This window comes from Chionomys nivalis, chromosome 19 (genome assembly GCF_950005125.1).
Source record: "Chionomys nivalis chromosome 19, mChiNiv1.1, whole genome shotgun sequence".
Taxonomy (NCBI): Eukaryota; Metazoa; Chordata; class Mammalia; order Rodentia; family Cricetidae; genus Chionomys; species Chionomys nivalis.
This window is the reverse complement of record NC_080104.1, coordinates 55,511,893-55,778,502: the sequence shown is the minus strand read 5'-3', so window position 1 is coordinate 55,778,502 and position 266,610 is coordinate 55,511,893. Positions and strand designations below refer to the sequence as shown.

The following is a 266,610-nucleotide window of genomic DNA, read 5'->3' as shown; positions in this document are numbered from 1 at the left end:
TGTGGTACGTGCAGCTCAGCATTCCTGAAGGCTACAGGTGAGCATGAAGGAACCCCTAGGACAGCCAGCATCTGACTGTTGTCCACACCGTTGTTACCGAGCAGCTGTCTGTACCATGTAGGGTCAGAGGCAAGGAATAGCATGGGGCGTACGGGGTCTCAGTTCCATGAATGTACTTGAACTTCTCACTCTGTAGACCAGGCTGTCCTCAAACCCACAGAGACCCACCTGCCTTTGCCTCCCAAGTGCTGGGTTTAAAAGTGTGTGTCACCACATCCGGGCTGCACTTGAACTTCTCAGTGTGGCCACTGAGTGTCTTGACTTCTCTGTGTGGAAGGTGAGTGTCGTAAGGAAGGGTTGAGACATGTTGGTTCAGAACTCCACGTTGGAAAACTTGCACACATGGAGCAGGGCTCTGCCTGAGGGTGTGTGTATGTGTGTGCCTGTGTGCTTGTATGTGAACACTTGTCCTTGTTTACCATGGCGGGGGACGGGGTCCCCCAGAAGGTGGTAAGGCAGCACACAGCTGCTGTCCTTGTAAGATGTTCTGGTGGGGGAGGTCACAGACAATGTAGAGCTAAAGCCCCTAGAGTGGGGGTGGGGGTGGGGGCTGGGATTTGCCAAGAAGCTGCCCAGGGAATCCCAGATACCACCATGATCACGACATGGTTCCATAGAGTTCTCTTCAGACGACCCCTCCCAAAAGTAGGGGGAGGGACCAACTCCAGCCCTTCCCAGCCATGAACTGGCTCTGGTACCCTGTGTCCCAGCTTGAGAATCCTGGAGGACCATCAAGAGCCCAGCATCACCAGAATGCCTCTCTGGACAGGTCCAAGAAGGACCCTAGTCCAGGTCTACCCGCTTTTACAGAGACCGTGGACCTCCATGAGATCGAGCCCTTTCCCGTTTTCTTTAGCTTGCTCCTACCTGGGACCTGAGCTCGGGTCCTGACCCCATGAGTCACCCATAGACAGGCTCTTTGAGGAAACAAATGCTTCTGTTTTGACTTATGTGAGGAGGGAAGTGCAGCAGGACAGTCTCCGGCCACCCCCTCTGTCCTCTTGGACTTCCTGCATGTCACCAGCCCTCCACTACCCACGCTATGCCTGCTTCACTTTGTCACTGAGTCTGACTTTTTTTTGCTTTGTTTAGAGACAGGGTTTCTCTGTGTAGCCCTGGCTGTCCTGGTACTCACTCTGTAGACCAGGCTGGCCTCGAACTCACAGAGATCCACCTGCCTCTGCCTCCCGAGTGCTGGGATTAAAGGCCTGTACCACCATGCCTGGCTTTTGGCGGCTATTTCAAAAGTAATGAAGCATGACTTTCTTCCTCTAGGTGGGGCAGATTCCAGTCCCTGGAGCCCTCACCCCACGTTCTTTGGCTCATCTATTGGGCAGCCCATGGGTTTGTCGAGGCATCTCTTGTTATTGTCTGTCTGTGTTTTGTCTCATTCATCCGGAACCCAAAGGAGAACTGCCCAGGATCGTCCCGAACTTAACTGAGAGAGCAGCAGGCGGGTTTGTGAGCGAAGCATCTGAGAGCTGCTCCAGTTAAGTCTTCCTTCCCCTGAGTGTAATGGGACTGATGAGCGAGGCTGATCAGGGCTTACATGACACACATGTGCTCTGCTGCCCCTGGTGGCTGCAAGGAGACCTAGGTATAGGCAGGTGGCTACTCCCCATGGCTTACTAGTGTTATCTCCTTCCTGCTCTCGTGTGTGTGTGTGTGTGTGTGTGTGTGTGTGTGTATCTGGATCTCTGTTTGCTGTTGATATTGCTGGAGACAGGGTCTTACTATGTAGCCCAGGTTAGCCAGTAGCTCTCCATCCTCTTGCCTTGGCCTCATAAATGCTGAGATTACCGGCAGCGCCACGGGGCCTAGTCTCCTATTTTACTAAAGACTGAGCCCCCATTATCATTGCCATGGCTTTCACCACGATGGCCCGCCGCCAACCCCTTCAAGATGGATCGTTAGACAGACACACAGAGCCGACAGAAGGAGGCCTGAGGACATAGGCGAGTGGAGGAGTACTTAGCCACTGACCTCAAACCTAAGAGCTTTTTATCGCTCCCAGATGTGCAAAGTCCATTCTAGACGTTCAGCCCAGACAAGCATGGGTGAAGAAGATAAAATGAGGGCCAAAGTTAACAAAAAGATTGCTAGATATAGAGGAAAACTAAAGCAATAATATGGCCATGTTCTGATTCACGAATGTCCTTAGTGCAGTTGCTGTGGGGACAGGCAAATGTTCTAATGGGGGGCGGAGCCAATTAGATGGGAGGAGCTCTATCTCCAGGGCACCCGGCTGCCATTCCAAGACTCCCAGCAGACTAAAGTAGTGCGCCAGCTGGTCTTGGGAGCAGCAAATCAAGTTCTACATCCCTGGGACCCTCCAGTTTCAGAAGGAGGCCATCTTTAAGAAGAACAGTTGGTAGACTTCAGACAGACAGACAGAATTTACAGAAAGCAGCCCTGAGCCCCAGGCTAGCTCCTAGGATGAGCCTGATAGGAATGCTGGCCTGCTGCCACAGGCCAGTCACACACAGACTGCCAAGTGAAGGGCGATAGACTGGAACCATTGAGAGCCTTCTTGTCCATGACCTCAATGCCACCTGGTGGCCACCCAGAGAAACAGCTACCTCTGCTGGGCTAGGGAGGCTAGCCTGGGAGTCCTGAGTCTTGCTCTTACTATCCGTGCCTTAATTTTATACATACTGTGTTTTGCACGTGTTAGGACATAAATGGAGCTCAGCCCAGGAGCGACTGAACTTCGTCACCTGTAAGCCTTCACTGCTTAATCTCTTACTGCCCTCTGAGACAGACTGCAAGTGTAGCCAGACCTCCACAAGAATCTGAGGCTTCCCGCCGCCACTTGTTAGCTGGACTGACAGGGGTTTAACCATGTGCTCATGGGACCAATCTAGAGTCATATTTCTTTTTAAGAAATAATTTATCTGACTTTATTATATATGCATTGGTAGAAAGGTGTCAGATCCCTTGGAACTGGAGTTACAGACAGTTGTGAGCTGTCACATGGGTGCTGAGAATTGAACAACCCAACCACTGAGCTATCTCTCTAGCCTGAATCAGATTTTTTTCTTTTTGTTTTTTTTTAATATTTATTTATTATTTATTATGTATACAATAGTCTATCTGTGTGTATGCCGAAGGCCAGAAGAGGGCACCAGACCTCATTACAGATGGTTGTGAGCCACCATGTGGTTGCTGGGAATTGAACTCAGGACCTTTGGAAGAGCAGGCAATGCTCTTAACCACTGAGCCATCTCTCCAGCCCTCTTTTTGTTTTTTTGGCACAGGGTTTCTTGTGTAACTTTGGAGCCTGTCCTAGAACTAGCTTTGTAGACCAGGCTGGCCTCGAACTCAGAGATCCACCTGCCTCTGGCTCCCGAGTGCTGGGATTAAAGGCATGCGGCACCACTGCCAGCCTGAGTCAGATTTCTTTTTAAAATGTTTTTAGATGCATTGATTTTATTTTATGTGTAGGAGTGTTTTGCCTGCGTGTATATGTGTCTGCAAAGCACACACGCGTTTGGTACCCACAGAGGTCAGAAGAGGGCATCAGATCCACAAAACTCAAGTTACAGATGGTTGGGAGCACAGATGTGGGTGCTGGGGACATAGCCTGAGTCCTGTGGCAGAGCAGCAGGTGCTCGTAACTACTGAGCCCGCTCCATTTCTTCACTGGTGGCTGACAAAGTGTTCTTAGTCACATAGCTCCTGCCGTCTGTAGACTCACTTTCTGTCCTTTTGTCAGAACCTCAGGGTAGGATTTTTTTTTTTCCTCATGCAAAGTTCTGGAGTAGGAGTTAACTGAGCTGTTAAGTCAATGTGTTTTGTACAGTCAGAGTGAGGCAGGGTAGCCTGCCATGCTCTGAGAGCTGAGGTGGCAGAGGGACTTAAGACTTTTAAAAACGACTAGTTAATGTATCATGTAAGAATGCTGTTAATGACAATGTGTGCAGAGTTTTTTGTTCATATGTTAATCTGTAAAGCGTTTAACAGGCTTTCGTCTATGGGGCTGGAGAGATGGCTCAGCAGTTGAGAACACTGGGTCCTCTTCCAGAGGACTCAGGTTCAATTCCCAGCACCCACACAGGAGCTCGCAACTGTCTGTAACTCCAACATCTAAGACCCTCACTCAGACATACATGCAGGCAAAATACCAATGTACAGGAAAAAAAATTTAAAGTTTTAGATTGCCTCTTTTTTAAAATATTTATTTATTTATTATGTATACAATATTCTGTCTGTGTGTATGTCTGCAGGCCAGAAGAGGGCACCAGACGTCATTACAGATGGTTGTGAGCCACCATGTGGTTGCTGGGAATTGAACTCAGGACCTTTGGAAGAGCAGGCAATGCTCTTAACCTCTGAGCCGTCTCTCCATCCCCCAAAATAATTTTTTTTAAAAAAAGCTTTCATCTCTAAACTGGGTAAAGATGCAGGCCTATAATCTAACACTTGGGAGGTAGAAGCAGAAGGATCCGTGTTCACGGTCGGTTTTGGCTACTGGAGACAGTGTATCAGAAACAAGCAACAGAATAACAAAGAATTGGTTTTCTATTGCCTCTATGTAACAATGTCGAGATGAGGACTTTCACACATTCCTTTAGGGCACAGATTTCCCCAAACGCCAGTCAGGCTCTGGTTCTGGATTTTTGCCTCAGCCCTGGCTTCTGTCCCTCTTCCACTTAGTCTAGTTTATTTTTTAGACAGAAGGTTTCTCTGTGTAGCCCTGGGTGTCCTGGAACTTGCTTTGTAGACCACCATGCTGGCCTCAAACTCAAGTAGATTCACCTGCCTCAGCCTCCCAAGTGCTAGGACTACAGGCATATTGCCCAACTAGTTTTTAGCAAGAATCCTGCTTTAGCAAGAATCAGTTTGAAGGGTCCTCATCCTGGAGTCTGATAATCTCTCTCTGTGTCTCTGTCTTTGTCTCTTTCTCGAGCGTGTGTGTGTGTGTGTGTGTGTGTGTGATGGGGCATCAAGCCATACACTAAGCTGGCCCAGTGTTAGCCTCTCCAGAACTGGGAAGTAAAAGCTCTGAGCAATTCTTGTCCCCCCTGAGGTTCTGGGACCCCAAGTACTGATGAGGGTCACGGGGAAACAGATGAAAGAAATCTAGAGGATGCTGAGCCAACCTGGCCTTGGTGAAGCTAGCGCTTCTGGAAGTCACGCCCTCACAGGCTGCACCGTGGGGCCTGGCCCAGAATTGTCTCTGGGTGAAAAGCGCTGTGGGCCAGTGCCTCTCCCTTGTGACTGCAGTGCTCAGATCCTGTCTTAGGCTGTTTGGAAGGGGTCTCAACTTATATGAATTGTCAGCGATGTGAGGACCCCTAAAATTATGGGCACTTCAGGGGGAGCTGGGTCCAGGACTCCTGTACTCAGACACCTGATTCCCACTTGTTGCTTTCCTACACACGTCCAGTTTCCCAAGCTCTGAGCCCAGGGTGGCAGAGTCGCCGGAATTGCCGCTTCCCCGAGTGTGGGTAATTCAGCCCAGCTGAGAGCCACCCTTGACCTCACTACCAAAGAAGCAACTGTAGGGCAAAGTCACCAACTAAGCGCCTTATCTTTGCCTGGGGTGGGGGTGGGGTAGGGTGGGGAAAAGACAGTGTTCAAGGTCGACTCATTCTGTGGGGCTGCAGCACTAGCAGTGAGGGCACAGCACCACCAGGGGGCGCATGTTGCAATATTATCCAGATACTAAAAACAAAGGAAGCATGATTTGGTAGGGAAAATAGACAGGAACTGAAATACGTTGATGATTTTTAGTATTTTATTTATTGTTATGTTATGTATTTCCCCTGTGTTCTGGATGGGTTTTTTTTGTCAACTTTCCATAAGCTAGAGTCATTTGGGGAAGTGGAACCTCAGTTGAGAAAATGCCCCTGCCAGATCTACCTGTGGACAAGTCTGTGGGGGCATTTTCTTGACTAATGATTGATGTAGAAGGACCCAGCACACTGCGGGTGGTGTCAGCCCTGGGCAAGTGGTCCCAGGTTGTAGCAAGCTGGTAAGCAGCACTCCTTCATGGCCTCTGCCTCCAGGTTTCTGCTTGAGTTCCTGCCCTGACTTTTTCAATGAGTGTGACTGGAAGATGAAACAAACCCTTTTCTCCCCAGCAATGATTTGGCTTTAAGTCATGGTGTTTTATCACAGGCATAGAAACCCAAACTAAGGCATGAAAAACTAAGCTCATAAAAATGTATGTGTAAACTGGGAGGTGGTGGCATATGCCACACCTTTAATCCAGCACTCAGGAAGCAGGGGTAGGGTGATCTCTAAATTTGAGTCCAACCTGGTCTTCAGAGTGAGTTCCAAGACAACTAGGGATGCCCAGAGAAACCATGTCTCAAAACAAACAAACAAAAAATGGTTTTAAAATAAAAATTACTATTTTATGTGCATGAGTATTTTGACTGCATGTCTATATGTCTGGGACCACATTCATACATGGTGCTCTGGGAATTCAGAAAAGTTTCTGATCCCCTGGAACTAGAGTTACAGGTGGTTGAGAGCCACCATGTGGGTGCTGGTGACCCCGAGTTCTCTGTGAGAGCGGTAGTGCTCTTAACTGCAGACCCATTGCTCCAACTCTAAAAACATGATGATGATGATTATTTTATTATTATTTTGATTTTTTGAGACAGGGTTTCCCAGTAGCTCTGAAGCCAGTCCAAGTTGAACTCACAGAGATCTGCCTGCCTCTGCCTTTGCTTCCCGAGTGCTGGGATTAAAGGCGTGAGCCACCACTACCCAGTTTAAAACATAGTTTTAAAGAAAGACTAACAGGCCTGTGGCCAGTGTTTTCTTAGCTGCATATGGGACAGTCGGTGCCGACCAGCCTGTGCCTGAGCCTGGAACCCCATGTGTGCTGGGCATCCTCAACACACCTCTGCCAGGTGAATGCCCTGAGTATCCCCTCTGTGAGGAGGTGGCAGTCAGTCCTGACTCTCTTGTTCTCATCACTACCTAGAGACTCATTCTTCTCCAGAGGGGCTGGAGATGGTGCCTGGAAGGCGTGGAGAGAGCAGCCCTATTTGAGTGACAGGCCTCCTGGGCCCTGCTGTCCCTTGTGGGGTCCTTATGCATCCCTGACCCCTGGAGAGTCCTCCTACATGTCTTACATATTAGTTAGATTCTCGTTATCCCCACTCCCACTTCCCTGGAATGACCATCTCTGCTCATGTGCCACCTCTCAGCCTCCAGCTCGCCCCTACCCCCTAGCTCCTCTGCTTAGCCCCCACCCACCCCTCCTCCTCTCCTTGCCCCCAGAGATGCTTCTCCAAGGGTACAAGTCATCTTTACCACTGGCTCTGCTAACCATGCTTGGAATTTCCCAGGGCAAAATGGAAGACAGGTGAGAACCAAACCAAACTTAGCCAGTATCAAAGGTTGCCCACATTGCAGGACAAGGTCAAAGTCTCCCTGATGTCGCTGGTGGCCGGCACAGCTTCTGTCATGTGCAGACAGAGCCTTCCTCAGTCCCCATGCCTGCCTGCCTCTGAACAGAGCCTGGAGCCCACTAGGTTCTGCACTTATATGACATTAACCATATCTTGAGCCAGGAGCGTGGAGACAGGTTCAGCTGGGAATGCAGGTCAGGGTCACTGTGGACAATGTGTGGTGATAGATGGGGATCTGGGATATTCCTGCAGTCATGTAGATGGCCAAATTGGGCAAGAGCAGACCAGAAGGTCTCTCCACACGTTCACAAGCTAACCTGCCCTCTCCAGACTCCCACGGAGTGTGGTGTAGCCCCTGAGTCCTCTGTGAATGGGCCTGGTCCTCCCTGATCCAGCCAGTCTCTAGGGAACCAGATCAGGTGCTGTTCAAGGCCTAATCCTAGCCCTGAGAAACTGAGAGGAGGGTACAAATAAAGGCCATCTTGGAGTTCAAGGATAGCCTGGGCTATCTAGCTCCTCCTCATCAAATAAAAAAGGATCATTCATAGAGTAACAGAGAGAGTTCTCCAGTCAGCAAAGCCATGATGGCTGACAGGGAGACCATTATGCAAGGTTAGAATATATTGTGAGAAACATTCTCTGGAAGTAGAGCAATGGGGAATTAAGAAATAGGAGAGACTGTTAAGAAACGTCAAACCTCAACCAAGGAAATCCAAGGCAGAAATACTAGGCATCCAGAAAGGGTTAGTGGGAAGGTGCAGAAATGAGCAGTTACCAGTCAAGTGCTGTGGACTATTCCTTTACACTGTGTGAATATATTCCACTGTGATTGGCTTAATAAACTAACTGACTGGCCAATAGATGAACAGGATAGAGTTAGGCAGGAAAGTCAGACTGAGAATGATGGGATAAGGAAGGGTGGAGTCAGAGGAGATGCCTGCCGGACACAGGGGGAGCAGGAGATCAACATGCCATGTTGATAACGGTACCACCATAAGACAGAGTGTAAATAAGGAATATGGGTTAACTTAAAATGTAAGAGCTAGGGGCTGAAGAGATGGTTCAGTGGTTGGAAGTGCTGGCTGCTTTTCCAGAGGATCTGGGTTCAAGTCCCAGCACCCACATGGCAACTCACAACTGTCTGTAATTCCTGTTCCAAGGGATCTGACACCCTCATGCAGACATACTTCAGTATGGCAGAACATCAATATGCATAAAATACAAATACAAACTATTGTAAAGAATGTAAGAGCTAGTTAGTAATAAGCCTGAGCGGTCGACCGGACATTTATTTATTTATTATTTTGTTTTGTTTTTTGCTTTTTTAAAACAGGGTTTCTCTGTAGCTTTGGAGCCTATGCCGGAACTAGTTCTTGTAGACCAGACTGGCCTCAAACTCACAGAGATCTGCCTGCCTCTGCCTCCCAAGTGCTGGGATTAAAGGCGTGCGCCACCACCGCCCGGCTGCATTTATAAATAATATTAAGTCTCAGTGTCTTTATTTGGAAGTTGCTGGTGGAACAGAAACTTCCACCTACACTCTACAGTCAAGAAGTCAAGGAAACCTGGAAGGCCCGTGTACTCAGTGAAGGTACGGGAAGCAGACCCACTCTGTCAGCTGCTTCCAGTGTGACTTACACTTCTCTGGGGGAAGATATTCTACAGCTTTTAGAAAGAAAGTCTGTGTCAATTGCCAGCAGTGCAGAGTTAGAATGACTGGTTGATTGCTTCCCAGCAAGGCTGAGAGCAAGATGTTTTTGAATAAGCCATCCCAACCCTGTGGGCAAATGCCGTTAGCCCTCAAGTCTGCATGGGATGTTTCCATGAAGCATCCAGGTAGACAGTTTAGGGTCTCAGGAGAACGCCTTACCTCAGAACACTGCTGAGGGTGCACCGAACTCCAAATTAGGGCAGGAAGGAGAGAGGGGTCAATGGAAAAAATGGATAAGATTCTGACCAAGTCTAACTAGAAGTTTCGCCCTTACTGCCGAGCATTCATGGTACTGGAAGGCACTCTGCATGCTACTCGAGGAGAAAGGTAAACACCAACCCAGCCTGAACCCTGCCTGACTCGAGACCAGGTCAACTTGAGAAAATAATCTGTCCCTGACTTGCCCTGAGTAGAACTGAGGAAATTCCTCTTCCTTGGCCCTTGTTCTGCCGAGAAGTGAGGACAGGGATGTTATTCAGAGCAAGGCTTTGACGTCTGACAGTTGGATGGTCCTTCCAGTGTGAGAAGGAGGATGACTGAACTCATTCCCTGACTACAAGCCTACTCAACTCTAGGGTTTCCAAACACCAACCGGAAGCCTGGGCCACACTTTAGCCCCGCCCTCATCTTGACCACGCCCTACCTTCACCCCTGGCCCCTCCTTCCACGCTGCCTGCTTTTAGTCCTTTGACCTTGGCCTGTGTCCTAGGATCCAAGCAGCCCTGGCTTGCGCCTGCCCTAGAAGGGTCAGCTGGTGGTTTTGAAACTGGGCCGCACACTCTAGGCTCTCCCAGAGGCGGGGTTTATCCCTTTTCTCTTGTGAGTTTAGTAACTAGCTCCTAATGGTTGGAAAGTTGGCTGATTGCTAATTCCTAAGAGGCCACCCACCGCCTTCTGGATAGCAGAGGTGGCGCAGAGCCAACCGCAGCACAGGAGACATAATCTCTATCTCTAGTCCCCTGAACTTTGGGCTGCAGGTTTTACTGATTCCCAAATCCACGAAATGGAACACACATGCCATAAATAAAACCCGCAGATTCCGGCCCTCATGTGGGTAGCTGGGGCTCCTCTGACTTGCTTCACAAGGCGGAACCTGACAGCAGCCCCCCCCCCCCCCCCCCCCCCCGCAGCTCAGGCCTACACCAGATGGCAAGTCTAAGTTTAAGTTTTAAGGCCCCATCAGGGCATTCACTTTCTGTCATCAATGCCTAAGGGCTCCAATTACAGTATCCCCAGCCAGCCCTTGTCATTTACAGAGTGATAAGGACCTCACAGTGACTGTCCTAATGAGTGTGAAGAGGAATCTCACTGTGTTTTTTAAGAATACAAGTGGGAGCCAGGAGATCCACACCTTTGCAGAGGCAGGTGGATCTCAAGGCTACATAGAGAGACCCTGTCTCAAAGACAAACCAAAAACCCAGGAGGGCACACATGAATGATGGAGCTGGGCCATGTGAGGAGAGGGGGAGGAGCAAGGAGGGGGGGTAGAAAGGGGAACCAGGAGCAGAAGCCCAGAGGTCAAAGTTCCAGGAAGGGGCAGGTAGCCAAAATGACTGGTTTATATAGGGAAGAGCATTTGGGGGGAAGGGCAGCCAAGACCCTTGGCTGAGAGTGGGGACCAAGGGATGTTGGGAGAACCTGGTGACCAGGCCAGTTTTGATATGTAAAACAGGCACCTCAGCCTTTTGTCCGGGGTTTGAAACTTAATTTATATATCTTTTATGCTCCATTTCCGGTTTCTAGTCCATTGTAAGAAACATTAAATATTAGTATTTTCTACCAAATACTGTAAAACTCTGGGTTACAACATGACTATTATCCGAAAGTTTTAATTCCTTCACCCCAGAAAAACATTTTCCCCTCCAGAGACCCTGCTATGTTGTCTGCTTCTGCCTCTCCAGTGCTGGGATTAAAGGCGTGGGCCACCACAGCTCTGCGACAAAAATAAATCTTAAAATAACAACAACAACAACAACAAAAACATAACAAAAGCAGGCAAAAAACATAAACCATAAGTATCAGATGGTAGCTCTTTCATAAATACCTCACACACCCGGGTGCCCTCATCCCCACAGGTCACCCCTATCCATGGCACCGCAGATCCAGGGCTCCGGACTGTGGGTACCTTTCCTTAGAGTTCCGGATCTGGCCACTTTCCCACCAGCGTTGAAGAATCCCTCTAACCAGTTTTCGGGGACTGGTTCCCTACTCTCTGTCCCACGCATAGGCCACTCCCCCCAACTAGAAGCTCTCTACGGGCTGTAAGGGTTGGGGTGGTGGACGAGTTAGCAAATCCCGCTGAAGTAATGATAAGCCGATATCACGTGGTTTCCCCCTAAATCCCGCAGCTACATCCAGCAGTTGTGGAACGGAGGGTGACTCCAAGTTTTTTTTTTTTTCCCAGCTCGAAGGAGGCTGTGGCAAGCCAAACTCGAAGTCAAAGAGCTGCTGAGGAATGTTCGCCTGAGCCACACCTGCACCTGCGGGCATGCCCAGGATCCCGGCCAACTGGGATTTAAAATGCCCGTGAGACTTGGCTACAGGTTTCCTTTAACTGCGCCTTGAACAGCTGTAAAACCAGCTTCCCGTACTATGAATTCCACGTGCTCAGAAACTTCAGTCAGAAACGGGTGGCGGATTCCCTGGGTGGGGACGTTGGTCGTAGCTGCTGGGTGGCTGGGGAGTCTGACTGCGTGCCTGGGAACCCCTGGTTCCTGAACTGCGACGCAGGCAGGCATTTGTGAACTGGAGTGCGCTACGCCCTTCTAAGTGCTGTGGCGCTTTGCTCTCTCCGGCAGCCAACCAGAGGGGCGACCAGGTCCCCGAGCCTGTCAGTCAAACGTTGCACTGGGGGCGGAGCCGGGGCGGGGCGGGACAGGACGAACTGGGCGCACTGGCGGCGGCACTGGGCGGGGACAGGCGACAGCGGCTAGAAACGTAGAACGGCGGGAGAGGAGCTCGGGCTCCTGGTCTCCGCTGCCACCATGGCCACCGTGGACCTGGAGAAGTTGCGGATGTCGGGGGCTGGCAAGGCCATTGGAGTGCTGACCAGTGGTGGCGATGCGCAAGGTGATGGGGCGCGAAGGCATGTTTATGGGTGGATCCGGGGTTTCTGCCTGTCCTCGGGCCCCTCCGTCTCGTCCGCCGTCCCTCGCCCTGGGACCTGGAGATACGAGGCCAGCCATCCTCCCTCGGGGGCACCGCAGCTCCAGGTCCCTGTCCCCAGACTCCACCCCCAGGTCGCTAGCGTACGTGCGGCAGGCCACGGGCCCTGGCATGCCCCGCCCTCGCGCTAAGTCCGCCGGGCTTGGGGGTGTGTCTGCGCGGCACGCAGACCTAAGGCACTCTGCTGCTCCTTTCTGGGCCACACGTGTTAGTACCTCACCGAGGTGCTCCTGGCCGAATCCCACAGCTCAGAAGTTTGAAAGGACCAGGGACCCTATACCCTTCTCCATGCAGCCTCTGATTCCCACTCTGTCTGCACTGGGATGGGGTGAGGGTAGGGCAGGCTTGCCCACGTGCCTTCGCCTGGGCTGTTTCCTGTCCCTTGGCTGGAGGCCTAGGTGGAGAACAGAGTAGTGGTACATCGAGCGGGAGTTGGGGGTGGGGGGACGTTCGGAGTATCTCTTAGTGAAGATCTGTTCTCACTCCTGTAACAGGGCAAGCACCCCATGGTTATTTGCTCAGGGTCCACACTCTGCCTGGCTTGGGAGGAACTGCTTCCTCTCAGGCCCTCTTTTCGTGGCCTGATTCCGTACTGATTGCCGAAGTCTCTGATTCCAGTTGGGCACAGCTGGAGAGCAATGCCATTCAGTTGACGGGAGTGGCGGGGGAGACGGGGAGAGAGACTGAGGAAGACACGTGGTGCTTCGAGGGGCTTAGCTTCCCTGACGCCGGCAGCTGGGTTTGGTCATTTCCTTCCAAAGAGTTCAGGAAAAACACACACGCCCCCGACCACCCAGCCCTTATCTAAGAGAAGGGTGGGGGTTAAGGAAGACAGGTGGACGCCTATTAAAAGCGTGGTTGCTAGCCCAGGAAGGCAGAAAAGGTCGTGCGGACTCCCAGCCTGTTGGAAATCTCAGATTCCTGTGGAGTCCCCTGGGCCTGGCGGAGGCTGCCAGGCTGCCAGCATACCCTCCTTCAAGGCTGTGGCAATAGAGTATAATAGCTCAGTGCTGGCACTGAGAGTGGGCTGGGGACCTGAGGAAGAATCATTCATGGTAGGGACCCCAAGAGAGGTCCTGACTGGGCCCATCACCCATTAGATAGGCGCTTCAGCGAGGCCAGGAGAACCTGAATCCCATTTGCAGGGCTCCTGGCTCTGGCAGGCATAGGCTATCCACCTTAGGCACCTATCTGAACAAAGGAGTTCCCAGGGTCTGAGAGATGGTAATATTGCATGGTGTCTGTGGGTGTGGAGTTCCTGCTGCCTTCCTTCTGAGGAAGCTGCCAGGCCATGACCACCAGGGTGACACACATGCTGTTTGTTTTGGAGGCTGGTGGAGGGGCTAGACTCAGGACTTCCTGGTCAGGTGAGGGTAGGCAGAACCTGCTGACATTTTCACTTGGGCTCCAGGGCAAGTTCTCCACAGGCTTTCCCAGAATCCTCTCTGAGTAGGGCCAGTATCAGTGGGCAAGGAGCAGCAGCTGACATCGTGCCAGAGTGGCACCGTCTGTTGCCTAAATGCTGGAAGCTGCCTGTGGGTGTGTTCCCCAGGCTAGTCAGCTGCTGGGCTCCTCTTGCCTTCTGTGTGCCCATAGTGGCCTCATGAGCCCTCGGTGGCATTGACTAATGAGAGCTGGAGAATGGACACCCAGACGCTCTCACAGAACCCCATCTGCGTGCACTGAACATGTGAACACCAGTTCTCCTCACCGATGGAGGCAGCCTGGGCCCAGACCCGGAGTCCTGGCCTAGCTAGAGATGACCAGCTCCTTTGGCCTGACCCAGGCAATGCCGCTGGCCTATGAACTGGCCTGTGAAAAGTTTTCTCTTTTCCTCCCAGCCAGGCAGGAAGACCTATGGTTTCCAGGCCCCAGTCTTTCCCTTCCTGTTGGCCTAGAGTCGTGCTAGGGAGCTGAGGAAGGCTGTTTTGTCCATCAATGTCTATTTGACCAGAGTAATTTGTTTAAAGGTAACGACAGGTAGAAAAACAAAACAAAATCTATCAACCAAAAGACAGCACCAACAAACCAGCCTGGCTGACCTCAGTCACATCCCAGCGTAGGCACTTAAGTTCTCTGGCCATCTCTTCCAGCTCCTTTCTTGGACCTGAACAACTTGGACTGTGGTCAGCGTAGGCTCTGATTTCCTGTTTGTGCTACAAGCCGCCTGCATTTGCTGGGTCTGGGATCGGATGCAGTTCTGTTAGCTGATGAAGAACACTCTGGTAGGCCCAAGATCATCTCTTGGTGCCTGTAAAATACCTTGTTTTGCCAGAGGTTATGTCTCTGAGGTTTATTTTTGTAGCAAATATAGAACCAGGCTTTGGCTCTGCACAGGGCACTCTGAGTGCCAGCTGATAGACAATTGCCTCCTTCTGCTGATGGCCCTTTGATTGGGTCTGGTCTTTGCCCAGTTTATTTTGAGAAGGAAAAGGCAAATTAAAGGGCAGCTAAAAAGACCTTTTAGCTGGGTGTGGTACCTTAGGCCCATAATTGCAGTAATTGGGAGGCTGTGGCAGGAGGATTGCTATGAGTTCTAGACTACCTATAAAATGAATTGTGGGGACAGTGGAACACAGAGGGTGGGGCCCAGACCTCTGCACAGTCTAGCATATAGAGCAGTGGTATGGGCACCTAAGATGGCAACCTCTGGCCATACCCTGCCACCTGGGCTTCAGTTCATAGCACAAAGGATGCACCAAGCTTAGGGGTCTCCCTGTCCTCCAACCCCAAATTCCTAGGCTGTCAGCAAAGTTATTGGCACTCTACAGAGTGGTTCAATAGTAACAGGAGCTGACTGGTCTGTGGTGGGTGGTGGTACACCTCTTTAATGCCAGCATTTGGGAGGCAGAGGCAGGAGGAAGGAGCTCTCTGAGTTCCAAGACAGCCAGGGCTATACAGAGAAACAGAGAAACCCTGTCTCCAAAAAAAGGGGAAAAAAAGGCGGGGGGGAGAAAAAGGAATTAGTAACAGGAACCCTTTGCCAAAGCAGCTTCCTTGTGGTCCTCAGGAACATCTACTCTCCCAGGCCCCATTGCAAGGGTCCTGTTTCAACAAGAAGGACAGTGCTTGGTTTGGCACCTGTATTGTTTCTGGGACTCAATGTAGGTTTTATTTTACAGTGTTTTGAAGCATTTACAAGAAAGGGGTACACTGCACCTGATATGGTAACATAGCCCTGTGCTGTCCCCCTACCCAGCTGCCTGATGAGATGGCCTTGTCAGCTGACACAGGCCTTTGCAGGAGCCAGAGGTGACTAGGGGTTGTACTCTGGGTCCCTCACCTCTGACATCTCCAAACTCTATCCCCACCCACTGGGCCTGCTGGCCTGGGCTAAGGGGAGGGAGGAGGCATGGTGGTGTGTACGCAGAGACTGCTTGTTCGTTTCCCAGCCACTCTGACCCGAATAATCACACAAAAACTGTATTAATTACAACACTGTTTAGTCTATTAGCTCAGGCTTCTTATTAACTAACTCTTACATTTAGATTAACCCATTTCTATTAATCTGTGTATCGGCACAAGGCTATGGTTTACTGGTAAGGGTCCGGCTACAGTGGTGGCTGCTGCAGACTTACTAACCCAATCTCCCTTGCTGCTCCCACTCAGGTGAGAGCAGGGGGAGCCAGCAGCCCATGCCCAGCCTCTGCTTTGGGCACCTCTGACTTTCTAGGCCTTGGTGCTCAGCTCTCCGGGTGCGTGGGATGTTCCCGGCTCCCTCCGACTTCAGCCTCAGCAATAATACTTCCATCTGCTATGGGATGGGAGGCATTTGCTACTTCTGGACCAATGCCCTTTCCTGCTGTGGGTCCTGGGCAAGTGGGAGGCAGAGCAGAACCAGCATTTCCAGTCTGAGGTTTGAGAACAGGGGAGGCAACCTCTCAGCTAGGGACATCCAGTGACCCTTTGTGCTTGGCACTGAGACCCAAAGGGCAGGGTGTGGCTAGAGCGGGCAGCGTGGCCTATGGTGCTCATGTCACCTTCCCTCTCATAGACTACGCTAGTCTATGGCAGAGGTCTGGACCCGTTCTCTGTGTTCCGCTGTTCTCATAGTTCCTAGGCCCCATGGTTAGCACCGATTCTGTGGGTCTCAAGAATGGGGGCTCTGCTGGCTGAGTCCAGGGCTTCCTGTTGCCATGGATAGAGCAGCAGAAGCTGGGGACTAGGAGTGAAAGGAAGCCAGGCCCACTCAAGGGCGGCTGCCACTCTCCACAGCTTTCTAAGTGTTCCGGGGAGTAGTTGAATGCCAGACTCTAGTTTCCTGGCTCCGAGCCCACTGGGATGGGGGTGCCCTGGGAGTGTTCAGTTCTCTCTACCTGGACTGATGGCGTGTTCCAACTCCCTTACAGGTATGAATGCTGCTGTCAGGGCTGTGACGCGCATGGGCATATATGTGGGGGCCAAAGTCTTCCTCATCTACGAGGTAAGATGGCGTGTGGTGGAGGTTTGGTGGGGGGTGAGGTGGGAGGAGCCTATGCTGAGGTAACTTGTGTGCACCTACATGAAACACATTTTTCTGTGGTACAGGACAGTGTGTTCTGTTCTGGTCACCTTGGAAGCTTTCAGATGTCTGGACTTGGACTAATGGGTTGAGACAAGGCATCTGCAGAATGAGACATATTACGGGGTTGGTGCCCACTGATACTTGTCCCATAGCCATGGCTGGACATTGTTCAATGATGGAGGCCTCAGTTATGGAAGGAAGTTCACTAGGAGACAAGCCAAGGACTACAAGATCAATGCGGGAGGGTCCAGGCTCTACCTGTGCCAGCCCTGCTTTGTCTCTTGCTATCCAGTAGCACAATCAATCTCCCCAGGTCTTTATCAGCGTAGAGCCTTAGGGGCAGAACCCCGCCCCTTCCCTGGGCTACACTGTCTATCCTGGTCGGTTCTGTCATTGTGGCCTATAGGAGGCAAGGTCAGGGTGAGGGGCTCCCTAACGTTGTTGCTTCCGGTGGACACTGCAGTCTGTGAGCCATTTTCTCTTTTCCTCTTCCCACCCTCTCCCTGAGTGTCTTGTCTTCCTTCTCCCTCCCCAGGCTCCAGAATTCCCTTTATTATCTTGTGGGTTACATAGTTTTTCTTTTTATATACAATGTAGCCAACTCTCGCTGTTGCTTTCCTCTTCATAGGGCCTCTGCCGCTCCCTCTCGCCTCTGGGTGTGTCCTTGTGCCTTTGTCCTGGCCCCAAGTTATGGCAGGGCCATAGCCAGTCTTCTGCTCTACAGATGTGCGGGAGGGAGAGATAGTGGGGGCTCCCCCCTAGTACAGAAGATACTGCTCCCTCTCTGAGTGCAGGCTTCAGGCTTGGATGGGGGGGCACCCTGCAAATGCTGCAGTGGAATCTCGGAGATCTGAGGCACCGGAGCCTGGCAGCTGTGACTGAGGATATGGGGGCTCCCAATGGGGAGAGCTAGGTCCAAGCCATATGTGAAGTCCTTTTCCTTAGGATCCTGGCCTCTTCGGTGAAGTGGGAATACAGAAGGCCAGGTGTGTATGGTATGTGCCTTTAATCCCAGCGCTCGAGCTGCAGAGGCAGAAGGATCTCTGTGAGTTAAGGGACCAGCCTGATCTATGTAGCCAATAAATACATAAATATGAGTTCTCCCTCATGTCCTTATGGGTGGAGGTCTCCTAATGACTGTGTAAGTAAGTGGGGGCTGCTTTGTTCTCTTGGACCTTTCGGCTTGGGGTCCTCTAGGAGGAGAGGGGCCTAGACTTTACGGTGGTCAGCAGCAGCATAGAGGGAAGCACAGAGATGCTGCCCCTCTTCATCACTGCAGGGCCCTGCAGAGTGCCCCTCCTCTTCAGAGACCTCTATACAGACAGCACCAAGAGTCCCTACTTCCAAATAGAGAGGAATTTCAGAGAGAGCCAGTGTGAAGCCGATGGGCTTAAAAAGAGACATTTTAAACAGAACCAAGCACCCCTAAGAGTATGGGGGAGTATCAGTGAGGGATCCTCAAGGGATCTATTTATTTATTTATTTATTTATTTATTTATTTATTTATTTATGAGACAGGGACAGGGTTTCTCTGTAGCTTTGGAGCCTGCCCTGGAACTCACTCTGTAGACCAGGCTAGCCTTGAACTCACAGATACCTGCTTATCTCTGCCTCCCAAGTGCTGGGGTTAAAGGCATGTGCCACCACCACCCGCCAGAAACACAGATTTAAGTTCCCCCCAAAATTCCATGTTGCAATGCAGGAGCGGTTTCATGAAGTGTCGCAGTTTTACAGAACAAAGAAAGGCATAAATCAAGGCCAGTTTAAAATACATTGGGGGAGGGGGTCAGAGAGGCGGTTACAGGGTGTCAGGGGAACTCTTCTATAGGCCCAGGTGCTATTTGATGGGCCAGTGGGAGCTGGTGGTCTGCTGAGCTAATGGATTCCCAGAGGTTGTTATCTATTAGACTCAGGATGTTAGTTCTGATACTTACAGTGATGGGCCTCTGGGCCGGAAACTGCCCACCGTCCCCATGTCCCTGCCGCTCTAACCAATCGGTCTCTGCACATACAGATTCTTGTCGGGAATCCTTGTTGACACTTAGCAGGTGATTTTGTTTAACCAGTGGTGTCTGAAGTCTTCAGGCGTGCACATTAATTAATGGTCTCACTTTTTTCCTTTCACGGCTGGAGGTCTTAGGGGCCCAAAGGAGGTACAGTTGGCCTGGCTTGAGCTAGGAGAAGCTACTTACTCCTCAGACCGGGGTGCCTTGTCCTCCTGTGGCTCCTGAGAACCTTCTGGTTGGATTCCAGAGGTGGAGGCAGAGCTGCTTTTGTGGCTTCTGGGTCCTGAGCTGACCCTTCACTGTGATGTTTTCTGCGCACCCTCTGGGGCCTTAGCACTTAGCTAGGGAGGAGCACAGGCCAGAGCTGAGCTGGACAGACCAGGCCAAGCATGGCATGCCCACTTCTCCCTGGTGCTGGAAGGCCAGGAGTGTCCCCTGAGGAGTTTGAACTACGTGGTAGAGGCTGTCCATCTTGTCTTACTGTCTTGCTGCGACAAGACACCATGAGCACAGCAACTCTTATAAAAGAAAGTATTTAATTGGGGTGGCAACTTACAGTTTCAGAGGTTCAGTCCATTATCATTGTGCTGGGGAATCATGGTGGCGTGTAGGCAGGCATGGTGCTGGAGGAGTATCTGAGAATCCTTCATCTTGTAAGAAATAGGAAGCTGACTGACAGGAACAAAAGACCTCAAAGCCAGCCCCCACAGTGACAAAGCCATGCCTCCTTATAGTGCCTCTCCCTTTGGAGGCCATTTTCTTTCAAACCATCAGACTTACCCATGTCCGTCATGTTTAAAGCCCTCAGACAGCATTTGTGGTAGAGGCACCTGGCACCTTGCTGTCTGATGAACAGCAGCAGAGGTCAGCAAAGAAGCCAAGTGGAATTCCCACGAGGGTCCGGTCCATAACCTCCAGCATGAAAAATAAGTGCTGTCTAGAACTGTGGAGTGTACTGCCCTGCGCTGCTATGCTCTGGGGTGAAGATTGGCCACAAGTACCTGGGGACACATAGGACACTCACTGTCTCTGTGGCTGCTCCCACATTCATGGGACTTGTGAATTCTCCCTTGGGTATGGGCCTTTCCACTCAAAATACATGTCCCCCTGGGGAGTAGTGTGTGTGTGTCCCTGGCAGCCTGATTTTGGCCTTAGAAATTAGGTGTTACATATGTCCATGGGTAGGGGAGGGTGTCACACTATGTTGTCACGTAGCAGGAAGCTCTCATAGTCCCCTGAGACCACAGCCGGGTCGTTTCCACCACTCACACTGGACAGATCTCTTCTGAAGGACATCGGGCTTCCCCAGGGGCTTCTGTGTCCTGGCCTTGTCTCTCCTATTTGGGTGCAGTGATATGAGCTCTGCTTGGGGACAGTCCTCAGGTGTCTGCTTGCACTACGAGCATGCACTGAGTGTTTTCCTCTGTAGTAATGGACTCCTGCGCATGTCGAGCATGTTTGGAGTCTGGCATCAGCTGCTGGGCCTGTGAGCAGCAGGGTTTGTGGCTGGGCTTCTTGAGCCAGCTCACTGTGGTGAGCACAGTGCTGCTGGCTACAGTGGGGCTGTAATCTCATCTGTCCGTCTTTGCTTTCAGGGCTACGAGGGCCTTGTGGAAGGAGGTGAGAACATCAAGCCAGCCAACTGGCTCAGTGTTTCCAACATCATCCAGCTGGTGAGACTTGAAGTCAGATGGCTCCTTCCCACCCCGGCAGTGTTTGAGCATGTGTGGGTGTGCACACGCATAGAGACACTCAGATACTACAGAGATCTCATGGGTGCACAGACATGTAGACATGTCAAATGACAAACAGACAGACACACACACACACACACAAGAGGCAGTAGTATAGACTAGGGAGGCTGTGGTGGGTGGTGTGTGTCATGTGATGTGTGTTCTTTCTAGTTCTAAGACTTGTGGATATTTCCCAGACCCAAAGTTTTGGACTTAAGGAGAAAGGCCAGAGAGTAGGGGGAACCACACAAGGTACTAGAGACTTTTCGCTCTAATTCTGTGGGGTCCACCTTGTCCAGCAGTGGCTTCTCTCTGATGCCTCCTGGGACCTTCTGCCACCCCACCTAAAGGCCCCTTCCTCTTCCATGCAGGGTGGCACCATTATTGGTAGTGCCCGTTGCAAGGCCTTCACTACGAGGGAAGGACGCCTGGCAGCAGCCTACAATCTACTCCAACATGGCATCACCAACCTGTGTGTCATTGGTGGGGATGGCAGCCTCACGGGTGCCAACATCTTCCGCAATGAGTGGGGCAGCCTCCTGGAGGAGCTGGTGAAGGAAGGTAGGTCGTGTGAAGCTGGCTCTTACCTAGCTCTGGAAGTAGCTGGAGGTCGTCTCTTCCAGGACAGCTTCTGATATGGGATAGTCTGCTGTGGCCAGGTCAGCATGAGCCCACCGCTCCTGGCCTCCAAGAGCCCTCGAGATCACAGGTGGTGTCCCATGTTCTAGTATAGCATGTTCCTGGTCATGTGATGGCCGTGCTTGTAACTGATTCCTAAGAGAGTCTGGTGCGGGACACTTGCAGAGGTGTAGCCTTGGCTCGGGTGACGTTTGGCTCAAGTCCCAAGGTTGCCGCTTAGAAGGTGACATTTCAGCCATTCTGTGTCTCCTGTGGGAAACCTGGAACACAGGGGGTCCCTCATGGTCTCCTGGAGGCTTTCTACTGGGTGATGAGGCATTTGAGAGGGGCTGAGTTAGGCCTGGGGCTCTGCTGGGCTATACCCCTTCTTATAGATAGATGGTGGATGATGGAGGAAAAGGTGTGGTGGTTGAAGCAGCTGGTCGGGTCGCAGCCCTCGCCAAGCCTGTTGTTCTCTGGCACAGGTAAGATCTCAGAGTCCACGGCTCAGAAGTATGCACACTTGAGCATCGCCGGGCTGGTGGGCTCCATCGACAATGACTTCTGCGGCACCGACATGACCATCGGCACGGATTCAGCCCTGCACCGCATTATGGAGGTCATTGATGCCATTACCACCACTGCCCAGAGGTAAGTGGGGACCCATGCTAACAAGTCTCGCTTGGGGGATGGCGCTATGTCCCATCATGGTGGTGAAGTTGGCCTCATAGGGGCTGCCATAGCGGGCAGTGGAGCCGGTAGCCAGTGGGCTCTATAGCAGTATTTTTAACTCTTGGCTTTTAGGCCAGTACCCTCTGCTGAAGGAGATGCTGGGGTGAGCCCCCACCCTTCTAGGTGTCAGTGCGACATTGGCAGTGCACCCTAGCTGTCAGAGGCTACTGCACTCCGGGGTGGTGGTGCCCCTGAAGGGGATGCTTGGGCTCTAACCAGGGGTCACCAGGTTTGGGTCAGGACCAGGCTCTCAGGATGGTTGAGAACTGTCTCGAATATTGATGGGTGTCTTCTAGCCCAGGGAGCAGGTAGCCCTGAGCATGAGGAGGTGGGCACTGTCCTCGGTCAGCACCCCTATCTTCTCGGTATAGTCTGGTGGGTTAAGATGTGTGGCGTACGAGACCTGGCCCTGTTATCTCCACTCATTTTGTCTCTGCAGTCACCAGAGGACCTTTGTGTTGGAGGTGATGGGGCGTCACTGCGGGTAAGGAGACTGGCTTAGTTGGTGGGGAGTGCTGGGGCACCTGGGGGCAGTGGGGTGCGGGTAAGGAGACTGGCTTAGTCGGTTGGGACACCTGGGGGCTGCTGGGGACAGTGGGGTGTGGACACATAGTGTCTGGCATGCACCAGTTGGTCACTTAGTGTTATGAGTATGAGGGAGCCCTCGTGGGCACCAGGGAGGAGAGAGACAGGGAGGAGGCCCTGAGCAGGCTTGGTCCCTCTGCTCCTCCAGATACCTGGCGCTGGTGTCTGCGCTGGCCTCAGGGGCTGATTGGCTGTTCATCCCTGAAGCACCTCCTGAGGATGGTTGGGAGAACTTCATGTGTGAGAGGCTGGGCGAGGTGAGTGGCCAACAGGGATTTCTACTTCAGCCACTTGAGAATCAAAGAGGCAGGTGTCCCTGGGACCCTGTTCATTCTATCACTGGTTCAGCAGCACCTGCTGGCACCCTTTGGGGGATCTGGGGGAGGGTCATAATGTTGACTGTTGGATGCTCATGCCTGTGTGAGGGTCATGGCACTGACCTCTGGATGTGCTTGCGGGAAGGTCATAGCACTGATGGCTGGATGGGCCTGGGGGAGGGCCACACTGCTGACTTCTGCATGTGCAATGTGAGGTTCACAGTGCTGACTGCTGGACACACCAGCAGTCCTACCCATTGTGGGCAGAGCCAGTGGGCAAAGATGTTCAGACCACGGTCTGGGTTCATCTCTGTGGCCAGTGCAGGGAGCATGGCAGATTTGTTTCTTGGAGTGCTGGCACTAGCTCTGAGAGGTGGCCTCATAAACTCAGGCCTCAGCAATGACCCTGTAAGAAAGGTAACCCTGTAAAGGCCCAAAGGGTAGGTGAGGGGCCTGGGGGCTTTTCTACCAGGTCTGTGCTCCCCTGAGGGTGGTGAGTTCTGATCCAGGAAGTGTCTGGATGTGTCTGTGGGTGGTATCTGCCGAGTCCCAACTTGGGGACCCTGGAAGCAAGAGAAATGGGGTGCCCGGTAGGAGAGCCCCTCTGAGAGAGCTGGGGAAGGTGGCTGGTCCCTTGGTCTGGAGCAGGCAGTTTGGTACATGACTCTTGAGATGAAGCTGAGGTGACTCTGGCATAAGCAGGTATACTCTGCTCTGCAGAGGACCCATACAGACAGGGTGGGGCCCACTTACCTATCTGCTCAGTGACTATATGTAAGGGGATGGGCTTGAGCCTCAGGTTTTTGGTTCTTTTCCCCTGAAGATGTAGGCATTTCCTGCCTTGTCCATTGCTCAAGTTGAAGGGAGGGGAGGAGCCTCGCTATTAGATTCTGCCTGCAGTCTTGGCCTGGAGGTCTGGCTCCATGCCAGCGTCACCTCCTCCTCTCTGTAGCTCTCTAATGCCCTCTGCTATAACCGGGTCTCTCACAAGCTGCTTCCAGCAGCATGCGTTCTCTGCTAGCCTGTGCCATACCAATTCTAGGTCAGCCTCGGCTGTGTTGTGAGACTGTCTCACGAGCTGCTTCCACCCTGCCCTTACTGAGGCTCTGGGTGTCAGTGCAGCCTGCAGGCTGGTGCATCATGAAGGTCCGTGTGTCGGATCACTGAAGGGAGAAGCCGAGGAGCGAGCGTGCTCTGTGATGGTTAGATTAGCTTATGACACTGATTCACCTAGGGAGAGCTCTTGTTGGGCCTCCTGGGTCCCCTGTGCTAAGTGTAGCCCTCCCATTAGTTCCGGTGTAGAGAGTGGATCAGAACCCCACGGCTGTTGGTTGGTGGTGGAAGGTTCCCCCGTTGAAGGATGCAGAAACAGCCTGAAAAGGGACATGAGGGTCTCTAAATTAGCTACCTGCAGGAATGGTTATTTCTGGTCTGCCCCCTGCAGACACCCTAGCCAATACCCGCTCATCCCCTGTCGCCACTCCCTAGCCTATTGCTTGCTGCCCTCCACGAGGACGGTGTGGTCCTGGTTGGCTGGCCTCGGCTCTACCATGCACTCCAGATCTCTTTCCCTCTTTCTTGTCCTTGGTCAAGTGGGTTGTAGATAGTGTCCTAGACCCCTGTGAGGCTTGCTGTCCCCAATGGGCATGTGCTGTGAGTGGTCCATGGCTGGAGAGTGAGCCCAGTGTCTCTGATAGACGCGGAGCCGCGGATCGCGATTAAACATCATTATCATCGCAGAGGGAGCCATCGACCGGCACGGAAAGCCCATTTCATCCAGCTATGTGAAGGATGTGAGTATAACAGCCTCCCGGGGCAGGACAGGTCCTCTCCAGTCCCCCCAGCTCCAGCCGTGTCTCCTGCAGAGGCCCTGCTGGTCCTAGGTTGGCCCCTCCCTGGGCTGAAACTGGCACTGGGAGATGCTTCCTCCTCTTGACATTGTCAGTTGTGGGGGGGCTGGCTGGGGTGTCCAGGGAAGCTGAGGACTCAGGTCTGGTCCAAGTCATGGTCCCTCTGTACTGTGAGCCCCAATCCTTTGGGTCCTGACTGTATTCAGTCTGTCTCTGGCTGGGCCCCTCAATACCCTAGTGTTAGGTCTTAGCTCTGTGAGCTCTCCAAGTGATGGAGTCCCCACCCTCCACTCCAGACTCAGCACTCAGCAGTGTGGATTTGCCCGATGTGTTGCACACCTGTAATCCCATGAGGCAGAAGGAATGTGAGTTCTGTGCCAGCCTGGCATTCATACAAATTCTAGGCTAGCCCTGGCTTTGTAATGAAAATTTATCTCAAAACAAAGCTAAGCAAAACTAAACAGAACTAACACCTGGGACTGAAGAGCCTGCCTCTAGCCTCTGGTGGCGGTGGGCATCCCCTGGGAAAACACAGCCCCCCTCCCCGCCTTGGTGTTCCTACCTTTGCCCCCGCCCCCTCTGCCAGTGATTGTGTCCCCATATCTTCTGATTCTGTGCCAAGACTCTAACCTATTTGCTGATCTGTCTCTACCTAGGCCCCCTGAACCATGGGGGTTCAATGAACGCTGAGTAGAGAGGCCAGAGAGTACGTTCAGTGTTGAATAGCCAGGGCCATGGGCCATGAAACATAACCAGCCCTGGATGCACAGATGTACCTCCGTATGCATGCACACATGGACCTTCCGTGCACACACACATGGTCTTCACATACACATTCGTACTCACATGAGCTCCAGGCTTGGATGCTGTAGCATGTTTCTTAGACTGGTTCTAGGGACCCTCAGGCCTGTTTGTAAACCTAAGGCTACACTTGTGGACCATGGAGACTGAGCCCATGGACAAAGCTGGGCAGCAACTGCTGCAGAAGCCTACAGACCCTCTGCTCTTTTTTGTTTTTTTGAGACAGGGTTTCTCTGTGTCGCCCTGGCTGTCCTGGAGCTCACTCTGTAGACCAGCCTGGCCTTGAACTCACAGATCCACCTGCCTCTGTCTCCTGAGTGCTGGGAGTAAAGGTGTGTACCATCACTGCCTGACTGATCCTTTACTCTTTTGACACATAGCTGGTGGTTCAGAGGCTGGGCTTTGACACCCGAGTGACCGTGCTGGGCCATGTGCAGCGAGGAGGGACACCCTCAGCCTTTGACAGAGTTCTGGTATGTTTACGAGCTTGTGCAGGGCAATATTTGTGTGTGTGCTTGTGTGTGCATGCTCACTGACTGAGCTGGCTGTCTCTTGGCTGCTCCAAATTCCTTCTGAGACTGCTGCTGAATGAATATCATATCAGAGCCAAAAGGAAACAGGTTCTTTGCCATGAAGGCCAATGCATGTCCAGGCCTGCACATGTGAGGACTAGTAGTCTATGAACAGTCGTGCCAGAGGTCTCCTGACAGACAGGACTGTGTAGATGTGAGACCAACTGGTGCTGGCTTGACCCCTGCGTACACCACATCCACTTTGCCGAGCCAAGAACCCCAGTATGCCATCTCCCTGGCCCTATGGAAGAACTAACTGGACACAGACCCATGGAAAGGGGCCTCATTGGCTCGTCCAGTCCTCTCCACTCTACATGAAACTTGAGTCTCTCAAGAGGCCAGGAGAGTCCGAGACTTGGGCACAAGGCCAATACCACCCACCAAGATCTAAAATGTCCTGAGATCACTCTGCCAGGCCAATGCCCTGGAAGCTGGTGAGAGTGTGAGGTGCCTAGGCAGAGGCAAAGGCCAAAGGAACATCCATCTCACCACAGTTTGGCTGGCACCAGAGTGCCAGCATTTTTATGCCAGTTCTGAGTCCAAATATCTACTGGGTAATGCTAGGGGACACACCTGCGTGAGGAGCAGATCTTTCATGAGTCCTTCATTCCTGTCTGTCTGTCTGACTGTTCTCTCTGCTGTACTAGAACCTGCAGCTGTGCTCTGTCCCCCTGTAGCGCAGTTCTTTGGCATTTTGGGTGTCTCAGCCTATCAGCCCACGTTAAACACCCCTATATATCAGGAGAGTGTGACAGAGGCTCCAAGTGAAGAACATTGTGGAGGAGCCCTGGAGCCCTGGCTGTCCTTCCCTGCCACTTTCAGCCCAAGTGCCCTTGAGCAAGCCCTCCCACCGGGCCCACGAGCCAAGCTGTGGGGACTCTGATGGGGCCTGACTGGCCATTGTGACTATAGCTCATGCCAAGGCACCATGATGTGAGAGCCTGGACCAGCGTGGCAGAGGCTGAGAAAGCTGGGGCATGAGCCACAGAGGGCTGTGCGGTTTGCGGAGCGGATGGATGACTGGGTACACTTGTGTACCGTGGGGTGGGCTGTAGCCAGCCTGAGCCGTGCTGTACCCTCTCGTGTGCAGAGCAGCAAGATGGGCATGGAGGCTGTGATGGCCCTGCTGGAGGCCACACCTGACACACCGGCCTGTGTGGTCAGCCTCTCTGGGAACCAGTCTGTGCGGCTGCCTCTCATGGAGTGTGTGCAAGTGGTGAGTGCTGTCCGAGGGCCTCTGTCCGAGTCCTCTGCTTCTGTATATATTAGAGGGTGGGACATAGGGTCGCGGTGGGGGAGGAAGGGGTTTCTGGTCTTCAGAAAGTGTGGAGAAGCTGGTCAGAAGGAAGTCTGGAAGTGGGCACGTGTACGCAGGGAGCAGGGACAGCGACACCTCAGCTTCTTGGGGGTGGTGGCATTGGGTAAGTGACTAGGTATTTGAGATTATGGTGGGAAGGAGAAGAATGGAATACTGGGTACAGCTGTGGCAGGTTGGGGGGTGGTCAGTAGGTAGCCAGAGCAGGGACCCTAGGGTGGAGCACACATAAAAGCAGAAGGACTGTGAGGCCAGGCTGGGAGATGCTGACTTTTTCCTCGGGGGTGGGGCGGGGGTGGGGCTCTGTGGCTGGGGGCAGGTATACAGGGAACACTAGGAATGCTGGATGCAGAGGGGAGGCTTGGTCCCGATCCTCTTAGGAAACCTACCATGCCCAGCCCTGCTTCAGGCCATGCTAGGTACTGGTTATATGTCTGGGGGATGGGGGTGGGGTGGGGAATCCTCCCATTCCCAGGGCTTTCCAGGCTCTGAGGGGTTTGAGGCACAGTGAAGCACATGACTGGTTTGTCCCTAGCAGGGGAGGACTCATGTCTGGGGCCAGGTGGGCCTCTTGGGCTTCCTGAAAACTGGGCTTAGGACATGAAGGTGTTGGGAAAGAGCCCCTTCTCGAGCCCGGCAGGCTGGGTCTGTGCAGTCCGGCCTCCGTGACCACCCAGCTCCCTTTTCTCTTTAAGACAAAGGAAGTACAAAAGGCCATGGATGAGAAGAGGTTCGACGAGGCCATCCAGCTCCGTGGCAGGTAAGGGTAACCAGCCTTTAGGGCAGTGGGGAGGTGGGGGTGAGCCTGGACCTGCATTTGCTGACAGTGCATTGCACGTACTGGGCCCTGCTCCCCTCGGCACTCTGCACTAGTACCCACTGTTGGAGGAGGTGAGGGGAGGTAGTGCCTGTGATGGCGGTGCCAACTGTGAGGTGTGGGGCTGCTGTGCCAGGGAGGGACCTACAGGGTGTAGGTGTTGGGGGTAGTGGTACTGCAGGATGGACAGAGGTTACAGCCAGCTTTGGATGTGCTCTACTGGAGGACAGGGAGGGCCAGCTGGTATGCAGACTCTAGTTCTTGGTGGCATGGGGTGCCACCTCCTACAGGCACCTGGCCCCATAGACTCGACTAATATATTCTGGCCGAATGCCCAGGCCAGGGCCTTTGTCAGAGAGGCACATATGTGCCCGTGCCCTGCTCTGACTGTTGAGCTGTTGGTCCCATGCCTCCCTGAGTTCATGGCTGTGTGCGGCTGCAGGGATGATGTGGGGCTGTGGGCTTCATCGTCTCCTTCCTTTCTAGGAGCTTCGAGAACAACTGGAAAATTTACAAGCTCCTTGCTCACCAGAAGATCTCTAAAGAGAAGGTAAAGAAGAGGGTGGAACCCATGGTCTTGGTGGTTCTGCTATCTTCCGCTTCCTCCTGCCCCGCTGCTGCCCTGGCTCATGGGGAGCCGAGTTCCGAGTCTGGGGCTGGGGTGTGGCTGGCAGCAACTCCTCCTTCCTGCCTTAGGTTTTAGCCATGCTCCGAGGGCTGGACTCAGCTTTGCTTGTGGCCACAGGGCCCAGCTATATCACAGGCTAGTGCTTCTCCAGGGCTGTAGAATGACACGGCCCCAATGGAACTTGGGGGAGGTGCTGGTGCGTCAAGCTGTTCCCCCACAGCTGAGAACCCCAGGGAATGCTCTCCAGAGCAAGAGCAATGAAAGGACCATTCCTGCTACTCTAGGGACCAGGACAGGGCCCACTGGATACTCTGAGCTGGCACACTGGATCATATAACTTATATCACTTTATATCAACATAGCAGCAAAGCCGGTGCTCCTGCTCTTGGCAGAGCATAGCTGCTGTAAGATTGGGTGCCCCCCCCCCCCATGGCTGTACCACCTCTGTCTATGGGTGGCTGATGCCTGGGGGCTTTGAAACAGCTGTTTACCCAGCCCATTAGGCTGTGCCTGTGAGCCTGGCTCTCATGCTGTGTGTCCATTTATTACGCCAGGAGACCTTGCGATGTATGCAGGACCTGTACCCTCTCATTTATTCTTTCCCAGACCTTTCTGGAATGAACAGGACAGATACATTACTGCCAAGGGAGCTGACGGGGTGGCTAGCATTCGGGCTGGCTAGGGTTCCATCTGTCATTTCTCTTTTTCCCTGAAGTCCAATTTCTCCCTGGCCATCCTGAATGTGGGAGCGCCCGCTGCTGGCATGAATGCAGCTGTGCGTTCAGCCGTGCGCACTGGCATCTCCGAGGGACACACAGTGTATGTCGTGCATGATGGTTTCGAAGGCCTGGCCAAGGGTCAGGTAGGTGTCATGGTGATGCAGGTGATGGCTGGGGCCCTGGGCTCAGCCACTCACATTCAGAGATCTGAAGGGTGTTGGATGTGTAAGCACAACAGTCCTTCCTGTTCAGGGACGTGAAGAAAGGTGATAGTCCCTGGGGAGGGGCTGGTTGCCCTGGGAGTGGGAACTATGGGACTCTGTCCTCCTAATCAGCCCTGAGACCCAGATCCCTGCTTTGAAGAGATTTCAGCATTGACATTGTGTGTCCCCTACCTGAGGGGTCACACTGGGCCACCTTCCTGAAGCCATGTTTGTCCTGGCAGGTGGAAGAAGTAAGCTGGCATGATGTGGCAGGCTGGCTGGGGCGTGGTGGCTCAGTGCTGGGGACCAAGAGGTGAGTAGCTGCGTCCTGGATGGTGTGCAGCCTAGCTGATGGGGCAGGTAGAGACTGGTCCTGAAGTTGGGAGTTGGCCCCTTGGGGCTACAGCCCTAGGTGAGCCGGGTAGAGGGAACTGCCCAGTTTCTCATGCCTGCCCTGCAGTGTGGGGACCCGGTAGGAAGGCAGCTGGAGCATATGTGTCCCTTATGAGAGATGGGTTGTTCCTTCTGGCTGTGGCTGTGGTTTTTATCTCAAGGTCTGGTGGTCTTAGGATGGGTTCAAGGTCCTCCACAGAATTGGCATGGGGTGGTGTGGTCACTTTGTGTGGTGGTGGCAAGTTGTCCAGTCCAAGTCTGTGGAGCTACAAAGGCTGGAGAAAGCATCCCTTCCTGTTACCCACCTCAGCCAGAAGGCTGCCAGGCAGAGGGTTGGCTATGGCTAGCCAATGCCCAGTGAGGTTGTTGAGTAAGCACCCAGGCCTCTCATGCTGGCCCCCAAATCTCTATCCCATATCAAGCCTCACTGAGGGGCCCTTTGGTGACCGATCTCCGACTCTGGAAAAGGCCAAGCCGTGTATTTTCTGAGGTGAACGCACTCTTGTTTTGTGAGCTGCGTGCCCCTCTCCAGGCTGATGTATCTCCTACCACAGGACGCTACCCAAGCTCCACCTGGAAGCCATTGTGGAGAACCTCCGCGCCTACAACATTCACGCCCTGCTGGTTATTGGTGGCTTTGAGGTGAGGCTTCTTATTTTGGGTCGCTATGGGTGCTGCTGTACCCTAGGGCTGGAAGTGAGGGCCTCCAACATGGGCCTTGGGTTGGGGCAGCCAAAGGGTCAAAGCTGTTGTGTGTAGGGTTGGGGCTGGAGTTTTTACCTTCTGAAGTACAGTTAGCCTAGTGCTAGGCAATCACGAGGGAGACGGGGAATAGAAGGCCTAGAAAAGGAGGTAGAGAGGAGGAGGAACGAGGCCTGGGGGGAGGTGTGTTGATGCCGTGCTCTGGTGCTTGGTGAGTCTTTGCCAAATGATAAACGTGAACGCTGGGTAGGATCCTGATTTTCTGGTAGTACTAGTGTCTCTAGACAGCTTCAGGCCTCCATCCAGCTCTCAGGTGGGAGTAGACTGTGCCAACCTAGGATCAGATATAACCATCAATAGGAGCAGGGCATGATGGCTCCCTAGCCCTGGGGGAACCCTGCCTCATCCCGCCCCGCCCCCTGCCTCTCTTCCCTTTCTGCCCCGCAGGCCTACGAGGGTGTGCTGCAGCTGGTGGAGGCACGGGGGCGCTATGAGGAGCTCTGCATCGTCATGTGTGTCATTCCGGCCACCATCAGCAACAATGTGCCCGGCACTGACTTCAGCCTGGGTTCAGACACAGCCGTCAACGCTGCCATGGAGGTGAGGTGTCCTGGAGAGTCCAGTCAGGCCATGGGTGGGTGGCTTCGTGGCTCCCCTAGCCCCTGCCCATGGGATGACAGTGATAACCAAAAGTGGTTCTTCACTGCTCTCTGCACCCCCACCTGTGAGCCCCTGAATCTGTGCACACCCAGCGAAGGTGGCCCAGGCTCTGTCCTATCCAGCTGTCATGGGTCCTGTGTAACAGTGTCCTGTGGTCCATAGGAGGTGAGAAGGATGGACATAGAGGATTCTGTCTATCCTCCCTGCCCTTTTGTTTTTGAGTAAATGTCTCATTCTATAGCCCAGGCTGGATTAGATCACTACATAGCTCAGGCTAGCCTTGAACTTGGAGTAGTTCTAGCTAAACCTACCAACTACTAGGATTATAGTAGTTAGCTGCCGTGCTGGGCTCTGACCACTCCCTTGATCCCTCCAGAGTTGTGATCGCATCAAGCAGTCAGCCTCGGGGACGAAGCGTCGTGTGTTCATCGTGGAGACCATGGGAGGCTACTGCGGCTACCTAGCCACGGTGACAGGCATTGCCGTGGGGGCTGATGCTGCGTACGTCTTTGAGGACCCTTTCAACATTCATGATTTAAAGGTGAGCCTGGGCCCGCTCTTGTTCTCTGCAGCTACCGGTGAATCTGGCCGGTTCCCTCCTGAGACGGAAGCAGACGGCTCAGGATGGGAGACGCTGTATGAGCGAGAACATTCACCTTTTGCAAGTCGTGCGGTGTCTCAGCCTCCTTGCCTCACCCTCCCACTGAGGTGGCTGGGTCCCACGTACCCTGCTTTTCTTCCCACCTCGTCACTCACCTCCTCTCCTTCCCAGGCCAACGTGGAGCATATGACAGAGAAGATGAAGACAGACATCCAGAGGGGCCTGGTGCTCCGGTGAGGCTGCTGCGGGTGCTGGGCAGGCAGGTCACAGAGCCTGGGAGTTACCACCCTCCACCTATCCTACTCCACCTGTGCCTGGCCTGGGGAACCCAGACTTGGGGCAGCCTCAACCGCCTTGTGTGCCTCCATAGGAACGAGAAATGCCACGAACACTACACCACGGAGTTTCTGTACAACCTATATTCCTCGGAAGGAAGGGGCGTGTTTGACTGCAGGACTAACGTGCTGGGCCACCTGCAGCAGGTACAACTCCGAGGGTGGTTCCCCGGCCCCAGAAGGGTTCCCATCTCCATCCCCGTGTTCTTCTCTGGGGGTCCTGGGAGGACCCAGGAGAGAAAGAGAGAGAGTGTGTGTCCTTCATGCATGCCCCGAGAAGGTGCTTGTCAAGCTGTTCTCATTCTCAGCACTCTGGGTGGAAAATGTTCTCATCTCTCCTTCACGGAGAGAAGACTGTGGGGCTGAGAGCCAAGCCTGGCACTTGGGCCCTGGGATGAGCCCTCATCTTCTGGGAGGCGGCCCAAGCCTCTGTCATCCTGTTACGTCTCCCTGGCCTATTCCCTTACCTACTAAATAAACCCTATTGGCTTGTGCTGGCTTTCAGGAGGCCTGGGGTGGGGCCATGGATCCTGAGCCCCAGGGGTCCTTTCTGGTCTCTGGATTGGAATGGCTTCTAGGCTGCACTTTAAGACCCTCCAGGGGCTGGACGGTGGTGGCGCACGCCTTTAATCCCAGCACTCGGGAGGCAGAGGCAGGTGGATCTCTGTGAGTTCGAGACCAGCCTGGTCTACAAGAGCTAGTTCCAGGACAGGCTCCAAAACTACAGAGAAACCCTGTCTCGAAAAAAAAAAGACCCTCCAGGTTATAGGAAGAGGCCTGATGGCAAGAGATCAGAAGTGGTCATGCTCGCTGCAAGGACACAAGGAGACAGTCACGGCTCATGTGCTGGCTTAGGGCCCCCTTAGTGTCCAGTCTCCTTTGGGGCTTGGTTAGCTCCAGGGATAAAGTTTGGCCTGTGTTTCTAGGGTGGTGCTCCAACCCCCTTCGACCGAAACTACGGGACCAAACTGGGGGTGAAGGCCATGCTGTGGATGTCGGAGAAGCTGCGGGATGTCTACCGTAAAGGTAGGTGGGGTGAGCTGGCCCGACATGGCTCTGTGAGGGTCTCTGGGGGCATGGCCTTGCCTACCGCATGTCTGTCTCCATAGGACGGGTGTTCGCCAATGCTCCGGACTCGGCCTGTGTGATCGGCCTGCGGAAGAAGGTGGTGGCCTTCAGTCCGGTCACAGAGCTTAAGAAAGATACTGATTTTGAGTAAGTCCTTTTGGAGCTGCATGGAGAAGGAGGGTCCCAGGAGGCCCAGAACGTCCCTGACAGGGCCCTTGTCAGACTTTAAAGAGCAGAGTCTTGTCAGGGTGTTCTAAGACCAAAGCGGGGCCGTCTGGGAGGGTCTGTGATGAGCAGGCTGATTAGCCTGTGGCTCTTGCACCTAGCTCCACCTCAGGAGCATTTCCCCCACCCCCGGCCAGAGGAATGGGGTGCCCAGATGTGTGCCATATACCGCCCTGGTCACAATAACACCGGGATTACGGGACTGCGGGGTTCAGCTTCTCATCTGTCTACCCAGGCACCGTATGCCACGGGAGCAGTGGTGGCTGAATCTGCGACTGATGCTGAAGATGCTGGCGCACTACCGCATCAGCATGGCGGACTATGTGTCTGGGGAGCTGGAGCATGTCACACGCCGCACCTTGAGCATAGACAAAGGTTTCTGAGGCCACCGTCACCACCCTTCCTGCTTTCCCGGACTCTCTCCCGTCCAGTGCCAGCCACGGATTCCAGCACTGAGGGGAGCTCGCAAGGAACTCGGAGCCGACGGCTGGAGGATGGGGGTCTAGTGTGCTGCCCTGGGCCTTCGCTCCCCTAGCCACCTCCAGGACAGAGCACCTGGGGAGCCCTCACCTTCCAGCCCCGGCTGGGCAGACCCACTTTGCCTCTCCCTCACTGGTCAGCTGGCTGCCTCACACGTACTTTTTTATTTTAGAAATAAAGTCACATGACTAGAGCCTGCTTACCTGGACAGCATGACCTGAGGAGTCCAGGGAGAGGGTTGTCAGGATCCATGTGCTATTATGCAAGATCAGATGGTAGGGGACCCCCCCCCGGGTGGGGCACTAAAAAGGGCCAAGAAGAGTTACAAAGCCTGGTGTGGGCCCCACACCTGCCCCCTGAATAGCTGGGGTCTCAGCCTGTGGACAGTGAACCCTGGGTCTGGAGGGGAGATTGTCACTGTCAGTATAGTGTTCCCAGCTGGCTGCTGACCTCCAGGCGGTTCTTGGGGCCTACAGGCTGGCTCCTTAGAGAAACCTGTGAAGGTCAGAGCCCTGGCTACCCCCACTGCAGGTCCTGCTCCAGTCCACTGGCCAGGGTTTCTGTGTGAGCCACTGCTGGGTTCATTCCCTGGAACGGCTGGATGTTTACAGTAGATGGAGGCTGTTCTCCTGCCTGAGGATATGGAGGTCAAAGATTGTGGGTTTTTTTGGCTTTGTGGGCCTGTTGGCCACATGGGTTTGGTGGTTGCCCTGGGTAAGGGTCTCCCTATGGGCCTGGACTTTTCAGGCAGCTTTAGGAACCAGATGAATTGCTTCCCCCTTGGCTGCCTTAGTCTCAACCTAAAGGGCAGTGGGTCTGGCTGGACTAATGAGACCAAGACAAGAACAAGCACTCACATAAATGACTGCTACTTCTCAGCCTCTGGTTCCCATGCTGCTCTTTCCCATACGTTGGCCCCCAGAGGACAGACCACAGTGGGGCAGGGCCTCCCTCTGGTGCCCAGAGTACTGGGGATGGCAACAGTGGTTTGATACCCAGAGCTGGCCGGGCATGTTATCACTGTTGTGCTTCCTGGGTCTTGAGACCCCTGAATAAATCTTAGGGTGATCAGGGAACCTTAGGAAACATTCCCCAAAGCATGACAGCCGACAGGCTTACCCATTGCACTAGCCCTCTGCAGCCCTGCTTGGTGGCAGGCCAGTGTTCCCGAGTCACCATGTCACACTGGTTCACATATGTGGACTCAGAACCCAACATGAGGAGCAATAGGAAAGCACCTTGCATCTCTTCCAGTAGCATAATAATATCTAAGCCCTTGCCCCAGCAGCCATCAAGAGTCCCCAGCATCCTGTGGCCTCACATTCTTGATGTCGTCTTGTCTGATGACATGAACTGGGTGATTCCGCCTATTGGGATGTCTGACCCTTGTGAAGACTAAACAGGGTTGGGGTAAAGGGAGCATGTTGCATCAATGGCTTGGCTGAGATAGGCAGGTTCTTTCTAACCCTGTCAGCTTGCCCAGCCCAAGAAGGGGCAACATCTGTAAGGGCGTCATCTTCCCCAAGGCTATGCTCAATGGCTGCCCACTCTACATAGCTGCTGCTGTATGCAGCTTTGCACAGTAGAGGACCGACCTCTCTTCCTAATGGGTGTTCTCATTTTGCAGCGGTTGTAAGGGATGACCCAAGTACGGAGTAAGAGTGGACCTTCCAGGGAAGGTCTGAGACCAGGCCTGGCCATGGAACTCAGGGGTGCTGGTCACAGACTCTTCAACAGAGGAGAAACTGCAGCATGTCTTTGATGTCATGATGCTCTGCTCAGAGTGCTGCATGGATGCAGGTGCTGCCGGGAAAGCATGCAGCTGAGATGCCAATGGTTGGCCCCATAGGTCACTGCAAAGCTGCTGTGGGTCTTTTCCCCAGGCAACATGCCAGCTGCGCCCATCTGGCTGGAGTCCCAAGAAGTCAGTGTCCTCAAGGCTGCTGGGAGAGGGGTCCAGGACCCTGGAGGATTTGTGTCTTGAGCAACTAAGTCTGTATTATGGCTCTTAAGGAACAGAATCAATGGAAGGTATATATACTGTAGAAGTGGGTTTGCCAGACTGGTTTACACAAGTGGGCTGGATGGCCATCTGCATGTGGGAGAGGCTGAGAATCTGGTAGCTGTTAAATTCATGCCTGCATGTCTCAGCAGCCCCAAGCTGTTGCCGAGTGCCTGGAGGTTTCCTGGAAAGTCTCTGGTCTTCAGTTCACACTGGAAGCTGAGAAAGTTGGGTTTTGGATTCTGCTGTCACTAGAGGAAGGTAACAGCACAAAGGGCTGGCAGGCAGCATTGCCTTTTCACTTGGACCACTTTATATCTGGGCTGCCTGCTAGGGGGTGCTGCCACTCTGGAAATGGCCTCTAGGCCATCATAAGGTTCTCCTTCTCCCCAGCTGTCCGGTTCAGGAGTCCCTGCTGGGGGACACATGCGCTTGCTCCAGAGTCACCGTGAATATTCACTAACTGTTTACTGTGTGCTCCCTCCATGGAGGGCAACTCAGGGTCTGGGGACAACAGCAGGCTGTGGTTGGACACTTGCTCAGTCTGGGCATCTGCCACACTGGGGCTGTACAGCATGACATCACGGGCGGGAGATGCAGACACAGGACCTTTCTCACTCTGGTCACTGCCAGGTGGGGTCAGGTCATCGTCCCATGCCTGGTTCCTTCAGCATGGGACTCAGCTCTCGGTACAGAACTCCTGCCAGGTTCAATGTTTATCTGTTCGGCTGCATGGCAGCTTTGGGTCCTGGTGACGGCAATGGCTTTAGGAGACACGCAGGATACAGAGCAGCTACCTCTTTCCTGAGCTCCACTCTTTTAGGGGTGACACCTCCAGCCTCAGTTCTCTCTGCTGTGAGTTGGACAGGAGGGTGCCCCGCTCCTGTGATGCCAATTCCTGTTTTGCTCAAGGGGCTACACCTGAAACATTCAGAGTAGGGGCTGAAGGTCCGTTTGCTCAACTCCAAGTAGGGCCCCATGCTGTGCTGTAGCTTGTCCCCAGTCCGGGCAGAGAAGGCTGGAGTGGGCATCAGGGATTGGGGTCTTATCACAACTGGTACAGTTTGCCCATCCCTGAGGTATGCATGAGTGTGCCACAGGAGGAAGGAAAGCCAGGGTGTTACAGGCGCGTGGTGTGGTTCAGGGGGGCAGCTGCTAGCATTTCCAGATTTTTATGTCCTGGAACATGGAATTGGACCAGGGACACAGATACTGATAGAAACAAGTTTATTTTTATTAAGAGAGAAAGTACTCCTAAGATTGGAGGTGGACCAGAGGAAGAACAAGGTCTAGTGGCCAGTGGTCCTGAACTTTTAGCATTAAGACCCTATAAGGTCAGCTATTGTATACAGCAGGCTTCTTGGGCCATGTCTATCTGTACCATGGTGGTGGTCGTGGTTCCAGACTTTTTGCTCATTGTTCTATATATGCTAATCTTGATATCTTTCTTGGTTCTGTTCTCTTGTGGCAGGTGTAAGCTCACCCCAAGGCCCCCTGCCTGGTGGGTAAGTTACAGGCCCTACCCCAGCTGTTCTAACAAAGACAGCTTTATTGATGGCATCTGACACCTCAGAATGCTGGGCATCTCTGGATGTCCCCAACAGTTACTCTACCCGGGTGACATCCCTGTCCTAAAGAAATAAAATGGACAGCGTCTACCTATCCTTGTCCTAAGAGGAATCCGTTCTCCTAGGCTACAGTATCTAAGGCCATCTGGGACACGGTGTCTTGTAAGACCATTTCAGGCCACCTCCCTGAGGACAGGCTTGACATAGGGACACCAGGGCTCCCCCATAGCTGCTGAGAAACAGCATGGACCTTGAGGTCAAGGCCCTGCCTGTCACTGAGATGCTGGCTTCCAGCCCAAACAAAGTGCTTTATTGGAGGGTATGGCTCGTACAGTCCCCCTTGAGGAAGGGTCAGGCAATGCCCAGATCCTCAAGGTCTCAGCTGTAAGGGACCATGCCGATGGGCAGCACCTCTGCCAGTCCTAGGCACAGGAGAGGGGTCTGCCCAGCTGGCAGTCCCTGTTCCTCCCTGGGCCTGGTGTTGGGAGCCCAGAGGGAGGCTTTCCGGGTTGAGCTGTGTTTCCACAGGATACAGGGTCCAGGTACTGGGGCATATGCAGTCACTCCATGTCCTCCTGGGGCTCCAGCCTGTGCAGCGCCTGTAGCCGGCTGCCCACAGTCTGCTGGACGGCCTCTAGCCCCTCCGTGTCCAGTTCCCGCAGTAGCAGCAAGATGGCAGTCAGGATGTTCTGGGGACAGAGAGGGTGACCTAGAGAACCGCCTGGTGGCATCCTTTATAGGGTGACAGTCTTGGGACGAAGGGGCAGGCCTTCCAAGCAACAACATGGGAAGGTCACAGCACAGACACTGGATAACTGCCTCCCTGTCCAGTTCCTGCCAGTCTTAGGTCTGTGCCCTAGCTTCAGATGGAGAAACTGAGCATAGAGGCTGGGGGCCTAGGACAGCTCAGGGTGGCATTCTCTCATACAAAGTGGTGAGAAAGAACATTTCCAACCAAAGACAAGAGGACAGCTGAGAGGCAGTACTAGTGGCTCACTGGGGGGAACGAGCCAGAAGTGAGGCTTGACCCCTGACCTCTACAGCACACTAAGGTCTCTGCAGACCCCTATTTGTGTCCTTGCTCTACAGATGCTGGTCCCAGGGTGACCAGCCGGAAGGTGGGCCTTTCTTTGGGGTGGGTGTGCCCATTCTAGCTGTGGGCCAGTGGATACCTGGTGGGTACCAGTAGACAAATGCCTTTGGCAATTCTCTGTGGAGCCCTTGAGGACTTGGGAAGGAAAGGGAGACTGGGCACAGGCCTGCTCTTGGAGTTGAGTTTGACATGGGGGCAGCAAGTAGAGAGGGAGGAATCCTGAGGGACAGTGACCTCGAGAGGTGGGGGCTCCAGCATGCTGGAGTGGGAAGCAGAACTGAGCCTCATACCCACCCCCCCCCCCACTTCCTCATAAGCCTACATCTGCCCCCATGTTCTGCTGTCCGGAGAGAGGGGGCAGTGGTCACTCACCCTACTCTTGTGACTCCTCAGGGCATCCCTCTGTGAGAAGGAAGGAGGATGGTCTCCAGCATTCTGGCCCGGGGCTCTGCTGGTGAGAGGAAGGCAGAGTGCGATGGTCAGAGGACTGCAGGCAACACCTGCAGCCAAACCCCACTATGAAGATGCCACGTCGCACTGGCGAGTGGTCCCAGTCCAGAGCAGCAGACGGGGCAGGCACCCTCAGTCTAGGCATTGTATAATGCCACAGGAGCCCAGTGTACAGAACAGGCCCAGAGCTACAGGGAGCGGCTGCTTTGTGCCCAGGGCTCCCCGCCTGCAATGCTTTCCACCCAGGGCTTCAGGGAAGGCACTGCCACGGAAATGACCCTGGCAGGAGTCAGAGCAGAAGAATGGCCTGTGGTCACTCTCAGAGTTCATCTCCAGTGCCGTCCACAGATGGGAGACAGCAGGCTGCATCTGCCACGTGGAACTCGGCTGTGGCCCCTCTAATGAGCACAGCCGTCCTCCTGTGCCATTCTGGCCAAGTGTAGTCACAACAAGCAGCAGAATGCCCATACTGAAGGCCACCGAGGAGCACGAAAGCCTCCCCGGGCCACCGGCACTGTGTTGAGCTCACTTCCCTCCCCAGGAGACAGGAAGCCTCCTCATGGCCTGAGGATACCCCTGGAAGTAAAGGTCTTGATCCCTGGCAGGCTCTCTCACTCTGTTTCCTCTGTGTAGCTCAGCAGGCCCGGGCTGGTCTCAGTTGTCGAGCTGACAGAGCTGAGGGTGTAAGAGGGCTTGGGACAGCCATTGCCTGCACCCTCTCTGTCTGGGGCAGCAGTGATCTCATCTCCCTCCATCAGTGCGCGAGTCAGCTCTTCCTCCGTCACCGCTTAGGGAGAAGGACAGAAAGGTAAGGGTGTCAGCGTCACAGGCCTGTGCTGCACAGCTCCACGCAGCTCCGGCCTCCTCGGGGCTTCAGCACGCCTGCTGCTGTGTGTGGGGGCTGTCCCTGTGGAGAGTCACTTCTGCTCCTTCTGCTCCCCAATCCCAGAACGTGTATGACACTTGGCAGAAGGGCAGGGGGTGCTTGTGAACCTCAGGTCTAGCATCTTCTAAGAGCAAACCCCAAGTCCAAATAAATCTGCATGGTGCTAGGGTTGGGCCCAGGCCTTGCACATGCTAACAGGCTCTCTGCCATTTCTCTGGAAATGAATGACTACATTTCCAGTCCCTAAAACAAATCTGAAAAAGAATGGGCTTTCCATATTGACTTCATCACTCTTGTTCATTAAGTGTCTGGGAGAAAGCAATTACATGGTGAGCATCAGAAACTGGCTGCTAAGAGCATAAAGCCCTGGTGTCAGCAAGCTGGACCCTGCCAAGAGCCCATAGCAGGGCTCCCCACTATGATAGAGGGGGCATGTAGGCACAGCATAGGTGGGCATGGTGTGGGGGGCAGTGGGGGTCTCCTCCACCTGGCTCCAGAGGCCTGGCTGCCTGTGCAGCTGAGCCCATACCATGCTGCCCAGTCACGCCACTGCAAACCCTCCCCATGGCACACAGATTCTCCTCACAGAGTGAGGCAAAAGGAGGAGAGACTGTTGAGGCACCCAAGTCCAAATGGGCTTAACAGACAGGGGCCTGTGCTAAATGCTGCTATGGTATATTGGAAAGGGGACACTCACACGGGCTGCTTCTGATGACACTATGTGGTGGGCATAAGCCCATTTCCTCAAGCTGGGAGCTGCAGAAGACAGGGAGGTGGGGTGCCTGGGAAGCCCCCGAATGGGGACCATCTCATTCGCCAGTGGGTGGACACGCCAGACCCTACCTTGGTTGTCTAGCTTCTGCAGGTGGGGCAGGTTGCGCAGCACAGTCATGCGGTAAAGGTGCGGGCTGGTGCCGCAGCACGGGTTCTCGGCCAGCCACAGCACCCTGAGGTGTGGTAGATCCTTCAGGTAGAACAGCTCATCCAGACTGGGGATACGGTTCCTCCTCAGGTACAGCTCGCTCAGGCGTCGGCAGCCACGTACAGGTTCCAGGGTGGAGACACTGTTGACGCTGTGGGACCGGCACACTATTAGGGACCCAAACAATCTGGATCGCCATGGGCCAGGACCCTTTGCCCGTGTGGGTCTGCCTCAGTCATGAGTACCAGCAAAAGGTTTTGGCCTTAGAAATGGGTCAAAACCAAGTAAGTCAGGGCTGGGGAAGAGGCACCCTTAGGAGGGGTTCCTGAACTTGAGGCACCATGTGGGCAGCTCCTTGGCCTAAAGCTCTGCATTCTCATGGAATCACTGTGGCAGATGGGGTGCTTCACCCTCCTTTGTAGGTGACACTGAGTCCCCAAGAGACAGACAACCCTCAGCAGGCACAGCTAAAACTCGGCAACAATGCCCACAAGCCCTACATCACATGCAAAGCAGTTCTGGCTTCCAGAATACAGGCTAAAGATAAACAGGAGTTTAGGGTGATTTCCATCCTGTAGGAAAGGGAATACAATGCAGGAAGGGAAAAACAGAACATTCAGAACCCCCAAAGTCCTTACCCACACACCAGATCTTTACAAACGTTCTACCTCCCAGAGCAAGGGCCTGGCCTGCTGCGCTAACCCCACCCATACTCCCTCCTGCAAGGCTGCTCTGACATGTTAACATGCTCTAGGAAAGAACACCAGCATCATGCTGACATGCAGAATACCCACATGCCACCACCTGGCAGGCAGTAGGGGCCATAAGTATCAGTCCTATCTTAGGTCCCAGAATACTTAGGGGGGGAATCTAGGGATGGAGAAACTCCTAGAAGTGATAGAATCAGGAAGGCGGAGGAGAGAGGGCACTGGGAGGTTCTTGGGGACAGATGCGGCCACAGGGAGGACTGGCCTGGGTGGACTACTGTTCATTATTAGCAGGCTTGTCTAACCACGGCTACAAGCACACAGATAACTTGCTGGGGCGGAGGTGAGAGGGCAAGCAGAGCGGAGCTTTTGGGAGGCCCAGGTAAGTCCCTCAGAAAGGAGGTATGATTTATAGGAGGGCCAGGCTCTTGAAGGCCCACTCCCCAGCCCAGAAGCTGCTATCCTAGGCTGTGCTGGGAGTCTCCAGCTTTCCTATCTCCCCTGGGTCCCACAGGAGGGGCATGCAGCTCCCCACAGCTTCCATACCCCAGGACTACGGTGACACAGGGTCAAGTACCTGAGTGTGATCACTTCCAGGCTGGGCATCTCGCGGCATATGGAAATCTAAGGAGGGAAGAGTGGGGTGGTGAGCTGGCAACCGTGCCCCGCTGTCACTTTTCAGGTCAGGGAAGACATCTGTCCTGGGTCCTAGCACCTGCACTAGTGGGCCAAGGAGCGTAGCCTTGCACAAGCAGGGCGCTCAGAAGAATCAGCACCTGCCGGTCTCTGCGGCCCAGACTGCCCTCGCAGTGCTCTTCCCTGGGGTGGGTTTAAGACAGTTCTAGAGACAGAACATCGTTATATTCAATGCCCTCAAAGGACATCTGGCTGGGGAGCTTGGTTTCCTATGCCGCAATACAGAAAACTTCTCTTACTGCTGCTGAGGCACAAGAAAAGGACAGACACCCTTCCTGCCAGTGGATCTGGGCCCAAGTCAGACACAACAGCAAGGAGGTTTTGGCTACAAGTCATCATTGGATCTGCAGATCAGACCTGGGTCGTGGGCTCCACTGTCCCAGCTTGGTACACTGTCTAGTCTCTGCCTGCCACGGTGGGAGGGGGGGTGCATCCTGAAACTGGGCCATCTGACAGGAGGCCATGCAGAGAGCCTCTGAGGATGTCTGTGAGGGAAAAGCATCACCCAGGACTCCTCCAAGAGCGGAGCTTTGACTCGGCCCTCTTCTGTGTGGGTCCAGCAAGCGACAGGGCCCTGAACTGATGACCACAGATCTGTGACTTATCTATTCTTCTGAGGAAGAGGCATCTGAGAGATGACCAAATCAAGGCAGAACTTACATCTGTGAGCTGGCTGCCCCTGGGGAAGAAAAGACGGACATACTTTAATCTTGTTGAACGGAAATGACAATTGTCTATACCTCTAAAGATTCTATGATCTGAATGGCATGGTAAGAAATGCTGGGTACCCAGACAACAGGAGAGATATCACAAATGATTAGGTTGATTTCTGACACGACTACACGCTTGGTGTATTGGGGTTCTCTGTGTGCAGGACACGCGATTTACTCCTCAGATGCCCACAGCAGAAAATTGTTTCCTCTCACAGACATGTTCAAAGGCTGAGCATGCAGCTTATGAAGCAAGCTTCACGGGCCTGCAATGAAACTGTTGTTTCTGCCTGCACAGAGGGAGCCCTGCCATGTTGGCTAAATAAAGGCATTATTGAAAACTCAGAGGACAAAGGGGACTGTGGTTCAACACCAGCTGTGCCAGGGCAGAGAAAGGCTTTTAATTAACCAAGTCCAGTCTTTCCAATAGCGTGCTGACCCCGCAAAGAGCAAGGGGCTGATTTGCTGTGCCTCTTCTAGATGCTTTGGCCATAGTGTCCCCTGAGTCCCCAGAGAAACCTGTAGCTCTTTCACACCCCACGAACACAAACTCCTCCCGAAGCTCCGGTCTTTCAGTCTCAGCGTGACCCAACCATGCATCTGTGAGCGCATCCTTCCTAAAACATCTAAGTTCCAGGCTCTCAGACCTGGTCACCCTCACCAGCATCTAGTGACCACGGAATCATGACTTTACAACCTCAGTTCTCTCTTCCGGTAGACACACCACTATGCACCTTCGTTTTCAGATAGCAGGCGCACTCACAGAGGGTTAGTGGAAGCCCCTCGGCGAGACTAGAAGGAAATTCTAGCTGTCAGGCGAGAGCCACAACTCCTCCGAGGCAATGGCCCCGAGGTGGGCCTGCAACCTGGCTAGCTTGGGGCAGCAGGCGCCGCGGAGGGGGTTGGGGAGGAAAGGGGCTCTGCTCCCTCCCGCGCCTGGCCGGTCTCACCAGCAGTTGAGCTTCCGCACGCTGTGCAGCTCCGAAGCTTTGGTTCGGGACAGGACCATTTTTCGCGTTAGCTTCATAGTGGCCGCGGGGCCGCGAACCCGGCCGCCCCCTTGTTGTACACTCAGCTAGCGGGAGAGGCCTTCGCCGCGGCGCGTTTCCAGGGGCGGGGCCCGAGTCTCCAGGGGCGGGGCCTGAGGTCCCATTGGTTGCTAGAAGAGAGGGTGGAACTGTACGGGAGCAATGGGACGGGCAGACTTCCGGGGCAGGAGGCTCCGCCCCGAGCCTTTGGCGGCACTCCGAGCCTGCGATCCTGCGCATGCGTGAGGCTCCCGGCTGTACTGCGGTTTGGACATACTGTCACAAGGAGGTTGGCCCTCTGCTACACCTCCGGGCTGGGGGTGCTGAGAAGGCGCGGGTGTGCGAGACTCGGGACGCCAGGCCGGTCCCGGGGACATCGGGAAGGATGTAGCTGCGGCAGTGCAAGCCTGGCCGAGTTGGGAAGGATGACGGAGTCCTCGTGGAATATTCCCGCTAAACTCCTCCAGGGCCGCTTGCTTCGGATCCTCATCCCTCCCAGGGATGGAGGTCACCCTTGCGCCCTTGCCTATTCCTGCGCGAGCCTAAACCAAGGATTTGAGTTACAAAACAGCTAACCCACCGCCAGGCGTTGGCTCGTACTTGTAGTTGCTTCAGTCAGAGTCTGAGGCAGGAGGATTTGCCTGAGCCAAACAGTTCCTGGTGAGTTACAGAGTGAGACCTTGTCTTAAAAAACTAAAGCCCGGCAGAGGCAGGAAGACTTAAGAGCCTGAGGCTAGCCTGTTCTACAAGTGTGAGTTCCAGGACAGCCAGGGCCACACAGAGAAACCCTGTCTGGAACCCCTACCCCGTCCACATCGCCCCCAAAAGGTCAGGGGGCGGAGATGGGGCTGGAGGAACCTTTCAGAACATTGCTTTTTCAGGGAACTCAGGTCTATTCCCATCACCTGCCTGGCGGCTCACAACCTTCTGTAACTTTAGTTCCGGGAGATCTGACGCCCTCTTCTGGCCTCAGCGTGTACCAGACATCTCGCTTGCAAGCCCGACACACACATGCAGGAAAAAAAAATCTTTAAAAACAAAACTCAAACAGAAAATAGACTTTATGTTTTTGAAAGTCTCCCCACCCTATGCCTGTGATCTGTCAGTGTGCATCTCAGGTGATCCCAAATGAATGTTCTGTTTTGTGAAGCTGGCGCTGACTTTATTTTTAGGTCGAAAACTTCTATACCATCTCCCGGCCTACAGATTACACCAGGGCAGGCATTGGGGCCCTCGGGCCCTTCAGAGGTGACAAGCTGTACTCAATGAGCGTTTTTTAGGGCTTCCCTATGAACTCTTTCCCCATCTGACCACCCTGGCCTACTTTTACCGAAAACTGGTTTCAGGGACTAGTAAAATGGTTCAGTAGGTGAAGACGCTGGCTGGAACCCACAGTGGAAAGAGAGCAGACTCCCGAGGTTGATTTAGCTTCTGATCTGCACGTGTGTGTCATTAACCACTAACAGTGAGGCCTGAGTTGAAAGATACAGTTTAGCTTAGGTCCTGTGGCCACACCAACGGAGGCTGTGCAGGAAAGACATGGGTGATAGAAAGTGGCTGGAGAGGGCAGTTGATATTTGGGGTCAAGACTTGGAGGGGTGTCTGATAGGAGGAGCTGGGCATCTCCTACTCCCCTTTCTGTCCTGGGAGAGACCTAGGCCTAGGGAGGAGTTGTATCACATTGTACCAAATGCCGGTGAGGCTGATGGGAAAGTGTGGAGTTGCTATCCTGGTCAGCTTGGATTTGACTACCCTAGTTCTTGCCTCTTTTACCTAGACAGAAGTGGTAAGGTGCAGGGGTGGTACAGGCAGAGAATGGGTCAGGCTGTGGTGGACCCTGGTTCTGCAGCTTTTCCAGTCCTGGTATCTGACCCTTGCCTGTTGATATCCCCACTGGGACTTCCCTGCAAAAAGGCTATTCCTGGAGACTCTTGGTAGGGGAAGGGCCCGAGGAAAGGGGCCCTGCTGCAGAGTTCTGGCATCACAAAGTCTGACTGAAGCAGTGGAGGGCCTTGGCTGTCGGGGCTGTGGCTTTTCCTGCCCTGAGTGTTAAGTCTCAAAGCCAGGACTGACATAGCAAAGCTGATCAGGCCACCAGGTTCTCCCAGCATCCCTTGGTCCCTACCTGTTACAGCATATGGCTGACATACCCTGCCCCCATCCTAATCTTTTCCAGCCCAGGGGCTGGGCTTCTCTTCCCCCAACTTCCCTTCTTTATATAATCCAGCCATTTTGGTTACCTGGCCTCTTTCATCTCCTCTCCTGGTCAGTCTCTTGGCCCAAGCCACCCATCTTGGTTATCTGCTTCCTGTCTGACTCTCCCAGGTGTCCCTGCCTCTGTTTATGCTCTCCCTTTTCTCTGTAATAAACTTTCTCCTCCACCATACCCGGAAGCAGTCGTGTCCTTTGTTTTTTTAATTTCTTTCTTTTTTTTTTTTTTTTATTCATTGAGCAGTCATGGGCAACTGACCTAGACCCATGCCCCCTTGAGTTCCCAAAGCACAGCACTGTCTCCCTGGAAGCTCCTGCTTCTCTTGGGGGGGGAGGTTCTCTGACGTCTCTGGTTTAGGAAGACAGGAGGAGGGGGAGGTTTATCATACAGCCCCTAGGACTTCTGCAGACCGTGTCATAGCTGGTGGCTGCTTGAGGACTTGCGGGTTAGTGGAAGGTCCTGATGGCTTCAACTGAGATCTGTAATGAAAGACTCCTAAGCACATGGTTCTGGGGTGCCCTGCTGGGGCTCGGTTACATTCCCAGAACTTCCTTTCCCCCAACAACTCTAGGCTAGGTTTAACCCAAAGAGAAGCAAACAGCAAATGTGTATGATCTGGAAGATGGAGGAGCAGCACCAATGGCCACATGAAATGGTGTGGGAGGTCCTTCTGTCTATGTGTTGCTTTTATTGGTTGATGAATAGCGGTTCCTTGCAACAGGAAGGTCACTGTGGTGATGGGCAGAATATAATGGTGGTCCTTCTTACCCTGCAGCCAACAGTCTGTTCCCACGGCCATCTTGCATGCACACCCAGAATCACCCTGGCATCACTTGGTGCAGACTCAGAACAGAACCCTTCTGTCCTCCCTGTCTGTCCAACCCTGCATCTACCGTTGCAGGGGGAGGCACACTTGGCTCCCCAGATTCTGAAAGCACCCTTGCCCCACTTCAGGAGGGCTGCTAAGGGGCTTCCCTGGACCCCACAATTTCTTGTCGCAGACTTCCACTTCCCTATGCTGGAACAATTGCGTAAAGTTTGGCACCTCTAACAAAAGTCTCATTTTGAATGCCGAGGAGCGTGTTTTCCTGCAAAGAACCTGGCACCGACAGGAAAGTAATCCCAACCCACTGAGTCTGAAAGTGACACACTGCCTCCCCGGCCCGAGAAGCTTGAGTAGTGGCTTCTTACCTCTGGTCAACCACAGCTCTCAGGTCATGGCCTCATCCTGTGTGCTACTGGCCTAAGGCTGCTGTGGTTGGCTTCTTGGTATGGAGTTGGCAGTTTCACATCTGGCAGGAAGAGTGCTTGGCCAAGTTCCTCAAGTTCACACTGGGGCTGTCCCTGTCTGGGTCCTGTCCTGCCCCTGAGTTGGCTGTGCAATACCCCATCTGTAGTCGGTAGTCCTTCCGGGGGACTGCACTGTTAGTGTCCTGGCTGCCAGGGGACCAGGCTGCTGCCAACCTGGCATTGCTGGGCTCTTGCTTGGTTTTCTCAGCACTGACACTGCTGCTGCTGCTGCCCCTCTCTGTGGGGCCAAGGCTCATCCTCTAGTGCCATGTGGCTTTTCCTACGGAGACACAGATAAGCATCTGTAGGGCAATGACAATAGACAGACAATTCTCAGTTCAGTCTGATGAACCGGTGAGATTGTTGGGGTTCATTACAGGGGCATGGGTGGCCATTCACGAAAGCTGTGCCCATCAAACTTCCTGAACAAGTTTCAGGCAGAGGATGGTGCTCAGAGAGTCTCCTTGGCAATTTAGCTGCTATCTGACCTTGGGGAGGGGCCTTGCCAGTCTTGTAACTTTCTGAGTTTCCTGAGCCTTGTGGGTTCCCTTCGCTTTTCCCAATCTTAGGAACTTCTCTTCTCCCTTAATGAGCAAACATTTCAGTTCAGAGGAAACAACTGCACAACACCTGGGGGCCACCTCTCTTCTGCCCCCCAGGAAGAGGAATGTGGCTGTTGTAAAACACCATCCTCGTCAGATCAGCTATGCCTGTTTGTAAGAGGCCATCAGGAGTAGTCTTGCTGACAACTGATGTTCTCTCATAGAAAGAGGGGGTGGGGAGGGCCACTGGACCCTCACCTGAGAGTCTAGCCCCTCCTCCTCCCAGTCATTTGTATCCTGTATTTCTCTAGTTACATGAGGCCTTGTGGTCTTAGGGTAGGAGAGGATGTATTGATGGGCGGCTGCTGGAGAAGCTATCAGTCCATGCTGAGTGAAGAGGTTACAGTGTTGCAGGGTGGCTTCCTTGCTGCTCCCCTTCCCATCCCCACCACCCATGCTCCCACCACTAAGCTCTTACCTCACTGTAAGTAATCCCAGCAATGTCACTGGTTGCCCCAGGTGAACTTTGGTGGAATTGTACTTTGGCTTGAGGCTAGGACCATATTGCGCGGTGTGTGTGTGTGCGCGCGGCGCGTAACATTGTTTACATCTCCACAGGGAAGGAATTCTCCACATAGTGCCCCTCCTGTCTAGCCCTGTTCCTTCCTCCTCTGTCTTAATATCCACTAAAAGATGGAACTCAGAGCCTAGTCTTGAGAAGTTACCAACAGAGGCCAGCAGAGGGCATCCGATCTCCTGGAACTGGAATTACAGGTGCTTGTGAGCAGCCATGTGGGTCCTGGAAACTGAACTGGGGTCTTCTGAAAGAGCAGCAAATGCTCTCGCTGTCTGAGCAAGCTTTCTAGCCCCACAAAGCGACTCTTTTTTGAATCAGAGGCCATCTCTGTTCTCAATGGTTACACTAGCCAGGTACCTCTCATAAGAGGTACACACTGGAGGTCTTTTTGGCACTAATAGCCAGGGTGCCGGGGACCTCAATTACCTGTGCTGGCTCCTGCACTAGAGCCCAGGCTGGGGCTCCACAGGACAGGCCCCCACAGGGGATGTCTAGCAGCACTCAGCTGCCTCAGCTGTTCTTTTCTCCTCCCAGGACGGGTTCAGAACTTGCTGTGGAGCTTGACCTTCCTGGCCTCTCCCAACCCCAGTGTGAGGCATCCGTCTCAGAGGGAGGCAGGTACAGTGGATGATGCACATTGTCCTCTGCACACCATGCAGGGCTCCGTGTGTGCAGTTGTGAGTCCCACATACAGCAGGGATAACCTCATCACACACAGGTGTGTATTCGTGTCTTGTATCCATATGCTTTTTAAAGGTTTTTTTTTGTTTCGTTTTTAAGATTTTTGTTAAAAGACTGTTTCATTGGATTCTGTTTTTAACTATGTGTATGTGCCTACATACCGGTATGTGCTGTTGACTTTTACTGAAAACATCCTGTGACCTTTTGGGCCCTGGGGTCAATCCAGCTCTCAGGATGGCGTTATGCTTGTGTTAGCATTCAGCAGCCTGCCTTGAGTGGGGAGTTCCCAGGTGACACCAACTGCTTGGCTCACAGCTTCCTGCAATGCCTTCTCACTGCTGAGTTTCACAAACAGCCCTTTTGCTGAGATGTTTCTGGAATGACGAGGACCTGTAGACTCCCTCGATGAAGGAAAGTGATGATTCTCACCTCCAAATCTGGCACTCTTCCTGTTTTTTTTTCTTTTTTTTTTTTTTTTTTTGTTTTTTTTAGACAGGGTTTCTCTGTGGTTTTGGAGCCTGTCCTGGAACTAGCTCTTATAGACCAGGCTGGTCTCGAACTCACAGAGATCCGCCTGTCTCTGCCTCCCGAGTGCTGGGATTAAAGGCGTGCGCCACCACCGCCCGGCTGTTTTTTTTTTTTTTATAAATAAAGTTTTATTGGCATATAGCCATGCTCATTCACTAACACATCCCCTATGGCTGTGTTTCCTAACACAACCACAAAAACACTGGGCCAGAGCAGCTACCGTACTCTAGAGAGAAAGTGTGGGGCTCTGGGCTCAGACCTCTTCTTCCACAGCCTCCTTCCTCGGTCCTGCTTCTCACTCGTGACAATGCAGGGAGCCATCAGATCACATTTCTGTGGTTTGCTTTTTGCTGTCCAAGCAGGGGCTTTTTAGGCATAATGCCCATACCTTAAAAAACAACCCTCCCCCACAAAAAAACCCTTCTTGTGCTGAATATTTCTTTTGTCAGAATGGAGGCGACTTTCTGGCGAGATCAGCATGTGCCGCATCCGAGTTTTATGGATGGTGCTCACTGTTTTTATGGATGGATATTTCAAAAATGCCATTGTGATGGCATCTTGTAAGCTGTGATATGGCCTTCCTGTAACCTGTGGTTCTTCTCTAAAAGAGAAAGAACCACTTGGGGCCACACAGCACAGACACTTCATGGGAGATGTGAGGCTCACTGGCCATTTCCCTTAGATGATGTTCCCACAGCGGCCCTGGGCTACTTGGAACCAGAGGCCAGTCTGTTCATCAGCTGGCCATGCTGCAATTACTGTCTTATGAAATATTAACTGCACATAGTTACTTCAGTTAATGAGATGTTTTAGGCAAGGAGCCTGGGTCTGTGTGTTGCTGGCATGGGGAGGAGGGTAGCCACTGCCTTACCTGTTACCCTAGGTCTGGGCATGTCTCCAGGGAGTGGCAGCCAGTCCTATAACCTACTACTCACTGAGCTATGGTTGCCAGGCTCTAGGAACACGGTAGTGGACAGGGAAGAGATGTAGGTACCTGCACAGCAGGCAGCCTAGCAGGGCAGTCACAGCTCTGATAACCATGTGTACATTCGCCTGGTCTGTGAACCAGCCAGATGGGAGACCTAGCCAATGGGAGTGACCAGCTCCTCCCAGTGCAATTTCTAATAACATGTTGTAAAGAAGCTATCAAGTGTTGTCCTTGCAAATAGTGTATCTTTACCGTGACTCTGTGGAGACTGGGGTGGCTCTGCAGAGGGAGAGATGATGGGCAACCTCAGTGGTGAGCATCAGCAAGCTGTTTGGTGCAGTGATTCCCCTGCAGACTTTACCCCAGGCAGGGAAAGAACAGCCCACAAAGAGACAAGACTGAAACTCGGCTCAGCCCGATTTTATTGTAACTGGTATTGGACCAAGACTTCTAGGGTCTGGCCCAGGTCATTTTACCTTAGCCATGCACACCATGGCTTACTTCAAGCACACCACACTTTTTGAAGAAAGTATTCAGACAACAATTAACTCAGTTCCAAGTACACAACAATTTATGACATGTTTGCTTTGAGATTCTTTACAAAGTCCATCTGGCTTCTTAAAAATGGGCACTGCTGACTCAGAGATAGTGCCCAAGGTTTAGGGTCTAGGAAGTTTCACTAAGGTAAACAGTGCTGGTGGGTATCTGGATTGGCCTGGCCCTAAGATAACGCAGAAGTCACTTAGGCTGTTGTAATGCACAATCATAAGATTGGGTTTTATGGTCTAAAAGCAATGCTCAAGACTGAGGGAAGAAAGTTGTTTTTTTTTTTTTTAAAATATTTATTTATTTATTATGTATACAATATTCTTTCTGCATGTATGCCTGAAGGCCAGAAGAGGGCACCAGACCTCATTACAGATGGTTGTGAGCCACCATGTGGTTGCTGGGAATTGAACTCAGGACCTTTGGAAGAGCAGGCAATGCTCTTAACCACTGAGCCATCTCTCCAGCCCCGGGAAGAAAGTTTTGATAAGTAAAACCATAAATTCTGGGAGACAAGGCAGAGCCTGTCTCCTCCGACAGCAAAGGATCACCAGGTTGCATACAGGACATCATTCCTAGCGGTCCAGGAAGAGCAGCTACACCCCTCATTCCGTTGAAGAGGCAAGAAGCTGTATGTCAAACTTTCCTTGCTTCACCTGTGCACAAGGCTCTTTGCCCTCTACAGGTTGGCTCACCTGGGGTGGCGAAGCCACAGGCCAGCTGTGGAGGGACCTTCAATAGTATATGCTTGAGTCAGGATCTGGATGGGGGACTCGTACCCTGGGGAGATGAGAGAGGAAGCTGCTGGCCAGACATGACTTCCTTGGGCAGATCCCCCATGATCTAGATCAGCAGTCATAGGTCAGTCCTGTTCACTTTCCTGGCACTGAGGCAGACGGCTCGGGAGTTCTGCCGGGCATTGCCTTCTGGTGTTGGGAATGGAGAACACAGCGTGTGATTTAGGGATGAAAGAGTGAGGAAGTCACAGTTGGCGTCTTAGAAGCCAGTGTGGTCCTTGTCATTCTCAAGAACCAGGCATGACACATGCCCACTGTGGGGTGGACATCTTTGGGTCCTAGAACCTCCCTGGTTGCAGGCTCAATTTGGGATTGATCCCTTGGGTTTGGGTTCTCCCTGTCTCCTCTGTTGTGTGACACATTTGGGGGTCTTGAAGCTGATGTTGCCCTCAGGTCCAATGTTAGTCACTCCCTGGGAGTGGTTTTACTTCTATATGTCTGTCTGTCTGTCTGTCTGTCTGTCTGTCTGTCTATTTGTTGGCTTTAGGTGCTGCAAATGTGTGGGTTTTTTAGCAGGAGGGTTCTGAGACAGGTGTATGCTGGGTACTTAACTGGACTCAGGTCTAACAGGGGTCACCTGACTCTTTCCCAGGCTGCCTTTGTGGTTTAGGCTTTGGAGACAAGGCCTTATGCTTTGTGGGCGATCCTACCGTCAGACCGCAAATGCCATTATTCTGAGCGTTTGTCACTAGGTGTCCTGAGGAGGCTGGCTGACCCGCACGTGGAACATCTCAGGGGGCCCAGTACATGCTTGGCTTCACGTTCTTAGTTACAGCTGCCATGCAATCAGGTTGAGTGACGCAGAGTGCGGGGCGGGCCACCCAGGCTGCGCCTAGCCCTGAGATGTGGGGCAGGCTGCCGTCCTGCGCAGTTGCGCAGAGTGACGCTGGGGTGCGCGGCCTCTGAGCAGGTACCCGGCGCTGGTGAAGGGGCGCTGACCCGGCATCTGGAAAGGAAATGCGGGTTTAGTCGGGGGAAGGAAGTGCTGGTTGCAGGGGGTCAGGCGGAAGGCAGGGAGGGTGCTACTCGGCACCGGGAGGGAGTGTGAGGTGCGGGGGGGTGGGGGTGGGGGTAGGGGGGGGTTGCTGTGTCCTTTGAGTGTGGCTGAAGAAAGTGCAAAGACTGAATCTTGGACCTTGGTGCAGGCATGGACTGGAGTGCGGTCAGCTCTCTGATGCAGAAATTTCGGCTTGGGTGGGGGAATGTTGTGCCCAGGGATAGGGGTTGCGGTGTTGAGGGGCTGCAGGGTTTGTACGGGCTCTGAAGCTAGTACACCATGCAGGCTCAATGTCAGCTGGTGTGATCTGTGCCCACACCACAGTACAGCTCTCGGCTCATGCTCTGAACCCTCATAGGGGACTGGAGATTAGCTCCTGTGCCCTTTCCTGTGTTTCCAGGTTAGTATGCCTGAGGATGTCTGAGGATGTCTGGGGAGCAAGCCGAGGACTAGCGGGAAGCCTGAATGCCATAGCGTTTACACTGAGCAAGGTAGGGAAGGTGTCATATGTCCCAGTCACCAGCCAGGGCTCACAAGTTCCTCCCCGCCCCACGCAATAAAGTCTCTTATGTTTTCTGATACATCTGTGCCCTGGGGTGCCCAGATACACTGTGGGTCCAGAGGTCCTGAGCTCAAATGCCAGTTTGGAAGATGTTCCCAGAGTCTGATTGCATTTGGCTACACATCCATTCCTAATGAGGGTTATCTCAGCAGGAACTGCACTCAATTGCTGTGGGGCTGTAGGGGAGGGTGTGCCACTGCCCCCCCACTTTTGAGCCTTTTCTGTCTCTACTAGTGACAAAATGGGGTGGGTGGGGGAGGGGATGGCAGATCAAGGGGCCAGAGCATCTGCCTGAAGCCAGCAACTGTAGCCACAGTTCAGCCTAAGAGCCCCAAGGAAGAAGTGCTGACCAGTAAATGGGCAGAGAAACAGCTTGGAGAAGAGATGTTCAGCGCAGGGAGAGGCTGAAGTGTGGGGTTGGTTTTTGCCCCTTGGCAACCCTTTTATGCCTGTTGGAGTAGTGGAATGAGGGGTGATTATCATCACAGGAATTAGGGGCATTAGGGGATACATCTCAGGAAGCACACAAGACTAAATACCTTCTTTTTTTTTCTTTTGAGATAGGGTTTCTCTGTGTAGTCCTGGCTGTCCTGGAACTTGATTTACAGACCAGGCTGGCCTTGAACTCAGAGATTGGCTTGCCTCTACCTCCCAAGTGCTGGGATTAAAGGTGTGCACCACCATGGATTTCCCTGAGAAAAACTGGCAGCTTTTTGCAGCCTCAGCCAAGCAGAGCCAGGGAGGAAGGGTTTGCATCAACAGGCTGGCTGTCGTTAACAGCTGACTTCTCAGGATGTAGCAGTATGGTACTTCCCAAAATCTACTTTGTGGGCAGCAAAGGCTTTTGTTTTCCTTTTGGAAAACGAAAGAACCCAACTGAGCTCTGTAATCACGAGATGAAGAACCACAGGGCACACACCAGGGCGTGTGGTGGCCACAGGAAGTTGTCTTCCTTTACTGGTCTGGGCGCTCATTCGGGGAGCTGGTGAATGGTGGAGCTATGGAGACACCTGAGATTGCAGCCGTTAGGATTGGGCTTGGAGAGCCCTCAGCTGTATATGTGTTTGTAGACTGCCCAAAGCGCTAGAACTCTGGAAGCGTGGAGAGACATCTAGCCCGACAGGGGGAAATAGATGAAGACCACAGAGGAAAGAGGTGGGTGTTCCTCTCAGAACTACAGCCTGACCTTCTTCCTCTTTCAGATGCATTTCAATACCTCTCTCTCACCTCCAGCTTCGCAAATGAGAAAAGACTTCCCTGAAGACATCTAGAAATCTCCCTCTCTGGGGCGAATCTAGAACTGTGAACGATGGAGTCCTTAGACCGGAGAAGAACGGGTGCTGAGCAAGAGGAGGGCTTTGGGATGGAGGCCAGGAGGGCCACCGATCTGGGTATGGTCCCCAATCTCCGGCGAAGCAATAGCAGCCTTTCCAAGAGCAGGAGGCTTCTGTGCCCCTTCATTGAGAAGGTAGGCTTCCGTTGGCTGATTGTTACATCATGGGCCACAGAAGCAGCCCAACGATCACCACTGCTTAGGTCACCCTGGGCTAGTCAAGGCAGTCAGTGACCATAGGGTAGGCTCATTTCTTACCTGGGTCTACCAACCTCAGGGTCTCCAACCCAGAGATGCCCTTTGGGAGAGGAGAGCCAGAGATAGGGTATGACCCCAGCCAGACTGCTGACTGAGTGTTGCCCAACCACAGCCCTTTGAGAAATGGCCAGGCGGACACTGAGGCCCTGTGCCAGATAACGGAGGAAGCCCTTACTTCTCTTTCTCAATCGTGCACTAACTCTAGTTCCTGTCTTTCTGTGGCGTCCAGGGGCATCGCATCAGGTCCCAGGCCGGTGTCACCAAAAACCCTTGAGTAATCATGTTGAAAGTGTATTTGAGTTTGTGCTCAGGCAGGTGGGAGGATGGCTTCAAAGCCAGGTACCAGGTACCAGCCAGATTTTCACCCCCAACGTTCTTTTCATATCATACAATTCCCAAGGAAAGCGAGCTGTAAAGTGCTGAGCACAAAGTATCCCCAAAAGAAAACGATTGCATAGTCTCATCCCTGTCTCCTGAGCACACACCCAGAGCCCAAGCAAGGGTGCTTTTAAGTTTTAATGTGGCTTCGGGTCCCTCAGTGGAAGCTGGTCAGGGAGCAGAGAGGTGTCCAAGGGACGCCTGGGGGCTTCGTAATGCCAGCATGCTCTTTTTGACTCCCAGCAAGAAAACCTCAGCTCATGGATTCCTGAAAACATCAAGAAGAAGGAATGTGTGTATTTCGTGGAAAGTTCCAAGCTCTCTGATGCAGGGTAAGTGGCATGACTTTGATGAAGGTCTCTGAGCCATTTCTCCAGGTGCGGTGAGCATGGCTGATCAGACCCGCTTATGCGACCTCAGCCAGGGCCAGTAAAGGGGCATCTGGGGTTCATGCCAGGCTGAGAATCTCCCCCATCTCATCTCAGGAGACACTTGGGGAACGTGCCCAGTCCATCGGCTTCACATCCCTAAGAGTTCTTTGAGGCATGGCATGTGCTTTGCAGATAGGTTGGCCTAAAGCAGAGGGTGACCTGTACTGAGTCTTGCTGTTGGCTGCACATTCAGATCAAGCTTGACGGGCCAGGGCTCCATGACAAGTCTTTGGAGCTTCTTGGTTTCCAAAGAGTCAGGGATCCAGGAACTGTAGGGACCTAGGGGCAGTCCACAGACCAAATGTCCTTAAAAGCTGCATCAGAGGGTCCTGCTGCCGCAGGGTCTTTGGGTCATCTTCTCTCCCATCACTTAACCCATAGTGAGACTATGGACTCTGAGACCAGGATGGAGGTGTTAGCGGTTGCTCCAAGCAGCTGGATATTGCTGTTGCCCAGGTGGGACTGTCTGCAGGTGGGGCCAGTCAGAGGGACTATGGAGCAAATGGAGGCCCAGCCCTGTTCCTAGGATTGCAGCACTCTTAGAAACTGCTCTCTGAGGTGGGGTCCCTGAGACGGAACTGGGTGACGATCTATGTTGTAGCCCCCTTCAACCACCTACTCTTTTCCTTTTCTCGTGGAAACCTCCTCCTCACCAAAGGCCAATGGCAGGTACCACCTCTGCAGTGTAGCCTCCCTGGATTCCACAGGATGTAGCCCTTCCCCCCCAGCAGGCTCCACTGATAGCTGTGCTGTGACTGGGGGCTTAGCGCTCATCTCTCTGAGAGATCGTGTTGCCTCTGAGTCCTGTGACCTCTCCTGGCATGATCAGTGGGAACCCCAGGGCGTGGACGCTTTGGGGCCCATTCACTGACCTGGGTTCTTTTCAGGGAGGAGTCTCTGCTTCCTCTGTCAGTCCTGAAGGGAGAGGCCACCACCACTGTAGCTCACAGCTTTACACCAGGAATGCTACTGTACCCAGGGAGTAATCAGTTTCCAGCGAACTTCCCTGAAAAAATAACAGAGCAAAACTATGTCTGTCCTAAAAACCACACAGGCTTCTTTTCAGTCGTTCTGAAAGGAATGCAATGGCTCCTGGGGCTCCACACTGTTACAACAGGAGCATGACTATGTATTCTATGCAAATGTTATGACTCATGGGAGGGATTTCCGTATCTGCGGAGCCTAGAATCCATTCTCTATGGACACCAAGGGGCCAACACAGAAAGGGACCAGGGACTCCATGTAGAAAGAACAGCCCTCTTCACGCCCCAGGGGGAGAGACACAGGGCACAGCTCTGTGTGCCTCCCACATGCTGGCTTTGCTCAGAAACTGGGTACTTATACTGATTTAGTCAATGCGGTCTATGTGAGTTTGGGGGTCCCATGTGCTCACCAAGAGTTGAGAGCTCTACATGGTGGTGCTTAAAGTGGAGGGTCGTGGCCATGATAGATAGTACCTTCTCCAGTTGCCTATGCTGGGCTTCTGCCCTAGAAGCCAGAGAGACTCTGTCTTAGCTGCTGTCTGTTTCCATGAAGAGACACCATGATCAAGGCAAAGTATTTTATAAAAGCATTTAATTGGGGCTTGTTTGCAGTTTCAGAGGGTAAGTGTGTGATTATCTTCTAGTAACCAGTACTCCAATCTTTACATACATTTCCATTTGTCACTTGGAGAAAGTCATAGGAATGGAGTCATACACCTCCAGGTCTGTGCCACACACATGGCACCACACAGTGGGGGCCTGTGCCCTTTGACACGTACGTAGCCTTTGGGTGCCATTCATGTTTCTGCACCAACTCTTTCACTGTTGAGTAATTCTCTAATTGTATATATTTGAGGTGTGACTTTGTAGATAATAACCAGGTCCTAATTTTTGCTTTTGTTTTGTTCTTTAATCCCATCTGTTTGTCTGTCTGTCTTTCTCTGTAGACCAGACTGGCCTACAGATCTATCTACCTGCCTTTGCCTTCCAAGTGCTGGTGCTTGGTATAGTCTTTGTTTTTCAATGGGTGATGTGGGATTCCCCTCTGTGTGCTGTGATTACCATTAATGAATAAGAAAACTGCTTTAGACCTATAGCAGGGCAGAACTTAGCTAGGTGGGGAAAACTAAGCTGAATGCTGGGAGAAAGAAGGGCGGAGTCTGAGAGAAACAATGGAGTTGCCACCAGAGTCAGACTGCTGAAACTTTGCTGGTAAGTCACTGCCACATGGTGATACACAGATCAATAGAAATGGGTTAAATTAATATGTAAGAGTTAGGGCTGAGCATTCCCTGGCCTGAGCAGCCAGGAGCTAAAGAGCAGTCTCCTCCAATAAATGGGTATATTTGATCACTTACATTTAATATAATTATTGCTGCTTTAGAGCTCAAACCCACCGTGTTTGTTTTTTTTTTTTTTTTTTTTATCATCTGCTTTCTGTTTCAGTTCAGCTTCTTTGTGGTTATCAAAGTTACATTACAAAGTGTGTCACAATCCGCAAGTGTTGGTAGGCTGAGCGTTACAGTGGAGTGTAGAAACAGCTCCTTTTACCCCTCCTGACTTACAATTGTCTAGAATACCGTGTTTGACCCAGTTCAGCCATCAGACATAATTTTAAAACTCAAGAGAAATGAAATATATTTACTGACATTTTCACGGTTTCTATTGTTTCACCCTCCCCATGCTCAGAATGTCTTCGTCCTTTCACTTCCGTTTAGATAATTTCCTTTACAAGTTGTTTTTAAAAAGAGGGTCTCATGTAGCCCAGGTTGGCCTTGAACTCCCTAAGTAGCTGAAGACGACCTTGAACTTGAACTAATCTTCTTGCCTCTAGTCCCACCTCCTGAATACTGGGGTCTCGGGGGTGCCTTTCAGCATGCTAGGAAGCCCCTGCCAATTGAGCTACACCCCCACTCCCTTTAGCCATTCTTTGGACTTGTTCTACTGTTGACAACTCTCCTTGATGGTAGTTCAGCTAAGAGCATTCCTTGACTTCTTTATCCCCAGTGGGAAGTTTTGCAGACTATAGAATTCTGGGTTGTAGTTTTTTAATCTTTCAGCACTGAACCTCCTATTTTATGGCTTCCGTAGCTTCTGATAAAAAGCATGCTGTTTTTAACCTGGGTGTGATGGCGTATGCTTTGAACCCCAGCACTTGGGAGGCAGAGGCTGGCGGATCTCTATGAGGCTGGAGAGGTGGCTCAGCAGTGAAGAGCACTAGCTGCTCTTTCAAAGGACCAGGGTTCAATTCCCAGGACCCAAGTAGGGGCTCATCTCTGTTTCTATCTCCAGTTCCAGGGAATCTGATGCCTTCTTCTTGCCTATTTGGGCACCAGGCACACAGGCAGGCAAAATACTCATATGGATTAGAACAACAACAGAAACAGAGGCTTGTGGGGAGAGAAATTGGCAGGTGCCATTGTGGCCTTACTACTGTCCAGCTTTCTTTCTCCTTTGGTTTTGGAAGTTTGATGAAGCATTTTTAACCTGGTTGCTGTAAAGTCCTCCCCAGATGACTCTTGCACCTGGCCCATTCTTGTGGGAGTGTCTGGCGTGGCTGACTTGCTTGGTGTGATTAATGATTTTTCTGACTTTTGTGTTTTAGCTGGCCCTGACTCTGTCTGTGGGAGAGAGGGGCAGCATCTCATTATTGCCACAAAGGAAAAGTTCAAAGGCCAAGGCCACTCACTGGCTGTCCCGTTTGGTTCCTGGCTGATGCCACCTGCTGGGGGGGGGGGGCAAGGATACCTCATACTCACTGCCCACATGGTACCTTTGACACTCAGGCAGGGTGTCTTGTCCCTGCTGAGTGGGATGAGTGTCCTGACTCTCCTCTGGGTCCCCCCATGTCCCTGTAGAGAGCCCCAGGGGTGTTTCATTCCCGTGATCACCTTGGTGTCTTCACAGGAAGGTAGTGTGTGAATGTGGCTACACCCGTGAGCAGCACTTGGAGGCCGCCATCAAGCCTCACACCTGTCAGGGCAAGGAATGGGACCCCAAGAAGCATGTCCACGAGATGCCTACAGATGCCTTTGGCGACATCGTTTTCACAGGCCTGAGCCAGAAAGCGGGGAAGGTGGGTTCCATTGCACTCATTCTTCATTGTGTTGGTCCCTGTGACCCTGTAGCAGATTTCCTGGAGGGTGGGGGAGAATGAGAGTAGGCATCCAGGTGCGTGGAACCCACTATCCACCGAGGAATGGCTTGGGGTGGTTTGTACTCTTCAGGCAGACGAGAGGTCTGTAAGCAGGAGGAGGAGTACAGGATGTCCTAAGCGAGATATGGGCTCATTCTGAAGGGCCCATTGCCGGTCTGGGTGTAGGGGAAGGAGGAGAAGAACTCAGGACCTAGCACAGATGTGGTTGGCTTCTGAATGGTGGCGAGGGAAGGGAGGGGAGAGGGTGAAGCCCCGTGTGGGAAGCGGAGGCAGGAGCCCCTGCAGGTGTCTGTACCCTGGGCAGGAGGTGACACAGGTGCAGGAGGAGGTCCTGTCATCCGGTCTCAGGTCAGAAAGAGCAGTATGGAGAGGTCTCATCTCTAGCTCAAAGGTATGATAGGCAGAGCCATGGTGGGTTTGAAACCAGCTGATCCCCAGTCCAGGTTCCTAACCTGACAGCCTTCTGGCTCCAGCTGCTTCTCCAAGGGCAGTGACAGGGAGAGTCCCGAGCCAGGGACAGTTAGTGGTGGGGGACACCAGGGAGAGGGACACTTGTTTAGAATAATAAGGTATGTCCTGACCTCAGTGAATCCCTTCCTGAGTCTGTGTGTGTCCCCACCGGGTTACTTTCTTGTCCCATGACAATGGCAGTTTCTGGAGGAAGGATTTATTCTGGCTTACGGTGTGAAGAGATGAAGTCCATTATGGTGGAGTTCCAGGTGCTTGAAGCTGTGGGGTGGGGGTTGCTGGTTGCATCTTGGTGGACCAAGAGACACACACAGAGAGAGATGAGAGATGAGTAGGAAAGCCGTGCTATCTTCACCAAATCTTGTTTCCCAGCGACCAGCAATCCACTTCCCCCAGACAGATGCCACCTCCTAAAGGTTCCACAGCATCTCCTTCCTCCAACTAAAGATCAGATGTTCAAACACATGCGCCTGTGGGGGAATGTTTCATATTTAAACCATAGCACCCACAACATGTCTCCTTAGCCCCTTCCCTTCCAGACATCATGTGGTTTACAGTCCAAAGGGAAAGACCATGAGAGGATGGTCCTGGACACCGGCTCAGCCCTGTGAGAACAGCCGTGGTGAGGGCTGGCAGGAAGCAGCCACTGTAGTATCAATTAGCATTTGCTGTTATGCTGTGTCCTGTCAGCTCTGGAGGTTCCTAATGTCCCTTTGGATTTTGCATTGTCCATCATCCCGCTCACGGTCCCTCAGGTGGATCCTAATCAAACTGAATCTCCTTAGACAGTTGATTTAACTAGAGTGGAAAAGTCCCCGGTGGGATGAGGGCTACAGTGCTTGTCTGGTATACATGCATCTCTGAGTTCTATCCCTAGTGCATGCACACACACGCCCATGCACATGCACACACATACATGCATGCACTCACACACACACATGCATGCACACATACATGTATGCAAATACAAACACACGCACACATGCATACATGTGTGTACATGCACACACATACACACATATACATGCACGCACACATGCAAACACACATGCATGCACATATACATATGCATGCAATACACAATATACATACTCATGCATACAAGCAAATACATATGTATGCAGGCACACATGCACACACAAATACATACATGCATATACAAGTGCACGCATGCAAACAACACAAAGTCCATCATGAGCTTAGGGTGTTCTGGAGTGTGAAGCCAGGGGCCTTCCACGTTCCATTCCCCCATCCTACCCAGGGGCAGACAATGTGTACACATAGCAGGCCAAACCCAAGAAAGTCAGTAGGGCAGCTAACACGGGGAGTGTGAGAACAGGAAGCAGATGGGGTGGAGGTCAAACCACATGGAGGAGCCAGTTCAGGGAGTAACAAAGGAGGGTGTTTGTGGGGGGTGGTCTGAGCTGCTCCCTAAGCAGAGAGGATGAGGAAAGAGGAAGTATGGGAGAGGGAGCTAGCTGGACCTAGGGGTTTTGTAAAGAATAGTCTAGATTTACCTAGGGAGCCTCTGTACTTGGGCCTCTCTTCTGGGCCTCAGCTCCTTTTTCTTCTTACAACCTATGTCTTGACTATACATTGCTGGCTACTTTTCTTCCTGGGTGTGAACTCAAGATGTCCAGCCCCAGGCTGAGCAGGCAGGGCACAGGTGACCCCACTCTGTTGAGTGTGAAGGTTGAAGCTATTCTCTCAGGGTTCCTCACTATCTCACTATCCCCTACAGGGATCCCTTTCTGTCCCTTGTGTGGTTCCCTTGCCCTGCAGGATGCCCTCACGGACTCCTGCAGGGTGTCCTTGTGCCTTGTAAGGTTCCCTTGCTGTGTCTCCTGCAAGGTGTTCTCACCAGCCCGTGATTCCCCTGCAGTATGTCCGGGTCTCCCAGGACACGCCCTCCAGTGTCATCTACCAACTCATGACCCAGCACTGGGGCCTGGATGTTCCTAACCTCCTCATCTCGGTGACTGGTGGAGCCAAGAACTTTAACATGAAGCTGAGGCTGAAGAGCATCTTCCGGAGAGGCCTGGTCAAGGTGGCCCAAACCACAGGTGAGTGCTGAGACCCCGCCCAGGCCATGAGTATAGCTCAGGATGAAGGATGAAGGAGGGCTTTGGGGATCAATGTTATGGGTACTGGGAAACTCTTGTGGATAGCTGAGTTCACACCCCAGTCTGGGTCAGATTCCTTGGTCCCTCATCTACAGGCAACCTTTCCCTTGATGCCCAGCTGCCTCTCAGCTCTCACTACTCATTTCCCTGACGTTTATAGTCACATAGCCACTGCCATGTGCTAATGGGCTAGATTAAAAAAAAAGATTTTGTTTTACTTAATGCCTGTGTGTCTGCATGTCCTTGTGTGTGAATGCGTGTGTATGTGTGTGAATGTTACATGTGCTCAGATGCCTGTGGAAGACTGAAAACAACACTGGATCCCCTGGAGCTGCTGGAGTTAGAGGTGGTTGTGAGCCTCCTGACATGGGTTCTGGGATCAGAACTTAGGTACTCATAACTGCTGCTGTCTCTCCAGACCCTAGATTTGATTTGATTTTAGTGTCCACATCACACGTGTCTTTGAGGCACTCATTTCAGAGGTCTGGCCAGCACTGTGCAGTGAGCTCACCACCCAGACAACAGCAGATGGCTCATGGAGCGCAATGAGAGCTCTGCCCACATGCCCTCTCTTTAGGGCTCAGGCAGGACCAGCAGACCCCACTTGTCACTTGCTGCCCTATAGGTAGAACCAATTCACTCAGCCCTGGCATTCTTACCCTGACCAGCATGCAATGCACCCCTGAGGGTAGGGGAGACAGCGACAGAAAGAGTGGCCCCTGTAGGGGCCACCGTAAGCCATGTGGCTTTAGACGTATGTCTGTTAGGAGTAGGGCCAAGGAATGTGGAATGAGGAATCATCTACCATTCTCGGGTATCAGACATGGAGAAGAAGGTGGAAAGTGGCAGGTCCTTCAGATCCTGTGTGCTCCTCAGCCTTCGACAGATAGAAGGCAGAGGGGAAGGAGAGAAGATTGGGGGGGGGTCTTTCCTGTTGTCATCTTTGCAATGTGGGGAGCTCAGGTCCCAGAAAGGCATCAGAAACATACTGTCACAGTACAGCATCTCCTCCTTAATCCTGCTTTAGAGACATATCTGCCAGTGTACTTGATGAGGTTCCATGTCAGGAGCACGGTGGGACTCCGGGGGTCACTACTGGCTCGACAAGAGGCATATTGGAGCCTAGAGGCATGGCCTGTCTCTTTCCGCAGGGGCCTGGATCATCACTGGAGGGTCCCACACGGGTGTGATGAAGCAGGTGGGTGAGGCGGTCCGAGACTTCAGCCTGAGCAGCAGTTGCAAAGAAGGAGAAGTCATCACCATTGGCGTAGCCACATGGGGCACCATCCACAACCGAGAGGGGCTGGTCCACCCCACGGTGAGTAACCAGTCCAGAGTGAGCCTGGGTCAGAGGAGGAAGGCTGGGAGCAGAGGGAGAGGAGACCAACTCTCTACAAAGACTGCAGGGAGCTTGTTGAGTGTCGGGGGAGGACCTGGTGCTGCAGGGCACAGGTCTGACTTAGGTAATGTAATAACTTGGACACAGTGAGCAGGGTGGGTGGCTAACATGGACAGCCTTAAGATCACAGGAGGGATCCACATGCTGGTTATTAACAGGTCGGGGTACATCTCAAGAGTCGATTGGATAAGAAATGGGCTACAAGGAAAGGGAGTGACCGACTAGAACCTCACAGTCAAGTAAGCATGGGGGTTAGATTGAGCCAGCTCTCTGACCACAAAGTCTGAGGTCTTATTTTTTTTAAATATTTATTTATTAATTATGTATACAATATTCTTTCTGCGTGTATGCCTGAAGGCCAGAAGAGGGCACCAGATCTCATTACAGATGGTTGTGAGCCACCATGTGGTTGCTGGGAATTGAACTCAGGACCTTTCGAAGAGCAGGCAATGTTCTTAACCACTGAGCCATCTCTCCAGCCCCAAAGTCTGAGCTTTTATCTTTGAGCCTCTATGCTCAGAGGCCTCCAGCCTGGAGGCCCACAGAGCCATGGTTTCTGGCAGTCAGCAGCAAGTTGGGCTACCCTTTAATGCAATACCCAGAGCTTGGCTCAGCAGCTGCTTAAGAATGGAGACTTGAGTTGGATAACTTGGTTTACTAAGGGGGGTTTCTAAGGACACTTTGAATAATCTGTACTAATGAGGACATGGACATTTAATTCATTGTCAAGGAAATCTGGGGATAACATAGTCTGTGGCTAGAGAAGGTTCTTGTCACTGCTGACAAGTGTGCCTGGCCCAGTGTGCAGTCTTGATCTTTCTTTTGTGTCAGAATCATGGAGTGTCTCCCTGGGCAGGATGGGTAAGACTGAGGCTAAGGGAGGCTTGGGGGAGTTCTGAGCTGAGAATCCTCTGGATGTTCCACTGTTCCATTGTCTGTGGACAGTAGACAAGGTGTCTGGTCCAGCAGATTAGTCTCCTGGGGTCTCGTAAAGCATGATCAGACACTGGTGGCAGAAAGCAACTCACTTATCCACCTACAGTTAGATGTCACTCTCCCACAGCACAGACACCACCACTCGGCCCCAGTGAAGATGAGGTTCTACTATTCTGGGGCTCTGATGAGGACCCTTCCTGCCCTTTTAACTTCTGGTGATTCTGGAAGTTCCTGGGGACCCCATCCAGATTCAGGTTAATTTTCTCCTGGTTGGATTCTTAACATCACAGCTGCAAAAGCCCTTTCTCCAAATAAGGGGCCACGAGCAGATTCTTGGTCTTAGGACGTGGTATCTTTGGGGGGACATTATCCAAATTATCCAAGCTATTAGACCTCCCATTTCCAGAATACGGGTATGACTTTTCACCAACCTGTGTGAGTCTCCCTTGGTCATCTGCAGGGAGGCTTCCCCGCTGAGTACATGCTGGATGAGGAAGGCCAAGGGAATCTGACCTGCCTAGACCCCAACCACTCCCACTTCATCCTGGTGGATGACGGGACCCATGGCCAGTATGGTGTGGAGATTCCCCTGAGGACAAAACTGGAGAAGTTCATATCAGAGCAAACAAAGGAAAGAGGAGGTACACATGAGCATGCTTCTGAGGGCATTTGGGGCAGAAAGAACTGATACTCTTCCTGTGCCAGTGCCATTGCTGGTCAAGACCTGCATTGTGCATGGAGGTGAGATCACATCACACCCGTATTGGTTTCCTGGGTCCCTGTCTGCTTCTTCATGGGGACCTGTCTTCTCTTGCTACCTTCCTTAATCAGTGGAAGGGTGTCAGTGTGGGCTTGTCTGTTTGCTGTCAGTTAATAGAACAGTCTACGTTGTCAACTAGAGACAGTTTCAGGCTGGGAAACGAGAAAATGGCATCCAGAAATCATAGCTTTACCTCAGTTGCTTGTGGGGAGGTGGAGTAACTCGTGTGTGAGATGAGGAGAGGGCCTAGGGAGCACGGAGAGGGCCTAGGGAGCACGGAGAGGGCCTAGGGAGCACGGAGAGGGCCTAGGGAGCACGGAGAGGGCCTAGGGAGCACGGAGAGGGTTCCAGCTCAGCGCCTGGGTTGTTTGGGATGACTCTGGGCAGCAGATTTCAAGCTTCTCAGTGTTTCCTGAGTCAGGGTCCCCAGTGGGGCCTGGACACCCTAAAATCACCTCCCCTGGGTCTGGGTGGCATAGAACTTGCATGCCCATTAAGTTCCCAAGTAGATATGGTGCCTGTGTAGGCGCCACACTGGGAGAGCACCGTTTTCACGAGGAGAACCCAGGGTGAGGTGTGCGAAGGCAGGGACCCTTGTTGGCACTGGGTGGACTTTGCTGCCAGGGGAAGGGCCTCCTAATATTACATCTGTTTCTCCTGTCCTCTGGGTGAGGTTGAGTAGAAGGGGAGAAGAGACATGAACTGTGCCCCTCCCCAGCCAATGCCAGATGGATCAGTGTCCTCAGAGAGGTTTGCTGGGCCAGCTTGGATGTCGAGGTATCATAAAAAGAACAGGAGAGCTGGGCAGTGGTGGTGCACGCCTTTAATCCTAGCACTTGGGAGGCAGAGGCAGGCATATCTTTGTGAGTTCGAGGCCAGCCTGGTCTACAGGAGCTAGTTCCAGGACAGGCTCCAAAACTACAGAGAAACCCTGTCTCGAAAACCAAAAAAAAAAAAAAACAAAGAAAAAGAAAAGGAGAGAGAGAGGCAGGGGGCTTGAGTGGTCCCCTGGGTAGAGAAGGTGGTGTTCTGTTTTTGCTCTTTCTGTACAGGAATTCAATTAGGATGGGGTAGGATATAGGTGGGAGGATGGGGTGCAAGGGTAGGGATGTGTAGTGAGTGCAAGGGCAGGCCAAGGATGGGGGTGGAGCAAATGGCCAGGTGGCCTTGATTTGCTCTTTTATGGAGCACGAGCACCTTGTCTGCAAGCTGTCCTCGTGCATCTTCAGCAGCTGCCCGTTATCTACCACTCGGCCCAGCTGGTGCTTCCCCGTGGGATTAGGGGAAGGAAGCAGCCTCAAACAGTAGGCCCGTGCTTCCCCCAGTATTCACATGGGCTCCATGTCTGCCTAGGTGTGGCCATCAAGATCCCAATTGTTTGTGTGGTGTTGGAGGGTGGCCCTGGCACGCTGCATGTGAGTACCAGCTTCTGTGCACCATGGGGCTCAGGCCTCGCTGGGGAGGAAGGGCTGGTGGATGCTTTTACTAAAATCTGGCGCCATCAATAGCAACACGCCCGGCGTGCTGCCCTGAGGATGTGGAGGGGAGGGAATTCACCACAGGACAGGGGTGTTTCCTGGTGGGAGAAGGGATGCCTTACAGGTAGACCCTCACGTGGGAGAGGTGACTTGGCGTTAGCCCAGTCGTAGTGGGGTTGCTGGCTCTTTCTTCCCAGAGCCTCTCCAGAAGGCGTTCACCCAGAGTCCCAGGCACTACTCTCAGAGTCCAGTCCAGCTCCTGGAGCTCAAATCTGGGGTTTTCCTCATGATCCTGTTATTCCCCTGGGCTTTGGTCATTCTGGATCCACACAGTATCCCTGTGAGTGGGTCTAGTCAATGACTGTGTCATGAACCCTTTTGTTACAGCGCTATTGGTTGTTGATTGACAAGCTTGAGTCAGGTGTGCCAGTGGCACATTCCTGGTGTGTCAGCAGCAGCTGTTTTGTCTCTCGAACGGCGTCGTGCACTAAACCAGGGAGTCCTAGCTTCACAGGCTCGCTCTAGCTGCAAGTGGCTTGCAGCCTTTGCTGCCGCTGAGCGATGCTGTATTTCAGAAGTGCCAGGGCTGGGTGAGGCTCTGGCCAGCTGACACTGGTTCTGCTTTTGCAGACCATCTACAATGCCATCACCAATGGCACACCCTGTGTGATAGTGGAGGGCTCCGGCCGAGTGGCTGACGTCATCGCCCAGGTGGCCGCTCTGCCTGTCTCTGAGATCACCATCTCCCTGATACAGCAGAAGCTCAGCATGTTCTTCCAGGAGATGTTTGAGACTTTCACCGAAAACAGGATCGTGGAATGGACCAAAAAGGTAAGGTATATAGGCATATGGTCACCAGGCTGACTCCCAGACAGACCAGGACTCCAGGAACCTGAAATGGGTCAGAGTAGGTACACGATTGAATTTGCAGATAGTGGGAAGCTCTGAGATGCAGGACAGGCAGGGCCTCCTGGTTGGGCACTGGGAGGTTGAAGCATATGACAGACAGCATGCCAAAGGAGAGCTGAGATTTGAACTCTATTTGCAGAATGCCAGGGCCGTGCTGGGACATCTCAGAGCTTGAGAGTTGTTGTTCTGGGACCCAGAGTGTGTTGGACTGGAGGGGTGTGGTGCTTGGGGAGGGCCAGGAAGCACTGTAGAGCACAGGAGAGGGGTCTTGACCAGGATGCTGACAGCAGAACTTAGCATCTGCAGCAGTGAGTGACAGATAGCACATGGTCCAGCCTTGTCTCCTTATAAGAACACGCATGGAGCGCCCTCAGCAGTGCCCGCCTCCCCAGTCCTGAAGCTGGGCTTTGGGGTGGTGCCCTGATGTGTTCTGCAGAATGTTCTGTGAATAGCTGCCCCTTTGGTCCCAGAGCTTAGATAAAACCCTCAGAGTTTCCCACAGTGTGTGAGCATCCTTGGGTGAGCGTGATCAGTGCTAGCTTTAGCTGATTGAATTTAGACCCCACCAGACCCAGGCCAAAGGAACACCCTGGAGCTAGCCATGCTGGACTGTGGCCATGGAGGGGATGAGCTGTGGCTGGACAGTGGAGCCAGCATCTCTCTGACTGGGTGGCTCAGGGAAGCAGGAAGACCTTATTGTATATCTGCCAAGTACTCAGAGTGGCCTTGTTTGGTGTGGATGCTCTGTGAGATTATTTGGCAGGGAAATAACATAAGTTTAGTGAGCCCCTTATCTCCTCCCCTCACCCCCTACCCTCTCCTGAAGGCCTTTGCTTACTTATCCAGGGTGCTTTAAGCTGCAGGGCAGGCCAGGAGCCTTTTTTTCAGCAACATTATAAATTATTCAGGCAATTCAGAGAACTGAATTTAATCTCTCTTTATCCAAGAGTATTTTTGTTACATTTAGTGTGTGTGTGTGTTAACTCACGCTCACATGCTGGTGCCACAATGCACACACCATGGAGGTCAGAGGACATTTTGTACCAGTCTGTTCTTTCTTCTACTGTTTAGGTCCTAGGAGATTGAAGTCAAGTCATCAGACTTGGTGGCAAGCACCCTTACTAGCTGAGCCTGCACAGACTAGGGGGTGTGGTTACTTGTTGGGGCCTCAATCCTTTAACGAGGCAGAATCCCTCAATCCTTAATCTCACTAGCAACCATTTGCTGCAGATCCAAGACATTGTCCGGAGGCGGCAGCTGCTGACAGTCTTCCGGGAAGGCAAGGATGGGCAGCAGGATGTGGATGTGGCCATTCTGCAGGCTTTACTGAAAGGTGAGGCTATGAACAGGGGAAAAAGGACAGAAAGACCAGGACATGTGTGCACATGATGAATGACAGCATCCAGTCAGATGCGCTGGGGCCATGCCACCGTACACCCCTATCATCCAAGAAACAGCAAATTTCCAGTAGGGTGAACTCAAAGGAACCCATGCCAATCCCGTTACAGTCAAGCTTTCTGAAGACAGTGTATCTTGATAAGGAGAGGCGTCTTATCCCATACAAGGGAGTCTCAGTAAGATAATGTACAGATTTCTCATTAGAGACTAGGAGGTGGAAGGCAGAGGGCTGTAAAGTGGGGGGAGAAATGAAGGTATTCTCAGATAAATTAAAGCACAGGGAATTTGTAATCACCAGACCTGAGTTACGAGAAATGCTCAAGGGAGCCAACAGGGTGAATTGAAAGAACACTATATAGTGACTCAATGCCTTATGAAGGAATCAAAATCTCAAACAGGCAAATGTCTGGGCAGTTACGAAAGCCTGTGTCATTGTAACAGGCTTATAACAGCAGTGTTAGCTTTCTTTGTTACTTAAGAGGTTAAGACAGTAACAATTACTAGTCTAAAAGCTACTATTCTAAGCCAGGTTTCCCAGCTCATGTCTATAATCCCAGTACTTCCGAGTCTGAAGCAGGAGATTCACTGCAAAGTTCAAGGCCAGACTGGTCTGTATAAAACATTCAGGATTAACAGGGGAGCCTGCAAGATAGTGTGCAAAATGTCACCACAGCAAACACCACTTGCAAGAGGGACTCCAAGTAGAGAAAGGAATGGAGCCGCGGGTGCCAGGCAGGACCCGGGTTCTGATCTTCACACACACACACACACACACACACTGTGTTGGCTTTTGGAATTCTGCTTTGCATGTTAGTGTAAATTAATGCTTTTTAGAGCCCTACATCTTGTTTTACTATGGCTTTTTGCCTCATGCTGGGTCTCACCTGTCACAGAGGGACAGGGCATGGCTGGGAGATGACTCAGGGTAGGGAATGGGATAAACTAAAGTGATGGTCAAAACTCTGGTTCTCTGAGTCTAACAATGAGTGAAATGTGCTTTATAAAGCAGATGTCTCAGGGAGGGTGTCACCAATAAGCTCTGTTATCACTTTAAATCATTAAGGGAACTAGAGTCCCCAACCAACTCCCGAGCCCCACGCCAAGCCTCACATAGAGGCACCTGACACACACTGCCACCCACAGCCTCTCGAAGCCAAGACCAGTCTGGCCACGAGAACTGGGACCACCAATTGAAGCTGGCAGTGGCATGGAACCGTGTGGACATTGCTAGAAGTGAGATTTTCACGGATGAATGGCAGTGGAAGGTGAGGCGCCTGCGTCAGTGGGTTTGGGTTCTTAGCCCCCCTTTGGGGAATAGGTGACCAGGGTGGATTCCATCCTTCAGAAAAGATATCAAGCCACTCCTTCTAGGGTTCTAAGCTCAGAGTTCTAGGGGGTGCTGACCTAATGCACCGGCTACTGAACATTGCTCCCTCTTAGCCCGCAGATCTGCACCCCATGATGACAGCTGCCCTCATCTCCAACAAACCTGAGTTTGTGAGGCTCTTTCTGGAGAATGGGGTGCGCCTGAAGGAGTTTGTCACTTGGGACACTCTGCTCTGCTTGTATGAGAACCTGGAGCCATCGTGCCTCTTTCACAGCAAGCTGCAGAAGGTGCTGGCTGAAGAACATGAACGCGTGGCCTATGCATCCGCTGCACCCCGGCTGCACATGCACCACGTGGCCCAGGTGCTGCGTGAACTCCTGGGGGACTCCACACAGCTGCTGTACCCCCGACCCCGTTACAGCGACCGGCCGCGGCTCTCGCTGCCCATGGCACACATCAAGCTCAATGTGAGTCCTGGTAATGTGGGTGCCAGCGATGGGGTTGCTGGTGTTGGGAGGCAGTGTCCATGCTGGTTCCTTGGTGGGTGACTGCTGTGTTCTCAGCTGTGTTATGAGCTCTTACATTCATTAGGAAAGGAATTGCTAAATATGTGTATGTGTGCCTGCACCTGCCTATAATTTCAGCTCTCAGGAAGCTGAGGTAGATGATAAAGAGTACAAGGCCAGCCTGGACTGCATAGTGAGGCAGTCACATAGAAAGAAAGAGGAAGAGAAAAGAGAGAGAAAAAACCAAAACCAATTGACCAAACAAACAACCCCAAAGCAATGGGCTCTGCAGGCCGTCCTGGAAGGCATGGGCTGTGTGAAACCCTGCAGATCTGGGACTTAGACAATAGCAACTCATTTTCTCACAGTCCTGGGGACACTGTCTGAGCACAGTGACAGGGCTGGTTCCTGTCTTGCAAGTGTCAGGGGGTCTCTTGCTGAGTCTGCATGAGAAGAAGGGTGGGAAAAGAGAAGGGCCCTCCTCTGCCAATAGCCTCATTTTGACTTATTTACCTCCATACGTGTCTATAGTAGTTACTTTTCTCCTCACTGAGACCAAATATCTGGCAGAAAGTATCTTTTGGGAGGAAGGTTTTATTTGGACTCAGTTCTAGGGTACATCTTTTTTTCTTTAATGTGGATGGTGGAGATCCAAACTTAGGCCATCACAAGCTCCTTTCTGCTGAGCCATCTCCTCAGCCCCCAGTGAATCATTTAATTAAATTCCCAAGAGTGAAATATGCCATCTCTCCATGACTGCCCAAGGCAGGACACACACTGCCCACTACCTTGGGGTTCTGCTGCTAGGGGCCCCTGTGGGACGTGGACTGTTCTCCACCTACAGGTACAGGGAGTGAGTCTCCGGTCCCTCTATAAGCGATCAACAGACCATGTTACCTTCACCATCGACCCAGTCCGCGACCTTCTCATCTGGGCCATCATCCAGAACCGCCAGGAGCTGGCAGGCATCATCTGGGCTCAGGTACCAGGACTGGTTTAGTGACAGTCATGACAATGTCTAGATTGGTGATCTGAGTCAGGGGCTCACCTCCTACAGCAAGCCACAGTTCATAGGAGACAGTAAGATCTCTAACCTAGGGAGGCTTGGAGTACTCAGTGGGGAACAAAAACTTCTGTGGAAAAACAATTCTCAAAAGAAAGTAAAAAGGGCTGGAGAGGTGGCTCAGAGGGTAAGAGCACTGGCTGCTCTTCCAGAGGTCCTGAGTTCAATTCCCAGCAACCACATGGTGGCTCACAACCATCTATAGTGAGGTCTAGTGCCCTCTTCTGGCCTTCAGACATACGTGTAGGCAGAATGCTGTATACATAATAAATAATAGACCTTAAAAACAAAAAAATCTTACATTTAATAAAAGTAAGAAAGAAAAGGAAGAGAAGATAAAGGCTTTCTAAGCAAGCTGTTGTGGTTATTTCAGGGCGGAGGATGTGGGCAGTGTTGCTCTCTATGTCCTGCCCAGATCTTGCCAGCTCTGTGCATTATACCTGTTAGGGAGACAAGGACACGGTACCACGGTTCAGTACAAGAGGCTGCCATCAGAGGGGTTATATGTTAATGTGGGGTGGCTCTATTTGTTTATATGAATGCCCCCCCCAACTTCAGGTCCTAAACATCTCTGTTTACTATAATAAGTTTCTAGATACAGGGTGGGTAAACCTAGTGATTTCCCAGGTCTTCACAGTGCCCCTGTGTCCCAGAGCCAGGACTGTATTGCTGCAGCCCTGGCCTGCAGCAAGATCCTGAAGGAGCTGTCCAAGGAGGAGGAAGATACAGACAGTTCGGAGGAGATGCTGGCACTGGCGGATGAGTTTGAGCACAGAGCTATAGGTGAGCTCCCTGGGGCCACCTACACCGTCACCAGGGTCTCCATGTCTGTATGTCAGCTCCAATGCTGTTACCTAAAGTCCTTGTCCATGACCTGGATGTTTCCGGACAGTACCTATGAATTAGTCTTATGCTATGTTCTGCCTTTGCTGAGGGTCCCTTTGCTGGCTCTCTCATTGTCCCAGGCTCTATTTCTTCTCCCTCTGCTCAGGCGTCTTCACTGAGTGCTACCGGAAGGATGAGGAGAGGGCGCAGAAGCTTCTTGTCCGGGTGTCGGAGGCCTGGGGGAAGGCCACCTGCCTGCAGCTGGCCCTAGAGGCCAAGGACATGAAATTCGTGTCTCATGGAGGCATCCAGGTGACTCCCTGAGGGCCCTCTGATGACATGGCTGCTCCCAGCAGTGTGACTCTTTGATGGCTGGGATAATGCCTGGTACCTAGGCATATGCTGACGGGCAGGCATTGCCTCCTGGTTCGGGGATGGGGAAACTGGTACACAGCAAAGTCAGTGGCTGGTGGACATGGAGGCAGCTGCTCAAATGTCAGGTGGCCCCCAGTGTACTTTTCAGGAACCTGTGCCATCTGGGGGGGGTCTTAGGAAGGGCAACGGGATAATGTAGCCATCGTGGAACATTAGACTGGAACATACTCCTTTATTATTTGGATATCCTTGGAGCACAGCCTCATGATATTGTGTTCATGGGAATCCATGTGTCCTGGGATGTGCAGAGCCCGGGGATACCCAGGGAGGGATCAAACCTGCCCCATGGTGCCAAAAAGGGTCTGCTTATGACAGCTTGGGACTGCTTGGCCTCGGGACCTTGCAGAGATTGGGGGTCCTGAAGCTGGAGGAGGGATGGCAGGCAGGAGGGGAGTTAGAGCCCTGTGTGATAAGCCCTGCTTATCCATCTCTTATCATCTACCATGACCTGACTCCAACTCCAACCACCCAAAACCCTGATTGCTCTGCTGGCTGACCACGGGGTGACTGTCAAGCTGGCTACTTGTGGTTAGGGGTTCGGAGCACAGTGATTAGGAGGACGTGACTAGCACTCATCCTCGGGTGGGGGTCAGACTGTTGGGTGTGGCCCCTGCCCTGAGACCACGCTGTCCGCAGGCTTTCCTGACCAAGGTATGGTGGGGCCAGCTCTGTGTGGACAACAGCCTGTGGCAGATCATCCTGTGCATGCTGGCCTTCCCTCTGCTCTTCACCGGCCTCATCTCCTTCAGGTAAGGTGCAGGAAGTAGAGGGGGCACCACTTGTCCTCAGTGCCGCCTTGGGTCAAACTCTTCCATGGCCCGAGTGTTCTGCTGGATGTTGGCGGTGCTGATGAGCCTGTCTCTTGGCCTCAGCTCCATGGCAATAGGGAGCACGGGGTGGGTAGGGTACCTTTGATGCTGCGGCCAGACTGGGTGGAGGATTGAAGACCGAGTCTGGCTGTGATTCACTTGTGGTCACCTCAGAGCACAAGGACTCTTGTGAAGATGTTATTTCTATTTTGCTAGATCGCATCTCTGGGTTCCCTGGGAGTTCAGGGACTGATACCAAGCTCCAGGCCGGGTGGCCAGTGGGAAGCCCTCTCATAGCCATAGGCCACATGCTCTATCACCTTCTCACGCCCTGACGGTTGAGGGTTTGTCTTAGGGGAAACGCAGGGGCAGCCCAGGTACTAAAGCAGTTTCAGTCTGCCCTGCTTTCTGAACTCCCACCCTGTACAGACCCAGGAGGACCAGAAGTCAATCTCACATCCTTCCAGGGGTCGTGGACATCGTCATGTGACCTTTATAGTGTTTCCCCCACTCTCCCTCATCCCTGAGGGGAACAGAGCTGCACCTGTGTTTCCAGTGGCTGTGGCAGGAGGCTACACATCAGAGTGTGTCCACATGGGGACTCAGTTACACTGTTAGAATAGCTTTTATGACAGTAATGGTAGCTGCCCCCCTTGTGGGGGCACCTGAGGCCTGAGAAATCCATCTAAGAACTCACGCTAAGAGCACGGCACAGGGAACCTAACCCAGGTTGGGCTTATAGCCAGGCCTCAGCCCTGGATAGGAGCTGCGATGTTCAGTCCAGCAGGATGCAGACTCCTGGTCTTTTGGGTCTGTGCAGGGTTTGGGGTCTTTAGTGCCAAGGCTGTGCTGGCCTGTTTAGAACTGCTACGTGACCTTTGGTACCAGGTTCCTTTCCTAGTATATTTGCCCCTTGAGCCATGTGTCTCTCAGGGTGAGTGGGGATCCTGAGGACTGTAGGGTGTTGGGTTTTCAGCCTGTCACAGTCCCCTGAGGTGTCTATTGCAGGGAGAAGAGGCTACAGCCCCTGTGCCGCCCAGCCCGTGTCCGTGCCTTCTTCAACGCGCCTGTGGTCATCTTCCACCTGAATATCCTCTCCTACTTCGCCTTTCTCTGCCTGTTTGCCTACGTGCTCATGGTGGACTTCCAGCCCTCGCCTTCCTGGTGCGAGTACCTCATCTACCTGTGGCTTTTCTCCCTGGTGTGCGAGGAGACACGGCAGGTGCTCACTGCCCCCACACCAAGTGTCTGTCACTACCGAGCTTCATCCAGGTCCCTGGGAGCTAGGTGGGACCCCAGAAGGCAGGCACCCACTCCTCCACCTGGGAGCCTTGCCTCCAGAGGCTAGGTGGGCTAGGCGGCGGACAGTTTCCAGTGCCCTAGAACTTGAACTGGTTCTGTGTGGCCCAAGGTCCTAATCACGTTCTGTGACTGCCTTAAGTAGGTGTGTCTCCCTACATTGCCAAGTGTGGGGCCCTGTGTGGTCATTTGCAAAGGACACAGACTGATGGAAAACCATGAGTGTGACTATGGCTCATTCCAGAAAAGGGCTTAGAGTAAAGCCTGCCCGATATGAGGTGCCATCCATCCAAGGACTGTTGGTCCAGAGCACCCAGAGGTTCCCTCCCTGAGACAGGGGCAGAGCATGATTCTCCCTGCAAGGGTGTGTAATGACATTCAGGGTTCTGGTCCTTCGAGCCAGCCTCTGTAGCCAGACCCTCCATGAGGGTCAGAACTTCTGTGTCCCTTGAACTCACCTCAGCTGGCAGCCTAGCGTAGAGAGCACATGTGTCTCCTAGAATCTGTCTCGCAGGTCCAGGGAAAGGATATGCCTGACCATCTTTGGCAGGCCTGTTACCAGAAAAGGGTGAGAATTCCTGCCAAGCAGACCACGTGAGGATCCTGGGGTCTCCCCCAGGCCCCTCCTTCCTGGGTTGTCTCAGGAAGCGGGTGTCATTCTGGATAGAGCAAAGATCCTTGTAGGAGGAGCTGGTAGGGAGAAGGGAGCTTCTCCAGTTCACATATAAGTACACACTTGCACTCACATATGTACATGTGTGTACACACACACACAGGTTTAATAGAACCTCTGGTTTATGAGAGTCTAGCAGGGAAGTGTGGCCTGCACTTACTTACCTCTGCTCTTGCTGTTCCTGGACTTGTTGAGTGCAGAGGTCCCCCCTGTGTCCTGCTGGCCCCCACCACAGCCAAGCTCTGCCCACAAAGAGCTGTAAGTGTGATGGGGATGGAGATGCTGGCCTCCCTAACTGTGGTCTCCTCAGTAGCTCTTCTATGATCCCGATGGGTGTGGGCTGAAGAAGATGGCGTCCCTGTACTTCAGCGACTTCTGGAACAAGCTGGATGTTGGTGCCATTCTGCTCTTCATAGTAGGACTGACCTGCCGGTGAGTGGCCAGGGTACCCCTGCTTTCTTCCTGAGGGGCACCTGGACCCAACCAGCTTAAGACAGTGGGAACTGGCCTTGCCCCTGACAAGGTAATCTCTGAACCCTGGCTCTTGCCTGTCTGTGGGCACAGTGACGGCTGAGACCGTTCCTGCCCTTGATGCTGATAGAGAAGTGCTGTTGGGGGCCTGGCTGTTCTTTGTCCATCTTGGGTTGCTGTCACGTGTGAGGCCTCCGGTCATTATTGTTTGTCTCAGCTTCCTGGACATACAGTGTCCTCTTTGCCCTCCCTGCTGGGTTACATCTCGCGACAGCTTGTGTATCTGAGAGGTGCTGGCCCTCTTTCTTCTTGAGGTGGGATGGATATGGCCGAGGCTCCTGGAATTCTTCCTGGGATGCCCTTGCACCGAGTTTCTGGTTTCTACTAAAGCCAACTCAGTTCTCCACAGATATTTTACTCTTGATGTCTCCATCACCTTTGATATATCTGGCCTGGCTCCTCCAGAGCCCTGTACCTCCAAGGACCACCCCAGGCCAGGGAGAGGCTTTAGAAACCTCTGCCTTCCAGCGAACAGAGCCTGAGGTGGTACCTTGCCCACTGCCAGGCTCATCCCAGTGACACTGTACCCCGGGCGCATCATCCTGTCTTTGGACTTCATTATGTTCTGCCTCCGCCTCATGCACATCTTTACCATCAGCAAGACGCTGGGGCCTAAGATCATCATCGTGAAGCGCATGGTGAGGACACAAGGGGCTTGCCTAGGCGGGGCTGGAGCCCACGGCTGCTGTGAGGGAAGCTGAGGGCTGTGCCCATCATGAAAGAGGCAGGACGGTACTAGAGCTCACCATTTGTTTCACGTCTTGCCTCTGCCTCATCCTTAGAATCTCTGAATGTCCCTCATCCTATTGTCTGGATATTACCTCCTTCAGGCTGCCTTGCCCATCTCTTATTTCACAGCCCCAGCGTGGGCCCCGTTGCTGCTCAGATGCAAGCCTGAGTCATTATTTGAGTCATTATTGTACAACCCCATTCCACATCTTGGGGTGTTCCCCGAAGATGTCAGTGAATGCTCTGTGAGATTGCAGGGAGGCCCTAGGTTGCTCCCTGGCATCCTGCATTCATGTCGGGGCGACAGCGGAGAGAGGAGATCCAGGATGGGAAGTACAGCCATTGCTTTACTCTCTACAGATGAAGGACGTCTTCTTCTTCCTCTTTCTCCTGGCGGTGTGGGTGGTGTCCTTCGGAGTGGCCAAGCAGGCTATCCTCATCCACAACGAGAGCCGGGTGGATTGGATCTTCCGTGGGGTCGTCTACCACTCTTACCTCACCATATTTGGGCAGATCCCAACCTACATCGATGGTAGGAGCCAGGTTGTGGGCATCTAAGGGGTAAGGGGGATACAGAAAGATGGAGTGGGGGAGCTCTCTAGGACCCTCTAAGAGTCCAAGGTTACAAGAGATAGGGTTTATTTTCAGCCAGGCTGTGTGGCTTTCTAGGGACCAGGAAAGCCCAGGGCTCCACTGGATGCTGATAGCCTTCAGCAGAGAGTGGAGGGCACCAGGATTTCCCAGTCAATGAGGAGCATGACAGCAGGAACTTAAGCTATGCAGAGATGTATGGAGCACGGTTGACAGTCCACAGCATTAAAAGTCACCCCATTCCCCTCTTTTACCCCGCTGTAGTCAGAAACGACTGCTTACTCATAGAAAGACAGCTTCTCAGTGTGAGTGGGTGTGTATCTGAGCCTGTGTGTGAGCTTGCGTGTGCTCACACAACTTATGTGAGTGTGTGTATGTGTGTGAGTTCATGTGTGTATATGTGAGTGTGCGTACATGTGTGTGGGTGTGTATGTATGTGTCGTGGCCAGAGGACAACCTCCGGTGTCATTTCTTAGGAGCCACCCACCCTGTTTTTGTTCTTAGTTTTTCTTTTATTTTTATTTTATGTGTATGAATTTGCATTCATGTATGTCTGTGCACCATATGTGTGCACTGCCCAAGGAGGTCGAAGAGGGTGTCAGACCCCCTAGGACTTGAGTTACAGACAGCTGTGAGCCTTCATGTGGGCGCTGGGAACTAGATCCAGGTCCTTAGGAAGAATAGCTGGTGCTCTTAAGTGCTAAGCCGTCTTTCCAATCATACTGCAAAGCAAGCCTTTTACTGATGGTGCTATCCTCCAGTCCCATGTGTTTCTTAAAGCCAGCGTCTTTCAGGTAGATTTCCTGCGTCATAAGCTACCCACAGAAGGTCTACACAGGCATGGCGTATCACGGAAGCTAGCTTCAGCCCTCATCCCTTTAACGGCCACTGTCCTCCTCTTTCCGTCCTACAGAGCCACCCATCTGCTGCCATCCACACACATTTGCCCTCCCGGACTTGTCACACACTTTAGACCTAAAGCAGTCAACCGGGTCTGGCTTTGTCACCCAGTGTCACATTTCCAGGGATCACTGTGTGTGTGTGTGGGGGGCTGCAACAGGGCTTTATTTTATTGCTAAATTGTATTCCTCTGCATGGACAAGGCACATTTTAGTGATTCTTAAGCTGTGACCTCTTGCAGTCTTCCTGGGTTTCGGCGACTCGGACTGCTGTTCCTCTGAACTTTTGTCTGTGCTTTGGTGCGGGTGTGTTTAACTCTGGGACATGCCAAGCTGCTTCCGCAGAGGCTATGCGTTCCAGTTTCTCCAAGCTCACCTCACACTCGTTACTGTCCAGTGGGGGTCAGTGGTGTGTCCTTGTGGCTCTGATGGGCACTTCTGTTGTAGCTTCTGCTGGACATATTTTCATGTACTTACTGTACCGTTTGTATATCTTCTTGGGAGAAATGTTCATTTCTATCTTTTGCCCATTTCCCCCTTCCATTATAATTTTTATTGTTGAGCTTTTAAGATCTTCGTCAAAGGGCCAGTTTGCAATATTTTCTCTTATCACAGAGATTATCTTTTTATTTTATTTATGGAAAGACATTTTCTTTGAAGCATAGAATTTTAATGAGGTGCAGCTTGATTTTTAAACCCGTTTATGCCTCTGTGTCACAGTGGAGGAAACATTGCTGAACTCATGGCTCAAAAGGTTTATTTATGTGTGTGCTTTTTTTTTATGAGGGTTTATGGCTTTCGATCTTTTCGAGGGTTTATGGCTGATCTTCTTTCGGCCTCTGACTCATTTGCAGAAATTAGCCTTCAGCCTCGCCCCATCAGCGCTACTGTCTTCTTTCCCTAGACAGCCACAAATCTGCTTCATCTATACACATTTGTGTATGAGATAAGGGCCATTCTTGTTTTTAAATTACTATTATTTTATATATGTTGGTATTTTGTCTGCATGCCTGTCTGTGTACTACGTGTCTGCTTGGTGTCTAGAAAGGCCAGAAGACAAGCCGGGCGATGGTGGCGCACGCCTTTAATCCCAGCACTCGGGAGGCAGAGGCAGGTGGATCTCTGTGAGTTTGAGGCCAGCCTGGTCTACAAGAGCTAGTTCCAGGACAGGCTCCAAAGCCACAGAGAAACCCTGTCTTGAAAAACAAAACAAAACAAAAAAAAAACAAAAAAAAAGGAAAGGCTAGAAGATGGCATCAGGTTCCCTGGAACTGGAGTTAGAGACGGTTGTGAGCCACCACATGGGTGCTGGTAATAGAATACAGATCCTCCGGAAGAGCAATCGGTGCTCTTAACCTCGGAGCCATCTCTTCAGACCCACTGTGCTCGGCTAGGGCCATTCTTTCTCAGGTGGCTGTCTGTTGTCCCAGCAGCATCAGTTGACAAGTGTTTTTCCCTTAGCTGTCCTGGCTCCCTGTGACCGTCACCTTATCCTTACTTAAAGCATTCACCTTAGGTCTCCCATCGTTTTTTGCTGTTGTGTGCATCTGGCCTTGCCCAGCCCCTCCCTGCCATGGCTACTGTAACTTGTAGTAAATTTGATATCGGGCAAGGTGGGTCCTCCAGCCTTGCTCTTCTTTTCCAAATTGCTTTGGACTCCTTGGGTCTACACGAATTTTGGGGTTTTGGGCTAGAAACAGGTTGTCTCTCTGTTTGAACCACTGGCTTACGTTAGCCATCCTTCAGTTTCTAGTGGCCAGGTCTGGAGCTGTTAAGCTCATTCTGGGGTGTGTCCTCCTTTTTGTGTTATTGTTATTTTTTTCTTTTAGTCCTATTATTTTCTTGATTTATTTTATTTTAAACTATGTGTATGTATATGTCTCTGAGGGTATGTTCGCATGATAGTGGTGCCCACAGAGGCCAGAAGTGTCTGATCCCCTGGAAGTGGGTTCTGGGGACTGAACTTGGGTCCTTGGAAGAGCAGTTCTGCACTCTTACCTGCTGAGCCGCCTCTCTAGCCCCACTTAAATATTTTAAGATCCTTTTCTGCAAATTGAATTTCTCAGAATCAAGACCCATCCCCTGATGTCTGTAGCCGTGAGAAGAGCCTTGGGGGAAGGCTGGCTGGATTCTGGAGTGCAGGCTGCCAACCTGGGCAACAGTTCTGGCTCCAGACTCCCCTAGCAGCCCACTTCCTGCTTGAGGATACCCAAATACAGACAGACCTCTTGTCAGGCTTTGGACCCTAGCTGGATACCCAGTCCCTAACTCTTGGGATGTCTGAGCCTATGGGGACTCTCAGTGCCCCAACGGCCAGGGTCCCTGGCAGCCAGTTCCTGGAGACTGACTTCCTGTTTTCTGGTTGCCCCACCCACTCCCCACAGGTGTGAACTTCAGCATGGACCAGTGCAGCCCCAACGGCACAGACCCCTACAAGCCCAAGTGTCCCGAGAGTGACTGGACAGGGCAGACACCCGCTTTCCCCGAGTGGCTGACGGTCACCCTGCTCTGCCTCTATCTGCTCTTTGCCAACATCCTGCTGCTCAACCTGCTCATCGCCATGTTCAAGTGAGTGTAGGCGTCTGTGCAGGGAAAGGCTGTCCTGGGCTGGTGTGTGCACAGGCAGGCGAGTGTGTGTGGACCCCTGTCCGCTGACTTTGGGGTCATAAAACCCACTCCTATTCCAATTGGAAACAGGTCAGCCATGGAAGGCCCAGCTTGCCCACCATGAAACCCTTGAGCCCTGGGTCCTCCTGTCTCTACAGACAGGTTCCTGGTGGCCGTGACCCTTGGCGTCTCTCCAGTGTGGTGTGAACCATGTACTCTTTTTTTCACCAGCTGACTTCAGGGGACGCCCCTTCTGTTTAGAGTATTCTAAACACTGAGAGCTGCATGTGCTAGCTAGATCTGAGGCAGGGCAGGGGATGTGGGTAGTGGGTGGGGTGGAAAACACTGAGAGCTACATGTGCTAGCTAGATCTGAGGTCAGGGCAGGGGATGTGGGTAGGGGGTGGGGTGGACTCTGTCTCTCAGGCCGCAAAAGCTATATGATAAAGTGGCACGGGTCATTTCCCCTGCTCCTGGGCTTCTCTGTCATTCTTGGGTACCTGAGACAGCATTCTCTACCGCTTCAAATCTAGACACTCAGACTAGCTCTTCAATGCTGTCCCCTCACAGACACCGCCTTTGTTTATTCATGAGTACAAATCCAAAATCCCTGTGATTTCCTGTCTTGCCTTTTCTCAGAAGCTGGCTGCCACTTGGCCTTTAGCTTATTTCCTGATCACCTGTTTCTGCTGTACTTGGCCCTGGAATGTTGTGTCCCACAAATATTCTGATCCATATACCCCTGCCTCCTGGGGCCTGGAGAGATGGCTCAGAGGTTAAGAGCACTGACTGCTCTTCCAGAGGTCCTGAGCTCAGTGCCCAGCAACTGTGGTGGCTCACAACACCCCTGCTTCCCAACAGCTATACATTCCAGGAAGTGCAGGAACACACAGACCAGATCTGGAAGTTCCAGCGCCATGACCTTATTGAGGAGTACCATGGCCGGCCCCCGGCCCCTCCCCCCTTCATTCTCCTCAGCCACCTGCAGCTCCTGATCAAGAGAATTGTCCTGAAGATCCCTGCCAAGAGGCACAAGCAGCTCAGTGAGTCCCCCTGTCCTCCTGACACTGTGCAGTCCCACCATCCTGGGTGCAAGTGTGGGGTTCCTTCCAGAGTCCTGGACCATCAGTAGATACACTGATGTCTCATGCTGCTGGGTTTTTCCTGCACCTGGCATGGGCTAGTGGCTCCCTGGATCTGGATATGGGATGATGGACCCTTTCCAGGAAGCCCTGGTTGGGTCCTCAAGTCCTTGCTCACCCTATCCTGCCTAAAGAGAACAAACTGGAGAAGAATGAGGAGGCGGCTCTCCTGTCCTGGGAGCTCTACCTGAAGGAGAACTATCTGCAGAACCAGCAGTACCAGCACAAACAGCGACCAGAACAGAAGATCCATGACATCAGTGAGAAGTACGGAAGTGGGGAACCCCGGGGAATGTGTTAAAGTCATGTCCCACCTGCTCCAAAGCCACGCTAAGTGCAGTCCCATGGGGGAGGACTCATGCTCAACTTGTGGGAGAGAAAACCGGATGTCACTGTGTCCAGACAGGCAAACAGGGTGCCCGGTTGTGATGATGATGGCAGATGATGAAGGTGGTGGTGTCAATAACGGTATTGATGGGTCGTGGTGATAATGGTGATGAGGTTGATGTGAGGTGATGGCAACATGACAATGATGTTAGGGTTGGAGGTGATGTCAGTGATAGCGGTGATGTTGGTGATGGTGATGATAATGGCTGAGATGATGGTGACTCTAGTGATGATGCTGGAAATGAGAGTGCTGGAGAGAATGGTGTTGGGAGTGATGGTGCTGCTCCCGATGGTGCTGGTAGTTATGGTGACGATGATGGCAACATCAACAAACCTCAGTGAAGCCCTTTGTACCTAGTATGATGGGTGAGCTAGACAAAGATGTCCCATTTGCTTGAGTTTGGGTCCTCGCGATGCCCTCTCCTTAGAGCAGCTGTCTACTCAGTGTCCTTCCTGCTCCCACACCCCCGTCTGAAGGCTGGCTGGTTGGCAGCCTTACTGGTGTGTTGGCTGATGGTTTTGTGAGTGCACTCTGTGGTGAGCCTGTCTCAAGTTCATTTGTGGTTTATTGGTGGATTTGGAGATAAGCTTGTTGGTTTGGTAACTGTATCTACTGATTGCTTGCTAATGTACTGTTATCTTTTGGTAACTGTGATAAAATGCCTTGACTTATAGAAGAGTTTATTTTGGCTTCCGGGTCCAGAGGGTTAGAGTCCATAATAGGGGCAACAGCATGGCAGCCTGGTGACAGGCATTTAGTAGGAGCAGGAAGCTGAGAGCTCACATCCTGGACTGGAAACCCAAAACTGAGAGAGCAAATCTTAGAACCCACCAGCGACACACTTCCTCCAGCGAGAATAACCCAAACCTTCCCCAACAGGGCCGTCAACTGGGTACCAAGTGTTGAGATGCCCAAGACTTAGATGGGAGGGCGTTTCTCATTCAAACCTCCACACTGGGCTGGGGTAGTATCCAGCTGTCCCTCCATGAGCTGCCTGAGAGCAGGAACAGAATCTTACAGGGTCCCCACAGTAACTGACCCCCAGAAAAACCCCAGAGCCATACAAACTCACTGAATGCTGTGTGGTCCTTGAGCTATGGGTGTTGGCTTGGCTAGCCTGCGGGCGTCTGGGCTATGTTGGCCTGGCTAGCCTGCGGGCGTCTGGGCTGTGTTGGCCTGGCTAGCCTGCGGGCGTCTGGGCTGTGTTGGCCTGGCTAGCCTGTGGCCGTCTGGGCTGTGTTGGCCTGGCTAGCCTGCGGCCGTCTGGGCTTTGTTGGCCTGTCTGGGCTGTGTTGGCCTGGCTAGCCTGCGGCCATCTGGGCTGTGTTCTTTGGTGACATCACACTCTCATTGTCTGTTTAAGGGCAGGTGCCAGGGTCCATGCAGCCCCTTAGCACCTGCTATTACCTGCTCACCAAGAATGGTTGTATAGTACCATTTCATTTTGAATAATGACTGTGCCCAATACCCAGATATTGGGGTGTATGGTGCTCATGTCTGGATGCTCCATTACCAGGCTGGTCTTGAAGCGGGATCAGTAGGGTCAGCATGAGGGTTCTGACGGCACAGCGTCAAGGGCTTGCTGTGGACTGAACATGTGATCTGCTTCCCTACCCTAGCCTTTCTTACAAAGAGGTGTTGGTTATTCTATCTTTGCACTGAGGAGCCAAAGACGCAGAAAAGGGACGGAAGTAGACTAGTCCAGTGTTCACTGCTGGAGAGCAGTATAGCCTGGACTTAGGGGCTTGTCCTGGTGATTTCACTGCCTGCTCTTCCAAAGGTCCTGAGTGCATTTCCCAGCAACCACATGGTGGCTCACAACCATCTGTAATGAGATCTGGTGCCCTCTTGAGGAAGAGACCTGGTCAGTCATCCTCATCAACTTAGACCATGAAACCCGATATGGACAAGTTCAACAGAACCGCCATATATGGGCTGCCCGTGCATGCCTCAGCATTGCCAGGGCATACATTTCATTTTTGTTGCTGGTGACTTTCCAGTCTTCTGCTTCAGGGAACTAGGCTAGCTCTGAAGAAGTCAGTCACACAAGCCAAGCCAACTCAGCCCTTACCCCAGATTTCCTTCCTTGTAGGAGGCTCAGAATGGATCCGAAGTCCAGTTTCCAGCCTGGAGGAACTAGGCTTCTCCACTTATTTCCTGAGGTTGAAAAGGATTATTAAAATAGCAAATTTCCAAGATGGTTCTGACAGACATTCTAGGGAAATACTATCTAGCATGCTAAGATGTAACATTTCAGAATCTCTGGCCTGTTATCTAGAAGCCTTTAACAAAACTCTGCACTATGTCAGGGAGTGCTGTGAAACATGACAGGGAGATGAGTAACCCCTCAAACCCGGTGAGGACTCGGCCTCACACAGCGAAGATCTGAGGCCCAGGGGGTGCTCTGGTGTGTGGTGTGGGCCCAGCTCCTCACCCACAGAGTATGGCTGGAGTTTGGGGAGTTTTTGCCAATCTAGATGGTTCCCATGGGTCACTGGGACTGAACGGTGGGGTTCCAAACATGCTATAAGTATCACCATGACCTGTTCTCAAGGTTGTCTGTAAAAAAAGGCAGGGGCGCCGGCGTGTCTTCTGGAGACTGAAGCAATGCAGAGTGTGGGGAAGTAGACGCCAGCACGCTCAGTGCCGTCCTTAGCTTCCCTTCCTCAGATGGCCGTTTAAAGTGGGCCACATCCCCAGAAACACATTCAGATATTACGGTGTGGCTCACTTTATTACACAAGGATATTGCTGGCAGGTGGCACCACAGGTTAGAGGAAATAAAGGAATCCCTGGACAGAGTCACTTGGAGCTCAGCAGGCAGGCCTTGACTTGATGGTAGCTTTAACTGTAAACACTCCCCAAAAGCCCCAGTGCCCCACCTGCACCAGCCCAGCTGTCGCCACAATCTTTGTCATTCAAGATAGCTTTCAAAGCTCATGGCCCAGCACCAGGTGGCAAATCTAGACAAGTGAGCTACTGTGAATGCAGTCACCTCTCCCAGCTGACACTCTGATGGTCACATGAGCCTGGGTTGCCCTTCTTCTGGGGCAGCTTTATTTTATGATAGAGATGTATGTTGTAGATTCTTTCAAATTCTAAGACACAGTGTTGACATGAGAGCCAGTGGCATGCCCATGCCTGGGCTATTGGGTTTGCTGGGGCTGTCATGTTTCCTATAATTGTCAGGGTCCCTAAAGCTTGTCTATTTGTCCTGTATCAGAGTGGACACCATGGTGGGTCTGCTGGACATGGACCGTGTGAAGAGGTCAGGCTCCGTGGAGCAGAGGCTGGTCTCCCTGGAGGAACAGGTAGGTTGAGTTGGGGCCTGGTGGTAACACTGGTACCAAGAACTTTGGGAAAGGATAATGGAGGTCTGGGGGGGGGGGGAAGGGAGAGAGGGGGAAAGAGAGAAATAGATACAGAGACAGACACAGAGAAAGAGGGGAGAGAGAGAGGGAGAGGAAAGGGAGAGAAAGGGAAAGAGATGTAGAGACAGGGACAGAGCAAAAAGGAGAGAAGAGAGAAATTTTTCCATTGGAGGGAACCCCTTTATTCTCTAGAAATTATACCCAAGCTTTATTGCAACTGAGTTTTCCCCAGGTTTGAACAGTGAGGTGCCCGTATCAGCACACACTCCTGGCAGTCCCAGGACCCTTCTCTATTCGAGGCCACTTCTTAGACATGTCTTGAGACTATGCCTTAACTTTGTCTGAGGCCAAAGGGCCAACCTCAGGTTCTCCTCTGAGGCTGCATGGCCCAACAGGGTGCCTGGGTCACTTGGGGAGTGAGGCCAGTCCTCCACGTCATAAACCACATGCATCGTGGGCCACAGGTGTCAACTTAGTCTTTCTTGGGGCATGCCATCCAGGTAGCTCAGACGGCCAGAGCTTTGCACTGGATCGTGACAACCCTGAAGGACAGTGGCTTGGGATCGGAGGCCGGTGTGCTGACCCTGGGTGAGTAGATGGTCTCTCAATAGCTTTCTCTATTGATCTGTATGGTTTTGAGTCTGAGGGATGGGTTGGCAGGAAAGGCTATTAGAGGGGTTTTGGCTGTAGATACCTCGATGCCTTGTGGGGCCAGCTCTCACCTCTTCCTATGAGCTGAGCAAGTCTCTCCTAGCTTGAGCAGTTACTGGACTTCTGGGGACAGCATATTTTGCCTCCTTGACCTCCTTTTACACATCTTGCTATTGGAGGCAGGGAGCAGTTCTAGGGGACCGAGACTATCATGTTCGTCAAGGTATAGAAAGCAAAGCCCGTTTCCTTAGATGTGCAGTAAGGAAACGGAAACAAATGGTCTTCCTTAGGTGTGGCTTCCCCGATTAATTGGACAGGCCCTGTCCCTCACTGCTGAGACATTTAAGTGTGGCTTCAGTGGGAGGCGTCTGCTAGGTTGTCCTTCTGTGGCTGAGAACCCTGGACTGGGACATGGGGTCTTGGAGCTGGCATTCAAACACGTGTCTGTGTCTAGCATCCCAAAGGGCTTTCGATGAACCGGATGCTGAACTGAGTATCAGGAGGAAAGCAGAGGAGCCAGGAGATGGCTACCACGTGAATGCCCGGCACCTCCTCTACCCCAATGCCCGCATCATGCGCTTCCCTGTGCCCAACGAGAAGGTGCCCTGGGAGGTGAGTGCAACTCTCTTATGTGAATTAACACAGGAGGGGCTGACTCTGGGGGAGGAGGAGAGGTCCTCCCCTGCTCATAGTGGCCTCTACCCACTATAGCCTCTCTGGTCATTTGTGCATTAGATGAGGAAACTAAGCAAGGCACGAGAGGTTAAATCACAGGAGCCATACAGCCAACATGTGGTACCCTGGCCTTATAGAGTCATGGCCCAGGGCTGCTTCTGTAGCTCATGTCCCATCCATCCTTCTTGTTCTTGACTCTTTGAGCAACTACTACCACCTTTTTGAGCGCGGGGCAAAAAGAGAAACCCATGCACAGAGATAACGGCACTGGGGAGTTCACCTGCTTGCCATTGCAACCCCAAAGGTTTCTCTCAGTTCTTCTGGAACATTCATTCTAGCCTAAAGCTCCCTTCTTGCTTTCTCGTCTGTATGGAGTTTTTAGTTTTCCTCTAGGGACCCATGCAGTCCTGGTCCCACCCCTGGAAGGTTTTAGATCACCCATCGCAGTGCTCGCTGCAATGGGATGATCCCATTGGAGAACTCATCTGGAACTCTTCCTTAGCTCCCCAATGCGGGGAGATGCCCATGCACACTTGGGGAGGGCATTTGGTCCTGATTGGGTAGTGGCCTTGGCTGTAGATGCTCTTGGACCAATTGTAGCACCCAGGCCTCGCCTGGGAAAGGAACAAAACCCCGAGGAACCTACTTGCTTTGTTGCAGGCGGAGTTTCTGATCTACGACCCCCCATTTTACACAGCTGAGAAGAAGGACATGGCCCTCACAGACCCTGTGGGAGAGTGAGTGGCCCCTCCTCCAGAGCAACCCTAGAATTTACCTGGAGCAGGCCCAGGCAGGCTCTGCCTCATCTGCCCCAGGGCAGCCCTTTCTGTCCTGGGCACAACTCATCCTGACAATGGACATGACTTGTGGCCAGAGGTCCCTTTCAAAGGAAAGGCCTGTGGCCACTGAATTTGAGTCACCGAGTTCCTGTCCCTTTGCTCTGCCATAACCTTGCTCCTATTGGGACATGTCCTCTTCCTTTCCCCCAGCATGGCAGAGCCCCTGTCTAAGATCAGCTACAACATCGTGGATGGACCAACGGACCGTCGCAGCTTCCATGGAGCCTATGTGGTCCAGTACGGGCTGCCCTTGTGAGTATGCCCAACCTTAGCTGGCATTCGTAAGCTGGCCTTTGGGGTGAATTCATCTGAGCAAGCTGGCATTTCTTTCTGATAAAAGCCAACAAGAGAAAAGGAGACTTAACTTGTGTCATTGAGAAGGCTCCTGGATCTACCCTAGCTGGGTACCAGGTATGTGGGTCTTTTGGTACCTGGGGACTTTGTCTCATGCGTGATAAAGCGGGAATCACAGCCAAGCATAAGGAAGGCACTCTGCTGCCAGGTAGGCCCACATTAGGGATGGTAACTGTGCCCAGCATCTGTGACTGGCCCTTTACGTGAAGATGGCAAGAGACCCATAACACCACTGTGCTTCCAGATGTAGGATGTGGCCAGCAGGGGGAGCAGTGGAGCAGAGGATGCTCTGGGGCCTGAGGGGAGGAGGAGGCAGGCTGGTTTTGGAGAATGAACAGAGACTGGGCTGTTGTCCCTGGAGCCAGAGGTGGGAGCATCAGGGGAAAGGTAACATGAAATAGGCCAGGGCTCTAGCCTGGGTGTCATGATGGATGGGGGAAGAGTGCTTAGGAAGGAATGTCAGTTGTGGGATGAATGACCACAAGGGAGAAGGAGCAATGCTGAGGTGACAGGTACATCCCTGTTGTTACGACAGCTGTGTAGAAACAGATGAGCAGGAGGGACCTGATAGGGCTCTGGGTGGTCCTGTGTTTGTGCACAGGTAGGGCAGAGGCGTTGGGTGTCACTTGTTAACTTACTCTTGGTTGGACTGACTGGTCAGTGATCCTCCTGTCTCTGCGAGCACACCGTGCTCCACACTGACCTTATTTTACACGAATTTCGAGGATTTGAACTTAGGTCCTCAAGCTTGTATGGGCAACACTTTGCCTACTGAGTCATCTCCCAGCCCCAATACTTTTTATATAATAGCATACTTACATAGTTAGGACTCGAACTGCCTTTTAAATTATATTTCCCTGGCCATAGTTTCCGTCCGTGAACTCATTGGCTACGTCTGTTTTATGTTGCCCCTAATAGAAATCCGGAGACTAAGTAGGTTATGAAAAGAAAGGTTTTTTTTTTTTTTTTGGCTCACGGTTCTGGCCCAGTGTCAAGGGCTCGCATCCAAGGATGCATCTTTGGTGATGGAGGCAGAGGAGGTGCAGGATGTCACACAGCTAGGACCGTCTGCGAGAGCAGTCACTTCCTGAAGGCCCCACCTGCCCCCAGTGCCCCATGCATCTAACCACAGGGCAGATCTGACGTGAGCTTTGGTGGGGATAAGCGCAGATCATAAGGAAGCATTAGTCTCTTTTCTTCACAGTAGTGTTTGAAGCGAGTGTTTCTCACTGAACCACACAGCTGAAGTGTGGGGTGGGGGAGGCCCATCCAAGGCGGAGGAGGTGCTGGGCCCATCAGCTTTCCATCATTACAAAACCCCTAGGACAGCCATCTGAGAAACAAAGAACTGTCACGGTGGGCTCGTCTAGAAGCTTTTAGTACAGACTCAAGTTGGCTCTGGTGGCCCTGTGGGGGGGCGTAACCCCACCATGGCAGGATGTGTGGAGAGTGCTACCTACCTTATGACTGGGAAGCAAAAGAGGGAAAGGAAGCTGGGGCTCCTTTGCCACCTTAAAGAACATCCCAATGACCTAAAGCATCCCACCAGCCTCACCTTCAAAGAGCTCCACCTCCCAAGAGCTCCATGCTGGTACCAACCCACTGGGTGGTGTGGGAACCTCAGCTGAGCGATTAGAGATAGGGGAGGGGAGGGAAGGGAGGGAGGGCGTCAGGGAGCACTAGGAGCTGTGGAAGGAAGCAGAGCCCATCTACAGGACGACTCCTGGCAAGTGGCAAATCTGGAGTGGTGGGCTGAGAGGGTCCTATGTGGTGGTGGCTGCGCCTGTCCTGTGTCTCCCCATTTGTGTTGAAGTCACGAGACCCACCAATTTTTTTTTTTTTTTTTTGGTTTTTTCGAGACAGGGTTTCTCTGTGGCTTTGGAGCCTGTCCTGGAACTAGCTCTTGTAGGCCAGGTTGGCCTCGAACTCACAGAGATCCACCTGCCTCTGCCTCCCGAGTGCTGGGATTAAAGGCGTGCGCCACCACCGCCCGGCGAGACCCACCAATTCTTAGACCTGATTTGGAACAGAGTCTGGTGGAGTGAGAGGAGGGGAGAGGGGGTCCTAGCGCAATGAGAGGCACCTGCACTGCCTGCAATTAGCACTCTGTGCTCCTGGGGTACAGTGAGTCCGTGTATCCACAGTCTGGTCCCCGTCATTTGTGGCCACAGCCACTGGACATAGGCCTCTGAGTTTTTAACCCTAGCTATGGAGGAGGGCTGGCCATGGTGGTTGCACACTGATCAGAAGCTTTGGCTTTACCCTCTGGAGATCTCAGCGGGGCCAGGACAGGTAGGCAGGAGCTGGCACACCATCCCTGCCATGCCCATCGTGACTCGGCCCCACCTGCCCATGTCCCCTACCCAGTTTCCCTCCTAACACTGTCCTAATCTCTCGCTATCAAGTATAGTGGCTAAGTTAATCCTTTCTAACCTAGGAACCCCATGGGCCGTACGGGGTTGCGTGGACGCGGGAGCCTCAGCTGGTTTGGACCCAACCACACCCTGCAGCCGGTGGTTACTCGGTGAGCCCTATGTCTGACATCTATGCCTTGGTTCCAAAGATACCCCAACCCCATGTGTTCTGAGGGTCTAGAGAATGGTCTTGGTGCTTGATACTCAGTGGAAGCCTGTGGAAAAACACAAGACACATACCCTGCACCCAAACGTCTTTGAGAAAGCTCAGGCTACCTTTTCTCCCCTGAAGGCTGCATACATTTCTTAACGTACCCCCTTAGCCCTACTACAGGGCTGATCAAAACTGTCTCGAGCCTCTACTAAAAGTTATAGAAATGACAAAACCCACCCACGATCCTATTGAAATGTTAAGATTGCGAAGTTTTCCTACCAGGGGATGCGCCCCATCCACACTCTTACACAGCTTTGCCCCCACACCCACGTGTGCCACCCTCAGGCCTTTTAACAGTGTGATGTTTCCAACCCTGGGTCCCCCTACCTTCTGGACAGGTGCTGTCTGGCTGCACTTGGGGAATCTCTTGGGGGTCCTAGCCTATGTTTCACTGAAGCCCAGCAAGGCACTAGGGTCTCAGGGACAGAGAGCTGTGGCCTTGAGGAAAGACTTTCCCCCTGTGTCTTCTGTCTCTACTCTGCCTTGGGATTAAGTGCTTAGGGAAGAAGATGGGGAGGGGCCAACAGAGGGGAGAGAAGAATGGGGGGTGGAGGTGGGAGTATTGGCTGTGGGGGATGCTGCCTCCAGGCCCAGCCAGTCCCTGCCAGCTGCTCTGCACAGGGTGCCCGTGCAGAGTGTAAGTGGATTCCCCCATACAGGTGGAAGAGGAACCAAGGTGGAGCCATCTGCCGGAAGAGTGTCAGGAAGATGCTGGAGGTGCTGGTGATGAAGCTGCCTCACTCCGAGCACTGGGCCTTGCCTGGGGTAAGCCAGGCACCTCATCTGTCCATCCCACTCACTGCGTGTATACTAGCCACCCACAGTCACTGGCAGGGACAGTCCCAGCCTCCCATCGCCCTGGATGGGCTGATATGGTAACGTGCTTCTTGAGAGCTCCCTCCCAGGCTTCCCCACAGGCTCACATCCCAGGCCAGGCTTCCTGGGGTGGCAGAGCTCAGTACTGGGACAGCTTAGTGCTGGCTTAGATGTGGATTGCTCTCCCTCTCTAGATTCTGAGTTGAGCCCTAAAGGCAGAAGGGTGCTATTTAAGGATTAATGGTGGGTTGGCACAGGAACTAATACTGGCTGTAGGACTGAAGGTGAGAGACCCTTTTGTAATGACAGAATTGGGGTACAGAGGCCCAGGCCATTCATACCAGTGTGACTCCATTTTTTTCCCCCAGATCAGCTTGTCCTGCTCCCAACACCTCCAGGTTCAGATTATAGCAGGGGTCAGAGAGCCTTGTCCTGTCAGGAGAACCAAGTCTAGCCTGGCCCTGGCTGTGGTACACAGCAAATGTGATGCAGTTCATCTGTCAATGCACCTCCTCTGTCCCTGTTCCCTGGGTCTGTGGTTTTTTTCCAACTCAACTGCTGTCCTGCCCTTAAGACATCTGTCTATCCCATGGCTCAGAGGTTGCCTTGGTAGGAGAACATGTCCCTGTAGTGACTTGGAACAGTGATGTCAACCAGGGTCCTCGAGCTAGAAGGTGAATTACAGAACTAGGGCAGTATCTGGGCTTTCTGGGCGCTGAGAGCCTAGCAACAGGGACCAGGCAGAGGGGCCTGAGGACAGGCAGGCAAACAATTTGGATATGATACCTGCCCGGCTCTGGTGCTGGAAAGTGGTGGGAGGGCTCAATTGCCTTCATGGAGTCACAGTGGCTGTCCCTGCCCTCTTTAGCCCCACGCTCCTGCTCAGGCTGTGGATTGATGACGCGGATGGTGGGTCTGGGCAGTGTCACACAGCCAGAGAGCTGATTCTAGACTGACAGATACTGCTGCCTTCAGCTTTTCAGGGGGCTGGCTGGCTGCCTACACCGGGCAGGTGGCCAGAAGAGATGGGTTCCTGGGTTGCCCAGGATCCATCTTGCATGCCTTGTTCACTGGCCTTCACCTCTTCTCTGCTCAGGGCTCTCGGGAGCCAGGGGAGATGCTGCCACGGAAGCTGAAACGTGTCCTCCGGCAAGAGTTCTGGGTGCCCTTCGAGACCTTGCTGGTGCAAGGTACAGAGGTAGGGCCCACTTCCTGTGCATGGATTCCTGTGTGTTGAGCTCCTGTGCTGAGCCCCTGCATGTCAATCAACGCCATCCTGGATCCTTAGGCAGGGCTCGGATGCTTACTTCTTTATAGGACCCTCCACCTGCCCCCCTGCAGCCAGACTCTCTACACACAGATATGCACGTTCCTAATGGACGTGGGCCATGAGCAGCCTACGACCTGCTTTTTCTCAGCAGCTGAGATGCTGTGTTTAAGTCCAGATTTGTAAATTCATCTCCCTGTTTGTCAGGACCAACGTATTCCTGCATATACTGTGATCGATCTCAGCAGCCCTCTGGGGGTGGTCCAGCTGTTCTGTGTCTTAGAGAAACAATGGTGGTGGCTGGTGAAGCCCACTGTTTCCTAGAAGCCACACAATTTTGAATGGTGTCATCGGCACAGTGCACTGGACACCACTGCCTTTTCTCTTATAATTTAAGTTCTTCTCTTAGCAGAGTAAAATTCATACAACGTGAATCTGGAGGGACTCCATGGATAAACAGGGACACACCCTGCAACACGGCTGGAACGCCAGCATCCCACCCTCTTTGAGAAAACCTGGGCTATCCCCCTTCCCACAGGGGCTGTTTAAGTTTCCTGGGCTCTCTCCTTAGCCCCACCAGGGGGCTGACAGAGACTTAGTCTAGAATGAACAATTCCCTCACACTGATAAACTAACACTCTGTGACCACCATCCCTATCTAGTCCCAACATGTCTCGTTACCCCAAAGAAGCGCTCATGCCCTGGGGTGGCCATCTGCCTTTATCTCTAGGATTGCTGGTCTGAACTCTCGTTTTGAAGGGGATGCGTGGCAGTGACCTCCGCTGTCTGGGTTCTCAAACAGGATCCTTGAGATGAGGACTCTGATCCTCAGTACAGGCAGTCAGGTCCTATGCTTGACTTGGGCCAGAGCCCAGTCGTGGGGTCAGGAGGCTGTGGGGCCTGAGACTGGCCAGGGAGAAAGCATGTAGCAGGCAGCCTCAAGCAGGGTGGTAGGTCAGGGGGTTGAACAGCCAGTCAGCCATGTGCAGACCCTGGCTCGGGAGGCCTTCCCTGTGGATCTGAGCTCTTCCACCATGGCCTGGGGAGTCAGGACCCCATAACTGGCTCAGATAGCTCACTCCTGTACTGGCCCGCAGGTGTATAAAGGGTATGTGGATGACCCAAGGAACACAGACAATGCCTGGATTGAGACGGTGGCTGTCAGCATCCATTTCCAGGGTCAGAACGATGTGGAGCTGAAGAGGCTGGAAGAGGTATGAGCCTGGCCTCTGAGTAAGGCCACATCTCCTTAACTCACTTTGATCTACGGGTCCCAACAGGGCCACCAGCTTAGGTACCCAGAGCAGGCGATCTCACGTCATACAGTGAGCTGGCTATGGGCGGGAGGTAATCTTGTAGGCTGCCTTGGTCCCCGCAGCCTGAGGATTCAGGTTGCTGGGTGGACATAGGCTGTTTGTCCTTGCAGAACCTGCACACCCACGATCCAAAGGCATCAAGCTGCGGCCTGCAGATGTCTACTGAATGGCAGGTGGTGGACAGGCGCATCCCCGTGTACGCAAACCACAAGACCATCCTCCAAAAGGTGGCCACGCTGTTTGGAGCTCACTTCTGACTGTTGGTTCTGGTGGAAGCTTCAGGGGCAGGAGTGGCTATCCACCAATGCCCCCCAACACTTGGACTGCTTTATCTTGGTCTGACTGGCAGGTTAGGGTACTGGGTTGGGGTGGTAGGTTGTGGTGCTGGGTTGAGTGACCACGGGGATCTTAACAAGTCCCCAGAAGTGGTGTACTGAAAGTCACCTCTGCTACAAGAAGACAGCATGAAGACAGAAGTACATTTAGTGGCTCCTGGTGCCCATGTCCTCAGGTGCCATGCCTTGACTTGGGCTTTATGGGGCTCTGTCCAGCAAGATGCTGCCACTACCCATAATCCTGGCTGGAAGTACTACCTCTGGGGCAGGCACTGTCCCCTAGAGAGACCTTGGTCCTCATTGTGGGAGCCTTCCGTCCCAGGCAGAAGGTAGATAGAGGCTGAGCCTCTTTCAGGAAAAGACAGTAACCTCATGACTCCTGGCCAGTGCTGGGTCACAGGCATTGGGGGAGGCAGTGAGGACTTTGAGCTGGATGACTGCCATCCCTGGACTTCAGAAGTGCTCTTCTGGAAGCACTCAAACAGAGCATCCCCTAGCTCCAGCTGACCTGCTGGCTACAGAAGGTACTAGAAGAAGACAAGGCATCGTGTCATAGCCTCTAGAGGAATGTACCATTGGGAATTGGGAATGTTAAGCTTTCTCTGACAGGTGGCCTATGACTCAGGGATTGGTACTGGCTATGAGATCAACTCTACAGCCAGGGTAGGGGTGGGCGATGTTGGGGTTTAATGGGATGGGACAATAAAAAAGTGGGTATGATCAATCTATCTAAAAAGGTAGTCTTGGAGAGTTCAGGACTCAACTTGCACCACCATGAACAGAAGAAAGCTCTGGGGTGGCCAGGGCCTGCTCCAGTGGACCTGGGGGCACATCCTGAGCTGCTCTGAGCCAGTGGAGGCAGCCTGGTTCCCAGGAATGAAGCCTGGATGCCCAAAGGGATGTGATCTGATTGAGGGTCTCTGGGAAGTGACAGGTAGCCCAGCAAGGGTTGCTGTGTGACTCCCTGGAAGCTGGGAGGACACAGTCCTAGGAGGTTGTCCAGTTCAGGCTTCAAAGCAAGGCAGAAAGCCAGGAATTCTAGAGGATTCAGGAAGCCCTCGAGATCCAGGAATCCTAAGAGATCTAGGAATTCTGGGAGAAACAAGGATTCCAGTGGTACAGCAGGCTCTGTACAGTTGAGAAAGACTATCTTAAAGACAATTGGCTCTGCTCTGACTGGCTTCGTCACTCCTTGGCCACCCTGTGTCCTAGAACTGAGTCACCACATGTGCTGATATTACAATGGGAAAGCCATGGGTGTGGGGCGAGCATATCGGAGCAAAGCAAGCCTATCACATGTCCATTAGCTGAGAGACGCAGGTCATTTTTTCCTTCAAGGGTACCTCCACAATGACAACACCTCCCCTCCCATTGAGTCCCACCTCCTGAAGGTTCAAGCACCTTCCAGCAGTACCATGTTAGGGACCAAGCCTCCAACATTCAAGTTGTGAACCCACATACCTAGGTCCAAGAAGGCACGAGATGAGGAAACCCAGGAGATGAGAAAGCAAAGATGCATTGAGAGATTGTATGGAACCCTTCTTTCTCCCAGCTGTCCTTTAAAACAAGACAGCAATGCCAGGAGACCCAGACCAAACAGCTGCAGTCTAGCTGAAATGCTGATGCAGTTTCTCTGAATTCCCCATAGCCATCTTTGTCTTTGGGTCCCATCACACTGAGATAGACCAGGTGTCACCGACTTCTTAGCTTCCTCTACCTGCAGCAGTGACTCAGACTTCTGCTGTCTGTAGTGATCTTTTCACTGTTGAGCATCCTGTTGTTCTGGACAGTGTATTTGGTTTGAGTATGTCTGCTGTCTGCTCACAGCTGCATGAGGGGACTTACTGGGTAGGACATCACCAGAGCAGGGCTGTACCCTTCTCAAAGGGTAACTACTGTCTTTTTGATCACTAAAGATACGCACCCAGTGTGATGACTAATTATTGTAAACTTGGCTGGAGTTAGAATCATCTAGAAGATGGGAGAACACCTCTAGACAAATCCCGTGAGAGTATTTCTAGAGGAGTTTAACTGAGGCAGGAAGACCCAGCCCAGGGTATAGGTTGAATAAAAGAGGAAAAGGGAAAAAGGCAGCTGAATACCACCATTCAGTCATTTTGCTTCCTAGTCCTCCAAGATGGGAGTAAGCAAGTCTTGAACAAATCCTGCCTTCTGGGCTATGGATGGACGCATGCTGCCATACCTTCCCCACGAGGAGGACAGCCTCAAACTGTTAACCAGAATAAATCCTCCTATCAGTTGCTTGTCACATTGTTCCCCAATGAGAAGAACAACCAGCACACTCGGCCACATAGACGGCGCTTTCTCTGCTGTAGAGTTATCAGTTTTCCCTTTGGATTTGATTGGTTTTGAGAGGTGCATCAACACTGTGGGACCCTGAAGGAAGTGGCTTGAAATAGAAAACCATACTATGTGAAGAGGAAGACAGAAGGGGACATCCTACCTAACTTGACCAAAAGGAAGCAGGCATGGCTGTATTAACGGCATACAAGGGGGATTTCCAGGAATACACAGCCAATTCACAGTGATAATAGGGTCAGTTAGTCAAGAATACACATGGTCAGAACATAAGGGTTCAAAATGAGCAAAACAAACGTTGGCGGGGCTGGGGAGATGGCTCAGTTGGTAACACGCTTGCGCTACAAGCATGAGAAACTGGGTTTAGATTCCCAGCACCCATGTCAAATGAGTCAGCACAGCATCTTGTACCTGTAACTCAGTGCTGGGAAGATGAGATAGGGGGATTGCTGGGGCTTGCTGACCAGCTGGACTAGCCAAACTGGTGAGCACTGGATTAAGTGAGAGACATTGTCTCAAAAACTAAGGTGGAGACTGAGGAAGACACTCAACATCAACTTCCAGTCTACACCTGTATACACTTGTGTCCACACACACATTCATACATATACTACATACACACACATACATACATATACACATACATACATACACACACATGAAAAGCTGCCTAATTTACAATTTTTTTTTTGATTTTCAAGACAGGGTTTCTCTGTAGTTTTTGGTGCCTGTCCTAGAACTAGTTCTTGTAGAACAGGCTGGCCTTGAACTCAGAGATCCGAAGCCTCTGCCTCCAAGTGCTGAGATTAAAGGCGTATGCCACCACCACCCGGCTAATTTACAATTTTTTAAAATTTATTTCTTGGCCGGGCGGTAGTGGCGCACGCCTTTAATCCCAGCACTTGGGAGGCAGAGGCAGGCGGATCTCTGTGAGTTCGAGACCAGCCTGGTCTACAAGAGCTAGTTCCAGGACAGGCTCCAAAACCACAGAGAAACACTGTCTCGAAAAAAAACAAACAAAAAATATTTCTTAACATTTTGTTTTAGCTGGGAAGTGGTACACACCTTTAATACCAGCACTAGGGAAGCAGAGGCAGGCAGATCTATGAGTTCAAGGCTAACTTGCTCTACCAAGCAAGTTCCAGAATAGCCAGGAAAAGAAACCCTGTCTTGAAAAAAACCAACCAAACCAAACCAAACCATTTTATTTTTGTGCTATGTGTGTGTGCATGTGTGTGTGCACCACAGCACACGTGGAGGCCAGAGGATGACTCTGTAGAGTCAGTTCTCTCTACTTTTGGGGGATTCTGGGAACTGAACTCAGGCCATCAGGCTTCAGTAGGTGCCTTCACCAACTGGGCCATCATGATGACCCTAATCTCCAATTACATCATGATGACCCTAATCTCCAATTACATCATGATGATGTAATTACAACTAGGGAACAATCCCGGCACTTCAGTAACTTTCAGAGCAAGCGGGCGAGTTGGTAATTCCAGAAGCTTCTCTGTAACATAGCCATCAGCTTCCATCCCACAGACACAGAACACACCTCAGACTGCATGCAAGCCATCTCCAGATTCTGGACCATAAATGGGTCTCAGTAAAATTAAGAGGACCTGAAGCATAGACTCTATCCTCTGACAATGGATCTAATTAAATTAGTAATGATAGAAAGATTGCTGGAAATTTTCCAAACATCTGGAATTTGAATGACATACTGTTAAACGCGTGAATCAAGTAAGAAATAGAGAGGCTGATGAGATGCCAAGCCTGAGGACCCAGGTGTGATTCCTAGGATCTCACAGTGGAAAGAGACCCTGCTTCTCTAAGCTGTTCTCTGACCTCCACACACTTGGGTGGCATTTGCCTGATCATGCAAACACAAAATAAATATTCATTTAAAAAAGTAGAATGAAAGGTTATAGAGTATTTAAAACTTGATGATAATAAAAAATATTCCAGGTTCTGGGGAGCAACTGGAACAGGATGAGATGGGGGCACCTCTGCTGGAAAGGGAAGCAGAGTCTGGGAGCTCGGCCTCTAGTTGAGGAAACTAGAAAGGGAAGAGGCGGCTAAACACATGTGAGCAAAGGCCAGAAGAAAGTTCAGAGCGCGAGTCAACAGTGGAGAAGCCACTTAAACCAAAAATTGTTCCAAGTTGATTAACCAGTACGTGTCTGTCCTGAATTATCAGAGAGGAAGTGCAGGGCACTGGAGAAGTCAGTCATGAGAGCAGTGCCAATCCAGCACATTTCATGGACACTGGAAGGGTTATAGGACCGTGAAAAGGTTAAAGGTATTATGAACTCATTTATGCGACAGCTCGGACAAGATGGAAACTTCCTTGAGGGATAGAAAACATCAGGCTAAGGCGAAAAACTCGGCACTTGTAAATGTGCTAAATAATTCTACTGCATACAAAGACGATGACATCATGAGTAAGGGTGCTTTATCCCCAAACAGAGGCCACTTTAACACTTGAAGATCAGTTGCTATAATCCCATGTTACCAGACTTGTGAAAACAAAATCCAACATACACTTCTGCTTAAAAAGATATTCTCAGAAAACCAGAGAAAGGACTGTCCTCTCTACATGCAAAAAAAAAAAGTGTCCATATCTCATGTCTCACACCGTGCACCCAGATCAGCTCCAAGCCCAGACTCACATGCAAATCTGGACACCTGTAAACTTTATCTCAGGCAAAGACATCTTACATACATATAACACCCCAAATCATAATCCTCCAAAGAAAGAAAATCGCTGTTAGACTCCCTCAAAATTAAAAACCAGCTGTGGGAAAAACTGTCAAGAGAATGGAGAGACAGTCCGCATAAACTGAGGAACAACGTTTACAAACCATGCGTCTGAGATGGGGGTTTCCAAAGAACTCTCACAACTCAAAAGGAAGGAAAACAAACAGCTAGAAGACAAGCCACGGAGCGGACAGGAAACAGCAGAGCACAGACCCACGCCACAGGTCAAGCCGCCACTCCACACCCAGAGTGTCTCTGATGACAGCTACTGACCCATCAGGGACCATTGGCCGTGTGTCTGTGTTGTCAGTGGGGTGTGACATGAAACCAGAAGTCAAACACTGCTCATATTCATCAAGACTGCTGCACCCTGCTTCCATTGCCCTTCCGTTACAGTCCCAGATCAAAATCCAGCTGAACAGGTGAGCAGACACAGAAACCGGCACACTGGACCTAGGAACCACCCCGAGAGTCAGTGTGGTGAGCCTCAAAATAAGGAGAACCTATGTGATAGGAGGCCATTTATAGACGTCGTGAGAAACGCTTACTCCACTGTCCAAGGAAAGCAGGTGACAAGGAGAGACTGGGGTCCTCCTGAGGCCGGTAGTGATAGGGTCGGAGCTGAAGATCAGGTCCCAGGTCGGCGCCCCTGTCCACCTTCCTAGGGTGCCACCACTTTGGATCTGGGATGAGAGACGTCCATCAGGTGGTGAGGACGCTCAGGGCCGGGCTTGGCCACGTGGCACGCCTCGGACACTCCGCTTACCAATGCCCTAGAAAACCGACAGCTAAACCCTCCCATGCCATCTCAGGCCCTGCCCAGACTCCGCCCCTGCCAGGTCAGTTTAAATACCAGACCTCGTCCCTCACACGGAACTCCGCCCACAACCCTGCGCACCCTTCCCTCAGTCTCCACTCTTTATGTTCTGGTCCCATCTTCTATCGTTTTTTCTGAACTCCGTTCAGCCTTTCCTTATTCAATCCTCACCCCCTACCCAGATCCTTCCACTTAAGGCTTTAGCTCTCATCAAACAGAACTCTCCCCTACCCAGCCCCTCCTCCAACAGGCCCCTCCCATCGATCAAGGACCGCCCCTCAGAGACCACGCCCCTCAACACTCAGACCACGCCCTTACCTGACACTTCTCACCCACAACAGGCTCCGCCCTATCCCCCCCCCCCCATGCACACAACACCAACACCCCTGTCTGGACACCTTCTCACCGGCCCCACCCCTATAGCAAGGCCCCTCTCCGCCGACCCCTCCCCTCAAGGCCCCGCCCCAACCACACAAAACCCCACCCCTCTGGCCTCACCCCTCTTATTCCAGACCCTGCCGCCACGCTGCCCCTCCTCTTGCCGGCCCCTCCCCTCCTTCCCTGGCTTGCCAGCCTCTTCCCTCTACTGGCCGCTGGATGGGCGCGGGTCGGGTCGCTGCGGTGCTGGGAGGGCTTTGGTCGGGCTCCGGGAAGCTCGGAAGGCTCAGATCAGCCACGGCCGCTCAGGTAAAGCCCCTACCCTATCCGCCCGCGTGGCTTCCCATCCGCGGAGCTCCGGTGTCCCGGCCCTGCCACCCTGCTCTCTGTCGCCGCTCCCCGCTCAGCCTGGCCACACGCAGGGGGCTGCTTTTCCTTTCCGCTGCCCCCAGCGCCGCGGGCTTGGAGCTGCTGCCTGGGGGCGCCCGGCGAGCTCTACTGATGACCGCAGTCTTTAAGGTGTCACAGGTAGCAGAGTGCTCAGGGACAAATGGGCCAGGCGGGCGCAAGCGGCCACCTGCCCCTCCCGACCTGGCTGGCATAGATCGGGAGGGAAGCCCTCCGCCAGCACTTGCCTGGAGTTGGGGGAGGGGAGAGAGAGATGGATCTGTGGGCCTACGCCCAGACTTGGGTCCCCAGCTATGAGTGAGTGACCAGGGGTAGGGCCGGTTTCCAGCTAGCGGTTAGCCCTAGTCGTCTTTTTTAGCTGGGAGATGCTTCTCTGGGTGGCCTTGGGAATCTTCCAGAGTAAGTTACAAGCAGGTATGTTTGATAGCCTGCAACCCTGACTCAAACCTGGTGAGTCCATGACGCCTTTCCTCCCTGGTTCTGTCCTCCCAGATGGACGGTAATGGGCAGTGTTAGTCACCCTGACCTCTCTTTCTCTTTTTCTTGTAGACCTGTGACCATTAGGCTCTTCTGTAAGTGAGGACACAGAGTTTGTGTTGGATGACTGCCTGCAACACTGAGGAGGACACTCACTGGCAAATCCCAGTAGAGAAGCGCTACCTGGGTCAGGTGGAGACAAGATGGGCCCCAGGGGCAGGCAGAGCCCCTCGCAGGGGTCTTGTTTCTTCATCCTCTTCTGCTTGCGCTTAGGTGCCTCCTGCCCACAGGCCTGCCAGTGCCCTGACCATGCTGGGGCTGTGGCTGTCCACTGCAGTTCAAGAGGTCTGCAGGAGATCCCTAGAGACATCCCAGCGGACACGGTGCTCCTGAAGCTAGACGCCAACAGAATCTCCCGAGTCCCCAACGGAGCCTTCCAGAACCTGCCCCAGCTGAGGGAGCTGGACCTGTCCCATAATGCCATCGAGGCCATAGGGCCTGCAGCCTTCTCAGGTCTGGCTGGAGGCCTGCGGCTTCTGGATCTATCCCACAATCGCATCCGAAGAATTCCAAAGGACGCACTGGGCAAGTTGAGTGCCAAGATCCGCCTGTCCCACAATCCACTGCACTGTGAGTGTGCCCTGCAGGAGGCCCTGTGGGAGCTGAAACTGGACCCTGACTCTGTGGATGAAATTGCCTGCCACACCTCGGCTCAGGAGCAGTTCGTGGGGAAGCCACTGATCCAGGTCTTGGACTCAGGCGCGAGCTTTTGCAGTACCCACCGGAAGACCACCGATGTGGCCATGCTGGTCACTATGTTCTGCTGGTTCACCATGGTGATCGCCTATGTGGTGTACTACGTGCGCCACAACCAGGAGGATGCCAGACGACACCTGGAGTACCTGAAGTCCCTGCCTAGCGCACCAGTCTCCAAGGATCCTCTCAGCCCTGTGCCCTAGCGTCTGCCTCCGGCGGGCACTGAGCCTGGCTGCCCTGGTTTCAGCACCAGGTGGAGGTGATGGTGCTCTTGTGTTCCCAGGGAGGTGCATTCCAGCTGCTTCTGCACGGCCCCAAAAGCACTTCCATTGGCATTTGGTCCCTGCAGCCACTGCCTACCCAGTAGGGGATTTGCCCATCTTATTGGGTAGGTAAACTGAGGTTATAGGTATGGAACACTTTGCCAGAGATGGATTCAGCTGGCACCTAAACCCAGGCTGCTTGTGGTGTAGGTCTGAGACTCCTTTGATCTCTCTGCTAATCTTTTCCACGCAGTGCTGTGGGAAGTGAATATTTGCACACACAAGGATGGGGCCCTGATGGGGAGGATGGCTGCAGCTCTGTCAATCAGAGGCATCAGCAGCTTTGCTGCTGGGGAATGGCTCTCTGTTTACTCTTGCCCTCCCAGTCTATCAGAACACAGAGATGCTACCCTTTCCCAGAGCAAAGCACTGGTGATCTAGGCCTTTCGAAAGAGGTCAGTGCAAAGTCCAGCTTGCACTGACTTGTACTGACCTTTGTTCTGGGAGTGTCTGAGTTGCCCTTGTGCCAAAATTTCAGTCCCTTGAGGGGGAGAAATGGAGAAACGTGAGAAAGGTCCAGCATGGGCTTACCGTGGCAGTGCCCGCTGCCAGACAACTTATGGCCCTCCCCTGCTTCTGCCACTCCCATCTGTGCCTGGCCAGTGGAAGCCTGTCAATCACAGTGGCTCCTGTGCCTTGCTTTTCTACTGCGAATATCTAAAGCAGCTTTTTCAAAGGAGGCAGGACTGGTGTTTGAGGTTTCCATGCCAATCAACAGGATGCTGCTTTTCTCTAGCAACAAGAACTTTCTCCTTTCACCTCGCTGAAATCCCAGAGTTACTTCGTTGATCAATTTTCTTACCCTATATTACTTCATGTTCAGGGGTAGCCACCTACTTGACTAACTTCCAGTTTTATTATTTTCTATCTTTTTGTATAAGTGTTTTTATCTTAAGCTTTGTTGAGTCCTTGGGAGAAGCAAATGAGTGTAGATTGTGTGGATGCTGAGTGTCGTCAGGTCTAACCGCCTTTTCAAGCAGAAATTGACGGTGGCTTCTCTTTCTGTTGGGAAATTCTCTTGTGATCTGCAGGGACAAGGTGAGACTGTCTGGGGCCTGGCCTGGCTTGGTTTTAGCATCACTGTGGCCTACAGTTATGTCACCACAAGACATGGTACTTGGGGCCACATGACTGTCAGCTGCAGAAGTACATGAAAAAGAAATACTCATGAGCTTCCCTTACTTCTGAGTGCTCACACTTGCATGGTGGCCATGGGACCACCATGCCCAGCATGTGCAGTGTAAGTGGAGTGTTAATCTGGAGCCTTGGATGAGCTCAGATCCCGACCACCATTCCTCCACCGCACTGGGCCAAGCTACACTGTCCGCAGGGTTGCAGGGGTCAGGCCCTGGCAGGGGCGAGTAGCACCATTTCCATCCCGGTGAGAATTGGAACCATGAAGCAGCCTCCTTAGTGACCCCAGGCACTGGTGTGACTGCTGCCTGGCCCACATGGCACAGACATGACCAACATATGGTGTCCGCTTACGTGTTCAGCGGAGACAGGCACTGAGGGCAGAGTGGTCTGGACCTAGAAGGTTCTGACCGAAGGAGAAGAGGCTAAAAAGCCAGAGCTGAGGGCTTGGATTAAAGATGGGGTGCTATCCTGATACTGGGATGGTGCCCAAGGGGCCGTGTCTGTCCCGTGAGCAGGGACACCTCTAGCCTGGCAGCGACTCCGGGAGGTGCTGCTGGAGAGGATACGGCTTGCAAGCCTCTTGTTGGGTGTTGTGATGTGTGGTGCAGGGAGGGTGGCTGCTTCTAAGCTGTTGTCACAACATAGGTGGTAGCTGGGCCCCTGCAGCCCTTCCACCTGTGTCAGGGGCCTCCACTGTCCAGCAGGTCTGTCCTGTTGACATGACCATGTCAGGAAGGAGAATGGATGGAGGCTGGGTGGGGGAGGTCAGCACCCCAGAGGTCTTCTGTTGTTCTTGTCCCAGAATCACCAGTGGGCCCTTTAGATACACAGGGGTAGGATTCCTTCCCAGGCTGCTCAACTCACTGCCAGACTCAACATGCTGCCCTTAGCCTAGGACATGGCCCTACCTGGTTGTGCATCCACAGGGCTCCTGCCGGAAAGAAAAGGCAGGGGACAGTCTACTTGTATGGAGCCTGGAAGGACATGCCCCCTCCTCCTGTGAGGAGAACCCCAGAGACCCCAGTACCCTCCTGCTCATCCAAGCTTCCAACCCTACTTCTTTGGAGTCCCATCTTCCAGCCATTCCATTCCCTGTCCTTGCTTTTCCCTGCCAGGACCAGCTCATAAGATAAGGGTATGAGGCAGGGCTCCCTGATGGGAGACTTGCAGGGGGAGGGGTGCATTAAAATGTTCTTTCTCCCTGGATCCCACCTTCTTCACCATCCTTCAGTCCTTGAATGAGATGTTCTTCCTCCCCAACCCTACACAGACCCTCTAGATCCTAGACACTCTGGGTCAGCCCTGCTTCTGTACCCCTCCCCAGACTCTGGAAGGTGGGGCCTTGCCACACAAACAGAGGTGCCCAAATGTTCCTCAGGCACAGTGAGTGGTTTATGCCACATGCCTCCGTGTCGCGCCTCCATCAGTATAAACTCACCGTCCCTGGTCCCAGCCACTGGCCCTGCTGGGCATTTTCCTTCCCACTAGTCACTCATGGTTTCTAAGACACGATTCTAAACTGAGTTCCTTGGGTGGGGTCAGAGGTGGGGGATGCTAAGGCGTAGACTGAGATGTAGTGTTCTGGACCCGTGGCAGCTCTCAGCCATGCAGAAACCTGAGGATGGCTTCTGAGTTGCCTTTCCTGGAAGCCCCATCCTGAACCTGATCTGTCCCCTTCTCAGCCTCTTTTTTTTTCTGCGAACCCCCAATAAAGCTCTTTGTGCTGAAAGCCACCGACGGGGATTGTGTCTTCAACTCCGGCCGATGTCTGTCCCTCACAGCCCTGTCAGAATCTGTAGGTCCTCACAGCTGGAAGGGCATCTCCATCTGATTGTTAGAGCTGTGTCATGATGATCACTAAGTTCCCAGGAATTCTGGGAGCCAGCTTGCACCGTGGCCCCTTTCAAGCTGACCACATTGAGGCACTGCGCCAAGGACTTGGTAAACAGTACATGTCAGAATTCCGCCCTCACACCCTAAGAAATGGTCACCATTCGGCAGCACACTGCCAGCAAAGTGTCCGGTGTGGCCAGTAGCACCTGGATCGTCACAGTGCAGGTGCTCCCATGCAGTCATGCACCACCGGCTTACAAGCCACACTCTGCAATGTGCTCTCCTGCCATGGAGCCTTCCTACACCAAGTCTTTGCTCTCCAGCTTGGTTCCCAGTTAATGTGGCTGAAAGACCCCAGAGGGTTCCCATCGCCTGTCAGCCTGTCTCCCTTCCCTGCAGACTGGCTTGTCCCTCCTAGGGAACCCTCAGTGTAGGCAGATCAGGGCCCATCAGCTTCCACAGTCTACACACACACACACACGTATACGCATGCATGCATGTACCCATGCATACACATTTTCACTACATATAACCCAGGCAAACACTGACATGTTACATTCATGCTCATGCACACGTGCTCACATGCACACACTCACTTAGGGACATGCACTGTTCACTGGTACCACCTCCTTTCTCAGCACCTACACCTGCAATCCCTCGGTCCTTTCTGGTACAGTGTGTCTGTGGTACTTGGCGGGAGTGTTGTACCCCCTGCCCTCGGCCTCTAGAGACTGTTGCCTGCTCAGGGCCCTCTGTAGGAGCACCCATCCCTTACTTTTCCAGCATCCAGGGGCAGCTGCTTTCCTGGGATTCTGAGGGCAGTCATTTCTGCAGCTCTCTGAACCTACAGTGTACCCCTCTGCCTTGCACCCCATAGGCTAAGGAGTCCTGACCTGCCTGAGTCCCTGCGTGCTGGGCTTAGAGGGAAAGCCCTTGCTTTGGAAGGAACCTGTGGGTGGTGCCAAGGACAAAGCCATGAACATGGGTAGGACCACTCTGGCAGGGCTAGTATCCAGGCCCTGCCAAAGCAAAATCCCATGACTCTGTCGGAGTCTGGCGTTGAGATAACAGCAGCTCTCGGCCACCCTCTTTTCTCAGGACACAGGCCACTGGAAGGGGACCACGGCCTCTACCTCACAAGGCCACCTTGCTTTCAAAGGTGTTAGTTCTCACAGTGGCTGGCAGGGTGGGCCCTGCTCTGCTTCAGAGGAGAAGCTGAGGGCCAGGAGGAGTGGCGTACTTGCTTAGTGGTGGTTGGCTCCTGGCAGCCCGGGCTGGAATCTGAATCTCTGATGGCTGGCCTGGACACTGTCACTGGGAACTGGGCCTTGGGGTGTTGTCAAAACAAAAGGCCAGAGCCTGGTTGACTACAGACGGAAGAAAGGCTAACGGCCAGTGTGTGAGGCTAAACAGACCTGCTCACCCAGCCTGTCTACAAGGCCACCATTGCCAGGGGCAGGACATTTCAAGCCTGGAGCCGAGAACTGGCTCTGCACTTGTAACCATGGCAACAACAGTGCCCAGAAAGGGAGTGGACACCTAGGTGTCACTGGGTGACATTAGCCATCAGAAATGGCCATGTGTTGCTGTCGGGTCCAGTGGAGGCCAACCATCTTGCCTCTTCCCTCATATTCCATGCAGACCGAAGCAAGGGTCCTCCCTCCTGTCCCAGGCCCTTTGTTCTGTCACTTTTGAGATGCATTTATGCCCTCTTAGGGAGGGTGGTGCTGCACTTTGATGAATACGCAGCCCATCCTGTCTTTCTGTCCTCCTTGATGCTACTGGAGGCTCCTGAAGACAGGTGCCAAGCTGTGGGGCAGGGCTTTCTTCTCTTCATGGCCACTTTCTCATTGTGTCTCAATGTTGGCCCCTCTGGAATGGGGGAAAGATGAGATGGGAGGAGGAGAGGAAAGGGGAAAAGAAAGGAGAGAGGGGGAGGAAAGATGAGAAACAAGAGGAAGGGGAGAAAAGGAGAAAAGAGAGGAGCGAGAGGAGGAAAGAGAAGAGGGAGGAGAGCCCAGGGCGTAGTCAGCAGAACAGACTCTTGTAGGTATCCCACTCTAATCCCAAAACCATGCCTGTTTCCTTACGTGGCAGAAAAGGACTTGAGGTTGCCATTGCACCACTGTTCCATGTGGAGCAGGTTGGGAAAGGGGACTCAGTGGCTCTTTGGAGGCAAAAAGATACAGCCACAGCAGCTGGACAGGGACTGGGAGGGTGGTCATGAGCCAAAAGCTGCCCATGATCCAGGAGCCTGTGTGGGCCTTCTGCCCTTTGGGACACTGGGCTGGGGAAGCATTGCTGGTTTGGTCACTGACTTTGTGACAGCAGACTGCTCCATATAACCCGGCACTCCCTGTGGAGCCGCCCCTTACATGCTCACTGTCTACCCTACTTGGACCAGCTCCACTCTCCTTACCATTCTCACCCAAGTAGATCCACGCTTCTGCAGCTTTTTGTCCGCCTTCCCACCCCCTCGCACCGGACACGCAGACCTCAGAGCAAACAGAATGCCACAGCAGGACTACACAGATCAAGCTCAATTTGGAAGGCAGGTGACATAGATGTGTTCACACACGAATGGTTTTGTCTAGTTTTGCAGGAAGCAAAGCTTAGAAACCAGAAACAAAGACAAGCACTGATGTTTCTGTGGAAGGTATGGCTTCCCGGAAGAAGCCATAGCTGAAAACTGAGGTTTATCCAGTTTTATAAACATGTGTATTATCACACACCGTCACCACGGATTCCTGAAGACACCTGGCCCAGCACACTTGGGACTTTCCTGAGGAGGTGCTAGGTGGGTCAGGAAGCATGAGTCTGTGGCTCAGCAAGCAGCCCGGGCTGCACGAGCGCCATCAGCAAGACGCAAACCAGAGGTGCAGCTGGCAAGCCTCCTGTAAACACCTGAGAGATCTCCGTCCCCCTCTGGCTTGCATTCGGAATTTAAAAACCTTAACTTACAGGCTCGGCTTTCGTGTTTGTTTCCATTCAGCAGACCAACCCGAGCCAGGGTGGCACCTTTGGGTGGAAGACAAATTCCTGTTCTCTGTGTTGAGCCCACTGTGTTGGTGATGAGTGTTGCCTGCCTCCCTTCCTTGGTGCCAGTTTACTCAGTGATTGGACACTGTGTCAACACTCATGCCTCAGAGGTGGATATGAGGGAAGGTGTTCCAATATACATACAGATTTCAAGGCCACAGGTGGCTGGGGGGACTGGATTAGGTTGTCCTGGCTCCTGCTCAGGGACTTTTGCCTGTCTCTGTCTCCAAAGAAACAACCAGCCAGGTACAGGCCTGTCATTCCAGCCTCTTTGGAGGCTGAGGCAAGAGGATCCCAAGTTACAGGTTAGCTTGGGCTACAGGGTAAGTAATTTGGTATGATCGTGTCTCAAAATAAAAAGCGGGGAGGAGCTGGGAATTTAGCTCAGAGGTAGAGTGCTTGCCTAGCATGCACAAGGCCCTGGGTTCAAGTCTGAGTCCTAGAAAAGAAATTATAGAATAAATAAAAACAGAGAGGGGGATGTGGTGGAGAGAACACTCACAGGCCAGAGAAACGCAAAACAAACAGGGGTCTTGGGACTGAGCCTGCGACCGTGAGTCTGGTAATCATGGTCACTCCAGTAGCCTGGGCTAACAGACTAGAGAAGCTAGAAATGCTTGCAGACAAAGAAGACCAATTCACTGACCTGCAAGCCCCTGGCCTGATCAGGCCTTCAGTGGATCACATGGGGCCCAACTCTGCTTGACCTCAAGGTCAGACTTAAAAATTAATCTCCAGGCAGTGTCGGCCATGGGCTAATAGGGGCTTACCAAGACTGAAGCAGCCACCACGGAGCCTGCATGGGTCTGAGCCAGGTCCTTTGCATAAATACTACAGTTGTGCAGGTGGGTGTTCTTATGTGACCCCTAACAGTGGGAGTAGGGGTATCTGACTCTTTTGTCTGCCTTTGGGCCCCATTTCCTCCCATTGGGTTGCCTTGTCCAGCTTTAATGTGAGGGTTTGTGCCCAGCTTTATTGCATCTTGTGCTATGGTCAATTGACATCACCTGGGAGGCCTGCTCTTTTCTGAAGGGAAAGGGAGAAAGCGTGGATCTGGGGGAGAGGGAAGGTCGGGGAGAACGGGAGGAGAGGAGGTAGGGGAGGTTAGAGTCAGTATGTATTATGAGATAAGAATAAAGGAAAAAATTGGAGCTGGAGAGATGGCTTGGTAGTTAAGAGCACTGGCTGCTCTTCCAAAGGATCCAGGTTCAATTCCTAGCACCCATATGGCAGCTCACAGCTGTGTCTGTAACTCCAGTTCCAGAGGACCTGGAACCCTCACACAGACATACATGCAGGCACAACACCAGTACACATAAAATGAAATAAAAATATTTTTAAAAAGTATTAAAAAAAATCATCTCATCTATGTAACACGAGGGTCTGCTTGTTGGGGTTTCTGTCCTGCCCAGTTCCCACAGTCGTTAGGCCCCAAGAAAACCACACAGAGAGACTACATTAGATATAAACTGATTGGCCCATTAGCTCAGTCTCCTTATTTGCTCTTGTAGCTTATATTAACCCCTTATTCTTATCTATGTTAGCCACAAGGCTCAGTACCTTTCTCAGCGAGGTAGGTCACATCCTGCTTCTTAGGTGATCTGGGCAGAAATGGTGAGGAATGGGCTTCCTCCTTCCCAGCATTCTCCTATTCTCATCACCCTGCCTCTACTTCCTGTCTGGTTGACCCGCCTATACTTCCTGCCTGGCCAATCAGCATTTACTTAAAACATGATTGACAGAATACAGACAATTCTCCCGCACCACATCTACAAGTGCTTTCCAAACTGACACCCAAACTATCACAGGATGGAAGCTGGGCTCTCCAGCGCCTGGGGGTGGGTCAACCTCTCCCCTTTTGTGGGACTAGTCACCTGCCTGTGTGCCAGGGAGTCTGCTTGTGGAATGAGCCCTTCCCCCAGGTTGCCTGCTCTGCCCTAGTGCTATATTTGGGTTACAGTTATATGTCCTAAAAATCCACATTTGTGTGAAGTTCAGCTTTCACTGAGTATTTTGTATTTTTAGCCAGCATTATTTTGTTTGTTTATTTTTGTTTTGTTTTGTTTCAAGACAGAGTTTCTCTATATAATATCCTTGGTTGTCCTGGATATCACTTTGTAGACCAGACTGGCCTCAAACTCACAGAGATCCACCTGCTTCTGCTTCCTGAGTTCTGGGATAAAAGGTGTGCGCCACCACTGCCTGACTTTGCCTGGCATTCTTAATCTACTCTCCTGGAGTCAGGAAAGCCAGAGCTGTGTCCTGGCCCAGACACACAAGGCCTCGGGCTACCCAGGGCCAGGTGCCCAAAACCAGCCAGGCTCTGGCCCTAGGGCCACAGCTGCATCTCCTATAGAACTCCACACTCCTGTGAGGCTTCCTAGCCTGTCTCATGGCAGAAGTTCTGCCCAGGCTCACCCGGATCAGCCAAGTCCCACTGGCTTGGCCCCCCTACCTTCTGGAGCACACACACTTCTCCCAGGCACAGGCCCAGTGTTTGGAAATAGAGGGCTCTGATTGCGCTGAAATATCCACATCCAGTCGGAGGAGAGCAGGTCTGGCCTGGGGCTCCTTCGCAGAGGTGATCCAAATCCCATAGAAGCGAAGGCAAGTGTGCAGTCTTCCTGATGGAATGAAGAGATGCTTCAGAGACACCTACGCACCCCCCCTTGACCATCAGACATCGAGGAACTTGACACGAAGGAACTGGAATTACTCCCAGAGTCTCATGCTGGGAGAAGGAAAAGGCTAGTTCTCTTATGTCTTCCAGGAGAGATTTCCCACAATTCTGACAACTTGTCAGGCCACCTTGCAGGAGAGCCCAGAGCCCAGACAAAGATGGCTCAGTGACAGACGGGACCACACCTTGGCCAGGATTGCTTAGTTACTCAAACCGCGTGCCCTCTCTTTAAACCTAAGTGAGCCCACCTGTGGAGTCGCTGTCTCTTTGTTCCTCTTCCCAGTGTGGCCAGACTGAGTCTCCTTTTGGCTTCCATCCTCACTGTATAATTGGTCTATCGAGGACAAGGACTGGACCGTGGGTGACTGGGCTGTTCAGGCCCCAGATCTGACCCCAATGGCTCTGCTAACAGGTGTTGTGCCTCCAGCAAGTGCCGAGCTAAGAGGATCAGGAACAGCTGCAGAGGGCAGGGCACAAGGGAGGCAGGGTGGCCCTTCTGAGAGATTCCTGCTACTTTCAAGAGACCTGGTCACCTGCTAGGGAGCTATGTGGGAAGTGAGGTGCTGCCACTGGGACCTCTTTGGGGATACCTCAGCCTCTCTGGTTCTCATGACCAGTGACCAGAGCAGTGATGGCAGAAAGGGACCCTTATTGAGATGGGGAGCCACAGGGTACCCAATTTCCCTTCAGTTCAGGACAGATGGTACCCTCCTATGCCAGCCATGGCTCTTATGGCATAAGGTATAGGGATATGTCAAGAGTTTTGTCTCTAGGGGCAGACATGAGCACAGTGGCATAGCTCACTGTGTGGGAAGTGGGGAAAGGCAGGAGTTAGATGATACCCAGGTCTCTATGGGAACAATTGAATAGGGGCTTTATTTGGCCCTATCCATGGGTATCTGGGATCATCAAACCCAGGCCTGCTCAGATCTCAAGGACCTCCCTTAACAGAACCTGGACTGATCCATGGAACAAGCATCATCCTCAGATGTGGGTGTGGTGGCAGGGAGGTAGAAGCAGCATGGCTGGGAAGGTGGGTTCTTCTTGGACCAGGAGCCAGATGGGGACTTCACGGACAGGAAGAAGGCTGAGGGCCTTCAGAGACCCATCCCGAACTCACCGAGAGCTTGGAGGCAGAACCTGTTGGATGCTGTCAGAGGCAACTGCCACTCACCTTCCTGCTCTGGTGTCCAGCACCCATCACACTCCCTCCCTAGCCAGTGTCGTGGAGAGAGGTAATGGAGTGGAAGATGAGGCTGATGCCAGGCCCCTCCCTGTGGGCCGCCCCCTCTGTCACTAGGACTGGCTTCAGAGGGCCTTCTAGGATGCCCCTGTGAATGGGAGGGCATGGGGTTGAACTGCACTGCCCAGCCAGCATCCCATGTGAAGGATGGTTGGATGGAGGCTACATCAGCACCGGATTCCTGGGCTGACCAATGAACCGCTCTGCATGCGTCTTTTCTGTTGGGCCTGTGTGCTTGTGAAGTTTACTTCTTGGGCTGAGAGCCCAGTTTTGGAGCTGGACCATTTCAAAACAGAATTAAAGGGCTGCCCATCACGCCTTGCTGTGAAGAGCTTATCAAACAAGAAAGCCATCAAGTTTTTAAAGATATGTTTAAGGTGCCAAATCATTGCTTCAACATTGGCTGTTTTGGGAGGTAACTGGCAGCAAAAGCTGTGCTTTTTTCCTCATGCCGATCTGGCCAAGTTTCCTACTTCCTGGATCAGCATCGAGAGCTGGTGTGCCCAGCTTTCCTTCAGTCAGTGCTGGCTTCTCACTCTGGTGTCACCTACGGTCTAGGTCACTTCTGATTTCAGGTCAGCTGGTCGGAAGGTATTTAGAAACTGTGCAAGAAGGCACACACCTGTATCCCCAGTACATAGGAGGTTGAGGCAGGAGGATCAAGGCCAGTTCCAGCTACACAGTAAATCTGAAGCCAGTGGGGGTTACACGAGACCTTGTGACAAAAAACTAAAATAAACCCAAACAATAAAACAAAAAGCTACCTGGATGTACGATGCTCTTTCTGCATTGTTTTCCTTTTTTCAGTCCCTTTGTGAATTGCATTCAGGTGTGCAAGAGAAAGTCAGTTTCGAGTTAACTCTGAAGCAACGCTTTGGTGACCACACAGGTGCTGACACTCAGTAGTATATATAAAAGAGATGTTTGGGGCTCTCATTCAAAGCCCACCTGGGGCTTCAAGGTACCAACAACAGGGTTCCATTAAACCTGGAAAGTCCCCTGAGTATGCCCACAGCAGTTGAGGTCCTGGCCATGCCTCCTGGTTGCAGCTCTGGCAGCTGGAGAAAGGTCTGGAAACAGGGTGGCTGAGCTCCCCTGTACAGCCTAAGCCCCCAGCCTGCCAATGGTTTCTGACTCCAGGACCCGAAGTGGCAGGCCTGTGCCCCTGAATCTCTCATAGGGCTGTCAAGGTCTCATTGCTTCTTGCCTACCCTATAGATGGCTCAGTGCCCTGTCCTCCCTGCCCCCTTGGAGTTTTCTCAGTGTCCCTGCCCTCCCTGCCATCCTGGGGTTTCTCAGTGTCCATGCCCTCTGCGCTGCTCATAATGTATCTACACCACTTCTAGAGCCATTTAGAGAAGAATGGGGCCTCATGCTGGGTCTGGCCATGGAAAGGAGCAAGCTGGCTTTTTCTTGGGTTCCTTTATGTGCACCTAGCTCACTGCAGTGTTGAGGCTGGAGTGCAGCTAGTGAAGCCACCCATGTCCCCATTATGGGGGTCCTGAGGAAGGGAGACACACACCACATAGGAGCTTGGAATTTCTTTCTTTCTTTCTTTCTTTCTTTTTTTTTTTTTTTTTTTTTTGCTTTTTCGAGACAGGGTTTCTCTGTGGTTTTGGAGCCTGTCCTGGAACTAGCTCTTGTAGACCAGGCTGGTCTTTTTTTTTTTTTTCTTGCTGATTTTTTTATTAATTAATTAATTTAATTATTAAAGATTTCTGCCTCTTCCCCGCCACCACCTCCCATTCCCTCCCCCTCCCCCAATCAAGTCTTCCTTCCTCCTCAGCCCAAAGAGTAAGCAGGTTTCTCTGCCCTGTGGGAGGTCCAAGGACCACCCACCTCCATCCAGGTCTATTAAGGTGAGCATCCAAACTACCTGGGCTCCCACAAAGCCATTACATGCAATAGGATCAAGAACCCATTGCCATTGTTCTTCAGTTCTCAGTAGTCCTCATTGTCCATTATGTTCAGCGAGACCGGTTTTGTCCCATGCTTTTTCAGTCCCCGGCCAGCTGGCCTTGGTGAGTTCCCGATAGATCATCCCCATTGCCTCAGTGTGTGGGTGCACCCCTCGCCGTCCTGAGTTCCTTGCTCGTGCTCACTCTCCTTCTGCTCCTCCTTTGGGTCGTGAGACTTCAGTCCAGTGCTCCAATGTTGGTCTCTGTCTCTGTCTTCTTTCATCGCCTGATGAAGGTTAATATTCAGGGGGATGCTTATATGTTTTTCTTTGGGTTCACCTTCTTATTTAGCTTCTCTAGAGTCACGAATTATAGTCTCAATGTCCTTTATTTATGGCTAGAAACCAAATATGAGTGAGTACATCCCATGTTCCTCTTTTTGGGTCTGGCTTACCTCACTCAGGATAGTGTTTTCAATTTCCGTCCATTTGTATGCAAAATTCAAGAAGTCATTGTTTTTTACTGCTGAGTAGTACTCTAATATGTATATATTCCATACTTTCTTCATCCATTCTTCCATTGAAGGACATCTAGGTTGTTTCCAGGTTCTGGCAATTACAAACAATGCTGCTATGAACATAGTTGAGCATATACTTTTGTTGTATGTTTGGGCATCTCTTGGGTATATTCCCAATAGTGGTATTGCTGGGTCAAGAGGTAGGTTGAACCCGACTTTCCTGAGAAACCGCCACACTGCTTTCCAAAGTGGTTGCACAAGTTTGCATTCCCACCAGCAATGGATGAGAGTGCCCCTTTCTCCACAACCTCTCCAGCAGAGGCTATCATTGGTGTTTTTGATTTTAGCCATTCTGACCGGTGTAAGATGGTATCTTAATGTTGTCTTGATTTGCATTTCCCTGATTGCTAAGGAAGTTGAGCATGATCTTAAGTGACTTTTGGCCATTTGAACTTCTTCTGTTGAAAAGTCTCTGTTCAGCTCAGTGCCCCATTTTATAATTGGATTGATTAACCTTTTACGGTCTAATTTCTTGAGTTCTTTGTATATTTTGGATATCAGACCTTTGTCAGTTGCGGGGTTGGTGAAGATCTTCTCCCAGTCAGTGGGTTGCCTTTCTGTCTTAGTGACAGTGTCCTTTGCTTTACAGAAGCTTCTCAGTCTCAGGAGGTCCCATTTATTCAATGATGTCCTTAGTGTTTGTGCTGCTGGGGTTGTACATAGGAAGTGTTCTCCTGTGCCCATGTGTTGTAGAGTACTTCCCACTTTCTCTTCTATCAGATTCAGTGTGTTTGAACTGATATTGAGGTCTTTAATCCATTTGGACTTGAGTTTTGTGCATGGTGATATATATGGATCTATTTTCATTCTTCTACAGATTGACTTCCAGTTTTGCCAGCACAATTTGTTGAAGATGCTCTCTTTTTTCCATTGTATACTTTTAGCTCCTTTATTGAAAATCAGGTGTTCATAGGTTTGTGGGCTAAAGTCAGGGTCTTCTATTCTATTCCATTGGTGACTTCTCTGTTTTTATGCCAGTACCAAGCCGTTTTCAGTACTGTAGCTCTGTAATAGAGTTTGAAGTCAGGGATGGTAATGCCTCCAGACAATCCTTTATTGTATAAGATTATTTTGGCTATCCTGGGTTTTTTGTTTTTCCATATAAAGTTGATTATTGTCTTCTCCAGATCTGTGAAGAATTTTGATGGGATTTTGATGGGGATTGCGTTGAATCTATAGATTGCTTTTGGTAGAATTGCCATTTTTACTATGTTGATCCTCCCAATCCAAGAGCAAGGGAGGTCCTTCCATTTTCTGGTATCCTCTTCAATTTCTTTCTTCAAAGACTTAAAGTTCTTGCCAAATAGATCTTTCACTTCCTTGGTCAGAGTTACCCCAAGGTATTTTATGCTATTTGTGGCTATCGTGAAAGGTGATGTTTCTCTGATTTCCCTCTCTGCTTCCTTATCCTTAGTGTATAGGAAGGCAACTGATTTTTTGGAGTTGATTTTGTATCCTGCCACATTACCAAAGGTGTTTATCAGCTGTAGGAGTTCTTTGGTAAAGTTTTTGGGGTCGCTTATGTATACTATCATATCATCTGCAAATAATGAAAGCTTAACTTCTTCCTTTCCAATATGGATCCCCTTGATCCCCTTATGTTGTCTTATTGCTATTGCTAGAACTTCAAGCACTATATTGAAGAGGTATGGAGAGAGTGGACATCCTTGTCGTGTTCCTGATTTTAGTGGGATGGCTTTGAGTTTTTCTCCATTTAATTTAATGTTAGCTGTCGGCTTGCTGTAAATAGCTTTTATTATATTTAGGTATGCCCCTTGTATCCCTAATCTCTCCAAGACCTTTATCATAAAGGAGTGTTGAATTTTGTCGAATGCTTTTTCAGCATCTAATGAAATGATCATATGGTTTTTTTCTTTCAGTTTATTTATATGGTTGATTACATTGATAGATTTGCGTATGTTGAACCAGCCCTGCATCTCTGGAATGAAGCCTACTTGATCATAATGGATAACTTTTCTAATGTGTTCTTGGATTCGGTTTGCCAGTATTTTATTGAGAATTTTTGCGTCGATGTTCATGAGTGAGATAGGCCTGTAATTCTCTTTCTTGGTTGGGTCTTTGTGTGGTTTTGCTATCAGGGTAACTGTAGCTTCATAAAAGGAATTTGGCAATGACTCTTTTGTTTCTATATTGTGAAATACATTAAGAAGTGTAGGTATTAGCTCTTCTTGGAAGTTCTGGTAGAATTCTGCATTGAAACCATCTGGCCCTGGGCTTTTTTTGGAAGGGAGATTTTTGATAACTGTTTCTAATTCTTCGCGACTAACAGGTCTATTTAGATCGTTCACCTGGTCTTGGTTTAGGTTTGGTATATGGTACTTATCTAAAAAAGTGTCCATTTCTTTTGCATTTTCCAGTTTTGTGGCATACAGGCTTTTGTAGTAAGATCTAATGATTCTCTGAATTTCCTCTGTGTCTGTGGTTATGTCCCCCTTTTCATTTCTGATCTTATTTATTTGCGTGTTCTCTCTCTGTCGTTTAATTAGTTTGGATAGGGGTTTGTCAATCTTGTTGATTTTCTCCAAGAACCAACTTTTTGTTTCATTGATTCTTTGGACTGTTTTCTGTGTTTCTATTTTGTTGATTTCTGCCCTCAGTTTGATTATTTCCAGTCTTCTACTCCTCCTGGGCGCGTCTGCTTCTTTTTTTTCTAGAGCTTTCAGGTGTGCTGTTAAGTCCCCAATGTATGCTTTCTCTGTTTTCTTTAAGTGGGCACTTAGTGCTATGAACTTTCCTCTTAGCACTGCTTTCATCGTGTCCCATAGGTTTGAGTATGTTGTCTCTTTGTTTTCATTAAATTCAAGGAAGACTTTAATTTCTTTCTTAATTTCTTCCTTGACCCAGGTGTGGTTCAGTAGTTGACTGTTCAGTTTCCATGAGTTTGTCAGCTTTCTGGGGGTAGCTTTGTTGGTGGCTTCTAACTTTAATCCGTGGTGATCTGATAAGACACAGGTGGACACTGATATTTTTTTGTAACTGTGGAGGTTTCCTTTGTTTCCAAGTATGTGGTCAATTTTCGAGAAGGTTCCATGAGCTGCAGAGAAGAAGGTGTATTCTTTCCTATTTGGGTGGAGTGTTCTATAGATGTCTGTTAAGTCCATTTGATTCATTACCTCCAACAATTCTCTTAATTCTCTATTAGTTTTCTGTCTGATTGACCTGTCCATTGGTGAGAGAGGTGCGTTGAAGTCTCCTACTACTAGTGTGTGTGATTTGATGTCTGCCTTGAGTTTTAGCAATATTTCTTTTACATAAGTGGGTGCTTTTATATTAGGGGCATAGATATTCAGGATTGAGACTTCATCCTGCTGAATCGTTCCTGTTATGAGTATAAAGTGTCCCTGTCGATCTCTTCTGATTGATTTTAGTTTGAAGTCAGTTTTGTTAGAAATTAGTATGGCCACACCTGCTTTTTTCTTAGGACCATTTGCTTGAAAAACCTTTTCCCAACCCTTTACTCTGAGTAGATGCCTGTCTTTGTGGTTGAGATGAGTTTCTTGCAAACAGCAGACTGTTGGATCCTGTTTTCGTATCCAATCTCTTAGCCTGTGCCTTTTTATTGGTGAATTGAGACCATTAATATTAAGTGATATTAATGACCAGTGGTTGTTAACTCCGGTTATTCTTACTGCTTTTGGTAGAAGAGTTTGTGTGTCTCCCTTCTTTGAGTTGTGCTGTTGAAGGGTCACTAGTTGCCTGGGTTATTGTAGGCAGTGTTGGCAATGTTGGATTCCTTGGGTTGTGATTTTCCTTCTATTACTTTCTGTAGGGCTGGATTTGTGGCAACGTATTGTTTGAATTTGTTCTTATCCTGGAATGTCTTGTTTTCTCCATTGATAGTGAACGATAGCTTGGCTGGGTATAGTAGTTTGGGTTTGCATCCATGGTCTCTTAGTTTCTGTAGTACCTCTATCCAGGACCTTCTGGCTTTCATGGTTTCCATAGAGAAGTCAGGTGTAAGTCTGATCGGTTTACCTTTATAAGTTACTTGGCCTTTTTCCTTTGCAGCTCTTAATATTCTTTCTTTAATCTGTATATTTTGTGTTTTGATTATTATATGGCGAGGGGATGTTTTTTTTTGATCCAGTCTGTTTGGTGTTCTGTATGCTTCTTGAATATTCAAAGGAATATCTTTCTTTATGTTGGGGAAGTTTTCTTCCATAATTTTGTTAAAAATGTTTTCTGGACCTTTGAGCTGTGCCTCTTCTCCTTCTTCTATCCCTATTATTCTTAGGTTTGGTCTTTTTATTGTGTCCCATATTTCCTGAATGTTTTCTGATGAGAATTTGTTGGTTTTGGTGTTTTCTTTGATCAGTCCGTTTATTTTCTCTATGTTGTCTTCAGAATCTGAGATTCTTTCTTCTATCTCTTGTATTCTATTGATTATGCTTGTTTCTGTAGTCTCTGCTCGTTGACCTATATTTGCCATATCCAACTGGTCCTCAGTTTGTGTTTTCTTCCTTGCTTCCATTTCAGTTTTCAATTCTTGGACTGTTTCCATTACCTGTTTGATCATTTTTTCTTGGCTTCCCAGGGTATCATTTACGTATTTACTCATTTCTTCAAACTTTTTGTTATACTTCTCATCCATTTCTATGAGGGCGTTTTTTACATGTTGTTTAAGGGACTCTATTGCTTTCAAAAAGTCAGTTTTTTCCTCTTCTCCTGTGATAGGATGTTCAAGTCCTTGTGTTGTAAGATCATTGGGTTCTGGTGTTTTCATGTTGTTTTTCAGATTGTTGGGTGAATTCTTGCCTTGGCGTCTGCCCATCTCCTCTTACCGATGCTATCTATTGGGTTTGATTTAATTGTAGCGGGGCAATCTGTTCTCAGTGCAGCCTTCACTGTTTCTTGCCCGCACTATCCTGTATCGAGTGCCTCCGCCGCCCGGGCCTGCCTGCCGGTGCCTCCGCCGCCCGGAACTGTCTGTGCACCGGTGTTTCCGCTGCCCAGGCCTGCCTGCCGGTGCCTCCGCCACCTGGGCCTGCCTGCGCGCCGGTGCTTCCGCCGCCTAGGCCTGCCTGCCGGGTCTGACTGTCGGTGCCTCCGCCACCCGGGCCTGCCTGCACGCCGGTGCCTCTGCCGCCCAGACTTGCCTGCGTGCTGGTGCCTCCGCCGCCCGGGCCTGTCTGTGCGCCGGTGCTTCCGCTGCCTAGGCCTGCCTGCCGGGCCTGACTGCCGGTGCCTCCGCCACCCGGGCCTGCCTGCACGCCGGTGCCTCTGCCGCCAGGACTTGCCTGCGTGCTGGTGCCTCCGCTGCCCGGGCCTGCCTGCGCGCCGTTGCTTCCGCCGCCTAGGCCTGCCTGCCGGTGCCTCCGCCAGCCGGAACTGTCTGTGCGCCGGTGCTTCCGCCGCCTAGGCCTGCCTGCCGGTGCCTCCGCCACCTGGGCCTACCTGCGCGCCGGTGCCTCCGCCGCCTAGGCCTGCCCGCCGGGCCTGACTGCCGGTGCCTCCGCCACCCGGGCCTGCCTGCACGCCGGTGCCTCTGCCGCCCGGACTTGCCTGCGTGCTGGTGCCTCCGCCGCCCGGGCCTCCAGGCTGGTCTTGAACTCAAAAAGATCCGCCTGCCTCTGCCTCCCAAGTGCTGGGATTAAAGGCGTGCACCACCACCGCCTGGCTGGAGCTTGGAATTTCTGAACTAACTTTGCCCTGGTGCTTTTATGAGCAAGCTGATGTCGGGGGAAGAAGCCTGCAGAAGGATGATTTTCTCTGAATGAGTCCACTACTGAGACCTCGAAAGAAAGAGATGCCATCCACACTTCTTGTAAAGAGCAATATAAATATATTTACATATAGATAAAATACAATAAATAGGTGTTGGTCACGACATGCACATCAGGACTGCACAGCAGGGGTGGCTGGGAGAGCTGGGGCCCTAGAGACTTCCAGGGTCCCTGTGTTTGAGGTAAAATGTGATAGCAACTGTCCCTTTAAGGCTGAATTCCTGTAGGACACAGGCTGGGAGCACCAAAACTGGGTGGCAGCCCTGGGCCTCAGCCTGAAGGATCCCAGGGTCACCTGAAATATGGCCACCAGTCACCAGGACTGTGGCTCTGGTACAGTCACCAGCTGAGGGAGGGGGAAAGAGCCAGCTCAGAGAGGGTGGAGAGATTAAGGCATCTTTACCTACCCCAAGACCCGAGAGGGTTGGGTGGGTCTTGCCTTCTGCTCAGGCCCAGCTGCTGGGAAGGGGCGAGGGGAAAAGGAGGAGGCAGTGGGGTCCTGGATAACTTCAGCCAGTCCGCAGCTTCAGGACCCTGGAGAGGGGCTCTTTGGCGCTGGAGTAGATGAGGTAAGAGCCAGCAGTGGTATTAAAGGCCTCCCAGTCCCGGCAGCCAAAGGTGGGGAGTTTGTGGACCGCCACGAAGCCCTCATAGCCTTGCCACCTGTGGAAGGAATAGTCAGCCTGGTCCCCTTGGCACCAGTACAGGGGACATGCGTGCAGGGGACATGCATGCAGGGTCAAGTGAGGAACTGAGGCCCAGAAGAGAATCTGCCCCATCCGAGATCCTGAACCTCCCTTACAATCTACCCAGGAGCCTGTTCGGGCACCCTAAGTATTTGGGGGTGTGCAGTCCGGAGTGCTGGCTGTTCCTGTCTCAATCTTAGAAACAGGCTCACTCCGGGCACAGTGCTTTCTGCCGTCAGCCTTGACAGCTACAGGCTTTGTTCTGCACTCTGAGGTCAGCAGATTCCTTGTAAAAAGGACATGTTTCCTGCAGGTGACTTCATGACCACAGGACAGAGTCCCTGAGTGACTGACTTCTAGGTCAGAGGGCACCAGTGGCTCTGATGTTAATATTTTTCAAGATTATTTTATTGATAGGTATTGACCCTCAAAACCAGCAGGCGAGGGCTACCTCAACACGCCAGCGCCACACTCCGCTGTATTCCACTGAATATTCTTGCCCATAGGGTCACCCATTTCCCCAGGTTAGAAGTGTTGGCTGTTAATCAGCAGGGTTCCTACATGTGGGGCAGAGTGGGGCTCTCTGATTTTGAGGAGTCCAGTGACTCCCAGCCTGCATTTTCCACATGTTTGAGGTGATACAAGGTCCCCTTTGCTTTTCTTCTGTTATTTTCACTGTTGAAGTGTTTTACATTTGAATTTTTAATCCATATAAGGTTAATTTTCTGTCCATGAGTATAAAGTAGGGATAGCTCTGCTCTGTTTGAGATAGGTGATTCTATGAGTTATTTTATAAACATCACCCCTTTCCATTGACTTGGAATTCAACAATTTATTGGGTTAGGTGAGCATCGATTTCTAGTTGTTCTGGGCTGTATTCTATTCTATCTGCCTGTTTGGAAAAAAATTGTTTGTTTATTTATTTATTTATTTTGCGGTGTTGGGAATGGAACCAGGCCTTGGACAAGGCAGGCAAGTGCTCTATCACTGAGTCACACTTTGGCCCAATCACCTATCGATTTACCTTTGGCAAAATCCACCCGAGTTTATTTACATGTTAGTAGGTCCCTCCTCCACTATTCCTCTGCGTGTGTGTGTATGTGTGTGTGTGTGAGCATGTGTGTGCTGGTTTGTATGTACATATGTGTGGAGGCCAGAGCTAGACTTGGGGTATCTTCCTCAATCACCCCATCTGATTTTCCCAGGATCTCTCACTGAACCCAGAGCTCATTGATCTGGCTGGGCTGGCTGGATGAAGAGCCCCATAGACCTGCTTATCTCCTCCTCCCCAGTGCTGGGATTACACACATGGGATGACTTGTATGTGGGTGCTGGGAATCAAACTCATGTCCTCGTTCAGCAAGCACTTGACTGACTGCAACATATCCCAAGTCTTTTCAATATTATTTTTTAAAAGTTTCTTGGCTATTATTATTCTTCAACATACATTGCACTTTTTTCTTTTACACTTGTTTCTTTTATTTTATGTGCATGAGTATTTTGTTTGTGTATATGCATGGACATCACGCACATGCTTGGTGACCACAGAGGCCAGAAGAAGGGGTTGGACCCCCTAGAATTGGAGTTATGAATGGTTGTGAGTCAGCATATGGGTGGTGAGAACCAAATCAGATCCTCTGGAAGGGCAAAGATTGCTCTTAACCACTAAGCCATATCTCCAGCTTCCCCTTCAACATATCTTTTAAAAATTACTCTATCATGTTCAAAAGACTATAGCAATAAGTCTGAAAGTCTAAGCAAAGCCATCCTAACTTTTCTCATAAACTACAGGTGATCGCAGCATTTCAGGACACGTAAAGAAGATGGTAAGCATGGAGGAGGGGCTCACAAAGAGGTCTGCGGCCCAGAAATGAACTTAACCCAATGACAGAAATCAACACACGAATATTTAAGCTGCTCTAGCCACAGGTGCAGATAGAAGCTACATCACATCCTTATAAAGTTATAGACTTCATGATGTCACGGGAAAGTTTCACTTCTTTTGTAAATCAGAATCTGAGCCGGAGTTGGAATCTAGGAGGATGAAGAAATTCTGAGTTGGCCTCAGCCGCTCAGCTCGGAACAAATCTCTCATTGTTCATCATCACACCAGCAGATCAGCATCTCCTGCTGCAAGTGCTAGGGACCCCTAAGGAAATCAGGCAGGCCACTCAGCATGACCTTTAGATCAAAGCCAGGGGCAGAACTGTTGACCACCACCACTGCTGTGCAAGATAGTTCTGGAACTTTGAGCTAGTTAGGCACCTAACTAAGCAATAGAGGCCTTGTCAGCTAAGGGCGCCAGTACCTTCATGGCAGAGACAGCCAGTGGCTAGAGTCACTGAGACTTCTCCCAAGAGAAGGCAAGACAATTTGGTCAGTTGACTAGCTGCAAAAACTGATGAGATACTGCCCATGGAAACAACACCCTACTCATGCTGAAACAATCAAAATAATAATAATAAAAACACTCTTAGAAAAAAATGCAAGGAAATTGTCACAATGTAAGAGAAAACTGGACCTCATAAATTCCCACTTAGCATGCCCATCTATGCACCTTTAGCTGCCAGTCATTACCTGAGGGGTGTGGCCTAATGGGGTGCCCTCTAGCAGGTGCACCCTGGCATCAGGTTCCTTGCCCTGGCCAGGCCTGGGAAAACACACCCTCAGACTGATGGTCTTTACTTGCTCTGAATCAGTGGTCACCTGTGAGGGTAAGGGAGCCCCCCCAACCCCCGCCACTATGAACCCTGACGTGGGAGGACGAAAGTCGGCCATCAGCAGTCCTTACCTGTAAATAATACTGTTCACTGAGAAGGTGTTTCCATCAAAGGAGTTTGCAACCACCAGGAAGTGATCTTCTCCCACGGAGAAGAACTCCCAGTCCAGGGCACTGAGGAGACAGGAAGCCAGGTAAGGATACCAAGGCCTTTGCAGAGCTGATGCTGGCCCCACGCTGGGCAGGACTTGTCTCCCGAGTTACATCTCACCTTCTTGCTCCAACTGCTTGCTCTCTTTTATTTTTAAGATTTAAGTATGTTAGGAAATATTTAACTATGGAAAGATGTGTTATATTTGTTTCTGTTGCAGTCATGAACAGTGTAAAGAAGTGTTACATTGTTTCTGCTGCATTCATGGACCATGGAAAGATGCGTTACATTGTTTCTGCTGCATTCATGGACCATGGAAAGATGTGTTACATTGTTTCTGTTGCATTTTTTAAATTATGAGATAAAGTGTTGCAGTCTTACCTTGCCTGCCTAAGGCACCTGACTGATCTAATAAAGAGCTGAATGGCCATAACTAGGCAGCAGAGGGATAGGTGGGGCTGGCAGGCAGAGAAAATAGGAGGAGAAATCTAGGCTCGGAAGAATGAGAGAATGAGGGAGGAAGAGAGGAAGACACCACGCCAGCCAACCACCAGCCAGCCAGACACAGAAGAAGCAGAAAAAGTAGGACATACAAACAGAAAGGAAAGGTTCAAAAGCCCCAAGGCAAAATGTAGATGAAGAGAAACAGGTTAAGTTACGAGACCTAGAATCAAAACTAATAATAAGTCTCCATGTCGTGATTGGTTGGTGGCCCAAAAAAGAAGCTTGGTACATGTGTACGCAATGCCCACAGAGGTCAGAAGAGGGCATCGGATGCCCTGGAGTTGGAGTTAGAAGGGGTTGTGCGATGCCCCATGTGGGACCCGGAAATGCAATTCAAGACCTCTGGAAGAGCAGCACTCTTAATCACTAGGCGGCCTCTTCAGCTCCTCTGCAATGGTTTCTAACCACAGATTCTCTTTATACTTGTTTTCTTCCAAATTCCCTTCCAAAAGGCCTAGTGGGTGCTTTATTCTAAGACTCATTCTCAGCAGACACCAGCTCCAGACATGGGCGCCTGGGGAGGAAATGTGACTCCCTTCAGGGTCCACCCGGCCCAGAAGCCACAAGCAGCTTGGGTGGGAGCGGATCTGGGTTGAGTTGGGCACTGCTGTTACTTCTTTTTGTTCTTTGTCCCAGGAGTTCTTTTTAATTTTTTAAATTTAAAAAAATGAGATTTTTCAAAAGTAAAGATTGTGGGCCTGAGTAGGGGGTTTGTCCTTCCTTCCTTACCTGCCCTACTACAGTCTCCTGTTTCTGGAGCAACCCTGGCTGTGGCCTGTGTGCGGTGTGCAGCCTACAACTGCTCCCCCTTGTGCTTACAGCTATGCGTCCCATGAACACACAGTGCCTGTGTGCCCTGTGATGTCACAGATGCCAATCACACCATTTTACTTGACATCGGCCTTAGAGTTTTTCCTCTGAAGAGTCTAAGTTCGCTCAGTGTTCTACCTCTCAGGCTGAGGAGTGCCTGGCACTCAGAAGGGACTGTGAATGTCCCCCAAAGCTCTTAAGGAATGAAGAACCCTGTGAGAGCTCCTGCTGCATTCTGGGTTGGCAACCACTCTGGGCCTAGCCAGTGTTTCTCAACCTTCCTAATGCTGCGACCTTTTAATACAGTTCCTCATGTTGTCATGACCCCAACCATAAAACTATTTTTGTTGCAACTTTCTAACTGCAATTTTGCTGCTGTTATGAATTGTAATATAAAAATCTTACATGCAGGTATATCTAATATATGACCCCCTAAAGGGGTCACGACCCAAAGGCTGAGAACCCTAGCCTGGAGTTCAGCCAGGTGGCTCTGCTCTGTGGACAGTGTGGCTGCAGCTGTATTTTACTTGGAGCTAGTGAGAGTCCTAGAGGAATCCTGGGAGGAAGTTGGGAATAGCCTGACAGGCCTTCTGGGGCCGCCCACCCACAGACTCGCTTCGCCCTTCCAACCCCCTGGTTGGTACCTGCAGGTGGGGATGTCCTGGAACTTGACGAAGTTCTGTGCTGTGACATTCAGCTCGTAGATGACAGAGCTGAGGACATAGGAATCGTTCTGCGCCTGCATCTGCACGTCGTAGCTGTGACTGTTCGCCACCGCGAGGAAGATCCTCTCACCGATGTGGAAGACTTCCCAGTCTGCAGCACCGAAGGTCTGGAGCGAATAAAGAGCCATACCAGAGGGTGAGGCCAGTGAGGGCAGCTCCAGCTGCCCTGCCCCTAATGTCATCACCACTGCGCCCAGTGACCCAGTGCCAGCTGTCTCACTGAGGCCACCTGGCTGCCGTCCTTTCACTAGAACTCAAAACAGAGTTCCTCTGCCTGCTTGCTCCAGAGGTCACTCGGCCCCACGAAATGTGAGGTGGGGGTGGGGAAGGGGAATGGAGTCTTTGCCACAGACCTGAAGCTGTGCAGGTTCATTTGCATAGGGGCTACAGCATGGGTGGGGGGACACAGAGAAGGAGAGGGAGACCCTGATCAAAGGGGAACATTCCCGGAAAAGCTGAAGCAATGGCAGACAGGGTCACAGTAGATATGTGACTGCCTAGGGGGACAGCAGGACAGGGGACCAGAGGGTGGGAAGGAATGTGCTAGCCCATGTGGGAGTCTGTGAATGGTGGACAGTGCATTATCAGGTTCCAGGAAACCCAAGCCGCAGCCAGGGCTCTGTAGTCTTAGCTTCTGCTCACATCCATGCCTTAATCTCACGCTGCACCAAGTGAGGGAGGAGCTCCTGGAATGGAAGGAGCTGCCATGTGGGGGTAAGGGGTGAGCTCTGGAGGGTGGTGGATCCAGGAAGTGGAGCCTATGGCAGGAGGAGGAGCTAGGGCCAGGAGCCCCAGTCCATCAGAGGGTTCTGGCTGCCACTCTGGGGTCTCAGGACAGCAACAGAAAGGTTGCCCGTGAGTGAGAAGGTCAGGGGGCACAGAACTAAGGGAAATTTCCTAGAACTAAAAACAGAACTTAGATCCAACAAAGCAAAGGCTAGACCAAACTTCCAGAGGCCAGTGGGACTAACAGATAATCGTTAGAACCTCAACTCCCCTCAGAGGGAGGAACCAGCAAATACAACGGCTACATGCCATCACCATGTCTACTATCCAATAATGCGTGCCCCGGGGGGAACATGGGTGAAACCTGCATTTGGGTAACAGCTGACACCTGCTGGACTGTTAGTTCAATGATGCCACTCATTCTGCTGTCTTGAGATAACCCATTGGGCGAGATTCTGTTGGGATCCTCACTGATGGATGGGGACTGGAGCCCAGGGCAGGATGTTCAAACCACACAGCCAGGAGGAGCCCAAGCTCTCCAACAGGCTACTTCTTTGAAGACACAGGCAGGCTATCCTGGGGCTCTCCCAGGTTGTCCTAGCTGGGACAGAGTGAGCCATGCTATGGTTTGTGCTTCAGACTGTCCAGTGGCATCTTCCTGACTTTAGCTAATGCCCAGGAACCTCCTGCCTGAGGGACAGCTTGCACAGCCAGTGTGGGAAATGGCTCTGGAACTTCTAGGTGTATGTGCGTTCATCTGTGCAAGTGTACATACACATGTCTGCATATGTATATGGAGGTCAAAGGTCAACCTCAGATATTATTACCCAAATTATTACCATTTGCTTATTTTTTTCTTTTTTTTGAAGGAGGGTCTCTGTGTGGGACCTGGGGAATCATTGATTCAGTTATCAGTCCCTGCCTCTCCACAGCTTAGATTACAAGGACACGCCACTGCACACCTTTTATGGGGGTTCCAGGGGCTGAATGTCAGGTGAACACTTTACCCACTAAACCATCTTCACTACCTTCTCTCGATGGAGGTCAGTTAACTACTTGTCTGCACACTACCAAGTGCCCTGCTTTCTTGCTGTCCATGGCCTGGCTGGCCAGCCCTGCTGGAGGCTTAGAGAAAAAACAAAGCAAAACAAAATTAAAAAAACCAGCTCCAAGTGAAACTAAACCGTATTCTCTCCCATGGGCAGCAGAGGGCGCCAATACCCACTGAGCCCTGCCAGGTGGTGGGCAAGAACCGACTAGGAATCCAGAGGAGGCTGCCCGATGGTTTGATCCAAAAGGAGCTTGAGGAAGCTTAAGAGGCACGAAGTGAGAGTCATCTGAGGAATAAGACTGTAGAGGACAAGGGATCCAGAAGTCCTGCGTCCACAAAGTCCTGGGTGGGACCAGGGCCTTCTAGATCAGCATCCCTTCTCCTCACTTGGAATGTCTATAAGCTGGCATGAGTCCAGGGCCACCCTACACAGAGACACTCAGGCCTGCAGGACCTCAGACCGCCAGACCCCCACCCAAGCACAGCATGACACAGGCATGCCCCCTGACTGTCATGGCATTGCTTCTTGCAAGGAAGTGCTGAGAAAATCATCACTGTTGGCCACATGCCTGTTTACATACATGCAGACACACACATTTACAGGCATACTGGCACACTATCATGTGCACAGTATATGTGTACATGTGTATGCACAGGAATGTGTTTGTGCACATACACAAAAACATGTCTATAAGATGATTATGTACACCTGTGAGTGAATGTATGCGCACATATGCATAAACATATGTGTGTATACCTGTGTATACATATCTCTTTCAGGTGGACACTCACCTGCCAGCATGTGTCTGAACACGTGCACATATGTGTACAGGCAGGTGCCTGCAGGCACGCACATACATGCCCACACAGTACACATCTTCCTCAGATCGCCAGGGCCTCCTTTCAGCTTTGAGCTGCTTGCTTTCTTCTCACCTGTACTGATGGGGCCAGAGGGGATTTGCAGAGGGAGCCTGGTAGTGGCTGTCCTGTGCCACCCAGGGTGGCTGGAGACCCAGAGCAAGCTCTCCTGGGACTGGGTAAGAGGTATCAGCCTCCCCCTGGGGTCAGGCCAGGTGCTGAGCCTTGGTGAGCAGTGTCCTCCTTGCCCCTCAGGAGCCCAGAGCAGGGGCATAACCGCACATTAGAACCGTAAGGGGCTGCCCGGGACTTTGGGAGTACAAAAGAGTGGCAGATGTATAGGGGAGCAGAGGGGGTCAGTGGGTGAGAAGGCCAGAAAGGGTTTTGGAGTGGCAAAAATAGCAGGATGCCCATGGGGCATGTGGGGGGCAGGGGGAAGAAGGAAGGTGCTCAGGAGGGGAGGGGGAGAGATAGAGGAAGCTTTAGAGCATGACGAAGGTGAAAGCAAACGGACAGCAGAAGCCTTGGAGCCCGTAAGAACCAGGAAGGTGTGTGGGAGGTGAGCCTGGCATCATGGGGTATGTGAGGCTCACCCCGCTGTGCTGGGACAAGACTCCAGTCACCCCTTGGAGAACCTGCTGTGTCCCTTGGGCATGAAAGACACAAGGCCTGCTGTGTGTCCTGGCAGCTGGGGCTCAGAGGCAGCTCGAGCCCCTATCCTCTCTGAGCCCAATCAGGACCAGGGTGCTGACTTAGCAAATGTGAGTACTGCCCCACCTCCCAAATTTCAGGTACTTGAGGAATGATATTCCCTTCTCCATATATCCCATGCAATAGTTGGGGCATAATTCTATAAAAATGTTATTCATTTTTTATCTGAAATATATGTTCTCCATTGTTCCTGGGTAATGTCAGGCAGGGGCCCTGCTAACTCAAGCTCTGACTCAAGCTCTGATCCCTTAACTGGTCAGATGGCTGCCTCACAGCTGGCTAGTCACTGACTGCCAGAGTCCCCTCCCCGGGATGCCCACACTGACCTCTCCACAAGCCCCTCCCTCTCAGAGGTGAGAGAGCAGTTACAGGCTACATCAGGCCCTGTGGCTTAGACTGCTCCTGTATTCCCAGAATGTCAGGGAATGAAGAACCCCAATATCAGACCATGTTACCAAAGTCCATCTAGCATTGGAACCCAGGTGATCAGAGACATTCCCTCTCTCTCTCCCAGAGGAATTCCCCTAGAGAGCCGCCTGCTGTCCAGACATTGGGTGTGTGCCGCTCGAGTACCTTGGCAGGATAATGGCACTTCCAGGAGCTGCTGCCAGGAGCACCTGGCATCCCACAGCTCCCATTAGGGTGGGCAGGCAGTCAGCCATCAGTGGATTAGTTGCTGAACAATAGAGACTCTGGGACTGGCTTTGATGGGGAAAGAATGAGCGTGCTTCTGTGGTCCAGGAGTGCCAGGAGAGGAGGGAAGGCCGATGCATGGCCTGGACTTCCCTAACTGCTTGGGGAAGGAAGTCAATCAGACCCCTCACTGTGGGCAGTCAGCTCAGGTAGGCACTTGAGGCTACAGGAAGATGCACTCCTGCATTTCCTGGCCAACTCCTAGTGCCCCCCCCCACCTCTGGGCTCTTGTCTGACCACAGAGCTATCCCCCAAATCCAGGGTCTTCCCAATATGCAAGGGCCATAGCCGGTTTCTGTCTCAGTGAATGCAGAAGTCATAGGCACATGAAGGTGTTTACAAAGCCCAGAGCAGCCTCTTCCGAGGGCCACCCAGGTACCACTTACCTGTGAGGGATGCTTTCACGTCAGACTTATCTCACAGACAAGGAAACCAAGGCAAGGAGGCACACTTGGGGCCAGGCCTTGGGGTGTCCATGATTGTCCATGTGTTTGTGTGCACAAACATATTCACATGCACATGCAAGTATCTGGGAGTCATGGTCCTGCCCTTCAGGATTCACATAGATAGCATCCTATTGACATCAAGTCTGATGATATCATTATCTGCTCCTGCTGACCAGGTAGCTGCTGCTGTTCTTGCCTGGTCTCACATACCTTACTGACAGACCCCAAACCATAGACCATGGAGGCTGCTAGGCCAAAGTTTTTAGCAAACTTAGAAGCAAAATCCTACCTGCGTGGTCATGCCAACTCTGAGGCTTGTGTGACTGGCCTGTCTGCTTTCCACCTGCTGGTGGTAGTGTGTTGTTTGTTTGTTTGGTTGGTTTGGTTTTCAGAGCTGGATATTGAACCCAGGGCCTCTGTATGCTACTCTACTCTACTGCTGGGATGGACCCTAGGCTAATCCCCAGAGCACGCTCTGGTTGCAAGGCCTACTTTAGAACCCTCCAGGCAAGCACACGGAAAGCTAAGGTCCTGGCCTTGTTGTCTTCTGGGGCAAAGGACTGGAGATGCTAAGAATTTGCCTGACACTGTCACTTGTTGGTGCTCTGAGGCCCAGAGTGAATATTTGGAGACAGGGAGGGTCTCCCCCTTGTCCTTGGTACAAAATGGAGGTATTGGTGGCTGCAAGCTCTTGGGTACGGTGGGTAGGGGGTTGACTTCATGGAGAAGGAAATGTGTAGAGGAAACAACGCGGGCACAGGGGGCCTCAACAGTGTTCAGGCGAGCCTGTGTGAGCATGTATGCATGTGGACACGCATGTGTAAGTGTGTTGGGGGGGGGGTCTCTCCTGCCCTTTCTGACGCCCAGGCAGAAGATGGGAGGCGGGTTGTCATTTCTGTCTCCCGTGTCTCTGTGGGCCTTGCTGTTCTTGTTTCCCACCAGCCCAGGCTTCATGCCGCACCCCATCTCCACTCCAATGGCTCCCCGAACAGTATCTCTGGCTTCACCCCTCACCAGTCCTAGACCCAAGGTTTCTTCCATGCTTAACCTCTGTCCCCCTCTATCCCCAGGGAACCCAAGACTCAGCCTGTATACCCTCTTCTGGTGTCTGCTTCAACTCCCACTAGGAGAACATGTCACCCAGTTTCATGGGTGTCTGTCAGCATCCCCTACTAGGCCATTCCCGCTGTACTAGGAAGCTATTGACTCATGGCTGCTATGGCTTGAATATGGCTGTCCCCACAAACTCACACGGAGGCTTCGAACCTGGGAAGATGAGGCCTGTCTGGCCTGTCTGGACCAAGAGCAAGCAAGGTGAGTGTCCTTGCTGTTGAGGACAGGTTGGTAGTCATGAGAGCATGCTGGTCTGCAGTGTGGTGGCCCTCCTGCTGTGTCCCTGCCACCTGCACTCACTCACCCCTCCACTTTCTGCCTTGAGTGGAGGCAGCATTTTGCTCTCGCCAAAAGCAGGGCAGAGGCATGCCCATGCTCTAGACTGCCCCATCTCCAGACCAGAGCCAAACAAACTTTGTTTATAAATTACCCCAGCTCAGGTATTCTGCTGAAGCAATAGCAAATGGACTAAGGGCCCAATCATGGAAGCCTGTGCCTCTGCTCTAAGAGGAAGGCTCTGGAATTTCTGATGTGAGGCTTGAGAGACCAGAAGGTGTGGCTAAGGAACACACCCTTAAAGCATCCCCTGTCCCACCTCTCTGCACCCCCACCCCGGCAGCCAGTCTCTGTTCACCCAACCCTGGGCTCTAGCTAAGATCCCTGATGCCTGAAGCCGTCCTTTGAACCACAGGACTTACCCATGGTACCCTGGGAGTGCCTGCCCTATGGATGGGAGTCCCTGCACTACAGACCCTTCCAGAAAGGCATGCCCTGCAGAGGTGGGTGTGTCCCCACAGCTTGCAGCTACATTCAGAGCCTGCAGCTTAGTTAGCTTCAAAGCTGACGTTCGTGACATTGCAGAATGCAAACGGTAAACGTATTAAGACATCTCCAGGGCTGAAAGGATTTAAGCAAAAGAAGAGACTATTGGCAAAGCATAAAAGTGGACTTCTGTGGGTTCTGAGGAGTCAGGAAGACGTGGGGGGAGACTGCTGTTAAGCACCGCCTGCAGCTCGGGCAGGGCTGAGCCAGTCCACCCTACTGGTGTCTTCCCCCATGATACCCTGGTGGTTTCAAGCTGCTTCTGCCTCTGTGCCCTGGGCTGTTCTGTTCCAGCTGTGCCCCTCCCTCCCCTCCTTCAGCAGAATCACTCCTGGGGCTCTCCTCCTCTACAGCACACAGCCTGGCATGCCCTGGGCTCAGGGTTTTGCTTTGATCCTGTGCTAACTGCAAAGTGGCTGCTGGCCTCCACTAAGGTCACTGCTGGAAGCTCTGCTATTCTTGGCAAAGCTATGGCTATGCAGTGCAGCTCACATGAACAGACTGTGATATGAAATGGTCGGCGACACAAAACTAAGTACTCAGAGATCTTGCCAGCAGGGGTGGTGGGACCAGCCAAGGGGCTTCAAAGTCAAAGGAGAATCAATACTATGTCTGGCCCCACCCAAACCCCTCTGCCCTGGTCATAGCCAAGTTACCTTGCTACACCAAACTTGGAGACCTGGAGACCCACAGACACCAATTGATCAGAGCAGGGGAACTGTGGCCTCTGGAGAAAACTGCGATGGGCACTCAGGGTACCCTCCTCAACAACCCAAACTCAACCCACACCCAGGCTTTCCTCAGGAGCACTGGAGGACCCAAACCACCCAGGAAGATGCAGCATGCAGAAGGGACAGGCACTTGGACACTGGTGTCAGGGCCACACCAAGCTGTCATTCACAGAGCCCTGACTCTCGGTGGCCCCGCTGCAGATTGGGCATCTACCGGAGAATTCGGGCTTCTCACCAGGAATGACTGGAAAAGCTGGAAGGCGCCCACGAGCCAGATGTACAGGTGGGAGTGCACCTGGGTGGAGGTGCCATTGAAGGTGTTGGCCACCACCAGGAAGGAGTAGGGCCCCACGGTGAAGAACTCCCAGTCGTAGGCACCGGACGTGGCGATAGACTGATTGGCTTCAAAGAGCTGGCTGCTGGGGTTCCACCTGTAGATCACGCTGTCGATGTTGTGGTTGTCGCCTGGAAGCAAGGTCAGTGCTGGGGGAGGGGCCTGCTCCCTAGAATTCACAGCTGCTTTACCCCACCCCTCAGGCGACTTCTGCCGCCCAGCCAAGGGGCTTGCATGCCCGCTGTTCCCAGAAGAAAAAGCCTGCGGGTGGGTTCAAATGGCCGGCAGGCCAGCAGTGGCCTTCCACCATTTAAGCCCTCCTCACCTCCTACCTTGGCCTTCTCCTGTCTTAAAAGGCCGGGCTTTCTCACAACCCTCTCTTTGTCTGAAATGTCTTCCCCATGGTGTCCCTGTAAGTCTTCCATGGATACTGCTCTCCAGGTGTTTCTCTCTCATCATGCTCTCCAGAAGCCCTCCCTGGTGGTGCTCTCTGGAGGCCATCCCCTCCCCGTGGTGCTCTCTGGAGCCACCCCCCGCCATGGTGCTCTCTGGAGCCCCCCCGTGGTGCTCTCTGGAGGACCCCCCTGTGGTGCTCTCTGGAGCCCCCTCCCCATGGTGCTCTCTGGAGGTCCCCCCGTGATGCTCTCTGGAGCCCCTCCCATGGTGCTCTCTGGAGCCCCCTCCCCATGGTGCTCTCTGGAGGCCCCCCGTGGTGCTCTCTGGAGGACCCCCCTGTGGTGCTCCCTGGAGCTCCCCCCCCCCGTGGTGCTCTCCAGAGGCCCCCCTGTGGTGCTCTCTGGAGGCCCTTTCCCATGATACTCCTTGGATGCATCTTCTGTGGTATTCCCTGGAGGCCCTCCCCTGTGATCCTCTCTTCATGGTGCTCTCTAGAGGAAGTCCAGAGGCTCTTTTCCCATGGTCCTTTCTAGAAGGTCTTCCGTCCCTGTCTCCCTCTCCAGTGCCTGTTGGAGCACTCACCCTGAGGGGTACTCTGTTGTTAGGGGTCTTGGGCTTCCCTAGATCCTGAGTGCAAAGGCTGTTACTTCATCCCCAGGCTGCTTGGTGTGCTTCACACTTGGGTGGATCCTGGACCGTGAAGTCTCCTGAGAGATGACTTAGAGTAACCCTATAGCCATGCCCTGACATAGTCCATCCTTGGAGTTCCAGGATCGAGAAGACTTGGCCACCATCATGGCAAAAGCCAGGTTTCCCGGCCCTTCCAGGCAATGCCACCTGCCATCCTCTCTGACATTACGGAGTCTGTGCCAGGATGCTGAGCTTGCTCTCAGGGAAGCAGTGGTGGGGGTGGCTTCCAAACTGGCCCCCTCTGTACCACACACCCATTGACATTAGTGCTGTTTCTGCAGCCTTGGCTTATGGTCACTATGCCACCTGCTAGCTGCACTGACTCCTCAAAATTAGGAGGGAAGTTGCTGAATACAGTCCGCACTGGGACTCGGTGGCTTCTCTGGTGGTCAGGAACCAAGTGGCTTCCCTGCCCTCCTAACCTAGGTGAACCACAGCCGTGTTGGGATTTAGGTGGACTACCCCTGAACACACATTTCAGGGGTAAGTTGTAGGCAATGGGCCATGCATGACTTAGTGTTTGTGTGTGGTGCACACGTGTGTGTGTGGGTGTGTGTGAATGCACATGTATGTGTATCACGCCCATGTGGAGGCTAGAGGCCAGTCTCCAGTGTCATTCCTCAGGGACATTGTCCACCTTGTCTTTTTGAGATAATGTCTCTAAGTGGCCTGGGAATCGCCAGTCAGGTTATACTGGCTGCAGTGGGATCCTCTACCCCAAGTGCTGGGATTATAAAGGCAGGTTTAGCTATTTTTATTACATTCTAGGTGTCAAACTCAGACTCTCATGCTTTTAAGACAAGCACTTTACTGGCAGAGCCATTTCCCAGCCCTAACTTAATATAATATATTTTTAAAATTTTTTTTATTGTTTTTAAACGAGTTATACATTTTCCCCTATTCCCCTTCCTTCCTCCCTTCTCCCCTTCCACCCTTTCCCCCGTCCCCTCACACTCCCAATTTACTATTTTTTAATGAGATGAAAATTCACCCTTGCATACAAACTATGGAATGGTTTCCTTCCAGGTCAAAGGTCATATGCAACCTACCTTCTCTGTGGTTGGCTACCACCAGGAAGTGCTCTCCATCCACTATAAAGGCCTCCCAGTCCCGGGCACTGTGGGTGGCAATCCTCTGGTAGAGGGTGAACTTCAACTTTCTGGGGCTCCACTTGTAGATGACCGAGAACTCTTGACCCCTTTCGTTTGGCCCAAAGTTGGCCACGGCCAGGAAGATCTGGAAGAGAAGCGTTACCTTGTGTCGGCACCAGACAAGGAGCCCAGTCTGCAGGATCCTGGTCCTCAGCATCTCTCCCACAAGCACAGGGAAGGGTACTAGGCAGACTGTCAACTGGTACCACCTCTGTCTCGTGAGAAGCTGAGCAGGCTCCTTTTAGGTACACTCCTACAGCCTAAAGTCTGTGACTTTGAGCCCCACCCCACCTCAGCAAGGGCTTGGAACCCTGAGAGATGCGCTGACCTGCACCCGTCAATGAGGAAGGGGACGTCACCTGTGCAGACTTGCCTTTTTCCCAATGGTGAAATGTCGCCACGATTGTGCCTGGTGTGTGGCGATGTTCTGATAGGAGACAAATTTCCCATCTGTCCATTTATAGATGGCGGATCTAGCCTTCCTATTGGCCGTGGCTGCAAAGAGTCCCACGCCGGGGATGTTGAATACCTCGATGCCCAGGGTCTCTGAGTTGGTGTGCAGACTCTGGTGTTCCTCCACGTAGTCCAGCTTGGTCTTGGCTTGGAATGGGAGGATGGGGACCTAGTCAGTGTGCATAGGAATGGAGCTGGGGGTTCTCTGGGAGTGATATTTGGGACCCTGCCATGACTCGGCTCTTAGGCTCATGCCCGGGGCCCTACAATTTATGAAGGAGAATTTTCCCTGGTGCTCCATTTTATTCTCTTGGAAAAGGACCGTCAAAGGGAGGATGCTCCTGTTCACTAGGGGCTTTGGGGTCTGTGTGGCCCCAGACTCAAACAGGACAAAAGGGAGGCCTGAGTGTCTGTATTGTACCTTCTTTCTGCCATTGGCTAGCAGGGAAGAGTTACTGAGAGAAGCCAGCCATATGATCCTCATGGCACACCCTGGATATACCTATTTCTAGGTTGAATACACAGACTTGCCACTCCTTCTGGAGTCCTGAGGACAGTTCTGGGGGATGGGCATGCCTATTCTAGGGAGGAAGACAGCCTGGCTTGCCTGGGCTGTTCTGGCAACCACCTGCTCCTGAATTTATCACTGAGGAGGCTTTCCACTCTCTGAAGTGGCCCTTACAGGTGGATGGGGCTTGAAGCCTTTCATGATACCCTTTTCCTAATGGGGACACAGCCAGCTGTTCTATGTGCTTAGGATGTGAATTCTGAGTCTAGCCTCACCTGTCAACACGGAGACCCACTGGCTGTCGGCACACAGGTAGAGCCCCTTTTGGGCAGCATCAAACCAGAACTGGACACCCTCTGCCTTGGTGCATGGCGGCCGGGACCCCAGGGTTACTTTCATGTCAGCTTCTGTGGGGGATATCAGACAAAAGTGTTTTGCATATCAGGATTCCAGAGATAAGGACTTTGGCAAGGGGTCCAAGCCTGGTGGTCCTATCTTTACCTTTGTACATGGCTGAAGGGAGCCCCAAGCAGCACAGGCCACTGGAGGTGGGGGGGGGGGGAGCCCTAGAACCACAACCATAATGTTTCCTGTGTGGCTGGCTGACCACACCTACCTTCTACCTAGAGGGAATGTCTCTCTGTCCCTTTACTGTCACACAATGGACAGCCTCAATAGCCACACACTGCTCTTCCCTGAGAGCCTGCCTCTTCTCAGCAGGAGGAGCTAAACTATGGGTGATGTTCTTGGGTCTGTGTTTTGGTCTCACTACTATTGATTCCAGCATTTGTCTCATGTCTGACCTCCTGGCCTTATGGGGATAGCCATCAGCACCAGGCAGCGGTGTCACACAGTAAAACCTAAATGTCACTGAGAGATGCACACTGGAGAGGCTGAGAAAGGAGCCTGTGCTCTCAGATGGAGCCAGGGTGGGAAACAAGCCCCGCCTACTAACCATAGGGATATTTCAGCACATCGTTAGCATCAGGCTTCTCTGTGAGCCTCTTCAGCACCCGGGGGATGGACAGCTCAGCCAGCCTGGCGTTCCTGCTGGGACATAGCCTTGGGGTTGCATCTGAGCCAGGCAGCAGAACCAGTTGCCTTATCAGGCCCTGCGGAAGGAGAAAGTGAGGTTCCACTGATATCTGCAGCTGTTGGGGACCTTGGCCCACATGGCCCAGTGGGTCTAACCTGCAGTGTGGGAATGGGTCTGCATGTGGATCGGGAGTGATGGCAGGTAATTGTTTATTGTTCTTAGTAAAGAAGGGACTGTCCACATGGAATAGAGTGACCAGGCCACATTCCTTTTCCATCTCACCCAACTGCTTTTCCATTCCTTCCTTAAATATCTACCCACCATCGATTCATTCATTCATCTATCTATCCATCCATCCCTCCACCCACCCACCCACCCATCCCTCCACCCATTTATTCATCCATCCATCCATCCATCCACCCACCCACCCATCCCTCCACTCATTTATTCATCCATCCATCCATCCATCCATCCATCCATCCATCCATCCACCATCCACCCATCCATTTATCCATCCATCCATCCATCCATCCATCCATCCATCCATCCATCCACCTACCCGCCCACCCATTTAGCAGCCATCCTTCTGCCCAGTCACCCATGTCTATTCATTAATAACCAATAAATCCACCTACATATTCATCCCTCTATCTATCCACTTATTCAAATATATATATAGCCACCCAGGCATCAACCCATGCATGCATCTGTCCACCTATCACTATTTACTCATGCATGCATGCATGCATACATGCATCCATCTATCCATCACCACCCACCAATCCATGCATGCAACTATCCACCTATCTGTTCCGTTCAATCGTAACGCAAGCACATTTCCACAGAGTGATTACTATGTACCAGGTATGGTTGCAGATGTTGAGGACACATCTGAACTGTAGCTCCTAGTTGTGGAGTAGACTCTAGATACCATCCCAGCAGAGAGTACACCACAGGTGATGGATGTGTGGGTGAACGGACAGATAGGTGGATGGGTGTGTGAGTAGATGGGTAGGTGAACAGAAGAGAGGATGAATGAGTGGATGGATGTGTGGGTGGATCAATGGATGGGTGGGTAGATGGGTGGAGGATGTGTGGGTGGATGGATGAATGGATGGATGAATGGATGGGGATGCTGACATACATCAAGGCCAGAAAGACTGGGTTCAAGCATCAGTTTATGAGCGTGTTGGGGTCAGGCTTCCATGGTAGGAGGACTTGTGAGCAGGGATCCAAAAGTCTCAGGGAAGAGTGTGTGAGAAAATAGGAAGAGCCAGTGTGAAGGTCCTGGGGTAGACTCCGCAACCCCTTCGTGTTTCTGGCTCTCACTTAGCGTTGATGGCAATCTACCATCTGAAGCATGTGACAGGCTGTCCCCACAGCCCTTGGGGAGGGCTGCTGCCAGCAGTTCCTCCACACTCACTGTGAATAGGCCTTTGGTTCTCTTCCGGCTGCCAATGAAGAACCGGGCTCCTCTTACTGATAGGGTGGGTGAGAAGGGAACGTCAGCCATTCTGAAACATGAGCGGACAGTACTAGTACCATAGAAAAGGAAGGGCACACACCCCATTTGCTTATAAAGACAGGGGTTGGGTCTCACATGAGAAACAAGCGAGCATCCTAGAGCAGCTGCAATGACAGGCTTCATAGCAGTTAGAGGTCCTAGGCCAGCAGAGCCGTGCTCTCTCTGAGACAAAGGAGGACACCTTGCCCTTCTGGCTCTAGTGGCCCCAGGTTTCCCAGCTGTGGCTGCATCTCTCTACCTCCATCTCCCTTCCCATTGCATCTGAACATGCTTGCAGCCTTTCCCCTGCCTCTGTGGTCTCTGCCACCTCATCAGAAACTGCCCAACTCAGCTGACATCATCTTGACTTGGTTTAAGACCCAGTTGGCAGGTAAAGGCACATTCATAGCCCCCAGGGGAGATGAGTTGAGGCACCCAGGACTGAGGCCCTTAAAGAAATGCATAGCGAGGATACATATGAGACCTTTTTGCTACCTCCTGGTGAACCTCCAGGACCTTCCTCTGCATCAGGACCCTGACCCATATAACCATTGTGTGCTTTTATACAGCCTGTGAGATGATGGCTACAGGTAGGAGGGAGGCACCTTGCTAGAAATCCGGGAGCCTCTGGAATGTGCTGGTTGTGATTGCTACGAAGGTTGAACTCACTGAGGAAGACATGAAAGATAGCAGGCCAAGGGAGGGACATGTGGCTGGAGCCACTGCATGAGGTGACATAGCTCCTGCTTCCTCCAGACTTAACCATCTGCTACAGTGCACCAAGCTCCAGGCCAGGGGTACCAGGCAGCCAATCCTCCACCCACAGCCCACCTCCACTCTGTGGCTAGGCATCCTGGCTCCTGAGCCCAGCCTGCAGCTTTGGGAGCTGGCCTGCATTCTCAACCCAAGACCCTCAGATCTTCCTTGGCCACAGTTGCTCCAAGTAGGTGATTTCTAGCCCCTGATTGGGCACCTCCATTTCACAGAGCTGTGTAGCTGCTCCATGACCCCTGGCCTCATAATGGAAGCCTATCTTCCATAAGGCCCTAAGGCATTTCATAATGCACCTAAGGCATCCTCCATAGCCTGCCCCAAGTAAAGGATCTGGCAGGGCAGGGGCAGGGGTGAACTTGCCTAGGACCCACCCCCCCCATGGCTCAGTGGCAGAACAGTCACTGCATTGGGTTGCTCAGATGACACCCAGCATGGTTAATCTCTGGCATGAACATCCTGGTACCTACATGTCCATCGGGAAGCCACAGTCCATGGTGAGGGAAAAGGATCCTTGGGACACAGCCAAGATCAGCGTGTGCCACTGGCTGTCCACGAGGCCGGGGCTCCGGAAGGACACACGGGTCTGCCAGGCACCAGCCAAGTCCTCCGTGAGAAATAGGAAGTGCAGCTGTGTGGGTGAGTACCTCAGGCCGAGCAGCAGTGTGTCTCTCTCCTCCGCCAGCAGGGAGAGCAGGTATTCATTCTTCTGTGGAGACCAGGGCCAGAGGTGGGGCAGAGCTGAAGGAAAGGACCAAGGAGGCAGAGGAGAAAAGGACCAAGAAGGATGCGCAAGGCCAACGGTTGGGAATGGAGGGGAGAGGAGAGCAAAGGGCCTGGGAGGGGGGTGGGGAGAGAGGGTAGGGCTAGCAAAAGGGTGGGACTGAGAGGAGGAGGCGGGGCTAGTCAGGGAGTGGGAGGAGCTGATGGCACCCTACCCAGTAGCACTTTCTGGGTCGGAATTCAGTGTGCCTCCCCACCCCAGTCCCCCAGCCAGCTCAGGACAAACAGCCCAGCCCATTGTGCACATCAGAATGTTTTCAGCCTTTCGAGAGAAATAGGTCCTGGCCTGCTCCATCATGAAGGAGCAGGGAGGACCTCACACTGAGGAAAACCAGGCCAGAAGGACAGGTGCTGCACCAATCTGCTTAGCTCCCCAAAGGCTCAGATTCATGCGGACACAACAACAAGGGTGATAGGGATCTGGGGTAGGGGTGGGGAGGGGTGTGGAGCAAGTAGCCAGGAGTTCACAGCATAGCTGAGATTTGCTAGGTAGTATGTGAATGAACTCAGCACAGCCGGGATGCGCTCACAAAGATCACAGAGAGTTCTGTGATATGCGTGATTTTTACAGTCAGCGAAGCAGAGTGCTACGGGCTATTTCTGTCCACACATCTCACCAAACCGTCCTTAGCCAAACACAGGCAGTCTGACCAGTCAACCGGTAAGTTAGCTCTGCCAACAGCTGAGTGTGTGCATGCCGATGTGTCCACACTTACTATCTTCCTTAGCAAGGCTCTGCCCATGTGAACCTGCGTGCCAGTTCCACGCACCTGTCCTAAAGAGGGTGAAGGCCTGTGTGACCTTCAGAGTTGGCTCAACGTGCAGTATGCCTTGGTCACAGTATGGGACACTTGCTCAGGTTCCTTTGGGAACAGGGGCTCTTTCTGCTTCTGTGGCTCTCACAGTGGGAAGTCTGTTTCCTGGAGACTTCCAGGAAATGGTATGGAGCTTGGGAGCTGACAGGTGACAGAGAACAAAACCCTCCCAAAGACATCCAGGGGATCGGGAGACACAGAAGGCCAAGAGGGAGCTAGGGACGGTGACAATGGGGAGGTATAGGGATGGAGCACCCTAATGCCCCCAACACACGCACCAGGCTCATGCCGGCTTGAGCTGTCAAGTGTCAGCCCATTTTGTATTCATTATTTTGTAGCTATGACTAAGCACCACGACTTAGGAAAGAAAGAGTTCATTTTAGCTTAGGCTTCCAGAGGGAGAGTCCGTAAAGGTGGGAGATGAACGGCAGCAGGTGAGTGGACCAGGATGCCAGCGAGCTCATCTCTAACCATGAGCAGAAAGCAGAGAACAAGGATTCACAGTGGGCGAGGCCATCAGCCCACAAAACCTGCCCCATGACTTACACCCTCCAACAAGTCTCTAAACATTTCGCAACTCCCCAAGTAGAACCATGCACCAGAGACCACGTCTTCAAACAAATGTGCCTATTTGGGACATTCTTCATTCAAACAACTGGTGATCCCCAGGGGAGGTGGCTACTGTAATTCCTAGAAACATTCTGGCTACGAAGATGGATATTTACTCGAATTGCATGTTCCAGAGAATAAGAGCAGATCCAGGTGGGTAGAAGAGTTTATTGAAGCCATGGGCTGCAGACAAGCTGATGTCAGGGGCAGGTAACCAGAGCAGAGCGACTGGGGGGGGGGGGCAGTGACACGGAGGATCAGCAGGTCTTCTGGGAAGGTCAACTCACAAAGGACAGGTTGGGGGCTTCATCCTGGGGGATTGGTTATCCCAGGTAAGGATCAGGCTGAGAAAGCTGGGAGGGGCCACAGGGAGGGACCTGAGCCAGCTGGAGCCAGGAACAGGCCCATCAACAGCTGGACTTCTGGCCTGAGGAGAGGCCACAGCAGGCCTGGCTGGAGCAGGCAGGGCTGCAGAGCAGGGACATGCTGGAGCAGGGCTTGCAGCAGCTGGGCTGGCAGGAGGAGGCACAGCAGGAGGAGCTGGGCACACAGCAGGCGGGTCTGCACACAGGGCGGCAGAGCAGGGACACGCTGGAGCAGGGCTTGCAGCAGACAGGCTTGCAGCAGACAGGCACACAGCAGCATGAGGGCTGGCAGCATGAGGGCTGGCAGCTAGACTGCTGGCAGCAGGAGGATCCAGAGCAGATGGGTGTGCAGCAGACAGGCTTGCAACAAAGGGTCACACAAGGTGAGGAGGTGCAGCATGAGGGCTGGCAGCTAGACTGCTGGCAGCATGAAGAAGATCCAGAGCAGATGGGGGTACAGCAGATGGGCTTGCAGCAGACAGGCACACAGCAGGACTGTTGGCAAGGGGAGCAGGTGCAGCATGAGGGCTGGCAGCTAGACTGCTGGCAGCATGAGGGTGTGCAGCAGCTGCTGCAGGCAGATTGGCAGCAGGGACTGGACCCACAGCTCACTGGGGTACAGATGAGAGTCAGGCAGGGGGCTGGGGCACAGCAGCTGGGGGCACAGCAGCTGGACTGGCAGCAGCTGGGGGCACAGCAGCTAGGCTCACAGCAGCTCTCTGGGCAGTCGTCCACCTGCCAGGAGGAGTTGGTGCAAGCGTCGGAGCAGATGGACATGGTGGAGGCGGCCATGGTGGGGCTGACTGGAGTTGGGAGGTGTGAGCTTGAGAGTGTGCGTGAGAGTGTGTATGTTATGTGCTGTGCTGTCAGCTTTTATACCAGGGTATGTTGTCAGCCAGAAGCCTCTAGAACCTTCCTTCCTCATGGGTATTTTAAGCTGCGTCCTGAAAATCCTTGTTAATCTGTTTATTTACAGGCGAGTCACTCCTCCTGAGCCCCACGTGGTCCTGGCTAGGGCCTGAGGGTGCTGTGTGCTTGGTTCTCCAAGTGGAGCCTTGTCCAAGCTGGGTCTGGCTTTGTGCACACACCACATGCCTCATCATCCAGGCTGCCCCACTAGGTAGTGAGGAATTTGAACCCTGGGGGAGACTATTCTGAGTGTCTCAACGTGGCACCGGTCTGTAGAGAATGAGACGGTGAGGGAAAACTAGAGGGTGATGGATTCTTCTAGAACGCAGGCTTTTCAGAATAGCAACAGAGAAAGGGAGCTGTGATGCAGGGACTGGGACCCCCTGCAAGTGAAATGTCACCATGTGCTGTGTGTCCACGTAGACTGGGAACCTGTGTCTCGAATGCATGGGGGCACCTCGGAGCTTTCACACAGCCCAGCACCCAACCTGAGCCTAGCAGGATGGGCACACCAAGATGGAGTCTTCCTGCGCTGCTGCTGCTTTGGGATGACTGGGGGTGCGTGACACCAGAGGACAGGAGTGGGCTGAGCTTTAGTAAGAGGCTTGGAGAGCTCCTGCCTGCAGAAAGAAGAGCTAAAGCCAGGGACAGCGAAAGCTTCCCTTGGAACCAGTTGAAGCTTCTAACTCTGCCGGGGCAGCTAGCCTGCCTCCCTGGACCAATACAGCTGTCGTTATAAGACCCCACTCCCCTTCCTCCCCTCCATTTACGCCAGTCTTTGTGGTTTAAAATTTTCTGACCTCAAAATTCAACCAACTATTCCCACGAAGTTTATGTCTTTCTACAGTTCTATAATTGCATTGTATTGATTTCCCACAGTGTAGCTGGGAGATGTTTTGACTGTCCCCTGTTTACTACACATAGGAATAAGGTGGTAGTCACTGTTGTTTGTGTTTGGTGTTTTCTATGATGGTGAGTTTTCTTTCCTCTGGAGTAAATCTCTGTGTACACTTCTTGGGTCACACGTGGGTAAATGTTTATCCCCAGGCTGCACCATCCCTGAGGGGCAGGCCGTTTGCACTCCACAGACGTGTGACCAGGCTGCACTCTTGGTTCTCTGTGTTTGCGCTGGGATGTGCTCTCTGGTGGCTGGTGCTGTTCTCAGTGTGTTTAAGGGACCCATCTGTCCTGCTGCCTTGTGTCTGCAGAGCATCCTACACACGGTGTGGGCGAATGTGCCCCCCACGCTGGGCTTCTTAACCTCAGTGGCTCTAACAGGCTGTGGGGCTCCTCTACTGTGCTTGGCATTTCCCACCAACACTCCACCTGCTTCTCTCCTGCCCAGGCATCTTGGTTAAATGTGTTTTCACATTTAAGCCTCTTTTTAAACTTCTTTCTTTTGAGGCAAGGTCTCATATAGCCTAGGCTAGCCCGGAATTTACTGTTTAGTTGAGGATGACTTGGAACTCCTGGTGGGATTTCAGTTGTGCCTCACCATGCCCAGCTCATGTTTGATGGTTTAAAGATGAGAGTTTAGTACCTGGAGGCCCATATACATTCCGCTTCCCACGCTGATCTGAGAAATCTGCTACCTATTGGGGTGCTCAGACACTCTGCCTGTAGTGTGTCCTAAAGGTCAGATATACTCACTCGTTCTCCCCCTCCCTCCCCCTTTTCTTCCTCCTCCCTCCCTTCCCCCTCTCAGAGGTTTACTGAGCACATAGCTGGGGCAGTGGCCTGGGCAGGGACAAGTGACAAGCTCTTTGTTATTTCTAGGTCAGGACCAATGGAGAGGCTCGTTGTTGCTCTGTGGGAAAATTTTACTAGAAAGTGCGAGTTGTCCATATTTGTTCTCTTTTTTCCCTTGTGTTGATGATGGGTTCTTGCGATTACATATTAGTTTTAAAACCAACTTGCAGATTTCTGCAACAATGCTCACTCAGATTCCGCTAGGAACCGGGAAAGTCTCCAGATGAGCGGGGCACCTCTTCCTGATGTACTGAGAAGGTTTTCACCTGAGTTTCACAGTTTCCAAAGTATCTGTTTGGCCACTCAAGGGCTTAGCTTGGATGTGAGGACATCCGTCTCCCAGGTGATTGGCATTGATCGGCCTGTGCCTTTCTAGAGGTTAGGAAGAAGGTATGGCACATGGAGACATCAGCTGTGGGTTCCTAACAGACATCAGAGTAAGGAAGTCTCCTCACCCGGGCATGTGGGGTTTTTATTGTGAAAGGACATTGGGCTATCCCAGCTACTTTTCTGCATCTATTGATAGGATGGTGTGATATTTGCCTTTATTATGTGTGGGACAATGGTTTTACCTGTAAAGATTTGTTTCTTGTACTTGTTTAATAAAATGCTGATCAGTAGCCAGGCAGGAAGCATAGGTGGAGTAGCCAAGCAGGAAGTAGAGGCTGGGCCACGAGAACAGGAGAATTCTGGGAAGAGGAAAGAGTCAGTCTGCAGTGGTCACCCAGACAGAGAGGAAGCAAATGAGAAAGGTACCAAGTCACGTGGCTGACACAGACAAGAATAATGGGTTAAGATGTAGGATGTAAGAATTAGTTAATAAGAAGCCTGAGCTACTAGGCCAGCCAGTTTATAACTAATGGAGACCTCTGGGTGTTTAATTGGGTCTGAACTGCTGTGGTACTGGGTGGGATAGAAACCCCTGTCAACATTATTATATCAATACAATAAATTATATTAGTTGATTTTTCAAATACTAAACCAATGTTTTATTCCAGAGATAAAACCCACTTAGCCACAGTGTTAAGCAGCTTCTATCACTGTGACAGAATGTCAGAGGCAATTTGCCTATAAAGAGGAAAGGTTATTTGACTTCTAGCTTTGGGAGTGTCACTGTATCTTAGTGACGTTTCTGTTGCTGCCATAAGACAGCATAGCCAAGGCAATTTGAAGAAGAGTTTCTGTAGGCCTATGCTTCCACAGGGCTGAGAGGCCACCATGGTGGGGAAGTGACTGGCGGAGAGGCAGCTGTGGCAGCTGGGGTCACAAGCTGGGAGCTCACATCTTGAACCACCAGCATGAAGCTGAGAGAAAGTGACCATGAAACCTGTCTCCACTGACGTGCCTCCTCCCACAAAGCCACACGTCCTGCTTCTTCCAAAACAGTGCCACCAACTGGGGACCACATGTTCAAATCCTGGAGCCTATGGGAGACATCTCATTCAAATCCTTACACATCACATGGCTGCTTGTCTCGATGCCTTCAGGCCTGCATCAGGCGGCATGCATGGTGGGGAATGCAACAGGAATCTGCTTACTTGCGGTGGCTAGGAGGGGAAGAAGACCGCCCAGGTCCCAAGGTCCCCTCCGAAGGCATGCTCCGATGTCCTAGTGTGCTTTCTGCTGCATGAGCAAAGCAGCTTGGGGAGGAAAGGGTTTATAGTTCATCTTACTACACCACATCCCGGTCATCATCAAAGGAAGTCAGGGCAGGAACTGAAGCCGAGGCTGCAGGAGACCACCACTCAGTGGCTTATTTCCTGCAGCGTGCTCAGCCTGCTTTCTTAAATACCCTAGGATCACCTGTGCAGGGGTGGTACCTGCCCAGGGGAGCACCATGTATACTGTGCTGGGCCCTCTTACATCAATCATTAATCAAGAAACTGTTCCACAGACTTGTCTATAGGTAGACAATCTGGTAGAAGCTTTGTCTCAACTGAATTTCCTCTTCTCTGATAACCATAGCTGCATCAAGCTGACAAAAGACTAACCAGCATGTCTAATGACCTCACTTCCTTCCATTAGGCCCCACCTCCTACAGACGTCATCATCTCTTGACAACCACAGGCTGAGGACCAAGCCTTCAGCACCTGGGCTCCGGGCACACCAAAGAACTACCGCACCCATGGCACCTGGCTCTGTTTCTGTGATGCTGGATTCCATGGCTGGGGTTTGCTGAGGGCCTGTCTGACAGAGACGTCCGTGTGTAATATTCAAAGGGCCTTTAAAAAACAAAGAAATAAATTTTAAAATGGGCAGGAGAGCTGGCGAGACCCCTCGCCTAAGGCTCTTGTCTGCTTGCTCGTCTCTGGGGATGGCCTCAGAGTGGCTTGAGATGCGCCACCCCCTTCCAGCTTTCAGAACAGGTCCTGCGGGTTGGTGTTGATGCTTCTTGGTCTGTCTCCACCAGTGTCTTTGTTTTTCTTCCTTGTGCTTGGTTCTGCTCTATCACTGACCTAAGGCTTTTCTCGTCATTATGTCCACAGCTGTGAGCTTCTCCCATCGCAGGCCTCCTGTTGCCTCTGCACTGTGATGGCCGATGCTGTGTCAACCTGACAGGATTTGGAATCATCTAGGGGACCCTTCTGGGCATGCCAGTGAGGGTGTTTCCAGGGCGGACTAACCGAGGGGGAAAGAGTCACCATGAATGTGGGGGGCACCATCCCACGGGCTGGAATCTTGGACTAAATATCAAAGAGGAAGTGACTGGAGCATGTGCGAGCACTGCTCACCGTTCCCTGACTGAGGACTCAGGGCGCCTCCTCATACCCTGTCACTGTGACTTCCCTGCCATGACGAACTGTGTCCTCAAACCCTGAGCTAAAATGAAGCCCTTCTTTCCTTCAGTTGTTTCGATCATGCAGAAAAGCATCTAACAGAAGGGACACCAGGGCTCGACAGGGATGGGGGGAGGGGGTGAGGGTGGTTGCTCCCCATATCAGACAGAGGCTGCCATGCACATTGCAGAGGACCCTTAAAATCAGCCATCAATCAACCTAACTCAAAAACTGGCTATCAGTTAAGGATCCCTTATAGAAGCTGCCCCTGAACACAATAAAGGAGACATACTTGTTTCAAGGATGACCCATGTCCCCGTCTGTCTCTGTGTGTATGTGTTTAAATCTCTAACCCCTTTCCTGGCTCGCATACCGTCCCGTAGTGCAGGCACTACAGGGAGACTCCACAGGACACCAGAGGATGCTCAGGGCAGCAAAGACCCTGCAGTGAAGGGGATGTGTGTATCATCCAAAACTTTAGCATGTCTGACACCAAGAGCGGAGCTGGTGACAAAGCCAGGTCCCTGAGCTCGACTCTGCAGGATAGGACTTCTGCCCGCTGCTCCAACTTGTTCCTTTCCTCCTGTGCAGGTCACTGTGAACAGTACCTGAGCCAGGCCCATGGCGTATTGACTTTATCACAGCCCCTGCGACTGCAAACCCCACCCCCAACATATCGGCCTCCCTCTTCCACACAGCGCTCCTCTGAGCTGTCCCTCTCTGGTTCTCTTTCTTTAAACACCCTCTCGTCTTTGCTCAGTTGCTCCATCTCCCTCTAACGTCTTGGCTGTGTGGGATAAGGGAGGCTAGTGAGTCCCCACCAATTGATTGATCTATTGGCCACCTTTTCCCGCCTTGGGAGTTTAATAAACTGAGTGGCTCTTGAGCTGGATGCTCTGTTTCTGTGCTCACTCAAGCTCTGTCTGGATGGGCCAGGTGCCGGCAGGCTGGTCACTTGGGACCCAGTTAGGTATTCTGATGGTAAATTAGGTCAGGTTGCTTCTCTGGCTCCCTTCAGAGGAATTCCCCTCAGGGCAGTACTCCAGGTGCTAAAGACAGACTTCATGCCCAGCTGATGCCCTGGATATGAATTCGACAGTCTATTTCCTGGGGACCCCTTGCCCAGCAGGAGCTTCTCTTGGTCTTCTCTGTGGGTGTGTCTGAGACCATTACCCACTGGACAGTGGGAGCCCTCTGTGGATGCTTGCACACCCTTTCCAGATATGGGGGACTGTCATGGCAGGATTTTTCTTCCGCTTTGTATAAAACCTGACACTGAGCTCCACTGGCCACACCTACGGCAGGTGACCAACGTCTCTCACTATTGCAGGGCCACAACCTCCCGCCCTCTGGGACAATCATAGCCTGCAGAGACTGACATGGGCTTAAACCACACTTCTCACAGCATGAGAGGAGATCCAGGCAGTTAGAAGAGTTTATTGATGTTCTGAAGGGCTAATGCCAAGACAAGTGACCAGAGCTGAGGGAAGAGGGACAGTGGCCCAGGTGGAGTTCCTGGGAGGCAAGAGGTCAGGTCAGGTCAGTGTAGGGAACAAGTTGGACCTCTGTCCTGGAGAGATGCCACATCAGCAGCTGAGAGAAATTGGGAGGAGAATATGAACAGGGAACAGACAGATCCATCAGCAGCTGGACTTCTGGCCCGAGGAGAGGCCACAGCAGGCCTGGCTGGAGCAGGCAGGGCGGCAGATCAGGGACATGCTGGAGCAGGGCTTGCAGCAGCTGGGCTGGCAGGAGGAGGCACAGCAGGAGGAGCTGGGCACACAGCAGGCGGGTCTGCACACAGGGCGGCAGAGCAGGGACACGCTGGAGCAGGGCTTGCAGCAGACAGGCTTGCAGCAGACAGGCACACAGCAGGATGGCTGGCAGCATGAGGGCTGGCAGCTAGACTGCTGGCAGCAGGAGGATCCAGAGCAGATGGGGGTGCAGCAGACAGGCTTGCAGCAAAGAGTCACACAGGATGGCTGGCAGGGGGAGCAGGTGCAACAAGCTGGCTGGCAGCTAGACTGCTGGCAGCATGAGGGTGCACAGGAAGACTGGCAGCAGGGGGTACAGCAGACAGGCTTGCAGCAAAGAGTCACACAGGATGGCTGGCAGGGGGAGCAGGTGCAACAAGCTGGCTGGCAGCTAGACTGCTGGCAGCATGAGGGTGCGCAGGAAGACTGGCAGCAGGGGCTGGACCCACAGCTCACTGGGGTGCAGATGAGGGTCAGGCAGGGGGCTGGGGCACAGCAGCTGGGGGCACAGCAGCTGGACTGGCAGCAGCTGGGCTGGCAGCAGCTGGGGGCACAGCAGCTAGGCTCACAGCAGCTCTCTGGGCAGTCGTCCACCTGCCAGGAGGAGTTGGTGCAAGCGTCAGAGCAGACAGACATGGTGGAGGCGGCCATGGTGGGGTTGGATGGAGGAGGGTGAGGTGTGAGTGAGTGAGTGAGTGAGTGAGTGAGTGTGTTAGTGAGTGTGTGTGTGTGAGGTGCTGGGTCATCAGCTTTTATACCCCTGTGCTGTTGTCAGACTTGGTCTCCCTTCCTTGTTGGTGTGGCTCGTGGTCATCATCAGGGTGTTTGTTTGTGTGTGATGTTGTTGTCAGGCTTGTCTGTTTCCTGCCAGTGATTGATGCTGGGAGCGTTAGGGGAAGCTCTGTGAGCAGCGAGGTTGGGATGTCATTGGTGGGACTTGTCCAAGCCATCGTATGGCTGCAGAGATGTCATCTGGCATCCCTTCTCAAGAAATATATGGGCTCAACCCAGTACTCCTCCCATAGCCCAGCTCTGGTGAGAACAGTTGTCACTTGATGACAGTGCCCATGTGGCATGGGATGGACCCTTACCAGCCGGTGTGGTGGGGAAAGTAGAGAAGCTGGTTTGACAAGTAAATTTCTGTTTGCAGGCACTAGGAGGCCCAGAGATAGCTGAGACTTGAGGGACCAAATTCCTATCATGGGAAGAGCCCTGGACGGAGCCTGTGTTACTGTGGATTTTCCTCTTGAGGCACTGACAGAGCTACAGCTCACTGGGAAGGGACCCAGAAGTCGACCAAAGCCTTTAGTGGTCTTAGAACCAGAGGGAAAAGCCCAGAGTCCAGAGCCTGCTCAAGTGGAGGGTCTGGGAAGCAATGGGCTTTGGGAAGTAAACACTGACCGTGAGTGCAGGAGCCTCCCCCAGGGAAAGCAAAGGTGGAACCAGATGGTCTTGCCTGCACCTCAGCTCAAGTGCACATGGTAAGATGGCCACAGACCAACTGTTTGTCAGAGACATGGTTGTGGTGATATCTTGCTTGTAATCTAATAAACAAAGCTTGCCTGAAGATCAGAAGACAGAGCTAGCCACTAGTTAACCATAGAGGTCTGGAGGTCTGTACAGACAAACAGGAAGTTATATGGCTGGGCAGAGAGAGGAATATAATTTTGGGAGGAGACAGGAGCTCAACCTCTTTTCGATCTGAGGATTTTGTAGAGGTGAGAAGTCTAGCAGCTGGCTGCTCTGCTTCTCTGATCTTTCAACTTTCACCCCATAATATCTGACTCTGGGTTTTTATTATTAAAACCAATTAGAACTCATGCTACACACAAACATCACTTCTGAGCCAGATAGTAGCGCCGGGGACTCAGGGGATCTTAGATTTTGGTTTTTACACAGTGAATTCTTGTCACTGGTCAAGTGTTACCAGGTATTCTAGAAGACAAGACCAGTTGACCGAGAGTCAAGAGAAGAACAGACAAGAAAGTTAGACATCAAAACAGTCACACCTGGACTTAAGGCAACCAATGAGGACTGGGGACGTAGCTTGGTGGCTGACTGTCTAGGACGTACAAAGCCCTGGGTTTGGTCCCCAGCACTACAAAAACAAAGAGGGTAACTGTGGAGAAACACTTCATAATCAAAAGGGTAACCGTGGTGATGCTCTTGTTTCTCTTTAGATCAAACGAAGCGTGACATATCTTTCAGGAAAATTGGGAGAAAGATGGAGATTTTTTTTTCCCCCAGTGATAACTGGCAGTCCACAAATAAGAACCAAATCCCACGAGTGAAGAACCCCAAACCTGAACTTTCAGTACGGTAGAATAGATGAACAGATTATCAGACCAAGTCCAAGAGAAGGTTAGCGAAGGGAAGGAGCTGATGGGTGTGATGACTGAATGCAGGGGTGGGGAGGGCTGAAGTCGAGGAAATGGAGCAACAAGCAAAGGGACAGGGTGGGGAGGGAGTGGTTTGGACCCTAGGAGAGACAAAGGGATGGGGCGAGGTGAGGTATTGAAAACAAACAGGTAGGAGCTTCAAACTGATGGAAGACGTTGATCCATGAGGGCAGAGTGTATTTTAGGTGTGTTTAAAAGAGTTCAGTAAAGCACTACATAGGAATCCACGCGTGTGCACATCAGAGCTGAAAATCAAGGACGGTAGTCAGCAGGGTGGGAAGAAGCAACATGACTGACAGATGACTTCTTGATGGGAAGGTGGAGACCAGGAGGCCGTGGAAGCATTCTTTCTCATCAGAAAGAAAACAGGGACCACACTAGAGCTCTTTGCCCACAGAGAATGCCCTTGGGAGATGAGGGCCAGACACCAACATCCTCCGTGTTGCAGGGGACTCCGAGAAAGCATTGAAGTATTGCCAATGAAGGGCGCGTGGGTAAACTGAGCAACTCCAGACTGTATCAGACAACTCACAAACCCTTACAGAGGTAGAATACGTAGACGCAGGATGGAGTTAAAGGGTCTCAACACACTGCTGTCTGAGGAGCAGTATGTCACATGACCGTGCTTGGCATCTATGTTCTAGAGTCCCACATCTATAGCTGCTGTTTAACCACACTGTCCCCTGCTAAGTGGGAGCAGCAGCCGGGAACCAATTGGAGAAAAAAGAGAGGGAAAGTGGAGGAATGAAAATTCCATGAGTGTGACCCCAAGCATGAAGCAAGGAGGTAAAGGGGACACCGCCAGATATACAGTGGGGTGGTCAGTTTGAGCCTGGCTACAAGGGACACACTGATACCCTAGTGGACCTTGGGTGCAAACTCCTTCACGGAGCTTCGTTTTGTATTTCTACAATGACTTGGGAAGCAGTATGCACCTACAGGTGCTTATTGGCACCCTCAGTTCTGCCTTCCTGGAGGGTCTGTCCGCACATCCCATGGCAGTATGTGACACATGACTCTATGTCTAAGGCATGTCAGGAAAGGTGACGATGAGGAGATGGTAGTGGTTCAGATGTGAGATGTCCCCACATGGTCACATGTTTGAATACTTGACCCCCAGCGGGTGGTGCCATTTCGGGAGGTTGTAGACCCTTTAAGAAGCAGAGCCTGGCTGGAGGAAGTGTGACTGGGCAGCAGGGCAGGCCTTGAGGTTTGTAGTGGTGCTGCTTCCACTCTGTCTCTGCACCGGTTGTCTCATACTCCAGCATATGCTTTTGCATATATTTTTGCTTTACAATTTTCTGAAACCTCCTCACATGTACTACGTATCAGAAATATTAAGGAAGTGCTTGGGCAGTGATGTGACTGAGTTCCTTCAACACCTGGTGCCATGGTTTGGATTTTAAATGACCCCCAAAGACTTAAAAGATAAGACTTAGTTCCTGACTTGTGGCACTACTAGGATGAGAGGGGACCCTTTAGGGGATGGACTTAGTAGTAGGAACATAAATCACTGAGGGTTTGCCTGTGGAGGGACCCTGACCCTGTGTCCTTCCTCCGTCTCAGTAAGGTGAGCATCACCGTATTGTACATCTCCCCCACAAAACTGTGAGCCCAACAATCTCTTCCTCCTTATGTTGTTATCTTGGAAATTTTGTCTTCCCCCTAAGCTTTGCAGCTGTGGTGTGTTTACCCATGGGGCTCAGCTCCCAGATGGCAGTTTCTGCCCTTCTCCCCTTCCTGTTGCACCTTTACTTCCTGTTTGCACAAAGCTCAGCCACCAGTGGCGTTGTCAGCATGTGCCTCTGCAGTCAAGACTGGGACCTTCTAGACTCCCAGGACTCTTTCAAAGCCCTAATTTCTCGAAGTCTTTGGTTCGCAGCTTTCCTCAGCTCTTATCCAGGTGTTCCTCTCAATCCTGGGCGGCACGGATGGGTCCTTCACGCTTAGGTGCCTGGCTGATCCCTGCCCTGTGTTTAGCAATTTGGAGAAACTGAGACTGGTTCTTTAGGGAGCTCCAGACAGGTGAAGACGGATGCTTACACGTTCCAGTTTTCTTTCTATTGCCGTGAGAAAACGCTCCTACCAGGAGCAACTTAGGGAAAGGGATCATTCGACTTATGTGTCCAGGTCACAGTCCAACACTGAGAGAAGTCAGACCAGGAACTCAAGCAGGAACCTGAGCAGAAAGCACAGAGGAACATAGCCTGCTTATGCTTAGCTAGCTTTATTTATTTATTGAGATTGTATTATAGTTACATCATTTCCTCTTCCCTTTCCTCTCTCTCTGACACCTCCCATGTACCTTCCGGCTCTCATTCAAATTTATGGTCTCCTTTTCTGTATTTGTTACACACACACACACACACACACACACACGTTTGTCATCTATCTATCTATCCATCCATCCATCCATCCATCCATCCATCCATCCATCCATCCATCTCCCTACCTACCTACCTACCTACCTACCTACCTACCTACCTACCTACCTACCTACCTACCCCTAAATATGTTAATACAACCTGCTCACTTCATATAATACTACTTGTATATAAACTTTCAGGGCTGACCATTGGTATTGGATAACCGATTGGTGTGTTCTTCCCTGGGGAAGACTATTTTTCCCACTCTTAGTTCCTTAGTTGCCTTTAGTTCTTTGTGTAGGATCGAGGCCACTTTAGAACGTCCATTGGTTTTGTCCTTGTTCAGCTTGTGTTTAGGCAGCAGTGTTAGTGAGACTTCATGGGTGTAGCAGAGACAATCTCACAGCAAACTCCTGTCCCTCTGTCTTACAGTCCTTCCACCCACTCTTCCGCAATCATCCCTGAGCCTTAGATGGAGGAGTGTGTTGCAGATGCATCGGCAGGGACTGGGCTGCACAACTCTGCATCTTGATCAATTTTCTGTTATTGTCTCTGTCTGTTGCAAAAAAGTTTTCTTGATGAGGGATGAGAACTATACTTATCTGTGAATATAAGGATAAATATTTGGATTGTATTTAAGAATTATGCTGGTTTAGACTTCACTAGCCCTGGGTATTTGGCTACGTTTCCAGCCCCAGGCATGGTTTCCCTCTTGTTGAGTGGGTAGCTAGCTCTCTTAAATAACCAGAACCACTTGTCCAGGGAATAGCGCCCTTCTATATCAATTAACAATCAAGATTATCTCCCACAGATATGTTTAATATTATCTGTGCAATCTCTCATTGGAGACTCCCTCCTCAGATGTGTCAAGTTGACAGTAAAGCTTCCTCAGAAGGACATCCACTCTGTTCCCAGGCACCATTCCCACATAAATTGCACCTGCTGCTCAGGACTGGGCCCAGGAGGGCAGGGTTGGGAGGTGACAGACACAGGGCTCTCCCAGGTGTGAATAGCATTTCCATGCTTCAGTGTCTTGTATGCCAATGGCCAGTGGCTGATGGCCATGTCAGAGGAGAGCAGGTGGCAATTGAAGTTCAGGTGTCAGCTCAGCTGATGGGTGAATCTCAGATAGGCAAGGTCCCATGACCACAGACTCCAGAATGTCTTTTGCTTCTGCTGTGCCCTTACATGTTTGCCGCTGCCATCTTTCTCTGGTATCTGGCATGGTGTGAATGGGTGTGGGGAGATCCCCACTGCTGTAATGTAGTGTGTTTATCTCATGGAAACATCCTGTTCTTCAGGACATTTTTACCTGTGTATTATTGTGAAGAGGATTTTTAAAGCTGCACTGTCTAATTGATAATAATAACATGAGTTTAAGTAGAGTTTTGATGATTAAAAATAAATACAAGCTGGGCGGTGGTGGCGCACACCTTTAATCCCAGCACTCGGGAGGCAGAGGCAGGCGGATCTCTGTGAGTTCGAGGCCAGCCTGGTCTATAAGAGCTAGTTCCAGGACAGGAACCAAAAAGCTACAGAGAAACCCTGTCTCAAAAAATAAATAAATAAATAAATAAATAAAAATAAATACAAAGAAATGTCACACAGTTAGGCCCTATGAGTTTCACCTAGGGAGCCACATAGATGGCAGTTGAGGTCAATGATTGAGGAAAACAATTGAGTGTCCAGGGGCCAGGCTGGCTTGAATTCTTTTTAATCTTAATGTTGAAGAATGGATTCACAGGTTTTGATGTACATCACAGCTGAATCAAAGCCTCAGAATAACTTCAGATTAGATTAGATGTTTGGATAATAGCTTTGAGATTAAAACCCTAGAAGACAATCTGAAGTTCACAAGGACACAGCTGAGTTATAGATTCTTTAGGTTAGGGTCACAAATACAATACTAGCTGACACACTCTCCTTGCTAGGATTGTTTGGTGATCAAAGATGATGATTAACTCCTTGTACCCATTTTTGCCCTCAATCTCCTGATAAAAAAGAAATTAATGAGCGGGTATACACCCTAAGATTTAAAGTAGACTGTTTTACATGTATAAAAGTTTAGGTTTGCGATTCCTTTAAGATTCCTCGTAAAATTACCTTTCAAGGTAAGTAATAAAGTGATTGATTCTTTCTTTTTAACTGCAAAATACAGCCTGACAGCCAAAGAAATGGCTGAGAAAAATACCCTGCTTGCACACTCTGTTCATCTATAACAAGTTACTTAGATATAAATGTAAGTAGGTTAATGGGATAACTTTGTTGTAATAATATAAGGAAGGTGAAAAACACATTTTACCCACATTCATTATAATTATTCACTTGGAAAATAGATGTTACCACATTGCAATTTCTATACTGCCTAAAGATTTTTGTTGGGGGTATATAAGCTGTAGAATAAAAATAAAGAGACAGAAAGCAGAATCAGAATACTAAAGAAGAATAAAGAAAATGTCTGAAGAAACCATCCAGAGAGTGTGTGAGTGTCTTTCCCCTTGCCTCTTCAGATAAATGTCTTAGTACACAGAACCTGTGGATTCCCTTTGAGCCCTGCACCACTGGAGGCTGGTCCCCCAGGCAGCAAAAGATGGAGGCACCTGTACCTCAGCAAAGGCCTCCATGGGAGGCTGTCTTCCTTGTCACATGACACCAAGGTAATGTGTCCATGATGAAGTGGCTTCCGCTGCCCCTGTTGCTAGGTGGACTCAGGAATCCCTGTAGAGACACTGCCTTCATCTCCCTGACCAGTTCATCCCCTTTCCTCTGCAGGAGACAATTCTCCAGTCCCTCAGCAAAGGGGAGGCCACATTTGCCCAGATTTGGACATCACATCCTTCCATCTCCTGTGGGCACCTCCCCTCACCACTCTAGGGTGCTGTGGTCACTCCAGGCTTATGGCCAACCCCATCCCATGGTACACCATACCTTGTCCTCTATTTGTAGCTGGGCAGCCTGAGGCATTCTGGTGCTTGCTCAGCCTCCCCAAGGACATGGGTGGGCAGGAAGACAGGATGCCCAGACTTCCCTACAGTGGACCCTCTTGGTGCTAAGCTGGAGGCCAGAGTCCCCTGATCTACACCACACATAGTGGTGGACACTGGCAGCAGGCTAGGGGGCTTCATTCAGAGCCTGAGTGCTCCTCAGAGTGGTGACCAGTGTGCAGAGGTTCTTCTGCTCACAAGATCTGGAAGTGGGCCAGCAGCAAAAGACTGGCACTCCAGATCATATCTGATAACTCCCATACCCCACAGCTGCTGATACAGAGGGAGTGGAAGTGCACAGGTCCAGAATCAGGTGTAGGCCTCACAGAGCCGCGTACAAAGCACAGAGCCAAGGGCAGATGCAGGCCTAGGAGCAAGGTGCAGGCCCAGGAACCAGATACAAAGCCCAGAGGCAGGTGTATAGCCCAGGGGTAGGTACAGGCCCAGGAGTGAGGTGAAGGCCCCAGAGTCAGGTGCAAGCCCCAGAGCCACATGCAGGTCCTGGAGCCAGGTGTAGAGCCCAGAGCCAGGTACAGGCTTCAGAGCCAGTTTTCTGTCTGACAGTTACCACGGAGATGGAATGGTACAGAAAAGGTTTTATTGGTGCTCAGAGGCTAAGAATAACACAGTTGATAGCAGGATCAAGTCAGCCAGATTGGGGGTGGGTAAGGTGGGGCAGCCAGCATGTCCAGGATCTGAGTCAGGAAAGTAGCTGAGGGACGCTCAGGCTTCAGACATGGGTGGGCTGGTGAAGGAAGGGTGAGGGTGGGTGGGTGGGCTGGTGAAGGAAGGGTGAGGGTGGGTGGGTCCAGAAGGCCCAGCAAGGCCCAGCAGAACCATGGGTCAGGAAAGACAGATGCTAATCCAGTTCTCAGCTAGACAGTCAGCAGCATGAGGAGGAAGCCCCTCAGCATACCGGCTCACAGCAGACGGGCTCACAGCAGACCGGCTCACAGCAGACAGGCTCACAGCAGACAGGCTCACAGCAGACAGGCTCACAGCAGATAGGTTTGCAGCAGACAGGCACACAGCAGGATGGCTGGCAGGGGGAGCAGGTGCAACAGGCTGGCTGGCAGTCAGAGCAGATGGAGACACAGCAGACTGGCTTGCAGCAGACAGGCACACAGCATGGGGGCTGGCAGCATGAGGGTGTGCAACAGCTGCTGCAGGCAGATTGGCAGCAGGGGCCGGACCCACAGCTAACTGGGGTACAGATGAGGGTCAAGCAGGGGGCTGGGGCACAGCAGCTGGGGGCACAGCAGCTGGACTGGCAGCAGCTGGGGGCACAGCAGCTAGGCTCACAGCAGCTCTCTGGGCAGTCGTCCACCTGCCAGGAGGAGTTGGTGCAAGCGTCAGAGCAGACAGACATGGTGGAGGCAGCCATGGTGGGGTTGGCTGGGAGCTGGGAGTGTATGAGTGTGTTGAGTGAGTGTGTGTGAGTGGTGAGTGTGTGTGAGGCTCTGGGCTCTGGGCTTTTATTCCCCAGGTGTGTTTTGCTGCAGGAGGCTCTACACCCTTCCCCTTCCTTGTTGTTCAGTCTGGAGCATGCTCTGCAGAGCACAGTTGTAAACTGCCCTGCCCGTCACTCTGCTTGTGCCTGTGCCTGGGGGACACAGTCTCCATGGGCTGTCTATATTCTCCACCTGGTGGCCACCTGTCAGCATTTTGGAGAAGACTCTTGACTCTGAGGATACATTCTGTGTCCCTAGCCTCTGACCTCAGTGGGGTGATCTGGGTGGCCTGTGATTGGGAAAAAAAGAGGCAGGCGTCCTGCTTTGGAGCAGTCAGTGAAGACACCCAATGACATTTCCATGGTCCAGGGATGGATCAGCTGCAGGCAGTCAGCCAAGGGACTCTTGGAGACGAAGATGGTCACTGAAGCCCAGCCTGGGCTCCTAGGCATTTGGAGCCCACACTGAGTCTGACCTAGCTGGACGTCAGTGTCCTCCTGGAGTCCGGGGTCACTTGTTCTGGGTGAACATACAGGCTGCAGGAAGCAGGCGTGGACTAAAGTAACATGGAGTTCATGGTACAGGGATGATCCGTGCCAGGGAGGTGAGCTGGGGAGAGCTGGCCCTGATTCCCAGATGCCTGTCTCAGGCATACCTCTCCTGCATCCCAGTGCCCTCTTGCCCTCTCTTGTCGGGTGCAGAGCAGCACTGTGGGCAGAGAGACAATGTTCAGACCTCACACAGTTGAGTCTCTCAGAAATGGAGGCCTCCTTAGAGTCCTCAGCTGGCGTGAGGAAGGGGTGAGCAGGGTCACCATCACCAGAACTTCCCATGCCGTCCCGTAAAGTGACAAACCAAAAATCGTGATGATAACGAGCGAGTTCAGTGTCTGGGTGAGACCCCTCCACTAGCAACTGAGTTGCCTGTCTGCGGAACTGCTCTGCCCTTGTTCACAGGGGGCCAGGTCAAGAGAGATTCTGAGCACCCAGTAGCCCCCCCCCCCAAGGCAACTGTAGGTACATGGTGAGGACAGAGGGAAGCTGAAGCCACCAGCATAAAACACCCATGAGACTCTGAGACGGTGCCAAAGATGTGTGCAGAGCTCTAAACCAAAGCACATGCTTGCTCCCTGAGCAGACTCAGGACATGATGCCCTTGGGGTATAGGGCTTCCGTAGCTTTTATTTGGCTTAAGCCATTTGGGTTTTGATTGAAGTTCCACCCAAACCCAAGTGGTTTTTCTACACATTCATCACATTCTGTGCTCCGTAACTTACTCACAGCGCTCTGTGGTCACCCATAGGGGACACCACAGACTCAGCTCAGTGTGAGAAACACCTAGCAGAGCCCAAGGAGTGTGAGCAAGGGGACAGCAGCCACAGGGAGCCAGCAGTAGCATTTGTGGAAGCTTGGTGCCGTGACCCGAGGGCAGGAAATAGTGCACAGACTTGAATGGCAGATTCAGAGCTCAGAAAACGGTCATTACCATGGTGACGACAAGGACAGGGATGGGCTGTGGGATGCCCTAAGAACCTGCGGTGTGCCTGGCAGTGTTCTCAGTGCTTCCCGTCTGAGTGGTTTGAGTGTGAAATGTCTCCATGAGTGTGAAATGTCTCCGTGAGTGTGAAATGTCTCCGTGAGTGTGAAATATCTCCATGAGTGTGAAATATCTCCATGAGTGTGACATGTCTCCATGAGGCTCACTATGTGTTTTAAACAGGGCCTAGATGGTGGTGGAAAGTCATGGTGGGGGCAGGAGAGTGACTTGGGAGACACAGACTGATTCTCTTGACTTGAGTTTCTGCCCCTTGATCCCTAAGGTGTGAAATGCCCAGTCATATACCCATCCTGTCACACCTTCCCGCCAGGACTTAGTGTACCCTCTCGAGCTGTGAGCCCAGATAGGTCCATCCTCCTTAAACTGGGTATTCCCTCACCATGGCGAGGAAAGAATCCTACAGAAAACCAGACAGGTGGCACTGTTGTTGTGGTGCATCTGTGTGCTCAGGCCTTTGGACTGGTTCATGGGAGAGATGTGAGAGAGTCTGGGGCTGGAAAAGTCCTGGACTCTTGTGAACTGAGCTTAATGGACAATTCTGAGGTTGATTCACATGATAGAGGCCAGCGCAGACAGTAAAGACCTGACTCTCGAGATGTCAAAGAATAGGACTCTCCTGGGACCTGGGCTCGAGGTCATTCAGGATTGCCACCTGCCAAGGAAGCTGGCTACATTCTGCCCACATCTCAGAATATTGAATGGGACTAAGTTAAAAACTAATGGACTGATTTGTTTGGTGGAGAGGATTTTAAAGATAGCCTAGCATCAGGCCTGTGGCATGGTTGATGCTCGCCGCCTTTCTCCAGGTTTACAGTGAGAGTTCTGAACAGAAGGCAGAGCAGGGAGATGTGGAGAATATGCAGTTCAGTGGGAAAAGGTGCAGGAGAGAATTCGAAGTCTCCAGCAAAGCAGCTGCCCATATAGCAGATGCCAACAGAAGTGAATGGCAACTGCTGAAGAAATCAGTGCAAGGAAGGAAAAGCTCCACAGGACGAACTGGGGCAATAGAAGTGAGAATGTGTCCGCTCTGGGGTAACCTGCTCCAACAAGACGGTCCAGAGTCCCCTGACACAGGTGAGAATGTGTCCACTCTGGGGTAACCTGCTCCAACAAGACGGTCCAGAGCCCCCTGACACAGGTGAGAATGTGTCCGCTCTGGGGTAACCTGCTCCAACAAGACGGTCCAGAGCCCCTAACACAGGCACAAGAGGCTGCTTTGGCTTTGGGATAAGAGGGACAGGCTGGCTCTTAAGCTGAGAACACCACCTGCTGTCACCATCCGTGTAGCGCTGTGATAGTAGGCATGCGGGGTATAAACCTCGCAATGTCATGGAGCATGCGCCAGGGTTCCAATCAGTCTCTGAGGCCAGGCACTGTGTGGAAGGCCAGAGTCCCTCCATGAGTTTGTATGGACCGTGCAGGAAGCTGCAAAGGTGAAGCCTACGTAGCAATGGGGACCTAGAGAAGTCCTTAAACACTGTAAGGGGGACCTTAGCATGTTGGAGATGCCAGGTACCCAAAAATCTGTTGAAGAAAACTGCGGGCATGAGGTGGGGCTGTTCAAAGAAAGAGATGTGTGCTGCAGGCAGTGGGCTGTGCGCAAGGCTACTCAGGGGGCCCCCAACAAGGACACCATAAACCTGAGATCCTGGACTCGGGGCTGAAGGAGTGAGCCCTGCTGGGTTCTGCTTTGCTTTGGTGTGGTCTTTGTTGCCAGTCCTCCTGTTTGGATTGGGAATGTCTCCATGTTGGCGTATGTGAGCAGGGTTTGATTTTTACAGGGGCTCAGAGTTAAATGACTGTCTTGCATTTCAAGGACTTTTAAGTGTTGAGACTGTTGAGGGACCACGGAGAGTTTTGAATCGGTACTCGGTGTGTTTTGCTCTGAGGGATGACCGTGAGCCAACAGGGACCAGAGGTGGAATGTCACTGACTGGAATGTCCTTCCTAGGCTCCCATGTTTCAACATTTGATACCCAGCTGGTGGCAGTACCATTCTGGGGAGGTAGTGGATACAGGTTCTAGCTGACAGGTGCAGGGTGGCAGGCGTGAGGCTTGAGGGTTCTGGACGGATTCTGCTTTGGTCCTGAGCTCTATACGCCTTGGTGAGGAGGCCTGAGGAGCCTGTGCCACATGACCGCGCTGCTGTGAGCACCACCCTTGCCTTATCCACCGTGATGGACTGAAGTGCTCGCTCTTCAGTGAGAAGCCAGAATAAATCCTTAAGTTGTTACCACTAGGAGAAAAGTAACTAATCCAATATCTAACCACTGTCGCATCACCTAGATTAACTTATATCTAGACAGATAAGGAGAACCTTGTACAAAGCTGCCTTTCCTTGGCTGCCCAGTAAGATAAACCATGATCCCTCTGCGTTCCACAACAGGAGACAGGAAGTATGCAAGGAAATGTAACCCCAAGCGGCTTAAAGTTCCCCTTGGAGGCAGGGAAGAACAAATTAGCACCATAGAGCTTCCACACAATGATAGGGACAAACAGGGCCAGTTCCTCCAGACACAGAAGGAAAAAGAAATAAACAGAGCGGAAGCCTCACTGAGACCAAGCATGCCAATTCAGTCACAAGAGAGAGAGAAAGCACAGCCAGGACAAAAATAGCCACCACGAGGTGAAGTGGATGAATGAGAAGAGCGGCCGGCCATAGACTCGTGTTTGAGTGCTTGACCCCCAGACGGTGTGCTGTTGGGGAAGGATGAGGAGGTGTGCACTGGGGTGGGCTCTGGGATTCCAAAAGCCCACATCACTCCCAGTTAGCTCTCTCTGTCTCATGCTTCTGGGTCATGATACAAGCTCTCAGTTATTGCCCCAGTGCCACGTCTGCCCGTCTGCTGCCACGCTCCTCTCCACAGCAGTCACGGACTTAACTGTCTGGAACTAGGAGTTCCTGAATGAAACACTTACTTTACAAGTTGTCTTGGTCATGAGGTTTTGTCAGGGCAATAGAAAAGTAACTAAGGCAAGAAATAATGGCTATGGGGCTGGAGAGATGGCGCAAGCATTTAAGAGCACTCACTGGCTGCTCTTCTAGAGGCCCGAGTTCCGTGCCCAGCACTCCCATCAGGGGCTTATGCTGCCTTGTAACTCCATCTCCAGAGGATCCACACTCCGTTCTGGACTATACTCATGTGTGTGTGTGTGTGTGTGTGTGTGTGTGTATATATATATACAATTTAAAAATATTCTTTTAGAAGAGAAAAAGACTTGGGGGACCCTTATCTGCGTGCACAGCTGCTGTTTGCCAGTGGAAGGGGTGAGTGGACGAGAGCACTGGTCTCTGCAGGACTCCAGGTCCACAGGTTACAGAAGCATCTGCACAGCAGAGTGTTCTAAATTGTTCTCTCTCGTCTAGGCGTCCATCAACAGGCCCGGAGAGCGAGAGGGGGCGAGTGTGTCCAGCTGAACTTAATCCAGACACAAGGAGCAAAGTCACGTGGCTTTTAGGGAAACAGGCTGTCACTGGGAACAATCACATTCAGTGAACCCAGTCGATGCTCAGAAAGACAAATACAAAGATAAATAGATTTTATCCCATTTCCGTTCCTAGATTTTATATGGTTAAAGAAAATCATGAATGTATGGATTAAATGCAAAGAGAAATCAAATGGTCTATGGGTCGTGGGTCGTGACCCCTTAGGGTTTGAACCACCCTTTCACAGGGCTCTCTGAAGACCATCAGGGAACACAGATATTTACATTGCAACTCATAACAGTAGCAAAATACAGTTATGAAGCAGCAATGAAAATACTTTTATGGTTGGAGTCACCACAACATGAGGCCCATGTTCATTGAAAGGCTGCTAGGGGCTGTCCCTTCAGATAAGGCCCATCAAATGTACCATAGTCGCCCGTGGGAGCAGCAGCTGTTGGAGCGCTGAGCACTAGAAAAGAGCCATCCGCCTGCCAAACCACCAATTCCCATTCTGTTGACAAACTTGTCTTAAAAAATCATTTGATGCCTCCAACTCTAATTTCTTCATTCACTGGAAGAAGGGGAGACTCTTTCCGTTCGCAGTGCAGCGAAGCATGTAGCTGCTTCAAAACATTGGATAAGTTGGCAGACATGTTTGCTCACATCCATCCAAGCTTAGCTTGTGGTCCTCACAAGCTAAGAAATGTCTGCCTCTGATCATTTACCTAGGGAACAATGTGCCCTGAGTGGAGGTGAAATAAAGATTTGTGTGCAGCTTTAGATTGAGCTCGATGGCAAAGTCAGGACCGATAGAACCCACACTGCTGGGTTCATGGACGTCATCATCACAAGACTGGAGAGAACTTCCATCTGATATCCGACACCAAGGGTCGCTTTGCTGTTCATCGCATTACACTTGAGGAGGCCAAGTACAAGTTATGCAAAGTGAGAAAGATCTCTGTGGGTACAAGAGCAGTCCCACGTCTGGTGACTGACCATGTCCATGTTATTCGCTACTCTGATCTCCTCATCAAGGAGAATGGCACCATTCAGATCGACTTGGAAACAGGCAAAATAACCAACTACATCAAGTTTGACACCAAGAACTTGTGTATGGTGACTGGAGTGGCTACCAGTTGGACTGGAAAGTGAACACATGTAGAGGCCTAAAGGACTGGACCACCAGACAAGCTCTTCCAGGAATCTCAGTTTTATTTTAGTTCACAAAGTAGAAGATGGCGGTGGACGGCAGCAAGGAAGGGGAAGGGGAAGGTGGGAGAGGGAGGTAGCAGAGAAAGAAGCAACACTTCAGCTCGGCTCCTAGGCATAGGACATTGGAAATGGAGGCAGAGCCTACTGTCCCTACCTAGGACAGGTGTCTAGTAGCCACAAAGGGTCCCCTTGAGCCTGTTGGGTAATGGCTACATCAAAAGAGCCAGGCAAACAGACACAGGACACCCACATAGTCGGTGGAAGGCTAACACTGGATGTAGCTCAGGCCAGGGTCCCAGAGAGACCCACACATTCCACACAAAGCCTGTTCCCACGGGTGGCCAGATGCTCTGGGGAAATTTTAGGTTTGTAGGACTCACAGGTCATCAGCTGGTCACAGGATGGTAGCCAGCATCTGGGCAGATGAAAACCAGTGGGAAAAAGCAATAATGGCTGACACTGGGAGCTGATCAGGGAGACGTGGGTGTGGGGCTGAGCCCAGATGTGAGGAGCAGGAACACTGGGTTCTCAACTCTGAGATTATCAGACATGCATGTGGGGGACTCTGAAGAATGGGACAGATCAGCAGCAGCTGGACTTCAGGCCAGAGCAGAGGCCACAGCAGGCCTGACTGGAGCAGGCAGGGCGGCAGAGCAGGGACATGCTGGAGCAGGGCTTGCAGCAGCTGGGCTGGCAGGAGGAGGCACAGCAGGAGGAGCTGGGCACACAGCAGGCAGGTCTGCACACAGGGCGGCAGAGCAGGGACACGCTGGAGCAGGGCTTGCAGCAGACAGGCTTGCAGCAGACAGGCACACAGCAGGAGGATTGACAGCATGAAGGCTGGCAGCATGAGGGCTGGCAGCTAGACTGCTGGCAGCATGAGGAGGATCCAGAGCAGATGGGTGTACAGCAGACGGGCTTGCAGCAGACAGGCACACAGCAGGAGGATTGACAGCATGAGGGCTGGCAGCTAGACTGCTGGCAGCAGGAGGAAGACCCAGAGCAGATGGGTGTGCAGCAGACAGGCACACAGCAGGAAGATTGGCAGCATGAGGGTTCACAGGAGCTAGCACAGACAGATTGGCAGCAGGGGCTGGACACACAGCTCACTGGGGTACAGATGAGGGTCAGACAGGGGGTTGGGGCACAGCAGCTGGACTGGCAGCAGCTGGGCTCACAGCAGCTCTCTGGGCAGTCGTCCACCTGCCAGGAGGAGTTGGTGCAAGCGTCAGAGCAGACAGACATGGTGGAGGCGGCCATGGTGGGGTTGGATGGAGGAGGGTGAGGAGTGAGTGAGTGAGTGAGTGAGTGAGTGAGTGTGTGTGAGGTGCTCTGGTGGCCGCCTTTATACCCCTGGGCTGCTTGTGTCGTGTCTCAGTTCCTGGCATCCTTTTCCTGGTCTGAGTTTGGAGTCAGGCTGTTGCCTCACTATGGATGGACTGTCAACAAGTATTGCTGTCTGAGGTCATTGCTCTGGGGAAACCCCACAGACATGCTAGATTTCATGGGAGGCAGGGATGTCAGCAGCAAGGTGACATTTGGAAGTGGCAGCCACTGTCCTATCTCTGAAGTCTCAGTTCTTGAGGTGGCTTCTCCACCTGGGCAGAGAAGGAGTGGGCACAGCCCAGACTGTGGGCTTTGAAGATGTTTGCATGTTCTTCTGAGCTTCCCTGTAGGTCTTGATGTCTACGGTGCCTCCCTCTGTCTGTGAGAACTCAAGGCTCTCCTGGTGGCTCTGGCAGCCTGGTGGAGTCCATGTGAGCAAGAGGGTGGATGCCTTGGGGCATGTTTCAGGGTGAACTTCTCTGCATTCCCTGACAGTGCCCATAACATTCATGGTCCTTTGTCCCCTCTGAGAGCTGGCAGCTTCTCCTCTACCCAGGTCCTCAGAGCTCCTGTTGCTCCATGGAAACAACCAGCTCCCTCCCTCAACACAACTCGGGGGTTTCATACGCACTGTGAGCACAATTTGTTTAGTAGACGCTGTCCCGTGCACCTGCCATGCTCAGCACTGCTCCATTGTCTGAGGACACCCTGAGTTCTTGTTACTTATTATTTCATGGTTTCTGTAGTCGGCCACATTTCTAAGGGTCAAGGGGACATCCTTGGGGAAAGTCTGGGCCTCAGAGTCTCCAAATGGCTTCCCACTCATAATATCAGGCACTGGCTTGGATGGATGGGCGTCAGGGCTTGGAATCTAATGGCTGAATGAGATCCTGTGTTAGGGCCTCCAAGCAGTAAGATGGAGAGATTTCATTTCAAACAGAAGCTGATACATGCCAGATTTTTTTTTTTGAAAGACATCAATCTGTACACCCAGCTCAGCTGACAAGACAGGGTCATATGATAGATCCATAGGCAGAGGTGTTACATTGAAGAAGCGGTGAGGCCAACCCAGCAGAAGATTTTGAAAACTTCCCAGGAACCCTGAGAGCAGCAATGACCAGGACTGGTCAGACTCGTGGAAGCCAGAGGCAGTGGGTGAGAATTACAGGGACAGCAAAATCATTCCGGTATCTAAGGGAAAATAGAGACAGCCCAATAAAGAAAACCAAGGGACTCCTGGAGTCAGCAGCAGTGCCATTTGCACAGAGTGATAAAGTACAGAACGGGGAAGACACATCTGATAGAGACTTGTGTCTAAAATATGTAATGACCTAAAAGAATGGGCATCAAGCTAGGCAGTGGTGGTGTACACCTTTAATCCCAGCACTCAGGAGGCAAAGGCAGGTAGATCTCTGTGCATTTGAGGCCAGCCTGGTCTACAAGAGCTATATTACAGGACATTCTCTGAAACTTCAGGGAAACCCTCTCTTGGAAAAAACAAAAAGTGCGTGGGGGGGGGGGAGCATCAAGAAAACAACACAATTAAAAATGAGATATGGTTCTAAACAGAGAATTCTAGAAGATAAATTGGCTGAATGGCTGAAAATCACATAAAGAAAAGTTCAGCATCCTCAGTCATCAGGAAAATGCAAATCCAAACTACATTATGATATCACCTTACACCAACAATAGTAGAAAGATCAATAAAACACATAACAACTCAAGTTGGTGAGAACTTGTGGAAAGGGGAACACTTATTTATTTGCTAGGGTATGTAAAAATTTGTACAGACACTATGGAAGTCAGTGTGGCAGTTCCTCAGGGCAGGGAATCAATCTACCTCAAGTCCATCTGTACCCCTCTTGGGCATTTATCAAAGGACTCTGCACCCTACTACCTTGCTCTCCCATGTTCACGGCTGCTCTATTTGCATCAGCAACAAATGGAAACAGCGTAGATGCCTTCTGTTCAGAATGGATAAAGAAAATGTTGTATATTTACATAATAAATGCTACAAAGTTGTTTAAAGATGAACCCACAAAATCCACAGATAAACTGATGGAGATAGAGAGAGAAATCATTCTGAGAGTGATAACCCAGATCTAAAATGGCAAGTAATGTTTGTGTTTGCTTCTATGTGGAAGAAAACTGCTAACTCTTCCATAAGCAGAGGTTAAGTGTGGAGAAAAGTATGGAAGGGAAGGAATCCCCAAAGAAGCAGAAATAGAATATGTGATTATGGATGGACGAGATGGGGCTAGAATGGGAGGATTAACCAGGGAAGCTAACAGAAGGGGAGGTGAGGGAGAGAGTACAAAGAAGGAAAACTAAAACTAAGGACTATTTGGGGGTCATTTGGAAACCTACAGCAGTAGAGCTTCTTTAAATGAATACACATATGAAAGAAATATAATCACAAACAACAGGGAGACAAATTCCCAAATAGACATCTCTTGCCACCAAATTAAACCTCCAGGTCTGGGAATAGGTTACATTTAACCAATTTGTTGACCAAAGGGGCCTGTATAAACCCCCAGACACCCAAGCTATTGCCAAGGCTATGGTGGCTCTCCATGAGCTGAAGGTAAACTCTGCAGCTGAAGACAACACCTATAAATCTCATTGAACATTGAGAAGCGGAGCTGGTGTCTTCCTAAAGCCTTCAGTTAGGAATAGTTAGTGTTCACGGTACTGGAAGGCGCCCTGCATGCTACCAGAGGAGGCCGGTAGGCACCAACCCTTGCTGTGGATTGTAGAGGCGTGCACAGGGCCGAGGAAGATCTGGCTTCCATGACTGAAAGAAGTGAACGAAAATGCCATCCCTAATTCCAACTGATAACCACTCACAAAGGAAAATTTCCTATTATCCAGCAGAGTCCCCCTGAGTTTACAAAGCACACTTCAGGGAGGCCCCATGCCAGCAGCAGATACCAACACGAAAGGAACTGAAAAGTAATTTTAGAAGTTTTATAATGCTTTGTCTGACCATTAACCTTTATGTCTATGTGTTTGTTTGTTATTTATTCTTACATGACATCAGAATATATATTAAATATGTATATATAATATAATAATATAAAATAATATATAATAATAAATACATAAAATATACAATACATTTATGTATATTCATATATATTCCAACTTTCTATTTTATGGGATTTCTCTGTGTGAAAAAGTGTGTGTCTCTTTGCCTGCATGCCTTTTTTCTGCTTTGTTCTGTCCTATTCTGATTGGTTTGTATTTACTTTAACTTATTCTACACACCTGAGGGTGATAGAATTCACAGGGGAAGCCAGTGGCCCAGAAGCCATCAGGAAATGGCCAGTACAGCAGAAAACAAGAGGCTGGTTGGTCCACCCTGCTCCGGACTCTTTAAAAGGCAAACATTTATGGGCATGTCATTGAATCATCCTTGCTCTTGCGAAGGTTTGTTTTTATTCTGTGTATGTACCCGTGGAGCACGCGTGGGTTCCTGTGGGATTCAGAAGGGAATACTAGATCCCTCAGAGCGGGAGTTCCAGCTCTGAAAGAGCAGTAAGTGCTGCCAACTCCTGACCCAATTCTCCATCCCCGTGTCCTATGCGTTTTTTATTTATTTATAGATAAATTGAATATCCCAACAAGATCATTGACTGTGCAAAAATCAATACACAGGAGGTATATCTTTTGTGTAATGTGTATGTATTCAAATGTTTGCATGAAGATCTCTCTAGTCCCTCAAACCCGTGTGTTCTGGGTGGTTTTTTTCAGGTCAAGTCCCAAATCTAACATGGCTGATCATGTCCCCTGCTGCTTTAGCACCTTCAACCAAGGCTTCCATCCACTAGGGCTCTGTCAAGGACAAGTTCACAGCTCATCCAAAAAGGATGAGGCACACAGGAAACAAGCCACCAGGAGTGAGAACTGGCAGAAACTTCTGGAAACAGAATTGGATCCCAGAGATGATCCAACCAGGGGCTGGACACACAGCTCCCTGGAGTAGAGATAAGAAAGAGTAATGCAGGAGGCTGGAGCACAGCAGCTGGTCTGGCATGGCAGGTGTAGAAAGGACCAGTCGGACTGGAAGTGAATAATGTAGAAGCTTAAAGAACCAGAACATCACAGGCTTTTCTGGAATCTAAGTTTTATTTTAGTTCACAAGAGTAGAAGATGGCAATGGAGGGCAGTAGGGGGAGAGCTGAGTGGAGGGGGAGGCCACACAGAAAGAGACCCCATGTCAGCTCGGCTCCCAGGCCCAGGACAGGGGAAGAGGAGACAGAGCCTGCTGTCTCTACCTAGGACAGTTGTCTAGTGGATACAAGGGGTCCCCCTTGAGCCTGTTGGGTAATGGCTACATCACTGGGAGCTGACCAGGGAGACGTGGGACGGAGGCTGAACCCAACTACTGGGAGCAGGAACACTGGGCTCTCAACTCTGAGAATAGCAGACATGCACGTGGGGGACTCTGAAGCATGGAACAGACAGGTCAGCAGCAGCTGGACTTCTGGCCAGAGCAGAGGCCACAGCAGGCCTGACTGGAGCAGGCAGGGCGGCAGAGCAGGGACATGCTGGAGCAGGGCTTGCAGCAGCTGGGCTGGCAGGAGGAGGCACAGCAGGAGGAGCTGGGCACACAGCAGGCAGGTCTGCACACAGGGCGGCAGAGCAGGGACACGCTGGAGCAGGGCTTGCAGCAGACAGGCTTGCAGCAGACAGGCACACAGCAGGATGGCTGGCAGCATGAGGAGGATCCAGAGCAGATGGGTGTGCAGCAGACAGGCTTGCAGCAAAGGGTCACACAACAAGGTGAGGAGGTGCAGCATGAGGGCTGGCAGCTAGACTGCTGGCAGCAGGAGGAAGACCCAGAACAGATGGGTGTGCAACAGACAGGCACACAGCAGGAAGATTGGCAGCATGAGGGCTGGCAGCTAGACTGTTGGCAGCATGAGGGTGCACAGGAGCTAGCACAGACAGATTGGCAGCAGGGGCTGGACCCACAGCTCACTGGGGTGCAGATGAGGGTCAGGCAGGAGGCTGGGGCACAGCAGCTGGGGACACAGCAGCTGGTCTGGCAGCAGCTGGGGGCACAGCAGCTGGTCTGGCAGCAGCTGGGGACACAGCAGCTGGGCTGGCAGCAGCTGGCGGCACAGCAGCTGGGCTCACAGCAGCTCTCTGGGCAGTCGTCCACCTGCCAGGAGGAGTTGGTGCAAGCGTCAGAGCAGACAGACATGGTGGAGGCGGCCATGGTGGGGTTGGATGGAAGAGGGTGAGGAGTGAGTGAGTGAGTGAGTGAGTGAGTGTGTGTGAGGTGCTCTGGTGGCCGCCTTTATACCCCTGGGCTGCTTGTGTCGTGTCTCAGTTCCTGGCATCCTTTTCCTGGTCTGTGTTTGGAGTCAGGCTGTTGCCTCACTATGGATGGACTGTCAACAAGTATTGCTGTCTGAGGTCATTGCTCTGGGGAAACCCCACAGACATGCTAGATTTCATGGGAGGCAGGGATGTCAGCAGCCAGGTGACATTTGGAAGTGGCAGCCACTGTCCTATCTCTGCAGTCTCAGTTCTTGAGGCGGCTTCTCCACCTGGGCAGAGAAGGAGTGGGCACGCCCAGACTGTGGGCTTTGAAGATGTTTGCATGTTCTTCTGAGCTGTCCCGTAGGTCTTGATGTCTACGGTGCCTCCTTCTGTCTGTGAGAACTCAAGGCTCTCCTGGTGGCTCTGGCAGCCTGGTGGAGTCCATGTGAGCAAGAGGGTGGATGCCTTGGGGCATGTTTCAGGGTGAACTTCTCTGCATTCCGTGACAGCACCCATAACACTCATGGTCCTTTGTCCCCTCTGAGCACTGGGAGTCTCTCCTGTGTCCATGTCCTCAGAGCTCCTCCTGCCCCAATTACACAGTCAGCACCTCCTTACGATTTATTTTTATTCATGTTTAAGTGTCTGCAAAGCACATGTGGGCGCCTGTGGAAGCCAGAAGAAGGTATTGGATCCCACAATGCTGACCTTACAGGTAGATGTGAGACACCTGACTTGGTTAACTGCTGTTAACCTTTGACCTATTCTCCAACCCCGTGTCCTTGTGTTTTGGGTATTTATTAATACAATATACATACCAACAATACCACCAGTTGTGCAAGGAACAACCCACAGGGGCAATACCTTTTGTGTAGCCTCGTGTGTATGTGTTCATGTGTTTGCACATGTGTGTTATGCATGTGTGTGGAGGCCTGAGACTATCTGTGGTTTCTTCTTCCTTTCCTCTCTACTTTATTTTTTAAGACATGGTTATAGCATGAATAATAAAAACCCAGAGACAGATATTGGGATTCAAGCTGAAGATCAGATAAGCAACACAGCCAACCACTAGAGAAAACTTTGACTTCTACCAAATCTTCAGACCGAAAGGGCAAGGTCCTGCCTCCCAGAATCCTCAGACTCTACCCTTCTTTCTCCCTGTCTCTTTGTTTGAACTTCCAGCTAGCTATATTTTGCTTGACCATTGGCTGAAACAGCTTTATTCACCAAGCGATAAAAGCAACACACATACAGAAGGATATCCCACATCACATGGTCATTCCCTGGTTCAATGAGTCTGGCTGGCCAATGAGCCCACCGATTCTCCTGTCTCTGCCTCCCTAGCGCTAGGGTTGCAGACACTCCCTGTCATTTTCAGCTTCTCACATGGGTTCTAGGGATTCAAACTCAAGTCCTCAGGCTTAGGTGGCAAGCATTCACCCACAGAGTCATCTCCCCTGTCCTGGAGCAACCGTTTTCTATCTCACTGGAACTGAGTGAGTACAGATGTTAAGTAGCTTGAAGTGTGTGCAGTCTGGGTTCACAGAAGAGCTTAAAACAAAGGTATAGAGCAGGGGTTCCCATCCTGTGGGGTCTTGACCCTCGATAAAACAACCTTTTAATGGGGTTGCATATCGGATGTTTGCATTACAATTCATAATAGTAGCAAAATTACAGTTACGAAGCAGCAATGAAAATAATTTTATGTTTGGGGTCACCACAGCATGATGAACTGCCTTAAAGGGCCACAGCATTTGAAGGTTGAAAACCACTAGTATAGAGCAAAAGTCAATAGAAACAAAGAGAGTCACATCAAAGTGAGTTGAGGACTTAACACCTCGGCTTCAGTAGAACAGTTAGCAGAAGGACTAACCAAAACAGAACACTTGAACACTGTGGCAGGTCTACACGATGCAGGACATCCCTGCAGGGTCTCCTCACAGCAGCCAAGCAAGTATTCTGCTAATGTGGGGGTATGGGTAGACTGGGGGGGTAGGTGTAAGTGCTAAGGGTGGTGTACATGTGGGGGTGGGGGTGGTTTAGGTCTGTGTGGTTTAGGTGTGTGTGGTGTGGGTAAGGTTGGTGTAGGTGTTGGTGGTATAGGTGTGTGTGGTATGCATGTGGTTGGTGTATGTGCTGTGGGAATGGGTAGTATAGGTGTGTGTGGTGTATGTGTTGGTGGTATAGGTGTATTTGGTGTGTGTGGTGTGGGTATGGATAGTATAGATGTGTGTGGTGTAGGTGTGTGTGGTGTGTGTGTGGTATAGGTATTGGTGGTGTAGGTGTGTGTGGTGTGGGTATGGATGGTGTGTGTGGTGTGGTTGTGGATGGTGTGTGTGTGTTGGTGGTGTAGGTATATGTGGTGTAGCTGTGTGTGGTGTGAATGGTGTGGGTAGTGTGTGTGGTGATGATGCTGGTGTTATAGATGTGGCTGATGTCAGTATAGGTGTGGATGGTGTGTGTGTTATAGGTATGGCTGGTGTAGGTGTGGGTGGTGTAGGTGTGGGTGGTGATGGTGTCAGTGGTGAAAGTGTGAGTGTGAATAGTATGGTGGTATCAGTGTGACACAGGCTCAGATAGTGTGTGTGTGTGTGTGTGTGTGTGTGTGTGTAGAGTTCTCTCTACACAGAACATATATGGGTCATGAAGCTAACCTGAGGAGAGAAAACACACAGAGTACAAGCTCAGGCAAGAACAGAACAAAATTACAAACTGATGACAGAAAAAAAAATCAGAAAACTTAGAAATAAGTGAAAATGAATAGAATAGCCCTTAAACAACCAAGAGGAGACTAAAATACGCTGAGATGATGAGACCAAAAACCCCTTATTGCTATGACAATACACCCAATAAGAGCAATGTCAGGAAGCAACTCGATCCTTGCTCAGGGTCTGAGGACACAGTCCCTCATGGCAGGGGAGGAGTGGTGACTGGGGCAGTGCTGTATTACATCCTCAGTCAGTAAGGAGAGAGAGAGAGAGAGAGAGAGAGAGAGAGAGAGAGAGAGAGAGAGAGAGAGAGAGAGGCACTGGTGTTCAGGGTGTTCAGCCCACTTTCTCCTTTTCATTCAGTCGGGAAACCAGCCCGTGGGATAGTGCCCCCCACATCCATGGTGGCTCTTTCCCCCTCAGTTAACTCAGTTAATCCGCCCTGGAAACACCCTCACTGGCATGCCCAGAAGGGTCCCCTAGATGATTCCAAATCCTGTCAGGTTGTCGCAGCATCGCCCATCACAGCACGGAGGCAGCAGAAGGCCTGCGATGGGAGAAGCGCACAGCTGTGGACACCATGACGAGAAAGGCCTCAGGTCAGTGACCCGAGCAGAGCCAAGCACAAGGAAGAAAAACAAAGACCCTGGTGGAGACAGACCAAGAAGCATTGACACCGACCCTCAGAACCTGTTCTGAAAGCTGGAGAGGGGTGGCGCACCTCAAGCCACTCTGAGCAAGCGCTACCCCCACGCCATCCTCAGAGACAAGCATGTTGACCACCACCTCTGTGTCGTGGATGAACGTCCTCAACAACAGAATCCAGCATCACAGTAATGAACGGGAGCTGTGGGTCTTCATTTTGTTACCTAACCTTTGTGCTAAAGGCTTGGTCCCACTTCATGGTGTTGCTGGGTGCCGGTGGGTCCTTTAAGAAGTGGAAGTAAGTCAGACGTGCCACTGAAGGGGACACCGGGACCCTGGCCCTCTTCTCTTTGCTTCCCAACCACACAGAGGGAGCAGATTCCTGTCACACTTCCCACCAAATAATGTAATGATTATGGAAACAGCCTGGTGGTACCTCAGAAGTCACAGAGTTCCTAGGTGACCCAAGAATCCCACCTCTAGATTTGTCCCCAGGAGCAATGAGAGTGACTCCCCTAGGGCAGGAACGTTGACAACAGCATCATTTCCAAGCCCGAGTTGAGGCAGCCTAAGTGCCCATTGGTTGCTGACCAGAGTTGACACATGTGAACAGTATGTGCACACAACTAGAGGTGACTCAGCTATGACCAGGGAGGCAGCTGTGCCACACGCTACAACATGCATGAAACCATGAGGACATACACTGAGCAATTAGTCACGAATGGCTAGATTCAATGATCTACCTATGTGAAATGTACAAAACACATCAACCAACAGGCGCTCATGCTGTAGGCCATGAGGCAGGGCCAGGGGATTGTGAAAGGACACAGGACTTCTGCAGTGATCAAATTATCCTACATTGATTGTAGAAACCCATGACTACAATGACAACCATTGAGTTATACACACCCAGAACCATACCAGCAGCCTGTGACCATACTGATCATCCTCCAGATGTAAACATCAAAAACTATGTTAGTAACCACAGAGATGTGTACGCTCCAACCACTGTGGAACTGTACAACAACCATCACGCTCTACATATCTGGGTTCACACCAGCAACCAGAGGTGGTGCCCATTCGTGGACTGCATCAGCAACCACTGAGCTATGCAAAGTCTTGGCTAGACCAACAACTACCAGGCCACCCAAACAGGTGGCTATGCCAACAACTGATCTCACATCTGTCTCTGCAGTAACAATCACCAGGCTTTGAAAGCCGCTATGTAACTACCCCTAGCTGCAAACTAGCTGCAAAGACTTGAGACTGTCCTAACAGTCATTGGGCATGCCACTCCTTGACTTTACCAACAGCTGTTGGGTTGTGCAAACTCTTGATTCTGCCAACAGTAATCAGACTTAGAAAAACCTATGCCTATATCAACAACCACTGAGCCGTGCAAATCCTTGGCTATACTAACAACTATCAGGCCACACAAATCTGCAGTGGGCAGTGCAAACCTGTGGCTATAGGAACAATCCCTGGACCTTGCAACCCATGGTGGTACCAACAACCATCAGGCCACACAAACCATGATCATGCTAACAACCATCGGGCAGTACAAAACTGAGACTATACCAACAACCGTCAGGTTGTACAAATTTATGACTGTTCTAGCAACCACTAAGCCACCCAAAACCATGACTATGCAGTTCACCATTAGTCCACACCGTCCCTTGGCTATTCATCAACCGCCATCTGTGCCAACCCATGCATGTATCAACAACCACCCCACAGGGCAGTGCAAACCTGTGCTAATACCAACAACCATCAGGCCGAAGGTTGCACAGACAGGGCCTGCACTTGACCAGGGATGGGGCTGGGATGTGGGCAAGGCAAGCCCTCCAGATCCCAGATTCCTTTGCCAAGCGGCTCTCTGTGGCTCAGATCAGTACAGCGCTCTATGGGCATGCATGCTGGAAACATCAATAAAGAAAAGCAAGGAGAAAAACTACACTTACGAGAAGAAAAAGTGCCACTGACCTTGGGTGGAAGGCTGGGGACTCTCAAAGTGACGACAATGGAGAATTCTTCAGGGAAGAGGTCACAGCTGGAGAAGATTCTAGAGGCGGGGAAGCTCATGGTACGAGGCTCAGTGGCTGAGAACTGGAGCCCCAGCACACCCTCGGCCTGCACCATCCGGATCCCACTTGTAGCACCGTTCAAAGGGACCGCCTCTGCCAGGATGTCCAGGGGGCGAAGGTCTGCGGCAAAGGCAAGGTGAGGGAGAGGTTAGGTAATGGTTTCACAACACAACAGCCATGATGACTCCTTTACAGTGGCTGCGTATTTTCAGCTTTTCCATCATGAAAGCTCTCAGAGCCAGGCTACAGCCACAGGTTTGAGCTGTGAATCCCAAACCGCGGAATAAGTAGTGAATCTGGGGGGGGGGATGTACTGGAGCAGACTTCCTGCATGGTTGACCAACGGCAAGCACCTGTCCCAACAAGAACTGCTGGGGTCATAGTGTGGCACAGAGGAGCCCACCGCCTCATGTGGTAAAACATCTCTGAGGACATCTGCCAAGCCTCTGCCCTGCAACCAGTAATGGACGCTGTGCTTGCTGCTGTGCTCATGGCCAGGGCGTATTTTCAAATGCCCCACATAACCCTCCCGGCCTTTGGAAATGTCCCCTTGCCTCAGCCTTCTTGAGCTAGACCGCAGTTTGCCACGGCATGCGTTCCCTTTACATTGTGTTGCTGCTCTTTGGAGACACTCTGCCTGTGTTACTCATGTTGACAACAGATGCTTCGTCAGCTCTGGGAGCAGTGGGTCCTGGCTGTCCTGTTTTCCCAGTGAGGAAAGGGAGGCATCTAGCATCAACTATGATCCTGCCTCCCCGCTTCCTCAAGCTTCTGCTGAGTTCTGCATACGTATGAGAGAGAGTGACCACTGAAGGGAGTTCCCCGTGTCAATGGCTAACACTGTGCTGAGACAGAGTTCTGTCCCCCACCCCTGGGATGGGAGGCCTCAGGCCACCCACAGCTCCTCTGGTGTCATGCAGAACCCCTGGGGAATTTTGGTGGGGAGGGCCTCCTCCATCTCCTGTGAGAGGCTCCTCTTCCTAGTTCAACATCACCAGAGATAGAATCAACGGTCTGGCCTGGCCTTCACTGGTCATGGAGAGGTTTGTTGCCAAAAGAGAGCCTTTGGGACTGCACAACGGGCCCCAAGAGGTCATGAGACAAGCCAGGTGGGTTGGCTGTGTTCAGAACTATCAAAGGGGGAGCGGAGGGGAGAAAGCTGTGGGCTTAGACTCCTGGAAGAGAATAAAGATCTTCAGGAGAGTGTTAGCATGTCACGCTAGCAACAGAGAGGGGGGGAAGTGCCCCAAACCCAAGGCCTGTGCAGGAGCCTGAGACTAGCCAACACTCAGAAGCAATTAACATGAGGGTAACTTGGGACCTCCCTCGTGATCTTCCTGACCAGCTGAGTCTGTTAATATAAAATAAAAATTAAAAATCTTTTAATTTAAATAAATAAAAATTAAAAAAAAACATTTTTAGAAAGGTAACAAAGGGAATCCTGGGATCTCCTCTACATATGCATAAAAGGAATTTACAGAATCCAAGCTCCATTCACAGTGAAATCTCCTGGCTATAGACAAGAACTTCTAGGCCAGACAAGCCCAGTCTGGAAGACCTAGTACTGTAATGAGGACACCGTGGTTTGCTCCTGGACTGTCCCTGAGGCCTGGGTTGAAGGCCTGGCTCCTAGCTGAAGGCACTATAGGAAGCGGGGCCTAAGGGGAGGAAGGGAGGTACTTGGTAGCAAGCTCTTGAAGAGGTGAGACTCAGGACCATCTCTCTCTTTGTTTCCTGGTTGTCAGGAGATGAGCAGCCTTGCCCCTCCTCATGTTCCCACTATGATGTGTGTCTCACCACCGTCCAAAGTGCCTGGACCGGCCCATCATGGATGGAATCCTCTAAAACCACAAGCCAAAATAAACTGTTCCTTTTTCTAAGTCAATGACCTTGGAAATTTCATTGCAGCATCGGCGGGAAAGCCAACTCACAAAGGAAACGCTAGGTGCCAATGCCCTCTGTGATCACAAAGAAACTCCCAGCCTGCTTCCTGGGAGGCCCAAGAAACATCACACCTACGGCAGAGCTTGGGGCCTTGGTTCCTAAACACCACCTGTGGGAGAGCAGCTGAGCTGGGAGGGGTGCAGAGTGTGAGATGAGCCTGGACTAGACAGAGGGTGGTCAGCAGTGGAGAAGGTAGGAAGATCCCAGAGCAAGCCAGCGGCCAACTGGGGCAAAATAAATAAGGAACCATTGAAGAAAGAGAAGAGAGGCGGTCTACTCTCGGACATAGTTCTACAGACTGTACGGTGGTCGGGCAGATAGGCAAAGGCAGAGTCCACAGAACCAGACCGGGGATAGGGCTCTAGGAGAGTGGACATGATGGACAAATAGTTACATAGAAACCAGAGGCTGGAAGTTTCCAAGACAGTCCAGGCACATGTTAGCGACAGGGGGGACCTAGTAGCTTGACCAGCAGAGGCTTATCAACACGGTTCCCACAGGGCACTGTGCACTGGGCTGTGGCCCCCAACAAGCTCCCATTTGACTGGGAGAAGTGCAGGTGGTCTGTGACTGGTGTCTTACAGAACACACAAGCCCTCTTCTCTAGAGTCAAGGTACAGGAAGGAAGGGTGAAAGGCCGTGAGGCCATTCCTAAGCTGTGTGACACTGGTGCCCACTGCTGGGTCCCAGTAAAGCCAGTCCTGGGTGGGGGAAGCAATGGGTCAGCAGGATATCTGGATTAGGTGATGGGCTTGGGGGACACTGGTCTGCTCCTAAGCAGGAATTCCAGATGGCCTGAAATGTGCCCCTCCGGAGATGCTGGGTATGAGGTCTCAGACCTGCACATGTGACTGTACTGGCAAGTAGGGTCCTTGCAGATGACCAAGGTATGGTGGGACGCTAGGCAGACTATCATCCAACTCATGGTATAAAAGGGGATAATCTGGACACAACCCACAGGGAGAAAGCAGATGTCAGGGACAAAAGCCAACAATGCTGGCAGCCTCAGGAGCTGGGTGACCTGGGCAGTCCCCTTGGCTCAGGTAGACCAGCCCTGACAGCTGACATGCATGGACTTCAGTCTCCATGGTGAGGCAGTGACAGCTCAGTTAGCCATACAGTTGGGTACTTGGCTACCCAGCTTGAGGGAACTGACAGATCCCTGAAGGGAAGTCATAGAGTTTCTCTACCCAGAAGCCCCTCTGACCATCGCTAAACACCACAGAAGGGCAGAGTTCTGCCCCAGCCCATGACATCCAGGGCCAGTAGTGACCCATGGCCATGTGGCCCTCTCTCATCATCAGCACTCCCTTACACCCAAACACCCCGCGGAGAAAGTCCACGTGGTCCCTGTGAAACCCTAAGACTAAACAACAGACGAGGCACCAGCCAATGTGAGCAGCGACGCGGGAAATGAAAGCGGGAACAGGGCCAACAGCAACCAGGAAGCTGTGGTCACAGGCTGGGCCAGAAGTACCAGCCAGGGAGGAGTATAAAATCAGCGTATCCTACCCCTGACACACACTCTTACACATTCACTCAACACTCATTCACCCTCCTCCATCCAACCCCACCATGGCCGCCTCCACCATGTCCGTCTGCTCTGATGCTTGCACCAACTCCTCCTGGCAGGTGGACGACTGCCCAGAGAGCTGCTGTGAGCCCAGCTGCTGTGCCCCCAGCTGCTGCCAGCCCAGCTGCTGTGCCCCCAGCTGCTGCCAGCCCAGCTGCTGTGCCCCCAGCTGCTGCCAGCCCAGCTGCTGTGCCCCCAGCTGCTGCCAGTCCAGCTGCTGTGTCCCCAGCTGCTGTGCCCCAGCCCCCTGCCTGACACTCATCTGCACCCCAGTGAGCTGTGTGTCCAGCCCCTGCTGCCAATCTGTCTGTGCTAGCTCCTGTGCACCCTCATGCTGCCAACAGTCTAGCTGCCAGCCCTCATGCTGCCAATCTTCCTGCTGTGTACCTGTCTGCTGCAAACCTGTCTGCTGCACACCCACCTGTTCTGGCTCCTCATGCTGCCAGCAGTCTAGCTGCCAGCCAGCTTGCTGCACCTGTTCTCCTTGCCAGCCATCCTGCTGCATGACCCTGTGCTGCAAGCCTGTCTGCTGCACACCCATCTGCTCTGGATCCTCCTCATGCTGCCAGCAGTCTAGCTGCCAGCCCTCATGCTGTCAATCCTCCTGCTGTGTGCCTGTCTGCTGCAAGCCTGTCTGCTGCAAGCCCTGCTCCAGCGTGTCCCTGCTCTGCCGCCCTGTGTGCAGACCCGCCTGCTGTGTGCCCAGCTCCTCCTGCTGTGCCTCTTCCTGCCAGCCCAGCTGCTGCAAGCCCTGCTCCAGCATGTCCCTGATCTGCAGACCTGCCTGCTCCAGCCAGGCCTGCTGTGGCCTCTGCTCTGGCCAGAAGTCCAGCTGTTGATGGGTCTGTTCCTGGTTCCAGCTGGCTCATGTCCCTCCTTGTGGCCTCTCCCACTTCTCTCAGTCTGATCCTGGTCTGGGAAAGACAGCCCCCAGGATGAAGCTCCAATCTATCCTTCGTGACTTGACCTCTCCTTATGCTTCCCAGGAGGCCTGCTGATCCTCTGGGTCACTGGACAGGGATCCCCCTGTCCCTCTGCTCTGGTTACCTGCCCCTGACATCAGCTTGTCTGCAGCCCATGGCTTCAATAAACTCTTACCCACCTGGATCTGCTCTCATGTTCTGCAACATGTAAATATCTGTCTCCATAGTCAGAAATGTTTTTAGGAGGGAAGGACTCAGCTCTACAATTGACATGGGACAGCAGCCACCTCCCCTGGGGATCACAGTGTGACTCATGGCCCCTCTCCCAAATGTTCAGTCTTCTCTGACACCTATGGGTCACTGGTCACCCACAGGTATGGGCAGTCCCCTATAGACCATCCCTGCTAAGGGTTCAGCAGCCCTTATAGACCATCCCCACTAAGGGTTCAGCTGTCCCTATAGGCCATCCCCACTAAGGGTTCACCTGTCCCTATAGGCCATCCCTACTAAGGGTTCATCTGTCCCTATAGGCCATCCCTACTAAGGGTTCAGCTGTCACTATAGGCCATCCCCACTAAGGGTTCAGCTGTCCCTATAGGCCATCCCCACAGAGGGTTCAGCAGCCCCCTATAGGCCATGCCCACCAACTACTCCTTCACATTTCTCTAAAATCACACAAGCAAAGCCATACTCATGGCTCTAGGCACCATAGCCCCTGGCCTGGGTCACCTTGTGAGTCCTGCCACCCTACAGTTCTCTGAAAAAAAAAAAAAAAAAAAATATATATATATATATATATATATATAGAGAGAGAGAGAGAGAGAGAGAGAGCAGACATGGGCTGAACTTGGTGCTCAGATGAGTGAGCAATGTGTCAAGACCTGGAAACTTCCAGCAGAATCATGTTGAGGATCAGAGGCCAAGGACATCATGATCAACTGACGGTTACCCGCAATGAAGCAAGGATGCCAATCAATATCCATGTCCCCATCCCATCCTGGACACCACTGACTGGGCCCTGACTTCCCTCTCTGAGCCTTTCCTATCCTTCCGTCCTGTATCCATCTGCACCCAGCGCTTCACTGGCCATGCTGTTCATGGGGTCTCAGACGGTCTCCTTCCCATTCTCCTTCCCAGCCACGTCCAACTGAGCCATGCTCTCTCCCACCTCAGCAGACCTCTTTCCACCGGTTCCTTCAGTATCCTTCCACCTCTCACAACCGGTACCCCAGACATCCTTGCCCTGGGGACTCCTGAGGACATGCCCAGACAGCAAGTCAGCCTGCGTGAACAGTGTGCTCAGTTTCTGTTGAGCAAACTTTCTGGTTCTCTCCGTGGAGACTGAGGAAAAGTCTGGTCATTGAGTCCTGACAGGCTTGCTCTCATGAGGGCGGCTGCTCGGGGCTTCCTCAGGCTGCACTGTTGTCTGTCTCCGCCCACCGTGTCAGCCATTCTCTATGCTAGGACCAATTATCTGACTATCCTCCTGCCTATTTTTCTTAGACCAGATTGTTTGTATTTATATTATTAAAGTACATGCTCTTTATGACTTCTGGATGCCAAACACAGTATTAACATAAATATGCAAACCTTCTCCTCACATGCTCTTCAGTGTTGACCCTAATCCTTATTCCAGCAAAGCCCACTTTACCCTTTGTCTTTGATGACCCTCCCTGATAGTGCTCCTTTAACTCAGAACCACACAGACTCATTCTAGGCTCCTGCTTAGGGTTGAGTGTGAAATGCCCTCAGGGCACATGTGTCTGAACACTCAGTCCCTGACCTGCAGTGCTGTTTTGGGAGGTTGCAGAATGTTTGGGGTTGAGGCACAGCAAGAGAGGGCCAGAAGTATAGCTCTTTAAGGCTTCCAGTCCCTCCAGCTCCCAATCCATGCTCTTGGCTTCCTAGTTGGCCTACAGCATGACTTCCCCACCCTTGAGCAGTGAGCTAGGATAAGCCTGACTTCCTTCCAGCTGCTCCTGCCCCGCCCCCGCCCCGCAGGTGTTTCCTCACCATAAGGAGCTTGGCTAGACCCCTCATGTTTCATTTTGTAACATTTTGAGTAGTTTCTGATGTCCGGAATTGTTACAACTCCTTGTGGGTACTTCCCTTTGTCCACTGGGTCTCTTCAACCAGCACCCTGCTGAGCACACACAGGAGGGATACTGTGTGTGGTTTCCTGTTACACCTCACACAACAACAGCTCAGTAGACTTGGTGTCAAAGAATGGAAGTTCTTTGATACTGTCTTTTTCAGGTTTGTTTGGCCACGTTGGGTCACCTATGAACCCCAGAGGTTTTAAAACCAGTCCATCAAATTTGACAGTAAAGCCTGCCAGGATCTTAGCTGAGATTTCATTAAACCCACAGATCACTTAGAGAGGATCAGACATTTGACATTGTGCCTTTGGATTAATGAACATAGTATATACCATACAGATCGGGCAGTGGTGGCACATACCTTTAATCCCAGTAGCTCACTAGTTTGTCATAGACGCCTGGGCGGTAGTGGTGCACGCCTTTAATCCCAACACTAGAGAGGAATATAAGACAGGAGGAGACAGCTCTCAGACAGTCTCATTCTGAGGATTTGTTGAGGAAGGGTCGTCATTTCAGTCTGAGGTCGAGGTTAAGAGTCAGTGGCTGGCTGCTTTGCTTTCCTGATCTTCAGGTTGAATCCCAACACCTGTCTCTGGGTTTTTATTATTCATGCTACACCTGGGTGAGAAGGCAATGCACCGCCATACCCCACGAGCTCCTACACTTGGCTGCAATTGTCTAGAAATAATGAAGTGAGCTGTGTGTGTCATCCTCTCATGCTCTCATGCACGGTGAGATTGGTGCCTTTTCTCCCAGAAAGGACGAGAATCTGATTGGGAGGCCTCTTAGAATCAGTTTGCTTTGTAATGTGTTTTTAGTTAAGACTTTAATCCCTTTGCCTGCTCCAGGGCTGCTCTGACCTTTTATTTTTCTCGTGTTAATTTTACACTCTTGCTTTCCAATCCTGGGTTGTTTCCTTTACACTGCTGGGTGTGTCTGTGTGAGGCCATTCCTTCTGCATCGTCCCTTTAGTGTCCACGGACTCTGGGGTGATGACCCTTTCCATTCCTCTTTCTTGACCAGTAAAACTAACTAGAAATGTCCATTTTGCCGTCCCAAAATGCAAGAGCCTGGTCTTGGCTGTTTCCTCCTGGAGCTGCCTGTTCCCACTGCTCATGGCCTGCATGTAACTAGTTATTTGGGGTTTCGCTTGTGCCCCATCTCTAGGTCTGAGTCAAAGCACAGACTCCGGGCCTCCCTTGTTTACCAAGAAGAATCACAGAGTGCTGCTCCCTAGGTGTTGTGTTAGCTTGATTTCATTTTCATTTTGCTGAAAATACACCCTAGTTCCCATGGTGATTTTTATCTTTGGTCTGCGGGCTACTTTTACACACTCTTTCTGATTTCCACATGCTCACAGTCTTCCAGCTCTCCTGTGGGTGACTCGTTGCTCTGCTGAGGTCTGGACAGTCTGGATTTCAGTCCTTGTGATGTGTTATGGCTCACAGGGCTGAGAAGGTGGCTTATTTTGGTGTGTTCACATAGCTTAAACGAAGCTTTCCACTGTGGTCGGACGGAACGCTTCTTAGATGTCAGTTGACTGGTGGGTGTCTGGAAAAGTTTCAAGTTTTCTGTGTTCTCATCGATGTGATTTCAAAATTGAAAAACTGGTTGGCACTTTCTCTTTGCTCCACTTCCAGGCCCAGCCTTTCCCCTCATACTACGGTTTCCTATGTGTCAGGCTGCTCAATACTGTGCCTACGACTCCTGCTCTGCATTGCCCACGACTCTGGCTCTGTGAACCCCTTTAGACGCTTCTCAACATTCCTTTCTTTGGAGAACTTCATTTGCAGGTTCTTTGATCATTTTGGGTTTTTCTTGCTGCTCTTCAGGTTTTCCGCTCTTGGTGTCTGTTTTGTTTCAGGCTCCCCTCACCACACCCCGGCTTTTGGTCTGGTCTTCACACATCATTAATGCCAGGATTTTACTCTCCGCTAATCGCACTGGTTCTGCTGTCCTGAACTTCTTCCCACCCACCGCTTCCATCCCGAACTGTGCTGGCCTCTTCTCCAGATTATTTCCCACCACGGTCTGAGCATGCGGCTCTGTTTCATGGGCTCCCCCTCGCCCCACTGAAGGGTGTTGTCTCCTTCCTGGGGGCACACTTCTGTGAGCCAGCTCTATCTTGTCATGGGTTCCCGTTGGTGACATTCTGGTGGGGTTTGACCCACAGAGTTTGTGCTTGAGGGCAAAGTCAACACCATGACTAGAACGAGCTGCTCCTCTCGGTAGACCTAATGCTTTCAGTCCTGGGATAGGCCCTCTGCTCTGACTACAGCTGGCGGTAAACCTGGGCAACTGCTCTCATTGACAGTGCCCATGTACTACTGACCAGCTGCAGGACATGGAGCACCCCATAGTGCATCAAGCCCCTACTCCCCTGCACTTCACCCACCATGCCCATCCAGCTAGAGCCCCCTGAGCTCTGGTATCCACCTTTCCAGCTTGAGAAATCACCTGCACTGGGAGTCAGTCCCATACTGTGGTTTGAGCCAAAGCTGTACACGGACGATATGGGCTGATTCAGCGTTCCCTTCCTGTGGGATCACTGGTCTCTTTGGGCTCATGGTTTTGGAGGTGTCAGTCCATAATGGGCTAGCCTGTGGTCAGGAGAAGAGCATGAAGTGGGGGAGGCCACTAACCTCCTGTATGGAAGGAAAGAGACGAAACCACTACCATTCTGCCACAAGCTTGCCAAGACCCTGGATGGCAGATCTATCTCCATGCTACCACTGCAGACTACTGCCTCTCGGGGTGTAGGCAGAGCACAGGACTCTGGGGACCACAGCCACAACAGGCACTGTCCCCTGTGCTGCTGCTGACCGACTGGGACTCTAGACAGTAGCCTCACTGAATGAAGCACTGAAGAGAAAGTTTCACTCCGTGAGAGCCAGTCTCCACACTCTCGGGCCTCGGGCAATGGCTGCCTGAGGAGGTGACCTGCCAGGGTGGGACAGTGTCCCCACATTTCTATAGGAATTTCTTCCTGCTTGTATGGCCTTCAACAAATGTATTACCACTTAGACTGGGGTGGTGTTCTCTCCTCAGGGACAGGGAAGCCAGGTTTAGGAGATATTTTTAATCTGGTCCCAAGCTGGGAGCCACACACTGAGCTTGTGACTGGTGACAGGCACGTGGACACCTACTGCCAAGACATCTGCCTATCCCAGAACTAGAACTTCAACGTGGGGCATTGCTTCCCACTCTCACCCTCTGCAAGCTGAGTTCACTGGATGGTCACTGGCACAGAGTCAGGACCATCCCGGCATGCCAACGCATCCTCATCTGAAACAAGATTGTAGGTAAGAAAAGCCATAGCAGACTTTCCAGTGTGCCTGGCCCGTATGCTCCATCGCAGTGTGCTCCATCCCAGTGTGCTCAATCCCAGTGTGCTTACTCTCCAATCAGCCTGTGTCCTACCACACACTGGAGGTCTCTGCATTTAGAGCCAAGCGATGTCTAGAAGTCATGTCTAGAAGCGATGCCTAGAAGACATGTCTGCTCACAAGGCCAATGGCCCAGACCTGATTCCAGATGCCAGCATACACTGGCACCACTGAAAAGGGGACAGTGGCAGGACCACAGGCCAGCTGGGGTAGCACTTGGCAAACACTTGGGGAGGAGGCACCTGAGCTGCCCTGGGTAGCATGGGACATGGAAGTACCTATTCAGGTTTGATTGGCACCATACAGAGGAGGAGCCATTACATAGCAAGGTGGACAGGGAGAACTGTCCCCTGAACTAGCACAGAGAGGCTCCAAAGCACAGCAGATAGAGGATGCCAGGGAGGAACCATGTGACACCAAAGAGGGCCATGAGAATCTACACAGGTTCAGTTAGGGTTTTTATTGCTCAGAAGGCCCAGCATATTCAGAAAAGGGACTGTCATAATGAGGAGAGATTGCTTGGCCCAGAAAGGGCAGAGGCAGAGAGAAGAGGCCACTGCCATGATCTGCCCTGGTGCATAGAACACGCAGTATTCTTCTGTGAGCTCTGGTTCCTTGGCACTCACTGAAGACACAGGAAATGCTCTCTGTGGGGGGACAGATCAGCAGCAGCTGGACTTCTGGCCTGAGGAGAGGCCACAGCAGGCCTGGCGGGAGCAGGCAGGGCTGCAGAGCAGGGACATGCTGGAGCAAGGCTTGCAGCAGCTGGGCTGGCAGGAGGAGGCACAGCAGGAGGAGCTGGGCACACAGCAGGCGGGTCTGCACACAGGGCGGCAGAGCAGGGACACGCTGGAGCAGGGCTTGCAGCAGACAGGCTTGCAGCAGACAGGCACACAGCAGGAGGATTGACAGCATGAGGGCTGGCAGCTAGACTGCTGGCAGCATGAGGAGGATCCAGAGCAGATGGGTGTGCAGCAGACAGGCTTGCAGCAGACAGGCACACAGCAGGAGGATTGACAGCATGAGGGCTGGCAGCTAGACTGCTGGCAGCATGAGGAGGATCCAGAGCAGATGGGTGTGCAGCAGACAGGCTTGCAGCACAGGGTCATGCTGCAGGATGGCTGGCAAGGAGAACAGGTGCCGCAAGCTGGCTGGCAGCTAGACTGCTGGCAGCACGAGGATCCCGAACAGATGGGTGTGCAACAGACAGGCACACAACAGAAAGATTGGCAGCATGAGGGCTGGCAGCTAGACTGCTGGCAGCATGAGGGTGCACAGGAGCTAGCACAGACAGATTGGCAGCAGGGGTTGGACACACAGCTCACTGGGGTGCAGACAAGGGTAATACAAGATGCTGGGGCACAGCAGCTGGACTGGCAGCAGCTAGGTTGGCAGCAGCTGGACTGGCAGCAGCTGGGGGCACAGCAGCTAGGCTCACAGCAGCTCTCTGGGCAGTCATCCACCTGCCAGGAGGAGTTGGTGCAAGCGTCGGAGCAGACAGACATGGTAGAGGCGGCCATGGTGGGGTTGGATGGAGGAGGGTGAGGTGTGAGTGAGTGTGTGTGAGAGGTGCTGAGCCTTCAGCTTTTATTCGCCTTCGTGGCCCTAGCCTTCCTTGTTTGGTGACCCAGCAGTCTCATTAACACTGTTCCTTGTTTAGCTGTGAGCTGCCACTCACCTGGTAAACATCCCCAGTATAAACAAAACTGCTGGTCTTTCCCATTTGCATGGCAACACACCGAGATGGCCAGAATGCATATTTGCTAAGAGGCTAAGTGACTGTGTGGGAAACTCCCCACATTCCACTCCCTGGACATCACCAGAAATAACTGTGGGCTCCCCTGAAGACTCATTTGTCTGAGGGACTGAGCTTAGGGAGCGCAACGAGAGGGTCCTACTCACAGGAACTCTGTGGATGTTTTCAGAATCAGTTCTCAGTGCAGAAAGTCTCTGAGGATCAGCACGGAGTGTGTACAAAGCCAAGAGTGATGCCGTCCAAGTCACAGTGACAGATTGTGGCTGGGGGTTGCATGTCCCTACTCCTGTGTTCATGTGCAGGGTGTTCCCTGCCTTGTCGTGTGGTGGGTCATGCCCATAGCCAGGGCTAGCATGCGGCAGCCGCAGTAAAGGGGCAGGTGTCTTGGGAGCTTTCCATGCATAGAAGAAGCCACACCGCACAACCTGTCCATAGACAGGGCTGCCTAAAGATGAAGCTCCACAAAGAGAAACTGAGGCCTTCGGTTTTAAATGTCTCAGTGGCCACATGAGTGGGGAGGGGATCTGCCCAATGGAACCATGAGGGAGTGCTTCGGTACAGCTCTGCCTAACCAGGTTCTGCTGTCACAGATCCCCAACAAACACGCTGTGAGGCAAATGTGTGTTATTTTGAATCACACCAAACGGGATGCACATATGGACCAATCTAGAATGCTCATGAGCTTTAAATGAGAAAATCTTTGCAAAGTCACAGAAAAAGAACTTCTTGAATTAAGATTTAAAAAAATGTGGTGGGTCAGGTATGGTACAGTTTGTGTTGTTAAACTATAGACACGGGGACATTTTTATGTGTACACATACATATTATATGCAATATTTATCCACAGATGGATAGATAGATGATAAATGTTGGATGAACAGGAATATGGATAAGTAAATAAATGAATGGATGGATGCGTGGTGAGTGGGTCGATGAATGAGCAAGTAGATGGATGGTTGGGCTGGGACATGGGTGAGTAGATGGATGGACAGATGGTCAGACAGACTGACAGAGGGAAGGAGGGAGGGAGGGAGGGAGGGAGGGAGGGAGGGATGGATGGATATGTTGGTGGATAGATAAATGGGTGGGTGGGTGGGTGAATGAGTAGGTTAGTGGATGGATGAGTGTGTTAGTGGATGGATGAGTGTGTTAGTGGATGGATGAGTGTGTTAGTGGACGGATGAGTGTGTTAGTGGGTAGATGAGTGTGTTAGTGGGTAGATGAATGTGTTAGTGGATGGATGAGTGTGTTAGTGGGTAGATGAGTGTGTTAGTGGGTAGATGAGTGTGTTAGTGGGTAGATGAATGTGTTAGTGGATGGATGAGTGTGTTAGTGGGTAGATGAGTGTGTTAGTGGGTAGATGAATGTGTTAGTGGACGGATGAGCATGTTAGTGGATGGATGAGTGTGTTAGTGGACGGATGAGCGTGTTAGTGGATGGATGAGTTGGTGATGATAAATAGGTGGGTGGGTTGGTGGTGGATGGGTAGACAGCTGGATGGATGGATAAGTGGATGGTTGAAGGCTAGGCAAACAATCAACCCTCATAATTTGTGGATTCTGTTTAATTTTTACCTTCTGACATTTATTTACATCCCCATTTCTACTTGTGATCTTTCTGTAGCCATCCATGGACATACACAGAGCAGGGAATCTTAAGGCACATGCTCCCAGATGATAGGATGAGATAATAATACGGCTCTGCCTTCTGGTTTTGACTCATCCTAAAAACAAGTCTCATCAGTTCTCCTTGGTGCCAATTTTTCTGGGGTTGTGCTGTCCTCTTGCTAGGGAATGCCCTTGAATGGTGCTGAGCCACCATGGTGCAGTGACATTAGTACTATAGGGCACTTCACAGAGGATCCACGATTCTTCTGCTGGTGTGAGGTCAACGGCAATGAGTTTACCATGTGGGTAGCACAAGGAGCTTTCGGACAGAGCACATCAGACCAGCTCCTGTATGGCACACTGATGACCAGAGACTCCTGGGAAACTGACCCTGTGTGAACCCCAGCAGCAACTGACCAACATCTTCTAAATCAGTGCTAGTGACTCACGGAACACAACTTCTAAACCTGTGCATGTGTGCATACATGTAGCAAGACAGGGAGCTAGAAATGAAGGATCTGGGAGCAGCTGCTTCCCGAGGACACTGGCCAGCACTGGTTTCAGATGGCACACAGCCTAACTTCCAGGTGCATCTTCTACACTGCTCTGTCTATATGTGTGACCTAACCTAAGAGCAGTTGCTATGGACATGCATCCCAGTGCTTGAGTGGCAAGGCTGGGTGGCTGGTGGGCAGAAGGGCTGGCGAGGAATTGTTAGCAGCTTTGGAGGAGGATGGAGCAGACAAGGGATTGTCTGGAGAACACTGAGCAGGGAGGCAGAGAGCGGCACAGGTTCCTGGCCCATGCGGTGCTCCAGGGTTTCAACAGATCATGAACCTCCTTGGGGTAAGAAACAGAGCCCAGCCAGGGACTGTTAGCCATCTTGAGTATGGAGGGGACAAGCTCATCATCCTGCATCTCCAAGTACAAAGATAGGATGAACACAGGCACAGGGCAGGGGGGACAGTTGCACAGGACAATACAGAAAGGTACAGGAGATAGGGAGACACTCTAGGTGTGGTAGTTATAGGCCAGTCACTGTACCCTCAACTCAGTGGCCCTACAAATGCCATTGCACACCGTCTGGCCTCAGCACTGTCATGAAGTGACAACTGTCCTCACCCAGAGCTGGGCTGTGGAAGAAGCACTGGGCTGATCACATCTACTTCTTAAGAGGGAATGAGGATCCTGGCAGTGGGCCACAGCCATCTCTGCAGCCATAGGATGGCTGGGACAAGTCCCACCAATGACACCCCAAGCTCACTGCTCACAGAGCCTCACCCAGCTGTCCCACTGCTCCCAGAACCACCACTGGCGGGAGACAGACAGGCCTGACAACATCCCGGAAAAACAAATGCCCTAATGATCCAACAAGGAAGGGAGGCCAAGTCTGACAACAACACATGGGGATAAAAGCTGACGACCCAGCACCTCACTCACTCACTCACTCACTCACTCACTCACTCACTCCTCTCCCTCCTCCACCCAACCCCACCATGGCCGCCTCCACCATGTCCGTCTGCTCTGACGCTTGCACCAACTCCTCCTGGCAGGTGGACGACTGCCCAGAGAGCTGCTGTGAGCCTAGCTGCTGTGTCCCCAGCTGCTGCCAGTCCAGCTGCTGTGTCCCCAGCTGCTGTGCCCCAGCCCCCTGCCTGACTCTTGTCTGTACCCCAGTGAGCTGTGTGCCCTGCTGCCAGTCTTCCTGTACACCCTCATGCTGCCAGTCATCCTGCTGTGTGCCTATCTGCTGTGGGGCTTCATCCTCATGCTGCCAGCCATCCTGTGTGACCCTTTGTTGCAAGCCTGTCTGCTGCACACCCATCTGTCCTGGATCCTCCTGCTGCCAGCAGTCTAGCTGCCAGCCCTCATGCTGCCAGCCATCCTGCTGTGTGCCTGTCTGCTGCAAGCCTGTCTGCTGCACACCCATCTGCTCTGGATCCTCCTCCTGCTGCCAGCAGTCTAGCTGCCAGCCCTCATGCTGCCAGCCATCCTGCTGTGTGCCTGTCTGCTGCAAGCCTGTCTGCTGCAAGCCCTGCTCCAGCGTGTCCCTGCTCTGCCGCCCTGTGTGCAGACCCGCCTGCTGTGTGCCCAGCTCCTCCTGCTGTGCTTCCTCCTGCCAGCCCAGCTGCTGCCGCCCAGCCTCCTGTGTGTCCCTGATCTGCCGCCCTGCCTGCTCATGCCCCTCTTGCTGAGTCCTGTCCTCAGGTCAGAAGTCCAGCTGCTAAATGGGCTCTGCTGTCACCCCAGAACTTGGGAGCTCCCTCTCCTGACCCCTTGCTTCTCTGCTAGTGGCCAGCAACTGTGTCCATTGCCTCTCCAGGGTCTTGGAAGGCCTTGACTGTCACTTGCTTGCCCCTCCCCACTACGGGAGAAGCCCCCAGATCCTACCCATGACTTTCCTAGGAAACCTACTGGCCCTGCCAAAGTGAGAAATATGTATCTCTACAATCTAGACCTCTGTGTAGCAAAGCAGAAGTCACTTCAGAGATGGGCCTCAGCCACTTCCCTGGGTCTGTGATGGGCCTCTACTGTGTTCAGGCCAACCTTGGCTCTTCTAGATTCTCAGCCTCCCACCCCAGCTCCTTTCAGCTGCACCTCTCATACTCCAATAAAGTGCTTAACAAACCTAGCCAAGACTGTCTCTGTGCTTGCATGAATGCTCAAGTTCTCAGCCCTGGCTGCTCACAGGGCACTGAGTCCCTCCCCTTCCTTGGTGTCAGAGCCAGCATTCCCTGTTCCTAGGTGTGTCCCAGGGATAAACCTGTGTTCAGGGATGCAACGGGGCAGGTTTGACAATTGCACCTACCCTAGGTGTGACTTTGGTCACCCTGACTCCCCCAGACTTCCCGGCCCTGGTTGGTGAGATCCTCGGAGTTGCTCTTTGTAGAGAACTAGGGTCTAGGAAGCTCCTACTGAGCTGTCTCACTGGCCTGCGGTCTTCATAACTCAGCATGGCTGGATACATGCTTTCCTAGGGGATTGTGGGACTTTGGTGCATGGCAGGGGTGTTTGAAGACCAGTTCACAGAAGTCCTGGTCACAAGTCTAAAGCACACCCTGATAGATGACATTTTGCATGGGCCATCTATCCTTGCTAGGGGTGCTGAGTACATCCCCTGGAGAGCCCCAGTCCTAGCTTCCTGGGACTTGACCCCAAGCTCCTTTTCTGGGCTTGGGGGTGATACCATCTCTAACCTGGACCTGTGGTCTGGTCCAGCCTGTTGCAGTTAGAATCACACAGTGGTATCTGAAAAATAAATTGCTGGTAACAATCTCCCACCTCCAGGCCCCAGCTCTCAGGCCCTTCTCTTCTTTGCTATAGCACCTTAGAGGCATGGGTGTGGAGGTGGAAGATATGCCCTGGACAGGAATTCTGGGAGCAGAAAGAACCTCATAGTCTCAAGTCTCCGAGACAACCTGCTCTGGGCCCTGAGTGTGACAGTTACTGCCACTAATAGAATGTAATGACAGAGAACCCAAGATTTGAGTTTACAATTAAATGAACAAAAGAGGTAGCAGTAAACACTTATGGAGATGCCCGGTGGCCAAAAGTCACACAGTTCAGTAGTCATTCTCACCCATGACATGAAGACATAGATGTACTAAGAAGAGACAGTTGGCACCCTCAAGATGGCAAGCAGTTGTCAACACAGCCGCGGTAGCTGCTCACCATGTGGTCAAAGCATACAGACCGATAGAATGGTTGGTTCCACTTGAAACACACAGTAGGGCTGGCTAGTGGTCATTACATTCCTACGCATCCATAGTGAGTCCATATGTCCCACCCATGTCCTGTGTGGAGACAGTAGCTCCCAGGGAGCTGCGCAGGTCAGCAAGTGCTGATACTTGTCAGCCAGGCTGCTGGCTCCGTGTGTGCTTTGCTACATTGTGTTCCGTATTGTCTGCTGCTGATCTGTAATAAGATACTAAGAAAAAGATGTTGCAAAGACCACTCTCCTGAACCACAGTTAATAAAGCCAACTCCTAACAGTAAAAAGACAGTCACTTTTGGGAAATCTAAAGACATTCCCTCCAGCAGATTCAGAAGTGGAGTTGGACAGTGGACCCAGCAGAGAGTGTGGGTGTACATCATGGACCAAACAGCAAGCATGGACGCATCACTTCTCAACACAGTTAATGCGGGAGAGGTAGGATTCAGAAGAAAATCAAATCCTCAGGTAGTAAAGTGAGAGTTCAACCCACAAAACCACAAGAGCTTCCAAAATGAACTTTTAAAAGGGAAAATTTAAATATTAGAAGACAACTGGGGAGATCCAGAAATTGGTGAAGTATTGTCTTCACAGATATGAGGACCTGGGAGCCCATATTTGTAAAACAGCAGGACACGGCTGTAGGCCTTGTAATCCCAGGGCTGGGGAGGCAGAGGGTCCCTGAGGCTCTCTGGACAGCTAGTCTGAATCGGTGAGTTTGGGTTTCAGAGAAAGATCCTATTTCAACAAAAATAAGGCTGAGAGTGACCAGGAAAACACCGTCTGCCAATCTCTCGCCTCTACACACACACACACACACAAACAATAAACAAATGATAATTAAGAAAGGAACTATAGATATAAATAAAACTGATCAGTTGTTTATAAAAGACAATGCAAATTAAAATACTGGCAAATCCAGAAGAGAAAAATTATGATAAAGATGAATTGTGATAAAATACATAATAAAAATATTTAATGCAAATACTTGAATGATATTACAATTCACGAACTTCCAGGGTAAGATGGTGAGTTAAGCATTGCCTCCACTTGACTGCTCTGGACTCTTCCAGATGCCTGTGGCTGTTCTCTCTCTTATTCATTCACATTAACTACCTCCCCCGCCCCAATAAGAGCAGTCATTTCGAGTGGTTTATTTACTATGTCCCCCTGAATACATACACATTGCCTGATTTCATAGCCACAGCAAATAAGACAAGACAAAGAAATAAATGGGATACAAGTAGGAGAGAAAAAGTCAAAACATCCTTATTTTCATATGTAAAAGCCCCAATGGCTCCACCAGACATGCTTAAATCTGATAATGCTTCTAGCAGAACAGCTAAATATAAGATCACCGCACAAAACACAGTGTCTTTTCTATATTCCAGTGATGAACAGACTGAGGAAAACAGCAAGACTCAGAACCCTGTTTACAGCTGTCTCAGAAAACAGAACACTATGAATAAATAAACCAAGGAACTAAAGGGCAGAAAGGAGGAAGAGCGCTGGTGGAAGGGAGGACTTCCCAGTGTCACAGAGCAGAGAGTCAGTAACATGAAAATAGTCATGTTACCAAAGCAATCTATAGAGTCAATGCACTGCTCATCAAAATTCCAACAGCCTCTCTAAAGATATAGGAAAACAAGTCTCACAATTCACAAGGAAGCACAAAAGAACATGACCTTAATTTAATTTATTTATTTGAGACAGGGTTTCTCTGTGTAGCCCTGGCTGTCCTAGAACTCACTTTGTAGACCAGGCTAGCTCAAACTCAGAGATTCACCTGCCTCTCCCTCCCAGCTTGAGAGACCTTGAATTTTTAAAGCAAACCTGAATATAAAGATCAATGCTGGAGGTGTCACCCTGACTTATTTAAATTGTTTAACAGGTACAAGTGCCAAAAGCAGCTTGGTGTTAGCAGAAAAGTAGACAGATAGGCCAGTGAAATAGAAAACACAACTAAAGTCAAAAAGGAAGACACCCAATGTTGACCTCCCAGGAGGTGACGGTGAGAGAGAATGCTGTTCTCCACAGAAGGAAATGAGCATGTTATTCTAATAAGGAATTGTACAACAAAGAGTGTGGCGTGGAGGAGATGAGGGACCCTGGGTCTGTGGGATGGAGGAGAGGGACCCTGGGTCTGTGGGATGGAGGAGAGGGACCCTGGGTCTGTGGGATGGAGGAGAGAAACCCTGGGTCTGTGGGATGGAGGAGAGGGACCCTGGGTCTGTGGGATGGAGGAGAGGGTGGTCACCGCCTGCAGCAACAGAGGGGTCTGTAGCGTGGGGACAGCGGACACTGGGCCTGCTGGAGCTTGTGTTCCTGAAGATAAAGTGGGAGACAGCAGAAGGAATCACAGACCCCAGCTCCACCCAGCCGCAGTGTCACATGGTCACTCAGAACAAGGATGTGCCTTGGCTCAGCTGTGACCCATGCTCCCAGCCCTAAACTGGCTGTGTTGTCTGCAGACAAGGTGAACAACAAGGAAAGGAGAAGTACCCACACTCATGAGGAGACATCCATGGGAGGCACATAAAAACCCCCGGGCAGGCACCTCACACAAACACACTCACTCACACTCACACAGAGACCATGGCCAGCACCTGCTGCACGAGGACCTGCGTGATTGCTGCGTCCACCACATCTGTCTGCTCTAGCAATCTGAGCTGCGGCAGCCGGGTCTGCTCGCCCAGCACCTGTCCAGGCACCTCCTGGCCGGTGGACAATTGCCAGGAGAGCTACTGTGAGCCCCCATGCTGTGCCCCCGGCTGCTGTGCCCCCGGCTGCTGTGCCCCAACCCCTTGTCTCCTCTGCACCCCAGTGAGCTGTGTGTCCAGTCCCTGCTGCCAATCTGCCTGTACCAGCGGCTGCACACCCTCATGCTGCCAGCAGTCTAGCTGCCAGCCAACTTGCTGCACTTCCTCTCCCTGCCAGCCATCCTGCTGTGGTCCTCTCTCCTGCACACCTGTATGTTGTACACCTATCTGCTGTGGACTTTCCTCTTGCTGCCAGCCATCTTGCTGTGTGACCCTGTGCTGCAAGCCTGTCTGCTGCACACCCATCTGCTCTGGATCCTCCTCATGCTGCCAGCAGTCTAGCTGCCAGCCCTCATGCTGCCAGCCATCCTGCTGTGTGCCTGTCTGCTGCACACCCATCTGTTCTGGGTCTTCCTCCTGCTGCCAGCAGTCTAGCTGCCAGCCCTCATGCTGCACCTCCTCACCTTGTTGTGTGACCCTGTGCTGCAAGCCTGTCTGCTGCACACCCATCTGCTCTGGATCCTCCTCATGCTGCCAGCAGTCTAGCTGCCAGCCCTCATGCTGCCAGCCATCCTGCTGTGTGCCTGTCTGCTGCAAGCCTGTCTGCTGCAAGCCCTGCTCCAGCGTGTCCCTGCTCTGCCGCCCTGTGTGCAGACCCGCCTGCTGTGTGCCCAGCTCCTCCTGCTGTGCCTCCTCCTGCCAGCCCAGCTGCTGCAAGCCCTGCTCCAGCATGTCCCTGCTCTGCAGACCTGTCTGCTCCCGCCAAGCATGTTGTGGCCTCTCCTCGGGCCAGAAGTCCAGCTGCTGATGGGCCTGTTCTGGTGCCAGCTGACTCCGATCCCTCCCTGTAGCTCCCCTTGTCCTCTCCAGTCTCCTCCTGTCCCAGAAGAGGAACACCACGTGTCCCCCATGCTGACCTGACCTCTCCTACCTTCCAGGAGTCTCTGAGTCACTGTTACTCTTCCCTGTCCTCGTGTTGCTCTGGGTCACCTGCCCTGCTATCAGCAGCACACACCACCAATAAAGCCATGGCCACCCAACAGCCTTCTGGATTGTTATTTTTTGTATGTTTGGGATGAAATATCCAACACAGACAACAGGGAGGTAGGAAGGGTCTCACTCAGGGCTTTAATCCATCACTTGGGGAAAGTGAAAATGAAGCAGCTCTCTTCACAGTGTTCAGGAAGCAGAGAGAGACGTTTGTGTTTTATTCTTTCCTTCTCCCCTCCATCCTCCCTGCTCTAGTCCATGGAATAGCACTGCACACAGTCAGGGTATGTTCACCTTGGGGAATCTGCTCTCAATATGTCCTCTCAGACACCCCAAAGTCTACTTCAGTGTTCTAGTCAAGAAGGGTTCAGGGAGCGGCCATCACATCCCTTACGCTGTGAGGGTACGCAACCTCCATGGAGTATGGTCTCCCTTAACCACAGGCATATCAGGAATGGAGTGACCCTGCCCAGTGGTCATGAAGGCCTGTGGCCTCTCTTCTAAATCTCAGGGCCTCTTTCTAGGCAGATTCAAGCAAAAATCCATGAGTGCAGGACTCCCCAGGACTGGCCACCTACAGATGCAGCCTGGTCTGGGGCCATCCTATGCTGTCCATCTGGGCAAAATGGTCTGCACCAGGCTTTCTGTGGATGCCGGACACAGGGCAGAGCTGCTGAGGCCCTTTGCATCCATAGGTCCTTTCTCCGGTTGCCACCAGCTGTGTGAAACACCCTTGTCACCAAGGCTCCTGCTATGACAAGCCTGCTTTCCCTGGTCCTTGGAGCAGATCTGCACCCTGGCAAGAGTGGAGCAGGATGTGCGGACTCAGGTCGGGTACCCTGACTCCTGTCTTTCCCAGGCCTGGGGTACGACCACCTTCCCTAAACAGCTCCATCAGCGTGACAACACCGCACCAAGATGCACACACCTGTCAAAATTGGTCCTGGCTGTCACCTTAACCATGCTGAGAGGTGAGCATGCCTGTGATGATGTTTCCAAAGAGGCTTAATAGCCCTGGTGCCCCAACAGGTGTCTCCGTGCAGCCTGGCTGCCCACCCTGGCTGCCAGCTTTCTCCTGCACAGGGCTGCCTCCCCTGACACTGCACTGTGTTTTGTGCCAGGATGCTAGGACAACCTGAGGAGACCAGAGCAGGAGAGAGCAGAGAAGGCTCAGCTTTGAACAGGCTGGAGGGCATGGGTGACCCTTCTGAGCCAGGAGATGCCAGCATCTATCAGTCACAGCTCCAGACTCACTGGCCCAGTGGCCATACCCCAGCCGTGGCCTTAGCCCCTGTCAGGTTCATGCTGTAGGGTCTGGAGATGCCCTTACCCCCCTACCCATGGACAGAATCTGGTAGACCCTAAGAAGGTTGCGGGCTCTTATCCCAGTGTTCATGGTCAACAGAACTCACATACTTGGAGCAGCAACATGGCTGTGACCCAGAGACACTGGGATGTGGCCTCTCAGTGACCGGGTGATGTTCACGAGACAATGGAAGAGTGTGTAGTTGCTTGGCAGGACTGAATGTAGCCTAAAGTGGCACACTTGTGCCCTGAAGACTTTTGAGACAACTGGCTCCAAGAAATTAGAATTTCCTGGGTCTGTAAGAAGGAAAAGGTTGAGCTTGTTCCCAGCCAGAGGGGGAGTTTGTCTTGTGGGATACCTTGCAGGAACCACTGAAGTCCAGATGATGACAGGCAGAACAACACTTTGACCCAGACCGATGGTTGTACATACTTCCTACCCTCTACTTAAACTTTACTCTAGTGTCAGAATACCAAAGATGGACTTTGGGGTGGCGTTTTCATGGGACCTCTCTTCCTCTTCCCCATGTGGCTGCACTTAATAGAAAAAAAATCCCCTTTCTCTGCTGTTCACCAATACTTGTATAATTGGCACATCAAGGCTGGTAGCAAGCCTGGCTTGTCTGGGATGAGAGTCTCTGAACCAGCTGGTAGAGAGAGTCTTGGCTGAGAGCCCAGAGACATGGAAAGCTGTAGAACCTGGCTGTACAGACTCCTTCCCTGTAGCCACATGGGCATCTGCAGATGCGTGAAGGACCAAAGCATCATTCCCTGGGCATCAGGGACAAGTGAATAAAGGCACAGAATGGCCGAGCTCACTGTATAGGCTGGAATAAAATATCTGATAAAGTCAGATACTTGAGTATGAACTCAGTATGAAGATGTAGGTGTTGGTAGCATGGCCTCGGGAGCTGGACTTGGATGACATCATCTTAGGGTCATGGTCTTGGGACACATGGGTCTTTTGTCACCTCAGACTCTCCTTTCCCCACAATCCAATGACTTTGGAAAATCTACTCTATAGAAATAGACAAGAGAGGAGGACACCAAGACACAGCTTGTCTGGACCTCACACTCATGACCCGTGTCACCCATGGGAGCCACACAGCATGTGTCCCACAGAGAGAACCAGGGCTAAGCACCTGTGCTCCTGAAATAAAAGGCAGGTGTGTGAAGCCATATGTCTCATCTGGGGACACACACATCAGCAATTTGTGAAGAAATGAATAATGTCACCTTCTAGTGTATTTCCCAGAGAAATGCTTGGGAACTTTTCCCCAAGTGCTACTGTGGAATAAGTGACTCCTTGGAACCTCCCACCCCCAGCTTAGTCAGAATGCACAAATTCCACAGCAAGTTTTACAGCCCCTGCACCACCTCCCTGTCACAGGTCCCCACCTCGGAAAAGCTGAGGACAACCGGCAAGAGGCAGCCACCTGCCCTCGACACAGACTTCTGGCAGAGACCGATACGTCCAGCCCCCCTATCATTCTAGCATGGAGAACCACCGAGAACTCACTGCTGTGATTTTGGTTTTCAGCCCCCCAGCATGCTCAGTGCTCCCTGCCACTCAGGACTATAATGTCATAAAATGACAATGTCCCTGAACAGAACTGCATGCTGACTTCCCAAGAAGTCCCTGTAGCAAATTCTAAGTCTCCTTCCGAAAGGCAAAATTTGACCAAGGACAGGGACTGTCCTGTTCCCAACCCTCACTTAAACCAGCAGAGTCCTCCAAGTTCAGGCTGCAAAAGTCTTTATCATGAACACCCTTCGTGACACCAGGTGACCATCTCAGGCAAGGCTGTCATGGACAGAGCCTCCTCTGGAACACGCTGTCAGACACACACACATGGAGCCACATCCCAGGCCATGTCCCCAGTGGCGCAAATGACCCAGTCATCAAAGAAAACTGTCAAGTATCAACAGAGAGAGGCAGGCAGTGTGCCAGCCAATGTGGCCCTGCGACAACAGGTCTGATGTGCTCAGCTCGGCACAGACTTGGAGCTCTCTGACCTGGGTACTTGACATCAGGAAATAAACACCAGAGATGACTTGCTCACAGACACACTGGTCTCTGCTGAGTTTCTTGTTGTTGCTGGTAGTGGTGGAGATGTTTTGTTTTGTTTTTGTTGTTGTTTTGTTTGTGTTAAGGTTTTGAGGCAGAGTCTCATGAGGTAGCCCTAGCTGGCCTCAACACTGAGACCTGTCTGCCTCAGCCTCTCTGACCTCTGATGAGATCTTACAATGACTCACCTCTGGCTCTTCCTTTTTTATCTCCCTAGCAACCATTGGCACAGGGTGGTGCCTCCAGCTGGCCCTGATGGGTATGGCCACCAGGTCTCCACCAGTGGCTAACGTCTTACACACTGACAGAGGTGGATCTTTGCGCAACTGGGTTAGGTTTCTCAAAATCTCTCCACTTGGACAGAAGCTGATGGCAAGTCTGCTGCAACCTCGCTACTCTCTGAATTGAGTTCCCTCTCTCGCCCTTGAGTTGCCAGCAAGCCCTGCTCCCCAGACCACCCAGGTCCAAAGCTGTGGTTGGTCAGGAAGAGGAACTTCCCACAATGCACACAACAGGAAGAAAGGTGCATCTGCCTCTGGGGAAACAGGCTGGAGGAGGATAAAAGATCAGCGGCTCAGCACCTCACACACACTCCCACACTCCCACACTAGCACACTTGAACTCTCTCAACTTCCAACACAACCCTTACCATGGCCGTCTCCACCATGTCTGTCTGCTCTGATGCTTGCACCAACTCCTCCTGGCAGGTGGACGACTGCCCAGAGAGCTGCTGTGAGCCTAGCTGCTGTGCCCCCAGCTGCTGCCAGCCCAGCTGCTGCCAACCTAGCTGCTGCCAGTCCAGCTGCTCTGCCCCCAGCTGCTGTGCCCCAGCCTCCTGCCTGACCCTCATCTGCACCCCAGTGAGCTGTGGGTCCAGCCCCTGCTGTCAATCTGTCTGTGCTAGCTCCTGTGCACCCTCATGCTGCCAACAGTCTAGCTGCCAGCCCTCATGCTGTACCTCCTCACCTTGTTGTGTGACCCTTTGCTGCAAGCCTGTCTGCTGCACACCCATCTGTTCGGGATCCTCATGCTGCCAGCAGTCTAGCTGCCAGCCAGCTTGCAGCACCTGTTCTCCTTGCCAGCCATCCTGCTGCATGACCCTGTGCTGCAAGCCTGTCTGCTGCACACCCATCTGCTCTGGATCCTCCTCATGCTGCCAGCAGTCTAGCTGCCAGCCCTCATGCTGCCAGCCATCCTGCTGTGTGCCTGTCTGCTGCAAGCCTGTCTGCTGCAAGCCCTGCTCCAGCGTGTCCCTGCTCTGCCGCCCTGTGTGCAGACCCGCCTGCTGTGTGCCCAGCTCCTCCTGCTGTGCCTCCTCCTGCCAGCCCAGCTTCGGCAAGCCCTGCTCCAGCGTGTCCCTGCTCTGCCGCCCTGCCTGCTCCCGCCAGGCCTGCTGTGGCCTCTCCTCAGGCCAGAAGTCCAGCTGCTGAGAGCCAAGACCCACTGCGAGCAACAGGAGCTACCTCCCCACCAGTCTGTGGTTGGCACCCATGCAGGCACAGCACAGAAGAAAGATTTACACCATTTGAAGAGAAACCAGGGTATTACTCAACCACTTAGAAGGACCATTGTGTTCCTCCTCCAGCAGGTACCAGGAGTGCTGGTTGCTCCCTTTCCATCCCTGCCTATGTGGACGACGCTGCTTCTGTGGTCAGTTGTACCATTGTAGACCCATGCACTTCAATGAAGCTTCCTCTGACCCGCGCTGCTTCTGTGGTCAGTTGTACCATTGTAGACCCATGCACTTCAATAAAGCTTCCTCTGACCCGCGCTGCTTCTGTGGTGACTGTCACCCTGGGGCCTCGTGGAGCCTGAACCCCTTCCACCCTCTCCCCCGTACCTCCAGCTGGGGGGTTTGGAGTCATTACACAGACCCACAGCTCCCTTATTCCACACTCTGGTACTAGGGGCAGGATTCCTCCTGTTCTGTGTCTAGATCTCCGCAATCCATCTCTGGGGCCCATGGAGTGACTCTGAGACACCCACTGAAAGGGCTGCATGGCAAGGGAAGTCATGCTATGGAGGGCAATGGAGAGTGGGTCCTTGTTCTGGGAGAAACTCAGCACTGTGGCTTTATAAGAATTCCAGGACTGAGGGCAGCAGCCACTCTGTGGAACCCACACCTCATCTAGGTGCCAGCATAGTCCCTGTCACCTACAAGGCAGAGGTAGGGGCTCAAGATTCCTTGGTCACGTCACAGGCTGACCACAGCCTCCTGCAAGGTGCACAGTCGAGGAACACGGTATCAACTGTAGGAGCTCAGCTGAAGGGAATTCATCAGCCCCAGCCACAACCCACAGCTCAGGGGCCGAGGATCCCAGTCAGATTTGATCAAACAGAACAAAGTACATCAGAGCTTGAAGACGGGTCTTTCAAAATATCACATTCAGACAGAAATAAAGGGGGGAAATGGAGGAGCATGGGAGATCTTTGGACACCATCAATCCTTAGAATCACCATCACTGGTACCTGAAGGGGAAGAGAGAAAAGTTCAGAGCACAAAACAAACAAACAAACAAAAACCACAATAATATCATCTGGAAAAATCTTAGGAAAGATACACCCAGGGAAGGGAAGAAGGTCCTTAAATGGACATGACGGGAAAAACCCCTTACTACAGCATATTATATATGGCTGCCAAACAGCAGGACAAAAAGCTTTAGAATCTGCAAGAGAGAAGCACCAAGTCTCATTTGCCAGTAACCACCCCCCACCCCAGATCAACTGCAGACTCCTGAGCAAAGTTTGGCAGCCCAGAGAGTGTGGAAGGGTTTATTGAAGTCCTAGAAGGAAATAACTGCCAATCAAGATTACTAGCCCAGAATCGAAGAAGAAGCAAAGACCTTCCCCAATAAACAAAAATGAAGGAATTTCATCGCTAAGATAAAACAACCTTTCAAAGAGAGATCAAGAGAGTCTTATACCTGAAATGACAGGAAGACAGCTACCATCAGGGTTGCATATGAAAGTCTAAATTCCCCCAGAACACAGGAGAAAAATACTATCAATTCAGCAAACCATTAAAAGACAAAGATGAATAAGAGAGGAAGAAAAGAAACAAAGAACACAAAACCACTAGAAGAAAAGCAGCAAAATGGCAGACGCAAGCCCACACCTTCATCAAGAACTCTGAATGTGAACAGTCTTAATGTGTTAATTAAAAGACAGATCAGCTGAATGGATTGAAAAAACGAGTTCCAACAGCAAACTGCCTACAAGAAATTCACAGCATCAGAAAGATACGTAGGCAGAGAGCGTGAAAGGAAGAAATGAAAGTTTCTTTTTGGGCAAATGGAACTTGAAAACCTGCAGGAGTGCCTATGCCTATTTCTGTCAAAATAGGATTAATATGAGCAGAAAGAAGAGACAACATGTAACTGCATAATGACCAAGGGGTCAATTCATCAAGAAGACAAGATTGTTAACCTATATGCACCCAATGATGGTTGTCCAACTTCACAAAGCAAGCTTCATTTGACCAGAAGTGAGATAGAACCTGATAAAATGATACTGTGCCATGCAACAGGCATCCCTGGCAGTGGGTGGAGCAAGCAAAAGCCAACGGATGCCAGAGCTAACAGCACAGCAGAGGAAAGGATGTGTGTGCTGGCGGACATCTACAGGGCACAGGGTGTTCCAACAGCTGCCCCAGACACATTCTTTTCTTCGGCACATGGAACTTTCTCTGGAACAGACCAGATCAGAGCTACAAAACAAGTCCCCACAAATTACCAACTGATGTAGGAGGTCCTTCTGTCTATGTGTAGCTTTTATTGGTTAATGAATAAAGAAACTGCCTTGGCCCTATAATGGAATGCTTCCGGGGTACATGCAGGAGCCTAGGCTCAACCCTCGATTACACAAAAGAAAAAGAAAAAGAGGAAGGAGAAATTACGATCTGTCTGCATAGTTAAGAGAGTCCATGGCTCAAAGACCTGCTCTTCAATAATTGTTTGTGTTTTTTTTTTTTTTTCATGACAGAAGGGACTGAAAACAGCATTCAAAGCCACAGGGAGAAATGAGGTCCGTCTGTAACATCTGTCTGCATCTGGTCTCCAGACTCCATGAGTCTGCCCCTGACACCCAAGTTCTCTCGTTTGTCACCAGCCACGGTTCAGGGTTCTCTGCCGGTCCATCTTGTTGACATAAACTGCAGCCATGACCCTGTTTCCATGGGTGGTTTCACTTCTTTCAAACTCCTTAGCCTTCAGTCGGTTTAAACATTGGCCAGTGTTTTCTCCGTCGCCACATTTCCCACTGCTGTCTTCTGTCTCAGTGTCCCGGCTCTCACCTGTACTTCCTGTGGGTTTCGATTGTACTTCCTCTTCCTGGTTCCCTGAGGTGTGAGTTTGGATGACTGGTCTGGGCTCTTCCTTCATGACTCTGAGTTTCCCTCTTGCGCTGTTTTGGCTGCATCCCAGCTTGGGTTTGTTCTGTTTTTGTTTTCATCCGCCTCTCGTACCTTCCAGCTTCCCCCCTTACTCCTTCGCTGTTCAAGTCTGTGTTCTGTTTCTATGTATGGGTGAACTCTCCAGTTCTGTTTTGATTTCTATTTCTTCCTGTCTGGTCAGAGATGGTGCCTCACATGATCTCAGCTATTTCAAGTTTCATTGAGACTTTGTTTGGCCTGAGGCGTGAGCTGACCTGCAGGGTGGCAGGAGCCACTGCTGCTTGGTATGTTCTGTGTGGCTGCGCACCTCACTCTCTGAGCCCTCTGTGCCATGCTTGTCTTTTACCTGCCTCTCCTTTTATTCTTCTTTGAAAAAATACTAACAATAGCCGGCTGGCATTGCCAGCTGCTGTCTGTGTACCGGAGCTGTTGAATTCTTTCCCGTTCAGCTTCATCTATCTTGAGGTCTATAGGGTGACAACCATGCATTCTTATAGATTGATCTCTATTGGTGTTTCATGTCTCTCACCATTTCTTACCAATTCTGATTCTCCAGCATGTGCAGTCTGCTTGCTGCTCAAATCTCTGTGGTTACCGATTTTAGGGGTCTCCTCCCTCCCTCCTCTCATTTTCATGTGTCTGTGTCTTGGGATCTAAAATGTATGAACTGGCCAGGGCCAGGGGATGTGACCTGAGATGGTCACTAATTAAAAACCATCTGAACAAAGAGCCCAGGGCCGACGGCTTCAGAGATGAGTGACCGTAAACTAAGAAAAGAATTATGACCTCTTCCACCACCACTCCCGGTCCACAAAACATAATCAAACCAACCCCAGCAGCAGAGAAAAGTCTTGTGTGGCACAGCTGAGTGCCAGAAAGACAAAGCCAACTCAACCGAGAAACTCAACAGAGCAGTGTGTTGCAGGGGACTGAGGGATTGCACAGCCATCTCAATGATGCAAAAAGATGCTCAGGGAAAGCCAACACCCTTTCATAGTAAAGATCAAATCTAACAGAACTCCACACTGCAAGGCAGGACACCCATGAAGCCCCATCCCTAGCCCTTTCCAGGCAGGGATGCGGTAAGAATGTCCGTTCCCGCCACGTCAACACCATACCGCGCTGGAGGTTATAGACGAAGCCATTTGGCAAGAAAAACCACAATGACCAACAGTAAGGCCCTTGGGGTCAAAATGGTGCTGCCGGTGCAATGATGGGTGTGTAGGTCAGCAGACTACACCGAACCACCTGCTTCCTCACAACGGCACCAGGACAAGCAGGAGACAAGAGTGCTCTCTTTCACAACTCATCCTGGGACGGTCAAGCGGTCGCACGTGGAAGATGACATTACACTCTCGTGCCACATCGAAGACAAACTCAAAATGGACCAAAGAAATTTTTGTATAATCTGTTTGAAACCTGAGTTTTATTTGCTTACTATTAGGGCTTTGTCCCCTTTCTGTAAGTCTCCTGGGATCCTGTGTAGAAGCTGTTCTCATCAAACACCAACAGTTCAGTCCATTCTCTGGTACTAGTTACAAATTCGGTTTCATACTCTACTTAACAATTTAAATAAACTGAAATATTTCTAAAAAAAAAAAATGGACCAAAGAGAGAAAAGTATAATGACCAAAGCCTCAACATAGCCGTGACAGGATAAATACAGAAATATGACGTTTGGCAGCTCCAATGAGACACCAGCCAGGACACCTCCACGGGCTCCCTGAGGCCAGGTTTGGAAGCCCGATGGCTCTGATTTATTTTATTTATTTATTTTTGGTGTTTCCAGACAGGGTTCCTTTGTGTAGCTCTAGCTGTCCTGGAACTTACTCTGCAGACTAGGGAGGCCTCAGACTCACAGAGATCCTCCTGCCTCTGCCACTCAGTAATGGCTCTGATTTTCACAAATGTGTTTCTAGCCCTGCCCTCTGCTGTTGTTGTCTTTAGCTGTCTGTCCAAAAGACGGTACCTGGTCTCTGACCTCTAGAGAGAGGCTGAGGGTGAGGCTGGGGAATGGGGTGGAGTGAGGTTTGAAAGGTCCATGCAGAGTCCTTCAAAACTAGGTGAAGGAGCTGGAGAGGTGGCTCAGAGGTTAAGAGCACTGACTGCTCTTCCGGAGGACCTGGGTTTGATCCCAGCATCCACATGGCAACTCATACTGTCTGTAACTCCAGTTCCAGTGGATCTAACACCTTCATTAATGAAAGTAAAATATTGATATATTTAAAAAACAACAAAAAAAAAAGGAAAAGGAAAAAACCCACCTAGGTTAAAGGAGAGGCTGGGAGTTCTCAGGTGAGACCAGGTGAAGCTGCGGATCACTGTCAGAGATCCAGAGGGCTCCGGGAGCTATTGCTGTCATCCACATCTCTGGGCCTGGATGCCCATAAGATCTGTCACATGTGAAGCTGTGTGTACAAGTTCATGGGATGGGACAGAGCTTGTGTGAGAGGCTGCACCAGGTATATGAGCCAGAAAACCCACACTCTGTGGCATAGAAGCCCCACTCGGCACAGCCAGGCCTGTGAACTGCTGAGCTCTGTCCCCCTGTTACTGTATATGCATTCTGAGACATGAGAACCTGAGGCTCCCAGTGAGTGCCCTCTGAGCCCAGGCAGCTGACGATATGGAGGGCACTGGGATGCTGAGGCTGTGGGTCGGATGGTCTGGCCACAGTGCTGGTCTCAGATGCAGGAGAGACAACCCTGTGATGGGCCCATCACCTCTCTCCCAGTCACAGGCAGGCTGAACCACGCTCTGAGGACCAGGCTGGAGAAGCAATAGTCTTGGTGCTCAATGCCATCACCAGCACCCTGGCAGGTAGCCACAGGTAGAGGGCACAGGATCAGCCCAGGAAGGCCACGCTTTTCCTCCAGTGTGGTCTATTCTTAGGGCAATCAACCCAACAGGAGATTATGACTGAGCACCCTTCAGACTGAACAACAAGGAAGGGGAAGGGTGCAGAGCCTCCTGCAGCAAAACACACCTGGAGAATAAAAGCCCAGAGCCCAGAGCACCTCACACACACTCACCACTCACACACACTCACTCAACACACTCATACACTCCCAGCTCCCAGTCAGCCCCACCATGGCCGCCTCCACCATGTCCGTCTGCTCCGACGCTTGCACCAACTCCTCCTGGCAGGTGGACGACTGCCCAGAGAGCTGCTGTGAGCCTAGCTGCTGTGCCCCCAGCTGCTGCCAGACCAGCTGCTGTGCCCCCAGCTGCTGCCAGACCAGCTGCTGTGTCCCCAGCTGCTGTGCCCCCAATTGTTGTGCCCCCAGCTGCTGTGTATCCAGCTGCTGTGTCCCCAGCTGCTGCCAGTCCAGCTGCTGTGCCCCAGCCCCCTGCTTGACCCTCATCTGCACCCCAGTGAGCTGTGGGTCCAGCCCCTGCTGCCAATCTGCCTGCAGCAGCTGCTGCACACCCTCATGCTGCCAGCAATCTAGCTGCCAGCCCTCATGCTGCCAATCTTCCTGCTGTGTGCCTGTCTGCTGCAAGCCTGTCTGTTGTGTGCCAATCTGCTGTGAAGCTGATTCTTCTTCATGCTGCCAGTCTAGCTGTGAACCCTCTTGCTGTACCTCCTCTCCCTGCCAGCAGTCCTGCTGTGAGCCCATGTGCTGCGAGCCTTTGTGTTGTGAACCCGTCTGTTGTACACCCATCTGCTGTACCCCCATCTGTTCTGGATCCTCCTCTTGCTGCCAGCAGTCTAGCTGCCAGCCCTCATGCTGTCAATCCTCCTGCTGTGTGCCTGTCTGCTGCAAGCCCGTCTGCTGCACACCCATCTGCTCTGGATCCTCCTCATGCTGCCAGCAGTCTAGCTGCCAGCCCTCATGCTGCCAGCCATCCTGCTGTGTGCCTGTCTGCTGCAAGCCTGTCTGCTGCAAGCCCTGCTCCAGCGTGTCCCTGCTCTGCCGCCCTGTGTGCAGACCTGCCTGCTGTGTGCCCAGCTCCTCCTGCTGTGCCTCCTCCTGCCAGCCCAGCTGCTGCAAGCCCTGCTCCAGCATGTCCCTGATCTGCCGCCCTGTCTGCTCCCGCCAAGCATGTTGTGGCCTCTCCTCGGGCCAGAAGTCCAGCTGCTGAGCCTGAGTCCTCATCTGGGGTACTGTCACGCACAGGCTGCTTCAGCACTACTCTAGCCATTCCCACCCTCTAGGATTGACCACAGATTAGCCAAGACCATCCAGAGCATGGCTGGTTCCCGAGTCCTTCCCCAGTGGAAGGTGGAAGCGCCTTGATGGAGTCCCACCGCCTCCTTAGGCCCCACGTCACGTGATTAGTCCCCACTACAGCGGTCCTAGCCTTCCCTGGGCTCTCACTGCATATGTCCTTATCAGCTTGCCCTTTGAGCCTGGGGAGATCGTTCAGTGATTAAGAACGCTTATGCTTTTGCAAAGGACCTGAGTCCTGTTCCCAGTGCACAACGGGTGACTTACAACTGCCTATTGTAAGTTGTAATTCCTTTTCCACAGCATGGCATTTGTTGCCCTCCTCTGGCTTCTGTGGGCACCTTTGCTCATTTACACACACACATGCACACATGCACACACATATGCACACACACATGCATGCACGCACGCACGCATACTTAAAATAAAAAATAAATCTTTAAACCTGCCGCTGTCTCCTGCTGACTGGTGTCTTGTGTGTGGCATGGGGTGGCTGGGCACGAAGGGCCGGCTTCATGCAGCGAGTGGGACCCAGCTCAAGGGTATACACACTGGCTCTTCGCAGAGTAGCTCCTTAGTATCTGAGGCTATGGATGTGGGGGGAAAGTGACTACCTGGTAGCCATGAACCCCTGAGCCAAACCTGTTCTTCCCAGCCCTGCAACTGCTCTTGAGCACTGGGGTCCCCTTGAGCATGACCCTCCTACCAGGAAGCCACACCCCCAGTCTCTCCTGGGGGGCAGCCCTTTACAGCAATGCTCAGCCTGCCTCCAGCTTTCTCTGCTGCTCTAGCCTCCCCAGGGTTTACATCTCAACCAGGGCTCCAGCTCCTGCCCGGACTCTGAGAGGTCTCAAGAATGCCAGCCTCCTGCATTCTTTTGGGAACCTCCTGTCAATCAATCCAGCCCTCCTGGATTCCAACACGCTCCCTGCAGCCCTTCCAAGCAGCTGCCCCACACAGTGTGGAACCTACGTCCTTCTTTACTGTCCAGTATGCGAGACCTAACATCCCACCCTGCCCAAGCTCAGGGACCACATGAGTGGATGCTGGGTATGGGTGTGAGGACTAATGCTGCCCAGCTGGCAAGATCTAGCATCACCTTGGAAACAATCTGTCAATGTATGTGGTGTCCCCTTCTCGGGCCAGAAGCCCAGCTGCTGACCCCCTGTCCTCATCTGGGGTACTGTCCCCCACAGCCTGCTTCTCTACTCCTCTAGTTATCCCTACACTCTAGCCTTGGCCACAGAGGACTAGCCACATGCCTCCAGATAGGCTCATATATTTGAATGCTCCATCACCAAAGGGTGGAACTGTTTGGGAAGGATTAGGAGGTGTGGCCATGTTGGAGGAGGTGTGTTGCTGGAGGTAGGCTTTGAGGTTTCCGAAGGTCAAAGTTAGGCCCAATCTTGGGGAAGTGAGATACAAGCTCTCAGCTATTATTCTAGCGCCATGTCTGCCTGCCTTGCCCCCCACACCCCCCATCCCCATCATGATGGTCATGGACTCGCCCTCTGAAACAGTAAGCAAGCCACCAGTAAAATGCCTTCTTTTATAAGTTGCCTTGGCTGTGGTGTCTCTTCACAGCATAGAACAGTGACTAAAACACCATGACTGTGAGGGAAATTTCTATTTCTAGATTAGGTTGACTGAGGTGGGAATACCCACCCCAAATATGGGTGGCGCCATTCTATGGACTGTGGTCCTGGACTGGATAAAAAGAAGAAAGCAAGCTGAGCCCCTGCATTCCTCTCTCTCTCTCTCTCTCTCTCTCTCTCTCTCTCTCTCTCTCTCTGCAGATGAATCTGACCAATTGCCTATTGCTCCTGCCACTACACCATCCCCACTGTGATGGACTGTGTCCCCAGGACTACACCATCCCCACTGTGATGGACTGTGTCCCCAGGACTACACCATCCCCACTGTGATGGACTGTGTCCCCAGGACTACACCATCCCCACTGTGATGGACTGTGTCCCCAGGACTACACCATCCCCACTGTGATGGACTGTGTCCCCAGGACTACACCATCCCCACTGTGATGGACTGTGTCCCCAGGACTACACCATCCCCACTGTGATGGACTGTGTCCCCAGGACTACACCATCCCCACTGTGATGGACTGTGTCCCCAGGACTACACCATCCCCACTGTGATGGACTGTGTCCCCAGGACTACACCATCCCCACTGTGATGGACTGTGTCCCCAGGACTACACCATCCCCACTGTGATGGACTGTGTCCCCAGGACTACACCATCCCCACTGTGATGGACTGTGTCCCCAGGACTACACCATCCCCACTGTGATGGACTGTGTCCCCAGGACTACACCATCCCCACTGTGATGGACTGTGTCCCCAGGACTACACCATCCCCACTGTGATGGACTGTGTCCCCAGGACTCACCATCCCCACCAGCTGTGCCACCAGTCCCAGGATCTCACCCACAGGCCACCTGTGTTCAGGGAGCCACCTCCCTTCCCTCACTCAGAAGACCACCTGAAATAACCACCAGGGACATCCCAGCACCAGACACCAAATAACACAGCCTCTCCACTTTCCTGGGAGCGAATTCATGTGGCCATAGATAAGAGGTCCCAAAAAGGCCATGATAGATACATCCTGCTGTGGGTGTTGAGTGGCCAACAGGTAAGGCTCAACTTCACTGGGGGACACCCCCAATATATGTCTGTCCCTCTTTGGTGTTCTGATGGCCATGGGGCTGGTACAGAAGCAGGACAAGAGGGGACTCTCTGTGACCTCTGATTGCTACTCCCACCTCTGCAGGCTGACATCCAAAACGCAGGGCCTCCCCTGTCTAGTGACTCTTGGAGTGCCAGTCGGGAAGTGTCCCCTGTCTGCTATGAGGTTCTTTCCTTCCAGAGTTGTTAATGACAGGGTGAGCCTGGAACTCTGCCATCCCAGCCCCAGGCATCATGCTGCGGGAAACGAGAACATCCGTCCATTTAGAACAGTATCCACTCAGCCTCTAGCAGATGACAGGAAATTACTCAAATATCCGTCTGCAGCAGAGGGGATCAATGTGTGTGGGCTGTCCATCACACAGCTGTAGAGGAGCCAACCAGTCGGTTCACCTCGGAAGCTCGTGCTTGATGAGATGACATGAGGCCATGTGTGGAGTATGAAGACCAGGGCCTTCCAGAAAAGGACAGCAGACACACAGGCCAACAGGGTGCATGGTAGATGGAGTGTGTGATGCAGCCAATGGTACTGCTCGTTGCTGAGACAAATACCCAGCATAGATTGCTGAGGGCTAAGGACTCTTGACTCATGGCTTTAAAAGGTCCAGCTCTCGCCCTGAGATATTCTGAGTTTGCGACAAGACAGAACACCATACAACCCAAGCATGGAGCCTAGACCGCTCCCCTCATGGTTGACAGGAAACAGAAAGGAGGAGGGGCGGGAAGAACCTAGAAAGGCCAACCCCCAATGGCCTACTTCCCCCAATAAGGCCAGCTACCTAATGTTTGGTCCACCTCCCCAAACAGCGTTGTGGAGTTCAACACGTGAACAGCTACAACAATGTGCCATAATCAAAATAATATTAAAAGCCTTCATTGTTTATTTCTGCAATTTTTCATTTTCTAGTTTTCAGACTCTAGAAAGAGAAACAGGTAGACACAGGGGGTCGTGGACCAAGAGCAGGTTTTCATCCTGGAGAATAAGGATGGGCAGGGAGAAAGGGAAAGGTATGAGGGAGAGGGAAGACACCTAGAGGTCTGTAGGTGGAGGTCTTGCCAACAGGGTGCATGACGGATGGAGGGTGCCATGCAGCTGACATGAAGTGCGCATGCGGGAGGTTGCTGCTGAGATGCAGATCTTGACAGCTGGAAACCCAGGTGGGGAAGGCATGAGCCAGAATCAGGGATTAGGGATGGCAGTTGGGAATGGACGGGAACACCCAGCCTGTAAGATGAGAAGCTTCCTGAAGCTGTGAGACCGGAGGTGAGGACAGTCTCATGTTGCTGTAGAGATGGGGCCTGGCCACAGAAGTGGTACAAGGACCTAGAAAGATGTGGGGTCACCAGAAGAGCAATCCAGTCACAAACCCAAGGTGGTGACACACTTCTGGAATGTGGAGGCAAAAGGATCAGGAGTTTGTGGCAAAACTTGGCTATATAGTGAGGCCAGCCTGGGCTACGGGAGCTACTGTCTCAAAAAGAAAATGTTGCGGGTACAGTCCCCCACCCCTGCTGCTCCCAGCAACCTGAGGGAATGCCCAGTCACCCCGTAGAAGGAAGGCCAGCCATCTCTGCACAGTTATTGGGTGCCCAGTTCTACCATGTTCTCAGACATTGATCTACAGGAGAGGGCAGACATGACTCATTGAAGTCACAGAACAACCTGTGAGTCAGGACCTCTGCTATCTGGAAGAGTCCACACTGGACTCCTTCAGCCAATAGCCTTTTAGATACCAGCCCATTTGGTATGGTTGGAGGTACTATAAGCGTAGATGAAAAGCCTGTGCTTCCCTTTTTCTGCTGGATTCTGTTCCCAGCTTCCAGTGCACACAGGGAAATGCATATCGCTAATCACTACCCTCCTGTGAGTCTGGTCCCCAAATAAATAAACCTTTTTTAGACTCCATTCCAGGCTATTGTGGAACTCTTTAATGCGCCGACATTTGGTGCCCAATTTTATTTCATAAAGAGTGGCTGGTGGGGTAGCCCTCACCCGAAACCTCAGTCTTGGGGAGCTGGGATGGGAGAGTTCGAGGTCAACCTTCACAGCGAGATGCTACATGAGCACAGCCCCTTAACCAGGAGGGGGATAAAGCTGAACCGGATCGCACAGACGACCAGAAGCTTACACTGCTGGGAACAGCAAGCGCCACAGGTGGAAGGGAGCAGACAATCGCGACAACAAACCACGCCAGAGAAGCTGCGGAATGAAAGTGCTAACTCAAGGAACCGTGCAGACACTTTAGAAACAAATTTTGAAGGAGGAAGGAATTCAAGTGGAGGCAGTGATAAGAGGACCCCACTTGAGAGGCCAGTCTGGACTATAGAGACCCTGATACTCCCAACCCCAAAATAATACATAAATAAATAACAGTGAGATAATCTAGCTGGTCTTCTAAATGGATTGAGGGAATTTTAGAGGCAAATAAAATGTAATAAACACATCAAATGGGATCAAGAGTGAGCGCATGGGTTGGGAGGTTTTAGTGTTAGGTACACCGGCACAGCATGGGACACACACAATGAAGATTTTGGTCTGATTCTTCAGACATGGGCACAGGTGGTTCTAAAGGAAGACCTTTACCACAACATTTACAACATTCTGGGGCTGGAGTGAAGCCATGGGGTTTCTGAATTGATCTAGTAAGACTCCTGGATCCCTGGTGCTAAAATCAGAAGGGAGAAGCAGGCAGAGGGGACAGACAGAGGGAAAGAGGGACAGACAGAGGGACAGATGGAGAGAACATGATAGAAGGTAAGAGACTCAGTAAATGTCAGTATTTTTCATTGTGACAGTCATTGTGGACACTCTTTAAAAACTTCAGGTCGCCCTGTGGCCCAGAGTCCATCCATGGACACGTGGAGGAGACACCTATACCCACACCCTCAGCCACCGCAGCCAAGTGGTGGAGCATCAGACGAATGGGCTCAGTCTTTAACAAGGAGGAGATCCCAGCATTGGTGACAACAGGAGAATCTGGAGGACATTCCACACAGTGAAATAACCCAGGCACACACAGCCCCATCTCTCCACCGTTCAAAGTCTACACTGTCAGCTCACAATGGATGGACCCAAAGCACAAGCGTTAAATGGCCTAGTGGTCCAATCTGGAAACTGATGCACACATCCTGGGTGGGGTCTAGCAGTCTGGGGACCAGAGGAGAGAGAGCTTGGAAACTCAAGCGGACTCGCTGGAGTCATGGGGACATTACATTTGCATTCCAAGACAAAACCATGCCTCTGTGAAATTGAAGAGAAAATGGCTCTAAGATGTTAAACATTGGTAACTCAGCATAAGGATGAACAGACTCCAGTGACAGAAAGTGCATGGAAATAAAACCAGGACGATCTTGCAAAGAGTATGAAGGATAAAGATGAGGAAAATGGGAGGATCAAGACACATTGAAGACTCACACCAGAAGGAACGGTGTCCACAGTCGCCAAAGGGAAAGCCGGGAAAGGAGAAATGGGTTTTAGGATAATCCCGAGATGAGATGTCACACTGCAAGCCTCAACACACAGCAAAGCAACACACAGCCTGGAAACAGATATTGGCATCCTAGAATAAGAAGGAAGAAAGAAAACAACAGAAGTTGAAAGTCAGGGAACTCTAGGTGTCTCTGTTCAAGGACACGGGCACCAGGATAACAGGCATTGTTACCTGGGCTTGGGGGAACACTGGTTCAAACCCAGACTTTTTGTTTGTTTAACTGATTATTTTGTTTTTTGAGACAGGGTTTCTCTGTGTAGCCCTGGCTGTCCTAGAACTCACTCTGTAGACCAGGCTGGCCTCGAACTCACAGAGATCCACCTGCCTCTGCCTCCTGAGTGCTGGGATTAAAGGCATGTGCCACCACTGCCCAGTTCCAAGCTCAGAATTCTATACCCAGCCAGACTATCCTGGCACGGGTGGGCAGGCCAGGAGTTTCTGAACTGTGGCCACTGCAGGATGTGGAGTCTCTGGCCTTGGAACCACAGCAAAACAAAACCAGAAAAAGCTCAGCATCTCCCTGGAAATGCTGAGAGTCTCAGAAGGAGGATTAGGCACTGCATAGAGAAGACCCTGCCCGAGCACAGTCTCCCTCACAATACACACACAGTCTCCTGTCAACAAGCCCCTGAGTCAACTGTGTTGTAAACGACTTGCATCTTGCTAACATTTGGAGAGGGTAGAGGAGCTGTCATTAAGCCCCCGGGTGAACTGTATTATGTAAGATATGTATGTTTTTATTTTGCCTATGTTTTAAAATGTTTAAAACAACAACAATAATGATAGGTCCCAGCCGCTCAGGCATAGGATGACAACCCCAGACCCTGTTGCCATGGAGCCCTGCTCACCTCCAAAACCTCTCAGGAGAAGTGGCCTCAAATGTTTCCCAGGCCTTCAGCTGAGTCAAAACAAACACAAACACAGGTGAGGCGTGCACACCTCCGATGACCGCCACTAATGAGGGGGCTCCAGCCAGCCAGTAAGCAGGAAGGGAAGCCCGAGAGGTTCCTCACTTGGACAACACTGGCCCAGAGTGCTATAAAAGCTGAGAGCAGCCCCTCACACACACACACACTCACACCCTCACACTTTCACACTCACACAGCTCTTACCAGACCTGCCCGCCATGGCCACCTCCACCATGTCCGTCTGCTCCAGCGACCTGAGCTACGATAGCCGGGTCTGCCTGCCCGGTTCCTGTGATTCTTGTACTGACTCCTCCTGGCAGGTGGACGACTGCCCAGAGAGCTGCTGTGAGCCTAGCTGCTGTGCCCCCAGCTGCTGCCAGCCCAGCTGCTGTGCCCCCAGCTGTTGCCAGTCCAGCTGCTGTATCCCAAGCTGCTGTGTCCCCAGCTGCTGTGCCCCAGCCCCCTGCCTGACCCTAATCTGCACCCCAGTGAGCTGTGGGTCCAGCCCCTGCTGCCAATCTGCCTGCAGCAGCTGCTGCACACCCTCATGTTGCCAGCAGTCTAGCTGCCAGCCCTCATGCTGCACCTCCTCACCTTGTTGTGTGACCCTTTGCTGCAAGCCTGTCTGCTGCACCCCCATCTGCTCTGGATCTTCTTCATGCTGCCAGCAGTCTAGCTGCCAGCCCTCATGCTGTCAATCCTCCTGCTGTGTGCCTGTCTGCTGCAAGCCTGTCTGCTGCACACCCATCTGCTCTGGATCTTCTTCATGCTGCCAGCAGTCTAGCTGCCAGCCCTCATGCTGTCAATCCTCCTGCTGTGTGCCTGTCTGCTGCAAGCCCGTCTGCTGCACACCCATCTGCTCTGGATCCTCATGCTGCCAGCAGTCTAGCTGCCAGCCCTCATGCTGCCAGCCATCCTGCTGTGTGCCTGTCTGCTGCAAGCCTGTCTGCTGCAAGCCCTGCTCCAGCGTGTCCCTGCTCTGCCGCCCTGTGTGCAGACCCGCCTGCTGTGTGCCCAGCTCCTCCTGCTGTGCCTCTTCCTGCCAGCCCAGCTGCTGCAAGCCCTGCTCCAGCATGTCCCTGATCTGCCGCCCTGCCTGCTCCCACCAGGCCTGCTGTGGCCTCTGCTCTGGCCAGAAGTCCAGCTGCTGACAAGCTGGATCTCTCCGCCTTTACAGGCTACATCTTTATTCTTAAGTGATTCTCCACTCTGGGGAGCCCCTGGAAGTCACCTGGGGCCACCTGAGTCATCTCACTATGCATCGGGGGATACACAGCTGCTGCCCGATTGGGTTTGAGGGTGCCACCCAGCCCCGTCCCCTACAGATCCCTCTGTGACATAGAAAGCAGCCCCGGGAGCCCGTTCTCGTGACCGTGTACTCATACCAAATGTGACAGGTTCACTGCTGTGTTCAATAAAGTGTTCGTATCAGGACCCGTGAGCTGGCTCTGTGCATTTTCTGGAATGTTCTGGGTCTTTGTATCCAGGCTACATGGCCCTGGGTGCCTTTCCCTGTAAGCCCAGGAAGAGTCTCCAACGCCAAGTCAGGACACTGGGACAGAACCTGGGGCACGTGCATCTGTCCAGAAGTCTGTCAATATGGCTGCAGCCCAAGAACACACACTGAGGGGCCAAGGGCTTCCATCAGGAGGCCATGACAAGAGATTCCCACCATGCCTGCCTCAGATCACGAGAGCATGAGGATCAGTCCCTACTGTGGCAACACTGGTCACATCTGAGTTTAAGGCCTGGCTGAGGAGGGACAAGGCAAAAAGAAGACATCATGAGCTACCCCCAGGATGGTGAGGAGGACAAGGTGGGGCTCCCTGAGGACCACTAACATTGGAAAGTTGAGTGAGCAACATTTGGATCAGCCAGGAAATGCGGCAACAGGAGAAGACTCCTCCACAAGCTGTGAAGACAAGTTCCATCCTACCCTAGCCGAGCTCCTCCACCCAAGTGGAGTTGAGTAGAACCCAAGGGAAGGATCTCTGAACACGGTGGTGTTAGGATAATCTTTTTGTACACTGTGCAAAAGTGTATCTCTGTCCTTCCTCACCTACCTAAGGCACCTTCTGATTGGTTTAACAAACAGCTGAATGACCAATAGCTAGGCAGGAAAGGATAGGCGGGACTTCCCAGCAGAGATAGAAACTCTGGGAAAGAATCCAAAGCGGGAAGATTTACCACCCAGACTCAGAGGAAGTTGGACATATGGTACCGAGGAGAGGTAATGAGTCATGTGGCAGAATGTTGATTAATATAAATGGGTTAATTTGAGTAATAAGAGAGAGTTGGGAACAAGCCTAAGCTAAGGTTTACCATTCATAATTGATAAAAAGTCTCCATGTCGTTATTCAGGAGCTGGCAGTCCAGAGAAAGTCTGGCTATATGGCGGGGCTAAATTCTAAATTTGAAGTCACACTGTTCCTGCTTGCTGGGTCTATTCACATCCCGCAGCCATCACTTGGTTATTAAAATACTCCGAAGAGAACGATCATCCCCTTGGTACAGGGAGAAAGACCTCAAGGCTGCACAGCCCAGCTTTCTGGTGTGTGATAAAATGCCTGAGGGAATCGGTGCAGAGACAGGAAAGGTTGGCTTGCATCTGTGATCCGTCACTGTGATCTTATCGTTGCTTCAGGGCCTGTGAGAATGGGAAACCAGTGAGAGAGGAAGGAGCCAGTGTCCAGGCTGCTTCAAGAGACATCCCCAATGGCCCGATGTTCTCCTGTTAGCCCCATTGGTCTAAAGACTGTACCAGCTCCCAGTGGTACCACAGGCTGGGACCACACACATGTCTTCAGCACACAACCCTTAGAGACGGTCCAGCCAGATGGCCATCACCTCTCTCTCTCTCTCTCTCTCTCTCTCTCTCTCTCTCTCTCTCCCTCTCTCCCTCTCTCTCTTGTCCTTTCGCTTCTCTTCCTTCTCCTCTCCTTCTCCCTGAGACAGGTTTTTCTGTGTAGTCCTGGCTAGAACTTGCTCTATAGACCAGGCTGGCCTCCTGTCACAGGCTCTCTTTAAGAGACATGGTGAAAAGGGACTCGATAGACTGCCACCCACCCCCACCGGCTCTTGTTGAGTGCCCGCTCCCCACCCTGACAGTGCTATTTTGGAAGACTGTAGATCTTTAGTAGATGGGGCCTGCCTGAGGGATGTGCTGCCTCTGAAGGTGACAGCTGATCCCCAAGTTTGAAGTCAGGGAATGTACCGCAATTAGGGTCACTCTGGGCAGCCCCTGAGAAGGTGTGAAGCTGAGAGAGTAAAACCAAAGGGGCAAGGAGGACCCTGGGTAGGTGGATATGCCAAAAGTGTAGGACTCCTACCAAGGTCAAGCCACAGCCATGTGGTCTACCAACAGCATGTCTACGGAGGTGGGGATGCCCAAGCCCTTGGAGCTCACACCGTGACCCGACCTAGATACCTAGCAGGGCTGCAGGAGTCAATGTGTGTTGTCCTGCTGGTTTCAATCTTGCTTTGGTCTGACTTTGCCAATCCTTCATTTTTCCCATCAGAAGAGGACCGCTTACTGCACACCATTGTGTATCAAAAGCATGCAACTCATTTCCTAGTTTTACAGGAGCTATCTCAGGCTGATGTTGTCTTTGTCTAACCTAGTAGAGCCTTGTAGGCAAAGCTGGAACTGGGAAAGCTGTGGGGGCTTGAATGTATTTGAGTCATGAGATGCCTAGGGCAGAATGTTCCCATATTAGTATGAAATATCACACCCCCAGCCTCATGCGCTGATGGCTCAGCCCCCGTGGGATGGTTCTACTAGGAGATTAGGGGCAGGAGGTAGGGGCTAGCTAGAGGGAAAGGTCACTGGAGGGGGACAGTGTGCCTTTAAAGCTACTGTGTCATCTGTCCCTCCACCACCCTCTCTCTGACTCCTGTCTGTCTGGAGGTCAACAGCCTCATCTTCTGCATATCCCTACCACCATGACACTCTCCTCACCCCAGTCCAGAATCAGCCGAGCCAAGGAATGAACCAAAACCCTTACAACCATGAACTCAAATGCATCTTCCCTCTGCGGAGCTGATTCTGTCCGCACTTGTGGTAGGAGAGGCCGATTGGAGAGACAGAGCCACTTTACATTGGAAACTCCCAAGGCTGCAAGGAACGCTGGCAGTGAGGGAGGCATGTGAGCCTGCTGCCATCGTCACTGGACTGGGGACATTCACTACTCACAAAGTTATCCTCTACCGTCCCATCGCCAGAGCCAACTCTCTCTGGGGTGTCTGTAGGGTGAGGGAGTGACACAAAGTGTCACTGCTGGGTTCTGCTGGACAGGAAGCTCCCCCAAGGTGATAACAACTCATGCCAGGAGCTGTTCATGGGCTGTTGGGTGCAGAGGGCATCAGGAGGGCATCTCCTCACCTGTCACATGCTTATAATACACAGAGTTTGTCACAGAAGTTCCTGAGTGACCGTCTGCCACAGGTGAGCTGCTCTGGTCTGCCATGTCCACACAACTCCTGTTTCCCAACCTTCTGTGTTTCCAGTGTGCCAATGGCCTGCTCTCTGACACCGGCAGCATCAGAGCTGGGGTCTGGCAGCTGCCCCCTCACCTCACTCCCTGCCCAGCCTCAGGAAGACACGGGTTTCAGACACTTGACCTTGAACTTCAGCCTCCTGAAAAAGAGACTGTGGCTTTCTGTTGCTCTAAGTGACCCCACAGGCAGACCGGCTCCTCTTTCTCCCCAGTCTTCTCATCTTCCTCCAACCCCAAGATGAGCTAGTTGTAGTTAGAAGCCAGAAATGCCAGGGCAATGCAGATGGAGATGATCCAGGCTACAGAAGGACCAAGGACTTGGTGACTTCCAACACTGCAGACGTCCGACAGCACAGCTGAGGAGGCCGCACACCCAGATAGGCTCTCTCTAGCTAAGTGCAAGCACAGGCGAGACCTCATCTGGAGGCCCCAGGGGAGAATGGTGGTAGGGTCTCTTCACCTTCAATTCCCCCTATGCCTGCTGTGCAGAGCTAGTCCCTCGGTGTCCTGCCGCCTGCTCCAGCCATGCCCCTGCCTCACTCAGATGTTATCCCCGTGGTGACACCAGGCCTCTGCAAACCCCATGGAGACTGCCCCTCTGTTAAGTCTCCCTGCCCTGTGAGGACAACAGACATAGGGTGTAGGAGCAGGGGCTATTACTCTGCCCTGAATGAAGGCTTTCTTCATTCATCTTTACAAAGAGGAGGACAGGTAGGAGTGGTGGGGGTTCAAGTTAAATTCTTAGACTGAAGGGACTTCAGAACTGCAGCTTGCTGCTAAGTAGAAACCAACAATCACCTTCAAGGACCCAAGATGCTACTGTGCACACACACACACACACACACACACACCACCTCACAGGAGCAAAGTAGGCCAAATGAGAGCCACTGGGATATAACAGCCCAGTGTAAGGCAGAACATCAGAGAGAGATGACCCTCCAGTGGTCACCCTGCTGCTGGTCTGGGCCCTGAGTCCCTGTGTTGAATCTTTAAGAATCTTGGGGACATCCTGAGCAGTGTGGAAACCCGAAGTGAAGTACAGCACAGACACGGGATGCCTACTACAGATGCTTACAATATTTTCGCTGTCGGTTGTTAAGGGCTGAAGGGTGTGGGGGCAATCTTCTGCTTTGCTCGCAGCTCTTGTAGCCCTGGTGGGTTTGCTGCTGTGACTTCGCTGTTGTTGGGAGGTCTACATGGAGCTGTAAGTGACAGCCTGGTGGAATGTAGTCATGCAGCTGTTTCCATCTCTCAGCTGGGATGGCTACAGAGGTCCCAGGCACAGTAATGCGCTAGATGGCTGCAGAGCAGAACGGGTAGGAGAGCTGGCAGCATCTGAGGCATAGCAGGTCACAGGAGCACACAATGACCCTGCAGCTCACGGCATACATCAGGCTGCCTGACAGGGGAGAGGCACAGAAAAGGCCAGACAGAAAGGAGCACCCTGCATATAGGCCTGCATATCAGGGCCACAGTGGGGCTGGGAGGCAGCAACAGCTTCTGCAGTCCTGGGGTTGGCAACAGTTGTGGGGACACAGCACAAGGAAACAGGGCCAGAAGTCACTCATTCCCATTGCTGGAAATTTCCCCAGGATCTCTGAAATCACAAAGAAGCCCCTGTATCAGTCACTACACAATAGGGTTGGGTGGGGTTAGCATTGTCCACAAGACAGGATCTAGCATCATGACGAGCATGCCTGTGAGGGTTTGTTTTGACTACATTAATTGACCGGGCAGACCAGTCCACAGTTGGAGGCGCCATTCCCTGGGCTGTGTATATGGAGAAAGCAGCTGGGCGGCAGCCACATTCATCCTCTCTGCTTTCTCAGACTAGCTGCCTCCTGCTCCCGCTCGCTTGGCTTCCCCACCACGATGGACTATACCTGAAACTATGAGCCAGAATAAACCCTTTCTTTATTAAGTTGCTTCTGCCGAGTGTTTTGTCACAGCAACGGAAGAGAAACCAAAACAGGGAGCTAATTTTGTGTTAAGGGGTGATGGCAAATGTCTTAAACTTGTTTGTAACCTGCCATTATGGTCTGAACACAACCAACAACATATACACACACAGGCATGCTGCTAACAATAACATTTTATTTATAAAGACAGGAAGGAGGCCAAATATAGCCCCTAGATCCTAGTTCCCCACCTCTATGGTAAAGTTTGCATTTTACAATGGAAAGTCAGAATAAGTAATAAAAAGCCTTCATTGATAGTATGAGATGAGAAAGAACAGAATCCTAACCTCAGTCTAGCCAGCACCGCTGTAGGCTCAATAATGGCCCAAGAAACAGCAGCACAAAATGCATGAAAGCCAAACCAGAACATCCTGTTTGTGGAAGGAGAAGTTGACCTCAAAGCCAAGGTTGTTTATGAGGAGCATAACTCAGGAAGAATAACAAGTCACTGAGGAACAAGTGACAGAAACATCACACAGAAGACCAGCTGCATTATGGGTAGCTGGGATATAGGGCTGGGTATAAAAGCCACCCCAGGAAGGAACGCCAGACATCTTCACCCTCCTCCAGACCAGTCAGCATCTGCCACCATGTGCCACACCAGCTGCTCCTCAGGCTGCCAGCCATCCTGCTGCGTGTCCAGCCCCTGCCAGCCATCCTGCTGTGTGTCCAGCCCCTGCCAGCCATCCTGCTGTGTGTCCAGCCCCTGCCAGTCATCCTGTGTGCCCTTGAGCTGCAGGCCTGCTATCTGCATTCCTGTGAGATGCCAGGTGGCCTGCTGTGTGCCCGTGAGCTGCAGACCCACTGTGTGCATGGCTCCCTCCTGCCAGTCCTCTGTGTGTGTGCCTGTGAGCTGCCGGCCTGTCTGTGTGACCTCCTCCTGCCAGTCATCCGGGTGCTGTCAGCCCTCTTGCCCCACCCTGGTCTGCAGACCCGTCACCTGTAGCACACCCACCTGCTGCTGACCAGTGTCTGCAAACCAGCTACTTACAGATGGAACACATCTGTCCCTCCCAACACCTGTCATCTGTGAGGCAGGCCGGACGCATGCCCAACCCACCTGGGAACTGTGGAGAGAGGGTACAGAAGAATTCCATTTCTCCCTGCCCAAGCCCAACCCCCAGGGATGTCCTGACTCCTAGTGTCCCTCTCCAGCCCTGTGTGTCAAATAAATCGCTTTCCCATCCAACTTGTGTTCTCTTTCATCCCCACAGACTTTTCAGGTTCCCACTGCGTAGCCTTGGCTGCCCTTGGCTGAGCTCACTATGCACACCAGGCTGACCTTGACCTCGCAGATATCCTCCTTCCTTTACCTCCCAAGAGTCTATCTATTTTTTAGAAAATATTTACTTTTATGTGTATGAGTGTTTTGCCTGAATACATGTCTGTGTGCCACATGAATGCATTGCCTATGGAGGCCAGAAGAGAGTTCTGATGTAGGGTGAAAAGGACCAAGGAAACATAACGAGAGGCACTCTGGGATGCTAGATCAGCATCTGGGGATGAAAGTGTATAATTACCATGCCCAGAAGGAACGAGATCACTCTGAGATACTTATTCATGTGTCACTCTGGTTATCTGTTCCATGGAAACAAGATGCCCAAGGGAACTGGAATTCCCTAGGAGTTCCTCGCTAGGAAATAAAAGGCTGAAGCCTGGGGCCAGCCACATGGGAACTTGTCTCCTAGGAAGAGATCTCATGCAGACAACTGGTCACACCATCTTCCAAGACAGCTGAAGCTGAGATAATAAGGGTGTACCACAGTGAGCAGGACTCTTAATTATATGTACCCCTTGTCTTGTATCTAAACCGTACCCTCATATAAGGACCTGGAAAATGAACTTGGGGGAGTCACTGGATCTCTCTGTCTTTCTTTCCAGTGTGGCCACATTGAATCAGTCTCCTTTTTCTCTGATTTATACTATTATTTGTTTGTTTCATTGGCTCATCAAGAATGGCAGCCACATCTGAATTATTGGGGCTACAAGGGCCAGGCTCTGACCTTTAATAATCCTGATAATAAGTAGTGCCATGGAAAGGAAGAGGAAAGGAGAGGTGGGGTGGAAAGAGGGAGGGCAAGGAAGAGAGGAGGGGAGCTGGTGTGGAGGAAGGAGGAGACACAGGAAGGGAGGAGAGGAGAGGGACAGGAGGGGGAGGGAGACAGGGGGAGAGGAGAGGAGAGGAGAGGAGAGGAGAGGAGAGGAGAGGAGAGGAGAGGAGAGGAGAGGAGAGGAGAGGAGAGGAGAGGAGAGGAGAGAGGAGTGAAGGGGAGGGGAGAGAAAGGAGGGGGAGGGAGGCAGGAGGGGAGAGAACAGAGAGGAGAGGAGAGAACAGGAGAGGACAGGAGAAGGGAGGGGAGGAGAGGAGAGAAGAGAGGGGAGGAGGAACTAGACAGAAGAAACAGACAAAGAAGTAACATCTAAGAAAAGCTCCACAGAAATAAAACCACGTAAAACACAGAGATACCCTCCTGTGTGACTTTTCCTAGGAGATATGAAGGTCTCCTCTCCTTAGGCAGGACCCTGATGACAAGTCAAAGAAATTATCTTCCCAGTCCAGCTCGGTGAACCAGTGAGTTTACTGGGGCTGCCTGAAGGAGCATGGGCAACCAACGGGCAGGTACACTACTGAAGAGTCTACTCTTAGCAGTAGCTAACTGCTTACACAGCCTCAGGGAGGGGAGGAGTCTCCTGCGCCACCCTGAGTCCTCCCATGTTCCACAGGGAATGTTAACTGACCCAAGCTTGTAAGGCTCTCATGCAGGCAATTCCAGCTGCTCTGGTTCCAAGATGGCAACTGTGTGTTATCCTTAGAGGGCAGCATGCCACAACACCCCAAGTAGGAGGCATCTTCCTCAACACCCCAGATAGGAGGCATCTTCCTCAACACCGCAGATAGGAGGCATCTTCCTCAACACCGCAGATAGGAGGCATCTTCCTCAACACCCCAGATAGGAGGCATCTTCCTCAACACCCCAAATAGGATGCATCTTTTTCAAAACAAAGAATAAAACATGGTTGGATACACCTTGTTTAATATGTGACTGTCAAAACCCAACCGTAACGAGGAAGATGTGAACACACAGATTAAACCAGATGTCATCAACACAGAAGCAGAGGCAAGGATTACATTAGGCATCTGGTGAGAGTCACATGCTCTAACTGCTGAGGAAATGAAGGTGTCCTTCCATAGTGAAATAATAGAGATCAGCACTTCACTGTCTGTAGACTGGCACCATCAGAAGTGGCTTCCGGCCAAGGTCGATAAAAGGAGAGAAACTGGAATCCACGTGAGGGAACTGTAGAGAGAACATTGTGGAGAAAAGGGTGCTCGAAGCCGTCAGGGGCACACTTGCCACAGAGGACAGGGACAGAGCTGGCAGAAGCAGGAGCAAGCAGAGTGGGCAGCGCTTCAAGAACAATGCACGGTCTCCAGGACATGGACTGGGCTCCCAGAAACTCTCACTTCCACAGGCAGAGAGAAAAGGCCTCTGCCAGTGACAGATACATCTAAGGGAACTCAACAGAGCACCTGTCGAGATATTGAGGAAATAGCACTCAGGAGGAGTTCAGGGGCCCAAAGGAATGGAGGCCTTCGAAGTTGGCAACAGTTGGGAAAAGTTAGAGCCCTGGACAAACATGGCAGGTAAATGGAAGCATTCTGATCTCTACAAGGAGAACAGAGAGGCATGAGCCCAGGCCACACAAAGGCTCCAGCTGAAATCTTACTGCCCATCAGGAGAAATGAACGCCATGAGATCCACGACCCAAGGAAGGAAATGAAAGTTAGAAAAAAAATGGTATCAATGCAAATGCAAGTGGGAAGGGCTGTACAGGAAGTCTACAGGGTACAGGAAGTCTGGAGGCCACCAAGCCTAATTTAAATCCCTAGGATTCACATGGTGAAGAGAACCAACTCCTGTAAGCTGTCCTCTGACCTACACATATGTGTCATAGCTTATATACATACACACACACGTGTACACACACAGATACACATACACACAAGCACACACATGCATGCAAACAGGAACACATGTGCACATGCACATATGCACACATGTGCACACACACACAAAACACACATATACTAAAATGTAATTCTTTTGAAGGGAGTAAAGAAAGGAATAGCAAAGGAAATCAGAAGTAAATTGAAATACATCAGCAATTACAATAAACATAAATAGATTAGACTCTCCAATTAAAAACAGAGATTGTCTGTTTGCTTCAAACCCTGCTTTATGTTATCATTAGGCTAATTTTGCCCTTTGCCTGTTTTGCAATAAAGTTTTATTGGCTCCTTGTCCACAGGTTGCCTTGTACTGGCTGATGTTCCTATAGCAGAGCCAAGTATTTGTGACAGAGCTGAGGCAGAACCCAGGACTTTAATATATTTACTTAATGAACATTCGTAAAATAGTTTGGCAAGCCTTGGTTTTAAAGTATAAAGAATAAAAATGTTGAAAGTAAATTAAGGAAAATACACCCAGCTGGCCAACCTTCTGGCACCGCTTCTGAGGATAGGAGCACCGTAAACCTTGGACAGCTGGGGAAACTTCTAAACCCAACTCGACCTCGGAAAAAGACTCGGAAGATGGTTTTGTCTGCCCTGAAGATGCGACAGTTCTCAGGCACTGGGTGCCACAGAGTTAAAGCCTCACAACTGCAAAGTCTGCTGATGCCAAGGGGCACAAGTCCCAAGACACAGCAGAAGAGGAATGGACGGCTCCGTTCCGACACGGGTTCCATCCCAGCTCCAGACACCGGGTACATCAGCTTTAAATATGCGTGAGACAAAGTTGAGAGTTCCCAAGTTCTTATGCTTTTGTTTTTATTCCCTGCTTATGTGAATCTAGCTTTACATGCCGCTTCTTTATCGTGTGATTAGATTTCTCTCCTGTCAGTTTCTCTCTCACATCCTAGGATTCTTTCCTTTTTTCTTCATTTATTTAACCTTGTTGAATCTTTTCTTCCCCTTTCCTTGCATTGCTTTTTCTAAAATTTCATTTATTTTCATTACTTTTACCTTAGCCCATTTTAACTCAATAACTTACTTTACATTATTTTGGCAATTTTTTCCCCTGTGGTCATTGGTGATATAGTCATTGGCTCCTTTCACAGGCTTAGGTGCCCTGGCTTGGCTGGTGATCCCTGTGCTAATGTCCCTGTCTTTCTAGACCTTCACACCAACTGCTCCTGGTCAGTTAGAACCCTGACAGGGTCCAGGAGAGCTCCTGTGTCATGTGCACACGTGTGCACGCATGTGCACACATGTGCCTCAGTGCTGTGTCGCCTGAGAGCAGACTGTGAGTTGTCTGGATGAAGAACTGTGTATATTGGAGGAAATAAAGCCCCTGGGGTAAAGTGGAAAATGGGCTTGGCAGAAACACAGCCTCAGGGCCCTCCCAAGGCCCAATGCATCAATCACAAGCTCCATGTTGCTAGGACAGGACACAAGAAACCCCAGGGCCCAGGGCAGGGTTGGCACTGCTGGGAGAGCAAGGCATAGGAGTTCCAGACACAGACCACTGGGGGCCACTGAGTGAGTGACATTCTCAGACCCTATCCAAATGAGATGAAAAGGTGATTAGAAGCGAAGGGGAGGGAAGGGTGCTCACCTGGACAGCCCCACCCTGCTGCTTCTGCACCTGTGGCCAACCCCACCGTGGGGCAGCCACTATGAAAGTCTAGGTGACCTGCTCCTGCCTACTCCCTGGCAACAGGGTCTACAAGTTGCATCCACCGTAGTGCCCCTGTTAGATTTGGAGCATCAAGATTATGTCCGTCAAACCCCATGCACTGCTCAGACCCTTCTAGGCCAGGATGGCTGTTCCTTCGTCTCTCCTTCCTCACTCAAAAACAAAACAAAAACAAAACAAAACAAAAACAAAAAATCAAACAAACAAACCTATACTCCCTGTCTGGAGCTTTCCCTCAAAACAAGTATATGTGTTTGAATCTCAAACCCTACCTTTCTTCTGATTGCTTCTGCTTCCTAGAAACTGTCCTTTGGGGAGTACTTCTGTCACAGTGCAGTATGGAAGAGGCCTTCCGGGCCCACGCTGGGGAGGAAGGGCTGATGAGGCCACCACCCTGCACTCTGAGCAGGGCAGAGGGTCTCAGAGGCCCTGAACCCCTTGTGTCTGAATCCAGATTCACCTGTCTGGGGGGAGGTGGGGAGTAGATGTCAACATGTGTGAGCGCGTAGGTCACGAGGGCTCAGGGGTGTCCATGAGCACACGCATGCGTATCTGGAGTTGCTAGGAGTACATGAGTGCATGTGTGTACTAGAGAGGTTCTGAGGGACCATAACTATCTATGTCTCTAGCATGTGTCTGTGTGCCTGAGGGCATGGGTATTCAGTTCACATGAGGATATGCATGTGCGTGTGTGTGATGAAGGAATGGTACATGTAAACATGTGTGCACATTCAGGGCAGTGACTCCCTAACATCTGGATTCATTCTGGCTCAGTTTCACGCAGCCCCAATTTAAACCACACACTGGTCACAGACCTTCTTGGCTACTGATTCATAAGCCATTTCAGCTTGCTGCTCTTCACCAACCTGCAGCATGGGAGAAACGGCTGTAATCCAGGGCAGGCAGCAGTGGGAGCTCCAGGAGGGGCAGGGCAGGACAGAGCCGCAGGTACAGTCAAAGGCATGCCCATCCCTGGGAGCCTCCACATGAGCTTCTCCCTGCAGTCTACATGAGAGGAGGATGCACGTTAGAGACAGGAGACTGTCGCCAACGCACACGGAGGAAATAAGCTCAGACATCGCCGACTAAGCCTAGAAGCACACGGAGCACAGATTCAGCTCTACTCACTGACAGACGGACAAGTGATGCCCACACGGCTGCAGCCAGGGATGATGTGAGCAACCACTGCCCATGCAGCCCCTGCTGCAGGGGACCGGAAAGGGAGCACAAAGAACGGAACTATGAGAGACAGCGAGTCTGTGACAGGGGCCACATTCTCCTGGGCCACCATAGGGTCTATTTCATCAGGCCATGTCCTCTACCAATCTCTACCTCCTGAGTCACAGTGAGGCTGGATCAGAGAAATCATTGGCCTATGCCCTTTCAGATCACCTAGAGAGTCGGGAATCAGGGCAGACAAGCACAGCTGATTAGAAAATGCAGCTTTATTTGACACACAGGTTAGAGAGGCACTCTGCATGCAGGACATCCTCCAAAGAAGGACAGGGCAGGGGGAGCTGGTTCATTCTTCCGCATCTTCTTTCCAGTTCCAGGGTGCAGTGAATGTGTTTCCCACCTGCTTCCTGTTGAATCCATGGCCAAGAATGGGATTGGACAGGACGGAGTATGCATCTTCATGGGGGCAGGTGATTTGCAGATACTGGTCAGCAGCAGGTGGGCGTGCTACAGGTGACAGGTCTGCAGACCAGGGTGGGGCAGGAGGGCTGGCAGCACCCGGATGACTGGCAGGAGGAGGTCACACAGACAGGCCGGCAGCTCACAGGCACACACACAGAGGACTGGCAGGAGGGAGCCATGCACACAGTGGGTCTGCAGCTCACGGGCACACAGCAGGCCACCTGGTATCTCACAGGAATGCAGATAACAGGCCTGCAGCAGGATGATTGGCAAGGGCTGGACATGTAGCAGGATGGCTGGCAGGGGCTGGACACGCAGCAGGCAGGCTGGCAGCCTGAGGAGCAGCTGGTGTGGCACATGGTGGAAGCTAGCTGGTCTGGAGGAGGGTGAAGATGTCTGGAGCCCCCCGTCCAGGGTGGCTTTTATACCCAGCTCAGTGACTCGACCACCTAGGATACAGTTTTGTGTTTGTGTTTGCTTCCTGTCCTGTCCCCAGTGCTAGCCTTGCTTTTGTTTCTGTTTTTGTTTGTGTTCAGCTGGATAATGGAAGATTACATCTCTTCTAAGTTCCTGGAGAAGGCATTTGGGCAAACAGTAAACACCAACTCCATCAGCTCCATATCAGGCATCTGGGACTCATGGTGGATACATCTGGTCCTCAACAACTTTGGGTAGTCCCATCCCTCCGCCTCTGCTTTCTGAACTATACAGAGCCTCTTTCTTAGGCAGGTTCCACTTCATGCCTGGAGTTTTTGTTGGTGGATATCCCAGAGTCCTTACACCTCTAACATCCTGGGGTCTCTATTGAAACTTAGGTTTCACCTTTACAACTTCACACACACGTTTTTTAGTAGACCTAAGGTAGCCAACCCTGCCACACAGTCTGAACTCAGAGGTGTTCTGAAACCTTGTGGCAAGGCTTCATAAACCGGCAACTCTTGGAGTCTGCAAGTCTAGAACACCATGTAACAATGTTGCCATGTTCTTCTGCACAAGATAGAATGTAGCCCCCCCTTCGCCAGAGCTGGCAAGGCCTCAGTGATGTGGGATTTCCCTCTGTATTCTGTGATTACCATTAATGAGTAAAGAAAAGGCTTTGGACCTATAGCAGGGCAGAACTTAGGTAGGCGGAGAAAATGAAACTGAATGCTTAGAGAAAGAAAGGCAGAGTCAGTGAGAAAAACCATGGAGCCGCTGGAGACAGACGCCGGTTGGAATCTTGCCAATAAGCCACAGCCACGTTGTGATACACAGATTAATAGAAATGGGTTAAATTAATATGTAAGAGTTAGCCAATAAGAAGCTAGAGCTAAGCCAAGCAGTGATTTAAATAATACAGTTTCTGTGTGGTTATTTTGGTTCTGGGTGGACAGGACGAATAAGCAACCTCCTCTTACACCTCAGTGTGCCTTAGCTGGAGAACCTGGGGATAAATTCCCTAGGCAGTTGTTCTGGAACAGGGAAACCCTTCAGTACATTTCCAGTTCGGGAGTTTTCTCCTTCAAAACGAATTTGCATTTTCACAGGTTTGAGGAGTGGGGTCTTGCCCTAGTGGTCCTTAAATTCTTTTCCAGAGTCAAATGCGAGGTTTCTCTCTAATGGTGCTAATCACCTCAGGAATCACACTTTTTCCACACACTCAGCTGGTCTACATCTGTAAACTGGCTCCTCTCCTCACCCATCTGCACATTTTCACAGCATCTGCTCGTCTCACTGTAGACCATCTGAGAGCAAGCAGTCAGACGCTACAGCCTGAACTCTGAGCTGTCTGAGAACCCTCTATAAAATGCCTTAGCCCATGACCTTTCAATTCCACTTCACTTAGAGATGTTTAGACAGGGGCAGAAAGCAGTTTTTTGTTTTGTTTTGTTTGTTTGGCTGACTCACCCACAAATGACTTTTAGCACAGTTCCTGGTGAGTTCATATTCTGCTCTGAAGCCACACAAGCCATCTTTAGTGCTGTCTTTTATTAGAATTCTACTCTTGCATCCTCCTAGAGGATGGCCCGTTCAGCTCTGCACACAGCATTGGAGAGCTGCTTTAGCTCACAGCTCACAGCTCCAAACCCCTCTCCGTCCCTCCCACTACCCATCTCTGAAGGACTGTGAACCACATTACAGGACTCTACTGGTTGGTGCTGGAGGATTGTGAGAAAGCCAGGAATTCATTCCGAGGATGGCCTTTATTCATAGGCCAGTGGCCCAACAATCCAGGACATAGATGGTCTTTGTATATTCAGTTTTTGTCTTGGTGTTTTCTGGTTTCTATGGCAAAATGCCTGGGGAAAACAGCTTAAGAAGGGAGGGTTTATTTTGGCTCACGGTGTGAGGGGATACATGGTGGCATGAGGGAGGTGACTGGGCATATTGCATGGTGTGCTCTCCTGTTTTTCCTTTTATTAAATCCATGACCCCAATTCAGGGTGGCATCTGTGGCAGTTTGAATGAGAAATGCTCCCCCACAGGCTCAGGCCTTTAACACTTGGTGTTCAGTTGGTGGCGCTCTTTCAAGAGATCTTAAGGAGGCACAGCCTTGCAGGAGGAAGTGTGTCATTGGGGCAGGCTTCACAAATTGAAAGCCTTGTGTCCCTTCTGGTTTGTTCTCTCTGCTTGGTGCTTGCATTTGGAGATAGGAGTTCTCGGCTTGCTGCTCCTGCCACCATGCCTGCCTGCTGCCACGCTTTCCTGTTGTGATGGACAGTTAGCCATGGGAACTGCAAACCAAAAGAAACCTGCCCTTCGCTAGGTTCTCTGGGTCTTGGTGTTCTGTCGCAGAAGAGTAACAAATACACGGGGTCTTCCTTCCCTCCTCGGTGAAAGTTCTCTGTAAATACCTTCACAGACATGCCAGAGATGTGTACCTTAGAAGGGCCTAACTTTAGTAAAGGTGACAATGAAGATTTACTGATGCAATGAGAAGAAAGTGTCAGACTCTGCAGAATCCTGTCAGCCTGCACTGCTTCTCTATGCTGTACCCCTATTGCCTTCCACCCAAACTGGGGCAATGAGGTTTTCTACTGCCATGAAGTCAATGTGTGCCCCTGATGAGACAGCCCCTGTGTGGCTGCCGTCTGTAAGCAGGCCTGCTGCATGTCTGGCTGATGCATGCAGGTGTCCTCCACACTAAAGAGCTACACGCCTGTCACATTTATGAGCTTCCCTGCTCCAGGTGCTGCCACCCCCTGTCCCACCCTGATCTTCAGCACCCTCACCCAAAGCATCATTGCTTTCTACTGACCCCTGCTATAGAATATGTCGAATACTGGACCTGTCTCTAGTATTATCTCCAAAATGTTATTATTCCTTGTTACCTCCAAAGTCCAGGGAAAAACTGTCCCTCCTGGCCAACACTCCATCATGATCCTGTTGAATTAGGAAGAATCTCACCTCTCTCCAAACTTCCTGCATGGTTGGGCAGAGGCACCTCCCTAAATCTTCTCTCTTATTCTCTATCCTCCCTTCCTCATGACTTTTGGGAGAATTGGTACTGCCCCCTAAAATGCCCGGCCATAACATCCATTCCTGTTTTTCTCACATTCTGAACTTGATTCCTAGGGTTTACTTCTTGGGGTATATGCAAACCACACAAGGAGCCTGGGATAGGCCTCAGGGCCATTCCAGGGAGAGAAGGTTTGGAGGTTCATCTTCACTGTCAACCTGGCTGGGTTTAGAATAACCCAGGAGACAGAGACACATCTCAAGGTATGTCTGTGCAGGTGTTTCATGGAGGATGAACTGAGAAGGGAGACCCTACTTGAATGAGGCAACACACATTCCATGGGTTAGGATCCTGGGAGAACAAACAAGGAGAAAGCCAGCCAAGTGACAGCAATCTTATGTCTGTTTAGTTGTCCCCCATGGTGTGAACCACTCCACTCCACTGTGATGGACTGACCACTCAGGAGCCATGGACTAGCACCAAGTTCTTCTCCCTCTTCTGTCGTTCTGCTGGGTGATTCACTGCAGTACTGCAGAGCTAACGAATGCAGAGCCTCATTATGAGAAGAAGGGGCGAAGCTGCTGTAACTGATCTCATCAGGGGCTCTCTCGGGTCTTTGTCACAGGTTTGTGGACAGAATTTGCCAGAGTTCAGAGAGGTGAAGCACAGAAGCCCTAGAAAGCAGTAAGCAGAGCTTGAGGGGGAGCCCTCGTGGGGTCACAGAAGACAAGAACGCCACTGGGATTCAGACAGGAAGGAAGTCTGAGCCCAGGAGGTTTCACATGGGAACAGGGACTCTGCTGGGAGCTAGACTCGAGGTCATTCCTGCATAATCTGACAGACAACAATACGGACTTTTTTCCTGTGTCCAGAACTTGAGGGATATTGAGAATAATGGGGGCTGGTCCCATGTCTGCCTAGTTTCATCAAAATCTCAGCTTTTTTATTTGCTTGCTTGTTTATTTTTCTGAGACAGGGTTTCTCTGTGTAACCCTGGCTGTCCTGGAACTTACTCTGTAGACCAGGCTGGCTTCGAACTCAGAGATCTGCCTGCCTCTGCCTCCTGAGTGCTGGGATTCACACACCACCATGCCCTACTCCAAAGCTCAGATTTATACCACATGGTAGACGCAGATCACCTTGACTGTTGAGCTATAAAACTATATTAACAACTCGCCTCTCTGCAACAGAAAGAAAGCAGCTGTAGCCCAGGACAGCCAGCAGTCAGCTCTGGGAGAGACTGAGCAGGACGGAGACACAGGCACAGCAGACACCGGGCTCCTTGTCCATCCCTGGGAACCTCCGTGGGAACTGCTCACAACAGACTGCAGGAGGCCAGAAGTAAGGATGCACACCAGAAATGAGAGACTGTCACCAATGCCCCAGGTCATAGACAACACTGACAAACACTTAAGAATACATGTCCGGGGCACATGGAGCACAGATTGGACTCTACTCACTGACAGGCAGGCGATGCCCACATGACTGCAGCAGCCACGGCCCCAAGAAGTCAGCAGAACAAGACGACGCTTTCAAGTTTCTAAGGTGGAAGTGCTGTGTGTTTATTAGGTTATAATTGATCGCCAGCCAATTAAAGATGGGCACGTGCGCACCGCTGAAGGGGAGGGGTTACAGGGTCAATCACACTGTATAACTAAGATTCACACACCCAAAAAGTGCCCTGTAAAAGTCACCAGGACCCAGGATACAAGACAGCACTAGAGAGGAAAACTAGCCAGGGACAATCAGAATGTCGGCTACAGATGCCCTGGGCAAGAACTGAGGGAGGGGGGTAGGATGCAGCGAAGACAATGAGTTCACATCAGGGCTGCACACTCGTGCACACAGGAATGCCAGGAACCTGATGACATCTGCACAGCCTGGCCATGTCCTTCACCCCATCTCGTCTCCCAAAGATTCGTAGAGAACATTTATGAACCTGACATAGCCTTTCTGATACAAGAGCCAGGAAGACAGACATGAAACAATGCATCTGAGCTCAAAAGAACTGGTTTATTTAGCACACAGGGTTAGAGAAGGCCCTGCAGCCAGGACATCCATCGGAGGGCAGGGGGAAGTGACACAGATCTTGCTTCTGCATTCTGTTCTCCCCCAAATGACAGGTTGGGATAGGTATGTTTCCCATCTGCTGCACACACAAACCTGAGGTCAAGTAGAAAAGGTTTTGGCAACACAGGTGTGTCCCATCTTCATGGAAGCAGGTGGTTTGGAGACACTGGTCAGCAGCAGGAGGGTCTGCAGACCAGGGTGGGGCAGGAGGGCTGGCAGCACCCGGATGACTGGCAGGAGGAGGTCACACAGACAGGCCGGCAGCTCACAGGCACACACACAGAGGACTGGCAGGAGGGAGTCAAGCACACAGTGGGTCTGCAGCTCACAGGCACACAGCAGGCCGCCTGGTATCTCACAGGAATGCAGATAGCAGGTCTGCAGCAGGATGACTGGCAGGGGCTGGACACACAGCAGGATGACTGGCAGCCTGAGGAGCAGCTGGTGTGGCACATGGTGACAGATGCTGGCTGGTCTGGAGGAGGGTGAAGATGTCTGGAGCTCCTTCCAGGGTGGCTTTTATATCCCACCCAGTGCTCCCCAACTACCCAGAATGCAGCTGCTCTTCCTTATTTGCTTCCTTTGCCCTCCCAGGCTGGCTTTGTTGTTGGCTATGTTCCTGTTTTGTTTGTCCTCAGCTTCATGGCTAATTACACCTGCTCCAGCTCCTGCTGGCCCTGAGCTCCCACCCATCCTCCCCTGGGGCCTTCTGGATTCTGCCAAGTTCCATCACTTCCTGGTTTCCTCACACGAGATCCCAGAGATCCAGGCATCCAGATGTTCTCCCTGCAGGATGACAGACCTTACACACCCACTAGATCACACTTCTCCCAGCGTTAGGAAGGGCTTACAGAATGTGGGAGGCTGAACACAGGGAGAGCCCTCCCATGAGCCTCAGCTGGAGTCAGAGAGCAGAGAGAAGCAGGCATGGAGAGGAGCTTGCTCTTCCAGTGTGTCTATGTGTGTGTGCACATGCATGCATATGTGCACACGGGGTTCAGAGTTTCGGTATGTGTGTGTGCTAGTCTAAATATGCACATAACCACACATGTATGTTCAGGACTGTATGCCCATGTGTGACCATATGCCACTAAAGCTTGTTCTCTTTTCTATCTAAGACTTACCCAGTCCCAGCCACCTTTACCACATGAACTGCTCCTTGGGTCACCTGCTGTCTGTTCCGTTCCTCTGTGCTGCCCCATCCCTGCCTGCTGCCCTCCCAAGGCAGTGAGATTATGGAACCCCCCGCCACGTGGCTGTGTTGAGATGGACCCTGTGCCCTGTGTCTGCCTCCTTCCAGCTGACCTGTAAGCTGCCAGTCCCTGGGGTGCTGCCAGCCCTCCTGCCCTGCCCACTCCCGCTGGTCCCTCCCTTGTGCTCCTCGGCCCACTGCTGGTCTCTCGTCTCCAGGCCCTCTAACTCTGGACTTGCTGTTGTAGTTGTGAGCCCAGATGAGCTCTGGGCCTCCTGGAAGACCCCCTGCCCCCACCATCTTTGTATGGCCACAGCTCCTCATAACCCACAATGAAACTTGCCTACCTAGATCGGGGTGCCCTATCCATATTCAGATGTATGTGGAAGTGTTTTCATTCACGATGCCCTCCTCTGAAAGAGGCCTCTGTGGTGTCATGAGAGTGAAGCCTAAGCTACAATGGGGACCCAACGGCATTAGAGGGGCTGAGTACTTGAGGCATCAGCCAAGGAAAGACAGAGACACAAAGGGGAGTCCGTCAATAGGGGCTCTAATCAGCCAGGTCACATGGATGGGGCAGCCCAAGCCTGTGTGAGGTCACATCAGGACTAACCTCAGACCCCCAACATTGTAGGTTTGCTCTCGGCTCTGCTGAGTTCTGGTTGCTGTCTCCCTTCTTTGTCTCCTTCGTCCATTCTGGACCGGGGCTGTGTACTCCGGCACCGAATGGTGTGTGCATGTAACTTGATGCTATAGGGACTCACAGCTAAGAGTTTACATCGACGGAACCCACTAATACTGCTTTCCTAAATGGACATGTGCCTTAAAAATCCCAGCACTCCAGAGGCAGAGGCAGGTGGATCTCTGTGAGTTCGAAGTCAGCCTGGTCTACAGAGTGAGTTCTAGGACAGCCAGGACTATACAGTGAAACCCTGTCTGGAAAAATCAAAATGAACCAGTGGACCTGCTGTCAGAGTCCTTCCAAACATTTCTATGTTTATGCCCATAGACAGAGGCTGTTCTCAGCCTTGCTCAGAGAAGCAGCTTCCCTTTGCCCTGGGAAGCCATGGATACAAAGATCCAGACTGGTCAAAGTGCTGAAATTAAGAGACTGTTGAGGGGACTGGAGAGATGGCTCAGAGGTTAAAAGCTTTGCCTGCTCTTCCAAAGGTCTTGAGTTCAATTCCCAGCAACCACATGGTGGCTTACAACCATCTGTAATGGGGTCTGGTGCCCTCTTCTGGCCTGCAGGCATACACACAGACAGAATGTTGTATACATAATAAATAAATAAATAAATAAATAAATAAATAAATAAATAAATAAATAAATTTTAAAAATAAATAAATAAAGAGGCTGTTGATTGCTCATGGCTAGATGGACCACCTATATTATCTCTTCTCAAAGGCCCAGTCTCCATCACTGGAGACAAGATGGAGCGGAAAGAATGCCACAGGATGGGGAGGAGCGTTGTGAAACACTGTCTTCCACACATGACATGGCTGCTACACTCATGAAGCTAAGTAGTGGCTACCTGGACAAAACCAAAACTGTCGCTATCCCAGCATGCTTGGGGAGGAACATAAGCGGCCCCTCCCTCGGCTGCGGAGCTACTAGCAGTTAGTGGCTGCTGGGGCGTGGAGTCATTTTCTTCAGTAGGGTAGCCACTCAGGTAAGTTCCCCAAGACAGTAAATAACTCCCCAGCCCTGCACATGCTCATGCAAGCCTTGTTAAACCTCAGGGGGTTATTAAAAAGAATAAGAGGGGAACACGTCAGGAAGAGGAATCAGACAAAGTGAGAGGGAAATGGGGCAAAATGAGCAAAATGCATATATAAAATTGTCAAAGATTCTGTAAAAATTACTTTTCAAAATAGTTTTCCTTGAACTGCTAAAGACACTTAACGTTTGAGCTGTGTGGAAATTGTTGAGACTATATATAGGAAGCCACAGACAGAAGTGGTGTTTTTTTTCCACCGTGAGATGGGCATGAATTTTGGGGAACCAGGGTGCAAGGCTCTGATTTAAAATGGCACATGTGGATGTCAAGTGGACTTTGGCCGGCATCTGAGTGTGAACCTTCACTGACAACTTGACTGGATTTAGCCTGTAGGAGGCTGAGGCAAACCACTGGACAAGTTTGGGAAGGCTTCTCTAGGCAGGAATAATCGAGGAGGGTGACCCTGTCCCATAGGCTGGAGGGCTGAACTGAATACAAACAGGGCTGAGGTAACAGCAGGGCACCGGCATTCCCCCCTCTCTGGTTCCTGATCACCATGATATGAGCTTCTCCACTCTCCTCAGTCACGAGGGAGTGAGTTCTCTAAACCCATGAGTCTTGGGGGTTTTATCAGTGTGAAAAGCAACTAACACCAAAGGGACAGAGGCATCAAGTCTGCGTTCCGTGCCTTCCATCGGAAGTGGTGGGAACTTGCAAACTCTCCCTACCCACGGCTCTGAATCCAGTTCCACCTTCTGTCTGAGATCACAGTCGTGTGTGATGAACAGGAGTGTGCAGAGCTCACAAATGTACAAGGACATACAAGGGGCCGGGTGGTGGTGGTGCACGCCTTTAATCCCAGCGCTCGGGAGGCAGAGGCAGGCGGATCTCTGTGAGTTCAAGGCCAGCCTGGTCTACAAGAGCTAGTTCCAGAAACCCTGTCTCAAAAAATCAAAAAAAAAAAAAAAAGGACATACAAGGATGTGTGTGTGTATACATATGAGTGTGTAAGGCTGCACACACTTGAGGATGCATGCAGGAGGGTGTGCATGTTCGAGACAGCTCGGGATGACTGTCTCTTTTCTGGCTCAGCTCCCTCAACAACCTCCATTTTAAGTACACAGCAAGTCATAAGCCTCCTTGGTTGTTGGGATATACGATCACGTTTCAGCTTATAGCTCATCACCAATCTGCAGACGTCGAGGAAAAGCCTGGAGCATGACACAGCCAGCAGCAAGAACTCTACAGAGGGACTGGCCCAGGATAACACCCAACACCAAAACAAACCCAGAGAACTTCGGGCCTGTTCAGACCAGGAACCTCTATGGGGAACGATCGCATGACACTGTAAGAGACCACACTGTAAGCTCACACCTAAGAACCCAGAAACATGTTCATTGATCATTCAAAGAACCAAGCTATGTGCACACAACTGCAGAAGTAGCTGCCCTGAGCACTGGTGTCACATGGAGGCTGTGCTTAGTCTGTGTGGCCTGTGTGTTTATTACGTATAATGGATCAGTCACAAGAAAATGGGCACCTTTGGTCCAGCGATGAGAAGGTGGAAGAGCAACAGCCAAGTCCACATCTCAGATCCCGGGATCCAAAAGCTTACCCATGGTGAGAAAAGCCACCATGACTCACGACCCACAATATAAAACCACCAGAGAGGAAATGCTGGCTGGGAACAGTGAGCATTCTTCATCCAGGGAGCTCTTGGGGCAAGAGCACTTAGAGGGAGATAGGGTGGGGGACAGAGCCACGAGAGAGAATGAGCCCATGGCAGGACAACCTCCGTTCTAAGTACACAGCAAGTCATGGACCACTTAATGTGCAGGGAGCTGACCACCTCACTTGATCGGGCCACGCCCTCCTTCTGTGTCCCACACCTCGAGGAATCGCTGTGACGCTGGGTCATAAAGAGCATTAGAGCATTAACCTTACATCTTCTCTGGTATAGGAGCAGCCAAGAAAGACAGACGTGGAACAGGGCAGACATGTGGAACTGAGCTGGAGAAACTGGTTTATTTGGTACTAGAAGCTAGAGATGGCCCTGGAGCCAGGGCACCCTTCCAAAGTAGAGGGGAATCCAGATAACTCTTCCATGCTTGCCTCCAGAGTCCCAATGGTGAGCAGGATGTGTTTCCAATCTGTCTCATATGCTGAACCATCAGCAGAGGAGAAGTGCTAGGAAAAGGCAGGTTGTCCCATCTTCAGCAGCAGGAGGGGGTGCTACAGGTAACGGGTCTGCAGACCAGGGTGGGGCAGGAGGGCTGGCAGCACCCAGATGACTGGCAGGAGGAGGTCACACAGACAGGCCGGCAGCTCACAGGCACACACACAGAGGACTGGCAGGAGGGAGCCATGCACACAGTGGGTCTGCAGCTCACAGGCACACAGCAGGCCGCCTGGTATCTCACAGGAATGCAGATAGCAGGCCTGCAGCTCAAGGGCACACAGGATGACTGGCAGGGGCTGGACACACAGCAGGATGACTGGCAAGGGCTGGACACACAGCAGGAGGGCTGGCAGGGGCTGGACACATAGCAGGAGGGCTGGCAGGGGCTGGACACGCAGCAGGCAGGCTGGCAGCCTGAGGAGCAGCTGGTGTGACACATGGTGGAAGCTGGCTGGTCTGGAGGAGGGTGAAGATGTCTGGAGCTCCTTCCAGGGTGGCTTTTATACCCCACCCAGTGCTCCCCAACTACCCAAGATGCAGCTGCCTTTCCTCATTTGCTTCCTTTGTCCTTCCAGGCTGGCTTTGTTGTGTCTGTGTTTCTGTTTTTGTTTTGCTCTCGGCTTCATAGTTAATTATACCTTCAACAAGCTCCTTCCACACCTGGGCTTTTCCAATACCTTCCCTCTTTTCAGACTCATTCTATTGTCATTCATGAGTTCTTTTTGTGATACCCCCAAAGGTCCAGGAGATCAGATGCCCCTCCCTATGGAACAATGGTCCTCATGCAACCAAAGACTACACTTCTCCTATGGTTGGGAAGGGTTTGCAGAAGGGGAAAGGCTGAACACAGGGAGCGCCTCCTGGCAGGGCATGCTGTAGCTCAGAGATGATGTCAGACATCAGACAGGAAGGGCATAGAACATCTGGGAATCAGTGTGTGTGTGTGTGTGCATTGTGTGTGTGTGCGTTTTGTGTATGCATGCATTGTGTGTGTATGTGTGTGTGGAAAGCCTGCATGTGAAGTAGTGTGAACATGCACATGTGTTCAAACACACATGTGGTTCAGAGTTTGTGCATGAGTGTATATCTGAGCGTAAATGTGTAGATAGCCATACATGTGCATATAGGACTGTATTTCTATGCGTGACCACTCATGGTAGACCTCTTCCTTCCTCTGCCCAGCCCCCAGGTGCACATGAATGGCTCCCCAAACTGTTCCCTGTTTCTCCCCCATCAACCACGACCCACACTAGCACTGTGGGAACTGCTGTTGTCTGGAGGCCCCAACACCCTGTTGCTGACTCCTGCACGCTGGCCTGTTGGGGCTCTGAAATGCCAGTCCTCTGAGTGCTGAGCTCTCCTCTCTGTCCCTCAAATACTAGGGTTGTCACCATCATAAGCCTAGGTGAGAACTATCTCTCATGATCAGGTAGGGCCAGGAGGGAACTCACTGTCCCCCAACTTCCCTCCTGTGGAGCAGGAGCATACCCATGCTCCTCTTTCCTTTTCTCATTGCCATTCTTCTCTCCTGACACTGAATGAAGTTAGACTTCTGCCCAAAGGAATAAATGTATCCAAACCCTCGTCCTGTTTCTTCTTCCTCATGTTCCTAACCTGCCTCTTAGGCCCTGCCCATTGGGGAACATTTCCCATAGAAAGAGGCTGGAGAAGCCTGGGGCCACGCTGAGGGTAGGGGTAATGGTTTGTCTTCACTGTCCACATGGTGGATTTAGAATCTCCTAGAAGGGGCTGAAGAGATGGCTCAGAGATTAAGAGCAGTGGCTGCTTTTCCAGAGGTCTTGAATTCAACTCCCAGAACCCACAGAGTGGCTCACAACCATCTGTAATTGGATCTGATGCTCTCTTTGGTGCAATGAAGGCAGAGCAATCATGTACATAAAATGCATAAATAAACAAACAAACAAACAAATCTTTAAGCATCTCCTAGGAGATGGAGCACACCCAAAATCTTTCCATGTGTTTTTTTTTTTCATCCCATGGGCTGAGGGACTGAGGGACTAGACAGACTACCCGTGGAAATGGAGAAAACCAAGCCAGCAACACCATTCGTAGTCTGTCATCTCATGGTCCATCAGGACATGAACCACTCTGCTACCCATGATGGACTGAACAGAGGGGATCGCTTGTGCTCAGCAGACAGAGGTGATCGCCTGTACTCAGCTCGCTCTCCCCTTTTTGTTCAGTCCAGGACACTAGCCCATGGTGGATGCCACTCACATTTAGGGTGGGTCCCCCCACTTCTACTACCCTAATCTAGATAATGGCTCAAGGCACACCCAGCGGTATCTCTTAGAGATTATAGATCCAGCCAACTCGATAATCAATATCAAGCACCAGAGAGTCCCTTTGTTTCCCAGCCTCTCGATCTTCTTTCACCTTCCAGTGAGAGACACCAGAATCCGTGCATGTGTGAGTGTACGGCACACAAGGGTACATGCATACACATAGGTGTTTCAGGAAATATGGGTATGTTTGAGGGAGTGTGCATATATGTATGCATGCATGCGTGTGTGTGTGTGGCTGTGTAGTGTGTGTGCACTTAAACATGAAGGAGGCACAGAAATGTGTGTAAGATTATCATGCCTGATTTTTTTATACAAGAGCAGGCTACTCTGTGCGTGATTGCATGTCACCATGTGAATTTGAGTGCATGAGGGAGTGTATATGAGAGTGCATATGTGTGCATTGACCCGTGTGTACACATGAAGTGGGGTGTGTATGTCCAGGGCTATTATCCCATGATGAATGGTTCTACTTCTGACTTAGTTTTATCCAGATCCCCTATTTAACCAACACAGTGTGTCCTTGACCACCCAGGCATCTGGGTTATAAAATGACTTTAACAACTCATGGATTAAGCAAGCCAGCCAGCAGTGAGAACGCCACAGAGAGGCTGATTCAGGACAGTATGCAGGACTTCAGCAGAGCTGAGGAGCTGCACACTTGCTTTCTATGGGGAATGAGCACAGCACACTGAAGGAGGCTGGGGGTAAAGCTTTGCAATGGAGAGAGGGGGACCACAAGAGAGAGTGGCCCAGTATGTCGGCATCGTGACTATGAGCGGCACAAAAGTGCCAGTCTGAGACACAGAATGCAGCTAACTCGATTCACTGAAAACACAGGACAGAGTTCGCCCGGCTCTAGAAGCAGCTACACCAAGACATGCGTGGAACTTGGACGATGTGTCCAGTGTCCATACCGGAAGTGACAGGAAGTGGTTATGGTATCTGGTCATGATTCAAGAACTATGGCATGCCACGGTGTAGGGGGTTGACAAGCTCAGATCACGGAACCAAGACCCAGATTTCGAAAGCAGCCAGGCAGGAAGAAAGTCACTGTGACTCGTGGCACAGGACATCCTAAGAGAAGAGGGACAATCCAGCCGATCTAACAACTGCTACCTCTGCTGTGCCTGTAGCATTGGGGAAGGGGAGCCACAGGAGATGAGAGTCCATGGCAGGGGCCATATGTTCAAGAGCAGACAGACAGGATAGGGACATGACCACATCTACTTTATCAGGTCATTCCTCAGTCCTACATCCTACCTAATGAAGAGCTGCAGTGAGGCTGGATCAAAGAGAGCACTGATATTGCATGCTTTCTGAGGCTAAGGCAGTTATGCAGTCAGACAGGAACCAAGATAGAGACAGAGTTGACTAGAGAAGCCACTTTATTTGGCACAGGGAGTAAGAGAAGGACATTTGAGGTAGGACATTCTCAGAGAAGGGCAGGTCAGGGGAATCTGGTCACTTCTGCATTATCTCACAGTTCCAGGGTGAGCTGGCCATGCTTCCCCACATGCCTCATGCCAAACCCACGGTCACAGAAGGAGGTGGGTAGGGATAGATGTGTCCTGTCTATGGTGACGGCAGTTGATTTGAAGATACTGGTCAGCAACAGGAGGGTCTGCAGACCAGGGTGGGGCAGGAGGGCTGGCAGCACCCAGATGACTGGCAGGAGGAGGTCACACAGACAGGCCGGCAGCTCACAGGCACACACACAGAGGACTGGCAGGAGGGAGCCATGCACACAGTGGGTCTGCAGCTTACGGGCACACAGCAGGCCGCCTGGTATCTCACAGGAATGCAGATAGCAGGTCTGCAGCAGGATGACTGGCAGGGGCTGGACACACAGCAGGATGACTGGCAAGGGCTGGACACACAGCAGGAGGGCTGGCAGGGGCTGGACACATAGCAGGAGGGCTGGCAGGGGCTGGACACGCAGCAGGCAGGCTGGCAGCCTGAGGAGCAGCTGGTGTGGCACATGGTGGAAGCTGGCTGGTCTGGAGGAGGGTGAAGATGTCTGGAGCTCCTTCCAGGGTGGCTTTTATATCCCACCCAGTGCTCCCCAACTACCCAGAATGCAGCTGCTCTTCCTTATTTGCTTCCTTTGTCCTCCCAGGCTGGCTTTGTTGTTGGCTATGTTCCTGTTTTGTTTGTCCTCAGCTTCATGGCTAATTACACCTGCTCCAGCTCCTGCTGGCCCTGAGCTCCCACCCATCCTCCCCTGGGGCCTTCTGGATTCTGCCAAGTTCCATCACTTCCTGGTTTCCTCACACGAGATCCCAGAGATCCAGGCATCCAGATGTTCTCCCTGCAGGATGACAGACCTTACACACCCACTAGATCACACTTCTCCCAGCGTTAGGAAGGGCTTGCAGAACGTGGGAGGCTGAACACAGGGAGAGCCCTCCCATGAGCCTCAGCAGGAGTCAGAGAGCAGAGAGAAGCAGGCATGGAGGGCAGCTTGCTCTTCCAGTGTGTGTGTGTGTGTGTGTGTGTGTGTGTGGTGTGCACATGGGGTTCAGAGTTTGTGAATGTGTATGTCTGAGTGTAAATGTATGCATAATTATACTGTATGTCTACATGTGCCCATATGCTACAAAAGCCTGTTCCCTTTTCCACCAAAGCCTTCCCCAGTCCCAGCCACCTGTACCACATGAACTGCTCCTTGGGCCACCTGCTGCCTGTCCCGTTCCTCTGTGCTGCCCCATCCCTGCCTGCTGCCCTCCCAAGGCTGTGAGAAGTGCTGCCACAGACACACACACACACACACACACCATACACGCCAATATGCTCTGTTGAGATGGACCCTGTGCCCTGTGTCTGCCTCCTGCCAGCTGACCTGTGGTGAATCTGTAAGCTGCCAGTCCCCAGGGTGCTGCCAGCGCTCCCACCTACCTCACCCTACCAGCCCCTCCCTTCTGGCTCTTCTGCCTGCTGCTGGCCTCTCCTTTTCAGGCTCTCAAACCCCGGACCCTCCTGCATAAGAACAGTCTCGTCTCTCCAGGCTGCTCACTGTGGTATTGGGACACGACTCAAACTCTCGCTTCCTAGTCTCCTTGTCTTTCCTCGCAGTTTTAAAGAAAACTAGAGCGCCCTGCGTCAAGTGTTTGACTCTCATTCTTTTTCTGCTTTCCCTTGTTCTGAACTCTCCTCAGGACCCCAACCCCAGATCCTAGCACCCAGAAGGAGGCGTGGAGAGGCCTGAGGGCCAGCCAACGCTATGGAGGGACCATATATAGTAAGAAGGTCCATCTTCACTATTAATTTGAATAGGTTTAGAATCTCCTAGGTACAGAGGTACATCGCCAGCATGCCGTGAGTATTTCTAGGGAGAATTAACTGAGAGTCTAGACTGTGTTTGAAGGATGTGGCTCCCTCCAGTGGGCCAGGATAGAAGTGGACAAAGAAGAAAGTTAGTTACAAGCATTCGCCTCTCTCCTGTGACCCAGTGTGACTGTTGTGTTCCCCCATGACAGACTGAACTCTCTGAACCCAAGAGCTAAAAACATCCCTCAGTCCTTTAAGTTGCTTTATTCAACACAGGTATACAAAAATGACTGATACAGAAAACTGGCCAGAGGAGGCAGGATACTGCTGCGACTAGCCCTGACTCTGTGGTTCTTACACCTTTGACTGGTGTCTGGACAGATGGCGTAGGAGTTTTTACCTAGGGACTTTATATGCTACAGCTGTTTATGCTGTAGCTCAAATGCTATTCAAAGAACTAGTAAGGCATCCAGGTGAGAGCTCAAGACCAGAACACCAATAGAAATTCGACAGAAGGATGTGCTCATCAAATTTCAGGATACTGTTGGGAACTGACCAGAGACCATCCATGGGATATTCTGCAAGAGAATTTCTCTATACCCAGAAGTACTACGTGAGGCTGGGCTTATAGTGGTGGCTAAATTAACCATGTGTAATAAATTTCAAGACAGCAAAGAATTTGCACAGTGGCTTGGTTATTGCTGGAGGCTTTTAGACAGATTTATACTGAGAATCAAGAACTAAAAGCAGAGCAGGTGATTCAAAAACCATGCAGCCCAGACAGAAAGGGAGCAATCAGAAAGCCATGGCTGAGGAGGGTGTGCTTGTTAAAGGGATTAACGCCATTAAAGGGAAGCCAACCGCTTCATCCTAGGACAACGGAAAATTGGCCAGACCCTACCCATCAAAGGCTCTAGAAGGAGAAATGAGCCAAGTCAATCCTGTCCCTTTTAAGTGTTCTGTCCTTTATTGTGTCACAGTTATGAGAAAAGTCAACACTGCAGGACTGGCAGGGCCTCTGCCTGTGCCTCTGGGTAGCAGAGAGACATTCTTCACCTCCACTTCTCAGATGAGAGACCAGAATGAGTGAAAGGCCATGCATGCACACAGACAAGCATGGCTGTGCGTCTGCAGAAGCATGCACACATGTGGAGAAGTGTGAATGTGTGTGTGTACTAAAACACATGGGTGTGGGAATGTGTGTTTAAGTATGAGTACCTGAGTATATTGGTATGAGTGAACATACACACATGGGCATGTGATTGTTTTTTCATGTGTATGTTTTTATGTTCGTGAGGGTTTGAGTACAAGATTATATGTGTGTGCATGTGTCTGAGGGCAACCTGGGTGTGACCACACTGTAGGTGCATGGAGTGTGCTATCTGTGCGGGGCAGTTAGTCAGGTTTGGGGAAAGCACTTATTTAAATAGCACAGTGGATCCCTGATGACCTTGGATGCTAAGGGATAAAACATTTGCAACTGAGGTCTGATGGCCAGCCTGCAGAAAATAAAGAAAAATGTCAAGGCAGTCAAGAGTGAGAACTCTAGGACCACAGGTCCAGGATGATGTCATGGGAGGCAGCAGAGGATGCGACCCCCATGCCTGCCTGTCTCAGGAACCTCCACAAGGAACAGTCACTACTGACTGCAGAGACGGGGCATAGAACCAGCCAATGGAAGCAGTCATCAACACTTCCCCAGAGGGAAACCTTCCCCAAAAACTATAACTGTGCTGGCCCGTCTCCATTGTTAACATAACAGAATTTAAGGTCACCATAGAAACGTGCTTCTGGGTACGCTGATGATTATATTTCCACAAAGGCTTCATGGAGGAGAAAGGACTCCCCTAAGGGTCGGCAGCACAAGCACTATTCTATGGGTGGGGATTCCAGAATAAAAAGGAGGAAGTGAACCGAGACTACATGCCTCACTCTCCACTTCCTGACTGCGAATGCAATGTCATCAACCACCTCAGCCCCTTGTCACCGTGAATGCCCCATCATGAAGGACTGCACCCTCAAACCGTAAGCCAACATAAATCCTTCCTTTGGATTACTATCATTAGATGCTTTGTCCCAGGAAGAGAGACAGAGAACCTAACACGATCATTGAAAACCATCTGAAAAAGAAAGCACGCGTTAGAACATGCGGTCGTGACCCACACCACAACGTGAAAAGGTACAGAATAGTACACATGGTTTCAGCAGGGGTCACCCCAAGAAGTTAGTGGGACAAGAGTGTTCTAGCTGCTTTATAGGAAAGTGACTAGATGTGTGACTGTCATATTGTAATTAATCAACGGTAAGAAAATGGGAATAAATTTCTCCAGTACTGAGACAGTGATTTGGAGCACAACAGCTGGTATAAATGAAATTCAAACACCTCAAAGCTTCCCAGTAGGAAGGAAGTCACTGTGACCAGGGACACAGGACATCCCCAGAGGAAACAGAAAACCATTCATAAACACTGTAGGGCTCGCCATGCATGAGCTCCCGCTACAGGTGCCATGGGAAATGCAAGCATGAGCAGACACTGCAGGGTGGTACCGTGAGTCCATCACGGGGGCTACAAGGATGCCAGACGCATAAACCCACCAGCTCATCAACCATGTCTCCACCCTGCACGCTTCCTTCTAAGGAACCGTGGGGAGGCTGCATCATAGAAACCCCTGATCTTTCCTGCCAATGAAGCCACGAAAGACAGACAAGAACCAGGACAGAAATGCACAGATGACTAGAGAAGTTACTTTATTTGGCACATGGGTAAAAGAAGGATCCTGGAGCCAGGACATCCGTAAAGAAGGGCAAGGAGAAAGGTATCTCTGTCATTCTGCTGTGTTCTCTCCCAAGTTCCAGGGCGAGCCATGTGTGCTTCCAACCTATTTCAGGTGCAGAGCCACCGCCACAGAGGGAGAGGAATAGATGTGTCCCATTTGCACCGGCAGAAGCTGGTTTGGAGACACTGGTCAGCAGCAGGAGGGTCTGCAGACCAGGGTGGGGCAGGAGGGCTGGCAGCACCCAGATGACTGGCAGGAGGAGGTCACACAGACAGGCCGGCAGCTCACAGGCACACACACAGAGGACTGGCAGGAGGGAGCCATGCACACAGTGGGTCTGCAGCTCATGGGCACACAGCAGGCTGCCTGGTATCTCACAGGAATGCAGATAACAGGTCTGCAGCAGGATGACTGGCAGGGGCTGGACACACAGCAGGAGGGCTGGCAGCCTGAGGAGCAGCTGGTGTGGCACATGGTGGAGGCTGGCTGGTCTGGAGGAGGGTAGGAATGACTGGTGCTCCTGCCCAGGGTGGCTTTTATACCCAGCCCAGTGTCCCAGAACACCCAGAATGCATCTGGTCTTCCTTGTTTGCTTCCTCTGCCCTCCCAGGTTGGCTTTGCTGTTGTCCTTGCTCTTGCTTGCCCAACTCCATGACTAATGCAGCTCTCTGGCTGCTGCTACATTAGGCTCCCAAGCCATCCTCTCCTGGTACTGTGTGGATTTGTCAATGCCCCGTGAATTCCTGATTTCCTTACATGGGCTTCTAGAAGTCCGGGAGTTCAGATAACTTCCCTGTCGGACAACAGTCCTGCCCTGTGGGATGATAGTCCTCCTACAACCACAGAGATTGTTCTTCTCCTGTGGTCCAGAAGGCTGAATATAGTGAGTATCCTCATCCATTCGTGTCCTGGGGGAAGGCAGGTTGGACCAGCCACACCCTTGGAAAGCAGGTAAAGTCAATATAGGTTCACAGGGAGCACAGCTGGTCCTCCTTTTGATGTGTTTAGCAGTGAGCCACAAGTACATCAGGAAAGGTGGGATCTTGAGTGGAGGCTGGGTGGATTTTCCACATTTGTACCCCCACAGAGTTTAAAACCAGACCTACACAAACTCAAAACAACCAACTAGCTGGCCCTCTGCTTGAACAAAACTCATAGTCACAAGAAGATAATAGAACCCAGAGTCTCCAAATGTATTTCATAAGTAACCAGATATAAGAGATTTTGTGATATAAATCACCTTCCTAAGTAAAAGCAACCAGCAGAAAGAATCCGGCATGATCTCATTACAGAGACAGGCAGTGACCACAGCAGCTGTTCTAAGCCCAAAGATCAAAGAAAAAATATTATCTTCATGAGTGAATAGGTAGAGACTCCCAGGAGGGACGTGGAATTAATCAAACAAAGGAAGTTCTAAAACTGAGATGTACAATAGCTGAAATTTAAATACACATGGGACAAACCCGATAGCAGATGCAAGAAGGAAGAAATATCATTCCATCAAACAGAAATTATTCCATCAAAAACAGATGAGTTTAAAAAGAAGAAGAATTTAAGTGTTGATGAGATGGCACAGCAGGAAAAGGTACATGAGACCAATCCTGGTGACCTGAGCTCAACCCTGAACCAATATGGTGGAGAGAATAGACAGAGACAAGTTGTTCTCCCTCCCCCGCCCCTCACACACACAGTGTTGGATCCTAATCCTCAGAAGACAGCACCATCCATCAGAAGTGCGGATGGAGAAAGGGAAGGAAGGGTGAGACAGTGAGGGAAACACAAAGGCAGACAAAGACTGTACAAGAGAGATGCGGAGGGTAGGACCAGAAAGCCTAGAGGAGGGAAGACACTGACAAGTGGCGTACCTGATAAATCTGATAACTAGAACGTGGAAAGAATTCCTACAGCAAAAGGACAAGCCAGCACCAAGCAGGCCGAAGACTGAACGCTCATTTCTCCAGGGAAGACACACGAATGGCCAAGGTTCATTAAAGACAAACTATCACAGTGAGATGCACCGTGTCCCACTTTGGGGGGTGGTAGCAATGTTTAAAAAGGAAGGCAAGCGTTAGCATGTGTGTGGGAGTTTGGAGCCCAGCTGCATTCCCCGTGGGGTGGAGGGTAGAACAGATACCAGATCTTCAGGGCACATTGGAGATGCCTCAAAAGAGACACAGTTACTGTATGAACCAACAGACATACCCCTGGGAAGTAAAGGGCACCCTAAAGTTCTTAAGTTCTTTTTTTTTTTTTTTTTGGTTTTTCGAGACAGGGTTTCTCTGTGGCTTTGGAGCCTGTCCTGGAACTTGCTGTGTAGACCAGGCTGACCTTGAACTCCCAGAGATCCGCCTGCCTCTGCCTCCCGAGTGCTGGGATTAAAGGCGTGCGCCACCATTGCCCGGCCACCCTAAAGTTCTTTTACAGGGTCTTGCTCTATTTCCTAGCACAGACACAGGGTCAGTCTTTGGCTTTGAAGGTGACATCTGGCCCTAACCACACAGTCCTCTTCTTAGAAAGATTTTTTACCTGAATCTTCACCCACCAAGAGTATCTGCACATCCAAGCCTTGGTTGGGACCCAGTGTTCAGACCTCTAAGCCTGTAGGAATGCTCCACCTTGGAACCACAACACTCTACCCCATATACTCATTGCCATCTTATAAGTCAGAATGTGTTCGGTCCTTCTCTAAGGGTCTTCATAATCTCAACAGTTCTAACATGATTCAGAGGCGTTTGTTAGGTCTCCTCTGACTCAAGGCAGCTCTCATTGTGAGCTCTGAAAAGTAAGTAAATAAATAAGTCCCATGTTTATAGTATACACAGACACAGTGAGCATTCACATTGCAGAAGGGGAGGAGGATGAGGAAAGATGACACCGAAGTAAGTCTGGACACCAGCAGAGTACATATTAAACACCACAGCTCCGTATGGGGCATCTTGGGCTCATGATGACACCATCTAGGCTCCAACAAGCTTGGCAACCCTGCCCCCTAGCTCTGATGCCTGCTGCACACACAGCCTCTCTCTCTCAGGTCAGCCCCTACTCTGTGTCTGCACATTTCTCCTTAGCAGGCACTCCATGTTCCTGGCTTCTCCACCGCCTTGGGGTCTCCACTGTAACTAAAGCTTCACCTTTGTAGCTTCATGCGGAGAATACTTAGGGTAAGCCTGCTACATATTGCCTGGGCCCACAGGCTTTGCTCTAGAACCTTGGTGCAAGCTGTAATGCCGACTCATTCTTGTATATTGCATGCCTCCACAACCAGACTCTGTACAACCACCCTCCTTTTAAATGAAAGGTATTTTTTTACACATTTTATTTATTTATTCTTATGTTTATGGGTGTTTTTGCTCAATTTTCAGTAGAAAGCCTCCTGCATCTGAGAACACAGTCAAACTCCAACATCCCTTCTAAACAACCTCCTTCCTCTTAGTGTATGTCAGTCAACCTGGGTCCTCATGCTGTAGGTAGAAGTAGGCATTATTTTCAGAGTGACTCCCTGAAGCCCCTGCTGTGTTATCTTCATATCAGCCTGTCCCCCTTTCAACCCCCTCCCCCACCCCCAGTCCTGGAAGCGCAGTGACAACTTCCCTGCCCTGCCCTAAGCAGCTCTACCATGCCTTTCAGCTCTAGCCCCGCCCAGTAGAAATCATTCCTACTGGGGTGATGGGTGTCCTGGGTCGCCACCGCCTCCCCCGCCATGCAAATACAAACATACAAACACAAGATGAAAGTACCCATGTTCTGGTGTCTGAGCTGCCTGACAGACTCTTCTACAAGCTCTTGTTTGTGTCTCAGTTTCCCCCATCTAGGAATAATGAAATTGTCTCCCTCTCAAGGTCGCAGGGCTTAGTGAGTTGATATTTTTAGGCTAACTTGGAATAATTCCTAGATCAAAACAAGAACTATTAACACTAGTATTGTTGGGGCTGGAGAGATCGTTCAGCTCTTAAGAGAACTGGTTGCTTTTCCAGAGGTCCTGAGTTCAATTCCCAGCAACCACATGGTGGCTCACAACCATCTGTAATGAGATCTGGTGTCCTCTTCTGGCCTGCAGGCATACATGCAGACAGAACACTGTATACATAATAAATAAATAAATCTTTAAAAAAAAAACCACTAGTATTGTTGATAAAGAAAATGAACACAGCGCTCTGACCGTCATCCCCAAATAAAGTGGCTATAAAATAAGGTTAAAATGTGCTGATGACTCAATCAAGGGCTGAAGCAGGGATCCAGAGCAAGGTGCCTCAAGAGGTGGCCATGACAGACAACAGGGAACTGACCCTCCCTGGAGAGGAAATGACACCTGCCCTGCTCTATCTGAAAGTTCTATGGGCGGAGCTACAAGTTATGACCACTTGATTGATGAGTATCCTTACATCATCATCAACATCAACAAGGAACTGCAGCTACGACAACACAAACATACACAAACCCTTGAGAGATATATAAGTGGTACCCACCTTCCCACCTCACTCGCTCATTCAACACCTTCTCACCTCACCCTCCACCCTCCACTCCGCCATGGCCGCCTCCACAATGTCCGTCTGCTCTGAGCCCTGCACTGAGTCCTCCTGGCAGATCGAGGACTGTCCAGAGAGCTGCTGTGAGCCTGCCTGCTGTACCCCCAGCTATTGCCAGCCCAGCTGCTGTGCCCCAGCCCCCTGCCTGACTCTCATCTGCACCCCAGTGAGCTGTGGGTCCAGTCCCTGTTGCCAATCTGCCTGCAGCAGCTGCTGCACACCCTCATGCTGCCAGCAGTCTAGCTGCCAGCCCTCATGCTGCACCTGCTCCCCTTGCCAACAGTCCTGCTGTGTGCCTGTCTGTTGCAAGCCTGTCTGCTGCACACCCATCTGTTCTGGATCCTCCTCCTGCTGCCAGCAGTCTAGCTGCCAGCCCTCATGCTGTCAATCCTCCTGCTGTGTGCCTGTCTGCTGCAAGCCTGTCTGCTGCACACCCATCTGTTCTGGCTCCTCATGCTGCCAGCAGTCTAGCTGCCAGCCAGCTTGTGGCATCTGCTCTCCTTGCCAGCCATCCTGCTGCATGACCCTGTGCTGCAAGCCTGTCTGCTGCACACCCATCTGCTCTGGATCCTCCTCATGCTGCCAGCAGTCTAGCTGCCAACCTTCATGCTGTCAATCCTCCTGCTGTGTGCCTGTCTGCTGCAAGCCCTGCTCCAGTGTGTCCCTGCTCTGCCGCCCTGTGTGCAGACCCGCCTGCTGTGTGCCCAGCTCCTCCTGCTGTGCCTCCTCCTGCCAGCCCAGCTGCTGCAAGCCCTGCTCCAGCATGTCCCTGATCTGCAGCCCTGCCTGCTCCCGCCAAGCCTGCTGTGGCCTCTCCTCGGGCCAGAAGTCCGGTTGCTGATGGGTCCATTTCCTGGGGATCCATCCCCTCTCCCCCTAGTCCTTGGACTGCTTCAGATGCAAGCCCTGCCTAAGCTTGAGTGACATTCACCAAACAACAGAGGATCCTGTCTTGCTCTCGGCCATTACCCGGCCTGAGATCCTGGTCACAAGCCTAGGAACCCCGCTCCACAGTCCAGGGGTCAGAGGACTTCTCTGTGGGAAATCATCAGGTGCCCTCTCACTGGAAGGCTCCTCAGAACCCTAATAAACACTTTCCTTGGCCTTAGCCACGCCTCATTCTTCCTCTCTGAACTCCAGTGGAACCAGCATCAAGTCCCAATGGGGGAACAGGAAGCAGGGTAGCAGGGCCTCCCACCTACCCCAGTTTGTCCTGGGCCATCACTCTCACACCTATGATAGAGGGTCCTGATCATAGGCAGCCCATACCCACCCCTCTGGGTCAGCCTCTTTCCCAGGAGTCACCTGGCAAGGACAGGCAGACCCTCAGGGTGCGTGGACGTATGCCTGGTGCCAAAGGTCTAGTACCAGCAGTCTAGCTGCCAGCCAGCCTGCTGTGTGCCTGTCTGCCGCAAGCCTGTCTCTGGAGGGACCAACAGAGGCAGCTGCTAAGAACCTGTCCCTCGGGAGAGTGGGCTCAGTCCCTCACAAGAGAAAGCTGGCAGCTCACCCTGTGCTGGGAGAACTCAGAGCCCAGGGACCAGCATGGGCCTTCAAATCTCCTTGCACTCCGCAGGCTACCTCCTCAGCTTAGAATGCAAATAACCCATAGGCTTTCAACACAGAGTAAGCAGAGCTGGCTGTGCCTCTCACACCAACTCCCTCCAGCTGTCTCCCCTCCACCGCTCTCCATGTTGCCGTGTTTGCCCCCCACAAGAGGCCTCCGGGGCGCACGCACCCACCTGCCCCTCCTGTTCTGTCTCTTGCTTTTCATGCACAGCCTTCATCTGGGTTCCTGCGACCTGCCAACTCTGCGGTCTCTCCTCCAGCTCCTCTTCAGGGAGAAGCCACACTCTCCTGGAGCTGTGAGCCTGGAGGCCAAGCCAGGTGTGCTACCTTCCATCTCCAAAGTCAGAGAGCGAGGCAGCCGCAGCTATGGTGCTCTGTCTGCTGTCCTGAGTGACTCCAGGCTGTGGAGCAGCCGCGTGCAGGCTGGACATTTCCCTGGTTCCCCTCCACGTCACCAGGAGCGTTTGGTGCCATAGTGAGTGTCAACACTAAAGCAGGAGGATTCTCCATCTTGTTGTGTACACCAACACCGGCAACACCTGTCACAGCTGAAGACTGACCCCTAAAACCGTCCCCTGTGAACCAGCCAGAGAGGATTGGGAACACATGAGCACAATGTGCCTATTAAAACCATATCACAAAAACCTGGCCCAAGAGCTCGTCCAACACACCAGACCGAGGAAGGGTGCTACGCCCTCACGTCACTCCATGAGGAGGAGAACATGAGGTAACTAGTCCTGGCCTTTCACCTAATCACTCCATGTGTGTCAAGGGACCAATAGGAGAATGCCCACCTGGGGCTTCAGCTCCTTGGTCCCCACTGCTGATGTGACCCATCCAAAGTGCCGTCCGTCCACCCATCTTTTTGTTTGCCTGGTCCTGACCCTGAATCTCACCAACATGTGTCGGGGTTCGCCACAGCTACCACAAGAAGCTAACACGACCAGCCATGGCCAGTTCTGCAGGACTTTGCCTTCACACCACCCATCTGTCAGAGGAGGGCTCTGAGAGGACCCTAAGCAATGAAAAGATAAAGACCTCTGCCCCTCCCTCCTTCCCTCCCTCCCTCCCCAGGAGGCAGAGGCCTCCTGCTTCTGGGAGACCTATGTTCACATTTCAAGACCACAACAGTCCTTGAAAGGACTCTAGTTGGCCCAGGCATAACTAACATGGCACTGGCAGGCCTTGCCCTTCCCCCTCCCTTGCAAACTGTGGATGACAGCCCTAAAACTAACCACCAAGGTCTATTCCCTTATTGAGACGCTTTCTTATGCCAGACTCATTCCTGGGGCTATCAAAGTACTCGACTCCAGCAATCCAAAGCCCCCTTTGGGCTATCCTAATTAACAAGCCCAATTAAAACATCCTGCCACATCCTAGCCCATTCTAACACAGACCTCCCCTTTTCCCTCTTAAAAATTCACCACACCTGCAAGGGCATTTGCTGCTGTTTTTCTGCCTTAGAGTCGGCCTCTTCCCTGCTTAGTAAAGGGGCTCTCTGAAACCAGGTGTTTGAGTGTGGTCTGAGCCTAATCAGGGTCCAGGAGGGAGCACCCCACTATGTGCCAGTCCCTTCAATCCTGACTCCTCGTCTGGGCTATCCTACTACCCACATCTGAGTTAACAGTGACTGCCCTGCCCTGATACCCACCTGAGTATCACTATGAGAGTTGGGCTGCCTACACTGGAGGAAAGTGCCCCCAGGGAGGGCCTTGGTGCCCCCAGGGAGGACCTTGGTGCCCCCAGAGAGGATGTTAGTGCCCCAGAGAGGAGCTCACTGCCCCAGGGAAGACCTCAGTGCTCCAGGGAGGAGCTCACTGCCCCAGGAAGGAGCTCAATGCCACAGGTGTGAGCTCTCTGTCCCCAGGGAGGATTTCAGTGCCCCAAGGAGGAGCTCACTGCCCCCAGGGAGGACCTTAGTGCCCCAGGGAGGTTCTTAATTCCCCAGAGAGGAGCTCACTGCCCCATTGAGGACCGTAGGGCCCCAGGAGACACTCAGTGCCCCTGTGTATACCTGACCTCTGGGTGGCTTTCCCCTCTCGTCCTCTCAGACCAGGCAGTCTGAATAAACTGTGAGCACTGTCACTAGGGTACGATTACTCTGTCAAACCTGAGCCATAAACAAACTCATAAAGCCTGCAGGTCCTTGCTTTAGTGGAACCTCACTGTTGAGAGAAAATGCTTGTGGAAATAACTTGGGGGGGGGGGAGTGAAGTACATCACAGAAAGACAGGAACTCAGGGGCCTGACATGGGATAAAAGGCCTCACCCAGAGATAGAGTTTCTCCATCCTCCAAGAAACTACAGAATGGCTAGAAAGACGGCTCGTTGATCAAATGCTTCCCTTTGGAGCGTGAAGACCTGAGTTTGATTAGCCAGCCTAGACTACTTAGTGAGCTCCAGCCTGGTCAGAGCCCCTGGGAGTGAAAGCAGAGACTGTCCTCTGGCACGCACGCACACACACACACCTTCAAAACAGCTAATAAATCCAAATGGCCTAGTGAGATAATGTGCGTTTCTCTACAGAAAGGTCAGACACGGATGTCAGAAACAAGAAACAAGCGGTGTTTACTAAGGGCCAGATGCTTGTGACCTCCACGTTTGCTGTATTTGTCTTCCTGTTTGTCCCCAAATCTAAGCAGTGCACTTCATATACCACCCTAAAATTTCATTTACAAATGGAAGAGAAGAGAAAATAAGCCAGTTTGTGTGTTGCTTGAGTGTTAAAGTTTGCTTGAATGTTAGGTTTTGCTGGGTCTTTAAACCCTATACACTGCAGGAAGGTAACAGAAATGTTTAGGACTGTGTTCTGGGGAGAGGCTCAATGGGTAAGGTGATTGCTGTGCAAACATGAGGACCTGAGTTCAATCCCCACAACCCATGGTTTTAAAATCCTGGCACTGGGAAGGTGAGGCCAGTCAGATCATTAGGGCTCCCCGGCCAGCCAACCAGATTCAATTGGTGAGCCATAGGCCAAAGAGAGACCCTGCATTAAAAAAACCAAACAAAATAAAGTGGATGTCATATGATGAGCAACATCTAAGGTGGTCCTCTGACCTCGACACACACACACTCACACAACACACACACAAACACAAATACACACACATGCACATGCATGCGCTGTGCGCACACACATGAACACAGACATACACACAAAGAAAGCTATAGGATCACATATACAGCCCCTATGTAGACACCTCAGCAGACTCTCTGGGGACACTCACAATGCAATGTCTCTGTCTAAATCACTCATAAATGCTTAACTGCACTCTGGCCTATCCTGAAGCACTTTTCGGTGTCGGTGTTGGGAATCAGGCTCTACTCAGCTGGCGGCCTCTAAAATGGAAGAGAATGAGTTGGCAGCTGTGGCTGAGCTGGCCCCACGGTTTCAGAGGCATCACAAGTTCCTAAATTCAAACTCTGAGGTGAGAAGCTTGTACCTCACAAGCAGTTGGTGGTGAAGGGCTTCTTACCTCATTCATAGTTGCCAGGAAGGGGGAAGGGAGAGATGGAAGGAAAGACACAGATAGATAAGGAACAACATAACCCTTCAAAGGCTTCTCAGTACCCACCCTGTGCCCCATTGCTGGCACCCTTCACCAGCACCCTCTGCTGGGGACCACACGTCTTTGGAGGGACATTTCATGTTGAAACTACTGTAGTCATGATGACAGAACCTTGGCAGGACCACAGCTCATGCAAAGAGGTTCCCCACATACACCTCACACAGAACACCATCAGCTCAGGGACTGTCTACCGCAACCTGATTGACTGGTTTCCTCTACATCCCCAATGTGTGGTGCATGGCAAGGTACAGAGTCCCCCAGTTCCCTGTCCTGCTGCGGGCTTGCCTAGAGTTCCAGTACCCCATGAAAGAGGTCCTTCTGAGACTACCTCAACTCTCCTTTCTGAGATAGACTATGACCACTGAGGCCTGTTCCACCCATAGCTCCTCCCAAGGCCCCTGGACAGAGCTCTGGGGCTAATGCTGAGGAACTGTGCTGTGGTGAAAATGAGCCCTCAAGAATGAGACGGAAGCACAGGGGCCCCACAAGTTCAAGGACATCCAGGCACCAGGCTCCGGCCTCAGCCTTAATGCATACCAAAGGTCATCAAAGCCAGAGCAGGGAGTGCTCAGGTCACTAGCAAAAGGAACTGCTGCTTAGGCACAGGCCCATCCCAGTCCTGCCTCAGACCCATCGCCACCAGAGCAAGGTGTAGCAGAGGACTATCCATAAGCTACCGAGTCCCCAGGATGAGTCTCTCCATCCAGGCCAAAATGAGAGAAGGAAAGCCCACCTCAGTCATGGGTCAGTTCCACCTTCACCTGCAAGGACTTGATGGCAAACTTCAAAGAGAAAGAGGTCAGACGGGGCCAGCTTGGTGCACTCAAATGTTTGGACTTTCCAGCAACACAGATCTGACTACCCTATCAATGGAGCCCAGTCCCAGTCCCTGACCACTGCCGTCTCCTACCCAGATCCCCTCCCCATCAGTAGAGCTGGCTAAGGTGTCTGGCTTAGCACAACACACAGCCAGGGCATTTACAAACAAAATGGCATCTTCCGGCTGATGCCGGAAGGGCTCTCCAGGAACCAGTTCCAAACACCAACAAGGAAAGAATCACTGTGAAGGACTGCCTGCACCAACAACACTCCGTGTGCAGGGTATAAAAGCTGACAGCCAGCCCTTCGCACTCACACACTCACTCACTCACACATTCACTCACCCACAGCTCTTACCAGACCTGCCCCCATGGCCGCCTCCACCATGTCCGTCTGCTCTGATGCTTGCACCAACTCCTCCTGGCAGGTGGACGACTGCCCAGAGAGCTGCTGTGAGCCTAGCTGCTGTGCCCCCAGCTGCTGCCAGTCCAGCTGTTATGTTCCCAGCTGCTGTGCCCCAGCCCCCTGCCTGACCTTCATCTGCACCCCAGTGAGTTGCATATCCAGTCCCTGCTGCCAATCTGTCTGTGCTAGCTCCTGTGAACCCTCATGCTGCCAGCAGTCTAGCTGCCAGCCAGCTTGCGGCACCTGCTCTCCTTGCCAGCCATCCTGCTGCATGACCCTGTGCTGCAAGCCTGTCTGCTGCACCCCCATCTGCTCTGGATCCTCCTCATGCTGCCAGCAGTCTAGCTGCCAGCCCTCATGCTGTCAATCCTCCTGCTGTGTGCCTGTCTGCTGCAAGCCCGTCTGCTGCACACCCATCTGCTCTGGATCCTCCTCATGCTGCCAACAGTCTAGCTGCCAGCCCTCATGCTGCCAGCCATCCTGCTGTGTGCCTGTCTGCTGCAAGCCCTGCTCCAGTGTGTCCCTGCTCTGCCGCCCTGTGTGCAGACCCGCCTGCTGTGTGCCCAGCTCCTCCTGCTGTGCCTCCTCCTGCCAGCCCAGCTGCAGCAAGCCTTGCTCCAGCATGTCCCTGCTCTGCAGCCCTGTCTGTTCCCGCCAGGCCTGCTGTGGCCTCTCAAGCTGCTGCTGACCTGTCCTGTGGGGGCGCCAGAGCTCAGCTCCTTCCTTCTCTCACAGTGCTGTAGGGGTTGGTTGCAGCATCAGCTTTGGCACCAATATAGCATAACAGCTCCGCGATGTCACACCCTAACAGCTGGTGCCCACCCTCCCACCTGCAGCTTCCAATAAAGGCCTGGTAGCACTCCAAATCCCCAGCATGCCTCTGCTTTCCCCAATGCATGTCTTGCCCTCATTAATAAACCTCTCTTCCTGGCCTTTGAGTATCCCTCTTCCTGCCTCATGCAAGGGTCAAGAATATTCTGAGAGCATTTCCAGGTGACCCTTGGGATTCGGAATGTCTCGCCTCTGACTGAAGTCCCCAGTGGAGTGTGGCTGGTGGCTGCTAGCCTGATAAGTCCCTGGCAAGAGAACCCTGCATCCCCAAGTCTCACTACCCCTGATTGATTGCAACTGTTCAGGGACAGGAGGGAGCCAGCAGGGATGTGGCACAACCAAAGCATAGTGCATCCTGAGTCCCTGTAGTACTTTATTCAAATGTCCCAACTCATAGATTTCTGTCCCCACGAAGAGCACAGCCTGGGGGTGGGGGAAGGGTAACAAGGAGAAAGAAGCTGAATGGCAGACGGTTCTTTGTCCACCCTCTGTTCTCTCTCTCTCTCTCTCTCTCTCTCTCTCTCTCTCTCTCTCTCTTCCACCCCCTTGGGCCAATCTGGAAGTCCCCCACATTTCCAGAACCACAAGCCTGCCATACCCTCTTGGCCACAGCCACATTCTGGTCTTCTGTCCCTCTCCACCCTCACACCAGTGTCCTCTGAGCCCTGAGCCCTACTCTGCCTGTGCAGGAGAGAGCGGAGTGGAAGTGAGCAGGTTCCCAGGTGGTAATCCCAGGAAATTGAGAACCCTAACACCCCAGGGGCCTCTAACCTCCAACAGGCCTAGACCGTGCCCAGTGTGGAAAAGGCTCCTTGGGAACTCTGCTCCTGCCCACACACCAAGCTTTTCTACCTTCCAAGGCTGTGAAGACAGGTGGCACCCTGTCTCTGCCCTCCCACTCTCCTGGGGACCTTCCTGTCAAAGAGAGGAAAGAGAAGTCGGTTCCCACTAGGAGCCAGCAGCCTCCTGGGAGTTCACTCACCAGGTATGTGAAACATCCTCTCTCTGTGCCTGAACCCCTATCCCAGCCTATCCTCCACCATGTCTGAGACCAGTGACCTGGGGGCCCTGAGCGCCATACTGCTGGCCACCCGCTGGAGAGAAAAGCCATTCGCCTTTCTCAGAAAGTCCCAAGAACACAGACTGCTAGACCCCACAGGGACAGCTGTGTGGATAGTGACAAAGACATTTCCTACCTGACACCAGACCCCCATCTTGTCACCCCATTTGCACGTTAAGCACCAGGAAACATTTGACAAGAGCAAAGAGGGGCCTCCTCGGGTGGCCTCTAAAGCCAAGAGTGACAACTGGGAATACTCATGGAAGCTCCCCTACCCCCGCCACTTCCCACGTGCTGGGCACAGCAGCCCAGGCCAGGGGAAGACAGATGGAGCATGCACCTGTGACCCTCATAGACGTTCAGAGTGGCTCAATGTTCAGCACAGAGTAGAACCGCAGGGACTTAAACCTGGGCAAACCCTCACTGGCCTCTCAAGCGTCGTCGTACAATGTAGCTACATAATATCAGTCTGGTTTTTATGTGCATTTCCTCGCTGGCTCACCATATTTATAAATGGGTCATCTTTTAACGATTCGAAACGTAACTCCAGGGGAGAGGGGGAGGGCTTTATAAATAACCTTTATTATCATGTGCAGGTCGGCTGTGCTCCCCAGGCTCAAGGAACAAGAAGGCACATGTTCGTGACTCATCCCGGCCCAGGAAGCATGGTCGCGCTCACGACTCCCAGTCAGGCCTGCACAGGGTCCTTCTGAGGCACACTTACACGCTCAAGAAGGGGTATCGCTTGGAGTCAGGCGATTTGCACGGTGACAACAGACTTAGCCCAACACAGCTGATGAAGCCCCACATTCAAAGCCATCACTGCAGGTATGGCTGCCAGAGAGCAGGATCCAGGGACCCAGGGGCTTCTGTTCTGTCTCGGATTCCCACTGTGGTCCTGTATCAGGGCCCCAGGGCCTTCTCACCCATGGCCCGTGATCTGGCAATTGCTGGGACTCACAGCCAGTCACTGCTTTGTGGTTAGGTTGTAAACGACACCATCTATGCAGGCCAGTGATCCAAAACCAGATCATGGGATCAACTCCTGGATATGTCACAGAGAGCAGCAGCCCAGTGCATGCAGAAACCTCACATTTCCTGGCAGCCAAGGAGGAGGTATGCACATGAAACCACAGCCAACTGGCACACTTGTCTGTGGGGTCCCCATCACCAACTTGCTATCTCCCAGTAGGTCTGGCTACCAGATTTAACCATCTTACTTCTTTATTCCATAAATTGGGACTTGATAAATAGGACCTCTTGTTGGGACAGGCAGCGTGCTGTGATCACTACTGCTCCCAAGTGGCCTCTCTAGAAGAGAAGGAGGCCCGCGGGAGCCCACCCTGAGGAGCTCCAGGCTGAACCCAGGTGTGGGTTGTGGGTGTGTTTGGGGCTGGGCCTGTGTTTCTCCCTCAACTGGGGACAGAGCCAGGCCCGTGGCGGCCCAGAGCTTTGCTAAGTGCAGGTTGGATAGCTCATCTCCATGCCAGGAGCCCGAGGGCCGGGGACTTCATTCCTGAAGCAGGTGCTTGGCCTTCCCCGGCAGCCAAGCAGGTAAGTACATGCGAAGCCTCCATGGCTGCTCTTAGCTCTTTGAAACTTGAAACTCCTCCCACATCTGGCAGCTCAAGAGATGTCTTCTATTGTGACTGTCTGTACGGTCCCCTCTATTGTATGCCCCTGTCCCCTATAACCCCACCGTCTGTCCATGTCCAGCTCTCTAGGAGGCCAGCATCCTACCAAATGCAGTGACCCGATAGCAGGAAGTCGCATATCCAACTCCATTTCCCTCCGAGTTCACAAAAGATGGCCTACCCAGGTCCCCATATGACCACCTTACCTGTGCAGGGCTCCCAGTGTTGGGCGCCACAGCGGGGGGTACCCAGAAGCAAGAGTGCCACACACAGCATCAGCAGGGCAGACATGAGGGGCTCGGGTCCCAAGATCCATCCAGGGGCTCCACTCGCCTGCAGAGGCAGCCACTACTAATTCCCTGCAAAGGGCAGTCTGGGCCCCAGGTGGTCACTGCAATGAGCCCATGTCAGCGTCTTCAGGAGGACAGAGGTGGCCCAGGCAGCAATGACAGCCCCTAGTTGTTCTGCAGTAGCAAAAGGCAGGTGGCCCTGGCAGGCTGGGGCTTCAGCTGCAGGCAAGGGCTTATCT

At 51.6% G+C, this 266,610-nt stretch overlaps 24 protein-coding genes and 2 non-coding genes across 66 annotated transcripts; 14 read left to right on the top strand and 12 right to left on the bottom strand.

Annotated features, from left to right (window-relative positions):
- The first annotated feature begins 12,040 nt into the window (after positions 1 to 12,040).
- Positions 12,041 to 34,363, top strand: Pfkl (phosphofructokinase, liver type). Its single transcript, XM_057751460.1, has 22 exons — positions 12,041 to 12,210; positions 16,656 to 16,729; positions 20,412 to 20,489; positions 20,921 to 21,110; positions 21,653 to 21,818; positions 22,339 to 22,383; positions 22,633 to 22,741; positions 24,499 to 24,594; positions 25,833 to 25,925; positions 27,115 to 27,240; positions 28,035 to 28,099; positions 28,643 to 28,706; positions 29,500 to 29,646; positions 29,949 to 30,019; positions 30,654 to 30,741; positions 31,249 to 31,401; positions 31,838 to 32,002; positions 32,234 to 32,295; positions 32,433 to 32,544; positions 33,324 to 33,423; positions 33,507 to 33,612; positions 33,926 to 34,363. The coding sequence occupies exons 1-22, from the start codon at positions 12,126 to 12,128 to the stop codon at positions 34,071 to 34,073; spliced, it is 2,343 nt and encodes a 780-aa protein (XP_057607443.1). The 5' UTR covers positions 12,041 to 12,125; the 3' UTR covers positions 34,074 to 34,363.
- Positions 34,364 to 37,347: 2,984 nt separating this feature from the next.
- Cfap410 (cilia and flagella associated protein 410) lies at positions 37,348 to 47,698 on the bottom strand. Of its 2 annotated transcripts, none has more exons than XM_057751151.1 (8): positions 47,636 to 47,698; positions 44,155 to 44,363; positions 43,155 to 43,173; positions 42,376 to 42,422; positions 41,013 to 41,242; positions 39,899 to 40,070; positions 39,206 to 39,284; positions 37,348 to 38,429 (listed from the first exon to the last, which is right to left on the bottom strand). In XM_057751151.1, exons 2-8 carry the CDS (start codon positions 44,229 to 44,231, stop codon positions 38,301 to 38,303), a joined length of 753 nt encoding a protein of 250 aa, XP_057607134.1. In that variant the 5' UTR covers positions 44,232 to 44,363; positions 47,636 to 47,698; the 3' UTR covers positions 37,348 to 38,300. The 2 variants fall into 2 exon arrangements, with proteins under 2 accessions (XP_057607134.1, XP_057607135.1); XM_057751152.1 differs by having other exon boundaries at positions 37,350 to 38,429; positions 39,206 to 39,281; positions 47,636 to 47,693.
- A 1,831-nt stretch (positions 47,699 to 49,529) lies between these two features.
- On the top strand, positions 49,530 to 96,630 carry Trpm2 (transient receptor potential cation channel subfamily M member 2). Of its 8 annotated transcripts, none has more exons than XM_057794558.1 (36): positions 49,530 to 49,571; positions 53,731 to 53,821; positions 54,963 to 55,047; positions 55,126 to 55,360; positions 56,105 to 56,193; positions 60,183 to 60,351; positions 62,783 to 62,963; positions 64,175 to 64,341; positions 64,581 to 64,661; positions 65,819 to 65,999; positions 67,472 to 67,533; positions 68,227 to 68,427; positions 69,736 to 69,838; positions 71,047 to 71,168; positions 71,344 to 71,697; positions 72,581 to 72,718; positions 73,453 to 73,582; positions 73,791 to 73,936; positions 74,696 to 74,808; positions 75,877 to 76,090; positions 77,154 to 77,272; positions 77,877 to 78,009; positions 78,461 to 78,632; positions 81,975 to 82,158; positions 83,058 to 83,239; positions 83,473 to 83,605; positions 86,950 to 87,041; positions 87,602 to 87,685; positions 88,203 to 88,360; positions 89,084 to 89,160; positions 89,413 to 89,514; positions 92,054 to 92,140; positions 92,904 to 93,009; positions 94,157 to 94,258; positions 95,425 to 95,541; positions 95,754 to 96,630. In XM_057794558.1, exons 4-36 carry the CDS (start codon positions 55,202 to 55,204, stop codon positions 95,898 to 95,900), a joined length of 4,605 nt encoding a protein of 1,534 aa, XP_057650541.1. In that variant the 5' UTR covers positions 49,530 to 49,571; positions 53,731 to 53,821; positions 54,963 to 55,047; positions 55,126 to 55,201; the 3' UTR covers positions 95,901 to 96,630. The 8 variants fall into 8 exon arrangements, with proteins under 8 accessions (XP_057650541.1, XP_057650540.1, XP_057650544.1 ...); XM_057794557.1 differs by lacking the exon at positions 49,530 to 49,571 and adding an exon at positions 53,187 to 53,243 and having other exon boundaries at positions 53,689 to 53,821; XM_057794560.1 differs by lacking the exons at positions 49,530 to 49,571; positions 53,731 to 53,821 and adding an exon at positions 53,218 to 53,243.
- LOC130862491 (Z6 small nucleolar RNA) lies at positions 92,963 to 93,021 on the top strand. Its single transcript, XR_009055658.1, has one exon. It is a non-coding gene; the product is annotated as a Z6 small nucleolar RNA (small nucleolar RNA).
- LOC130862492 (Z6 small nucleolar RNA) lies at positions 94,125 to 94,200 on the top strand. Its single transcript, XR_009055659.1, has one exon. It is a non-coding gene; the product is annotated as a Z6 small nucleolar RNA (small nucleolar RNA).
- A 5,782-nt stretch (positions 96,631 to 102,412) lies between the features above and the next one.
- On the top strand, positions 102,413 to 107,031 carry Lrrc3 (leucine rich repeat containing 3). The gene is made up of 2 exons (XM_057794563.1): positions 102,413 to 102,558; positions 103,207 to 107,031. Exon 2 carries the CDS (start codon positions 103,338 to 103,340, stop codon positions 104,091 to 104,093), a length of 756 nt encoding a protein of 251 aa, XP_057650546.1. The 5' UTR covers positions 102,413 to 102,558; positions 103,207 to 103,337; the 3' UTR covers positions 104,094 to 107,031.
- Positions 107,032 to 122,873: 15,842 nt separating this feature from the next.
- On the bottom strand, positions 122,874 to 266,372 carry Tspear (thrombospondin type laminin G domain and EAR repeats). Its single transcript, XM_057751529.1, has 12 exons — positions 266,288 to 266,372; positions 179,044 to 179,264; positions 142,424 to 142,662; positions 141,102 to 141,192; positions 139,598 to 139,754; positions 138,918 to 139,049; positions 138,055 to 138,281; positions 137,580 to 137,766; positions 135,346 to 135,575; positions 127,879 to 128,066; positions 125,842 to 125,943; positions 122,874 to 123,027 (listed from the first exon to the last, which is right to left on the bottom strand). The coding sequence occupies exons 1-12, from the start codon at positions 266,370 to 266,372 to the stop codon at positions 122,874 to 122,876; spliced, it is 2,013 nt and encodes a 670-aa protein (XP_057607512.1).
- LOC130862129 (keratin-associated protein 10-2-like) lies at positions 144,568 to 152,365 on the bottom strand. Of its 4 annotated transcripts, XM_057751564.1 has the most exons (6): positions 152,260 to 152,365; positions 152,096 to 152,199; positions 151,934 to 152,014; positions 151,782 to 151,867; positions 144,904 to 145,096; positions 144,568 to 144,777 (listed from the first exon to the last, which is right to left on the bottom strand). In XM_057751564.1, the coding sequence occupies exons 1-6, from the start codon at positions 152,363 to 152,365 to the stop codon at positions 144,568 to 144,570; spliced, it is 780 nt and encodes a 259-aa protein (XP_057607547.1). The 4 variants fall into 4 exon arrangements, with proteins under 4 accessions (XP_057607547.1, XP_057607550.1, XP_057607546.1 ...); XM_057751567.1 differs by lacking the exons at positions 151,782 to 151,867; positions 151,934 to 152,014; positions 152,096 to 152,199; positions 152,260 to 152,365 and adding an exon at positions 145,212 to 145,317 and having other exon boundaries at positions 144,568 to 144,762; positions 144,796 to 145,166; XM_057751563.1 differs by lacking the exons at positions 151,782 to 151,867; positions 151,934 to 152,014; positions 152,096 to 152,199; positions 152,260 to 152,365 and having other exon boundaries at positions 144,568 to 144,762; positions 144,796 to 145,317.
- Positions 160,371 to 160,847, bottom strand: LOC130862130 (keratin-associated protein 10-8-like). The gene has a single exon (XM_057751568.1). It carries the CDS (start codon positions 160,845 to 160,847, stop codon positions 160,371 to 160,373), a length of 477 nt encoding a protein of 158 aa, XP_057607551.1.
- Positions 167,693 to 168,370, bottom strand: LOC130861971 (keratin-associated protein 10-1-like). The gene is made up of 2 exons (XM_057751342.1): positions 167,879 to 168,370; positions 167,693 to 167,800 (listed from the first exon to the last, which is right to left on the bottom strand). Exons 1-2 carry the CDS (start codon positions 168,368 to 168,370, stop codon positions 167,693 to 167,695), a joined length of 600 nt encoding a protein of 199 aa, XP_057607325.1.
- On the bottom strand, positions 172,905 to 173,660 carry LOC130861969 (keratin-associated protein 10-9-like). The gene has a single exon (XM_057751341.1). It carries the CDS (start codon positions 173,658 to 173,660, stop codon positions 172,905 to 172,907), a length of 756 nt encoding a protein of 251 aa, XP_057607324.1.
- LOC130862123 (keratin-associated protein 10-11-like) lies at positions 182,664 to 183,500 on the top strand. Of its 6 annotated transcripts, none has more exons than XM_057751556.1 (2): positions 182,664 to 182,769; positions 182,905 to 183,500. In XM_057751556.1, the coding sequence occupies exons 1-2, from the start codon at positions 182,664 to 182,666 to the stop codon at positions 183,498 to 183,500; spliced, it is 702 nt and encodes a 233-aa protein (XP_057607539.1). The 6 variants fall into 6 exon arrangements, with proteins under 6 accessions (XP_057607539.1, XP_057607538.1, XP_057607537.1 ...); XM_057751555.1 differs by having other exon boundaries at positions 182,664 to 182,784; XM_057751554.1 differs by having other exon boundaries at positions 182,664 to 182,814.
- LOC130861968 (keratin-associated protein 10-4-like) lies at positions 189,732 to 190,589 on the bottom strand. The gene is made up of 2 exons (XM_057751340.1): positions 190,493 to 190,589; positions 189,732 to 190,423 (listed from the first exon to the last, which is right to left on the bottom strand). Exons 1-2 carry the CDS (start codon positions 190,587 to 190,589, stop codon positions 189,732 to 189,734), a joined length of 789 nt encoding a protein of 262 aa, XP_057607323.1.
- LOC130862128 (keratin-associated protein 10-1-like) lies at positions 193,929 to 194,627 on the top strand. The gene has a single exon (XM_057751562.1). The coding sequence runs from the start codon at positions 193,929 to 193,931 to the stop codon at positions 194,625 to 194,627; it is 699 nt and encodes a 232-aa protein (XP_057607545.1).
- On the top strand, positions 198,740 to 199,711 carry LOC130862125 (keratin-associated protein 10-8-like). The gene is made up of 3 exons (XM_057751560.1): positions 198,740 to 199,081; positions 199,157 to 199,267; positions 199,364 to 199,711. The coding sequence occupies exons 1-3, from the start codon at positions 198,740 to 198,742 to the stop codon at positions 199,709 to 199,711; spliced, it is 801 nt and encodes a 266-aa protein (XP_057607543.1).
- LOC130862124 (keratin-associated protein 10-9-like) lies at positions 203,917 to 204,696 on the top strand. Of its 3 annotated transcripts, none has more exons than XM_057751559.1 (2): positions 203,917 to 204,022; positions 204,098 to 204,696. In XM_057751559.1, the coding sequence occupies exons 1-2, from the start codon at positions 203,917 to 203,919 to the stop codon at positions 204,694 to 204,696; spliced, it is 705 nt and encodes a 234-aa protein (XP_057607542.1). The 3 variants fall into 3 exon arrangements, with proteins under 3 accessions (XP_057607542.1, XP_057607541.1, XP_057607540.1); XM_057751558.1 differs by having other exon boundaries at positions 203,917 to 204,037; XM_057751557.1 differs by having other exon boundaries at positions 203,917 to 204,696.
- Positions 210,747 to 211,742, top strand: LOC130862119 (keratin-associated protein 10-4-like). Of its 11 annotated transcripts, none has more exons than XM_057751541.1 (4): positions 210,747 to 210,847; positions 210,983 to 211,163; positions 211,215 to 211,314; positions 211,408 to 211,742. In XM_057751541.1, exons 1-4 carry the CDS (start codon positions 210,747 to 210,749, stop codon positions 211,740 to 211,742), a joined length of 717 nt encoding a protein of 238 aa, XP_057607524.1. The 11 variants fall into 11 exon arrangements, with proteins under 11 accessions (XP_057607524.1, XP_057607523.1, XP_057607515.1 ...); XM_057751540.1 differs by having other exon boundaries at positions 210,747 to 210,849; positions 210,985 to 211,514; positions 211,559 to 211,561; positions 211,653 to 211,742; XM_057751532.1 differs by adding an exon at positions 210,899 to 210,903 and having other exon boundaries at positions 210,747 to 210,843; positions 210,984 to 211,742.
- Positions 219,146 to 220,078, top strand: LOC130862120 (keratin-associated protein 10-12-like). 4 transcript variants are annotated; one of them, XM_057751545.1, is made up of 3 exons: positions 219,161 to 219,296; positions 219,387 to 219,529; positions 219,596 to 220,078. In XM_057751545.1, the coding sequence occupies exons 1-3, from the start codon at positions 219,161 to 219,163 to the stop codon at positions 220,076 to 220,078; spliced, it is 762 nt and encodes a 253-aa protein (XP_057607528.1). The 4 variants fall into 4 exon arrangements, with proteins under 4 accessions (XP_057607525.1, XP_057607527.1, XP_057607526.1 ...); XM_057751542.1 differs by having other exon boundaries at positions 219,146 to 219,311; positions 219,387 to 220,078; XM_057751544.1 differs by having other exon boundaries at positions 219,146 to 219,702; positions 219,853 to 220,078.
- Positions 225,972 to 226,346, top strand: LOC130862132 (keratin-associated protein 12-1-like). Of its 4 annotated transcripts, none has more exons than XM_057751574.1 (2): positions 225,972 to 226,046; positions 226,095 to 226,346. In XM_057751574.1, the coding sequence occupies exons 1-2, from the start codon at positions 225,972 to 225,974 to the stop codon at positions 226,344 to 226,346; spliced, it is 327 nt and encodes a 108-aa protein (XP_057607557.1). The 4 variants fall into 4 exon arrangements, with proteins under 4 accessions (XP_057607557.1, XP_057607559.1, XP_057607556.1 ...); XM_057751576.1 differs by having other exon boundaries at positions 225,972 to 226,048; positions 226,121 to 226,346; XM_057751573.1 differs by having other exon boundaries at positions 225,972 to 226,078; positions 226,121 to 226,346.
- On the bottom strand, positions 232,745 to 233,077 carry LOC130862134 (keratin-associated protein 12-1-like). The gene has a single exon (XM_057751577.1). The coding sequence runs from the start codon at positions 233,075 to 233,077 to the stop codon at positions 232,745 to 232,747; it is 333 nt and encodes a 110-aa protein (XP_057607560.1).
- On the bottom strand, positions 238,398 to 238,682 carry LOC130861967 (keratin-associated protein 12-1-like). Its single transcript, XM_057751339.1, has one exon. The coding sequence runs from the start codon at positions 238,680 to 238,682 to the stop codon at positions 238,398 to 238,400; it is 285 nt and encodes a 94-aa protein (XP_057607322.1).
- Positions 243,353 to 243,757, bottom strand: LOC130862131 (keratin-associated protein 12-1). 4 transcript variants are annotated; one of them, XM_057751569.1, is made up of 2 exons: positions 243,621 to 243,757; positions 243,353 to 243,578 (listed from the first exon to the last, which is right to left on the bottom strand). In XM_057751569.1, exons 1-2 carry the CDS (start codon positions 243,755 to 243,757, stop codon positions 243,353 to 243,355), a joined length of 363 nt encoding a protein of 120 aa, XP_057607552.1. The 4 variants fall into 4 exon arrangements, with proteins under 4 accessions (XP_057607552.1, XP_057607553.1, XP_057607555.1 ...); XM_057751570.1 differs by having other exon boundaries at positions 243,651 to 243,757; XM_057751572.1 differs by having other exon boundaries at positions 243,681 to 243,757.
- Positions 247,230 to 247,604, bottom strand: LOC130861966 (keratin-associated protein 12-1-like). Its single transcript, XM_057751338.1, has one exon. It carries the CDS (start codon positions 247,602 to 247,604, stop codon positions 247,230 to 247,232), a length of 375 nt encoding a protein of 124 aa, XP_057607321.1.
- LOC130861965 (keratin-associated protein 12-1-like) lies at positions 251,858 to 252,142 on the bottom strand. The gene has a single exon (XM_057751337.1). It carries the CDS (start codon positions 252,140 to 252,142, stop codon positions 251,858 to 251,860), a length of 285 nt encoding a protein of 94 aa, XP_057607320.1.
- On the top strand, positions 256,196 to 257,035 carry LOC130862121 (keratin-associated protein 10-3-like). Of its 4 annotated transcripts, none has more exons than XM_057751546.1 (2): positions 256,196 to 256,509; positions 256,588 to 257,035. In XM_057751546.1, exons 1-2 carry the CDS (start codon positions 256,196 to 256,198, stop codon positions 257,033 to 257,035), a joined length of 762 nt encoding a protein of 253 aa, XP_057607529.1. The 4 variants fall into 4 exon arrangements, with proteins under 4 accessions (XP_057607529.1, XP_057607532.1, XP_057607531.1 ...); XM_057751549.1 differs by having other exon boundaries at positions 256,196 to 256,524; positions 256,708 to 257,035; XM_057751548.1 differs by having other exon boundaries at positions 256,196 to 256,649; positions 256,797 to 257,035.
- On the top strand, positions 262,522 to 263,244 carry LOC130862127 (keratin-associated protein 10-8-like). The gene has a single exon (XM_057751561.1). It carries the CDS (start codon positions 262,522 to 262,524, stop codon positions 263,242 to 263,244), a length of 723 nt encoding a protein of 240 aa, XP_057607544.1.
- Positions 266,373 to 266,610: the final 238 nt, after the last annotated feature.

Excerpts from the sequence above, each read along its gene's own strand:
- Pfkl (XM_057751460.1), top strand. The coding sequence starts at position 12,126 with ATGGCCACCGTGGACCTGGAGAAGTTGCGGATGTCGGGGGCTGGCAAG. Across the intron at positions 31,402-31,837 it reads CCGTCAACGCTGCCATGGAG|AGTTGTGATCGCATCAAGCA; the intron begins GTGAGGTGTCCT and ends TGATCCCTCCAG. Across the intron at positions 33,613-33,925 it reads AAGAAAGATACTGATTTTGA|GCACCGTATGCCACGGGAGC; the intron begins GTAAGTCCTTTT and ends CTGTCTACCCAG.
- Cfap410 (XM_057751151.1), bottom strand. The coding sequence starts at position 44,231 with ATGAAGCTAACGCGAAAAATGGTCCTGTCCCGAACCAAAGCTTCGGAG. Across the intron at positions 41,243-42,375 it reads CTGGAAGTGATCACACTCAG|CGTCAACAGTGTCTCCACCC; the intron begins GTACTTGACCCT and ends CCGGTCCCACAG. Across the intron at positions 38,430-39,205 it reads TGAGGAGTCACAAGAGTAGG|AACATCCTGACTGCCATCTT; the intron begins GTGAGTGACCAC and ends CTCTGTCCCCAG.
- Trpm2 (XM_057794558.1), top strand. The coding sequence starts at position 55,202 with ATGGAGTCCTTAGACCGGAGAAGAACGGGTGCTGAGCAAGAGGAGGGC. Across the intron at positions 78,633-81,974 it reads GATCCCAACCTACATCGATG|GTGTGAACTTCAGCATGGAC; the intron begins GTAGGAGCCAGG and ends CACTCCCCACAG. Across the intron at positions 92,141-92,903 it reads CTGCAGCCGGTGGTTACTCG|GTGGAAGAGGAACCAAGGTG; the intron begins GTGAGCCCTATG and ends TCCCCCATACAG.
- Lrrc3 (XM_057794563.1), top strand. The coding sequence starts at position 103,338 with ATGGGCCCCAGGGGCAGGCAGAGCCCCTCGCAGGGGTCTTGTTTCTTC.
- LOC130862129 (XM_057751564.1), bottom strand. The coding sequence starts at position 152,365 with ATGGCCGCCTCCACCATGTCTGTCTGCTCTGACGCTTGCACCAACTCC. Across the intron at positions 152,200-152,259 it reads GCCTAGCTGCTGTGCCCCCA|CCCCCTGCCTGACCCTCATC; the intron begins GCTGCTGCCAGC and ends GCTGTGCCCCAG. Across the intron at positions 152,015-152,095 it reads AGCAGTCTAGCTGCCAGCCA|TCTTCCTGTGCACCCTCATG; the intron begins GCTTGTTGCACC and ends CCCTGCTGCCAG.
- LOC130862130 (XM_057751568.1), bottom strand. The coding sequence starts at position 160,847 with ATGGCTGCCTCCACCATGTCTGTCTGCTCTGACGCTTGCACCAACTCC.
- LOC130861971 (XM_057751342.1), bottom strand. The coding sequence starts at position 168,370 with ATGGCCGCCTCCACCATGTCTGTCTGCTCTGACGCTTGCACCAACTCC. Across the intron at positions 167,801-167,878 it reads GCTGCAAGCCCTGCTCCAGC|CCCAGCTGCTGCAAGCCCTG; the intron begins GTGTCCCTGCTC and ends TCCTCCTGCCAG.
- LOC130861969 (XM_057751341.1), bottom strand. The coding sequence starts at position 173,660 with ATGGCCGCCTCCACCATGTCTGTCTGCTCTGACGCTTGCACCAACTCC.
- LOC130862123 (XM_057751550.1), top strand. The coding sequence starts at position 182,664 with ATGGCCGCCTCCACCATGTCCGTCTGCTCTGATGCTTGCACCAACTCC.
- LOC130861968 (XM_057751340.1), bottom strand. The coding sequence starts at position 190,589 with ATGGCCGCCTCTACCATGTCTGTCTGCTCCGACGCTTGCACCAACTCC. Across the intron at positions 190,424-190,492 it reads CTGCTGTGAGCCTAGCTGCT|CATCTTGTATTACCCTTGTC; the intron begins GTGCCCCCAGCT and ends GCTGTGCCCCAG.
- LOC130862128 (XM_057751562.1), top strand. The coding sequence starts at position 193,929 with ATGGCCGCCTCCACCATGTCCGTCTGCTCTGACGCTTGCACCAACTCC.
- LOC130862125 (XM_057751560.1), top strand. The coding sequence starts at position 198,740 with ATGGCCAGCACCTGCTGCACGAGGACCTGCGTGATTGCTGCGTCCACC. Across the intron at positions 199,082-199,156 it reads GCACTTCCTCTCCCTGCCAG|CAGCCATCTTGCTGTGTGAC; the intron begins CCATCCTGCTGT and ends TCCTCTTGCTGC. Across the intron at positions 199,268-199,363 it reads GCCAGCCCTCATGCTGCCAG|TCACCTTGTTGTGTGACCCT; the intron begins CCATCCTGCTGT and ends TGCTGCACCTCC.
- LOC130862124 (XM_057751557.1), top strand. The coding sequence starts at position 203,917 with ATGGCCGTCTCCACCATGTCTGTCTGCTCTGATGCTTGCACCAACTCC.
- LOC130862119 (XM_057751530.1), top strand. The coding sequence starts at position 210,747 with ATGGCCGCCTCCACCATGTCCGTCTGCTCCGACGCTTGCACCAACTCC. Across the intron at positions 210,906-210,983 it reads GCTGCCAGACCAGCTGCTGT|TCCAGCTGCTGTGCCCCAGC; the intron begins GTCCCCAGCTGC and ends AGCTGCTGCCAG.
- LOC130862120 (XM_057751542.1), top strand. The coding sequence starts at position 219,146 with ATGGCCACCTCCACCATGTCCGTCTGCTCCAGCGACCTGAGCTACGAT. Across the intron at positions 219,312-219,386 it reads CCCCAGCTGCTGCCAGCCCA|CCCCCTGCCTGACCCTAATC; the intron begins GCTGCTGTGCCC and ends GCTGTGCCCCAG.
- LOC130862132 (XM_057751573.1), top strand. The coding sequence starts at position 225,972 with ATGTGCCACACCAGCTGCTCCTCAGGCTGCCAGCCATCCTGCTGCGTG. Across the intron at positions 226,079-226,120 it reads TGCCAGCCATCCTGCTGTGT|GCCTGCTATCTGCATTCCTG; the intron begins GTCCAGCCCCTG and ends CTTGAGCTGCAG.
- LOC130862134 (XM_057751577.1), bottom strand. The coding sequence starts at position 233,077 with ATGTGCCACACCAGCTGCTCCTCAGGCTGCCAGCCTGCCTGCTGCGTG.
- LOC130861967 (XM_057751339.1), bottom strand. The coding sequence starts at position 238,682 with ATGTGCCACACCAGCTGCTCCTCAGGCTGCCAGTCATCCTGCTGTGTG.
- LOC130862131 (XM_057751569.1), bottom strand. The coding sequence starts at position 243,757 with ATGTGTCACACCAGCTGCTCCTCAGGCTGCCAGCCTGCCTGCTGCGTG. Across the intron at positions 243,579-243,620 it reads TGCCAGTCATCCTGCTGTGT|GCCTGCTATCTGCATTCCTG; the intron begins GTCCAGCCCCTG and ends CTTGAGCTGCAG.
- LOC130861966 (XM_057751338.1), bottom strand. The coding sequence starts at position 247,604 with ATGTGCCACACCAGCTGCTCCTCAGGCTGCCAGCCTGCCTGCTGCGTG.
- LOC130861965 (XM_057751337.1), bottom strand. The coding sequence starts at position 252,142 with ATGTGCCACACCAGCTGCTCCTCAGGCTGCCAGCCCTCCTGCTGTGTG.
- LOC130862121 (XM_057751546.1), top strand. The coding sequence starts at position 256,196 with ATGGCCGCCTCCACAATGTCCGTCTGCTCTGAGCCCTGCACTGAGTCC. Across the intron at positions 256,510-256,587 it reads CCTGTCTGTTGCAAGCCTGT|CTGCTGTGTGCCTGTCTGCT; the intron begins CTGCTGCACACC and ends CTGTCAATCCTC.
- LOC130862127 (XM_057751561.1), top strand. The coding sequence starts at position 262,522 with ATGGCCGCCTCCACCATGTCCGTCTGCTCTGATGCTTGCACCAACTCC.
- Tspear (XM_057751529.1), bottom strand. The coding sequence starts at position 266,372 with ATGTCTGCCCTGCTGATGCTGTGTGTGGCACTCTTGCTTCTGGGTACC. Across the intron at positions 139,050-139,597 it reads TGTGCTGAAATATCCCTATG|AAGCTGACATGAAAGTAACC; the intron begins GTTAGTAGGCGG and ends TATCCCCCACAG. Across the intron at positions 123,028-125,841 it reads GTGAACAGTATTATTTACAG|GTGGCAAGGCTATGAGGGCT; the intron begins GTAAGGACTGCT and ends TTCCTTCCACAG.